A 239,025-nucleotide genomic window follows, 5' to 3' on the forward strand; every position below is an offset into this window, starting at 1 on the left:
GTGTGAATGCGGATAGCTATTATAAGTGAATATTTGAAACTCGAATTAAATGTACGCATTGAACACTATTATTGAAACGATGAATATTACAATTTAACGAGTATAAGCGTATTAAGAGGTAATATAGAAATGTGGATATATTTAATAATAAAGGCATATGTAACGATATGTGTTAACAATTTCGATTCAATATAAATTTTACAGACACCATTCAATTATCGTCGCGTTAACAGTAAACCGTGAGTCTGCATTTAGCACCTCTTCTATTAAGTAAAAACAGTACGAAACAAAAATTCCTTTGTTCAAAGCACCTGCACATTTCGACTTATATAAAAGAGATATTCACACCTTAAGACCGATTTCTATTTCACTCCATTAACTCCGAACCTTCGTATTTTATTTATGTAATGTACATGTCATTAGTATTGTTACTTGTTTAACATATAGAGTAAGATGTATGAAAATATTTATAGAATCAATAAAAACTAATTTACCTGTACTTTAGAATATAAACTTAAGAAAGTTCAATGTACATTACATTAGTAGGGGAGATCGGGGCTAAAAGTTCCGTATATTATATATGTATACTTAACATCAATTTCTGAAGAAAAACCATGCCCTATCTTCATTATAACGCATGTCAAATGTAACAACATTTGTAAATATGTTACTAAGAGAGTTTTTTTATCATACTCTACAATATTTTTTTATAATGCTTGAACAGAAAAAAATAAGTTTTTCTTGTACAATACATAAAATATACATATATGTATATATAAGTAACGTGGAAGTATAATTACTAGATAGTCTATGTAAGATTGATCTTTGTTTTATTCTTAATTTTACTGGATGTTGTTTTATGGTTTGTTAGACATTAAGCAATGAGATTAAGGCTCGACAAAAATATTGAAAAAAGAAGCCTTTAGAAAAGATAATTGACTTGGAACCCTCATTAAAAAATAACATAATCGTTATATAATAATTAAATATAATATGTATATTCATTTCATATTCAATTTAGTATTAATATTTATCAATAGAAAGTCAATTCAAGTTATTGTTTCGATTTGTGGGGGATGGTTGGATCAATTTTCGCCAAGATAAACGGAATTGATATTTGAAATTTGCTGCATTTGTTAAAGTCTACACGAAACCAATTCAATTATCAGCAAGTTCGATATTTAGTTATACAATACTGAATTCAGTTGTAATCGTTTATTATACAAATGCTGTTTAGTCGATAGTATATTATTTTAATTGAGTATAATACATTTTTGGTATTTTATTTCATTGTATTATACAGCATTATCCAAAAGTAAAATAAGTAATATGGGTTCTCAAAAATTTAAGACAATACTAACAGAGCATTTTTCCTATACCTATCGATGTATCTTTAAGAAAAAATATCATACTATACACACATAGGTACGGCAATTAAATATGTTGGTGGGCTGATGCGTATATTATGCTACAATTTGTATTTACGTCGTATACATGCCTCAGGTGGCCTATTTAAAAGACCTAGGGTACACATCTATTTATATAAAAATATTTCTAAATATATATATATATACCTATATATAAAATGGCCGATTGCGATTGCCAAGTCATAATATTTATTACAGAAATAAACGTGTCGACCACAAACGCTGTTACTATAAATGTTGATACGTAATTAGGAAACAATTTATAACCAAATTTGTTGAATAGGTGCTTCTATAGGTCTGTACTTATATTATAAATGCGAAATTACGCTGTCACGGCGAAGTTAGTGCAACGAATTTATTTGTATATGTTTTATACTTTAGCTTGAACTCCAAGGCCTACCTCTTAAATTACAAGGGTTATCCTTTTTTATCTCCTTTAAGCTCCTATCGTATCTCTGGTATGATAACAATTGCGAATAAAAACTAGTACTATATAAAATAACTCACTTGGTTTATCATTAGAAATGTTTTTAAGCGAATCACTGCGTTACAAGAATTCATTTATTTAACTATTTGTATATACGATAATGTACTACATATGTATTACGAAATATCGTTGCAAAAAGTAAACATTAAAATGTTATAGTCTATTTAAAAGTAATTGGGGGAAAATCGAGTAAGTCCAATTATGTCACCCCTTTGCAAGACGCCACGTGTGTTACGTCAGGGTGACTGGAATAAGGCGGGCGTGCTTTGATCCGCCGCCCCTTTGAAATGGGAGAGCGAGTGTGCGTCTTCCACTGTGACACCTGAAGCTCTTGTTAGACACGTTGAGCCGTTGATGACTGATGTTACACTCTGTTGACTGAGAACTGTAGACCCAGAACATTTGTCGATATATTTAAATTGTATGTAGTTGCTTTGATATTTCTTTGACACAACGTGTGATTTGTAAGTACTTTGTACGCAACGCAGAATGTTTCAATATCAAAAATGACGTAAGATATTCTTAAATGGACAATCTTATATGACTTTAGTGTAGTGTGGCGCAATATTTAATCTACTTTTGTAGGTTTTTGTGGACATCGAAAATTACTGCAATACCTATAAAACAATATATAACACGTCTGTATTCTACTTAACAATAAATAGTCGTATTTGAATTTTATCTAATAAGATATATCACATTTGTATATCCAACAAAAATGTGCATTGAGTTTATATATGTGGAATTTCAGAGGATTTCATTAGCATTAGATTAAAACTTTGTCCTTTAATATTAGATGACATTTCCAATTAGCATCTTATCCATTTGTAAAACATTATTATTCTATATAAATGTTTACATAGTTTATTTTTTGGGTAAATAAAATTATCTCGTCGGTAGAAAAAGTAACTATGTCTATGCAGAATTTTTATTTTTCATAAATATAGATGGCTGTTTTTGTTTCGACGTTTAGGCAATGGTTTTAAGACATTTGCCATAGTGCCATAATATATAAGTATAAAAAAAATTCTGGCACATAAAACAAAATGCTTCAGATCAATCAAAGAACACTTCAAAGTACGTATACATTGCGTATGTTTTAGAAGGGCTATTCCCGCATTGGCATTCATTTAATGAATGCTTTACAACTGCATTAAAGATGTAGGTAAACTATATATATAATTTAAAGCTTCACGCTACAATTGTGATATACTTAGTTTCATTTCCACCCTTCTTGTAGCAGAATATAATAGCATTGACTCCCGTTGAAAGAATATACGACAGTGCGATCGATATCTCCCCTGAAGGTTTACACGGAACCATAACAACCGCTCCGGGTTATTTTATGTTAAAATTTCGAATACATTTTTCTGTTTTCATTATGCGGTCTCGAAACCTATTAGTTATTGATGACGAAGATGTTATAACGAATACGATGAATTAAATTTTGATCGAACGTGTGTTTTGACACATTATTTAAATTAAATTAAGTAAGTATTAATTATTTAAGAAATGGAATATACAGTAAAGTTCATCTGATCTGGATCAGTCTGGAACTTTGGAAACTTCTGGAACGTTCTTAAATCGATTAAGAACAAAATAAAATTCTGAAATGTTTGTAAAGACAGATTATTTTATTTATTGCGTCAGCACTTTGAGCTTTGAGTAATTAATTCCCTTTTATCGATGTTACGTATATAATTCATGATTTTTCTTTCGGACGCTATTAAAGACTTCGATTTTTTTCGACAACTTTTTAACTTAATAATGTTTATATAAAAAGTCCACAAACCCGCATTGGAACAGCGTGGTGGAATATATTCCAAACCTTCTCCTCAAAGGAAGAGGAGGCCTTAGTGCAGCAGAGGGAAATTTACAGGCTGTCGTCGTTGTTGTATATAAAAAGTAAATTAAAGCATAAAATTATATAGACTTCTATCAAAAAGTAAGTATGAGCCAGTTAATGTCTCACTACCTTTTTCACCAATCCGAATCAATTAACTTTAATCAATTAACTTCCGATACGTGGATGTTTCCTGACCATGTTTTCCTTCATCTCCGAGATTGAGATGAATTATAAATACAAATTAAGCTCATTAAAAAAAAAAGGATTACCATCTGCTGAGAATTACGTTTTCAAGCCATCTGAATCTATCTATGAAATCATACAAATATTATGAAGTATTGTACGTTGATTATCAGCGTTGTTCGTAATTATCTATAAAAAAAAAGCTGAAGAGTTTGTTTGAATGTACAACATAGAAAAAATCAGTTCGATTGGCAAAATCCTTTATCAGATAGTCAATTTATTAAGAAAAGTTAGTCAATATATAATTATGCGACCCATGATAACGGCTCAGTATTATTTGACGCGCCTGTTATCACACGGAGCTGCTATTATTTTAATCTATCTTGTTTCCTCAGATTGAGTTCATTGAACTGCTGTTAGCTAGTATGCTGAATTATTAGAATATATCCTTTTGGTTCTTAATGATATTTTCACCGTGGAAGATTTCAGTCATGTCAGGAGTAAGATCGTCTCGTATATCGGAAGGTCGTTTGACAGACCTCCCGCCAACTGTTATAACACTCTCCAGTCCCTCGTTTATTTATTTTATTCCTTAATTATTTATTAGTTTTCTGTAATTATAAATTATTTCGATAACCATTAATATCGACCTCTTCCACCCGCTGGGCGCCCCGTGAGAACTGTATTGTTTTTTTTAATCATATTTGTTAAAAACACCTTTTTAGACAGAAACGACCTTTTGCTTCATTTTATAAGTTATAATTATTCTGGATTTAATCGATATATATCATATCTAAAGACATTCTTAATAAAACTATACTCATTCTTTATAAAACACCTAGTTTTATCAATGCTGAAAATAGCCTAAAAACTAATGGCTAATGTTCTAGAATTATTTTTCTTAGATATATAGTTCTCGTTTTTTTATTTTGTATTTCCTTAAGTTATTATTAAATATTTTAAGTAGAAAATGTTGCTAGTATCACTCGATTAGTATATTCCACAAATGAAAATGTATTAGTATTGCTTATCACTATCTTAGATGCGGTTTGTTCGAAATTTAAAGTTGCGTTCACAATTCATCAAAAAATAGTTTGTATGTGTACATTTATTATAAACTCTTACAAAGCTTATAACAAATGTGTTGGTTCGAATAAATACCACTGGTTAGAAATTTAGATTCTTCATTGAAGAAAAGAAATACGTTTCTTTTTAATTACGTCATTAACTACGATGCAATAGTTAAATATTAAATATATATTAAATCTATACTTTTTACTAAAATTTATAACGATATCTAAATAAGCTAAATTGTTGCAAGAAAAGTCATAAAATAATATTATACCATCATTAAAAAAATATCTTTTCCTGTTGCATATAAGCGTTGTATAAATTTCAATATCTAAAGAGGTAAACTACTGACGTTTATTTTTTTGCAGCGTTATTGATGATAAAAATTGGTTAATACTATATTAACTCTATGTAATTCATAATAATGACCTTGCTCAGTTTTCCTTACCCATTATGCCACGTCACACTAATACGGCTTCGATAGTACTATACTTAGGTACGACACAATTTATACGACAACAACAACAACAACAGCACCTGCCTGTAAATTTCCCACTGCTGGCCTTCTCTCCCTTTGAGGAGAAGATTTAAAACATAATTCACCACGCTGTTCCAAAGCGGGTTGTTAGAATACACATGTTGCAAAATTTATAAGAAATTAGACAAATGCAGGTTTCCTCCTGATGTTTTTCTTCGCGGGCGAGCTCGAGATGAATTATAAACTCAAATTAAGCAAAAGAATAATCAGTAGTGCTTGCCTCGGTTTGAAACCGCAATCATCGGCTAAGATGCACGTGTTCTAACCATTGGGCCATCTCGGCTCTTTATTCGCCAGCTTCAGTTAAATTAGCTTTAACGCACAATGCATTAATACATTGGACTTTAATACATTAAATAAATGTGGCCGCGTGTCAAAGCTTGGCATTACTTTTCCGATGCAGACATTTTATTGTTGAGTCATAGAAACGTTATCGCTTTATTTGGTTTTTGTTATTAATTATTAAATTAATATTATAAAGATATATTATTATTATTGGTATATTATTAAAAAAAAGGATTTTTTCTTCTGTTCGATAAAATAAGATTATTAATTTCCATAAGATTGACTATTTTATAAAACAATTATAATTATCATTTTATATCCTCAGTATAGAGTTATTTGCCTTCAGTAAATATACAGTCGTATTATTTTAAATAGCCAAATCCGTTAAGCTAATGTACGCAGCTATAAGCAACGAGTTTGCAATTATTTTATATTATTTATAATAATGAAATCGAAGTGAATTGTACTTAAATCGCCAATCTGAAAGCATCGACATTTCAATATTACATATTTAATATTGCTTTAATACTATTTTGATTTACACATATATGATAAATCTCAATAATGTCATATAGAAATATTGGCTGTCTGTTTATCCTTCTTATTATAATTAAAAAATAAATCATGTTTACTTGGTGGTAGGGCTTTCTTCAAGCCCGTCTGGGTAGGTATCACCCACTCATCAGTTATTCTGTCATCAGTTATCAGTGTAACTTTAGGCACAAGGGACATAACATCTTAGTTCCCAAGGTTGGTGGCACATTGACGATGTAATGTTAATATTTCTTACAGCGTCATTTTCTATGGGTGGTAGTGACCACTTCCCATCAGGTGGCCCATATGCTTGCCCGCCAACCTATGTCTACCATAAAAAATAATAAAAAAAATTTAGGTTACATTTGTAGTTCACATTTGTAATAATTCTTTTTTTATTTTTATTATATCACTATATGTTTAAGTCACTGTGAAACATACATTTAATTAAATTTATTCGTCATAAAGTTTTAATTCATAGAATTTTCTTCAAGTAAATAATATGTTTTTTGTACTTTACTTTTCGCCATACATACTGAAAAATAAATACACAGACATGGTTTAATACAGAGAGAAATGTGATGGCATTATAGACTGATCGTTTGCCATAATTCTTACGATACAGTCGTATATACATTTAAAAAGAGTTATTATTATTTTGTCCGTACGAAGTCAGAACCTATTGCCAGTATTAATATTTAATTCAGCAATATTATGCGAGCAGATAATTTGTACCATCACGTTTGATTGTAGAGATTAAAGCTTGCAATTATAAATGAAGTTTTGCCAATTAAATATAATTTTGACATTTCAAAATTTCCCTATGCACACCGTAACTTTATAATTGATACGAATAATAAATAATGGTTTTAACTCAGTTGTGAATTGTTTGAGGAACTAAACGCTAACGATTTCGTTAGTCAGTTACCTCTTCATACGCCTTTATTTAATATCAGAAAAAGAAATGAAAAGGTCATCAAACATTTAAGCGTTTCGAAACAATGGACTTGTGTCTCTTGTCGGTATATCGGTATATATCTCATAACACTTGGTGAATACTCAAGGAGCCTGATCTGAAATCCAGTCCCGAGCGATCCGGACACAAAGAGGGACATGTTTTTATGTGGCCGTAGAAGGCAAGCTCACAATTGATATTAATTTCATGAAGTGGAATTGTAACAAAAACGAGCGGCTGCGCTTAAAGCGTCCCAATGAGGGCAAGACAGCTGCCATGTCGTGCTCATATACTGGGTTTTGTAAACACAAGTGACAATTCTCAAATACCATCAACATTGTCATTTTCGTTTGTTGATTATGTCACGGTTAGTAATTTTACATGACGATGACGAGTTATAATTTTCAAATATTTGACAGTTCGTTCGTGCGATCGTTTATGCAACTTGTCCATATCATAATTAGTTCATTCGGAAAATGTATAAAACAAATGACGCACACGTTTACGCCTGAATTGAAAAGGTTAACAACGTTTGGAGTTGATGAATTAAAATATACTAATTGTTCGAGCCAGATTAGTTTTAGTTATGTTTCAAATTACTTCAGCCTCGTTAAGTACAGCAAGCCAAACCACAATTGTTTGGCGTAATTAGTGTGTGATGTGAAATTGAGTATTGATTATAATATTGTTATGAAAAAAGCAAATAGACTCGGCATGTATTCATAAGATACAAAAAGGGATTATATTTTATAGGAAACTATGGTCAACACTTTATATTGATCTGAGAAATGAAAATGAAACTTGAGAAAAGCTGTTAGTTTTCAAGCCACCATTCCACGCGGTCATGATTTATACAGTACAGTAATTCTACTTAAGGTATTAATGTTAATAACTCTTATGTAAATAAACCTGAGAAGGATGTAAAGCATATTATATGTTATTAAATACAGAAAAAAAAACATAACATGTCATAATTGCATCGTAAGAAATACAAACCATTGGATACATCTCCAAAGCGCTACCAAACTTAGGAACTAAGATATTATAGTTATACCAGGCCAATCACTCTTTTAGCCGGAACCTAAAAGTGTAAAGTGTAGCTATTTCGCGGTGTAATTTTTGACGAGTGGGTGGAACCCGCAGGGGCCTACACAAACCGTACGAGTAATTTGCTTGTAATAGAACCTAATAATGGTATGCACTATCTGCCGTAACATTATTTTCTACAGGTTAGGTTAGTTAAATTAGATTTATGTAACCTTACCTTCATGTCGATGGAAAATAATATAGACTGATAAACAAGCTTTGACATGCAAGATCGAGTTAACATCAATTTGTAATACCATTGTTAGAGGATCTACGCTAATAGGAATCGTGTTGTGTTCAATATCACAGTGTGGGACCAGCTTATACTGGCAGTGTTGTTATTCCAAATATAAGTAGCAATTATTTTTTTCTATTATATTTATTGAGGGAATATTTAAAAAAGGAAGTATATGTCAGCTTTATATTGTGAAAAAGATGACAGTAAACTGTGTCATAATTTATCTGTATTTAAAGAATAAAGTAAGTAAATTAATATTTATTGTCTATGCTTTTGACCGCTGAAGAGTTCGTTCGTCTATAGCCTTCCTTATCTTTACTAGAGTACGTTCACGCTCAACAGGTTACAATCCAAAAATTCAGTTTCCAACTCTATATAATAATGGATTATATAAATGATTACTTTAATGAGGTTGCAAGGTTTTTCCTAAACAATTTAACAAATATACTGCAAATAAAGGGTGGTATTGAAATAGGAAAACAAATACTTTAAATAAACAAACCTTTAATCATAAACACAAAGAATCGAGAGGTTTTGAAAATACCTATGGACTATAATGATAATGAGGGCTCATTTTTCTATTTTGAATTTCGAATATTAAAAAAATATATATCAATCTTTGATTTTTTCAACCAATTTTTCCAAAAAGTTTTCATTATGTAATTCAATATTTAATATAAAATAAAATGTTATAAATTTTTATTTAACAAATAACAATTTTATAAAAACATATCTTATAATTTATATCGTTGGAATTGATTAGGTATAATTTACAAACATTTGTAAATTAATATGAATGTTAATTGAAACGTATTTATAATATATTTCGAATTAAACAGCAATAACACAGATATCGGCTACACTTAATGCTGTCGTTTAAAACGTTTATGTTTGCCGCACATCGTATATTTTTAACGCGATTATTGTATTTTAATTCAGTTTTTAATAAATTGCCCGTCGTATTTTAAACCTTACGTCTTCGAGTTATGAGATAAAAGCGGTATCGTCAATCAGCGAGCATATAATTGTCTCGGTATAACGAGATGAAAGCGATGGTATCTATTTTCGGCAACTGAGGTGACAAGTGATGTACAGACGTCTTGTTCGGCATTCATCGAATAACAAAAATAATATGTTATATTTTAGATCGTTTTTTTAATTAAATAACATGTAAACACACGAATTATCGTTACTTGTATTTACTTTTTATCTCTCTTTGTGTGAGTTTGATTATGTGTTCGTGTGTGTGTGTACGAGTATTTGATGTATCTGTTAAATTCGATTTATATAAAATGGAAATAATATTGGTTTATATCTTAGGAGACACACTATTGGAACGTAATCTGGACTTTAATATAACTCAATACGATCAGTAAATGGAGGTACCATTTTAGCGATAAGAGTTCCTTATTAAAGTTTGACCTTCTAATTTTTATTTAAACAAAACAAAAGAAGTCGCACTTTTAAAAAAATAAGTGAAAAGTTTAATCGTGAATATGACTATGGCACCGACCGTATGTATAGCTACTAATTATTATAAATCTGTCGGCGATGCTGGGACGTGACATTGTGTAGTTTTATTCGTACGAAGCGAGTAAATTCACACGAACAAGTGTTAGGGATGTTAATAACATGTTCTTTTGTTATAACGGCATCGCCCTCAACACTGTTTTTGTTTACAGATGGCTTCAGAACATTATAAAAGAACATCGATGTTCCGAAGAAATTTAAACCTTATTTGTAAAATTCGAAGAAGCATATCCAGTGGTTAGAACGCGTGTACTAAACCGATGATTGCGGGTTCAAACCCAGGCTGGCACCACTTAATATTAATGTGCTTAATTTGTGTTTATGATTCATCTAGTTCTCGGCGGTGAAGGAAAACATCGTGATGAAACCTGCATGTGTCTAATTTTATAAAAATTCTGCAACTTGTGTATTCCACCAATCTGTATTGGAACGGCGTTGTGGTATATGTTCCAAACAATCTCTTCAAAGGGAGAGAAGGCCTTAGTCCAGCAGTGGGAATTTTACAGGCTTTTGTTGTTGTATGTAAATTCTTGAACTGAATATGTATTGTGACGTGTCTGGTTTTTCATTCGCATTGCTTTTTTTAATGAATGATTTAGTTGGACAGAGTCTCCACTGCTAAAGGAATTGGCTTTGCTAGAAATAGAAATCATTTGTCAAATCAGCCATACGCTATCATCTATGGGACTAAGATTGACGTTGGCTCAATCAACCTTCGAGCCGAAACATGATCATACTAATGATTGCTATTTGGCGGTAGAATACATAATGAGTCAGATAACCTACGAAGCTACTAAGCCAGAGGTGCTTGCACAAAGCCTTTCCACCAAGTAAATATGGGCATTGAATCAATAATGTTTTTTTTTACGGTATAGGTTGGCGGACGAGCATATGGGCCAACTGATTTTAAGTGGTCACTATCACCCATAGACAATGACGCTGTAAGAAATATTAATTATTTCTTACATCGTCAATGTGCCACCAACCTTGAGAACTAAGATGTTATGTCCCTTGAGCCTGTAGTTACACTGGCTCACTCACCCTTCACACCGGAACACAACAATACTCAGTACTGTTGTTTGGCGGTAGAATAACTGATGAGTGAGTGGTACCTACCCAGACGGGCTTGAACAAAGCCCTACCACCAAGTAAAATAATTGTAACCTGACAAATTTAAGAGACAAGATCAAGTTATACCAGGTTCCAATTTAAATTGCTATTAAGAATTTCCTTGTAAATTTTATTGTAATGGGAAAATATCTTATACGTAAATTATTAACGAAGTAACGCGAGTAAATAATAAAATAAAAGTAGAACTTATATAAAACATGTTTATCTTTCAACACACAAAGAATCTTGTAGTTAATTTGGCGTTTTGCCAGTTTTTATACTCGTTTTAGATTAAATGAATCATCTATAAAACTAAAAACTTTCATACCATAAAACTTTACGATAAAGCAAATTATCATTTAACTATAGATTAACGAGATCCGCCCCAAGTTTATACGGGTGCAATTATGGATTTTTTAAATTCAGTCATATACAAATATTATACTAGATCTCGTTTACTTATAGTATCAATCAGATATTTTAAATTTATTATATCTTTTCTTTGTATGTGTGTGTGATTGAATGCATTTGTGGTAGTGGGTATTCGAGTGTATATATGTATAATTATCATGCAAGGATGTGTATTTGTTTGAGGATTTATTTCTTAGTGTAACAGCAATCATATAGTTTATTAATAAAAAAGGTTTAGTAACCTCTTGTATTTAATTGAATGTTTTATTTTTTTATCATTAATCACAGGAAATATAGAGAATTATGAGTCTAATTTTGTATGAAAATTTATATAATGTTATCGATACGTAAATCAAAATGAAGTTAACTTCTGTTTTGAGTTTATGGTTCACCTGTTCAGAGAAATTTGCAATTTTAAATACCAGCCCAGCCCCGTGGCTCAACGTACCTAAACATATTAAACTGACTAAAGATACTGAAGTTCAATCTTTTTTTTATGGTATAGGTTGGCGAACGAGCATATGGGCCACCTGATGGTAAGCGGTCACCATCACCCGTAGACAATGACGCTGTAAGACATATTAACTATTCCTTAAATCATCAATACACTACTAACCTTGGTAACTAAGATATTATGTCCCTTGTGCCTGTAGTTATACTGGCTCACTCACCCTTCAAACTGGAACACAACAATACTGAATACTGTTGTTTGGCGGTATATTAACTGATGAGTGGGTGGTACCTACCCAGATGGGCTCGCACAAAGACTTACCAAGTATCTATACAATTTTGGTTACAAAATCAAAACTTGTATACTTTTTCAATAAGGCTTTTACAAGTACTTTTGAATCTTCATTTAACAACTATATTAAGTGTAGCCGCCACTGGTTCGGAAAGTAGATTCTGCTGAGAACCGGCAAGGAGCTTAGTAGTTACTCTTGTCAGTTAAATACAATTTTATGTGCATGTAATATATCCTGCCTGGGAGACAATAAGTAGTATATTAGTTAGTAATATTTTTGTTTTTTTTTTATGGTATAGATTGGCGGACGAGCATAGGGGCCACCTGATGGTAAGTGGTCACCATCGCCCATAGACAATAACGCTGTTAGAAATATTAACTATTCTTTAAATCGTCAATGCGCCACCAACCCTGGGAGCTAAGATGTTATGTCCCTTGTGCCTGTAGTTACACTGGCTCACTCACCCTTTAAACTGGAACACAACAATACTGAGTTGTTATATACTGTTGTTTGGCGGTAGATTGACTGATGAGTGGGTGTTACTTACCCAGACGGGCTTGCACAAAGACGTACCACCAAGTATCTATAAAATTTTGGTTATAAAATTAAAATTTGTATACTTTTTCAAATAGGTTCTTACAAGCACTTTTGAAACGTCATTTAACAACTATATTAAATGTAGCTGCCACTGATTCGGAAAGTATATTCTACCGAGAACCCGCAAGAAACTTAGTAGTTAACTTATTAGTTAAATACAATTATATATGTATGTAATATATCCTGCCTGGAAGACAATAAGTAGTATATTAGTGTAAATCTTTATTTCAATGTCGACTTTTTTGCTAATTGAGTTGATATATGGTGAGCTAAAAAGAATAATGTACTAATATCAATCAAAGAGCAAGTTATAATAAAATGATTTAAAAATATTTTTCGTTAAGTTATCTCACTGTGTTAAGGAACCATTAAATTACGGGCTTTGAATTCAGGCTGCGATCCTAAGTAGCGGATTAGTGACAATAAATGTGCAGCCATCTCGCAAATTATAAGTGCGCTAGGTAAACAAAAACAAATGCCTGTAGCTATAGATTTCTTATTATCTGGTTTAAACATCAGACCGTAGATTCTTTCTTCATAGAATAATCGATACATTTTGTATTTACTGGTTTTATATTTTACTTTCAAGTTGAATATAGTCATGACAAATTAATTTATGTAGTTGCATCTATATCTCGTAGTGTACAGTTTAACAAGACACGTGTTATTTAAGAACACATTCCTGATATTGGAAATCTACAACAAGGAGTGTGTACTGAGATTTATCCATTATATGTAGTTAGTTTCCGCGACGTTGCGTTACGCGAGCGCTCTTACAGACGCCTACTACGTCACATCTTGCTCCGCTCAGATGCTCTCGAGAAACTGCCTTGCAATTTATTAATTTCAGAAACGATTCCAATGCTTACATGTTGCTAATTAATTAGCAACTTACATACACGTGCAATACCTTTATATAATAGATACCCTATCTGGGAAACGAAGATAAGCAAATCATTACTATTATTAAATATAAATATATTTTTGCATGTGTAAAGATTAATAGCGTTAAATATATTCGATTTAAATTGCAAAAGCATAAATAAGTTCATTTCTCTTAATATTAAAACGACTTGTAATGAAAATTTAATACAACAATAAAATTAATGAAATAATAGGCTATTATCACAATTCCGGCATATGTCTGCAAATCGGCGGTTAATAAAACGAATCAATGTTACACGGTACAATAGCTTCAACATCAACGGTTTAATGAAAACATTTCACATCGAAATAACTGATTTCATCCAAATTCAAAGTTTGCCGGTGAATGAAAATTATTTTGAGAAAATTAAGGAAATTTATTACGTATTCGATAATGTCAGATTTGTTAAAACGAAAATTGTTAACAGTCGCTGAATGTACTATGCTCGAACGAGCAATCACAGCTTTGTTAAATATGAATAAATTAACAGATGTACGGTAATACTGACAGGCCACGACATTTTATTTTTTAATTATATAACTAATATTATGTCAATACGTTCTATTCAAACGTAATTATTGCAATATAAACTAAAGTAGCTAATCAGCTATCTATAGGTCCAATTTGTAAAGCTTAAAAAGTCAGCATACTTTTAGATTTGCTTTATAAATATATACGAATATTTTTCGTCATGCACATGTTATAAAAATCTAATGTATATATTTGGATAGTCTGTTCCTCTCAAGCATAGGGGCGTTATTTAAGAGACGTATATGTAGATACAAATAACATAAATATTTGAACTCTGGTTGACAAGTTATCGGGATGCCGTTCACGAAGAGAAAATGCAGTAAGTGCCAAAAGCGCTATAAAAATAAAAACAAAAAATCTTTAAATTAAACCCTATGTATTCGCAAATATAATTAATCATTCACTTTTCGTCTTAACAACCTTTACGCATTACGAAATAAATGTAGAGTAAAATATATTTTTAAAATGTGTAGATCACGTTTCGTGATTTTATGCTGTCAAAAATATTTTATTATTTTATCTTTTTGATCAATCACGACTCTTAAAAATATAACGTATTATGTATCTGGACAGAAGAGTATTTACTCGTATAAAATCAATGACATAAGACTTGCATTTATATAATTAAATCGTGTTCTATAGTAAAGAACAAAAGAAGGGAGGCGAAATCTTTATAATGTTTAAAGAAAAATAAAATTATATAACATTTGAATATCGAATGTAAGCGATGAGGTTGTATATAAAATAATAAAACTGGACTATTTAAACACACGGATGATTTAAAATCCGAGCAATTGATTTTCGTAGTTCAAATACTTACCGAGTATTGTACAACAACAATAATCGATCGTATTTATGTACTGCCCCGTATAGTCATTACTGTACGTTTAAAGTCATTACGATTTTTTAAAGTAACTCTTTTAAATTAGACGTAGATAATTCTGTTGTTGGTAAACGAAATGTATCAGGTCTTGTATGGAGTAACCAGGCTTACATAAGGCATTTTCTGTTAAGTATTCGTATGTTGGGATAAAGTATACGAGCCAAAGTTATTCTGGGGAAGTATGTTGGGAGACTGAAGTGTGGTAATGGAAGGTAATTAATTCCTATTGCTAGTAGGTATTTCTCGAGGACAGAGCTGAACTTAAACACGTGATGAGGCAAACGTCATAAAAATGAAAGATTGTTAATATTGCATAATCAAACTCTGTAAAATTAATACTTTTGTAGCTCAATCTAGTAATTCAATACTGACTTCTTTCGAATATCAAATCAAGAATGAGAGATATCAATATTTAATTCTATTTAACCAATGTTTGTACTGAGTTTCAAATAAAAATATATTCTAGTATATTATCTATATTTTTTTTGTTAAATCATCTATTATGGTATATAATAATCGTATCATATATATACATAAGTGTATAAGTGAAAGTAATATTATATTATTGTGTTCGATATTATCATTATCAGAAGAAATAAAAACATATGATATTTTTTTTTGTCCTGAACTCAAGGCCCGATCGTAAAAGTAACAAGAATTATAGATCTGATTATATTTTTCTATAAAACCATTCATATCGGCGGAAGTACTCCATAAGTTATCGTAGGAGCCGATCGGCGCTTTCTGTTTATACTTTATTTCACATTAAATGTACACCTACTGTTAGTAATGTTTACCGCTGCGGTCCTAATTATAAGCGATTGACTTTTGCATTAAAAATATATAACAACGAGCTGATACTACCTTAAGAATATTGGTAATCTCGTTCATTTATTCGATTATCTATTTTATGTACATATTTTTTAATATCAATATATACATATCAACTCACAATTCACTTGTTAAATGAAGTAAAATTAGCAATGCTGTCAAATTAAAAACAACCACTATTCCTAAAGTTATTAATTTCGGGTCGATATTTCGACATTATCTACGAATGTCTTGTTCACGATACTATAGGAGCTCTACCGAACAAAAATAAAAATCATGGTAAATATCCCGAAATTAATAACTTTAATAATAAAAATATCCATGTTAATTTGAAGACCACCATTCCGTTCATGAATATGATATAAGGAGAACTGTCAAAAGAAACTCAGAGATACTTTTATTTGGTGTCTTTCTTCTGTATTGGAATCATTATGTTATGATAATTTATATTATATTATATATGGTAAATAAATTGCGTACCAGAAATAAAACACATTAACACTTTGACATGTTTCCAGACAGCAAATTATTATTGATTATTAATAAAATACATTTTCAATTACTCAAGAAACTATTACATTATATTAAACGATTATAACAGCTCTATATAAATCATGATTATTTAAATATAAACATAAAAACATTAGTTGATTCGCTTAACATTAATCATGTTTCTCGGAACGCGTACAAGAATGATAAAACTAGTTATAATATCAATAATATTAAAAAATTGTATTTTAATTATTCTTTTATACGTGTTTGTAATTAATACTCGACCGGCTTACGTGGAATATCATGTATTATATACTAATGTTGTAATGATTTACGTACACAATATTAGTTGTAGCCAATAGTTGCCGTTTTAGAGTTTATTATTATAACAACAACCCGTAAATTCCCACTGCTGGGCTAAAGCCCTCCTCTCCCTTTGAGGAGAAGGTTTTGGAACATATTCCACCACGCTGTTCCAATGCGGGTTGGTGGATTACACATGTGGCAGAATTTCTATGAAATTTGTCACATGTAGGTTTCCTCACGATGTTTTCCTTCACCGCTGAGCACGAGATGAATTATAAAGACAAATTAAGCACATTAATCAGCGGTCCTTGCCTGGGTTTGAACCACTGGGCCATCTCGACTCTCATTATTATTATAGTTAAACATAAAAAAATAGTTCAAGCTTACTGAACAAATTTCATCAACTTCGGTTAAGCCGTTTGGCCTTGACATCTACGGACAGAGAAGCAGATAGTCAAAACACTTTCGCATTTACAATTATGTATTATTAAACTCACAATAATAATTCGTATACATTTATAACTAGCTGTTGATTTTAGTCATAACATCATTAATTATTGTTATCATTGAATCACTGATTATTAGAAAATACGCAAAAAATCTATTACCAATTTTAAACCTAACAATAAATACATTTGAATTTTAGACTTTGACGTAGACGTTCGTGTGGGTTTTTCATTTTCATTTAATTTTCATCGCTATGCAAATTATATTGGACTGTATATTCTTTTTTTAAACTAATAATTGATTGAAACATTAAAAGCAATCCTTATATATGTAGTAGCGCTGAAAGTGTTACGAAAGAAATATTGATAATCATAATAATATTTTTTTGGCAATTTAGTACTTACCTACTGAAAATCATATCCGCCGATTATTTTTATTATCAAATTGCGAATGGTTGCTTCACATGTAAACACGCACACAGACGTTTAACCAATCAAATTTGAGTTATTTATTGAACAGCTAACTGTTGTTATAAATTATTTCATTCTATTTATTGGTAGGTATATGTGTATTGCATAAACACTTATATGTGTCTAGACGAAGTGATTTAACTTTCTTGCCATTATATATATTGTAAAATAAAATATTCTTACACGTATTGAGCAGAAGACATCATTTTTTATTAAATATAAAAAAAAGTAGTTATACAGACTGTCAAATAGGCTACCTCGTGTGGTCATCATTTCCTGTCGACATAATTATGTCGTTAAGAAAGCGGGTGTTAGTGGGGGCTCATTGGGGAATATTCTTGGAGACATCATGTCCTGAGCCTGTGTACGACCTGTATATGACTGCGTGATATTCCTGTCACCAACTCCATTATTATGAATTAGTAACTATAACTATATCTATTTATACATAAAATAAAATTGTCTGTTTGTAATATTAAAATAGCACTTTTTTACTCAATACATATGTATGTATGCATGGTACATATACCAAAATATCATTTTTTTTTATTTTTGTCCGTCTGTCTGTTTGTTCCGGCTAATCTCTGAAACGGCTGGTCCGATTTTGACGGGACTTTTCACTGGCAGATAGAACTGATGTAAAAAGGAGTAACTTAGGCTACAATAATATATTCTTTTTTTGTTAAATTCGCAAGGTCGCAAGCACAGCTTGTACTTAATAAAATATAAGTATCATATATGTGTACATGTAACTAATACACATATACCTAAGTACGATTGAATTGATATTACACAGTAATTAGTATAACATATGTTTCTATAGGCTTGCATATATCTCATACAAATCCAATTAGTGTTATCTTTACCTAATAAAGCGATGTTGTATTGATCTTGATGATCGTTAGATGACAAAGCCAGCATCTCCATAGGCCTCTGCCTCACTAACTAATGTCACATGAATGTCTTGTATAGAATTGTCCTGACACCATTTGTCTTAACTCAATTAAGACGTCGTGTTATGTTTAAATGAACGGTGATAATATACATAGAACTGACACATGTTTCTATATAATAAGATTATCCGAGTATAGTTCGGGCGAAATTGTATTGTTGATTATTGTGAGCATAATAGATGTATGGCAGTTAAGTATATTTGAACACGAGATACGAAAATAATACGGAAATATATGGGAAGATAGTGTTATAGCTTTCGCCGGCGGTTTTTCCGAACCGATACGACATGGAAACCTTCAAGGAAAAAGCGTACTCCTTTCTTAAAGGCCGGCAACGCCCTGCAAGCCCCCTGGTGTTGCAGATGTCCATGGGCGGTGGTAATCACTTTCCATCAGGTGAGCCTACTGATCGTTTGCCACCGGTGTCATAAAAAAAATATGACATTATCAACACCCTTCCGTAGTAGTATCTGACTGTAAGCTGCCTACAGCTGGGCTAAGGTCTCCATTCCTTTTGAGGAGAAGGTAAAGAGCATATTCCACCACGCTGCTCCGATGGGGGTTGGTGGATTCTCATGTGGCAGAATTTTGTTGAAATTAGAGGTTTCCTCACGATGTTTTCATTCACCATCGAATTAAGCATATAAAAATTCAGTGGTGCTTGCCTGGGTTTGAAACCGCAATCATCGGTTAAGATGTGTGTGCTTTAATTGTGCTCACCATTCCGTACGGTTTTCAAATATTTCTTATAAACAAATTATAACGTCATATATTTTTATGGTACAGATAACAACGCATTCCTCAGTTAACTAAGACTCGAGTTTTAACGGATAATATCTTACACGCGTTGCTCGGAAACGCACTATCAGAAGTTATCGAACCGAAAGCGTTAACTAATAGATAAACACTATAAAAGTAATTCAGAAACCAGAAAATTAGCGTATGAATTGCTTAATATGTAACGATGTTTATATTAGTAAAACCTTCTATTCCAAAAGCTTTATTGCGTCAAAATTACGTCAGAATCATTCGACCACAATAAAATAATTAAGTATATTAAATTGTTGGCTTATGTACAGTCGGGGTAAGAATAGGTTCGTCAATTTAAGATCTATTTTCGTGTGCTCAGTTTGAGTGACAATCTGGTTTACCAATCGTGAATGACATATTTCGTCGCAATTATTTGATGTTTAGATTCAAAAGGTATTAAGAGTTTAGAACTTGATAAAGGAATTAATTTGAAAACTGACGAAGGTTTTCTTACTCTTACTGTACCTAAAACTAACTGTGCCTGCGACTTCATGCGCAACAACAACAACAACAACAGCCGGTAAATTCCCACTGCTGGGCTAAAGGCCTCCTCTCCCTTTGAGGAGAAGGTTTGTAACATCCACCACGCTGTTCCAATGCGGATTGGCGGAATACACATGTGGCAGAATTTCTATGAAATTTGTCACATGCAGGTTTCCTCACGATGTTTTCCTTCACCGCTGAGCACAAGATGAATTATAAAGACAAATTAAGCACATGAATCAGCGGTGCTTGCCTGGGTTCGAACCCGCAATCATCGGTTAAGATGCACGCGTTCTAACCACTGGGCCATCTCGACTCATCGACTTCATGCGCATTTGGATTCAATAAAAAGTTAATATTGTAGACTAAGTTGACTTATGACATTTGTTTTCCGTCACTGAAAGTCCCGTCCCATCGTTCCAGAGATCAATAAAGTATTTAAATAAATAAAAATTAATACATAGGGCGTGGTACTTAAAATTCGATTTTTAAATGTGAAGCTAGTGAATTTTTTTACCGCTTATTAATAACCAGAATAAATGATATTTTAATTAACAAAACATTACCTAGCGGTGTTTTATGTATCAAAGTAATTTCATTCATCAGACAGAAATCAGCTGAATCGATTTCGCGGCTCAGTTTTAATAATTACGACTTTATTCATTTAACATTCATTCAGTGATCTATTCTTACTGATACTAACACATTTCACATTTCGGGAGAGTATCTAAGAAGGTAAACTCAAAGAGATTTAATAGCAAATATATACAGAGTGTTAATTTTTACTTTTATCCAATGATATACCATCTCACTCACTCAACTCTACTCAAGAAAAATCGTAATATGAACTCGTTAGAGCAATATGTTCATAAACGTTCTCGTCACATAACGTAAATTGTAAAAATTACAGATTTATTTAAAATAATTTGATCAGTTGTTTACATAACTCTTAAATAAATTATGTTATTATTGTTTGTTGTTAGGGATATTAATGTCATTGTGTGTGTTTGCCAATCAACAAAATAATGATCACCCTTCCCGAACGATCGTGTCGTGTCGCTACTGTGAATCTCTAAGCCTAGTTCTGCAGATATAACGCACACACAGATATAGGTACTTTTCGTCGCTTTTGTATGGCAAAACGACACTGCTGGAAGCAAAGTAGCGATGAGGTGCGACTGTGTATGTATGTATGTATACAACATTCATTCATACATACATACAAATATGCTATTATAAAAATTAACCAGACTACACCTACACCTTTACTGATTGCCGATTCATATTAGGTGCCAAACATATGCGCAAATATTATTTCGTATGGGCTATTTCACAATATATTGTAATATTTGAAAACTACTGTATTGAGTACTACCAAAAGTATATTGATTTTTAGTGTATTTAAATCTATGTCTACTGACACTAAAATATTTTTAGAACATGCAAAATATGTTTTGACTGATTGCACTAGATAAGTACGTCATCTGTATATTAATATGTAGAGTATAATAAATAGGTATTGTAATTGAAGTAAAAGTTGTATATCTAATGCAATAATCTGAAAACTATAAAGTCTATGTTCGTCTGGCTCAAGGCTAGCATAGCATGAAGGTTCCATATAATTAAAAATACTGTTTACTTTGATTTCATTTTTTTTGACTGTCAAAGTTGAGAACGAAAAAATTGTGGCACAAAGTACACGCACACTATTAAAGTGGTATGACGTTTGGCGAGTGTCCAGCGTAGCTGTTACGCACACTAACATACTATAGTTGTTCGGTTTGTTTTAGTTCTTTTGTAGTGCGACACTGAACAGATATATTTATATATATAATCTAAGGTTATTTCTAGTAGTAGAGCTCGAGATTGAATTCTGTACTTTATTAATAGCGATTTTTGTCCCAGTGATTATGACATAATATAAATTGGTTATGGTCTTATTTTGAAGAGCTCCGGCCGAAAATATCCAGAAAATTAAAGAGGATTCTTGATTGCTATTTACTAAATTTAATTACAATTTTACAAAGAATTAATTTTAGGGAGCGGAACAAAGCTACTGGCCGGTTAGAGCGCGTTGCTAGCGCTGTACCTCTAAGAAGAAAAAAAAATGTTACTAAGGTTTTATAATTTTGGCGCCCAATCTAGATAAGTGACTTCCAGTTTACAATGAGTTTTACAATGAAATGAAATGAAAACAAAAGCAGTTGTAGGTTTCTAAAGTACTAAAAATTTTTTTGAATAAAAGCGACTTTTGTTTCCTTTGTAAATTAATGAATTTATTTCATAAAACCAATTTGTGTTAGCAAATGTTATTCATTCCGTTTATTTTTAATATATTTTTTTTAAACGAACTTCTTTATTTTCAAATTAATTTTAATTAAGGAATATCTGATGCAATTGCGATTAGCAACTGACATATGTATTTAATATTAGGTATAATGTAATATTGAGTAACTTTGGAAAATTATTGTCATTTCTTTTGGTGATCATAAGAATTAATTAATAATAAACACTTAGTGATTTGCATTTCAATGGTTGAATAACTATAAATTAAAATTATCCACACAAAAATTTTAAGGATGCATCTATGGATTTGAAACACTAATTCGCGATTAAGATTCACTTTTTCTGACCAATGGACCATCAAGGCTCTTACTATAAATATATTATCTATGAAGTCGATTGTGATTATATTTTGTATAGGGGAAGGTTGCTATGATTGGACCACTTAATTTTATGACATCATATTTGATAAAATATCATCGACAAACGGAATCCAAATGTTGTAATGTAATGCTATTTATGTTAATTAATCATATATAAATTATTGGCAATGTAAGTTGAAAGATTTTGAAAATATACTAAAATAACTTTTCAATGAGGAGTTGCTTTCTTTGGACCAGTGTCACCTTGAATGGACCACTAAGTTGCCATCATTGGACTTAGAAACATTTGTATTAACGGTCCAATGAAGGTGACTCAAATGAAACACACAATAAGAATTACTTTAATATTCATAAGTTTTTATAATAGATTTTTTTTTCCGTGTAAACTAATATTATAACTAACTGTTTATGAACTATTCACGAGATCAACGATCAATTACAATAATTTCGAGTAGGGACTTTCATAAAGAAAAAAAAATCATTTATATTTAATTTCACACAAATTTTCATACGGAAATTTAAACAGACAAAAACATTTCTTATAATTCTACTAAGTGAAAATAATTAATTCGCTAAGTTTCTTTGATTGGACCGGTCCAATAATGGCGTCACCGTAGTGGTCCATTGATGGCAACTAGGTATATCAACAGAACGAAAGCGTGTATTTAATAATATGTAAAATAAGGTAAAAAACTTCATCATCTCTATAAAAGCAGATAAATTTGCTATCCTGATGTATTACAATCATCAAACATTAATAAATACAGTGCTATTTACATCAGTTTGTTGATGGCTCGGTTTTTATATCACGGTCGCCACTGACATGGGTATACGCATTACAAGGTGCCACGTTTCGCAAGCGCACTGAGTTTTGGGGAATGGACAACGGGTGCGGTACTGTTGCCTAGCATCGTATTGAACTGGTCATAACACGCATAGTTTTTGAAAAAATTAGGTGGTCCAATGAAAGAGCCGGTCCAATGATCGCAACCTTCCCCTATTAGTAAAAGTGAGTCTTGTGTTTTAAAAACATATATTTTAGGTAAAACAATTTACTTAGGTATATATTTAAACCTACCTTTTAGTACTTCAAGTGACTATTTAAAAACACATTTGCGTAGGTAGTGTCTTAATAAGATAATGCATAAAATATACCGATGTTAATTATTTATTACTTAGAATATTATTTATGAGTACCTAGGTATCTAAGGTTCTACTATAGTACAACCCTAGACACCTATGTATACATAGGTGTCAAAATTTATCTGACGGCAGATTATTAAGATAATGCCTTAATTTTATCGATTAAAATGACACAAACTTCAGATGGGTTTAGAATTTGAAATATTAGAGGGAAAAAACAATTGCAAAGTGTGGTGTTGTACTACATATAGATACGTCATGTGTGTATAAATAATGCAATATTAACAAAACAAATTTACTTTTAATAATTTTATTACAATAATATAAAATAATAATAATAAACAAAATATACTAATCAATTTCTGGTTTGCTCTTATTATTACAAAAACAGTTCAACAATGACACTTCTCCCGCCAAAAGTGAATGAATTTTAAAAGCCATCTGTCAGCTTGACGTATAACGTTCGGAAAGTCGCACTAATTCTCCTTGTAGGTAAATAATATCAGGAAATCGAATGAAATATATATATGGTTCCTTGCCTTTGTGCAAGCCAATCTTGGTAATTACCACCCACACATCAGATAAACAGCAGTGACCAGTATTATAATATTCTGTTTTGAAGGGTGAATGAGCCAGTGTAATTACAGGCTCAAAGGATATAAGCTATACGTAAGATTGGTGGCGCACTGGTGAGGATTGGTTAATATTTCTTACAGCGTCATTATCTATGAGCGGTGGTGACCACTTATCAACAGGTTGCTCATTTGTCCGTCCGCCTATCTATATCATAAAATATTAATAAATACATTTGTATGATCTAATGTGAGTTGGTAATACATTAATAGAATTTCAATCGACGAATTGCACTTAACTCAAATTAAGTATCAGAAAAGTCAGTGACCCTTGCCTGGATTTGAACTCGTATTCTTCGGTTGAGAACCAAGTGCTCTGAGTAACTTAGACACACTCTATTTTAAGGTACGTATTGATTAGGTACCTTATGCTATTTTTAAGGAAAACCTAAGTCCCAAAAAAAAGAAATATATTTTTTAAATTGTATATTGATAAGTAAGTACCTTATATTGAAGTAGTACTACTTATCTAAATATAAAAAATATATTTTTTGTAAAATTATACCTATCATTATTATATTCTATTATAAGTATATAAATAATACAAGTGGATATTTTTAAGAAATTTCTATCACCATTTTCTGTTTAAGAATTTAAAAAATATATATTGACGTATAAAAAATGACAAATTGCAATTTTTTTACTAAATTAGGTATCTATCTACTATAAATATCTACGTAGTTCAAAGACATAGAAAAAAGCAAAAAAATGCGTATCGACTTCAACGTTACACGAAGCATCTAAATTCATTTTCAAAGTTTACCTTTAAGGGTAAGTATTAATCGATGTTCAACCGCATCGGAGGTGATGTATTTATCTTAGTTCCACGCCAGAATATCACAGTAAATTTCATCAAAACATAGTATTTCTCAAAGCAATTTTATACTTTAAATATATAGATTTAGATTCAAAAACCGTATTATAACACTTGCGCTTTACGACCTTACTGTCTCTACAGTGTGACAAAACAAAAAATAGATCTAAGCGACTATAATCAATTCATCTCGCTTGCTATAAACGGGGTTTTGTGGTATAGAAAGAGATAAGAACAACGACGAACATTTCGAATGCCAAACCGCATTCGGTTAGTTGAGGCGTGCGATTGGCGAATTCGGTGGTGGAGGCGTGGCAACGTCGCAGCATCGCTTCGCCCCTTCAGATGTCTGCCGGGCTCGAACAGTGCCGTGTTCAAATTTCGAACAGTTGAATGCGTATTGTAACTGTTTGGCGGTGAAATTTACCGCGCCACGCGACGTTGCCAGTTCGCGCTGGTTCAGGACTTAGGAGGTAATTGAATTATGATATTTTTGGCCCCGTTATTTACCGAAGGGTAAATGTGGCTTTCACCTGTTTAAGTTCGCTCCGTTTTTTATTTGACAAGCTTATAGTTAGGACAACTTGTAGTCGCCATAATTTTCTTCTGCTGTTTATAAGTGTTAGTTGGATATTTACAGTAAATAAGTAGGGTTAAAAGTAAGCAAAGATTTTTTATGATTTTGTTAACCGTGAAACTACTACACAAACGCGTCCTGCGGCGCGACACTTAAATAATTCTATACACACTTACACAGGTATTCAAATGCAACTTGTTAACAAGTTTATGGCAACACTTTTGAAGAACTTAAAAGCTGTTTTAACGTAATTCTAATCAAAAATTTATACAAGACAAAAAATGAATTAATTAATCTTTTATGCTGATATAATACTTTGTATTTTTAAATTCATGACTTTAGTAGACCTAGTCATAACACTTTTTTTATGTCTTTCTCGATGAAGTTTTCTTAAGATTTCTTTTCGTAGATTATAAATGCTTAAGTAACGTTTAGATTAATGGAAAATATAATTAGTATACTTATGTACATTAAATATTTTACTTCTGTGAATGATATAAACAATATTATCATTTCATTTATGGTGTTTACAGCATTGTAGAGTATTGTGTCTGAGAAAAATATTTATAAGAAATTTTCGATTTGGTATTTGTGTATTTAAAAACGACTATATCTTAAATAATTATAAAATCACACAGATAATATTTATATTCAATAAATCCTCTTATTCTAATTAATTATTTGATATTGTTGACGTCGAAGTTCGCAAAATTAATTAATCATTTTGATATATTTTTTCGCCGAGCAACATCGTTACTAACGAAAGTAATTTTTATGTCCTCCACTCACTAGCCGCTTACAAGATTCGTACGTTTAAACATTCAGTGAGTACTTACAATTAGTATATGTAGGCATTCAAGAAACTGGATAGCTATATGTAATTGCAAACACTTATGGGCCTTTAATTACAATGTACTCGTGTCTCCTTAACAATCTAATTGCTTTAACGATGTATCGTGTTAATACTATCGATAATAATTAGTTGCGGTACATCACTTCGCTATGAATGAATGTATGAATGGGTTGAACTTATTTTGCAACGTCTGATCTAAAGCTCGTATCATATTTAATTAATGAACGCTGCCATCTGTTGGTATAAATTTATGTTTTTTTTTTTTCAATTTATCAAACGTATTAATAAATGTGTAATAGGAAATGCTTAAGACCGTCAGGTATTCGCTTGAATTAATCATTAGAACGGGTTTTTCATGTAACCTTGTGGAGGGGGGAAGGGATGAACGTGTTTTATTTTTGAGTTTAGTAACTGTAGTGCGTATCCTTAATAATCTTGATATTTATACGATATCGATATTAAAAGGTCCGTGTATTATCTAAACGATTGGAAATCTTTGTTCCGATAAACTTATCGGTTAATCTTAACGCAGTTAACTAACTGCGTTAAGATTATTCGTAATTACTAATTTGTTGTATTAATTAGATTGAAGCGTCAACCGGTTTAATTTCCATAAATATACATCAGATACTTTCTTAATTTTGAGTAAACGTGACCAAATTTGAAATCATTTCGAACCATAGATTTTTGTTTTTTTTATGACATAATAATTGACTTTATGGTGGGTAGGTACATAGATTACTTAAATAGATGTGATATAAGACGGTTTGTAATGGTGTTTAATTATGTTTATTATGGAATATATTTCATTAAAAAATTTGAAAATAAAATGTTTATACTAAATTATTGATAAGGCTTTTTTTTAAGTCCAAAGTTTAAGCCTTATAAATTAATATAGGTATAATTTTATTAAGATTCATTTCAGATATTCGATACTATATAAAAATACACACAAACTGAATGTATAAAGAAATATATAACCTTATCGTTTCTCATCCGAATTTTTGTCCTCATTTTTATTTCATTCGAAATTCCAATGAAACTTCTCGGTAGTAACTTCGACGACAATGATGAACTTAGTGAATCGCTAACTTCGACGTTCGAGAAAAAGTTTTACCTACTAAATAATATATAGGTACTAGGTATATATAGGTATACCTACATGAGCATTTCTATCTAGTTTCATTCAAGGAAATAAAATCTAGAATTCCTTAGCGTGTCCACAAAAACTGGACCGTTCTATTTCTTCTTCATACAATATTTTTAATTGCTATCTATTAAACTGTAATCAATCTCCGCTCCGCAATGTAATTATATGTCTCATTACTCCTCGTTACTTCGTCATTAAAACTTATGATAGATTTCTCGTTTCTCAAACTATTTTCACAAATGCCATTTAATAAGGGATATGTACTTTTATTGATATGTATACTATTTATTTATTACATACAAGTCAACTATGAACGTATATATATATTGTTTGATTACTTAATATAAATACTTTATCATGATAATAAATCAGTACCTTAGTGTTAAGAAACCGCAGGGAAGTTGTACGATTAATAGCGAATAGATTTTCCAAATATCGCCGATTATAGCAATATTGTACATTCGGTTCTACGCGTAATTAATTCTCTTCCGATATCTGCTTAAATAGTTGGAAGTAACCGTATCCCACGCAAATAATCAGAAGGCCATACGTAAGCTCAAGCGAGCGTAAAAAAACAGAATATTCTTGCAGAAACGGTTAACGCCTGTTAATAATTAATGACTAAGTATTGAGGGATATAATACTTTATTATCAATGTTTATATAGATACATAACTACAAACATATTTACGATGTCTAAAAGAACTTCACGTACGAACTTAGCGAGTACTAGTTGGGTAGGGTTCCTTTTCAAATATCGTTAGGTTTTCTTGATAATAAATGCTGTGTGAGCTCGTATTCAGAAGGGAGTGGCGAAGGGTGGCAGGGAGGCTGAGAGAAGCCGCCCAGAGGGGTCGGAGCGTGCTTTTTACCCTCATTCGCGACACGAATGCATTGCAGTTGCAAATTTCGTCTTCGAATATTGTGTATACAACGAAAGGTTTTCGTTTTGTCGTGAAGCTGAGCATTAGTGGTTTCGTTTCCAGTTAATGTGGTTACCAGTGATACCTGGTTGGGACTGTTTTAATTAAACATTCAGTGTTTAAATGTTACACTAAATTGGAAGTGCTGTGTACGGTAATTTGTTTTTATTTTATAGGTCAGTCAGCTTGTGATTAATTGAAGTATTTAAGCGTTATTTATAGTTACGATTTAAGAACTGTATTTATGCCTATGTACTATTAAAATAAAAAGTAAATTTACTTGAAATAACTACATAACGATGCTTTTACTCTTCTGTTTCATAACGTAACTATACTTTTTAAATCATCAAGTATGAATACGGAAAAATGAGAAACGATTCTGAATTAAACATTTCAAAATAAAAATTAGTTTACAAAATTACATTTCATAATATCTAAATATCCCATCTGAGTGCATGTGATTATTGCAAAAAGTTTAGTAATTTATTTCATTAAACATATTAACCGTATAAGTTGAACATAACGTGTGTTTTATGTAATTAAAACTTAACATTAGTATTAATGATGTTAGTTAAATCTGGATGGATTAAAGTGTATTTAATATTAATTTGTTATATTAAAAAAGGCTTAAGTGATACTATTTAGCTACTAATTAGTTCTGTTTTCGATTCGTTCGGGTTGAGCAGTTGATCACGCTAATTATCACCTGATAATGATCATTGATTACTTTATTCATTATAATTAATAGAATATCATTCAAAGGCCTATGGTTCGTAAGTTTATTGACCTTTCGAAAACTTGTTTATATTAAAATATATTTGTATACCTAGTTAGTTTACGGAGATGAAAAATTAGGTTGAATTTTGATTCGCTCCATATCAACGCTATTCATTGATTACTTACACGCTAGCGTTATGAAAGACGTATTAAATATTTATTTACCGATTTAAAATATTTCTACTTATGTTTACTTAAAATGTTTTCGCATTTCATATTTATTTATTTTCTTCCGTAGATTATTAAAGAACTGTATATATTATCATTATCGAAATCATTAAATATCTAGTTTTATTTTATCAGGCTTGTTTATTTATGGCAATTAATTATATTATTTTTATGGCAATAAAATTAATACCGTAAAGTTTTTAAATATGAGAAATGTTTTTTTTTGTTGATTGATATTAAATTTATAAAATAAGGCTTGTGTACATATTCCAGCCCTCTTGTTGAAGTTGAATCATGAGCTTTAATTGTCGGTATACCTACTCTATACATTATAAGTATAAAAATTATTTACTATTACACCTATATAGAAGTCGATACAAGTATACCGATAACCGTCTAAAGTAAAATTTAATTCTAATATCAACTATATTTAAATTAAATGTATTTCATTTAATTTTCAAAATTTTATGTCATATAAATGTCATATAAATCAAGCAATAACTAAGCACATACATTTTAATGTATTATTTTATTATAATAAAAAAAAAAACAATGTAAAAAAAATTAAACGTAGCGTTGTTTCGTAGTGGTTAGTGGTACACAATCGTTCTGTAATTAATGTTTATTGCTCTTAATTTTAAAACCTTACTTTTAGAGCACCCTTATCACAAAACTAACAGCCATCGTAAAACTATTTACAGTTTTAGGTTAATAAACGCAATGGCTGATAAAATTTTTAGAAGCTGTTTTGTTTCCGATTAGATTACAACTGGGTACAAATGACCATTTGCACCAAATCAGTTGGATTTTACTGCTTTTAATTTTACGTTGGGTATAAAAAAGTACCTACATACATACATATTATACTTCATTCATAATTAAAACATTCTTTGTTTATACATGAAAATCGAATTATTACGCACGATTATAATTAGCTTTTTATTATAAAAAATGTAATATTTACAAGCATAACGAACAATCCGCGATCTGCTTTTTAAAACATGATATCTTTCTGCATTTTATTAATTAATAGGTACATCTTCGACATATCGCATTATTATTTTAAAAAAAAGTTCCTTTTCAGTCTTTAAAAAATCATATTTTTTATGATTCGACCAGTTCGATTTTTTTAATAAATCTCACAGTACCTTTAGACAATATAATTTATAATACAGATAAGGTATTACTCATAATATAAATAATTGCTCTGGCATCTTGTTATTTTAGTCTTGAAATATTTTAACAAAAATCATTTGATTTATTTAAGTATAAAAATATTACGTGGCTTGGATAAATAACTGAATTCTTTAATGATATCTGCGTCGGAATTTGTTTAAAAGTTAATTGAAACCAGAGTATTTGTAATATAACGTAATTATTTATTAGGTGCTGTCAACTCGTCATGCATTCTGCCTTGAATGCTATGAATTATACCCAAATACTATATTTATAATTTAATTAAACTTTAACTAAAAATGTTATTTAATAATCATCGCGTTGTTTAAAATAATTCTTATTCGTTCTGTATAAAGTTTTAAAGTGATAATCGTCGGTTGTGTTCGTTTGTATTTAATTTGTATAATAACAAAGTCGATGATTTGATAGGAATTTTTGTTTAAAAGCTTTCAACGACTATGCGCTATTTTTATTTTACGGTAGTAGATAAGCATTGTAGATAAGGAGTGTTATGGTGAAACGTTATTGTTACTAATTTTATATTAAAAACAATTCGTTTCGTGGTAAAATAATTTAGAGATAAAATAATTACGAGACTAGCGAGATAATGGTTTGATAAGTTTTTAATTTAACTATGAATTGGAATTTGAAATTGTTTTCTACCTAATAAGCATATCTCAAAAACAATTATATAAGCTGTGACGTCATTTCTAAATTCAGTGCTTTATGGGGGTACCTACACATGTACTTATATTATTAATGTTGTAATGAATGTAGCTCTGTCTTTCTGTATTTTCTTTTCATATATATATATTACAATATTTTTTTCCCGCGGTATCGGTTTGGGGGGAGGGGTTTGCTTGTTTCCTTGTATATGCTTGATTCATAACATTTTCAGCAGTTGTATGAAAGCTTAATTAAATAAATATTGTCTTAAAATATTACGAGCCCTGAATCGGCTTTTCATCGATTTTTATTTACCGGATTAAATATTATATTAAAGTTTGTTTGAAATTATTAAATCAAACAAAAAAAAAAAGATTTACAATAAATAAGAAAATAAAATATAAAAAAAAAAACACATAATGAATATATACTTACTAAGGAGTAACATTTTAATTGGTCAATTTTTCGTTTTATTTAAGCAATAATATAACGAAATACTGAACCGATAACAATTAACTCGTTTAGCAATTCCCTGTATTATGATCTCTTCGATATCGATATTTAATTGTTAGTGTATAGCCAAACTGTACAACGAGGTACAATAAAGTTACAGTCTTATAAGTATTGTAACGATCTGATAATGACAATAGTCGATTATGAAAATTAGAGATACAAATAATAAAATGCATTATTTAATATTCGACCGTAATTACAATATATTACGTTTAATTTTTGGCAAGGAATCGTCATCCTTAACAAAGAGATGATTGTACAATAATTATCGAGTAATTTAATAACAAAGTTTGCCATAACAACTATCAATAACATTATAAAATAAAATCAAATACAAAATACATCTTATTGGGTTTTATATCAGACACTTTTGTTAAAGTTGGTAGTCAAAAAAATATCATTCAAATATGTATGCTCATACAAAGCATTCGCATAAAAATTAATGTAAAGCAACTACCTATTCAGAAAGTACAGTCTATCGAAAAAACTCGGGTAGAAACTAAGTGTGGCCGGAAATCTCTAAATAGTATGTATAAAATTAAGTCGAGATCATCCGCCTGTACCTACGCTTAGAATTTTTAAACTACTTAAGGGTTTTTAATTTGCTATTCATCAATAAAAACGGGAAGGTATTCATGTCTGTGTGGTATGAATATCTATAGTGTAGAAAAGTCGAAAATTTAAATTTGATTATTATGTTTGCTTTTCAATCTTAAAGTTATAATATAGAGATCCTTGTATCCAGGCGATCCCGACTTCATAGGAATACACGGATCTATAAGGATTTTTTTATATACATATTTCATAATAAGTTTTTATAACATGTTTTTAAAACGTAAATATTAGCTTCTGCATTTTATATAAACTTTCATTATGTCAAATGGCACATCAAATATAGGTAAGAGTTTTTCAATTTTCTCTTTACATATTAATATAGACAATTGGCCAAGGCATTTTGATACGTATGTATGTATGTATGAACGCGCACTTAACAAAAATCTTCAATAAATAATGTGAATACCGTTTGAATTTTTCCTTAATTCTTGATTAAGTAACATTTTGACATTTTTGAATATAGAACACAATATAATTTTATTTGATGCATATAATGCGTGTTTTGAGTAATATTAAATAAATCTATTACATATTATTTAGTTTAATTTTTTGTAACAAAAAAATGACTTCTCTATTCCAACCACAGGAGGAGAAAAGCCAAGTAACAATGTTTGTCAGTAAATTAACGCGATTTAATTGGTCGAGAGCTAAATTAATCTTTGATATTCACAATGGATTTGCGAAATTACCTATGACGTTTTGATCGTCTTTATTTGATCCTTTGAAACTGTTATCGATGTTTTAAAGAAACATTTAAGTAGATAAGTATATAAGTGTAATAGTGTTATATTACAAATAAAGATATATTACGCATATACTCGTAGTAGCGCACAACATAGCTGAGTTATTAGCAAAACGCATGAAAAACGTAAATCTGAGATTTGTTTACCTTTATTCCGACTTTGATTGGAATATGCTATACGTATATTTATTGAGCGATTTATTAACTGCACACAACATTTTAATTTAATCTGCATTACGAATGTCCTTGAATCAGTTTTCAGAATATTAAATATAAGTAACAAAGTTAGTTTTTATTTAACATAACAACGCGCCTGCATAAGTTTTCTATTCAGCGGTTCTGGTCTCGAACGTCGTTTTCTCACAGTACAAAACTCCGATGGAAAAATGTTAAAGATGTTTTTAAAGTTTATTACTTAACTATGCAAAAAGTTGTTTTTTATTCAATATTAGTTGCAGCTTACTAGATATAGTACGAGTAGATCCCTCTTGTATAATTTGCCATAATGGTAACAGATCGAGACTTAGGCATGAGATGACATGAGTTATATATTTTGCAAAACTTTTTTCCGAATTCGTCAGCTGGTTTCTGATTGGCGCATTCGAATATCGAACTCTCTAGTTTTAAAATGTAAACCAACGACTTTAAAGTTATAAATGTCTGTTTTGAGTACACCGATTTTTATGAATATAGCTTCTTGCCTTGGGACGAAGCGTAAGGTTTTAATTAAGCCTTTAACCTTACTCAATATATGAACCGCTCAAAGCGAAATTATTTAAATTTCCCTCGTAGATCCTTAAATTAACGTGTTCAACCGAACACACTCCAGGTTTCATCGTCATTGCGTCCATAATTTGGCGAAATAGGTAGTGAATATTTTATTTTATTATTTCATCGTCTTTTTATAATGGAATATAATAGGATTACTTGTATTTCAATATCGCGGAATAGACAGATGGAAGGACGGCGAGACAACTTCAATTTGAAGTATAAATATTATCTTATTTGTATTTACTGGAACAAAAATGTATGATACACAGTCATAACGAGTTGCAAAACGGATTTTAATAAGTATGAACCTTTAACTTCTTAATTCGTATAATTCTTTTGTTTGTGAGCATGTCATTAAATTTCTTATAAACGGGATGGATCGATTTTGATGTATTTTCTCGTGTTTAAGTGGGAAGGTTATCGTAATCGAGACCGAACGCTTGTATTGAATAGTCGATAGGTAATTAAACTTGATCAAAATTTAAAAATCTTGAAGTTAAGATACTGTTAGAATTTTCTTTATTTAGTTACTTTCAATCTATGTATATTTCTATCTTCTGTTTTTCTCCCTTTTAGAGGGGTAGTGAAACTGATACACGAGCCTAAGCCAAGTGTATCTGCCTTTGTAGAATTATGGATTTGATGATGCCAAGAATTTACATGTGAGTCGGCAAGTGTAGGGAATAATTTTATTATTATTAATATTTAAGGTTTCATAAGAAAAAGAGATACCAGACTAGTACCAGGTAGGTATACAAACCATTCTTGTGCAAAAGTTGGTGCAATAAGTCAAGCACATTACAGTATTAATTTAATTATTTGAGTACACATATTCATAAAACACATAATTAAACAAAGCACGGTTACTGTAAGGATAAATAAAATTATCTGCTACCAACGTATAGCAAAAGTTTATCTATATGATATTTCCTCCCGAGATTTTCGGCTCAAAACTGGATGCGGGTCAGTAAAAAGTATTCGAGTTTCTCTCTGCGAAATTCCCGATTCCCAGTAGAAGGCCAAAGTTAGGAAGTTAGCAGTTTTTACAAGCTGTGATTCAGAAAACACGTGAAACCGTTAGTCCTTGAATTGTACATTTATATATAGGTATACATAGATGTATATATATAGTACTAGCGACCCGCCGCGGCTTCGCACGGAAATTAAATATACTACAGAAATTGTTTATTTACATCACATTAGTAACTTCGATAATTATCAATTTTTCATTACTATATCCATGTATTATATACAAAAACCTAACCCTCGAATCAATATCTATTAAAAAATAAAATCGCATCAAAATCCTTTGCGTAATTAAGATATGAGCATACAGAGGGACAGATAGCAGTAAGGACATTGTTTTATACTATGTAATAATAATGATAAGTAAATTACCACTGTGGATCTAATTAAATTGAAATTCAGCAAAGTCACTCCTTTCGCGAAGTAGATTCTTCGAACTAAGAAAGGATTCATAGAAATTTAAAACACATTTTATCTGCACAGAGTCGGGACGAGGAACTAGTCTGTTTATAAATGTCAACGCATTAAGGCCTTGAAATGTGGAAATTACTATATGTCGTAAAGTCTAGATATATCTACTGAAGACGAAAATAGCTTTGGGGCCCACTTGGATGTAGGCTGTAAGTTGTGGGCACTATGTATCGATAAGCTGATCAGGGTTTTGTCAAATTAAATCGACATTTTCATAAGATAATTGATTACTATAGCCGATGATATTAGAACATATCCACATTAACCGTACATCACGAATTCAAAGCCAAGTATATTACGACAGAACTTAGATGTAGCATCAGCAAATTCAATAAAATCGATTACTGCCGATTTATACAACCAATAGAAATAGCTCCCTATCGCGCCAATCGACGCTATTCGGCGCTATAGACTCTTGCGTCACTTTAACCTGAGAAAGCTAATCGACGTGTCAAATTGACGAATATATAAGGTCATATGATATTACAAATTGTTACGTTTGTGTAAATATCTTGATAATTTGTATAGCGTAGGTACTTAATTCGAATGTGGTCGATTTTGCCGAATTTTGCCGATGCTACATCTAAGTTGTATCGTACTATGACCGTATATTCTTTTTTGTTTTTTTTTCAATTAACACTTTTCCAACTGGCATTCCAAAAATCCGTCAACAATCTTGTTACCTTCCTTTAACAAAGTTTTAACAAGCTGCTATCGTCAGAACATTTATAATATTGATTCATTTTAATTACAAAATGAAGAGATACGATTCTGTGTATCTGTACGTCAACACGGAATCCGAGGTCATCAACCCTACAAGTCTATTACTAAGTAGTCATTGTTATAGCTCGTAATTTTCTCACTCACAACCTTAAAGCTCCTCGTTAGCATCTACGTCACTATTGTTTACAAAATAATGTGCATAAGTCTATGAAATATTTAACGTTTATTTTATGGTCGTTTAGAAATAAAACATTGACTAAGGATTTCGCATTTAAGTCGAGTTTAAAAAATTAGAAAGCAGACGTAATGTTATAAATTAAAAAAAAAAATTAACGAGGAAATTTAAAATCCGTATACGAAAAATCTTAGACATAACCAATCAAATAAAAAAAAAAAAGTTTTTATTTCACAGTTTACATCAATCGAATAACAGGCTCCTTAGTTACTCGATTTTAATGTATCGTATTATATTTAAAAGGTACGCGACTGCCGTTCTCGAGACGGGAACAAAACAAAAACGTAAAACAGCTTCCATTGTCTTCCAATAAGAGGGACGGCCTAGTATAAGCCTCTACAGAATCCTATATATGTCCCATTGTTACATATGCTGATTTGCGCCAGTCCACAGCAGCATTATAAATGATATGCTAAAGAGGCAGGAGATAGCGTTGTATATGGAAAACTTATAGCTTCGTATTCAAATTTATGGATTTACATTTTTTACTTATAGCGTGGACTTCAGACGTGAGTCCTGTTTTGTAGTTGCAGAATGATAAGGACCTCCTTTTACATAAAATTGGTAATGAAGATTAGACTTATTTTATTATGATTGCGAAGTCACGTAAAAATGCGATTGAATAGAAACATGTGATAAATTTATTTCGATTTTAAAAATATTATTTGATCAAAATTAAATATAATCAATTTGAAACCATGTGAGATTCATGAATTAATAAGTGATAGTCTGAATAATAGAAATAACTGAAAAATAGTTGAAAAGTATACGAGTATAAACTATAACTTGAAGGTTTTTATTAAGATAACTTAGTTTTCCGATATAAGATTGACACGTGGGCAATTCAAAACATTATAATAAGGTGATAAGAAAGATGGCGACTATTAGTGAACTTGTTTCTAATTTAGGACAATAATTACTCTTTTAATATATAAAGCAGCCGATTCTAGATGATAACGTAAATCTTAAATGGAGATTCATTCTATGAGGAATCTATGTTCCGGGCAAATTATCAGCGACAATTACAAATCTGTGTTTGAGCAGCATTGTGAAATAAGTTCAGCTATTATTTTTAAATTAAAAACCGAAATAAATCCACAGTTGATACAATAACATTATTAAAACAACCGCCAAGCGAAATTAAAACCAAATAATAATCGGTGAACCTTGCGGGACATGCCGTGCATTAAACGATTATTACACTCAACGGCAATTATAACATTTTTCGTCGCTTAGCAGAAGATTATTATATTTCGATATTATCTATTTAATCCACGATACTTTATTTTTCAATTTATATTTAAATTATCCACAATTATTATTATTAACGATGGGTATCAAAATATAAAATAATACGTAATAATTTAACAGGTTCCCGATACGAAAGCACACTGAGTTCGACAAACTCAACAACAGCTATGTCAGTACCGAATAGCCAGAAAATGATGCAAGGGGAAATGAACCTTGTTATTTGAGAAAGAGAGTCTAATCCGGAGGGCAGGACGGAGAACGACACTATGCTAAAGGAGAGAGAGAGTTCAGAAGGGTCGCCTGCTACCCCAGACGAGTGTGCGGGATGCGGAGGCAGGATACAAGACAGGTAAACTGTATATTTATATATCTATAACGTTCCGAGCATACAATACTCGTAGGGAGCTACAATATTATGAAATTTGAAAAAAAGACTTGCTTACTTTTCTTAACTACGAAATAATTACAAATAAAAAAAAATAACGACCTAATGTCACCTGTGAAACTTCGCGTTTATTCAAAAGACTTTTTATGTATTTTTGTTTTGATTCAATTTCGTAGTAAACTGATGAATTTTTTTTAATTGAAACTTTAAATGTCAAATACTGTAATATCTATAATAATCGGTCACTAATTTTAATAATTGAATAAATTGCAACTATGAATCCTCTTTAATATTCTTCACATCTCAAAGACCGTAACCGTTTTCTACGTTCAGCTTTCGTCCCATAATCACTGGTACAAAAATCGTCTAACGCTATTAATATAAGATAATTAAAAAAAGTCATTACAATGTACTGAATTAATTGTCCATTGTAATTTAAAAAATAAATCGATTCACGCTATTAGTCATTGTTTCCTTATTGGAACTGAGAGAGGTATTTTAGTGCCTAAGTTAATTGATTTAAGTTCTATTTGTTTACAAGTCTTGCTTCATAGTATTTTAAGAACGCTTTTCCGCTATAGTTTCATTTTTTCCCTATATTTAAAAATAAGTCAAAGATTGACGTCACAATGACGTATATTGTTATTGAAATAATTAACTAATTAATCATAACAAGTAACATTATTAAAACAATCATATTTCATATTATAACTGAAAAAAGAAAGATATATAATATTGTACATAAGGCTCTTATGTAAATACGTAACGAGCAATCTAGCAAATGAAATAAAAATAGCTTGTTTCGATAAGGGACTATGTCGCAGTACCTAATAAGGTTTAATTGTTAATGTAGATATTACCTGTTAGCGGTGGACCGTCAATGGCACGGCTCCTGCCTCCGCTGTTGCGAATGCCGCCTGCCGTTGGATAGCGAGCTGACCTGCTTTTCGAGAGACGGAAATATATACTGTAAGGAAGACTACTATAGGTAAGAATAAGAAGAAAACACCTTTTACATTGTATATATATGAATAAAGCAACAAATTCGTATCTGTTTTAAAATATTGTTATAAGTTTTTTTTTTCGTCTCGACAATAGAACACTTCGTTAGAAAAACGAGCAATTTGAAAGCTTGCGTTATTTTGTTTTGCAAAAGCGAATTTTTTTGCGCCTGCGAAATCAAACCGGCTAAGCGCTGACATTTAAATTCTGTATCTTTTTCAGATATTTTATTTTTAAAATGGATTATAAAATGTTTCGAATAGTTTAAATTTATTGCCCTGTCTTCACACGGTTTCAATAAAGGTATTTTTCAGATATATATTAATTTAAATATAAAAACTAGCTGCGCTGCGTGTTTTCACATGCGTAGTTTGAACCAGATCTGGATTTTTACGTCTTTTCTCGATCCTGAAGTAGACATGTTCAAACAAAATAAAACTCACCGGTTTTATATATGATTATGATTATATAACAATTGTATATTCTGTGTTGGAATTCGTTACACAAAACTTTATTTTAATCTTCTTTGAATACTTATACATATTTCATATTTTGACCCAAAACGCAGAATTTAAATCTCGTAGTTATTAGAACTTAATCTATAAACGTAGTGGATTATATACCGTTTCCTAATATTATGAAGAATCAGTTAAATCGTACATTCGGTAGTAGTAGTAATAAGTAGTATTAGTTTTGACAACAATCGTGTGAAAATTTCTGATTATTGTTTTAAATCCATCATCATTAAAATATATCGATAAACGATTACATAATTATCTATTTTATAAATAACAATTACAAAAAAAAAAAAAAATAGGTAAATAAATAAAAAATATATATTCATTTGTAATCTCTATAAACTATATAATTGTTGTCTACGACCATGATTGTAATCTTTTGAAAGAATAGTTGATAAATATAATTTGAAAAAAGAATAAAAATGTGACAACCCGATGATAATGAAACGATTGTTAGTTTAATTGCCAAAAAAATGTCTCATGAAGATAAAGGGCCCAATAAATATTTCTGAATTCAGTGGGCATAGCGACAGTTGTCAGGTGTCAACTGATGCACTTAAGGGGGCGGTATAGCCACGTCACTCACCATCCAGCACACTTGTTTGGTTCACACACCTGTCCAACTAAATACATTATGCATCTGTTTGTGCGTCAATATGCGCAAGTTTTGTTTGAGCTAAGCGCTCGAGTGTTGTGCTTAGGTATACGAGTAGAACTCTAAAAACGTTATTTTGTTTTTCGATTATGTATCGTCTCTCCTTGTGATGAAGTCGATTTTCGTTTAACATACGTCTTCAAGACATACGAATCTTTGGTTTATGTTTGTTATTTATAAGCAATCATGTTATCGATTTTGTGTATTTCTATATAACAATATTTAATGACGTGACAAAATCGTATGTAGGTGTATGTTCCTGTCAGGAGTATTTATATACTTAGGGTAGATACAATAAAAAACAACTATGCTTATATCTTACTGAAAATAAAATCGTAAATTAAATAGTTAGTAGGGTAAAATTAATTTATTTTTTACTATTAACAAAGAAAAAGTTTATTTTTTTATAAATAAAGAAAAGGGAGATAATAAAAATTCTTATCAACAATAATAACAGGTGTGTCGACGCCACGAATCGAGGGTGTATGAATTTTGACATAAGAGAGTCCAACTTGACATGATTTGTCAAACATCCTGCCCCTTGTGGCTTGTTAGAACCCTTCGTAGCCAGCATATGGTGTAATTGAAAACTATCGCATGATTTGAAAAATATGTCAATAATTTGACAGACCACAGACCATCAGAACCATTATAATTCAAACACTATATTATTGTGTTTGAATAATCACGTTATTATATATCCAGAAATTGCTTTAATGTACACAAAAAAAAAAAAACTTTTTGTAATAGTTAGAAGTACAAGTAATTCATCTCGTGCTCAGCGGTGAAGGAAAACATCGTGAGGAAACCTGCATGTGACAAATTTCATAGAAACTCTGCCACATGTGTATTCCACCAATCCGCATTGGAACAGCGTGGTGGAATATGTTCCAAACGTTCTCCTCAAAGGGAGAGGAGGCCTTTAGCCCAGCAGTGGGAATTTACGGGCTGTTGTTGTTGTTGTTGTTGTAGAAGTACAACTACTATTGTATTGTATATAATATCTCTAAGCTCTCTAAACAAAGTCAGACTTTGTTACAGACTATTTTGCGTGAAGCGGTGCGCTCGGTGTGGTAACGGTATCACCGCGAACGAACTCGTGATGAGAGCGCGGGACATGGTCTTCCACCTTACCTGCTTCACGTGCGTCGCCTGTGGCACGTTGCTTTCGAAGGGCGATGTCTTTGGTATGAGAAACGGTCTCATATACTGCAGACCGCATTACGATAGCGCCTGTATGGACGAATACTGTGAAGAGGACATGACAAGTGTTTACAGGTGAGATATGCTTACATTTTTTTAAAGATGTTAATAAATAATAATAAATTTATATTATAGGTTGTATATATATTTTTAAATAAATTTTCATTAGTAAATCAACAAAATTATTATTGTAAATAAAAAAAAAAAAACGTATGAAAGATGACCGCGTGGAACCATGTCAAGGAATAATCTGAGTGAAAAAAATATTTATACTTTATGCCAGCAGCTAAACAAACCAGAAATTAATTCATAAGATGATTTTCGTTCTAAATCTGAAATGTTTTTATTGCCATTAACACAGCAAATACATCTTTGTAAATAAAAACAAATATTTCGCTGTTTAATTATTCCACAACATCTCTCGATTATTTTCACACACGATACGTACCTCAATAAGTACATGAGTATCGTTGGAGGCGAGACCTGATTTAGGGCTTTCATAAAATAGTAAAGAAACGAAGCGGGAAAGCCTAGATGATCCCTTTGTATAAGAGAGACCGAGTAATCCGACCGAGTTCACCTCCTTTCCAAACAAACATACTCGTGTATGCTCAAAGCGAAGCCGCGTTCCTGAAGGAAAAACTCCTTTAGCAAAACGAAAACATTACCTAAAAGTGTTACGAGTATTATATAACACGTTCATGCGTCTTTAAAAATTATATCATAATTTATAAAGACGCTGCGACGATTACAAATTTCTTAACAAAACAACTCACAAAACTATATATTATGGACTATATCAATATGATATTTTAAATAATCGTAATGTTGCTATTGTACCACACAACTTTGATGTAGCATCGGCAAATTCAATAAAAACGATAACTGCCGATTTATATAACCAATAGAAAAAGTTCCCCATTGCGCTATTCTTCGCTATATACCTATTCTCGCGTCAGTTCAACCCGATAAAGCAAGTCCATGTAAATCGACGTGTCAAATTGACGATTATTTTAGATCATATATTTGTGTTAAGATCATATTCACATAAGAAATAAATAATGTTAATTTAGGATAGCGTACTTAATTCGGATGTTATCGGTTTTACGAATTTTGCCGAAGCTACCCAGTTGTGTCGTACTATACATGAAAATTCGAAATGTTTGCTCTACCTTAATCTACTGGACTACATTTTCATTTGCACACGATACTAATACAATACTTTTAAAATTATACTCAAAAATTTAAAATAGTTAATTAGCTCTGGGTACTTAGGTATATTTTTTATTCATTCCGATGTAACAAATTACAATAATGTGAACATATTATACGATTACCATATTAAAAACATTACGTCCAGCGCCCTGGTCGAAGTATTAAAATATCTGTATTAATTATTATCATTAGTTAATCAACAGTGGCGTCTGTTTTTATGAACATTAATATATCTAATTGAACGTGCTTACGTAGTTAATTTGCTTTCACCTTATAGGGATATTTAAAATTCGAAATCAATTAATAAAAAAATACAGCGTGGCAGTGACTGTACGTATAAAAATCTGGTTTATTATAAAAAAAACTTAACAAATAGGAGTTATTAAAAATAACTGTATGTTTTCTATTACTGATTTTTATTTATGAGTATTTATTTTTTTGCATACGATAGATAAATGCGTTCATATATAAGAACGCATATATGTCTTATAATGTTTTGTAATTCATCAAAGCTTTTCTTATTTATAGTTTTATTTATATCGTGAAGTACAGTTATCAACTTTGCTATTTAGATGTCAAGACTTGCACAGCGAAGGCGACTCACCGAATCAATATTACACCGGAGGGCCGAGTCAAAAGGGTCGACCAAGAAAGAGAAAACTACCTCAGGGTTCTCCAGAAGACATGCAAATCCAGACGATGAGGATGGCTAGCACAGCTTTAGGTAAGAGACAAAAATATCATATTTTATACCGTCGATAGAACGCTGCTCTTTGCGAATTTACTTTACAAGGCGAATTTGATTTAAACTGATGTAAGTCAATGTAATTAAAAAATGTCAGCCTCTTAATTATTTTTCTCATCCGACTTGGAAAAGCGCTTATAAAAAGCCCATTTACTTTCCCCAACTTCGCTTCATCGCAAAAGAATGCCTTCAACCACCCGCTTCCCTTTGAATTATGTTTCAATATTTCCCTGTGATGTACCGCTAGCGACTTATACGCGTTTACTAAGCATTTGGCCTAAGTTATTTTGCAAACTATTTTCTACGACGAAGAACGGTGGCATTGAAACTTTAGCGGACTGGGAGAATATAAGTTACATATTTCATCCAAAACGACGGTCGCTTAAAATTTAGCAAAAACCTCTGGAGGAAAGCACGAGGACGGGTTCTCCGCGCGGGCGTCCCAGATGTCAATTCATCCCGACTCGGCCGTAATCACAACTAATGAATAGACGACGCGCTCTTAAAACTGTTTTTGTCTCCTTTTCGCGCACGGTAGCTTCGTAAGTTGGAGTAGGAAAAACGTGGTTGGATACATTGGACCCGCGGCTGAGGTCGGCCGTCTGGATTATTCTTTATGGCGTCGAAATGCGAGGCACTCATTGAGGTGAATTCAGGTTGTGTGACTTCTCGACCCGATTAATCATGGTGCTAGTCTGAATGGACTATGGAATGACACTTCGTTATTTTTCTCGTCGAACACACAAAGTTTAGACGTAGGTATCGATAGTTTATATTTACTGCGGCCGCAAACTTTGCCAGCGATAAATGAGGCGTCGATTTTTTCACATCGCAACATCAACGCGCGTTTTAATACATTAATCATTACCTTTAGATAGAGTTATTACATTAAGTAAAGAATAACTATAATAATTATTTAATTTAGGGACTGCTTTGATTTTATGACTGTTTCATTAGCGTTCGCAATGAAATGAAATATTTTAATTAAAAAAAAAAATTAAATACATTTAAGTATCAAGTATTGAATAAATCATAAGTAATAGCTGTGATGATATCCAAGCGATAAAGATGTATCTGATAAAGATTATACGCTTGTTTTTATTATACGCCACTTCTGATTATCAATTAGTATTTTCCCGCCAAGTAATTCGCCATGTTGGCAAACAGTACCACTAGAGAAGCGCGCGTGACATCGATAATGGGAACTAAGGACTCTTGAAAATGTTACGTGCCTTATCGATAATCGAAATATTGATCATTGAAAAGTCACTCATTCGATGTTCGCTTGAAACCTAATCTCGATTGTGCATGTAAAAATATAAATTAATGATTGATTTCGCTTTTATTTAAAACTACGTCTACGTTTAAATTAAACAGAGTACCTTTTTATATCAAAATTATATAACAGTATTTTATTTTGTTTTTAATGTTTACAAAATTATGTTTTATCGAATAACAACTTTTCCATTCATTATTTAAATAATTTGTACAAAACAGTTCAAGTATATTTTTTTTTATAAATTTGTGTATCTAATTTTCTTTAAATAAACAAAATATTAATTACATTGTCGTATTTAGATTCAAATCAACTAAAAAAAACATATTCTCTTTCAATATAAACTTTCAATTCTGACACTACAAACATATTCGACAAACTGTTTAATGTAAATTTAAATTATATTTTTTAATTAATAAATTTCTTTCAATTAAAAAAAACGGCATCGCGTGGAGCGTCGTTCTGTTTCTTATCTAAAACCCAATCATGAACAAAACTGAGCATGCGTTAAAGTGAAAATTTAAACGAATTTGAATTTTAATTTTTCACTAATAAACTCGATTTTTGATTATCGGCTCTCCACTTCTAGTTATCGTACACTGAGGTAAGCGGCACTTAGTAATGTCAATGCTAGTGTTTTTTTTTGATATTAGAAAACATAAATAAGCATTATAATGTGTTCGCTTGAAACATTTGCTTCGAGATGCTAGGTGATGATAAACTAAGTATGGTCTATCGTAAATGAACATATTGGCAAGTAATTTATGTCTAATGTCCATAACTCATTAATATTCAATGAGAGATTTTAAACGCCGTTATCTCGTATCTCGTATACTAAGTAAGGCATGAAATAAAATTCTAAGTAACTTTTTCATGACAAAAACAATCACGTATAAAAATCATTTTCTTGTACAAAAAATAATTGCGGGTTCATAAGTATATTAATATTTAAACGCATTTGAATAACAAAACATGTACCATTAGTCAAATGTATAACCCTGATGCATTCAATAAAAACATACTTTACATACAACACTAAACGCATTAATCATGGTAATACGATCGACCAAAAGGTTAATTAAAAATTAATGGTCAAGTTAAAAAGCCGCTAAAACAATCCCTACAATAAAAACAAACTTAGAATAGTAAACAAGGGCATCACTTAAATTAAACTGGCTTCAAAGTGAATCGTTTATATGTTGCCCTAAATGTTACCAAACTAACACCTGCCATCAAAAAAAGCGCTCCGGAAACTTAATTTTGATTTAAGATTAGCGCTCGTACTGTTATATTCTCGCACTTTAGTCTATTTATGAATATACTAAACTAAATGTATAATGTGTTTGATTACTTATACTATATTCCAACAACTAGACAATAGTAGGTATATATGAAAACATTACATAGCCAATTGACGCGATATCTTGGTCTAGAACGTAATTAACCTATGATAATCACTATGGATTTGCAAAAATTGGCTTTGATTTTCAACGTCGAAGAAACCGTTATCGGAATTTTGGAAGTAAAATTTAAGTACAAGACAGAAGTCTAGTATTGTTATTATTATATACATATATATTGTAAAGACATAAGTCTTATATTGTTGTATTATAAATATAGATATATTTATTAATCATAAACTCTTATTAGTGCACAATATACCAGAGTTATTATCAAATAGCATCACATACGTAAATCTAAAAAAATGACTATGCGGTTTGGAACGTATTTGTTCTTTTTATTAATAACAATTTAAAATTCAGCTTCATTGCTTACTTATGTACGGTGAGTAATCGCTTATTTACATTGATTTTGTAAACATATAAGTTTATGAAAACCGTCGCTCAGGTGAGATGTTAGTATTCGACACCTACGACTGCTTATTTATTACTCAATGCCGGCTAACAGCTTTATTGGTAAGATGTCGTCAGATAGTTGGTTTGAGATAAGCGGCATTCCGACCAAGCGACGGATTTACTATGAACAGTGGCAAAAAGCACCGACCGAATGTAACACGTGATAGATCCTCTAGAGTCTGTAATAACTACGTGATAATAATAACATATTCGTTTTAATCTAGTTATCTTTAAGTCGTCGATCTCAATCCATCAATCGTAATCACTACCGACACTTAGTATATAATTTAAGATTTAGCAGATTTCAAACATTTAATAAATTATATATTTAAAATAATAAAACGAATTTTGAATTGAATATTTAATATTGAATTTTTCGTTCATAATTTCAATGTTAGTTGTTTTGTTTTATTCTAATTATTGCTTAAAGACGTATGTTGCATAGGAACGCATTTTTTCCCGAAATAGCGTTGCTCTCGTGAAAAAATAAATATTATTTAATTTGATGCATATAAAGACACTAGATATAGATATATAGAATCATGTACACTGTCAGCTTTCGTTTCACATCGGTATCGTTTTACAAGGTCTACCAAAATTTTATTATTGTATGCGTCGTAAGTAAAAGAATTAAGCGACTTCAAATAAACCAAGATGCTTTTGAAATTAAAATCAATATGGTAACTCTTATACTTAATAATACAATGTATACACGGTACGCACTCGACCTAACCAATTACCTATTATCTATTAAAATTTATTGTATCTAAGTTTAGAGGTTTCATTTATTTGACGGTTGTTCTTATTGTTTTGTCTCGGCATATTCGCTTTAACTCTCGATTCTTTAAAATTTTATTGTTCAAACATACGCATAATTATACTAAATTCTAACCATAACAAGAAAAATAAACAAATAACACAAAATATGAGAGAAAATTAACGCGATATAGTTGATCGCGAGTTTGAATTATCTATGATATTCACTGAATGAATTGAATTTGAACTGATATCCGGAATTTTATAAGTAAAATTAAAGAGGATATACGTAGATAAGTGTAATAGTGTTATATTTTAAATAAAGATATATTAATCAGAAACACTTAGAAGTGCACAACAAAGCTGAGTTATTAGCAAATCGTATGAAATACTTGAATCTTAGTTTGTTTATCTTTATTCCTATTCCAATGGAATAGGCTATAGCAGGTTCTGTAACGTTAGTTCGAAATGAAATAATTGTTTCATTCCTTGTACCACATACCGCGGCGCCTATCTGTGCAATAAAACACGTATTCCCGTAGGGCTCCTTTATTTTTTTATAACCAATCGTTAATATCGAAGCCTTTACGACCGCGATGCTTTATTACTGGGTTTTCGAGAGAAAAAAGAACGGTTTGAAGTAAAGTCGGTAACATGTTAATTCTGTCAATAAAATCTCGACAGTTAATGCTGAGAGCAACTGCTTGAGATAGCAAGATGTAAGATCTTTTTCCACTTACATTTTACGTCTTTTTATTTTTAATGATCGAAAATATGTATGGCTGTTTAATGCGTCATGTATTTATTAGTCGTTGAATTGGATACAATTCTAATTCATATTTAGTGTCGAGAGATTATTTTCTATTATGAACTTAGTTCTAAACTTGGTCATATGTGGTCTTTTTTAAGGCGCGTCAAAAAAATAAAGAAATCTATCACAAAAAAAGTATTATTTAAAAACGTAAACAACGATAGTAATCTCTATTAAAATAAAATATATCTTGTTATATAAAAACAAAAAAATAAAATGTGAGAACAAACTTAACGGAAATATTTCTTTTAAGCTGTCTTTCAAACAGGGCGGTAAATTAACAAAACAAGTTTTGTAATATTTAATTATAAATAATTAGCTCTCCTTGCACCGGCGCGCATAACCGCAACCACCCAAGTGTTTGGGGCGAGATATTCATAAATTAAAAGCCACTGGGTTTCCTAACCGACATCTATAACGCTATCGTATCGATCAAAACTACCAATTATCTTAACATTAATCATTGTGTGTTATTTGCTTGGACATCCTTGTAGCTGTCGAATATTTAATTAGCATATTTTTGTTGTTTTTGTAATATGCTGGCCCAGTGGTTGCAATTAGATCATTATCATTATTGAAAAAAAAAATGATTTAAACGTGTAAATTCGAATGTTTCGAACATTATTTATTTTAATCTCATTACTAAGATACGAAAAAAGGTAATGATCTGTTTTGACTTTCTCTATTTTTTTCTATAAATTTTCCTCGTCGTTTTTTATTAAAAAATAAAATGTTTGAGAAATTTTCCTACAATTTAACTATAGTAGTAATGAGATATCTAACGTTTCTTATTTTAATTCGGAATATAAGTCTAAATTTACGAAGAATTGTTAAATAAATATTGTATATAAATAATATGCAAATCGAATAAAATGTTGTACCGTACCGTAATTAAACGAAATTAAAGATATTTGAGACGCAAAGATCATGTTTTAATTTATGAAAGATATTATAATTAATGTCACAAATGAAATTGTAATTTAATGTCGTATTATTTAATAACGTTCTTTAAATAAATATGAACGGCTGTTTTAAAAATAGTATTAATAAAATATAGGTGTTTTTAATTACTCCAGAAGACCCCGTATTAAATTTAGACTGACGCAAATGAGGCTATTATCTATTGAAGTCTGAAAATGTAAGTTTGAAGATATTCGGGAACAGATGAACATACATACATGTATAGTCTGCCTGTATAGAAAACTAAATCGCTCTGTAGACTCAGTCTTAGTAAGAATTAGAAAAAGATAAGAGTAAGAAATTATGAAAAAAATGATAGAATCGTTTCAATATTACTTAATATGATTAAAGAAAATCATAACGTTTTAAAGGTTATTTACAAAACTTTGTGGTAGGCTTTGGTGCAAGCCCATTATTGTCTCTTCCAGTTCAAGTGAGGAATGAGTCAATCTACGAACATTCACAGATGTATTGGCGATGTTAACGTTGATAATATTTGACACCAATATCTATGATAGACCATTCGCTCGTCAATCTGTGCCATAAAAAAACTGGACGTATAAAAAAAAAATTGAATGCAATTTCCTCCGACCGCAAGCGGAACTACAATCAGCAGCATCACTAGCCCGTGGCATCCCTGTCACCAATGATAGAAAAACTTTAGGATGTGGCTTAGACTACCGGAGATAAGATGTACTACTAATATTTTTTTTGCTTGAAAATTTCTAATTTTTGACGTCGAATTTGATTTGTGGTGAACTGCTGCAGAAATTATAAAGGCTCTGCGGTCTACGATATAAAACGCGTAGTTTTACTTTTACTTGTTATCATATACGTGAAAATGTACTTGAATTAAACTTACGTAGTGAAAATATTACGCGCTGTGTACTTACGCTTCGTAAAAAATCGCTGTATGATTTTTAGGGCTATAGAATAGAAGAGTTTTAGTTACAGCCTAGATACAGCCTAGGTAAAAATATTTAAAGTTCAATCGTGGTCAGATTTAGCACTAAGGCCCTAGCAAGTCAGGAGAGTTTTAGACGAAAAAATGACTTCAAAATAGATTACCTATATGTTATGTTATGTATTAAAATATTACTGATTTATAATTAATTAAAAATTATTAATGCCTCCTTTTTTAATAAAATAAAATAACATAAACAAGATGATAATTATACTATTTTATAAAATGTTTTCGATTTTTTTTCATCTATTTATAAGGAGTTGCTCTTAATTGGTAAAACGAATATTATGACGAGAATTTTCAAGGACTATTTGTATTAAGTCTTTCGAATAGATTGAAGTGGTTTGCAATTTGTAAGGAATCTTGGGTATTTAAGTATGTATATAACTATCTTTAGAGTGAACGGAGATAGTGGAATGAAACAAAATAGCATTCAGGTAAAATTCATAGAAAGTCCATAGTCTTGAAATATAAATATTAAAAACAATTTATCCAAAACAATTTAAGTGTTTTATATGATTTACAATTAATTCATCGATTGTATGATAAATAGTTCGACTCGGGATAATCGTTTTAAAAAAAAAAAATCATAAAATTAATAATAAAATATAAAATGAATTGTCACTGTGACAATTCATTTTATATTTTAATATAAAATGAATTGTCACAGAGTTCATGTATTTTAAATTATAATTAAACATAAATCGAGAGTCGAGATGGCCCAGTGGTGCATCTTAACCGATGATTGCGGGTTCAAACCCAGGCAAACACCGCTGATTCATGTGCTTAATTTGTCTTTATTATTCATCTCGTGCTCAGCGGTGAAGGAAAACATCGTGAGGAAACCTGGATGTGACAAATTTCATATAAATTCTGCCACGTGTGTATTCCACCAGCCCGCATTGGAACAGCGTGGTGGAATATGTTCCAAACCTTCTCCTCAAAGGGAGAGGAGGCCTTTAGCCCAGCAGTGGGAATTTACAGGCTGTTGTTGTAAACATAAATAAATAATCCGTTCTACTACTGGACCATACATATCCCTATTTGATGTATGGACTATATAACCACGCTACTACTTTGCGTGGGTATATACGAATAGTTATATGTATTGTTAAATACACTTACTTGTCGCTTACCGCTGTCTGTCCCTATGTGTGCTTAGATCTTTAAAATTACGCAATGATGCAGTTTTTTCAATAGATATATTGATACAATAGGTTTTTGTAAATAAAACATGGACAATAAAATAAAGAAATAAGAAAAATTCTGTACTATATTTAGTAACAGCATTGCACCCGTGCGAAATCGGGGCGTGTCGCTTGTATATAATATGCCGTTAGGTAAATGATTGCCGTTTTCCGATAATTCGTTTATACGAAGACGATGATATAAAATTCGATTTTATTTATAATGTAATATTGTTTTCTTATTTAAATAAAAATGTTATTATTATTTAATATATTTGGTTTTAGAAATACTCCATCGCGGTGATCTTTCCTCGTCAATGGAATCACTCGCTTACGATTCCTCAGTGGCGTCGCCAGGCAGCGTTTCGAGCCACACTCAGCGCACTAAGCGCATGCGCACAAGCTTCAAACACCACCAGCTACGGACAATGAAATCTTATTTTGCAATAAATCAAAACCCCGATGCGAAGGATCTGAAGCAACTCGCCCATAAAACTGGCTTGTCTAAGAGGGTGTTACAAGTTAGTAAATAATTTATACAATAGTATTGTTTTAACTGCTCTGGGTCTGTATACCTATCTTATTTTTATCATAAGATCAAAATAATAACCGACATCAAGATATCAAGATCAAAGAAGTGTTTTTTTTATTCTCTAGTTTTTAAGATCCAAATCAAAATTGGACTTCACGTACTTTTTAAGGGACGAAAGTTATACTGATAATTCCCTAACACTAGGCTTTTTTTTATTTTGACAAAGATAACAGATTATAATCCAAAACCGCAGAAACTCCTTTTAAGCAACTGGATTAACAAACTATAATTATTTATTTTAAAATATATACAATACACAATTAAATTAGTGTCAATAAAAATACCTAAAATCCGTTCATTTGGAATTTAAATTGTTTCACTAAAAACATTGTTAAGTTTTATTATTTTATAATTATCATTTACCTCTCAATAGGTTTGGTTCCAAAACGCTCGTGCGAAATGGCGTCGTAATATGATGAGGCAAGAATCAAATCAACATGGGCCGATGACGCCGAACGGTAATTCTGCACATACATCGAACGGGAGCCTGGTAGGTGGTGCCGGTCCTCCGCCGAATGTTCCACCAGGTGCCCTGATAATGTCTGAAGCATTACAACCGATGGAGGACATCAGGGTTCACACTCCACACCCTATGAGCTTCAGCGACATGTACTGACGGTCAAGTTAAACAGAAACGTGGTCCAGGTGTGTTTCTTTCGTTCAGCATCCTCATCTTAAAGGGCTTTTTTCATTTAATTATGTTAGTACGATTTAAAAATATAAAATTGAGGTACATACCCACAATGTAGCTATAGAAATTATTTTTTCTACTATAATATAATTCTTTGTACCTTGACTGTCTAACATTACGAAACGAAAATGTTAATTATTTTTACTGGTATATATTTTTTTCTTAATGGAAATTAAACATGATGTTTATATATAAACAAATGTAACTTACTCGAACTCCTTACACATAATCGCGCTAATTTAACGTTCATAACATTAAAAGTGTATCGGAAATAAAACCTCTTTTGCGATTTTCCCATTGCGAATTAATTCTTAGAAGAGAATTGTCGTAAGTCATGTAACATGTTTGTGTAAATAAGGTTGAAATTATTTTAATAAGTAACACGTCGGAGATTCGTTTTTATTTCTTTGTCTACTATCTTAAATTTTTGTATAAATAATATCACTTATATTCTTTTGTTTTGGTATTATATTTTCCATATTTGAACACACTGGAACTATTTATATATCTACTATTTATTATTGAACTATATCTATTATTGTAATTAAGTATCCATCACAATGACGGCTGCTAAGATATTATTAATTTTATGGATTAATTATTAACACATATAAATAATTTCCATTATTATTTATTAATGTAACTTTGATTTAGACAAATATAAATAAACAGTACGTTTGTAACGGTACGGTAACATATATTTATATATCGTATTATATCTTTACATACCTGCCAAGATTTTTGTAAGTAAAGTGATACTAGTCAAAGTTTAGTTTTTAGTGTTTGAGTAATCTTATAAATAGGATTGCTGCTATATAAACTTATTTACATATTATTATATATAACATCTTATAATATATCGGCTAAATTTGTTTTATGAATAAATAATCTGCTACATTTCTTACGGACGAATTATATTTTCACGAACAGGCGAATGTAATTTCGTATCAGTGATTTAGTTTGAACGCAATTGACCAAAGCTTTATAAAGGAACCTGAAACAAGATACTACCGGTTGCTGGAATACAAATGCGGAAAAAATTCTATGAAATTAGAATGTAAGCTTCCTCGCGATGTTTTCCTTCACCGCCGAGCACGAGATGAATTATAAACACAAACTAAACACATGAATATTCAGTGATGCTTTCTTGGGCTTGAACCCGCAATCATCGGTTAAGATGCACGCGTTCTAACCACTGGGCCACCTCGGTTCATTTGTACGTGGCTGTAGTTATCATTTATTCCATATTGATTTGTTGTCTGGCTTTTGAGTTCAAATTGATATACAGACAGCAGAGTTCATGTTTTATATTACTTTGATTTGAGGTGTCCGGACATAAGTGTCGATTCATCGTTATTGCTTTCACTTTGGTCATCTTCTATATATGTACGATTTTATTGTGAAAACATTCCGTAATATTTTAACTGCATTATAATGTATTTTACATAGTTTCAATATGTCTACTGGGACGGTACTAGGTACTGTACTTTTTGTACCTAATGTTAGACGTAAATAGGTAAATGTTTATGAGTGTGCTACGTGCTTTATATTATATAAGGATTTTTTAAAGATATCAGTAACACCATATCATTTTGTTTAGAAGAAATGTAATAGATAACTAACTGATTTTGTAATAGATATTAATTGTTAATAATATATCCTTTATATAATACTTAGAATATGTAACATACTTAAATGTAAAGAATTTGCATAATTAATGTGTTATTTTTTGTTATATAAATATTCAATAACAGTAATTTTATTAAAGTGTTATAATTTTATTGTTATATTTTTATTATTTATTAATTTAATTATTATCATAGCGTATCAAAATATGATTGGTACTTACGTACTTTGATTTCACTATTACAAATATTTATCACTTTTTTTCCCTACCGATTCACTAATACACTTTGTATGGTACATTTTGAACAATTGTCTTCTTTTTTCGAATGGATAATTGTTCAAGTGAGAAAAGGATAAGTGATGATTAATCAACTCCAAAACATTGTTGATTAGTAAGGCTAAATTAGTAATTCTTTCGGAATTACGTTTCAACATTTATGATATATGTTTATACATTTGTTAATATATACAAGGTCACAAAGGATTTGAATTACGATTTAGAAATAGTTTTGTTCCGAACTTTTTACGGCCAGTGATTCGAACGTCATTTAATTTATATTCAACGTAAATCTTTCGATTATTTATATACCCTGATAATGTGTCGTATTAAAAAAAACGGATCATATTTATTATGTTTGTGTGCGTCATACTTTACTAGTGTGCGTTTACGTAGTGAGTGTTGCCACAATTTTGACAAGTTCTCTTTTTTTTTACAGTCTATCAAGACATATAAATAATCAAAGTGTATCTATATTATACATACGTACATAGGTGATCTTATACCTATTTTGTATTAGTAAAGTTTAGATCGTAAGACGTGTATGTAGTTATATAATATCATGTGTATAAACCTATTTATACTTTAAAAGTAATATATTGAAATTAATAACAATTTATTTTGTGTTTCATTTTACATCGCGTTAACTACAAAGACTTTATATAATATCCAAAATTTGACTTTTGAGGTTCATGCATTGCTTTGCCCGATTTCTCCAACGTAATGACTGGACTGGAATCTAACTAGATTAAGGATGTACTAGGTCTACGTTCTAAAGCGCTACAGTATTACAAACATTCAAACATACATACATATTGTCATTTTCATATTTAATAATTTCATTTATTATACCCAAGTAGTATCTAATATCAACAACAGCCTGTAAATTTCCCACTGCTGAGCTAAGGCACCCCTTTTGATGAGAAGATTTGGAACATATTCCACCACGCTGTTCCAATACTGGTTGGTGAATAACCGTATCAATTTAATCTATTTAATTATTGAGTCGCGTGCAACTCATATGATACTATTTCACTAATTCAACTCCAACTGCCGAAAATATATTTTTATTTTTCTCAACAGTAGCCAAGGAATTCATTAAAATATTGACGTTCCGTTATAAATCTAGTTGAAATATTTTAACAAGATGGCATAGTCCGCGATTTTTGTGAATGCTGTGGCGTGTGACCGTACTGGTGTCTCGATATATCTTTGAATATTGTGTCAATACCTGGCATCTGATATCTTAAAGGTATTGACTCATATGCGTAGAGGTATTTTAATGATGTTTATTAACGATTGAGTTGAGTTCAAACGTCTGAACCAGCGACTGCAAATGATTCATAGTTGCTAACGTTTATTTGTTTGTTGAGAGTTACGGATTTATATGCCAAATTTGTTTTAATGTTAACTGATGATTTTTGGTGACTTGAATGTATGGAATAAAATTTAAAAAGTTTATTTTTTTACACAATTTCGAGAATAAATATGAGACAACAGCACATAGGTACATTACTCTGATCCCAATGTAAGTAGCTAAAGAACTTGTGTTATGGAAAGTCAGATGTATATGTAGGTAACGGTACCACAAACACCCAGACCCAAGACGACATAGAAAAATAATGATAATCTACATCGATTTGGCCGGGAATCGAACCCGGGACCTCGGAGTGGCGTACCATTGAAAGCCGGTGTACACGCCACTTGACTACGGAGAACGGAGAATATTTTAACAGCATTTGATTACTTCTTTTTAAATTGACATTTTTGTTTATAAATCCATCACAAGATAAGTAACCACCATACAACCACCATGCCTAAAGAGTTTGGCGCTATAAGAAATAAATTTTAATCTTTCCTTATTTATAGCCGATGCAAAAATTTTGAAAGTAAGACGTTATTTACTTAATCTTAAAACCAAGACCCGATGTCAATTTTTAGGCGAAAAAATATACATATATGTGGGTATATAAGTATCACTTACATAAAATTATGAGTGTGACTTACAATATTGGAGTTTGCCAGATTAGAGAGAGAGAGAAGACGTATCTAATGAAACATTTTTTTTAAATCCTTCATATACTGTAAACATAGATTGTCTAATAAGTTTTAACATTTATACGATGAAATTTAAAATAAAATATTAAGTATATAAGACAAATATGAAATTGCATCGAATTGATTTTATGGTGGGTACGTTTTTATTCGTTAGGAACAAAAATAAATATACAAAACACGAAACTGTAAATACAACCTCAAAAAATCTCTCGTTCCAAAACATACGACGTCAAAACTCGTCAAATTCTCATTGTCATTCACCGCAATCAACCTGTCCCCACTGACGTTTTAAAAGAAACTCGTCTTTCCTCCTGATTTATTTATAACGCAAAGTGTACACCGTTCCGACGCATTGATTCATTAAAAAATATATAAAATCATGCGCTCGAAGTCGCCAGAGGAGCGTGGAAGGCAAAAAGTAGTCCGGGCGCCGACATACAGAATTGAGAACGAGTACAATCCGGAAGCTATGGCTCAGTATTTTCAGGTTATGTGTACCGCGATTCTTATAAATTATTTATTAAGCGCCCTTATTGGTAGGAGCGCGTTTGTCTTTTTGCTCAAAATACAATGGATGTTCGACGTTGTTGTGCGGACCAGTGAAGTCGATGTAAATTATAGTGCATGGGGTTTTAATTGAATGTCTTTCATATGTGACATTTTGCGGTTTGTAAGACAGCTTAATGGTGATTGTGGTTATTCCACTTTTAAACGAAAACGTTTCGTATATGCGGTATGGAGATTGATAGCGGATCGCTCTGAAGCTATTTAAATAATTACTATGTATCTAAGTTATAAAACTGGTTCGATGTATTTCCTGTGATTTAAGCACCGTTAGTATCGACACATCGGTGTTATGATTATCGATGATGCTTCATCTATTGGAAAAGTAAAATTTAATTTTAAGGTTACCAAAAAGTCTAAGCACACAGGGCCGTAAACTTAATAAATACTTATAATAACATGAATTAAATAATTATTAATTATTATAGTTTTCATGTCACATTTCTTTTTTACCCGACTGCCAAAGAAGGAGGGTAATGTTTTTCGAGTGTATGTAAGTATGTATGTATGTCTTTTCCTTTGTGACCTCCTGTAGCCTAAACGGCTTGATGGATTTTGATGTATGAGGTATCGTTAGATTTGTCTTGATAACGGGAGTGTCATAGGATACATTTTATCCTAAAAGTCCCACGGGATAAAGACATAATAATATTTTTTCTAAATTTCCCTTTAAAAAAATATGTATGCGGTATCATTAGATTCATTTCAATCACGGGAGTAATTAATATAGGATACGTTTTTTCTCAAAATTCCCACGGGAACATGTTAATTCTGCGTCAACGCAAAGTTTTACTCTTTTTTTAGTGTGCAGTCGGGTATTTTGTTTTTTTAATAATACATCGATATGTTATTTTTAATATGTAAAATATATACTAATAATTTGAATATCGATTAAAAATATGATTTTCCATAGGTTGCAGTCGATGTTTTGAAAGTATCCAATCTTTTTTGGGTCAATCCTCAGTCGTCTAACTTGTACGTGGTTATAGTTATCGGTAAAGTGAAGTATAAAATGAATATTGGAAGAGATATGAACAGGGCCTTTAACAGAGAAGTAAGTTTAAGCCGAGACTTTAAAATCAAATATAAGTTGAATTGTATGAGTAAATAAATTCGGTAATACTTACCCTGCTGACAATTTGTTCTTCTAATTTTATAACAACAACAACAACAGCCTGTAAATTCCCACTGCTGGGCTAAAGGCCTCTTGAGGAGAAGGTTTGGAATATATTCCACCACGCTGTTCCAATGCTGGTTGGTGGAATACACATGAGATCCAGATTGGCAGAATTTCTATGAAATTTGTCACATGCAGGTTTCCTCACGATGTTTTCCTTCACCGCTGAGCATGAGATGAATTATAAAGACATATTAAGCACATGGATCAGCGGTGCTTGCCTGGGTTTGAACCCGCAATCATCGATTAAGATGCACGCGTTCTAACCACTGGGCCATCTCGACTCTCAGCCATCTCGACTCTCTTATTTTATCTATTTTATTCCATTGGGCATGTGTATATAATATTAATTATTGATCGTCTAAACATGCGTTTGTTTCATAATATAAGTAACCATTAATGTTTAAATTGAATTATGTAATATATATTTAAGTTTTATATTAATTGACTATTTCATGCATTTGTAATTTTATAACATTAGCAGTGTCAAAAATTAACGGGTATTATATAAAAATGCGTAATTTAATACTTCAATCCAGAAAAGTGTAAAAAGTATATTTTATTAAGGCATATTTTGGTGGCATATGAACCATTTGATAGTAAGTGTAGTAGTAATCATCACTACCCATAGATAGATAATGGTGCTGTAACAAACCTTATTATTTACATCGCCAATACGCCCCCAATCTTGGGAACTAAGATGTTGTATCCCTTGCGCCAGTTACACTGGTTCACTCGCCGCTCAAACCGGAACCAGAGTTGGGCTTTGTGCATCATATCTGGGTAAGATGGAGTTATACGAAGCCTTAACATAAAGTATTGGGAGGTGGAATTAGAGCAAGGTGGGTCAGGTTAATTATGAAGGTTTGCTCACGATGATTTTCTTCTTCGACGGACTACAGTAAAAAACTAAACAGAAATTCAGTAGTATTTTATTTATCTTAAATAAGTATTTTTTTTTTTAATTTTAATAATACTATTTATTTTTAATTTCGATACTTACAGAGTTTTATCTTTGATTTGCAAGTAAGTCTTCATGTCCTTCAGCATACAAATCTTTGGCTTGCTGTTATGGAGCCGAGGTGCCGAGGTTCCCGTCTCCTTGGGGAATCTAGTATGAGCCTTGGAGAGATCTGGTCACAGCCTAGTAAATTTTAATTTTAGTTTTCTATGATCATAATCAGAGAATAAATTATCACCGTCACGCGTAATAGATACTAATTATGTAGGTAGTATTTACGTTTCAAATTAATTTTTAAACAAATGCTAAAACTAAAAAAATAAATGCGTCTTATATATAAATACCTGCTGCACTCTATAAAGAAATATATTACTGTACCCTCTTTTATTTTTCATTACATTTCTTCAAATAATACTACAATACTATTAAGTTCATAATTGTTTAATATCATACCAACATTATTTAACACGGAATAATATCCCATTATTATCCAATTATTTTGTTATTTAAAAAAAAAAAAACAGAAAATCTAAATGTTTATATATAACCAGTACCCTATTTACAAAGAAAAAAAATTACATCGTATTAAATAATTTAAGGAGTTTTCGATAGTACTATTAGTCACTTCAAATAGGTATAGTGGTATAATGTCTTTAAACGATCGAGATGACTTTATAAGTATCTACTATATTCATCGAACTAGAAATAAATTTTCATACAGCTTTCGTTCTCTATTCGTTAAACACGTGTAAAATATGGAGATATTCCTAGAAAAACGTTTCGTAATATTTCCTTACATTTCCCATTATTTTGTAACATGTCTGTTAATTGAATATGGCTTAAGGCTTAACTACCCCACCCTCGATGTGTTTTGGCTCTAAATCAGTATTTACAACTCGCCTCGTAGGGGTGATAAATGAAAACGTCTAATAAGTTTAATATTTCGGAAGCATTTCTCAATTTTCAATTTCCGTTTTTCTTTATTGTGGATATCTGGGCTATTAGGATAATTTCATTCCATTTTTTAGTTTTATTTATAGTTTTCTATTTTAAAATTATGATTTGTTTATAATAACAAATATGTTAGAAATAAATATAATCGAAGACTTGTAAAATATTGTCTGAATAAACGATAGTATTTGGGCAGAAATACAAATTTAGATTTGACTAGACTTTAGTATACAAAATAATTCAGGATAGCTAGGACGAACAGTTAAATTTGTTTCTAACCTTGTAGGGAAAGAATGTTACAAGAACGTTACTTAACCTATTATAATGATATTATCTCCACCTTAAATATTATTGCGTCTTATTGAAATTATAGGAATTCACGAATGTATTTGTCGAATTTATAATAAAAAGTCTTAATGCCAAGTAATTACGTTTAACAGACCATCAAGTTTTCCACAAGTGGGTTCAATTAAGCCCTGCGGGTTTTTTAAAAGTCAACGTGAGGATTATATTAAGAGGAGAATTACATATAGCACCAGTAATACTAAATGTCGAGAAATTAAAAAAGTAAGATACTTTTTGTAATACAAGTAAAGTAACAGTCAGTAAATTTCCCACTTCTGGGCTTCACTCCTTTTCAAGGAAAGGCATCGGACGCATGGCAGGACATGTGGCAGTATTTTACCAACACACGCATGTTTTTCCAAGTTTTCCATCACTGGTATAAATGAGGTGAATGTTGCTGGCCAGGGTTCGAATTGCTATCAGCGGATAAAGATTCAAGTGTTATATATAACCACTGGACATTCTTAGGTGAATTAAAAAATAAAACCAGCCAATCGTCAAGTCAGTTTGCCTCGTTAAAGATCTTCAAATAAATGTATCTACTGATACAGAACAGAGTATTGATATATGCTACAACTACTCCTGTATTGAAGGAGCCTTAGGATTGGGATATTTGCAGGCTGTGATATTTGTTACATTAATTATTACTAGGTGAACAGTATAATTGTGGGCAAAGTTATCAACCAGTTATAACAACATTTATACAAAATACTAAATTTGGAACTATGAACGTATGTATGTGATATACAAACTTTGTAACAACTTTAATCACATGCTGATTTTTAAATTATTGATAATACCAGAAGATATTATTAATATTAAGATTTGAATGTAAATTTGTTTAAGAGCATATAATTTTTAGCGAAAATCTCCTATCAACGGGTTCTGAACGTCAAATAGCAAACTATGTCATTACTATTTACGGAGCTTTTGGACTTCAAAGCGGCGATGACAGACAAACTGATAAACGCTATAGCAAACCTCCCAGTACATTCGTCAGAGTTTCCTTTTGCGGTCAAATGGTAAATTATTAATTAAGTAACTTGAATATAAATTGCAATCCATATATTAGACATCACAAAATATTTATTTTTTGAAAAAAAAAAGATTAATGTATCTAATATGATTTAAATATGTATCTACATATTTTCGATTTTTTAGGCGAAAACGGCGATCCATCCTCTAAATAATAACCCCATGTATTGCGAACAAATATCTATAGCAGAAATGTTTCCCAGTACAAGTCAAATCATTAATTTCGACGTTTTTTCTAAAGAAAGCTGTTTCAATCGGATTTTGGGCAGGACGAACCTCTGTTTAGGGGATATTTCCCACGACGGAGAGAATGGTAAATAAATGTGGAATTAATTCTTACCTATACTTAATTTCGACCTCAGCGGCTAAAAGCAAGACATACCAACCCACAAATACACTCAAATAGATGCACTCTGTATTCCCTCACTCTTGTAATCCGACGAGAGAGAAAATATGATACGACCGGAATAAGTTTAGTTTAGCGATGGATTTTATGTATTTCACATAGCATAAGCAGATTATTACTTTTTTGACAACAAAATCAAAATGTCTTTTCAACAGCTCCATCTTAGCTTTGATCCCAGAACTTCTGGATCTGCAAACTTATGAGTATGCAGGAGTTAAGTTAATAATAATTTAAAAATGTAGTCCTCACATACGTAGACTTAATTTTGAATTGTATAAATTAAAACAGAATTTTGTTCATAAAATAAATGTTTTTTTCTTAATATAATGGTCAAGAGAAATGGAGGAAAGCGTAACAGCATATCAAACATTAGTAGATATATTTATTTCAGGAGATTCTAATGAGTCTCCTAATATCGTATCTGCTTATTGATTGCATTATACTGTTTGGTATATTTTGCGATTAGTAAAGTTATTCCGTGAAAAATCATCCTTTAAGCTTTATTTGTTCCTCTATATAACATAGTATAATGGGAATTTCAAATCCCCAGACATTTACATTTTAGTTGTAATGTAGCTGCTTATCGGTGACAAAAGGACATACCTATTGGACCAGCTTACGTCTTTTTCATTTCTTTTTATAGTTTTATGTTATATGTGCTTTATTAATAAGTCTTATATGTTGAAGGTTTTTTACCAACATTCGGACCATCTCTTCTTCATATTTATACAAGCTCAACCCCGAGCACGAACGGCACCAATATTGACGGACCATTTCACCGCGGAGCTCTCCTTGTAGCGTGCAACGTCATAGTACCGTGGTATCAAAAGAACCTTAAAAGTATAACCGTGGAGCCAGTAGCACCCATTCGTCTTGTAATTATCCATTATGATATTAATTCATTTTTAATGATATACTCGTATTGTATTAATCAGCGATAAACTTTAACATAAAAATATGATGTCTCGATATTGTACGTCAAAGCTAAAATTATTATTTTTGTGTTCTGTCAATAATGATATAGTTTGGACTTAGAAATTTGGCAGTGGTTACAGTCCTCAGAGAGCACTGAAGGTTCGGATCAGAAGACGTTGGTCTTGCAAATCCTAAAACTCTTTGCTGTTGTGTTTACTTTACAAGCCATCAGATTGTGAAGATTAGCGTCTTATTGTATGAACTGCTATTTTGTACTTTCTGTTGAGTATGGCAGCTATTATCGGTTGACATATCCTGACATCATTTCAATATGTATTACGAGCAAAGTGAATTAAAAAAGAGTTATCTGATCTTAAATTTTACACTAACAAAAGTGGTATATTTTTCTGAAATGAAGGCCGATTGAATTTCAAGTTACTTTCAGGAAAATCTATGGTCATTTGAGGACTTCTGTGTATACTGTCCGATTTTCGAAGTATCGATGCTCAATAGTAGAATAACCGGCCAGTCTTGCGGTGTCGCAATTACGGTCGGTGAGATGGTTCATGATAACAAGTCAGATGAAGGTATTTCAGTATAAAATCGATATCCAACTATATATATTAAACAAGTGATCCGATTATACTTCATTATGGTATCCAGATAATTAAAACCTCTTTGATTAAACAACTATTTGTTTCAGAGTTCATAAAAATGATGAATAAAATACGTGAGTTGCATTTTAAATGTATACCTTTTTTTGACGTATAACTTAACATAAAAAATATTTTTTTGTTGTAGAGACTCGTAAGTTGCACTATACGGGTAGTCTCGATGTAGTGCAAACTCAATCTGATTATGGTTACCTTGATTTTAATACTGCGTTCCCTGTTCTGCAATTAGCAGCCAGACTGCCCGATTACAGATATAAAATGTACAGAAATAATATGATTCGTGCAGTGGTTTATAAATTGGTCAGTACGTTCTCATTATTTAAATTAAGAATTCGTAAAGAAATACTCATTTGAGGCAATAATAGATGGCACAGGCGTAAAAACGATTTATATTTAAGAATTTTTTTTTATTTAGGAGGAAGTTTTAGATGACGTAGACAGCCGGCTTAAGACCTATGATTATTCCTCTCCTATGGTTCTCATGAAAGAGTTAATGACAGTATTAGAAGATACAACGACAGCTATTGTAAAATTTTTGGACGCGGTTCACTTTTGTAATTCAATTGACAATAAAGGAGAAGACATTTCTAAACAATGTAATACGGAATTGGAACAAAAACAGTTGAAAGTACAGAAGGAGGAAATCGTAAGTATTTTTAGGATTACAGATAAAAGTAACTTCATTTTGAGAAAAGAGTGTGGAGCTTAAGCTTACACAATTATATATTTATTAATTGTGTAAGACCCGAGAGGTTAGAAGGCCCAGTGGTGGTGGCGTGGTGGAACACGTACATCTTAACCGATGATTGTGGGTTTGACCCAGGCAACCACGCACCACAGAATTTTCATGTTCTAATTTGTTTTTATAATTCATCTTGTTTTCGGTGGTCGAGGAAAACATCGAGAGGAAACATGCATGTGTCTAATTTCAACGAAATTGAATCCACCTTATTGGAGCAGCGTGGTGGAATATGCTCAAAAAAAGCCTTTTCCTTAAAGGGAGATGAGGCCTTAGCCCAGCTGCGGAAAATTTACAGGCTGTTGTTGTTGTTGTTTGTTGTGCAATCAGGTATTAGCATTTGCTACTACCGTATACACGTGCATCATGCCTATTTAATATTTTTCTTTTAGCTAATTAAAAATAAATATTGAATAACAAAAAGTACTTAGTCTTGTTTACATCATTAAAAATCAGAATCAAGCCCAAACAAAACCGCTACGTCATAAAGGCATTATTTGAACTGCGTTTTCCCCCTTAATAAGTAGTTCAATTTCGATGTGGTTGGAGCATCCGGTGAATTTTTGAAGTCGATTTTTGAAAAATGTTGTTTATTTCGAAAAAAAAAATACTATCAAATATGTTTCCATTTCTGAAACGCGAAACTTTTAAAATCGCATCGTCTAATTTCTATGTAGTTTGCGGCATTCGATGCAGTTTTTAAGGTTGAAAAATGCTATTTTTTAATCAATAGGTACATATTTACTCACACACATAAGCGACTAGAGGACAAGCTATGAATAGTCAAAATAGATTTCTAGTACATCATAACGTAAAAAACCGATGATAACTCGATTTTCAAAAATTGAGCTGCAATAACAAGCCTTTTTTTCAATAAAGCCTACGTAAAAAAAAGCGTATTGCGTAGTAATACCTATGTAACTAAACGTTTGGTGTATTAGTAAATACTACGAAACGCCATCCATGGTAGTATGCAAACGAAGTCAAATATTTGCATATTCACAAACCACTGAACACAAGAGCAGTGCAAAGTTAGAGAGCGGACTTAGCGTGGACGGTGAATGCAAATATTTTTATAATTTTGACTACTTTGATGTGTAATGACAAGAACAACATGTGCAGCCTGAAAATTTCCCACTGCTGCGATTAGTCCTTATCTCCCTTTTTAGGAGAAGCAGTTAGCAGGATATTCTACCACACTGCTCCAGTGTGGGTCGCCTGATTCATATGTGGCAGTATTTAGTTGAAATTAAATTAGATAATATTCAGTTGATGTTTCCCCACGATGTTTTCCTTCACCACTGAGCACGAGGTAATTTATAACCACTACACCTCGTGCCACTAAGCCCCGATGCTAGTAATGAGTTACATCTTAAAGGATGAGTGAGCCAGTGTATCTACAAGAACACAACACTTGGTGGCATATTGGTGGTGGTTATGAAAGTAGTGGTTTATTTTTGACTAATATTATCTTATCAATGTCAGACTAATCTGTCTATATACATACTTTCAATTTAAAAATATGAATGATTTCGATTAATGAAAATATGCAAACAATGTACTATGCAGTCAGATAACAAACAAATAAAAATTATTTGAAAAACTTGTTTCTATTTTATTTGAATACAAAGAGTGTTCAATAGTATATTTTTGACAAGTAAACGTATTAATTAATAACTTGAAGGACAATGTTTCATTTATAATCATAAATTAAAGCGTAGAAACAAGCGTTTATAAATATCTAAGAAAAATATCGGCAGATGTATACATAGTTGAGATAATTTTCATTTGTTTAAATGAAGTCGTTTTATTTACAAATTCTTTTTAATAAATTATAATCTTCTTTTAATGATCATTATTTTGTCTAAGATATCGTTCCTACGCTTATTAGAACAAGAAAAATAATTATCGGAATTGTTACATATAAAGTTTAATGAACAATCAATTAATATATTTATGTATGTTTTTAACATCTGACGAGATGACGATGACGAAAGACATATCGCGTTTTGTAATTAACGAGAATATTGTGAGAAAATCTATTTCAGGGATGATGTTCTACTGGATAAAGTTTTTGGCGGACGAGCAAATGGGCTACCTAATGGTAAGTGGTCACCAAAGTCTCAGACAATGGCATGACACATATTAACCATTTCATAAATCACCAATGCGCCACCAACCTTGTGAACTGAATTGTTATTTTCCTTGTTCCCGTAGTTACATTGGCTCACTCATCCTTCAAACCGAAATACTACAATACTGCGTATTTTTGTTTGGTGATAAAATATTTGATAAGTAGGTGGTATCTACCCAGACGAGCTTATACAAGTCTTATTACAAAGAATTAAAACACATATACAGACTAACACAGTTCTTCATAAAAAAGGTTACCCTTAACAAAAGAACAATAGCAAACAATAGGACATTTTTATGACACTACAATTTCTTTAAATTTACTTATAGGAAAAAGTACATCGAAAAATATTGCAAAAAATAAAATACAGTTCAAATTATGACATGAGGTCGGTCAATGAGGTCGCAAGTTCGAAGGAAATAAGCATCGGTTCTAGAAAAGCTGTGAAACAATTGCTTGCCGATATAAGAATAATATCTCAGGAACTAAAGGATCACACTTATGATGTAAATTAATTTTAATTAATCTCATGTTAATATTGGATCTTCGGGAGTATTCATCTGTAAATAGTATACGAGAACGTCGCTTTTTGCCTCTGAATTTCCGCTAACTGCATTCAATCGATTATTCGGAATTTAATACGATTTTCGTTAATACAAAGAATACGAGAAAGGTTTGTAATATATATATTGTACAAAATGGATAAACTATGTCAGTTTTTTATATATTTTAATTTATTATTTTAGTTTTAATATTTACTTAATTTATAGTCCTTATTGCATGTGTTACCGTAAACGTGGGTACGCCACTCCGAGGTCCCGGATTTGAATCGCGGCCGATTCGATATAGAAAAAGCTAACTAGTTTTCAATATTTTCTTGAATTTAGGTGATTTTGTGGTGCCGTCGTTACTTCTGATTTTCCACCACACAAGTGCTTACATTGGATCAGAGTAATGTTTATGTCCAATATTTGTTTATTTCTTTATTTGTTTCATCCCAAATGTAGCATTTAGTTTCGATTCGATAATAGATTTATCCACGCAACATTATCGGCGTACATTCTATGTGTGTGTCTCGTGCTTACAATATATCTTAGTGTGCGTGATTATAAGAGTAAGGACAGCCAAAATTAGTTTATATCTGTTAATGCATGGGGATAACCTAACGTAGAAGGGTGTGAATGTGTGTGAATAAATCTATAACTGGCGTGCGCGTGGATCGGTTTAAAAAGTGCACTTTTCTCCATAGATAAGCCTATCTTTTAAGTACAATAGTATCGTCATTGTCACATGTCAAATTGTGATATAACACGCCCCTGTTCTGCGGTAAGTTTCGCAGATTCTTACATACGGGCAGGTCAAACTTACCATAAAACGTATTGTCTGTAATCAGAAGTGGTTGTTCTGCAGAAATCATGCATTTGACTTAAATATTTGCAGCGTTTGTTAGTTCGCAAAAGTTGCAAGTGAAATAAATGCTTAGAAAAATACAAACATCAAATTGCATATTTCCTCCTTTACCAAGATTCTTATAGTAATTTAAAACAAATCGTAGCGGGCGGTTGGAGCCTTGTTTGGAATTAAATTACGTAATATTATTGTTGCACAGTCCTTACAAGGCTGGCCGGGAATTGTGGTGTGGCTTTTGAGTGGAGGCTCGAGAGTTGGATTTTGTAAGATTTCCCCAACTGACGTTATTTACTCGATGGAACCGGAACAATGCGGCAAGGATTGTGGAATATTACAAACTGTTTATATAAAGGTATTCTAACAATAAGCTACTACATTTAATTACATGCCTCGCGCCGTATAAAGTGAATTTATTGCATCAAATTATGTTATAAAGCACATTTTACGACATGTTTTTACAAGGAATGATATTTTTGATTGAAGTATTAGTATGGCTTCTTAAGATTTTATTAATAAGGACCATTCTACATTGGAACTACAGACTTATATTAACATCACACATTTAAACACTTTCAATTATATTTATATTGAAAATAGATAAGCTGGCTGCCAAATAGACTATCTGATAAAAATTGTACCTCGTAGATACAGTGTAATTAATATTAATCAATTCATACATCATCAACATACATGTGGACTAATATCTTAATATTTTCCTATTGTACCACTGGCTCACTCACCCTATAAGCCGGAACAATAATGTCAAACTGTTTGGCTGTAGATTACACAATCTATTGAGTGGGACGTATGTAGACGGGCTTGCAATAAATCCTACCAATAAGAAATTATCATGTACATATATAGGATCTATATCAAAACTTACTTTATTAAATTATAACCATTGAGACGTTTTTTAGTACGTATTATGGTTAGGTACCACCCACTCATCAGTTATTCTACCGCCAAATAACAGTACTCAGTATTGTTGTATTCTGGTTTGAAGGGTGAGTGAGCCAGTGTAACTGCAGGCACAAGGGAGATAACATCTTAGTTTCCAAGGTTAGTGGCGCATTGACGATTTAAGCAATAGTTAATATTTCTTACAGCGTCATTGTCTATGGGTAATGGTGACCACTTATCAGCTGGCCCATATGCTCGTCCACCAACCTATACCATAAAAAAAATTATATTTCAGCCCTTACACTGCCCTAAACATACAAATTTTACGAGTGACTGTTATTGCATTGCGGGTAAGGTCGAACTACTCGCATGGATGGGATTATATCGGCATAAACCAGCTTTCGAAACCTGTTTGCCCGGATTACAGCTCAAAATGAGAAATTATGATATGTGCATTAAAAGCACTGTTATGGTAAATTACATTTGAATTATTTTATGAACAATTACAATAGGCAATTAATGCTATATGCCTTTGAAAGGCTTTAATGCTTTTTTTTTCTTGTATTATAATTAATTAATTTTAGAATCAATACTTTGTACAAATATGAAATCTGAAAAGGTGGTTCCCTGTATTTTTTAGATGTTTATTTACACATTTTGCTGAAAGTTCTGAAGAAAATCGTTGCGATCTGCCATCCTTTAAGAGGACGGATTTTGCCCATATGTAATTTTCCATTTAAAACCTGCGCTATCATTGCGATGTTACGATAATGATTTAGTGTCTTATTAACAAAGAGCACATTAACTAATTACTCGTGCAGACGTTTATACATTGGTTGAGTCAACTAATAAGTTGTCGCCCACTTGTAATTAGCCCACGCTAATTATTAAATGCTTAATTAATGCTACATCATGTATGCGGCCAGCAAATCTACAGGCACTGTTTACAATGATTATATGCTATTAGATTTTGGCACGCTTACATAGATAATCTAGTTTTAAATAATGACAGACTTATTATGATTTAATTTGTTTTTGATATTTGTATTGGAATTTATTAACCTCTAATACAATGTATGTGTAGTTTATTATCTATGGTTAACGAGTCCTGTCGTATGTGTAATAACCGAAACGATGTGTCTAATTGTGCTTTCTGGACCAAAAGCGGGAACACATATAAGGATAATAATCCTCTATCGATGTAGGTGTTATAGATACACATATAATGAACACCGAACTTGAAATATATGGAATATTGCTAATAAAAAATCAATCATTTATTCATCGTACTTTATGTAAATAGTATATTAAAAATACCTGTCAGCTCAAAGAAAGAAAAGCTTATGTACCATAATAATACAGTTGGGAAATGAATTTTATAGTTACGCTAATAACACTAATTGCCTATTGGTATCGTTTTGGCGTTTAAAATGTTTTTCCTTCAACTATGTATTACAAATAAAATGGTTCGCGAATGTATTATCGTTGATATAAATCTTCCACTTTTTGTTTTTAATACATGATTTATTTTTAATTTTGTATTAAAGATAAAATTAATAAAAAAAAATATTTAAGTATAGTACGACACAACTTAGATGTAGCATCGGCATAATTATTCAAACCGATCACATCCGAATTAAGTACGCTATCCCAAATAATCAACATTTATTTCTTATGTGAATATGATCTTTACATAAACGTAATAAATATCATATAATATTCGTCAATTTGATACGTCGATATATATGCACTTGCTTTCTCGGGTTGAACTGACGCGAAAATCTATATCTATATCTATAATAATTTGTTGCAGATGGTGGAATGTAAAGCGTTTATATACAAGGCAAAGTTAAAAAACGAGTGCATCGGACTTAACCCAATTCAGACATACTTAAGAATATATGTATTTAACACTTTCAAAGAAACTAGGGTATGTAGAATATTTATAGTATAACTTTCGTTTAATATTTATAGTGGTTTATAATTCAGAACAAAGTTATTTTATATGGCTTAAGTCAGAATTAAATGGCAGATATGCATCTATGCAATATTTATCTGTCTCTTTCTATAGTATACTTTAGTTAAATTGTCATTGAATTATTCTCAAACGTTGTTCATTTATTTTATTATTTGTTACTTATTATTATCATCATCATTCTCCTGCCCTTATTCCAATATTATTTGGGTTCGGCGCAGCATGTCTTCTCCGCGCATATTTCTCTGCCGGACGTCATCTCACTGGTAATATTCTTTATAGCCATAAATAGTAATTGTTTTTTTTACCTAAAAATTCTTAGGAACAGCCCGCACTCTGTAAGTTGAATCTGGTAGTCTGGTAAACACTTCGGATTCGCCGTCTCATCAGTATGTGGGAATAGCTGGAAAGTTTGCTGCTCGCATTTCAGCGCACTTTAATATGTCTTGTGTATTGTACTGGTCTCCCTGTTGACCGAAATCGGTTATGATTACATTATGAACTGGAATCTGGGAGCTGAGATGGCTCAGTGGTTAGAACGCGTGCATCTTAACCGATGCTTTCGGGTTCAAACCCAGGCAAGCACCACTATATGTATGTGCTTCATTTGTTTTTACAATTCATCTCGTGCTCGGCGGTGAAGGAAAACATCGTGAGGAAACCTGCATGTATCTAATTTAATCGAAATTCTGCCACATGTGCATTTCACCAAGCCGCATTGGAACAGCGTGGTGGAATATGTTCCAAACCCTCTCCTCAATGGTAGAGGAGGCCTTAGCCCAGCCGTGAGAAATTTACAGGCTGTTATTTAACTTTTTTTTTCGAACTAAAAGTACTCTTTGAATTGAATGGGTATCACCAAAAGGTATCGTCTCTCTTCTCTGTCTCTAATCCATCCAGATAGACACGTAAAATTCAATCAACGTGGAGAGGTTCCTGGTCGTTATATCAATAAAACTTATAAGACGCAGCAGTATCAGATATGAATTTTGTAATTTAATTTGAATTACTTAAGAGTCAAGTTTCAATTTAATGTTTATACATATGTTATATCGGGTATATACTACGTAAAGTGCCTGATTCAAAGTTACAGGTTGAAATATTCAGAAATTATATTTAGTAACACGTTTAAGCTACTCGTCTACACTTTAGTCCACATCGATTTGAATTCTACTGCTTCCAGTTTAGGATTATCGTTCATATTTCACTGAATTTCGAAAACATAAATGTTATAAAATCACTTCAAACTAATTTTATACTTTGGACGCTTATTCTATGAAAAGTCCGAATTCATCACTTTTGACGGTATTCATAATAGATATTCAAAATTCGTTGGCTATTTGCGTGTGCCTCAATAAATATAATTAAAAAGTATGCGACATTTCGCAAGAACTGAGCTCTGAATTAAAAAAAAAAAACATTTTTTTTTAAATATTCTTTCGTTCGAATCGATGTGGTGAAAATATTTACTCTACTACTATTCCAATTTTAAAAATTATAGGTACAATGTAAAACTTTAACACCGGTATGGAATCAAGTTCTCAAGATACAAAGGATGGTTTTTATGACCCCGGAGAGACTTACTAACAGCCCCGCTATTGTTTTAGTCGAAGTTTACAATACAGAGTTATCGGTTAGTGGAAGAGGTCAAATTGTATTATCGATCTACAGCGTCATAAATGTAGCTAACGCGAATTTACAATGGGTGCTTTACCTGATACTAAAATGTGGATGATCAATATATTAATTGGCTCTTTACCTTCATACGAATCGAACACCTCGTGTAAAATAGTTTATTATTATTATTAATAATAATAATTGGCATTGATAAGCGGTGTTGTTGTTTATACAGAACAAATTTAGTACTATAGATTTTTAATTGAGAAAGTCTTTTTAAATTAGACATCTAGTGATGATTTGATGAAATATCATGAACATTTAAAATAATTCATTTTCATATAGTCTTTTTATTCAACGTTTGTATTAAGATAAAATAATCATCCAAAATTCATAACTTAAATTAGATTCAACGTGCAGAACTTAAACGTTTAATGTTAATATTCAAATAGCTGACCTTTCAAAGTTGCTTTGAGAAAGTCATATAAAGACCTGGTGATTACTTGACCTATCTCAAAGTTATAGTATAAGTCGCTGGCATTATGACTATAGGCAGGTAAGTAAATTTTCAGTTAATGTCTTGAAACACACATGGTTTTGCAAAGCCTTTTGAATTTATCGATTAAAGTAATATAAGTTGTGAAGCCACCATTTTTTTTAAATATAAATTGTAACTATTGACTTTCTTTAAATAATCAAACACTTCATAAAACGAACACTTACAGTCTTACGTCAAAATAATAAGGTTACGTTATATGTATTAAAATAGAGGTTGTATTTTTTATTTTCATGAATTGATTTGTTTCCAATTTTAGGGCAAATCAGAACTTATCGGGCGGTTTGAAGTGAAACCAACTGTAATACAGGAGCAAGATATTGAATCTGCGCCCAAGCTTAAATGGTACGATTTGTCTAGAGGTCTAGACAGCACGGGACAAGTACTCATGTCTGCTCAACTAATGCAGGTATTATGGACTATTATATTTAATTCATTATTAATTATATCTATGTTTCAATTAACTATAAAGGTATGAGTCGATTCCAGTTCTTTATCTTTTTCATTTTATATTGGAAGAGTGTTCGTTAGAAAATGTATTCGCCCATACATTTTAGGGATATATGCTCTTCCTACATGTATGGAATTATTAAAAGTCGAGTAAGTCTTTCCGAAGTTCCTAATTTTAGTTTCGTTTAAAAATACTACTAATAACGGCGAATCAATATTCGATATAGTGTATACGGGAATGGAATCGGCATACATTTCAATCACTTCTAAGGAGTTCTTTCTATTACATATATCTATTTACTATAATAATTTGTGTATATCCTATGCTCTATCTATCTTAGTATTTTTTAATGATATATCTTTTTATGTTAAAACTAAGCATTGCTTTGAATGCTTTGAATGCTTGAAATGCGCTACTAATATTGTTATAAGAACTATTCTTTTGTTTTTGTAATGAGTTACATATGATCGGGCATATCAAATAATGTAGTACTCTTCATTTATGTATTTAAGTCATGAATATATACCTATATGTTCATGACTTACCTAGAGGACTAGAGGACTACAAAATAAATTGCATATCATTAATATATAATGTTTCCCAAACAATTATCGCTAATGCCACTCCAGAACACGTCGAAATTTTGAGCCAAGGAAGATAAGAAAAGAAAGACAACAACAATTAAAGCATAACATCAACTTAATCAAATAAATATATTGGTCTAAAAGTAGTTTACTGACATCTACCTACTTTGATTGTACGGTTCTATGTAGTTCCTAGTAAATTTATTTACTGACTTGTAGCGCCATCTCTATTTAGTAATATGTTATGCCACCGCGTTACACCATATTTAATATCTGTCCTAGGTAATTTAATATTTTGTTTTGTTTTAAATAATTTATTACGAAGAAAAGATTGCTTTCTATTTTAACTTACGTATAAGAAAGATATGGAAAACAGCGCCATCTATGAGAAAGGTAACAAACCAATGTTCCACTTAAATGTGAACTACGCGAACAAGTTCGTTGAGATTTTGTAGAGGGCGTTAGTAGTATTTGCAACTAGGCACTTTCATAGAGTTCGTTCTTTCGTTCAGTAACCAATCAATTATAAAAGCTATGTTTTTAAATAACGATGCTTTGAATTTGTAAGGAGTATGCTTTTTGTTAATTGATAAGTCGCATTTCCATTTTTGAAGTTTAAAATCATCGCAAAAAAGAATGAAATCCGTGAGGTCCATATTCCGGGCTCAATTAATTATCACGGGACCGGCTTCGTATAAGTAGAAATTCAAATAAGGGCCCTTTGGAGTCCTTTGATCATGATCTAAGTCATAATGAATCAAATGGACGCGCTGTAAAATAAAATAAAGCTAGACCGTTTCGTGATTATGTCTTTCATAGATATCGAATGATTAAATTAATAATATAATTTATTTCATTGTTTTACTATCGACGTGGAATTTCAATGATGAAGTACGGCGTAAGATTTGAATCCTAGTAAGTGTGGGGAACTGATTTGACATGTCTGATATCCTCCCTAAGAAGCAAATATAACTCATGAGCTCTATACATTTTTACTGTTAACTTGTACATACTAATAAAACGACTTATTGAAAGCGTATCGAGTCAATGCTTTATTTCATGATAATTCTTCAGAATTATATTGAATCTGCCTGTTCGATTTGAACATGTCAGATCACCTTTATAAAAAAATCGCAGGAAAAAATTACTAACAGTTCTAGCTGAAAATAATACTTATGTATTATAATAGCGAAGATTGACCTCTGGATGCGTTTTTCGTTAACACATGTGCGTAGTGTTCTTTTTCAGAAATAAATTAAAATAGTTATCATTGTGGCACCTGCATCGCCTTCATTCGCCGCGACCTCTAAGGAAACTCAAGCGTCATTTTGTTGTTAGATCAACTCAAAGACAATTTTTTGTTCATATATTCATTTTCATCAGAAATTCTTTAATCCTAGGTCTTTGTACATAGCATGAAATTTACTGTAAGTCTTTCTGAAAAGTAAGGTTAATCTTTTTATTTTTTTTTAATACATTATATAGCTATACGTCTACATATAGAATATCGGTGACGTCAGAAATATACCTAACACTGTTTCCTGTTCGCTGCCTTGTTATCAAAGGCTGCTCGTTTGATATTGATATAGTGATATACTTATTATGTATAATATAAAAGTAACCTTGTTTATATATCATGTAAATATTTATTTCAGATTCCAGAGAAGTTACTTAAAAATATTATTTATAGCCCTGTTGAGGAAAGCTTTACTGCCGATTTAAACATATTGGATGTTACTGATGACTATGTGCCCTTACCGAAGTATCTATTGCCCGTTTCAACTTTATACAAGTAATTACGTGATTAATAACATTATGTTTGAGAATAATATACTTTGATTGTTTGATGTTGGCACCGTTCAACCGATAGTCGGGCACATGATGACCCAGACGAGACAATGTGTGTGTCAAATTGTAAGGGCATAAGACAGCATCGTGCCTTGTCCCCTTACGGCTACTGTCGGCAAACGATTCGATGTTACCCCCGAAGCCTCAAGAAACATCACGTCAGAGACTTAAAGAGGCATTATAAGACACGTGGCGCACTATAATTATAGTAACATACTTTGTATTTTATAATATTTTATTATTAACAGAATGTGCATTCTCTTCAGAGTCGATGTGTACTGGTGGGGCTTTCGTGACGTTGATATAACTAGAAAACTGGGAGCCGTTATAGAAATCGAAGATTTTAGTATAAAATCTGACATAATATTTAACAAACAATCAAATTCAAACTTCCCAAATGGACGTATATCGGAAATATTCGAAGCGCCGCTGAGCGAAGCGTACTGCCCGATGTTAAATATCAGACTGTTCGATAGTAGTACGTTTGGTCGAACGCAATACCTCGGCACGAATATTGTAAAGAATCCCAACAAGTACATATTGCGTTGGTTGGAGAAAACTGACAGAGAGGCGTCGCTTAAACGAGCTTCGGTGATATCGTCACAATTTATGCAAGGTACGTACGTTTTACATTTTTGTATAGAAGCTCTGATTATTTTATACATATACTCAGATGGAAAGCGTTATTTAATTTTCGAAAATATTTAATTTTGTGATAAATCTTTCACGCATACAGGCAAAAGAGGACCTATCTCTTTTATAGGTGATGTATGCCCATACGTGGTAGATGTGTGCATTCATAGTATTTGAGTGTGTGTGTGTATAGTATATATGTATATAGTTTTGAGACATAAATAACAATTATAACTAAATTATAAGAGATTAAAAATGATGGATACTGTAAATAGCCTTTACTTAGCTAGCTCTTTTGTTTGTTTGAGTCGAATTTATTAATGCCAGTTTAACCGTTTTTAGTAAATCAGACATTATTTATAAAAAAGAGTTCGGTGGTTAAAGAAAATAATGTAATTGATAATAATTGCGCTTCTACAAGAAAATTAGTGTCAATGACCAGGTCAAAATATTCGAAATGGAAAGATCTGTTTTGGCAAAAAGAACCCGATGAAGAAGAATATACCTTGCTTCCTATATTTTCAACGAAAAATAGAAATAAATTAGACCCCGTAACGGCGGAACCTAAACGAAAAGATTGGTGGCTAAAATATTCTCAATCCCAAACAGTAAGATCTAATCACACACATTCACACTATTTAACATTCGACGAACTCCGTGGTCGAGTAGAGGTAGTTTTCAACGGTACGCCACTCCGAGGTCCCGGGTTCGATTCCCAGCCGAGTCGATGTAGCAAACGTTCTAATGTATTGTTACTTCCGACTTCCGATAACACAAGTGCTTTAGCTACTTACCTAGGGATCAGAGTAATGTATGTGATGTTGTCTAATATTTATTTATTATTAATTACTATTTAACTTTAAGAAAATTGGAAAAACACAGGTAAAAAGTCATCACAATATCGCAATCGAATGGATGACACCGTTTAAGTTGGTTTCACCGAATTAAGTTTATTTTTCTCATTATTGTACGTATATGGTAGTACTAAATAGGTTTGGTTCCTATCTTATACATACATTAATCAATTTGAATTCAATCTTCGAACTTATCGTTTTGAATTAGCACAGGTTCGAAGACACCCAAAATAAAAATATAGTGTCAATTTTATTGTGTCCAACTATTTTTTCATTTGGTTAATTACAGGACAATAATGACGATGAAATTGTTTGTGGTACGGATAAATTAATTGTAAGTAACAATTTTTCTGCTTGGTGTTAGATCTTTGTGCAATTGAGTTAATTCTCGTAACATACAAATCTCGTAATATCAAATACCAATACTTTGTGGTAGTAGGTTGTGTTCCGGTTTGAAGGTGTTGGTCAGTATTACTCCAGGCAGGGACTAAAATCCCAAGAATTTTAGTGCATGTACTTTATACAACGCCTATGTCTCTTTAGCATCAGGTGGCCTGTTGGGCCGTCCCAAACAAACATTAAACTGATTTTTATATCTATAAGACGTTACACTGACAAAGTTATCATCGACCTGTAAAATTTTATTAATAAAAGTTTTGTATCTTTACATATAAATTTAAGTGTTTTTTTTTTATTTTATCATTCACAACAAAAAAGTGAGCTGATTACATGATTATGAATTATAATAGTTCAGGGTGTTGATATTGGTAATAGATACATATATTTTTTCAGGAATATCTAGGCAATAAGCTTTGTATGAGAGCTTCGGAAATCTCCAAAATTTCTATGATCAGTATTTCTACAGGCAATGTACGAGTATGTATGTATGTTATGAATAACTCATAATATAAGCCAAATAAAAACGTGACGGGGTTAGATGTATCAGCAACGGGTACGATCGAAAAGATTTCCTGGCGCTTTATTGATATTTCTTTATAACTCCTGTCATAAAAAATATCTTAAGATATTTTTTGCAATATAACTAAATCAGGTCGAGTGAATGTAATAAATGAAGGAAAAAATAAAATAATTTACAGCTTTTCGATTCCGAGCTGGAGAATCAACCCGAGTTTTCAAAGTTCAAAGATTGGTGTAGAACTCTAAAACTTTATAATGGAAAGAAAACAGGTATCCGTGAGACAGACAGGCGTCTATATTGCGGCTTGTTAAAAGCCGGATTGGCCATCTATAGATGGCCTCCGTCCGATAACAAGACAGCTGTTACTTTCAGCGGAATTGAATTGAATAGAGGGTAAACGCGCATTTATTTTTAATTATTGTTTATGAAACTCTTCTTTTCCAGTAATGATTGTTTGATCTTAAGTTTATTTGCTGCATTCGACGAGGTCTGGAGTTCAAGCTTGATTACAGTTAGTGGCTTGTTCTGTCCAAAACTGGCAACGATCGTGTCGCATTGCGGTCCTATCGTTTTATTATTGCGAGGAAAGCGAACTTCTGTTTGCCCATACACTTGTTGAGGCTGTCTGCTGACCGAAGTCGATGCAGCATCAGCATCATCGAGATTTTACTATGTCCTGTCATATCATATGACGGACTCTCTGACTATTATTAAAGTAATATGATAAACATATACAGATTTAAATTCCGTTTGTGCAGATTTTTTGACGATCATCCGAATAACGACCCTGCGAAGTTTTTGATCCGAGTTTACATTGTTAAAGGGATCAATTTAAAAACGAAAGAGTTTGTTCGAAAAACGAGTCCGTACGTCGTATTGAGTTGCGGAAACAAACAATTGGGAAATCGTAATAGCTACCTGCCGAGCAAATTGAATCCTATTTTCGGAAAGTATGACTTGAATATAATGTGGAATTGAAATGCGAGATGTATGCATGTGATGTAACTATTATGAATACATGTTACGCATTACAACTGTTTATTATTTTTCCAGAATGTACGAATTCCGGTGTAATTTACCCGAAGATTACTTGCTCACAATATCCATGTACGATTACGATGTCTGCTCACTAGATGAATTAATCGGATCCACTAAAATCGATTTAGAAGACCGAATTTATACTAAGCATCGTGCTCGAATTGGACTCCCCTTTGAATACAGCCTGTAGGATTTCTTTATAACGATGACTTAATTTCTTTTATATGAGATGTTTTATATAAACAAAAGAATTTAATGGCAAAATTGTATGGAAAAATAACAGTTACATTGGAAACATACTGCATAAAATACTTGGCGTACCTCGCACTTTTATTCAAGTTTGATTTAATTTGATTAAAAAAAACATTGTTTTAAATTTATTTTTGGTTATTATGGTCACCTAGTAACACGTCTAATGTAAGGGCTTGCGAATATGTGTGAGTGAACATTGTGTGTTAAAACAACCAAGCGTAATCGATTAAATAATGGCGACGATACTTGAAATTCAATAATTTAATTTTTTCGGTTTCATTTTACAAAAGTCATACACCCAAAAATGAAAATGTTATTTGATGTAATGAACAACCATTACATTCATCATGTCATTTTAAATTAGCCGTATAATAAACGGACAGACACTTTAACTTCATTTATTTGTATGGATTAAATAATTCAGCTGTTTATTGTACAGACAGTCGTGAAGCGAGATACAATTTCCAAGAGACGTTTAAAGAAAGAGGAAATAAGTTCCAAGTGATATCATATCGGCATAGCATTGATAATCTAAAATTACTAGGATATTAAATCAGCATTCCATTTTCAAATCAGATTTTGTGACTAGTCACTTTTTTTTTACTCTAGTAATGATCTTCTAAAATGGCGCGATTGTACGAAGCCCTCTGTGATACTAGAAGAACTCTGTCTAAGGAATCATATTTCACCACCAATATTTATAGACAGTACGTCTCTTATACTGAATGGTATAGAATACAAAGATAATGACAAAGGTATAATAATTCAAAAAAAGAGTAAGTTTATTTTAATTGAGCTTTAGGTATTAAATTAGAAATAAAAAATGAGTTCTAAAACATTATAAATGTAAATATGTATATTTACCTTACAGGAAAGCAATTTATAAATATATTGCTAACAATATTATGTCCACGTAACAGGTGAAAGCTTCACTTCGAGTCTGGAACGCAAAGAGAATTTGTGCTTAAGTATTTTACATAAATGGCACACTTTACCATTATGTGGGTACCGTTTGGTTCCAGATCATATTGAAACAAGAACGTTGTATAACCCAGATAGACCTGAAATAGAACGAGTAAATTATAATTTATTATGAATTAGTCTTATTTATTTTAATGAACAAAGACCAGGCAGTTTATAATGACTCTTAGCGAATAAAATTATTGTAATATCAGGCACCTCCTACTAAAGTAAATTCTGTTTCATTGGGGTGGTTTAAGCGTAATTTTCTTAGCGAGAATTAGTCAGGCTAGTTAAAAGTTATGGCGTCGACAAAACTCTCAATAGTAGTCCATAAGTTGACTGTGTTTACACTAACGTGTCTACGGCGCTGTGTCTCGGAAACGTAAAGTATTTGTCCTCTCATCGGTAAGAGTGCGGGTATAGAAAATGCACTTGCTTTTGTGCATATATTTGTGCACTATAAAATGTCTCGCGCAGTTGTTACGTATCCATGACGAAAATCGGTAGGAGGGTTCGCGAACTTTTCATAGCAAATAAAGGATAAAATCTACACGATAAGAAAATATTTGACATCTTTATAATTTTCTGGTATTTCAGGGTAAGATTCAAATGTGGGTGGACATTTTTCCATTGGACACTGGTGTCTATATACCGCCCCCAATTGATATTGCTCTTAAGAAGACAGAAGACTATGAACTTCGGGTTACAATATATTCTATACGAGAGTTGTTGGTGGGCTCTGACAATTTGAAGGGTCAATTTTCTGATATATTTTTAAGAGCGTAAGTAACTCCCAAGTCTGAAGGAAATCTAGACGTGTGGGTACAGGTATAATGCTAAGTAATTTTTGATGCAAGATATTGTAAAGTAATTCGCAAATGTAGTCGTAGTGACAACGTGACTATGGGGTGGTAATGATTTGAGCGGGTTTAATATTTCACAAAATTAAGTTGTACCAAGCCATGAGTGGAGCGTGCTATGGCGTTATGTAGGTGGAAATCATCCTGCAGCTTTCTCGAGAACCTCAAATTGATCGATTCCTGCCCTCTCAGCCAGCCAGGGCTCGAAGCGAAAAAATAAAACAACTTTATAAGGCTGTTCGCTCTTCAATGATATCAATGTATAAGACGTATTGTGTGAGCAGAATGTTTTTGTTTTTGACTGCGCATTATAATATTCCATTACAAATGATATAGTCCGTCTACGTTGTGATAGCTGAGATTGTACAATCACAAAAGTATGAGTGTGGGGTCTCGAACATTGTTCCAATCGCATAAAGATATGTCCAAAAAAATGATATGCAAAATTGGAACCGACGATGAGAAAGCGAAATTATTAAGCGTCTGTGTGATTATAAATATTTACATTAGAATTAGGTATCATTAATTTGCATTCAACTCATTGCAGATGGCTCGGATTCAAGGACTATTCTCAAAATACAGACTTTGACTGCGAATGTATTAAAGGCGAAGCCAATTTTAATTGGAGGATGATTTTCCAATTTCAATATCAGCCAGCTACTCAAGAGGTTCATACAATTAAAAAGATACATTTGAATGGTCGTAATTATAATTAACCTAAACCATTTCAAACGATTTTCAGATATTTTATAAGGAAAATTTAGTTTTCACAGAATATGAAGAAAGTATTCGACCAATTCTTAATATTCAACTCATGCGTAATGGAGGTTCCATTTCGAACGACTGCTTAGGTATTCTTAATCTTGATTATTATAATTTTTAAAGTAATTGCTATGTTTTAAGTGTTCGACTACCTTCGGCTACATTCGGGAAATCTAAAGTTCTAGAAAGACCAGCAATGGCCAGCAAATCAAAACAAAACAAGTTCGTATATGAATTTGATTATCTACTCATACACTGATTATATAATCAAATTCGCTTTAATTAAGAAGTTCTGGAGAGGGCTATGTGCTAATACTCTCAGTCAAACTTCACTAAATGTGATGTGATGATAAGTTAAATGATTATAACTTGTTATTGGTATAACACGAAATATTAATAATTTAACAATAATTATTATTATTAATACTTATGTCATTCCCAATTAGTGCTCTTATATTTTACTAGATAAACTCATGGTTTTATCGGCGATAAGTTTATAATACTTGTGAATTTTTTGGGTAAAAAGTTGTCATGTCGCTTCTTGGGGCTTAAGTTTACCAAATACCAAATTTCATTAAACTTGACGTGACAGCGACACTTTTGCATATAAAACGTTGGGAAAGGATTTGTTTTCGCATCACATATAGAATGGATTCTCGTTTACCGATAGTACTACTACTAGTACTAGATATAGAAGGGGAGGTAGGTAGTTCTAGATAAGGTAGAATATGAGTACGGATTATAACTAAACCAGAACGGTACACAAGCCACACCACCAAATAAAAATTATGAGAATAAACTCTTTTTTGATATTAAATCAAAATAATAATGTGAATTGTGGCTAAAATGACTCTATTGTAGGTTCACTAGCGTTAAATCTGAACGAGATGCCTCGAGGAGTGAAGCGAGTTGACGAATGTACGTTTGATAAATTTAAGACTTCTACAAAAATTAATCTATTTTCAATGAAGAGTATTCGAGCTTGGTGGCCGTTGATCGCCCACGATCGTAATTATGAGAAAACTACGATAGTCGTGAGTGATTTTATTTATTAATTAATAGAAAAATATGTTCTAATCACGGAACGCGTGGCTAATAAAAATCTTGAATTTTTTTAATGATATAGGTTGGCGGGCGAGCATATGGGCCATCTGATAGTAAGTGGTCACCATCACCCCTAGACAATGACGCTGTAAGAAATATTAAACTATTCCTTACATCGTCAATGTGCCACCAACCTTGGGAACTAAGATGTTATGTACCTTGTGCCTGTAGTTACATTGGCTCACTCATCCTTCAAACCAGAACAACGATACTGAGTACTGTTATTTGGCGGTAGAATAACTAGTGAGTGAATAGGTACAATAATATCAATAAAGCAAAGAGTTTAGCGAGAAATAAATGAATGTTACTTATTAATTATGTAGTATATGGCAATAAATCATATAGTTAATGTTAATGTAGTTAAGTGCCGCGCAAGGGAATAGAGAACGTTGGTAAGAGTACCCATGATGGCTTATGAGAGCGTCATGTTCGCCGTCGAATAGATTAGATAGACTTATTTGTTTTGTTAAACAAATATTTCAAAAATATACAACGGTTTAATTTTTATTATTTAATGTAAAGAAGAAAGTATTGCATCATGCCTTTAGTTTAGTATGTACTAATCTTAAATCAAAGTTACGTAGACGCCTATCTACATATTATAAGTATGGAATTGACGGTAATTGACTATCTGTTACATTTTCACAGTCAAATGACTGAAAAGATATTGATAAAATTTGCTATGAAGCAAGCCTGAACTCTAATGACATAGGGATATGCCTGACACTTGAGGACCAAATTAATAATGTAATTTATTCAAACAAAGAAACGATGGATGGATTGTGTGAAAGATGATAGGACTGGAAAGAATGTTACTTGTGAGATGACGTCAGATAGGGAAACGCCGACCCCAAGTAAATTGGGATAATTGCAGGAAGATAATGATCATATAAAATTTATTCAAGTAGGCTTTTACAAGTACTTTTGAATCGTAATTTTACAGAACTATAAAAATTAAGGCTACGTTAAAATTCGGAAAGTAATTAAATATTTGAAAAAAAGTAAATTTAATGTCAGTCCATCAGCCATGATATATAAATCTATAGAAATAGAAATATATAACAGCTTTAATGATTATTTTTATTCATAAATATAGCTTAGAATTAAAGATTGTGAAACAAATAAATGATCCAAGTTCGTTTATTGATTTGTATAATTGTATTGTACATCGCTAGAAAAATACCTAACATAACTTTTATTGTTACCTTTCGCAAAGTGCAAAATGAATGCTATCCATCCGAGCATAATAGTCAGGTAACCATGGCTACGGCCGTCTTGCTCCCCGACCGTTAAACCAGTTTCATCGTGAAATGTTCACGAATAATTTACATATCCGACAAGAATTTATATATAATAGTCTATTGCAATCGCAGATAGAATAAATATAAACAAACCTTATTTCATGCGATTAGTGATTACTCAGCTATTTTGTACACTAATAGATCTAGATTAATGTATTTATTTATCACACATCACTATTCCACTTAATAACTTATATCCACTTTAATTTAATCTCCCAAAGTTTCCAAAATTCATAATGATTAGGTATAGCCACTCGACCAATGGAATCCCATTAATTCGATGTCAAATGTTATTTATTTGGATCTTGTCCAATTGTGATTGGAAAAAACTAAATGATAATAAATTAATCTAGAAAATATTGTCATTGTTTATTTTATATGACCAAACGTTGCTGTCCAAAAATTACCAGAATATTGATTGCTCTATAGAAATGTCAATTTATTTAAATAACACGCCACATGACCCAATGTTAACATAGTTAAATAAACGGTCTATTATTAAAAATACAGATAATATTTTTTAGGGTAAAATAGATTTAGAACTAAATATTCTGCCTCAAGATGTAGCAACTCTGATGCCCGTCGGAATCGGTAGAGAGCCGCCTTTTCCTTTAACGAAGCCAAAGTAAGTTAATAAATGATTTGACTGGACGACGACAGTATCTATACGACATTACATTTTAGTTTCAACAATTATTTACTTATTACAGAAGTCAAGCAATTTTTTCGATTGATATTTGCAATAAAATCAAGAACATACCTCAAGTTCGTATATGTTTCATGATAATATTCGCCTTTTGCCTTTTCCTCGCACTGGAGATGGCCTTAGCTCTATATTTTGAATTGCCAGAAGTTCTCTTAGAATATCGGAATTAAGTTACATCTGAAGGTATGATTTTTAGAACCTCGAGCAATAATTTTTTTAATTTCAATGATTACATTGCAATTTATTTTTTTAATTTTATACCTTACTACTTTTGCATAAAGTTTAAAATTGGATGCGAGTGACGAGATCTATTTTCTTCGCTTATTCAACTCGACTTGCGACACTGAATAACGCCACACCCGCTTTATAGAACTGATAGGTATTATGTTCTTTTTAGTCCCTATATTTTTTATGTTTCAGGTCTTAAACGCGACTGCAATGAATGAAATCCGCTCTTCTTATTACGTTTCAGTTTTTAAGTGTCCATCTCATTTAAAATAATCTCGTTTTTAACATTATATTATATTACCTATATTATTTTATATGACTAAAAATAAAGAAGTTAAACAAATTTTAGAAGTACATTACTTAAATATATGATAATTTAGCAAAATTTGTCTCAATCCCAGACAATAATTTCCCATTTAAACAGTTTATATGTTATCTTTAAATTATCTAAATATAATAAGGAAAAATGATTAAAAAATAAATTTCATAAAGAGAACACAATTTTTTTAAATTGTCAAATTCTCTCTCTTTCCTCAATTTACTTTAGTACATCTCTGATATATTGTTTTGCCGATGGTCGCAATCCCTTTTGATATATTTATCTGCAAACGATAAAATATAATATTACGTCAGTTATTTTATAATTCGTTACTTTTTTAAGCTTAATAATGATTTTTTGATAATAATACATAATTTTATTTATAATTTTCATGTATTACTGATTTATGTATCATTATTACAGTTAACAGTAGTATTCTATTTGATTGTTTTTTTTCTAAGTAGTGAAAAGTCGACCAAAGAGGTTATATTTATGAGATTTCTCTTATGAAATTGTTATTCTTATTTATTAAGAAAGTGTTGTATCTTCCCAAAAATAAAGGGGAGCGTTCGGGATTTTTCGTCGTTTAACGAACGTAACACGCATGCCTATTGAAGGTGAAGCTCTAGCCACGCCATTCCATTCTTGTATCGCGCGATGACCATAGTTACTGGTCACACTCTCTGTTGCGTCCCGAACGGTTCAGAAACTTATTATTTTCGAAAGTATTTGTAGATGACGTATCGAATGCTGATACTTCGCGTGGTAAGTTTAAACATTTTTTAAATTAAATAGTTTCATACTTTTTTAAAGTTCTTTGTTTTCAAAGATTTTTTGATTAGTTTTTTTTTTGCGAATTGTTTATAAAGCCTTGCCAAACTTCGTCTGAACTGAATAATCTGCTCATCTTATTAAAAAAAACTGATTAAAAAAAAGTTTTGCAGTAAAGTTTTATATTAAATTCTAAAACTCAGTTTAATCATTGTTTTCAATCAATTTTTCATTTAACGATCCTGTTGAACAAGTAACTATAATAATAGTCAGTTATAAAAAATAATTGTTATTATTTTTAATACAATTTAGTCATAGTTATTTTGGGTTTCTATTTTTGAACTTTTATTAAAATTTGAAATGAAACATTTCTTAAAATATTTATTTATACATTAGGGATGTGAAAACTCCTTTCACTAAAACCGATTATTATACTCTAAAATCGTTATAAATTGTTATAATCAACATTATAACAGTTAATTTAAGCCGTGCAATTAACATCCCTATTTCAAATTTGGATTGCTTATGCTACGTTCCGATATTATTTTAATAGTTTGTAACGATATAATCAATGTCGAAAATGTCATGGATGCCACCGTAAAAGATGAAAACTATTTTTTTTTCTTTTAGTTTAATATTTGCGATTCAATTCATGAATTCCAAAGCAACATTTGTTTTTACGTCCACAATTATATTTTGCGTTTTAATCAAATTGATACTAGTTAATTTTATCGGTAAGATTGAAGTTGTCACGAGACGTACGTCATGTAATCTACATTAATTCTTCATAAACTTAGTCATGTCATGCAATGTACTTTCATCATCAACTGAGCAGTTTCAAAAATTGTTATCATGTTGATTCTTGTATAAGAAATTAAATACTTTTATAGAGAACTAGTTATTTCTTTTGGTTTCGCACGAATAGATCAGGAAACAAACTTTGCGACGTTAGTACATAAAACACATTACAACAAATTTGAATAACAAAAAAATACATATTTTTGTTTCGGTACCTTTTCAGACGTACATACATAGAATTTGTAAAATTATCATCAAAATTGGTACATTGGGTTAGGAATGCATATGCATGCTATTAATGCTTCTTAAACCACCAATTTCTATAACAATGGTGACCATTATCCATGAGGTGGCCGATATATTAGTGAAATTAACAACATAACATACGAGTCAAATAAAATCATAAATCTACTTACTAGAGTAAACTTTAGTTAACGATTATTATCATATTTATATTATCATATTTGCGATAACGACCTGAAACAATAATTCCAACTCAATCGAAGAGCTAAAATAATAAATAACATGTAGGTCGAAACAGAGTGATTTTAGGAAGAAGAAAGATAAATTACAACATCCTATGGTCGCTAATGCGCTGTCGGAAAGAAATGCCTTCAATTTCTTAGAGAGGCTACCACATGCTGTCAAATTATAATTAACTCTATAATAATGTGTGTATTTAAAAAAATACAAATAAACACTGGATAGGTATAGTACGACTCAACTAAGATGTAGCATCGGCAAATTCAATAAAACCGATTACTGCCGTTTTACACAACTAACAGAAATAGCTACCTATCGCGCCATTCGACGCTATTTGTCGCTATAGATTCTCGAGAGAGTAAAACCCGAGAAAGTAAGTGCATGTAAATCGAAAGAGTCAAATTGACGAATATCATATATATCATAAGTCATACGATATTACAAATTATTACGTTATAAAGATCATATTCACATAAGAAATTAATATTGATAATTTGGGATAGCGTACTTAAATCGGATGTGATCGGTTTTACGAATTTTGCTGATGCTACATTTCAGTTCTGTTGTACTATACATACTTATATGAAAACATATATCTATTCTATCGGAAGTCTTCTGCAGGGTTTTTTAAACTCAGGGCTTCCAATTGCCGCTTTAAATCGACACGTACACGTAGTAATTTTAGAAAAAATATAATATATGTAGATTTAAAAATCATAAAGTTACTCTTTTGTTTCGACATTAGCAATAGCTTTACAATTTTACAATTAGAAAAAAAAAATCCTAAATATAATTAAACCGTTTACAATAGTTCACAGTGCTACTAATATTACGTTCCTTAATGGTCTTACAATGGTTTAAACCGAATCTAACTTAGAACCAAGTGTGATCATACAGAAAGAAACAGTAATGAACCTGTTTTGAAGACTACTCAGTGATTTTGCTTCTAATAATACCTTGTTTAGACAGTTCTTAAAATTTTGAATAATAAAATGCATAAAACGAATAAGTCTTTGTAAATGTTCCTATATAAATAATCCATTGAGTACAAAAAGTCATACAACACGCAAATCGTTTCTAATATTTTTTAGTATGGAAATTATAACGCATGCAGAAAACTGGCGTGTCATCATTAGATAGTCTAAAACAAATTCGCTTTATGCTTATGCTTAGATCTTTAAAACTAAGCAACGGAAAATCCGTAGCTTTTTTTAAATAGGTAAAATGATTCGGGAGGAAGGCTTTTTGTATATAGTGCATGGACAATATAGTAAAGAAACAAGAAAAAATCTGTAGTATATTTAGTATCCGCATTGCATTGCGAAATCAGAGTGAGCTGCTAGTTATAAATAAAATGTCTGTTTGTTTGTCTTCTATCTGTGACTAAGTAATTCCTTCGATTATATTTAAAATTTGGTGAACTTTTCAGAGTCCGCCCAGCCAGAGAATTGTTTAATTTTTGACATAAACTTACATACAACTTTTACTATGGAATAACACATTTTTTTACATATTGCCTTATATGTACATCAGAAAACCGCCCAAGCAGCATATTATTTTCCAACACCAATAATCATGATCGTATTTCAGACAATTTACCAAAAACATAATTAAATATGTGTATATTTAAATTTGAGTGAAAGTTCTCTTAAAACTAATGTAGTGGTTTTTGAAATTGTCGCTTTCAGACAGACAGACTGACAAATAGAAGTTTGTGGTTACACTGGTCTGTCTGGTGCTAAAATACTATAGTTCTACACAAGAAACTTCGATGAACCGGATGAAAATTTTATAAGTATAAAAATAACAAATATTGTTACTATTGTATTGTATATTATATTACCGATATAGCTTAGAATAAACCTTATATTTATTTAATTACATTATAATATTCGTTAATCAAATACTGTTCTCTATTGCCTCGTAATTAACTACAGGGACTTTCTGAGAAAAAATATACAAAATGTCCATAGGTATATATATACATATCTTAGTTCGAATTGTTGATCAATATCATTATGTAGATATATATTATTATCACATACAGAAAGACAGACTTTAAGATAATCGAAAGTTAAAACAACTCTATCGAATATTTATTTAGCAAACATTTACATATACAATAAAGTGATCTAAACTTTTAAAAAAACACTAACACGTTTGATGAGATTTGTATTAAAACAATTAAGAGCAGTGACTCGTACGTACGTATTTAATTATATTTTGTCTGTGACGTCACATTTGTTTAAACGTAATACGTCAGAAAATCCTAGTACATAAATGCATTAGTTTGAACTACTCATTTAATTTATTGCGCTTGGGAAATTCAGCACTTCTAATATTTAAGAAGTTTATTGTCTAAAAACTCATAAATTTAATAAACAGTTGAGTAATCTTGTAAATAAATATTAATATTATCTCTCTCGACGCTGCACGGCTAGCATTATATAGAGTATCGCTCGCTTGTTCTTACTAGTAAAATACAAGACTTAGCCTCGGCCAGTCTGCAATTATGGTGTTTGTAAAACAAAGCCAGGAGCCGTAAATTGATAATATTTCTTAACATACAAAATGGAAGCCAGAAAAGGAACTGCTCGAATCTTTGAAGTTTCTAGTGACAATAATGAAAGTATCAAAGATGAAAGTAACTCAAACAAGGAAATAAATTATGACGAGCTACTTTCGTCCGCTGGTGAATTTGGACTTTATCAAATGTTTTTGTTTTTTTTAACGTTTCCATTTTACATTTTCGGTGTTTTCGCGTATTATTCACAATTATTTTTGACCGAAGTCTCACCAAATCATTGGTGCTGGATCCCTGAACTAGAAAATCTGACACAAATTGAAAGAAGGAACCTCGCAATACCTTTAGATTCCAGTTCACAATTCGGATATTCACACTGTGAAGCATTTGTGGCTAATTGGAGTGAAATTTTGTTAGCGGATCAGAAACCTAACGAAACGTGGACAAAACAATCCTGTCAATATGGATGGGAATTCAATAAAACAGAAATACCGTATCCGACAATTTCGAGCGAACTTGGTTGGGTCTGTGATAAAAATAGTTATCAAGCAACAGCACAAGCTATATTCTTTGTCGGATCCATCGTAGGAGGATTCGTTGTTGGCTGGGTTGCTGATCGATTTGGTAGACTACCAGCTGCCACTTTAAGTAACATAATTGGATGCGTGGCAGGTATTGCTAGCATTTATGCAAACAATTTTATACAGTTTTCTCTTTGCCGATTCTTGTTTGGTATGTCTTATGATAACTGTATGATGATGACATATCTCCTTGTGTTAGAATATGTTGCGCCTAAATATAGAACTCTTATTGCGAATTTGCCTTTTGCTATTTTTTATACGATTGGTGCTACAGCACTGCCTTGGATCGCTCTCGCTTGTGGACATTGGAAAACTATTAGCTTAGCAACGAGTGTTCCAATGGCTCTAGCTATTTTTGCTCCATTTGTTATACCAGAAAGCCCACGGTGGCTCCTTTCTAAGGGACGTATCGATGAGGCTATTAGTAAAGTAGTCACTATCGGTCGTGTGAATAAACAAGAAGTCCCTCTAAAATTAATTGAACAATTTAAAGCGTCTAATAATAATAATAATAAGGAAGAAAATACAAGTATCATAAGTATGTTAAAGATATCAAAATTAAGAAAAAAGTTTATTTGCATGTGTTTGGTATATATGTCTTCTTTGTCTGTGTTTGATGCTTTAGTACGAAGTATCGGTGGCTTAGAATTTGATTTCTTTTTATCTTTCACACTTGTATCTTTCACTGAATTTCCTTCCCTATTGCTGGTTTCGTTTATTTTAGACATAACGGGTAGGAAATGGACTTGTATTGCAGCACTTTTAGTTAGTTGTATATTTAGTGTATTAACTGCTTTTATCGGAAGCGGTTTGCCGTCAGTATTGTGTGCGATCATATCAAGGTTTGCAGTTAATATGGCTTGTAACACTACTACACAATGGGCTGCAGAAATATTACCAACGAACGTAAGAGGTTCCGGTGCATCAATCGTCCATATCTGTAGTTATGTTGGAATTTTTATATCACCGTATATTATTTACCTGAGGAACTTTGTAACATGGTTACCATTAGTCGTAGTAGGATTCATCGCCTTACTAGGAGCGTTACTCGCACTAACTTTGCCTGAAACAGCAGGGATAGAGATGCCTCAAAATTTTGATGATATGGTTAACATGATTGATGGTCAAAAATTCTTTGACATACCTTGTTTAAGGAAGAGTAAAACAAAAGATGTTGGAAATGTAAATTTGTCTTTCGAGATGAATTGATATTTAAAAACCGTAACAAAGGAACTATGTGCTCGGTTTTCGTCAAGGATATTAATAATATTACTAGTTAAACCTGCGACTTTAAACACGCGAATTTTATAAAACTACTTAAAAGTACAGAAACAGTCATTTGTGAATAAAACAATGGGTTACGGCTTCAATAAAAATTTCATCTAAATTTGTCAATTATTTTAAGCATAAAGTGGTAACAGAAAGTTAATTTCGCATTCATAATATTACTATTGATTAGCTTTTTTTTAATTTATTTATGTACATTTTTTTCATGTTGTGTTCATAATGTTATTTATTAATTTATAAATTTGTAATAAAACTTTTAATGCAAAATCTTTTCTTTAATTTTCATTACTAACGAATTGTGACTATTTCACTGTCAGACACAATATTCCTTGATTTTAATGTTATAAAATAAAATGAAATTATGCTATGCGCCAGCGCTTAGACAATAATATTAATTAATAAAATAGTGTTGTCTTAAATTTTCGCGATTATTACACATTTAAATAAAACTAATTATAACGGATGAATCGCGTATATTAATTATTTTTAAACATCCCGACGTTATTAATATACGCGATTAATATACGTTATTAATATACGCGATTCATCCGTTATAATTAGTTTTATTTAAATAATAAAATAGTGTTATGTTATTTTACCACTATACACTTAGGATATACTTTAATCAGTATAACGTCGGATATACATATACTGCTTTTACTAGTACGTAAAGAATACTCACTAGTTTTTCTTTTCAGTATACTAAAGTAACAGATTAATAGTCAAATGTTCTTTTTTTAAATTTAAGTCTATTTTCATATGATATATGTAAGTTAATAAGACCTTATTCCATTACATTAATTATTATACATCAAAAATTTTCATATTTTTTTACTTTTTATAAAAGTCAATAAAGTATTTATTTATTATTCCCGTTCAAAGAAAATAATAATAAAGGAATTCTCTTAAGAAGCATTGGATAATCATTGTATTCTTGAATTTCTCACACATACATATATTGTAGTTAATCTCCACTTCGTACAATTAAGTGTTATTCAAATAAAAGATAATTAATTATCGTTCTGTAAATATTTAAAATACAGTAAATTGCACATTTTATGCAAGTGTATTTATTCAAATATTTAATTGTAATAAAATTACAAAATATCTCGTAATATACGAAGGTACTTTTTAGGTTCAGTAATAGAACGATTTAAGATATCAACTTTCGTGACTGACATGTAACGAGGTCTTTATATGTGGTCAGAGTAATCCACTTTATCTTCATCTTTCATATTGAGCCGACGCTGTTTGTAATAGCTAGTTTTAACTAGCTTAGAAGTTATTTTGTATGAGAAATTGACCTTTCTTTAAGAAGATATTCCTTTAAGTTTGTTTTCTTTTTCATATAAAAGACTGAAAGAAAATCACTAAAAAACACTTCGCCAGTCAATCGCCTTATATTTTTAAAAAATCCTTATATTTTTACTCAACACATAAAGGAGGAAAAATGATACATTTAATATTACCTAATTTTCAGAGCGTGTCTTCCGTCGTATCAGCCTGTTTACTTTAAAATTCAACATACATTGCTTGTAAATAGATGTATTTGCATATTGATATGAATTAATATCGCTATACATCATCGTTAATGAAGTATAGCCAAGATAATAGTGTCGTAATGAAAGACGTCATTTATACGTCACAAATGAGACTACATAGGAAATATTACAGTAACGAAGTGTGCGAGCTAACACAGGTGCACTCTCATTCTCTTACTCTTATAATCCGAGGCGAAGTCAAATCCAAGTGGACTGAAGAGCCCGGTCGCGACACTAGCGGTTTTACGTGCCTTCCGAGGTACAGGAGTTATTGACTCTTATTGACAATCGCCTGAAAACCCCAATAACTTTTTATTGGTCCGAATTGACCTTATAAGTTTTATAACGTTGAAACTAGATGGTGAACGAAGTTGAATCAAGCCAACGTTTTGATTTTATGGTGCAATCAGGGGTATGCTATCCCTATCGTCTAAGGTATAATTTAACCATTAGTATATATTCGCAGCGCATTACCGTAATTAGAGCCGAGATGGCTCAGTGATTAGAACGCGTGCATCTTAACTGATGATTGCGAGTTCAAACAGAGGCAAACACTGAACATTCATGTGCTTAATTTGTGTTAATAATTCATCTCGTGCTCGGCAGTGAAGGAAGACATCGTGAGGAAACTCATGAGTAAATTTATAGAAATTCTGCCACATGTGTATTCCACCCACCCGCATTGGAACAGCGTGGTGGAATATGTTCCAAACCCTCTCCTCGAAAGGGAGAAAAGGCCTTAGCTCAGTAGTGGGAAATTTACAGGCTGCTGTTGTACTGTTGTTGCCTTAATAAGCGAATAATAACCCAACTGTTAGGATGGGGTAATGTAGTAAAGTACTACACGATCAATAGAGATCTTGTCCTTCAAATAAATACAATATTTATTAAGGTTACATGTTGCAATACACTTTTAAGCAGCGTTACATAGAAAATATATATGATAATAAATGACGCAATATATCATACCTCTTTGATACTGTTTTATGAAGGGATTATTGTTACAGATAAGCAATATATTTAATGATGAGTATCTAATTTTTTTAAATGTGATAACACAAGAAAAAATACACATTTATGAAAACCTAACACTTATAACCTCGACATACTAGGTCGTTCCTTTTTTGAAATTGGAAACAATAATTAACGTACAACCCGTCGTCATCGAGTGACACGTGGACCTTAAAGGATTACAGGTTCAAATCCAGGCATATTTCTCTTAAGTTTCGCGTGATTAATTAATTGCGTGGCTGTTTAACTATATGTAGGTCTCAAAATTTGATACATTCGACGTGCAGAAACTAGCATGTGGCGCATCAAAATATATTATTATAATTCGGTTTTTACTTTACATGATAAGTATATAAACCATGCCAAAACATTTCAAATGTCATTTACAGAAGTCATTCGACGAGTAACTAAGTGCACAAACAAATTGTAACACGCAAACAAACAGTGTACGAATCTACGGCTGTGGATACGCACTTAAGTATAAAGTACATTTACGTTAATGCAAATACAAATATTGTTACTTTAAATCCTTTTATAACGCATGATGGCCTAAATAAACATCATATATTGATTGCTGTTACCTTTAAAATCAAATTGCTTTCATGAATCATTATCCTCCTGGTCTTATCCCAATTTTATTTTGGGTCGGCGCAGCGTGTCTTCTCCTTCCATACTTCTCTGTCAGACGTCATCTCACAAGTAACATTCTTTCTAACCATATCGTCTTTCACACAATCCATCCATCGTTTCTTTGGTCGTGCTCTAACTCTATATCCATCCACATCCATCCACATCCATGCTCAAGGCCTTCCTCACAATATGTTCCTCATTCCTCCGCATTACATGCCCATACCATGATAGCCTTACAATAGCTTTCATGAATCGTGCTCTTAATTAAACAGCCCATAAAAGTCCCACTGTTGGACAAACACTGCTGCTATAGGAATAGAGATTGCAGCATACGCCACAATACAAAGCCACGATATACGGCAGACATATGGCGATAGAATTTCATTTCGACGTAATACACCTATTCGTTTTTATGATATTTTCCTTCATCGTTTTGATCTTAGTTTGCGAATAACCGAGGTATTACGAAAACAAAACATATTTGAAAAGTTTAAAGTGTTCTAAACCCGTCTGGATTTACTGGATGTTGGGGCAACAGGGTTCCGTATCTTTCAAATAATTTTAATTTTGTACAGCTAAGGCGAAATTGTAGCAATAATTACATTTCAAATGCCTAAAACGGAACCTTCTGAGATAGGGGATCACTCAATATTGATTTATATTGATAGCAGTGGTCCTCCTAATTGTTAACGTTCAATTATTTCGTTCCCTTAAATCGTTTACTATTTATTGCTTTTATAAAATTAACTTCCCTCATAATATTTGTGATGTAATTATAATATGTTAATATGGGGATTTGTTTCATCGTAATGCGCAATATATATTTAAAACATCACTTAACGACTAATTATTCTTTGGCATTTTTATGGCATGGTAAATTTAATGGCACCACCGAGGCTGAGTCTTTCGCATTGATCAAAAAGCGCTCTAAAGATTACCTATCAACCGTATCATAGATTACGAATAAAATCACAGACAATTTATAATAACTTCCGATTTTAGTTTATTACCTAAACGAAACTGTTATATTTAAGATGTGCATAACACTTACCAATTAGCAATAATAATTTATATATACTGAGTAATAAGTATTTAGATATAAAATACTAGTTTGTAAAAAAAATTGTCATCAGTCCATATTATGTGTTTTTTTTTATGGTATATAGGTTGGCGGACGAGCCTATGGGCCACCTTATGGTAAGTGGTCACCATTTCCCATAGACAATGACGCTGTAAGAAATATTAACTATTCCTTAAATCGTCAATGCGCCACTAGCCCTGGGAACTAAGATATTATGTCCCTTGTGCATGTAGTTACACTGGCTCACTCACCCTTCAAACCGAAGCACAACAATACTGAGTACTGTTGTTGGGCGGTAGAATAACCGATGAGTGGGTGGTACCTACCCAGACGGGCTTACACAAAGCCCTAATATCAATAAATATTATGTGTATATTGAAATAAAACATTTATTTATTTATTTATAATGCCACACTGTATAAATATCATTAGATGATTGTGTGCCAATTCGATATTACAGCACTATAAAAAAAAAACAAATTAAATATATCTATCCGTGTTATAATATAATACTAAATTGTATATGATATATTCCAAGCAGCAATTATTATGAGTTCGCTCATACTACAACAAAAAAATCCACTCTGTCTGCTATCACATTCAGAGTACGTAACGTGCGCGTCACTGGTATTTCCTTAGATATGAATATATATATTAAAAGTGGAGAGAGCTCAGAATAGATCCTCTCGACCTGATGAAGGCTCGAATCGTTTCTATAACGTACTGCCAAGCCTAGTATTGACAGATCAAAATTACTACTATTATTTAAATTTATTTATATAAAAGATTATTAGGAAGAAGACACAATCTACAGAAGACAACATTTCGATCTCATGGCACGTACGTCTGACTTTTCGAACTTGTGGCCGTGTCTAAGTACCAGGGCGAAAAAACGGCGCGTTGAAACTTGTACAATGTGTATCTATGTTCTTGCAAAGTATCAGAAGTGTACTTCGGAATATCTATCACCTTCAATCCAAACTGGAGCAGTGTGAATAGCTAAATTTCAAGCATACGCGATTACCTTCAAACCTTAAAATCGCTTTGTTTTATTCTACTTCGATAACTATCTTAATTAATGAGCACAGATTTTTTATCGTTAACAATAAGTATACTTCGATAGTAGAAAACGTTATTTGTACTGAAGTTCCCGAATATTATTATTATCGATTGACCACACCAAAATGAACATTTCTATTTATCAACCAAATCAAATCAAATCAATTTTATTCAAGTAAATTTCACAGTGATGTCTTTTTTTGAATAGTCGATATTTAAACATTACCATCGTTTCAGAAAGCAGCCAGCGAGAAGAAGCGGCAAGAAACTCTATCGACTCTTTTCAAATACTCTGATTTACAATGTTGTTTTTTATAATAATTCGTGTTCTGAAATGGTAACCGAGCCTAAATCCAGACGATTTTTTTTTCTAAACAGTACTATTTTAACGAATAATAAGATTTGTTTATAAATTTAGTTTTTTAAACTTTTAAATTTTGTAAACGGTCTAAATTGATTATACATCCCGGTATCTTATTATATATGCGTATACTACATGTGTCTAAACCCGCATGTGTTTAGACACTTTCATCAAAATTCTGCCTCATGTGCATTCCACCAATCCGCATTGGAATAGAGAGGCCGAGGGTTCCAAACCCTCTCCTTAATGGGAGAGGCCTTAGTCCAGCAATGGGTAATTTACAGGCTGTTACTTTACTTTACTTTTAACGTATGCAACCGAAAAGTAGGGTTTACAAGTTTATTCCTGCAATTATATCAGTTGTCTATACTCTACATACCCATTACTATATTTTTAAATTGAAGAACTTGGTTTGCGTGCAAGTTTATGTCCGTGAGGACTGAATTAAAAAATGAGGCCATTTTTAGACTTTGAACTTGTTCCGTACAATATTTCATCACGAAAATCTCTTTAGCAGTTTAGCCATGACAGCTACTTTCGCATTTATTAAAAAAAAATGCAAGTCTTTTTGATCTTACTGTTTACGTAAAATATGTCTAAATATATTAATGAAAAATAATAATAAATATTATTCGTGAAAAATAATAAGCTGAGATGGCCTAGTGGTTAGAACGCTTGCATCTTAACTGATGATTGCTATGTACTTAATTTGTGTTTATAATTCATCTCGTGCTCGGCGGTGAAGGAAAACATCGTGCGGAAACCTGCTGTCTAATTTCATCGAAATTCTGCCACATATGCATTCCACCAACCCGCATTGGTACAGCGTGGCGGAATATGTTCCAAACCCTCTCCTTAACGGAAGAGGCGGAAGAGGCGAAATTTACAGGCTGTTACTTTAATTTTTTTACTTTTAATAATAAATAAAGAACTTACTCAGTTCTTTTCCGTTTTAGGGCTTATAACATCTATCTACCGGTTTTGACTTTGTTTTGTTAACACACACATTGTAACTTAAATGTTTTTTCCTTATGATATACATTTACACTGTTTGGTATAGATCATTTAATTCATAACTAATTGAAAATTGCCTTCTTTCATGTTAAGATAAAGTCGTCTGACCCAATCCGAGTTGCACATTGTATCGATGGGAGTGTATTATGCGACACGCGATGTTTGTTTTCCTAATGATGTACACCTCTGACATCGACCGAGATTAATTAACACGGTCATTAAGAAAAAAAAATTAAGATGGATTATAGTATAGTTTAATGATGTCGCTTTATCCAGCCCGACCCCGACTGAGGACGATTAATTGTCTTATAAAGCTGATTAAAAAGGTTATGTAATGTAAGTTCCAATTAGATTGTGTAAAGCTGAAATAAAGTTTCGAAGGATTTTGTATATCATATATACATAATTATAAGTAACAACAGGCACAAGGGACAAAACATCTTAGTTCCCGAGGTTGGCGGCACTTTGACGATGTAAGGAATAATTAATATTTCTTACAGCTTCATTGTCTACGAGTGATGGTGACCACTTACCATCAGGTGGCCCATATGCTCGTCCTCCAACCTATACCACAAAAAAAAAATTGTATATAAATATTTTGTATAGCTTAAAAATATCTGCAACGCAAATAATGTAATGTTAATGGTCATGGCGGTTGTTCTGTTAACCAGTACGATAACAACGAAGTTAATGCTGAATTAGCAGAATATTAGTAACATACATATCCTGGGAAACAATTTGTAAAGAGGGAAATAACATTCAAATAGGATATATACTGTTTAGACCAATTAATTTTAATTTCAATTGTTTAATTTAAAGATAAAATATTTTATTAAAACAATAAGCCTATAAATTAGTTTGAATAAAACGTTTGTAAATAATAATTGAAGGTTGTATAGGTTCTAGTTATTTAGTCATTGCAAAGCACAGAATTTTACAAGTGTAATAGATACTTTTAGGTTTGACATTTTTTGTAAATAGAAGTTGGAAAAGAATATTTTAAGATTTGACTTCAGAGTTTTTAAGATTGGTTGAAAAATAGAAAAAAGTACTGTAGTTTACAAAATTAAAATATAAAATTTTGTTAATTATTTGATGTTAACGTTTTCTTCAAGCTGGATCCTCAAAATGCGCCGTAAACTTATCTATATACCATTGAAATGATAAACATCTGTGTTAACTTTATTTAAAAAAAATGGTATTATAAAAAAAACAGTAATTTTTTAAATTAAAAAAATAGTTGAATACATTTTGTTTGAATGTGTGCTACAAACAGAACGTACAAAATTTCAATTCATTTCATGTAAGTCCGTTTGTGTCGTAACGCTAATGTTTATTGGAATGTAACTTACATAATTTTATTACAGTCGTAAATGATTCGGGCAAAACTTTAATTTACATTTACGTATGATGTATTTGTTTTTCAGGAAAACGTACACGCTTACCCATTTAGCTTTAGTTCCGTTCACATAAATACTGTCACGCGACGAATTAATTGTTGCCAGTTTTTTTATACTTTATTACCGATAGTAGTATCTACGCGTGTATACCTAACGAGTGCATAAATTATCTTTATTTTATTTATAAAATATTTTTTTTATAAATAACATTTCAGTTATGCTACTCCTTTTTCGTATCTTGGCAACCCGTTTGAATACAATTTAGTTTAATTCTCAATGACGACCCCTAAACATCTCAACTCAGTATTGTTGTGTATCAATTTCAGGGGTTAGTGAGGGTTATTACAGGCACGAGGCTTGTAATTTCTTAGGTTTCAAGGTCGGTGGTGCTTTGGCAATGTAAGGCTGTAAGCTTAATGCGTCTTACAGTGCCAACATCAATAGCAATTGCGCTGACCACTTGCTATCACCATTTTTTTTTCGAAACGTGATGAAAAGTGGGGTTCCCCGGTTTCCTGGACGCCTGGACGTGGGTCCACCGATTTTACCCACTATCACCACCATCTTCTTTTCTTGCTCATACAACACATTACTCGTTTCGTATGTAGGGCTCTTTAGAAAACTTACTAATAAACGCGCGGTACCCATTCCGTCTTTTTGAGAGATGTCATGGGATTGTTTGCGCATGCTACCGACGTGACGACGGTTCTTGGGGTATCACAAATATAGACAATGGATCAAGTGTTATGTGTATTATGTGTAATAAATACTATGTAAGGTGTCAATATATGAAAGAGTAGTACCTTTTTTATTAGATGATTACATTATTGCTGTTATAAAATGAAGTTTTAAGGTCAATGTACCTAATAGTAAGGGGTCATTGCCACCTTGAGAAATTTTTAATGTTTAAAATATTATATGGAATTTAATTTTTCATATACCTTATTCCTGTCTAACTATATTAAGACACAAACACACACACACACACACACACGCACACACACACATACACACACAGTCAAACACATTCACATGCCATCCAACTGGATAACAGTAATACCTACCATGAACATTTTTCGGTGCATTGATCGATTTGTGGTTATTTTCTATAGAGCTTAACCACCTGTTGATACTAAAACTAATTACACACAAGAAAACAAAATAAATACGTCAGTAGTTCGTTCAGAAGAACAAAAACAGATCGTATCTTATACAATAAAATCTTTATGCGAGAGATTTGTAGGATCCAATTGCTTTTAGACAAGGTTTGTGACAATTGTTATTTGCCATAAATTAATTACAGTAAACATTTATATTGTAATAATAATAATAAAAAGCCTTTATTAATCTAAGACATAGTTTACATGTTCAGTTTAGTGACATGGCCCTTTTCGGGTATAGGCCTCCTCCAGTTGCCAAACACATCGTAAACATTTATATATTTAAAAATAATGTCAAGAATTGCCCAAAGATGTGAATAAAGCAAGAACATTAATAAAATTTGATTAAAAACCTGAGAAATAAAAAGAAACGAAATTTTTAAAACTGTTAATTTATTTTTTAGTCATACCACCACAAGGTATGAATATAACTTCAAAATTTAAGAACTTCTGCACGAACCTACAAAGTACCTTTAACGAGGCCATAATTGTATTTTTTTATTTCTTCCCCAAAATTTTTACATGAATAATATTTTCGTCCAAGTAATCCGGATAAAAGCTGTGAAATTTTCACAGCTAGCTAGCCATATGAGAAACATAAATTTATAAGAAAAGCTTTTTTTTTCATCGATTGGCTATCTATATAATATTGAGATATCGATAAGAAAAGCTTTATCATCCAATCCTTATTATCACAAATACAATGCCTTTATTCATACATTTATCATTACTCTAAGTCACAAATGCTATATAGGGATTAATCCGTCAGATCATGTTAATATTCATCCATTCTGGTTGGTATATTGCTAAGAGAGAGACATAAAAAATTAAGAGGTTGTATATCTTCATCACCACGGGACTCCATGTCAAGTATTATTAACTTTCCTTTATCTCACGTAGGTCTAGGTCACGTTCAACATATGTCATGTTAAAATGTTGCTTTCGCGTAATTTAGATTCCTTTGTAGAAAGAATATCAATATGAAAATTCTGTCCCATTTATCAAGTGTTGAAAATTTTATCGAATATAAAATTTATGACGTATACGCATTTTAAATTATCTCTCCCTTTGAATTTTAAATAATGCTGTTTTTCGTCAAACACTAAAATTATAATATTTTTTTTAATGTTTTAAAAAAAATATTATAAACAACTCTCCTCAAGATTTATACATGTATAACAAATTAATTGTGTTAAAAGATCAGAGGTACAAACAAAATAAACACTTTCATTTAAACTTCTAGGAATAGATATAAAATTTGTTTTAATTAATCAAATTCTCTATGACATGTTATACTTGAAACCAAAATATATTTTACACGAAATATTATTCTTAGTAAAAATCTTTGAACATTTCAATTTGTATATTATTTGGTTAGACGGCATTGAGTAAGTCAAGTTTCCACTAACTCTCCAATTATTCTACCGTCAATACAAAGTAATAAAAACGAATTCAATAAGTAGTGTAGAAGTACGTTACTGCTTACCAGTTTCAAAAGTTAAGGATTTTTTTCTCAAATAACGAAGTCTTCACAGACGTGATACCAGAGCCTGCGTGTATATTTTCTTACCTCGCTTTGTTTTGATTTACGTCATTCTTTATTTTCCTGCATGATTTTTTCCCATACAACAAAATAAATTTAAAATTAATGATGAGTATACACAAATGAATTGGACTTTAAACTTGTCACATTATCTCGTGTATTTTAGTTACTTTTATGTTAATCATGAATCTCCGTTAGATCTCACGATGGACTGGATTAGTTTGTTTAAAGTCACTTACCATTACTTACCTTATTTGGTCTACCTAGCTAAAATATTAAAGAAATATAAAGTTGAAGAGACATGCTAACTTATATCTTTTGTTTCAGAATATTATCTTTGAAAATTCCGTAACACTTAGATATATTTTTATATACATACTATAATACAAAAAGAAAAGAACAAACAATTCGACATCGCGACTATTACTTTTGCGATATCGAATTAATGGCTCCCGACAACCTTGCGACTAAGTAAAGCGGTTACGACTTTAAGACAATTTGTACGTATATACAAATAGTACAAGGTACGCCTTAGCGACCAAACGCTCTATGCCGCTTTTAATCTTCGTCTGGTCGCAAGGCGTGTTCGACCCTTTATCTACTAACATATTTGAAGGTACTACGGTGGTATTGTAATTATTTTATGAAGTTGATTGCGATCATATCTAGCAAGCCATCATTCATTGGGTTAATGGAGCCACGCCCTAAGTAAAGTTTGAACGCCGCTTAACATTGAACTATGCTAACTCTTTGACATATGATAAGCGAAATACTAATAGTCTTTAATTATAATATTAATTAATTTCGCAATCACATGAGCTTACAGACTTTATGTAATCAAAAACTTTTAACTCTTTGTCGAGAATGGATTTCAATTAGAGATTTAGCCGTGATGTAAATTTATAGGTCATCTTTGAATTTCAATATTAAGGTAATTAACTTTTGGAAATACCGAACATTGCATAAGCATACATTAACAATTATTGATAACGGAAATGTATTAATAAATATTTTTTTTCCTTTATTTTTTTCAATGAAACTAAAGTAAAGTAAGGCGAGCAGCAGGTGTACAGTCTGTAAATGTCATCCTACTGGATTTAGACCTTTTTGTGAGGAGCATGTCACTTCAATGTCTGCTGGTACACAGCTTGAGGTCGTCGTCGAATTCGTCCTACTAATATACAGAATTTGTGTTCATATATTCCTTAGGTGCTATGCAAATTAATTAAAAGACAAATTAAGCACGTACCGATGAGATGATGTACTTGAAACGATGATAGATGGACCACTGCATTTATGTCACATGTGTGTGTCACCACATTAGAGCTGCTTGGAAGAGTCAGCTCCAAGCTTGCTTCTTAAATACAGAAGAGCTAATTTCTATAAGCACATGCCGACAACAGATACATTTATTTTAAAGTAGTCTTAAATATAAATAGTAACATTTTTACGTTAATATTAAACCGAAGAAACGTTCGTCAGGATATTGACCCAAAGAACCCATATAACACAGAATCCCTACATTAATTTGTCAATTCGAGTTCAACATCGAAATTAATTATAGGGTGGCAATAACATTAGCCCTCTTCACCGCTAATAGATACAACAATTTCGTTTTGTTTGTCTTGTAGATACATGAAAGGTCTGCAGATCTCTTGGTTGGATTTTAAGGCTGTTAATTTAAACAGATATTACTTTTTGCCTTGCTTTTGAAAGAATGTAAATTTATTGATACTTTGCCTAGTCTTACATTAGGATACAATTTAGGATACAGTTTCAGATTGCCGCCATAAAACTAGAGTGTGGCTTAAAAGTGAGTTCTCAGATCAGAGTGATTAGATGATTTCTTTGCTATAGCATCTAGTATCTGAAGAGGAGACATAATATTCAAAATATTCTCAAACCTCGTACGAAGTCTGCTTTTTGCCGGAGTCTATATTTGGTTGTAACTATCTTTTAAATATCAATAAAAGATATCAAGAATCCTTTCAAACTAAACTAAAATACTATCCATCCACCACCGATCCAATCACACTTAAAAGCCTTAAGTGTTGAGTACAGATGCACTTAAGTATGTACATACGTACTACAAGCAAGAAGCGATCCTTTTAAAGACTAGGGGGTGCTAAAAATAACTTGGATGAACATTATTATCAAAGTTTGGAAAAACAACTTGGAAATATTCTAGGTGACATCACAACGGATACGAAAGCAGACTTACTACAGTATCACCTCACGAAAAGGTTGTATGCGTTGAAAAGAAATGTGCAATTGTGTGTGTGTGCAATCAATTTTTGTATATTGCAGTAGAGATCAAGGCCGATCACAGTGTAATCGCCCTTCATTAACAAGACGCGTACATAAGATCCAAAGCTATCGCGATATTAATGCATGTTATAAAATAACTTGAGCATTTACTCATCAGAGATGTCAGTTGTCTTCAATACATTGACAAAAAATAATAGGGATATAATCACTTCATACAGCAAATAAATATTTATTCAAATTAACAATAAAATATATTATATTTATATATTAGTTATTATTGTAATATACCAATAATTATTGAATGAATATTTAATTTCAGCGTTTAGTTTCTTTCCTATTGATTTTAAATAAGTTTATAAATTGCAGTAAGCTGATTGTAATAAAACAAAAATGTTAATAAAATAATTAATAAATAATGAATTAATTGTATATCCAAGGACTACATGAGTTTAAATCGTGTTAACATATGCTTTATAGTTTTCACGTGATAGCATTTGACGTGTGACAAATCTGTATCACGCTATCATTTAATACTATTACTATTATCTTTCTATGGACGTGCTGTCTATGAATTGTAACTTTTTTCTGTGCCTGTAGTTTTTTTACACCTAGGAAGCATCCTAATCTATATTTTTTTAAATTCAAATTAGTAACAAAAAGTTTGAATTAAACTCCACAACTAGGACCTCTTTGTTCACTTGGATTGTGTTTGTTGACTTCTTTTCTAACTGTATTATTGACTTTTACGGGGTTTTGGATTCTTCCATGATGCGTTCATATCTATCATGGATCATCATTTTTAGATTGTAATCCAGAATGTGCTTAGTAATCGCTGTCTATTCGTGACGCGTCTTCGTCGTCGCTGTAAAATATGAAATTCTATCAAGTCGATTTATGCCCCAGTTATGCTATCTGATGTGGAAAATCTTCCGAATACATTTAACATTTATAGATCTGAGCAATAGTTTAGTAAGGCAAAAGCAATGTACATTAATTATTCTTATGTGAATAGAATTGAAGTTACTATTACAGAACCTCTTTTATCATTAGCCGACGGATTATCTATTGTACTTTTTTCAGTACAATTTATGCCTTTTATTTCACTTTTCAATTTATCAGTATATGTATTGAATATAAATCTATTACAATGAAACTTAATATTGGCACATAATATACTTGTAAAAGATGGTTTTGTTTCTCCTTGAAATAATTCGTATACGAATTGTTATTATTTAATAATTACCAATAGAAATTATACCAAGAATTTTCAGGTCAACTAAAAGTAGTGGGCATAAAAAAATATTGATAGTGGCGAATTTTCGGGCGAAAGAATTTAGTTTAATAATTTGAATCTATAATTTCCTCTTCGGCCACAAGATACTTTATCTAAATGCGTGAACAAACACTGGTCTGTGGCATACTCTCATAATACGACAGCAATTCGATACTGTGATCGACTATTGTGTCCAACTACAATAGTGCTACTATTGTGACGTTACGCAAATAATATTCAGCTATTTTACATATTTTATAAATTAGTAAAATACAAGCATGAAATCAACCATCTATAATGAAAAAACAAAAGAGGTTACAATAAAGACTACTTTAGAAAAGAATATTAATAATGCGCCTCAAACAAGTTGAACGTGTTAAAATATTTCACAAGAAAATTCGTTACAAATATATATTACGCCATAATTTTTTTTTTATATTGGCGAATAATTTCTAAATTATGATATTAATGTCTCATCGTGTCAATCAGTAATCAAACAGAATATTAATAATAGTATTTGGCGTTATTGTATTTGCTTTTTAATCTTATTAGTATCAACTGTAGCCTTGCCTTAGTGTGTCAATGCGGCCGTCGAAAAATACCCCCAGGGCTTTTGATTAGATTAATTATGATTGGAGTGAACTTATACAATTACGTTACCGTTTGGAAAATTGTTTTGTGGCCGTTACAGATATTTTATTGTAACTACTCGTTTTTTAAAAAAAAAAATACAATTCAAGAACTTAATTTACAAGTTATTTAAAAACAAATATATTATATAAATTGTTTGTTTGTATGTTAGGGATATTCTCAAGAACTGATTATCTAAAAATGTTTTCAATCGTAGAAAGGTACATTATTCCTTTGAAACATAGGCTAATAATCACATTATATTTAACAATAAATTGGATCCTTGCAAAGCCAGAATGGATACCGGAATAAAAATAATGACTATATGGCCTAGTAGCTTGTATAAATCTCAATCGAATTTTTGGGCAAGCATCACTATATTTTCTGATGTATGGTCCACGTTTGTTCATAATCATCATTAAACTATTGTTAGTCCGAGAATGATAACATCGTGAGAAAACCTTCATATGTCGAAATAAAAATCTGCCATACCTTTATTGTATAGCGTGATCTCACTGCAGGATTGTCTTAGAAAACCTTTCCTCAAAAAAAGTGGGTGGTCTTGTTTCAGTGAAGCCGGTGGTTACATTATTTTTAACAAATATCTGATATATTTTCGAATTCAACAAATTTAACGGTTTTAGAGAACAATTTTAGTGACGTATTCCAAAGGGTGTATGTGTTGCGTGTGCGTTTTAAAGAGAGATGACGTCAAGAAAATATAAGAGCGGGGAGCTCGTAAATATCTTTGCTACTTGTAATTTCGAAAACCTCCGTAACCTTTCTGAAGCTTAGTTACTATGTCAAAGAAAACATCCATATTAAAATGTTCTGTTAATTGTTGGAGTTTCCTTCTCTTGCGTCGGTGTCATGTGGGTTGAGACCACATCATCACAATACAAATTATGTGGGTAATTTGCGACTTGACGGAAATATCTAGAACATCAAAGGACTACTGAGAGCTTGTTTATTTATTCTTGGAACGGACTTCATTTCAACTTGAAAATATTGTTTATTATATAGTTGCTTCAAATTTTATATAATGTTTGATAGAAAAATCCATTTTTAAAGATTTATGATTGGTGCACGATAAGTGGTCTCCAAACCAATAGCCAATAATGTTGTAGGAAATATTAAATTCACCAATGAGCCTTGGCCACTAGAAACCTATGTCCATTGTACCTGTTATATCATTGGCACACGAAAATAACAAGTACCGCAGTAGAATATGGTAGGTGATCCATACGGATCCTAAAATCGTAAATTATGAAAAGTTGTCAAACAGTACTATAACATTATAATAAATAATTCGAAAATAGATATGAAGTAAAGCTAGGTGTCAAATGTTACTCTTGGGAAATTAGGATATTTTAGGAAATAATGTTTTTTTTTTTTTTAATTTGTTAATGAACCACATTTCATGAAACGAAAGGCACGCGTCCAAAAAAATAGGCAGTTAAGTCACTCTTGTAAATATTATTTATAGCGTACTAGTTGTCTCGGTTTTGTGCGTTGAAAATTCTTACAAAGTTCTCCCTCCACTTTCCTCCCTGAGGAAAAAAATTCAAAAAATACTTCCTTAGTGAACGTCGATGTCGCTAAAGGTACTACGATAAATTTCAAAACAAACGCCCGATAATTTCGGATATCTCCAGATGAAAATAGTCTGAATTAGAAATTGTTTTGCGCTATAATTTTACTGTATAAGTATAATTAATCCTTATATCTCTTAGTGATTCATATTTAAGTAATTTTCACTATCAAGGCCAAATTTAATTGTTACCCATTATCAAACTACTCGTGTAGACTTGACAAAATTATGTATGAAGGATATTTACAAATTATATATTCCATCCTCGGTTATATCTCTTTCTGATTTTAAAAACCGCATCAAAATCACTTTAGTAATAGCGGTCGAAAGTGACTTTGTTTGTTTTATAGTATTTATGGGATAATTATTATTACTTTAATTGTACGAAATATATAAATCATTCAAACTACGCCAGTGATTCACATTTTTTAATATAGAATAACATATAATAATGTTGTTATTAAGGCACCAATTACTAGCATGTATAACTTTAAAACTTAAAAGATATATATTGCGATACAAATCTGAAACAACTTTACTGCTTACATGATATTAATCATTAATTTTCGGTCGATTTCAATATGAGAACACAGCTTGTGGGCATATCTTATTATGTATATATTTTCTATTCTTGATAAGGTGAAATTTGTTTACAAATCTATTAAACGCATCCATACGAATTTCATCGAGTTTATTTATTTGCCTGTCATTGCGAATGGCTGCCAAAATAAATATCTTATTTCGGACGCAGGTGCAGATATAATTTCGAGTATGTGGCTCTTTCGAACGAAGAGGGAGAGGTTGCCTACTTCGACTTGCGACGGCCCAGCGATTGTATCAGCGCCTGACGGAGCTGTGCCTGCTGTGCAGGTTGTCTCGCAAATGTACAACGTGATGCCGAGAAAAAGAGGGCTCATTGTAAGTTATTTCTTATTATATATTTTCTTAAAATAAAAGTTTTGATGTTAATATGAATAGGTACTGTAAATGATCAAGCTATTTTAAATTTTATATAAGTGTGAAAATCTCTCTTCTTAGTTTAATAATAACAATATATTTATTAATAAGTTTCACACCGGAAGTTGCTAACATTTATTCGATTAAATAAAACTTTGGTAGAGAGTTCTACTAACAGCAGAGGTACCGGCCCAAAAAAGAGTGAAGTGATAACTTCTTATGGGAGAGAAAACCGCTTCGTTACGTAACGCGTTACGTCAGTCTATTTGCCTCCCTTTCTCTTCCTCTCCCGCTCCTACAGCGCTAGCCGTATTTCGGACAGGTTTAGTTATCACTCTTTTAGGACGTCTTGAGTTGCACATGTAATTGTTATTTTTTCCTGTATGTACAGTCAGACTAAGAAAACTTTCGTCAGTATTCGTATTCATTATTTAACAAGTCTTAAGCCCTTAGTACCTTTTGAATCTAAACATCAAATCATTGCGACGCAATATGTCATTCTCGATCGGTAAAGCAGATTATCGCTCATTCCCGAGCACACGAAAATAGATCTTAAGGTGACGAACCTTTTCTTACCCCGACTGTACATACTCAGGATACTCCCTTGCGAAATGAAAACGGGGAAATAGTTTTGTGTACAAGAACAAAGAAACTTGTATCAAACAAATTGGTCGCTCAAATAAACAATCATACTTTTTCAATTCGTCAATCGTTGATCACGCGACACCAGTGTTTTAATCACGTTATCATAACCTTCTATCACAAGTGTATTTGTTAATTAAAAGTAGCCGTCAAGTTCTACATTAGGCTAATTTTATGATGTAATCGACGGTAGGTTTGAAAATGGTCAAATTTAGGTAATTCCATCATTTGACTGCTCGGGTTGGCTTTCCATTGTTTTTCTGACGAGTGATTGATCATAGCGGGCACTAAAATAACTCATATGCAGTGGCAGATTTTATTTACTGTGATAATTTTACTCCATTAAAGCACTATTCGATCGACATAGCCACCATGGTAACAGCGCTGAATTGAATTATCGAATTCGATATAAAGTGGATTATCTGCTTTATAATGTCATATTAATAAGTGAAGCAAATTTTGTACCATTTTTACGAAATTTATGTGGGCGAAGATATATAGAGGTACCGGGTTCAAACACCAGGTCGGGCTAATAAGTTTTTAGATTTGCCGTCCCATGGATTTAATGAGGATGAGGAAATAGAGATGATGCCTGCATGATGCATGTATTTGCGACTACACTTGTATACAATTATTAGTCCTGAGTATTTGGCTGGCTTTCTTTAAAATTGACCGCCTCGGCCAAAATTGTCAGGACGATGTAATTTGGCACAGTTTATACGGAAACTAATAACATAAATATTTTTATACGTAATAGAAATACATTGAACTAATGAAATAAAACGTGACTCACACTACCATATGTTTCAAAAACACATACCTACACATTTAAAATAAAAATAAATCATATTTGACACTATCAATGACAAGTAGTGTCATGTTGAAGTTAATAAAGGCGGTTTTGACTTTTTTAATGTAATAGCGACAAGGTATTACGAGCTGAGCCAGATTTTTTCTATATTTAGAATCAATGTATTATATTTTTATTACCAATTAGTGTCTGCTTCTAAGGGTAAATCTTAAGAATGCTACAGACTACAAAAATAATTATTTTCTTTGAAGTAGATATTCATAACTGTGATCAAATAAATGGTTTTATTTTTAATTATAAAAAATCTATGAATTCTATTAATAAATTGTCGTCAAACGACGTTCGGTAGATGTAAAACTGAAATCGAAATTGAAATTTATCAAAATAATTTACAAGAAAAGAAAACCTATAAATAATTAAAACTATAACAAAAGAGATATAAGCAAATATTTATTATCAATATAAATAGTTTTTTCTTATTATTACAAAAATATATACATAAAGTAACGCTGTATTGATACAACACACATATGACGGTGCCAAAAAGCCGTTCGCTTAGCGCCACAGCGTATGCTGCGCCATACGAATACATACGAATGTGTCAGTCTCACTCCCAAGGCGTTTTAATATATATATTTTAAGTAAGTAAGTAGCAACTAGTAACAGTTAAAATCTTAATACAATAAAAAAAAATACATTTTGGCAGTGCTAAGACAAGACAGGCAGTGTAATGTTTTTGATTATCAGTCCCCTCGGCCATAAAAAATAAATCATTTGGAACTATTCACTTTTAGCGCTGTAGCGCTTCAATTTTATGAGCAAAGTAGCAAGATAATTGACTGGATCTACTCCGACCTATCGATCCGATCTTTAATGCTTATTATTATATAACGTGATTTATTCAAGTACCGAAATGTTTGGCAATTACCTGGCGTTGACGTTATATAAAGAAGCCTCCCGCTGAGAAATATACATTTGCAAACTTGTCATAATCGTAATGACAGAAAAACATGTTATCATCGTAATGTTATGACCTTTTCTTGTCAATAATATTATGTAATCTTTGTAGCGTTTTGCTTTATATTCTAATAAATGTAACTGTCAAATGCACCTTCATCCTTTATCAGGTATTTACTTGTTTTTATATAGACAACTTATCCCTTACTGACCCATCAATCTGTTAAGGATATAGAAAAAAACAAATCCATCTCATTTAAAATCTTTAAGCTCGAAATATATTTGTTACTTTTTAAGTTTTTTTTATACAATATAAAGTGTTATGTTTTTGTCAGATTTACATTTTCTAAGATAAGTAATCTAATCAAACACGACCTATTTTTATGTTAACATTTTTATGCTAATAAATATTGAAACTTTAAAAAATGTTAATCATAACGTACATACTTTAGCCATTCGCCAAAAAACTTGTAAACAAAACACATAATTTGAAAATATTCTATTTTCAAAATGTATTTATATGAAGTATATTCAAAATGTCTACAGTCAAAACTCACGTAAATTGCGACTTAATTAATTACTAAACAGGATTCTGTTACATCGATTTTATTCTGCAAGTAACACTAGATAAATACTGTCAACCATTTAGACAATTGCACTTATTACTTCAATAGTCCAAATGAAAAAAGAAAACTGCAGCTATAATGCAAATTAAATTAGAATTGTACGATTCCATATTCAAATCAAAAAGGAGGTCAAACGGCATGCACAATACAAGCATTATTTGACGTTTTAAAAATTAAAATACAGGCTTATAAACAACTTAATTTTTCCGAATAATAGTTGTCTTATGTCAGTAAATATTTCGTGTACCATGTGTCGAAAACGAGATAAAATAATAGTTATATCGTCAATAAAATGTAGTACAAAATAACGTCGTAATATCTTTTAATTTTCTGCAATGTTCGCGACTGTGTTCAAGTTAACATACAATCTTAATAACCAAAGATGATATGGACTCTTAACAATTATTTCATGCTGCGTACAGACTAAATATTTATACTGAAATTTCCAATAGAAAAAAATACATATAGATAGTGCATTAAAACTATGTAAAGACTATAAAAACTCATCTTATTTGAGTAATAATAAATTAAATCCGAAAATTAAGTGATTTTGCACCTTAGTTCTCCCTGTCTCGTTGAACTCCAACCAATACTTTCAAATCATTTGTGACACTTTTAAAACTTTTGATAGGATATATGGAATGATTGTACAAACTTGAAGGGTTTACATGCACATGTGTGGGCCGCACCTACAATATTATTAGCAATGTAGGGATAATATCGAAAAATTGCACAATGATTGAGCAGAAGTATGAGTGAGCTTAAATATTATTGCGCAATATGTATTTTTTGTACTGTGTAGGGTTAGTATTGCGCAATATTTTTTCAGTTAACTATTTTTTCTTTCAAATCACTAATATGGCTGCAGCCATAACTTCGTTTTCAGACATGTTTCTCTCATGATAGGTAATATTGACGTGAATGGTTTGTCAATCTTATTGCACAATATTTTTATAGTGCAAATTATTGTATATGTATGGACCGCCTAAGAAAACACTGTTAATACTTGAATAATAAAAAAAATCTAACTCAAATTTAATTCGGACAGCCTATAATGCGAACTTAGGAAAATATCACACAATCACCGAAGTAGGCCAGACGCCTACATCGCTGTACTTGAGGTCTGAAAACGTGAAATTATTTTAACTTATATGTTTATATAGACGTACATATATTTAACCATATAGAGAATTTAGATTTAATTATCTTATTACATATTTTTGTCTATAACGGATACACAAACGTCTTCCTTGCTTTTGTCTAATATCAGAAATATAAACAGCGATGTTTATTTGTCTTGGCGTCCGAACAGAATTGCACTTTAAAGGATCGGACGAATATTACGACAAAAATGTGCATGGACTCATTGCATAAAAATAAGCAAAATTCGATTTTCTACTCTTAAATATTATATATAACCTTCACAAAAGTCATAGATAAAAGTAGAATAATGAATACTTGCAATTTCGAGTCTCATCATGTTGATTATAATTGTTAGTAATATGTTCGAATTGAAACAATTGTAAATTGCATTAAAATAAAACAAATGTTCTTAATGGCTTGATGAGTTTTGTACAAGCTAAACAGCCATGGCTACGTACCTACCTATTGCTGTATAGCCTATTGCTGTATAGTATAGCTTGCTTGCTTGAAAGGCGTGTAACGTCTAATTAAAACTTCTTACCGTACCGATAGTGTCTATGATTGGTTCCGTTGCCGGTCTGTCCATCATAAAAATTATGATTTTCAATTAATTTTCTTGCTCGGTTTAAAAGATTTTAGTTAATGATATAAAAATAATATGATTAATTCAAAGATCGCAACAAAGAAGTGTCTGTGTCTTAAATCGTATAATGATTCTATAAATTCCATTTAAAATATAGTTAAGCAATAGTTTCGAAGTCGTTTGCAACGGTTCTCCATAAACGTTTGTCCACAATGGAGTAATACTACAAATACGACTGCACATAAACGAACAGCGGTCTATAAGCGGTTACACGAACATTCTAAATATAACCGCTTGAATTCCACTATTCTAAAATACATGTATTCTATTTATAACGTTTTATTAATATTGTTATTAGGTTGAATTTAAAAAAATAATACATTTTAAAATATTTACTTTTAAATAAAAATATTTATTACAATAACTTTTTTCCGAAAAATATCACGACAAAGAAAACATCAAATAGTTTCTACGTCACACACATTATCAAAATTTTCTTATCACGGTTTAACTCGTTCTTTATCCGAACAGCAGGAACAATAGTCAACATAACAATTATATGGCTCATAAGATGGAGTAAGGCTTGAAGCAAAGTTATCGGATGATTCAAGACGGCGCAGAAAGCTCTGAGTAAATCTGACAATGTCCAGTCATGCTAACCCTAGTAATATTCTTAATACTTCCTCTGCCTATAACCTCTTAAACTGCTCAAACATGCTTAAACTGCTGAATCGATTTATATGAAATTTTATATGGACATAGTTTGAAGAGCTGAGATGGCCCAGTGGTTAGAACGCGTGCATCTTAAGCGATGATAGCGGTGCTCGGCGGTGTAGGAAAACATCGTGAGGAAACCTGCATGTGTCTAATTTCATCGAAATTCTGCCACATGTGCATTCCACCAACCCGCAATGGAACAGTGTTGTGGAATATATTCCAAACCCTCTCCTTAATGGAAGAGGAGGCCTTATCCCAGCAGTGGGAAATTTACAGATTGTTACTTTACTTTTTACTTTTACTTTACATAGTTTAAGTTTCGGGGAAGAATGTAGGCTATTTTTTTACTTCAATTCTTGGAGGAGAAACGTTGAAGTCAAGGTTTGTGATCTATAAAGTTTTATGAATTTCGCAAGCGTAAGGCCGCGAGTTCTGCTGATTATACACTGTAAAAAATCTGTCTTCTCGATTCAAATGCCTTTATATTTTATACGCCATTATTTTCGCTGATATGGCTGCGCTATTATGTTTGGAACAGATTTGACATAGCATAATATGATAACATTATAAAATATGGGTAAAACTTTTACCAATTTTTTTTTTTTGAAAAATTGAACACACAAGTTTAATAAAGTAAATGTTTAAAAATTTAAAGAAATTGAAGTAATGACTGGTTGTTTCTCAATTTGTTTTTGATAATGTTATGTATGTATGCAAAAACACAAATGATTTTTCCAGATATTGATACGTCATACTATTAATACTGAAAACAAGCATAAATTTGTTACTCCGAGTATCCGATTACATAGGGTTACTAACGCTTTTGTGGAGCAATGTATACATTTTTATAACGGGATCATAGAAAACGTTCAAATATTTTCTACTGTAAAATTTAAAAGAATTTTGAAGAGTGAGGTGATCGTCTCCCTATTTCAAATAGCGAAAATATGTTTATTGTTATTATATGAAAAAAAAAATAGTTGTAAAATTACTGAACCAGTAGTAGATTTCAGGGTATCAATAAGCATGTGTAACAATTCAATACTAAATAAAGATTATTGATTTTGACATTCACTTTAACTTCTATCACCGGATCGGAAACATATCAGATCAGAGAAGAACCGGCGAATGAAACTCCAAAATATTATTTCATACTTAATGTCTCACAACATATTCCTTACATAATATAAGGCATAACCTTGCTAAAATAAATTTCCACATTAATAGCTGTTTTTATTACTCTTCAACACATTTTCGTTTTTTCCACTTTATCTAAAGAACGTAAAATAAAAAAAGGATTTTCAAATTCATCAACGGAATAAATAAAGTTAGAATATTGGCATGATAGAAAACCGTTTTCAATGTAAAAAAAAAAACTATTTTTTAATTAATCTTTGGTAAACGATCACACTCACCTTTACCTCGTTAACGTCAAAACATCTCGATGTAACTATATTTTAAGTAAACCGTGACAGTTCAATGTAAGTTCAGTTTACTAAGTCATGCCAATTCCCGGGATAATTTTTATGCTTCTGTTCATCAAAACACATAAATCCTTTAATTCAAATTCTCAGATATTTTCGTTTGTAACTGATTGTCACATCGGATTACGAGAGTTACAATGATTTTTTATTGTATATTTTGGCGGACGAGCATATGGGACACCTGATGGTAAGTGGTCACCATCACCCATAGACAATGAAGCTGTAAGAAATGTTAACTATTCCTTACATCGTCAATGTGCCACCAACCTTGGAAACTAAGATGTTATGTCCCTTGTACCTGTAGTTACACTGGCTCACTGACCCTTCAAACCGGAATACAACAATACTGACTACTGTTATTTAGTTATATTTCTTTGTTCTTCTGATAATGTTTACAACAGTTCGTACGGGAGAATTTTATTTGTTTTCAAACTGAACAATATTGACGAACCAATTATTAATTATTAAAAAATAAATACAATTTTACGAGTAATATTTACATAATACTGTAATTTACTATGTAGTCGCATTTTACTGCATAACATATGTATGTGGTTGAATTAGTGATACGGTGAATCAAAAATAATCAAGATTAATCCTTAGAAAGTGATACTTACTCATTCTCGTGGAGCGATTAATCAATTATAAAGTCGGTTCCTTGCCTAAACGAATTAGAAAGTTAATAGAACACTTCAAGCATCTTATTTATTGAGTTTGGTTGTTTTTGAATTTCAAACGCCTCGGGTCTTTCTTAAGCCATGTAGTTTCTCAAGGAATTTTGATTTGTCAAATGGAATTTAACACAGAGTAGGTATGCTAAGTTTACTGACTTTAAAACTTCCTTTGTTCGCTGTATGGATATCAAAGTGTAGCTTATCATAAAAAGTAAGAATAATGTGACCGTGTGTTTGAGTGCTATTATGTACTGGTATTCTGGCGGAGCATCGCGTCCATAGTAACTTACCAACCATATAATTATATGAAAGAAGGAATCATATCAGTATTCAATTGTTACTTACTGGGAGATTATAATAATATTTTATTCTGTAAACATTATAGGTAAAAATTTGTCACCGTAGTAAAAGTAATGAGAAGAATAGTCACTGCACAATATTGTTGTTTTGTTTATTGACGATTAATTAAGTTATGTTAAAGAACAATGAAATAACTGATTTCATTTGTTTTTTTTATTCAATATTCACGTCACGGTTTCATGACAAACAAAGGGTATTTAATGTATTTTGTTCTGAGTCGAGACATCTAAAGTGTGTAAGATGTAAGTAACGAAGCAAGTTTCTTTATATTCTTTGAATGTAATCTTTAGGGATTGACTAAAAGTAAAGCTTTTACATATGCGATACCTGAAATCATATTAGTTTTAAGGTAAATAAAAATTTTAACCAAAAGAAAAACCAACTTCAAAAAAAAACACTTTTTAAAACAAATTAATATCCACGAACAAAACAAAAGTAATAAAAATAATTGCGTATTCAAAATATTTTTAGAGTCCTCCTTAGTAAAATGAAAAGAAAAATATTAGTAGCCACTATATTAGTTGACTTTTAAGTAGTCTAAGATTTTTCATACACGCACATTCCTAAAACAAATTTAAGATTTACATACATATATGGTTTTCATATGGATAACATCATCAGAACTGGAATAAATTACAATGGGATCACATGGGAAGCACCAGCTTTCGAACAAAGAAATAATTATCAAAATCGGTCCAGCCAGTGAAAAGCTATGAGGTAACAAACATTAAAAAAAATACAGACGAATTGATCACCTCTCCTTTTCGAAGTCGATTGAAAATAATCAGTGTTTTTACGCAAAGTACATTACTTTCCAATAACTAAAACATTCCCCAAAGATAATGCGTATTTATATATGGAAACATACTTTGTTTTCAATTATAGACATAGATCAACACATCGGATTTTCATATGTAGTGTATATACGCATATGTATATTTATATAGATATATCGACTTCTTGTTCCTCGCACACAATATCAAAGTTCACGAGACGATTAAATGTAAGCTATATCGGCCATTAGGCAGTTCCAGACTTTTGTTATCGGAGAAGCTTGTTAGCAAACCTTGTCTTCGCATCTCTACACCTTAAGGTTAAGTTGATTTTATCAATTAATATAAAAATCGAAGTCAAGGTGAAAAATATATGTATCACAGAATCGTTTCCTTATTCGATAATCGAATTCAAATAATCGATACTATTAATGGAAATTAAAATGAAGATTTATCTTTGCATTTTATACTGACTGAGACAATGTGATTTTCCACGTCTTTTTTTGGTGACAAAAACGTAAATTCTATTAAATTGGAAAATCAAAGTAACCGCTTAAAACAAAAGAGAGGTTTTCATTTTTCATCTTCAATCTCTATATTTAAATCTAAAATTAAACAACGGAGTGCCACAGTCCTTGCGTAGAATTTTTAAACAGTACAATTTTTACGAGGCGATGGAAAAACTCGCCACAGACTTATTTATGTTATCACTTTATAAGAGAAATTAATGTATGCATGAAAAATATATAATATTTATGTTATTCTAAGATCATACAGAAAGCCATTTATTCTCATCATTAAGTTTATGCATGCGTAAATATCACGAAACGTATATAATGTAATATATGGTGATGTTTTCAAAGAGTTTGATCCTTTCATGAAAATTTTACGTGTCCAGGGATTGGTATAAGGGAACGCCATTATATATAAATGTTTTTAAACGAGCAATATATAACGTACAACATTCATACAATATATACATAAAACAAAGTCGCTTACTGCTGTCTGACCCTATGTATGCTGAGATCCTTAAAATTACTCAACGGATTTTGATGCGGTTTTTTTAATAGAGAGATGATTCGAGAGGAATACTTCTGTTTTTAATACATGGACCATATTGCAGAGAATCACTGAGATTGTTAGATGTTACTAATGTGATGTCGTAAATAAAATAAATATATATATTTAGCATCAGTATTGCACTCGTGCGAAGCCGGAGCGGGTTTTTAGTACTATTATAAAACCGAAGACTGTGTTTGCTTGCTTGAACCAATAGTCCAACTTGAAATATACGCAGATTATATAGGAATGTTGGATAAAATTCCGCGGCAAACCTTTTTATGTTAATTTTATTTTCACCTTTGGACAATGCCTTCCTTTTATTCTAAGATTACTTATTCAACAACGCTGATTGAGAGCCAGTCGGTAAATATACTCGTGGCGTAATTACATCAGACACAGAGGTTTCATTGCGAAGCGTGTTTCAAAATTACACATTTCTACTACTATTTATAATTATCCGTAAGGAGAAGAAACAATTCTTGAATTAATTAATTTAAGATCAATTCATTATACAGTGCGTTAGTCAGGGTTTAGAAAGTTATGTAAAAAAATTGTTCCGATTTCGATTCGAAAGTTAAAAACTATTTTTCCGTTAGTTCTAGTTCAGAAGTAAAGCAAACAAATAACAAATACATCTGTACATAATATATATCCTCCTTTCTAGAATTTATAATATACTAGCGACCCGCCCTGGCTTCACACGGATGCAACAAACTCATACTAAATGGTTTAAAAATAACTACATATTTTTTTTATTTACGACATCACATAAGAAACTTCTAACATTATTAGTGTTTCTTTACTACATTATCCATTTGTTATATACAAAAATATTTCTCTCGAATCTATCTATTAAAAAAACCTCATCAAAACCGTTTGCATAATTCTAAAGGTCTACGCATACATAGGGACAGACAGCGGTAAGCGACTTTGTTTGATAATATTATGTAATGATAATGATTAAATAACAAAAATAATCATTTGGAACCTTTTGAATTTACTTATACAGCAATTCTTTCAAATATATAAAATATTACACAATAAAAAAAGTATAAGGGGTCTCTGCATAAGTAATAATAACAATAAAACGACATACACGTGTTTTGTACTGTACTCGCATAAAACCATATGAGCGCAATTTGTTTATGTAGATGTAGTAATAAGAAAAATGCTAATAAGGGAAGGCGCTGTAGCTTCGACACATTAATGAATACTCTATTAATACTTACATATTAAGCTTGTAATCAACTCTTGCGATACAAATAAGTACCGTCGACGACTACGATGTCATTAGCTATGTAATATATGTATATATTCTAGTGATTATTGTTACATGACATTAATATCATTACCTTATACCTTGCCGAAATACAGTCACATTATATACGACATATTATCTTGTGATGTGATTTGATTACTTACGAATTATTACATATAAAAAAAATGATAGGCCATTGCGCTTTTGAAAAGTTATTATCTTTCGAACTGACTTTCATATGAATCAAATTATATCAAAATAAGATAGGTAGCAAAGAAAGCGATCGTTATTTATATTTGCACTATATACTCGTACTTAATGTTTTTTTTCCTATTTTCAAAGTAGATATACGTGTTTTAGTTTGCAGAATTATTTTTTAAATTTTGCAGTCGTATAATACAATTACAATTATATTATGAAATAATAAAAACTTCGTAGGTCAGAGTGTTATTTTTGAATAAGTTCTATGAACAGTTCAAGGTGGCCGCAAAAGCAGTCACGTGCAATGTCAGGCAAAGTGTACTTCCAGAGCTTTTATTGTGATGCTTAAGAATATTCGAACTACTTTCGAAAGGGGCTAGCGATTACACCGCTTTATAATTTTCATACTTTTGTGCCCTTGTAACTTGCCTAAATATTATGTTTTAAAACTTTTTTCTTTTAATATTTATGAAAATATTTTAGTCACTTGATGTGCTACCATTTGGAGGGCTCTTTTGTACATATATTTATCCTATTTATTGATAATAATCGATATTCAATATATTTTTTAATGAATAACCACTTCTTTTGTCGGTATCGTTATACTAAGAAGCTAAAATAGGCTTAATGATGAACGGTGATGATTATAACGATTCTTAATTATTTACGAAATATTATAATAGAAAGCAGTAGGGTTAGTGATGGTAAGTGGTCACAACTAACCATAGTGACATCAACATAAGTATGACTAGCACTATGATTTATGTTTAATGGTATTACTATTGATAGATTATTCAGACAATGCAGCACTGGTTAACGCATATTTCCCCACAGTGTTTTTTATAGATATATATAATTGTACATACTGAATATCGATGTTGTAGTTAATAACATAAGTGTCAAAAATTAAATAATATAATATTAAAGTCAAATGCGTTTATAATTTAAAATAAACTACATTAAAAACATTTCAGGGCTGGCTGTGGGCCCTCACGGGTCACCGACGGGAACCATGTATGAAACCAGATGTAGGAGGAGAGATGCAAGTGATGTTACCCAATCAAGCCCAGGATATAATTAGTTCAGGCGACGTGTGCTTATTAGCTGAGAGTCCGTACAGGATACTTAGGGTAAGTATGACTTATATTGAACGACTATTATTTTGTAATACTTTTACATGTGTGATATTACAAATAATTATAAAGCTTTTCTTGTGTTTCTTGATCTGGTGATATATAAAAATTATCACCAAATAAAATTAATGTATATACTGTATATACGAGTAGAGAGATAAATAACGTGGAAATCCTGTATGAGTTGATATGATAGATCAAGGAGTCTGAATGACACTATAAGTAGCTAGTCTAAGAAATAGTTCACACAAAAATTTAATCATGTTATCTAAACATTTATAAAGGAAACTTGCATCAATAAAATACTGATTAATTATTATTAGTTACAAAATATAACTATAATAGTAATGACCTACATTTCGTCTAGGCATTGAAAAAAATGTGATTATGACTTAAAAATATTTAAAATCTTAAATATAATTTAATTTGAATTAAATCAATCGACTAGGAATCACATAAGAAACTTTTGCTTTCATATAAGATTTAATAATTTATGGAAAAAGTATTTTAATTACAATAAATTTTAGATTATTTCATATCAACTGATTCATCAGTATTAATACAAGGTTGCATTTATCGACAACCATATTTTTCTATGAAATGTTATTGATACTAAAATAAGATAAGAGATTCTATAAAAGGATTATAGATTTACAGCTTTTTCTCTGATTAGAGCAGTTAGTGTGCAGAAAGCACTCGTGATAACGTTATCTTTGTCGAGTTAAATTATGCTAATGAACCGCTAACTGGTAAAAGTATCATCGATCGATACACGGCACCTATTCCGAACTGAAATGATTAAGTAAATCCAGTTTCCCTTTTTTCTTTGTCCTCCAACACTTAATTCCCCATCCTTATGAAGTTAAACGATATAGGTAAGGTTTATATACACGAACGACGAACGAAATTCGTTTATTTTACAAAATAAATCTCATTTTCGCTTTCATTTTATGGTACGTCGTATTTTATCTTCTAATGTATTTACAATAATCTCATTACCACTGAAAAAAAATACACAAAAACAGCAATTCCAACAAAATCAGAATATCACTAATTATAAGATTCATGGTTTGACATGGATAAATCTGTCACGTTAAAATGTAATTATTAATATGAAGTTCAATTTCTGGTGGTAAGTTCTTATAGGTAAGAAAATTAAATATATTCATATTTTTCCATTCAGCACAATAACCTGTAGTAGGGCTTAAAACCAATAAAGCTAGCAATGATGTGCTGATTTGGTCAAGGCGGAAATATCAAGGGAGACGAGCCCACTACGCAGGACATATATAGTACGACCTCAGGACTGGAAATAGGCCCAGGACTATGGATATTACGTGGCGAGACTAGGATTGAAGGTTGCATGAATTTTTTCGAGAGAAAAACCTGATAACTTTTTATCGATCCGACCTGGTTTTTAAACCCAGGATTTTGAAATATACATCTATATATTTAGCCACTAAACCAACGAGGCAGTCGATAAAAAGTATCAATAGTATTCCAATGACAGTAGTTTGTTAAAATTGATACCAAAAATGTTGGAACAAATTGGTACTCGCGTTGTTAGAATAATGAGCTCATAGTTTTCTAGCACTACGTTTCTGGTTCTTATTTTGAAAACAGTAAATATTATTTAATATGTTTTTTATCCGTCGCGTCGCTCAAACTTTTATTTCTTCGTATTTTAGTAGTCTTTTTTAATTTTAATAATGTGAACTTTTTGTTGTCTACAAATGCATATACATGTGCATACCTACGAGACTTTGAATTCAAAAAAAAGTTATTTCTATTTACCTTAAGTCTCATTAAAATCGAACGAACAGAACAAACACTGATAGACAGACAAAAAAACATTTGAAAAATGTGTTTTTTTGACATGGCACCATGTAATCATACATAAGCACATAAAAAAGCGCTTAATTTAATATTACAAACAGACTCCAATTTTATTATATTATATATATAGATGATATAGATATGTAGAAATACTCGCAGTGTAACCACATTGCGAGAACTCCTATTCCTCCATAAATATTTGCTTATTATGAAGATTGACAATATCAATAAAGTATTTCCCTCCATCTTTTCCATGACGCCTTACGCATTGAATACATGAGCAAGGTTGATATTTTCTATACAATGTCTACGTTTTTATAGTATATTAATAGTCGCCCGCGGCTTCGCTTACGTTTTACTGTATTTGTTGTCATGTGTTAGAACTAGCGCGCACTGGTAACTTTTGTCACGGTGACTGTTTCGTCACTCTTGTCAAATCCGTTAATATGTACAGATGGAGACACAAATGTCACCCAATTGTCACGTCGTAACTTGCGCGCACCTCCATACATATTCATGGACTCGACAAGAGTGACGAAACAGCCACCGTGACAAAAGTTACCAGTGCGCGCTTGTTCTTAGGCAAAAAAGTAGTAAAGTTCAAGTTTGCCTCATACCAAGTTTCGTCAAATTCGGTTCAACGCTTTGGTCGTTAAATAGAGACAGATGGACAGGAAGAATTCACCATCGCCCATATACAATGGCAATGTAAGGTATATTAACCATTCCATACATCACTAATGTGCCACTAACCTTGGGAACTAATAATGTTATATACCTACTTCTGGCTATACTTACAAACTCACTCACTTCAAACTGAAACACAACAATATATAGTACCTACTGTTGTTTATCGGTAGAATATCTGATGTGTGTGGTACCTACCCTTATGATATAACTTTATATTTATTGTCCGTGATTTAATAAGGTTGTATCACCACAGTAAACTATATAAAGCTGTTTGAAATATATTTTGTCACGCTCTCCGGTTCAATCTCATATATTGTGGATATTTTGTTTTTCTAAACAAAAGTAAAGTGATATCGTTTATCTTAGATTTATTTAAAAACAAATAGATTTAACTTAACACGAAATTTGTAGAACTTTATAGTACATTAACCTAACTAGTCAAATGCACACACATAATTAAAGTTACTATAAATAAAAATTTTAACAAAAAGAAAAACCTACTTCAAACAAAACACTATTTTAAAACAAATGATTATGCACAAAAAAGTAATAAAAATAATTGCGCATTCGACATATTTTTTAGAGTCCTCCTAAGTAAAATGAAATGAAAAATATTAGACTACTTAAAAGTCAATTTACGATTATATAACGTAGTTATAGTTATTGTTATATTAATAATCTCCTCCTTATTGAAGTCGGTTGAAAAGCGGAATTAACATTTCTTTGTACCTGGATTGGATAGTTTGCAATTGGTTTTCTTGTAGCTTCCACTCCATTTTTCATACCATTAAAGGATGATTTTACGATGAATGGTAACATGTCCAGTCCCGGAACTCCAATATCCCCATATCAAGATACATCTAAATAAGTTCTACGGTTTAAGCTTGAAGAGAGACAGAATATACTTTCGTGATGATAATATTATAAGGCATAATAACTCACGTCAATACTTTTTTTTTGTTATGGTATAAGTCAGCGGACGAGCATATGGGCCACCTGATGGCAAGTGGTCTCCATCGCCCATAGACAATGACGCTGTAAGAAATATTAACTACTCCTTACATCGTCAATGTGCCACCAACCTTGGGAACTAAGATGTTATGTCCCTTGAGCCTGTAGTTACACTGGCTCACTCACCCTTCAGACCGGAACACAACGATACTGAGTACTGTTATTTGGCGGTAGAATAACTGATGAGTGGGTGGCACCCAGACGGGCTTGCACAAAGCCCTACCACCAAGTATATGTCGGAGATTAGTTAGGTTGTCAGCTTCCATTGCAATTAAACGCAGCCATTTCAATATTATTTATTACATGATATTAACAATTTTATAAAATTAAGTAAATTCTTCGAAAGAGTGTCAATGCGATGTGTCGTTGCTAAAACAATCTTCGTTTCTAAAGCGTTCTTCTAGAAAATTCAAACATATGTATATTCACAATTACAACTTTTATAATTATTTATGCCAGTATTGCAAATTCATTCTTGAAATACAGTTTAATATTAAAATTGAATATTTATAAGATTCTTATTTATAAATACAGCTCTTAATCAAATACAAGTGAATTACTTAAAATAAGTAATATAAACCAACATTTCTATTACATAGTCCGTTATGACACATTATAGGTGGCGCTGTATGACGAATCCACATTTTAGTTTTACTTATTACATTGTAGTGTTTTACAAATTTACATAATAAAATAAAAACATTAAAATGATAATTAACAATATATAATTATTAATTAATATCATTAATATTTTAAAACCATTGCCGATAAATGGTGACATGAGCTCACATCTTCCAAATAATAAAACAATCAAATCTCTCTTAATTATCAGAGTCTGATAAATAACATCATCATGTTTACAAATAGCTATTAAAATACATATTTAAGCTTCTTAGACATTTATCTAATTAAAATATAATAATAAGTATAAACGATAACTTAAAATATAAATATCGTTATTTAACAATCGTTACCGATAGATGGCGACATGCGCCCATATATACATATGGTAATATATATATATATATATATGTATATATATTTTTTTTGGTTGTCTGTGTGTTTGTTCCGCTTAACTATTGGAATGACTAGGCAGATTTTGATAGGACTTTCATAGACAAGTATCTGATGTTATAAGGAGTAACGTAGGATATAAAGTCACGCTGCAATGTCTAAATACTATCCGGTACCGCACGCAGGCTTCGCGCCTCAACCACTTCGACGTCACATCGAGTGCCTATTTTGTTTTTGTTTTTTTTCGCTGGAAAAACGCTTTACGCGCTTTTCCCACGTGATGGAAAGTGGGGGTAGGGAGTGGGACTCCCCGGTTTCCTGGACGCCGAGTGCGCCCAGGTCCATCGGGTTTACCCACTAAAAAACCAGCGGTACCCTTAAGGTCTCTCGGCGGGCGCCACGGGATCGCTTACGCATGCTACCGTGGCTCACATCGAGTGCCTCCCGCGAAGGAATTTAATGGACGAATTTTAGAACTGAAGGATAACTTTATTATAATTCAACGCACACGAAGTTGTGGGCAGAGCTTTTAATTAATAAAATTAAAAAGATAATAATTGAGACATATTAACAAAATGACACGCTGTTTCACACTTCTAGGAATTTGTACTCGTTTTTGAATTTGTATGTTCTTTGCTTTTCTATAATGCTTCGAACGGTCCATCTCCCTTTTGTTTTATAATCTGTGAGGTTAATTGCTCGACGTAATATTTATTTAAGCTCTGGAGTTTAGACAACCGCACATATTTGTGGCTAATTATTACAATAAATAGTCATTAATCATTTATCCAGTGAAGAAGTTTTCAAATGATATATAATATAATTTCATAGTAAATATGCAATAAGTATATATAATTAATTTTTAATATGGAAAGTCAACGAACAATATATGATGTTATCGTGAAAGTAATATGAAGGTGTAGGATGTAACACCTTTTAATTAATGCTCATCAAGTTAAAACACCCTATTCTTGGTATCCACGATACTTTTATACTATTATTATTATAGGGCAAAAAATACTTTTTGTCGTAAAAGTTCAACGAACTCTGAATCCGTTTATCAAAATTTCTAATGTTCATAGTAGCGACCAACAGTGTAACTATTAATGAAACATTTATATTTACGTATATAAGTATATATGTTCAATTGCTTCGGACGTTTTCTTGTAATTTTGCATTTATGCCATTGCGTTGCATTAGCATATTACTGTACAATTTAATTTTTCTGCCACGGCAGCTATTATCAAACATACATAAAGTACTCATTTTCTATTGTTAACAATTAGGAAAATCTAAAAGCGAACGATACGACGTGATATCTATTTATATATCATATTTATTTTATATGTATACGTATGTTTGTATATTTATATACAATACGTGTTTTTTTGTTATTAATTAAAATTAAAGTACACGCAACAAGATAGCCGATATAATCAAAATAGTCAGTTAATGAAACTAATCATTCAAAAGAAATGATACAAAATTTTATTGTATGGTAGGAAAATTAAAAATAGGATTAGTTGTTGTTTTTGCAGATTTTTATCAAATTAAATCAATTTTTGAAACGTACAATATTAGTCTTTAAAATATTGCGCATATTTTTGTATGTTTGATGTAAAGAATATACATATATAATTATATAAAAAATACAAATTAAATTTGATTTACCCACCCGTATTTAGCGACATTTTTTTGCAGTCCTATAGATGTTATTACACACATTTTAAGATAGAACAGTAAATAAGTGCTCATGATTAATCTCGCTTATAATTAAATTGTATCGTAGTTCTGCAAATATGCAGTATTTACAAATGTAATTAGAATTCATGCAAATGTAAACCGGGCTGTTAAAACAGGTTCAATTTTGGATACAATAGCTGCACGAGATATAGTTCCACAGATTTATCGTTACGAGATAAACTTAATACATAATTATATTCTTACAGCTGAGATGGCCCAGTGGTTAGAACGCGTGCATCTTAACCGATGATTGCGGGTTCAAACCCAGGCAAGCACCGCTATATATATATATGTGTTTAATTTATGTTTGTAATTCATCTCGTGCTCGGCGGTGAAGGAAAACATCGTGAGGAAACCTGCATGTGTCTAATTTCATCGAAATTCTGCCACATGTGCATTCCACCAACCCGCATTGGAACATTGTGGTGGAATATGTTCCAAACCCTCTCCTTAATGGAAGAGGAGGCCTTATCTCAGCAGTGGGAAATTTACAGGCTGTTACTTTACTTTACTTTACTTTTTATTCTTACATATTTCTTAATAATCAATAAATAATGTTTCAGTCACTAGTACAAGAATTTATAATTTAGAAAAGTCAAATAAAGAACATAGTTTCGTATAAAAATATTAATATGAATGCATATTTATTCAAGAAATAACAATAAACTTGTAACCCCTACTTTCCGTTTTTGGGCAATGCTATACACATTTATAGTAAGTTACCGAGAAACATAATCTAAAATTTAAAAAGTTTATTATAATACTACATTGATAAATTTTAACAGGCTAAATAATTAAATATTCAATTTCTAATAAATTCTTATTGGTTGACTTTGATTGATTGATTATCTGGCTGATTATTGGACTTCCATTCCGAACGTTTGATAACTTTGAATTTAATTTAGTTTGTATAATAGCAATTCAATTGTGCTTTCCTTTATAAAGGCCTTACAAAAATAATATGTATTTATTAAGTATAAGGAGTCAGAGTAAGGAATAGTGCAACAGTATGAATTAAATATGAATTTAATTTATTTAACATTAACTCGGAAAGGAACGGAACTTATTTTTGAATTTTATGAAAAAAATATTACATCAAAATTTTATTTTAATTAGAAATCACATTTATCGTTACAATAAGAATTACCTATTTTACTATAAATAGATTATTACTATTTAAGTGTATACGCAATCGAAGCCTATTTTTAATTGTGTCGCAGAAGTTAAACTCTTTACCCCTGTATATAGGACTTTTTTAACGTTCATTAGTGCTATGGATTCAAAGGAATCTTTAAGTGAGATTTGGTGGATGACTACTTCAAAAATAACTATTTTTTTAATTATATAGCGAAAATCTGATCCTAATACTTCCATATCAAAAGATAATAATTTTTAATAAATAAGTCTCCACTAGTCAAACTTTTATTCTAAAACTAATCTAATGTAAAATTGAATATCTATATTGGACTTAATGAAACCATACTTACAATCAAAGTAAATTTTGGTAAGGATCGCAAATTCCTATACTATTTTATTAATCACTTACATTTATTCAAAGTAACCATTTTTAATTCATATTTGTATGTAATTAGGAACTTGAATCGAAACTTTTTATCCAAATTTGGGGATTTTAAGTGTACGATTACTTGGTTCGTCACGTAGTTATTATACTACTTACTATTTAAGAATTAGGTATATATGTCTCTCTAAGTAAAGTAAAATATTTTAGGGGTATGCATATAGATTAGATTGTTCCTAGACAACAGGAGAGATGCTGGGCAATAGCGAAGTTTTATCAGATACGAAGAGGTATACTCTTCATATTGTACGTTGGGCGTGCTCGGTCAAAGATAAAATATTAAAAAAACCGTATCAGTACAGTGTCATTTAAAATAAAAAATAATAATCGTGCCATCTCTCTATTTACCCATTTGACCTTTGGGTAAGCTATGTTCATAATTTATTTATTATATCACGGTGAAAACGTGTGATTTAACCTATGTTTTTAATTTGGTTTTTACTGTAAAAACGTGGGGCGTTTTTCCTAAATTCTAATTGTTTAATTTATATACAACAATGAAAAATATTTTTTTATTAATCGAGTTTATTATTATGGATACAAGACTATGATTGATTTTATTTGTTAAAATACCAATATTTCAATACCTAAGATTTTTTGAATTCCGATAATGATAAAAAATGCGATATGTGTCTGACAACTTGATGAAAGTTCTGCTCCAATGCTATTCCACACTTTTCATATGAAAAATATCACGATTGCAGCCACGTCGTAGATTGATATCTAAACACAAATTGACTAATTGAAGAGGTACTTTTAAATTCACATTACCTAAAATACAACTATTTTTATACATAAATAAATAAACATTTAAATTCAATAAAAACATACAAATAACAATTGAATTGACCGCGTAGAATGTTAATAATTATACTTAAAATATAAAAACCTCATTATCTTTATGTTTAATGCGATTCCATTTATTTGTAGACTCTTTACCTTGGAATGACATAGCACGTGTAAAATAGTTCAGAGTTAATACTTTACAGATGTAAAGAGTGTCTGTGAGAAAACAAACTTTGAAATTACCGCGGATCTTTAAATGATTGGACGTGGTATCCGATAAATAAAATAAATATGAGACAACATGACATACATTACTCTGATCCCAATGTAAGTAGCTAAAGTACTTGTGTTATGGAATATCAGAAGTAACGACGGTACCGCAAACACCCAGACCCAAGGCAACATAGAAAACTAATGATAATCTACATCGACTCGGCCGGGAATCGAACCCGGGACCTCGGAGTGGTGTACCCATGAAAACCGGTGTACACACTACTCGACCACGGTCGTCAAAATGCTTATATTTTTTTAAAGTGAACGTTTTTAATATTATTATTCGACATTTCACAATATTTGGGACACGTTTTGGGTTAAAAGTTAGAAAGATATATGAAATAAACAGTAATAACATACGATTTAATATATTCTGCACTCGCATGCACACGGGCTGCATAACGACGTAAGAGTGACGCGTTTTGTCCAATTCTTGTGACGTTTTAAAATTAAGCAATCTTATTCATAAAAGTAAATTTTATATTGTAATTTAAATAATAAGAACAATCAAATATCATGCTATCTATTCAATCTTTAGAGTCGGATTCGAAAATAAGAATTACTTTTGTTTCGCCCCAATATTCCTCGATAGTATCGTTGATGGTTCACCGATTTTTATGATTGTTTTAAGAAAGTAAACCTACTTCCTTAAAGTATTCCTACTATCGGTTTGGCTCTAAACTTTATCAGATTTAGCATTTAAAATCAATTATTTGTATATTGTGACTCAATGACGAAAGCGCCTTTGATTTTATTGTACAGGAGAAAGTTAATTGACCCAACCTTTTTTATAAAAAGGTATGTTTACATTTACAAACATAGATTGTGTTTAAATAAGCCTTTTAATTATGTAGTTATACTAAGGTAACAAATATATACCAGTGTTTATGCAAAATCTGCTTTATGTTTTTGAATTTGGAGAAGCGAGTTCAAATTGATCACTCTTTCTTAGGGAATTCAGACTATAACCCACCCGTGGAAAATTAGTAAGCTACTACTACTATTACTATTAGGCATATTTTCATTAGAATAAAGTAGGAACGTACTTCTTTTTCTTACGATGCAAATAAACAAACCACAAAAAATAACTGAGTGTCGATAACAGGGCGTTTTATTAGATAATTAATAAATACACAAAATAATTATCTAATTTTAATATGTACAATACCTTCGTACGATTTGCTTTTCGTATATCGACTATGAAAGCTGATCTCTGATAAAGTTTTTCATAACGTCGTAGTGTTCGAAGAATGTGTAAATTGAAAACAAGTTCAAACCAGTTAAGAACTAAATGCAAAGTAATTAGTTTGTTAAATAACAGATCTTTATACCAGTGTAAGCATTTATCAAAACACGATTCAATTTGAATGAAATAAATCGAACTGAGTGAAATATTTGGCAGACCTGCTAATATAAGATTAGAATTGTTAAGACGACCTCCGTGGTCGAGTGGTGTGTACACCGTTTTTCATGGGTACGCCACTCTGAGGTTCGATTCCCGGTCGACCCGAGTCGATGTAGATAATCATTAGTTTTCTATGTTGTCTTGGGTCTGGGTGTTTGTGGTACCGTCGTTACTTCTGATTTCCATAACACAAGTGCTTCAGCTACTTACATTGGGATCAGAGTAATGTATGTGATGTTGTCTCATATATATATTTATTTATATTATTATATTATATTTATTGTTTAATTTAATTTAATATATTTAATAAAATAGTTAGGATACATTCGATTCAAATATGCTGACTTAATATTTGAGTTGATAAACGAAAAGCTTACCGCTTATATGAGCAATATGTAGCGATATGTATGCAATATGTAGTAATCAAACCTTCAATATAGTTATGTTGAAATTACAAGTGTTTATAGCAAATAAGACATTAATATCAAAATAAGACACAGTCATTTGTCTACTGAAAGTAGTAAAGTAAAGTAAAAGTAACAGCCTGTAAATTTCCCACTGCTGGGCTAAGGCCTCCTCTTTCATTAACGAGAGGGTTTGGAACATATTCCACCACGCTGTTCTAATGCAAGTTGGTGGAATGCTACTGAATGTAGTACAGTCTAATTAACAAAACCTTTGTCACTTTTCAAATTAATTCCTTTATCTAGTGTTCAACTCTTAGTACCTTTTGAATCTAAACATCAAATCGACGCAATATGTCATTCTCAAACGCTAAAGCAGATTATCGCTCAAACTGAGCACACGAAAAAAGATCTTAAGGTGAAGAACCATTCTATGTCCCGACTGTACAGATAAATTAATAGGTTTCGGTTCTCAGGTCTGAATTGTTTATTTTCGAATCAATAATGTTTTCTTGGTTATCAATATTTATTTTTATTAATATGACACTTAATATACAAATAAAAACAATAAATATTGTAAAAAGCATGGCACGACTGCTAGCAGGTTGTCAAAATTGAATCACAAATCCCTGCTGTTACCAGTTGAAGCAATGAGAGGACGTGTCATAATTTTAATTTAAGATTTGTGCAATCTCACTCTAAGGTAACGTAATTTTATATTACTTTCAATACGAGAACCGACAGTAGATATAACATCACATAAAAAAAATACGTTTAAAAATTATTTTGGCAAAATGCAACTATTTATAAGTCTCACGATGCACTATCTGATTATACAAATCGTAACAAACGTAGCGTAAAAATATAAATTATAAATTATCAACGGAGGAGGAAAACAATAAATTTTTTTAACTAAACTAAATAATAATTAAGTACAATACTTTTATACTTAGTCAGGCTTAAAACACTTAAGATAGATAAAAACTTTATAAGATAAATAAGCAATGAATAAGTTACCTATACTTATTATTTATTAATACTAACTACTGATCTATTACAAACAGTAAAATTGGAGTGTCTCTTTGTAATATTAACATAAATGATTTTTACTAAATGCGTATGTTTGTACACGGTACTTATACCAAAATTACATTTTTCAATTTTTTGTCTGTCAGTTTTTGCGGCTAATACTTAGAACAGCTGGACCGATTTTGATTCGACTTTCAATGGCGGATACTTATGTAATAAGGAGTAAAAATTAAACTGGTGATCACATCATGGTGTCACCATCGACACGTTGGGCATTATAATAAAAAAGTACGTAAATAAAATAAAACCGGCTCTAATGTTCGACACACATAACATATATCGCTAAAATTGAAAGTGAAGGCTAAAAGAAATATAAGGATAAGAAAAATTAGGTCGTACTTGTCTCCATGGGCGGATTTCCCTATTAACCGAGCAGACCCGGTCCTAGGGCGGTGAAACGTATTGTTGACTTTTTTTAGTAGTTTTTACCGAAATAAAAATATTTTTTTTTTTTTTGTTTATTATTCAAATCGTCTTAGAACTATTGCAGCAAAAGAAATCGGGGTGAGTACTTTCCTTGCATATTTCAAATATTTGAGGTAGTTAGCAAATTAGAAAAAAAAGGTCTTATAAAAATTAACACCTCAAATATAAACGAATACGTTTTATGCTTTCTGTCTTTCGAGAGAAGAGTCGATATCAAACTGTTATGCACAGGTAACTTCTTCTTAAGGTTTCGGAAGTTATACCACCTCGGTGCTGACATAAATATTCGCCACGTGCTATTTTATAAGCCGAGATCGACTCTCAAAGTGTGTTAAGACTCACGTGTTTTAGCCATTCATATCGACAAAATCACATGGTATGTTATGGAAATGTTGTTTACTTAAATTCTGAATATCTTTGGACAAGAAACGATATTTTTATGGAATAGGTTTGCGGACGAGCATATGGGCCACCTGATGGTGAGTGGTCACCATCAGCCATAGATAATGACGCTGTAAAAAATGTTAACTATTCCTTACATCAATGCGCCACCAACCTTGGGAACTAAGATGCTATGTCCCTTGTGCCTGTAGTTACACTGACTCACTAACCATTCAAACCGGAACACAATAATACTGCGTACTGTTGTTTAGCGGTAGAATATCTGACGAGTGGGTGGTACCTACCCAGGCGGGCTTGCACAAAGACCTACCACCAAGTAAATATGAAGTAGAAAAAAAAACATTGTGACATATGGTCTGCAACTATGGAACAGCGCAAGCGATTCTAACATAAATATAAGCCAATGAGCATGACAATAAAGAACAGATTTGTTCAAATTTTTAGGACTTATTGCAATTACACGCAAAAATAAAGTTGACCCAGTTATTCATTGAAATGGGTTATAGTGCAATATTTATTTTAATATAGTGCTATTACATGTCCATATTGTTAGTACTCAATTTGCTAACATTGGTAATGGGTTAATGTTATTTTATGATTACAAGATAAAAAGCACTCAATCGTTGCTCACATATCGCTGGAAACAATATGCTGCCATATTCAAATGGACATTATTGTAATATGGAGTTAAATTTTTATTACCTGATTGAAGAATGTTTCTATTTAAACGAGCTAATACAATATCGAGCATACCCTTAACGCCCACCAAGCTAAACGAGGTCAGTACTTAGATTATTTGATTTATGTAATAAGCTTCAGTTATTAAAAATGCCACAGAGTAAATATGTAAGCAAATCTGTGAATATTAATCGAATTAAAATTAGTGTTGACGTTTTGAAACTGCGGACGAGAGCTATGTAATTCGGATGTCAACATAATAATTGAGTTCCGTCAATTCGAAGATAGAGAAGTTATTGCTCTGTGGACCTTCAATAGTTACCAACTTCCTCGAATTTCCGTTCGTTCGGTTTGTTTTGACGAGTGCATTTATTTTGACAAAGATATGTTATTTTAGTTTTATTCAACAATTTTATTTATTTGTCGCGACTGCTAAATCAGTATACACAAAATATAGCGAAGTTTGGAGAATATTGTGGTAAATAATCTTATTGAATCAGGCTGTGCTTCTTGCTAACTACATAAATGCAAAGAATTTTTAACGCATATTGTTATTTTTTATTCCATGCGATTGTTCAATCAGAATGTTTAATTCTAAATAAAAAACAACTATTTGTAATTCATTTTAGTGGTGGGGCTTACCATGAATTTCCAATTCATGATAAGTGGTCACCACCTGTCATAGGTATCAGCATGCCACTGTAGCAAATATTAAACATACCTTACCTTGTTACCTACTTACGTTGGCAAATGAGTTGTTATTCCCAATATTCCTGTAGTAACTCTGACTCACTGACCTTACAAACCGGAACAAAACAAATATTGCTGTCTATTTAATAGTATAAATTGTTATTTATGTTAAGCATCCTGTTACTAACAGGCGGTTAAGGTATATAATATTATAGAAATTAGTTCAAAATATAAATTAATCATTCTATTTTGAAATATTGTGCAAAACCATACCACCTACATATTATTTATTCTACTGTAAAACAGCAGTAATCGGTATTGCTGTGTTCCGGTTTGAAGGGTGAGTGTACCAGTGTATCTACTTACACGATGGATGGGAAATCTTAGTTGTAAGGAATTGGTGATATTCCTTACAGCTCCATTTTCTATAAGCGGTGATAGCCACTGATAGACGTCAGCTTACACAGCCTATGTAACATTTTTCGTCATAAAAAATTAACCAAGTATGAAGCAATTTAAATTTAAATGCAAGTTTTATTGGATTTTATTAGTATCGAACTATCGCTAATAAGTTAGTAGTTATCAGTTTTTGATTATAAATACAGTAAAAATATGCATATTATACCAATTTTAAATCATCATCATCGTTAACAGCTTGTAAATTCCTTGCTGGGCTGGCCTCCCTTTCAGGTGATTGTTTAGAACATATTACTTCGCGCTCCATTGTGGGTTGGTAGATTCCCATGTGGTAGAATTTCGTTGAAATTAGTCACAGGAAAACTTCGTGAGGAAATCCTTACGATGTTTTCATTCACCGCCTAGTACGAGTTAAATTACAAACAAAAATTAAGCACATGAAAATTCAGTGGTGCTTGTCTAGGTTTGAACCCGTGATCATCGGTTATGATGCACGCTTTCTAGGGCCGCCACTGGGCCATCTCTAAAATATGATTTTTTTTAATGTTATTACATATTAATTTTCTTTAATTCGACGCATAAGTATCCACAGCCTCTCATATTATTAAGCATGGAGGGGTTCTTTTCTGCAATAGATTTACGTTTTTAACAAATAAAAAATATAAAAATATTTTAAAGCATAAAAATTTAAATCTGATGCAATTTTCTGAAGTTTTGTTGACATTAGTTTCATAATCTGCGTACTATTATCTATATTTATATCTAAATAGACACAATACTAAAAGATTTACCAGGTCATTTTAAGATTTTGAGTGCTTGATATCAAATTAAACTATATGTTAAGAGACAAAATTCATAAGATTTTGAAAAAAGAGTTTTTAATGTCAGACTGACAGATAAACTAACAGGAACCGCTGTATCAGTAAATTTACAGATTTCGTATTTTTTCTACTCAGCGCTATAAGAAATAGCTTCTTGCCAAATTTGATGATTCTAGGTCAACGTGAAAAACGTCATGAGTTTTGTCTGTCTTTAACAAGGCAACCTAGACGGCCATATCTTTAGATTGGACTTAGACATTGAGTTTTTACAGTTCCAAGGGCCCGTATACCTATACCACAGTATCTATTAATTTCAACATTATGAACAAAAAATCATTAGACGTTAAATTAACATGCTGAGATGACTCAGTGGTTAGAACGCGTGGATCTTAACCGATGATTGGGGGTTCAAATCCAGGCAAGCACCACTATATATATGTGCTTAATTTGTATTTATAATTCATCTCGTGCTCGGCGGTGAAGGAAAACATCGTGAGGAAACCTGCATGTGTCTAATTTCATCGAAATTCTGCCACATGTGTATTCCACCAACCCGCCTTGGAACAGCGTGGTGGAATATGTTCCAAACCCTCTCCTTAATGGAAGAGGAGGCCTTATCCCAGCTGTGGGAAATTTACAGGCTGTTACTTTACTTTACTACTTTTAGATTAACATGGTTATTTATATTATTACTGTTTTTAATTTTGGGATATTTACCATGTTTTTTATTTTTGTCCGTTGAAGCTCGATATTTCGACATTATCTACGAATGTCTTGTTCTCGTGAACTCGCCTCAAAAACATGCCTTAATTAATAACTGTAATAAATTCATTAGACTCATTTAACGGGTTCAACACAGGGCTCCACATGTCAAAGATCAAAATCAAAATATACTACTTTATTCAAGTAAGATTTTACAAGCATTTTTGAATCGTCATTTAACAACTATATTAAGTAAAGCTACCCCGGTTCAGAATGGCGATTCTTCAGAGTATGATGAATATATGTATGTAATATATCCTGCCTGGAAGTCGACAAGTATTAACTCCATCATTTTTTTATACATCTTCGCATTCCTGAGAAACAGACTGACGGAAAACAAAGCGATCTTATAAAGATTCTTTATTACCTGGTACGGAAACTTAAAATATTTTTTCATTCCAATGTGTTTAAGAAGTCTAGCCACACTTGATATGACATGCAAGACACATATGTGTGACAAATGTAATAGTCCAGGAATTTTAGCACCAAAAATTGGTCCGCTCTGCATAAAATCCTTCTACGTGATTTTTCGATTGGATTATGTCGGAGGATGCCCCCAAGTATAAAACCGAGATTCTGTCGCCCGAAACCGCGAGCATTAGCCGCCGTCTTGGAAAAGGTTTTTTTGCATATATCTCGGAAACGGTAAGTTTTACGTTAAAAACCGAAGAAATCTTTTTTGTAGAGAACAAAATTTCCCACCTTTTTAATATCTTAAAATATATCTAAAAATCTTGGACTATAAACTATCTCCGAAATACGTCTCTTATGTCGACTAACTGAATGACTAGGACATAGAATAACGAACTTGAATCTATACATATCATAAAATTGGAGTGTCTGTTTGTAACATAAAAATCACCCATTTTTACTTAATGCATGTGTATGTAATTCATGTCATGTCAAGGGAAACTTCAAGGGCATTGTTCCTTTACTGTGGTTTATTTTATAATCTTTACATATAATAAAATTGGAGTGTCTGTTTGTCATATTAAAATAAGAGTTTTTCTCAATGCATATATACACGGCATATACCGCAAGCACATTTTTCACAAATTTTGTTTGTCTGACTGCCTGTTTGTTCCAGCTAATCTCTGAAACGGCTTGACCGATTTTCAAAGGCAGATAACTTATATAATAAGGAGTAACTTAGGCTAGAATAATATTTTATTTTGTAGAATTCAAACTCGTACAAGGTCGCGGGCACAGCTAGTCTCTAATAAGACTTTAGGAAAAAAATCTCTATTATAATCCATTAATAATTTTAAATAAAAGTTGTTTTTATGGAAGAGTAAAATTTTCAAGAAATAGTTATATTGTCTATGTCTTTTAAGCCATTCAGTATCAATAGCGTAATTCTTTGTTAAATAAAAACGAACGTTTACATGGGAAGTATCTTTAAATTTAGTATTTACTTAAAAATCCCGATCACTTTTGCTTTTATACTCGCGTTAAGGTGTATCGTCCCGGAAATGTATCCTATGGGAAATCTGATTGGGTACACGGTTAGTATACATTATAATCGTTTTCGCTTAAACGATTACGGTTTTAAGTACATGTAGGTCGTAGATAAATAAAAGTGACAATAATTAATGATTTTAAAAGGCTTTGTGCAAGCCCGTTTGGGTAGGTACCGCCTACTCATCAGACATGTACCGCTAAACAGCAGTAATCACTGTCTGTGATCCGGTTTGAAGTTTGAATGAAACAGTGTAACTCCCTGTAGTTATCACAAGGGACATAACATCTTAGTTCCCAAGGTTAGTGGCGCATTGTCGATGTAAGGAATGGTTAATATTTCCTACAGCGCCATTGTCAACGAGCGGTGGTGACCACTTACCATCCGATGGTCATATGCTCGTCCTCTAACGTGGGCCATAAAAAAATACATTTTTATACGTAACTAGTCGTCGTCGATAGGTGAAAAAAATCCTCATGTAACTTGACGTTCAATCTTGCTTCATACCAATTCTCATCAAATTCGGTTCAGTATTTGGCTGCGAAAGAGCAACGGACAGACAGAGTATGAGTAATATTAGTATAGATTAATTGTTACGTATTATATAAGTGTATGAGATAATATTACAGAAGATTAAAGAATATTCAGTCATTAACATTAAAAGCTTTATAGTCCTTTATAAAATCGACAATCTATATAAATTGAAGCGTGTAAATGCATTGTTTGTTTTTCTGTATACTCGCATATCTATCGTGTATCCTCTATCAGATGCAGGATTATTATATGACCAGGATTCACTAAAATTACAATGGACTAAATATTTAAAAAAAAATTCAACCTAGTGTTATGAAATTCGCAGATTTGATTCTGTCAGAAGTAGCAGCCCATAAATTTCCCACTGCTGGTTTTATGGCCTCCTCTCCTATTGAGGACAGGGTTTGGAACATATTCCACCATGCTGTTCCAATGAATTTCTATGAAATTAGACACGTGCAGGTTTCCTCACGATGTTTTCCTTCACCGCCGAGCACAAGATGAATTATAAACACAAATTAAGCACATATATATATAGTGGCGCTTGCCTGGGTTTGAACCTGAAATCATCGGTTAAGATGCACGCGTTCTAACCACTGGGCCATCTCTGTGGGATACTACTAGTGAGTTAAATTTAAAGTAATGTAAAAAGGGATAAGGCTCTCCAATCGAGGTGAAGGTTAGAAACTTATCCCACCACGCTGAACCAATGTGGGTCAGTTGCAGCAAATATAACAGAATCACATCTGACACATACGGGTCTCATGACGATTTCCTTGCCTTGAAGATTCATATGTGGCAGCTACTCGGTTCTCGGCTCGGGTATCATGAGTTGAATAGTGAAATGAACAATGAAAATGTGAATGAGTCTTTCAATAAAATACTCTGCACCATATTATTATTATGCATTTCAAAATATGCGCAAAAGAAAGGCAAGAAAAATGTGCAAGAGGTGCCTTTGTCGCTTTGTAATCGTGAAAACCAAATTAGCTGTACCTGATACCTACTTACGCGACCAACGGAACACTTGCAACAAAGATCTGATGGCATACTAGGTTGAACAAGCGAAGCGATAACTTCCCTTGTCGAATTAGTTATCTCCCCTTATCGAGCGACAAAAGACGTGAAGCCTTATGGTCATAGACGATTTAGTCTCCCAATCACTTCCATATCGCCTGCTTACGCGAGTGGGTTCTGTACCTTATTCTAATTAAGCGCAAATAAGGCCGATGCTTTATCTAAATGAAGAAACTGTATCACTTTCGCAATTTCGGTGCTATACTTGTGTATATACAAATCCTTTCGACTTATAAGGCAACACAATATGAAAGGTTATTGTTAACCCTGGTAACCCAAATAGTTCTGTGCAAAGGAAAAATTTAATTCAAATAAAAAACGGCTCTGCCGCTTGGACTATGCAACTATACTGGATAGATGGATAAGTTAATAGGCACCAAGCACTTTATTAATTAATTTGTAATCCATTCATGTGTTATGTTATACTGTGACAGGCGACTGAGTTACGAAATCCATATATTTTAATGTAAAAAATATGTTTCTTTTTGCATTAGGCGACATTTGTACCTGCAGTTAGAACCTCACTCGCCATTCAAACTGGAACAGAACTATACTAGGTATTGATATTTCGCGTTATTAGATGATGAGATGAGTGAGTGGTACCTGCCAAGATGAAACGAACTTGCAAAAAGCCCAACCACCCCAAAACGTGGTCAAGTATATACGCCAACCCACAATAGTAAAATAAATAAATAAATTGGACAACATTACATACATGACTCTGATTCCAATGTAAGTTGCTAAAGCACTTGTGCTATGGACAATCAGAAGTAACGACGGTACCACAAACAACCAGACCTAAGGCAATATAGAAAACTAATAACCTTTTTCTACATCGACTCGGCCGAGTATCGAACCCGGGACCTCGTGGCGTACCCATGAAAACCGATGTACACCCTACTCGACCTCGGAGTAATAACGAAGTGAGTTACAATCTAACTTGTTACAGGAATGCTACCTTTAAGGGTTGTTTATGTTGACTAATATTTTTAAAGAATCTTGTAGTAATATCATAAATAGTTAAGTTACATCACTTTGTTTGTTTGTATCGGATTGTAAATATCGGATAATAGTTTAACTGCGAGCTAAACAAACACATAAAAAAGGAGAAGATCGGTAAAATTATAAGTTAAAGGATATATGTAACGCTAAACTTGATATTGATTTTAATATAATATTTACATAAATCATATCAATTGTCCTTTATTAAAGTAAACTTCACGATAAAGCATTCTTGAACAATTAATATCAACTCCACCACCACTTCGGAAAGTAGCCTTGAGCTAAAAGAATCGGTAAAAAACTCGCTGTTTGGTATAGTATTTCTAGAACAACAACAACAACAACAACAACAGCCTCTAAATTCCCACTGCTGGGCTAAAGGCCTCCTCTCCCTTTGAGGAGAAGGTGTGGAACACATTCCACCACGCTGTTCCAATGCGGGTTGGTGGAATATACATGTGGCAGAATTTCTATGAAATTTGTCACATGCAGGTTTCCTCACGTTGTTTTTCTTCACCGCTGAACACTGAAGCAAACTGATGCAAAATCCGAACGTCTTTATCCTTAAAGTCAATCTACATATTATTATCAGAAATCACTAGTAATAATTTCGTGCAGACTTACGATAGATCGTTAAGATATATCCGCAAAATTCGTACAATCTAGATATTTCGAACCATGAAATTCAAAGACATTTCAAGTGGCGGCCATCTTTGATGTTCACGGGTGCATTTAGAAAATGTTTTCGAAACAATAATTTCGTGCAGGGTTACGGCAGGTATTTTTAAGTTTTATTTGTCTTAACGGTACAAAGCCGGGTTTTCGTTTAATTAAAATTTTAAATCCCTACATGTATCGGTGCAATGTTAGAACAATTGTGAAGATGATCTAAATAACGTAGCTAGAGTCAATCACAAACCATAAAATTTCTTAAGTGCGTCTTATATTGTTTACTATCAAAAATACGCGTATCAACTTAGGTCACATTATAGTCAATAATAAGTTTCGGAACTTGTGAAATTCGCACACATGTAACAATTAGTAAATATATTTCCAATAAAATGTAAAAATAGGCTCGCTCATGATGTTCCAGGGATGCTAACATCTCTGATCTCTCAGTTTAAATTACGTAGCGGCGCGAGTCACTCGCCCTTATGCCAAATTAATTTACATGAGTGAACTATAGATCTGTGTAATTAATCAAGTAAATTATTATGATTATTATAATGTAGACTCTGTTCAATATTTCAACGAATAATATTTGAAAATTCTGACGCCCTTTAATAGGTTCAAAATGTTTCATCTTTTTTATCTGAGAGTTTTGAAAATTTTTCGTTACGGACCCAAAGTCTTCAAACGTTTGCAACCAATTCCAGTCGAAGATGTTCTTCAAGTATGTATTATACGCATAAATATGCTTAATAATTATAAGCCTATTCATAGTTAATACCTCTATATAACCGGGCAGTTACACATCAACTTCAAACTTGCCTTAGTTATTTATACGTGTTTGAATAAAAACATTTCATTTTAGCGTGAATAAATCGAGATTTTTGTTCAGAGATAAGTTTCTTTAGTTTTTAGAAGGAAGAATTCTCAAGGAATTATCAGAACTTTCATAAATCAAGTAACTACAAACTTCATTGAAAACCCGTGCGTTAAGAAGTGGTTATTTTTATTCGATTTTACATAAATTACCGGCTAATTTAAGCTGTATTTTGTACGAACAGTATGGCCGTGAAAATATTCATCAATATAAAAAAAAAATCTTTAATATGAAAGTTATAGTAACTAATAATGAATTATTTTCGCTTTACTCCTAAACGAAATTATATTTAAAAATTACATTTCTCATACTTCGAATTCTCTGATGATGAAACATAGGTGATCGTGAACAAGTAATTACCTCGTACACATTGAACACGAATTACCTCAGTTTTTTTAACTATCGTCCACACCTTTAGTTTCATGAAATGGGTTAACGTGCAAATATGATCATCTGATGGTAAGTAGTCACCGTCACCCGTATACCATACCATTGGCGCCGTTGCACACATCAAACAGTGCACCGCCGTTGGGTACTAAGACGTATAGTACGATAATTAAGAGAGTGGAAACCTTCAAACCGGAACACGACAATTCTAAATGTTGTTTGGCATTCAAATATCTGTTAACTGGATGGTATCAACTTAAGCACTACCGCCACGAAATTAGTTGCATATTTTTGTGTCTACTTGTTTTTAATATGAAGTAGCTCACTAAACAGCCAAAGGCACATAGCCAAGATCTCAAGCCAAAATCTCACCTCAGCTCACCAATTGGGTTCAATGTACCACTGAATTTACTCGGTTTTAGTCTGCTTTTATTATATTTCGCTAAGCAGTCGTTAGAGAAAGTGACAAATCAAATGAATTTAAATGTCTACCTACAGAGGTCTGCCTATATGTGTCAAGCGGAATTCCGCAACGTATTTACGCCAAAACTTGAACCAGAATTGCGCTGAACTGTATAATGATATCTTCTTCTCTATTATCTTCTCCTTTCTTCAATACGAGACAGTTGGCAATATACGGTATTTTATTGATAAATAAAATGTAGCTGCTGATATCCCTACATTTTAACACCTAGCATTTTCACAAGAGTAAATTGACCAATTATCGCTGGCAAAAAGTCCCCAAGGGTCGAGCATTATTTATTATGAAGGGAAATACACTTCTATTGTTACATTTCTACGGAATACATAAAAATCGACTGCACTTAATTCCCTTGATGTACATTATCGCCTGCAGGAATTTATAACTTAGAGGTCGGGTATTGGACATTATTAATTGCTATGTAATAATCCAATACAACGAATGAATAAAGAATGGTAATATAAATTATTAATAATTGTGGCTCAATCGTGATTGTGCATTATCCTTATTAACTACTTACGAACCATGCAGGATTAACATAAGTCTTTTTATCAATTAAAAATTTACACGTGTATCCAAACAATATTGGTCAACATATTCTTGTGTACATAAAACACATACGAACACGCGTTTTAAACGAAGTCAAACGAAATATAAAGTCTTTCCCTTATCGCGTTTAAATGTTTAATTAAATTTCAGAACGAGTGATGGTGCAATATTTACATTGATTGACATCACACGTTATAATATCACGTCGGCTATATGAAGTCCAGCGAAATTTCAATGCCATCATTGCTTTACTGTGGTTTATTTTATAATCTATACATAAAAAATTGGAGTGTCTGTTTGTAATATTAAAATATATCTCTTTTTTCTCAATGTATTTATGTATACATGGTACACAGACAAAAATAACATTTTTATCTGTATGACTTTTCCGGCAAATCACTGGAACGTCTGGACCGATTTAAACAGGACTTTCACTGGATAACTGATATGATAAGGCTTAGGCTGCAATAATATTTTTTTGTTAAATTCAAACGCGTACAAGGGGGTACAGCTAATATACATATAAAACTCAACAACTCTATAGTGTTGCAGTATTGATTGCGATGGTTCAATAATTTCATTTATTGAAATCATTTTTGGTATTATGTAAATGATGACGTGCTAAGCAGGCTTTTCCACTTAGGGTTGAGTACTAAATCACAAACAATGAAATCGTAAAGCCGGTTTAGAGCCAGATGAACGTACCTATACGCGAGGAGATGATTACGGTGAAATTTGTGTAATTGCAAAATCGGCCAAACTGTACATAGCTAATCTTAATATATGTGAAGTTTGAATGGATAAATGTTTTTATTCAATCTTGCCATGAATAAGTATAAAATAATTACAAAATTATATTATTATATAGCATAAAGAACTTTTTTCTATCTGATGTAGATTTAGATTTTTTTTTTGTTTAATTTGATATGATTTATATAATCGTTTGATTTTTACCGAAATAATAAATGTATCATCATATACATATACCATAATAAGCTTTTTGTACATTTTTGTGTGTCTGACGGGCTAATTGTTTGTTACGAATAATCTTTGGGACGGCTGTACCGATTTTTATAGGGCTTTCACTGGCAGATATCTGATGCAATGAGGCTTAACTTAGGCTACTTTTGAAGAACTTTTATATTACAGAATGACGAAAAAAAGCGATAAAAAAGAGGCTTTTATAGTAAATTCACACTGACATTGCGACTTTGTCTATCCTCATAGTGACTACTATTAGGACTGGACATGTGATTTTGGCACATCAAAATATTGCCAAAGTATATTTGTTTGGTGAATAGAAAAAGATACCAGTAGCAAATTTAATGTAGATAAATAAAAAAATAATGAGTCTTTATATCGAAGAAAAATAACTCTACATTTTCTAATTACAACCCATTTTAGTCAAAAATATCTTTGAGGCTTGCGTTATATTAGGATTTAAAAACATTCGCAGCAAAAACACAAATTTAAAAATTATATAAATACATTGGATTATCAACTACATCCACTTTTAGAACTCAACTAAAATGTCTATTTTTAAAGGTCTGTACACGAACTAAAAAATTACTTTAATTAAATATCATAGATTAAAAAAAAATACCTATGACTTCTTAAATTGAATGAGCTAATAATTAATTTTCAAGAAAAATACTTTAACGCCTTCGCACTTTTTTTGTGGTTGACATCTAATTGCTGATGAGTTATTGAAAAACTTTACAGATCCCATAATGTAATAAGTGTATTAGAATAGATTGTGTTAATGAAAACATTATGACCTTATGACTGCGAGTACCTAACATGGTGGGGTACTATAACCCTCAAAAACGAATAAGCTGATTTACATTACGTTACGTGTAGGCGGACGAGCATAGGAACCACCTAATGGTAAGTGGTGATCACCGCCCATAGACAATGGAAATATTACACTGCCCATGCACCACAAACCTTAACTTGAAGTTATACTGACTCACTCGCCCTTTAAATCGGAACACGTAATACTGGGTACTGCAGTTTGGCGGTGAAAGACCGATACTATTCTTACACACGCTTGAACCTAGATGCAGAGATAGATACCTTTATTTAAAAAATAAATAAAGGTATCTATCAGTAACAGACATGGTAAAACAGAATAGTCCAGACGTAGACATTTTTTCAAGGTTATTCAGATTTTGTACGATATTTTAATAGGATTTCCAGTTGTCATGTTAAATCAGACGAAATAAATACAATTATTCAATATGCGCCGTTAACGTGGAATTAAGACCTGTTTTCCATTTGCAGGGATTAAACTACGAGCTATGTATGTAAAATTATCAAAGGAATATAAATTAATAAATCACAAATTCGTATTCAAGTTATCGAGAGTCCACATAAAAAACTTATTAAAATCTAAGCATTCGTTATGAATTAATAATAATATTTCTCTCAGGCGGCTGAAAGCGGCAATGTGGAAGACTTCAAGCGGTTGTATTTGACAGAACCCTCTCGTCTATCAGTGCGGGACACGCGTGGGCGCACCGCGGCTCATCAAGCAGCAGCCAGGAATAACACAAATATATTGCAGTTCATCGTTCGCTACGGTGGCAGTAAGTTAATTCACCTTTTTTTCGTTAAAAAAACGCTTTACATGCTTCCCCCACGTGATGGAAAGTGGGGGGGGTGTGGGACTCCCCTGTTTCCTGGACGCCGAGTGCACCCAGGTCCACCGGGTTTACGCACTAAAAAACCAGCGGTACCCTCTCCATCTTTCGGCGGGCGCCACGCGATCGCTTACGCATGCTACCGTAACGAAGTTAATTCACCTACACTAATAGTTGTATCAAATAAATTATAAATGGCATATCTAGAAATTCTTTTCAATGTAGTTTCATGTTGCATGAAAGTATCAGCCTGGAGGATTTATTAATTTTGGCTTACGTGTTCGGAATTCGATCGATTACAAGATCAGTCTTTTTCGGTATATATGTATTGCATTCCATGAAAAATAAATGCTATTATATTACCGAAATTCACGGTTACATGGAATTGGGTATAGCATGGTTCATTTTTGGTCGATAAAATAATAATTATCCACACAGTTCTGGAATGATTTTACCTTTGACATTTTATCCGACATTTTACCGATCTATTGTAAATTAAAGACCAACTGCAAGTTATCAACAAAACTTCAGAACAGAGAACTTATCTAGACCTGTCAAACATCGCTATAAGTCTCTTTCTAAGCCTTTTTCATCTGAACTCTTAAGAGCCCAGTTAATAATCATTTTATTTCAACGAATGACTTTGCTAAGTTCGTGGACAAAATTACAAAGACTTGTCACTGTCCTTTGAATTACACTGACTATCCTCCCCCTTAAAACAAAACACGTGTATACTAAATATTTTCATTATCATCACGTTGCAATAACCCATTAGCAAATTAAATCCAAATCAATTACATAGTTTCAAACGGATTAGCTTCCCTTCATGTAATCCTCTTTAATAGCTTTATTAAAATTATTTTTATGAGCACTGTCATTGAAGAGAAGTTATTTTTTTGCCCATGACTTAAACTTCTGCTTAAGTGCTAGGAGCAATAATTGCAAAACAGTGTAAAGCCGCGAGATTGGAACGTCTGTTCATTACTTATGCAAGGTCCGACTTTAGCGGCCGCTGTCGTTAACAAAACTACTAATTTAAAACTTATCGCTATACTGAGCGATTTAGTAAAAACAGTTTCAAAAAATAATAATAATGCAACAATATACGTTTTAAAATTATACCTCGCTTATTATACTTAGTAAAAAGTATTTACTAAGTATTCTGTCAAAAAAAATTAATTAACATAATTCGTAAGTCTTATTAAGAAAAATATTTTAGTCACAACGGCCTTCTAAGAAAGCCTAGCCAAGAGATCTATTACGGTAGTTTGAATGCTCTCCCTATTCTTTTGTTCTCTGTCATCGTAAAACTTTACAGACCTTACAACGACCTGACTTTACGTGTTCTTTGAGGCATTGAGTGGAAAGTTGGAAACACATCCAAATTCCAGACTCTAGACTGCTAATCGGAAGTTTTTCAAATACTTCTTCATAGATTTTATATTTTATAAACTTGAAACCAGGACCTCGAGAATTGTGTTCGTACATGCCACTAGTACAACGACTCACTAAATATGACTTAAGACTACTTATATTATATTAGGTACTTAGGTTTTGTATTCCAATTGGAATTGGATGGGTGAGTGTCCTAGTGTAACGGTCACAAGAGGCAGAAAACCTTATTTTCCAAAGTTGGTGGCACATTAGCGTTCCAAAAAATGGTTAACATTTACGACGCTAATCTAATATCTTTGATAATCCATGAGCTTGTGACCCTCCGAGTAAATGTTTTCCTGTAAGGTTAGAAATTTGTACGCTTGTGATTTACAGTACGCTGAAGGCAAAAGCTATGACCTGACAGACGTCAGCACGGCACGTCATCAGCCCCAACATTTTTAAAATTGTAAAATAGATAGATCAAGCAACCTTGTTCCTTTAAGCTAAAAAGTTTAATAGGACGTTGTTTATCTATACATATACATAATTATAATAAAATTAGGGTGTCTGTTCGTCATATTAAAATAGCCACTATTTACTCAATGCACATGTATGTACACGGTACATATACCAAAATCGTTTTTTTTTTATTTTTCTGTCTGTCTGTTTGTCTGTTTGTTCCGGCTAATTCCGACTGATTTTGACGAGACTTTCACTGGCAGATAACTGATATAATAAGGAGTAACTTAGGCTTCAATATTTTTTTGTGTTAATTTCAAACGCGTACAAGGTCGCGGGCGCAGTTAGTTTATTATAAATCCTGTAAAAAATTGACAGGCGATTACAATGAGTAAAAGTATGTGCCAGGTGAATTGAAAAGATCGCAGTTGATGAGTTAGAATAAAATTTATGAAGTGTAGTGAAAACTTGCCACCGATTATTCTGATCACATACCGAAATTTTGAAAAAAGAATTACAGGCTCATATTCCTCAATATTCGATTTAACTTTAAAAAAAATGCAAACACTATCTGAGTGTCAATTATTAAAATTTGAAGTACTTTAATAATTGTTTTATGTATTTTATAATTTCCTATATTTTTATTAGATTTGAACATCTCTGACAACTCTGGGAACACACCGTTACATGTGGCTGTCGAGAATGGTTCACTGGATGCGATAGAATTCCTGCTAAACCAGTAAGTATACGAGCATCGAGATTCTTCACAGCTTACCGTATGTTGGAATTAGTAATAGATTATAAAATATTTGACTAAAGAGTGATGTACACTATGCATGAATGTAATCCTAACCAATATCAAAAGAGCCTTATTGAGTTGTTTTATCTATTTGATACGTTTAGTAGACTCAGCCCCTCTACCGAATATGACGTAGGCTACCAAAAAATAATACACGCGTTCGAAATTTAAATATTTTATTTTTTGTTTATACCGTTTTATACCGTCTCTGGATTGTCACTGGATTGTATCGTGATATCAAAATAACAGTTTAATGTCGTTTATGTAAAAAGATCAACTAATTTTCTTTACTGCTTCTTTTCACGTCCAGAGTACTTTCTTTAGTCTATTAATTTGATACGTTTGCAAGTCTCAACCCCTATACCGAATAGGACGTAGGCTTACGAAAAGTAGTTCACGTTTTCGAAATTTGATTTTTTTTTTCTTTATACCGTTTTATACCGTCTCTGGATTGTCACTGGATTTTTGTCATATCAATATAACAACGTAATGTATTTTATGTAAAAAATCAACTAATTAATTTTACTTGGGAATGAAACGATCGCCTCCGTGCAGTTTCTATTCATAAACAATTATGTATCTTACTTATTAGACAAAAAAAGACCCGCTGAGTTTCTTTCGCCGGTTCTTCTTAGATCAGGGTGTTCGTTTTTCCGAACCGGTGGTAGTGGTTAATTTGACCTTGAGATTGGAATAAGTAAGGGTAATGCTTCTAAGTTGAATAAATGAATTTGAGTTTGAGTTTGAATTTTCTTTTCACGTCAAAAATCAAAAAATCAAAATCAAAGTATACTTTATTCAAGTGGGCTTTTACAAGCACTTTTGAATCGTCATTTAACAATTAAGTGAAGCTACCAACGGTTCGGAAAGTAGATTCTACCGAGAAGAACCGGCAAGAAACGTGAGTGTAATATTTCTATATATCAAACAAATGAAATTTAATTTACATTTAAATACTATGAACAAATTATGATTTTTTTTTTCGTAAGAGCGATATACGACACAACTCGTCTTTTTGCTATTATGGTCTTACTAACCTAAATTCCGTAAAGCATATATTACAAGTCCAGCGATTGATTGATTAGTACATCCAGAACACTCAATCTTACTTACCTAACTTCAAACAATAACTTAGAAAATTAGTGCTTTGATTTGAAAATTATGTAGCTTACTATTGACGGTTGAAAAGTAAAATATTTAATTTTTTAATAGAAGTAAATAGAATAATTTAATAGAAGAGCTATAACTATTTGTTTCTATAAACAAACAAAGCTATTTAAATAAAACTAATTATAACGGATGAATCGCGTATATTAATTATTTTTAAACATCCCGACGTTTCGAGCACTTTGCAGTGTTCGTGGTCACGGGTAGACTGACCAACTCTACCCGTGACCACGAACACTGCATATACGCGATTCATCCGTTATAATTAGTTTTATTTAAATGTGTAATAATCGCGAAAATTTAAGACAACAAACAAAGCTACACAATAAATCAAGCATTCCAGTAGCTTATCATGGAAGCGTCTTAAAATGTACAAGAAACAATTTCAATATTTAAACAAAATAAACGTAACTTGACTCGAAACATATTTTTGTTCAATACAAAGTAAAACAAAAAGCATCCTCTGAATGTCCCACGATTTTTAATCACTGGGCCATCTTAGCTGTAGTTATAGGACATTATGCTGTCTCAATTGCAATTAATAAAAAAAATTTTTAACGGTGTTCGATTTTTAATTTTTTTTTGTGTATTTTAGTAAAGTCGACACAAGCATCTTGAATGAAAAATCACAAGGACCTCTACATCTCGCCACTGAACTCAATAAGGTAAGTAATATTATAATTATTTTCGTAGCAAATGGTATATTGATAATTTCAAATATTATACTGAAAATTCTTTTAAATGGAAACCAAAATCAATCTTGTCTAATACCTAGAGGTATTAGACAAGATTGGTTCCAGTTAAGTTTTAAAATTATTTCCAGATCTTAAAAATACAACCACCTAACGAAACATCACTATAAAAAAATATTTAACAACACATATTATGTAAATAATAATATATGTAAATGTTTAATAATCATAATAACATATCAGTCAATGTTCATTAATAAAATAATCTTACTTGAATATAATTGTTGTTATTAATAAGTGCTCCGTTTTTAATATTACATATGAAAACGATTAATAACTTTCTATTGAAATAGAAAATATCTCGTTGACATAAAATATTTATTTCTACCAGTATCAGCTGACATTGATACATGAATTGACATAGATGTCTGAAGTTTACTAATGATGTTCCAGCTCAATTTCAGTTAGGTATTAGGGCATCGAATAGATGACGATTTATCGATAGCCACAAATCTAAAATCGATTTCAATCACAGTCTATATGCCTAGTATTTGTATTGGCCAACTGTTTAATCTGAGACTAACTGATAAATCTTTACATTTTCTTGTCCTTTGCGTACATTACTTTGTTTTTATTTGCGTTATTTAATGGTATTCATAGATAAGTTTGCACATTTAAATTAAGAATAATGTTTTGAACAACAGAAAAAAAAATATAAAAGAATTGTTTTGAAACAAAATTAAAAGTCAGATTGAATTTAATTATTTTCTGTTCATGTTTTTGAATTCGAACGTTACGTCTAATTTAAAATTACCAAACGATTAAATTATCTTTGAGTTGTCGTCATAACATAATGTATTTCCTTCAGGTGGCAGTTCTGCAACTGTTTGTTAAATACAAATCTGCGTTTAACGTTGATCTCGGCGGCGAACATGGACGTACCGCACTGCACTTTGCAGCCATACACGATCATGATATATGCGCCAGGATTTTGGTAAATATCATACGCCTTAATTGCCTCACATACGACACCATAGTAACGTTCCTATTCCTTTATGTACCACAGTAGCAACGTAACTTTTGTAACTAAATGCCTTACGGGAATTGGTTTTAATAAAGGATTAAATATGGGTTGTTTATTTTAAATTTAATGTAGCAATGTGGGAGTGGCTACAGCGCGTACATCTGTACTGATGTATTCGGGTTCAAACTCAAGCAAGCACCACTGTTATTTCATGGGTTTAATCTGTAATTATAATTCATCTCATGCTCGGAAACGCAGCAAAACTACATGTGTTTAATCTTAACGAAATTCTACCATACGTGAAATCAGTAATTCTTAGCCCAGTAGTGGGAAATTTACAGGCTCTTACTAGACTATATTTGTGATTTCAACTGCTCTATTATTATCTTAATAGATTACTGAACTCGGCGCAGAATGTAAACGCCCGTGTAACAATGGTTACTATCCAATACATGAAGCTGCAAAAAACGCTTCATCTAGAACAATGGAAATATTTCTGCAATGGGGGGAGTCGAAGGGTTGTACAAGAGAACAAATGATTTCTCTATATGACAATGAAGGGAACGTTCCCTTGCATTCGGCTGTACACGGAGGAGATATAAGAGCTGTTGAACTATGCTTGAAGTCAGGTGCAAAGATATCTACCCAACAGTATGATTTGTCCACGCCAGTGCATCTTGCGTGTGCGCAGGTAAGATTTAATGTTTCAGAATTCAAAATTTATAGAAAAATAATTATCTGACTTACTTGTATAATGCCCGTCTACTACCCACTCAACGTAATAGTGTAGTTGTGTACCGGTTTTGAAGGGTCAGCCAACCGTAACTATAGCCTCAAGAGATATAGCCTTTTAGATCCCGCCTCCTCTGCCTTTACTAAAATAAAAATCGTGATGAATATTATATGCGTTAGCTTCTTTCAGGGGGCTCTCGAGATTATCGAGCTAATGTTTCGTATACAACCAGAAGAAAAGGATGCCTGCCTGAAATCATGCGACGTGCAAAAGATGACCCCGCTTCACTGCGCCGCTATGTTTGACCATCCCGATATTGTTAGCTTTCTTGTCGCTCAGGGCTCGGACTTAAATCCTTTAGATAAAGAAAGGAGATCTCCATTACTTCTAGCCGCTTCAAGAGCTGGGTGGAGGACAGTTCAAGTTTTGGTAATTGTTTTTGTTATATATTGATATAAGTAGATATGATTACCAACACTCAATTATTTTTATTACTGCTTTATTTTTGTATCACAGGTAAAAATAAGGTTTGAAGAGATTATATAACGTTTATCTGTTAATTATTTAATACATTTCCGCATATGTTCTTGTAAAATAAAGAAACTCCTAATGATTCATATTTTTTTTACATTTGAATACAGTAGATCTTCATTTTTTGTGCAGGACGTTATCTGGTTTTTTGAACAAAGGTCCTTCACGCTTACATTTGAATGAACTTCATGAAGCTTTCCAGTTTCCCTTACTTTACATTCCATACAGATTTGAATAATATTGTTTGAGCTGATTTTTTGTTCTTCTTGTTTATTCGCAAGGGATTTTTTTTTATATTCCAATCATTTTTGTTTTGTTTTATTGTCTGCTATTTCATATGTAATAAATCAACTGCCTTACATCTTGGTGAACTGACGCTTCGTGCTTTTTTTAGGGTTTGTCATAAATTGTTAAATAAACTTCCAGATTCGTCTTGGAGCTGATGTAGAACTTAAGGATGTAAACAACCGTAATGTCCTGCATCTCGTCGTGATGAATGGAGGACGCTTGGAGGATTTTGCGGCTACTTGCAAGGTAAGAAGAAATGACTCGCATATTTGTTACATTTTGCATTACGAGAATTATGCAATATACGTTTTAGAAAACAAATTATTATAAAACTTTCCACGAATAACATTATTAAGGGACATTTGTTTCATTATAATTTCACACTAACAAAAACAAAAAATAATAAAATTCATCAGATTCTCTTTTCATGTAAATACTAACTTTTTTTTTAATAAGTAGGTAATAGATATTTTGTTGTCTATTAATACAGTAACGATGTATCGTATCTAACAATGACATTTTTTTTTATTTTGGCAATTAACGTATTTAATTGTAATTAGCAAAATCGTAAGAAAATGTTCTCTATCAAACTTGATAAGAGTTGAAGAATAGAGTGGAATGGAGTTCTTTCGACTTTAAAGTCGATGAAGAAACTATAAAAGGTCCATAGTACTTTACTTCGACTGCGTTTACACGAGGGGTTTACGTAATCTATGTATAGAAGACTACCCTAAGGAATTTACTTAACTATCAAACTCGTACTAAGCCAAACTACGGGTACAAATTCAATTTCATGTTATTGCAGCTGCTATACAAAAGTATTGTCAGACACGATAGCCTTGTGGGTCTAGTGATTAGATATCATTCCGAACGTCCCGAGATCCAGGGTTCAAAGGCCGCTCGAGTCAATAAAAAAATTATTATAAAAATTCTATAGAAAAATTATCTTGAGTCACGCTTAGAATCTGTGCGCGTTTCCGTGCCTCGGATAACACGATCCCGCTGCTAATTCTTTCAGGTCGTCTCGGATATGCTGTGACTTTATATTATTGAGGGATTTTTGGGGGTACTTGGGTAATAAGTTACATTAACCTATTTTTTTAATACTGTTTTAAAAAACTAACGACAAATTTACGACATTTAATAAAGGAATAAACGCATAATAGTTGCAAAGGCATAACATCTGGCCAACAATCGAAACGTTCGATCGGAAATCGAAATTTAAATGTATAAAAAAAAATTAAACTATTTTTTTAACATGTTAACATGGTCAATAAATTATTCCGTAGAATCTTTGCGAGAGCAGCTTAACGAAGCTTCTTAATGAAAAAGATAACACGGGCTGTTCTCCCCTCCACTACGCCAGTCGCGCCGGACACATACGGTCCCTTCAGAATCTTATAAAACTCGGCGCCTGTATAAACCTTAAGAACAATAACAACGAGAGTCCATTGCACTTTGCTGCCAGGTAAAATATTAGTTAATTATTGCTATTATTCTAGAAAGTTCCGTTTACATCCAAAGTTGGAAAAATATATTCAACCAATTCCAATATTACAAGTGGGAAAGTAACTCTGACTGTCCGTATGTTTTTTTTTTGCTCTTTAAAGGCCAGACCACTTAAGCGATTTTTTTACAAAGCAAGCTTGAATTACAGGGAAGACTATATATCATGTATATTCTACCTTATAATTCAGTAGAAATGTATTAAGACCAGGAAAAAACCATACAAAGGATTTATTTTCAACTTTTAGTCATTAATAAAATACAAGTCATTGAAATTTTCAAATCTCTTCTCAATAATTCCAGATATGGACGATACAACACCGTGTGTCAATTGCTAGATTCAGATAAAGGTGCTTTCGTTATAAACGAGAGCGATGGTGAGGGTCTCACTCCACTGCACATCGCCTCTCGTGAGGGACATTCGAGGGTCGTACACCTTCTGCTCAACCGTGGGGCACTGTTGCACAGAGATCACAGCGGCCGCAACCCGCTCCATCTAGCGGCCATGTTCGGATACACGCAGACAATAGAACTTCTACACTCGGTCCATTCACACTTACTTGATCAGTCGGATAAAGATGGAGTAAGTTTCGTTATTTAATTTAAACAATATTTTTGGACATTCATTTAAAAAAAGAAACTATTTAGTTTTATAGCGCTTTGAAAGTTTCATGCATAGTCGATAAAGTTTGCTGGCAAATAAAGAAATTTGAATTTGGAATAGTTGTACACTTTTATGAAAAAAAAAACAGATCATCGATATTCTCTATTTGAAAATATTATCCTTTTTTAGAATTCGCCCCTACATTTAGCTACAATGGAAAACAAACCAAACTCTATAGCATTACTGCTATCTATGGGATGTCGCTTGAGTTACAATAACCTGGACTTGAGCGCTATCGACTATGCCATCTATTATAAATTCCCTGAAGCAGCTCTCGCTATGGTGACTCATGAACAAAGGTTAGAAAAAATACATATTTGATTTTACTTCAAGCATTAAGTTGCCTTCCACTTATAACCGACTTCAGTAAATAACTTTTCAATGCGTCAGTACATATGTATGTACGTATATAAAAGTGTATCTGCTCAAAAACATTAAGATGTTTGGACAGATTTTGAATTTATATTTTCAAAACGGTCTCATTAAATTTAGATTGTAATTGTAATGTGTTTATTTGAAGCATAAATTGATATCGATTTGAATTGGAGAATCTATTTTAAAATATCATCTTGTTTTGATTTTTGTTTTAATTTACATGCAATGTTTTCAGGGCAAATGAAGTAATGGCCTTACGATCAGATCGGTACCCTTGCGTCACACTCGCACTCATAGCTGGCATGCCCAATGTGTTTGAAGCGGTGCAGGACAATTGTATCACTAAGGCTAACTGCAAGAAGGACTCTAAAAGCTTCTACGTAAGACCTAACCCACTGTCATAGTAAACAATTTCATTTTAAATAATACATAATACTGATCCTTGTTGCATAGGTTTTTTAGATATGCTGTAATCTGGTAACATATATTTTTTGTAATATACTAAAGGTGATTTTATGTTTTATGTTTAATTTTAATATTATAATTTTAAATTTGTTACTAAAATCTATTTACATATTTAGATCAAATACAACTTTCGGGTGTTCTGCCCGAAAACAAAAACCGATGATGATAGCAACAGAAAGCCCGACAGTTCTCTGAAATCCCAGAATATACCTTTAGCAGCCCTGAATGTAAGTTTAGATTGATATATGCAGTAAATAATTACATAGAATATTTTACTTCGTCGCAGATTAAGTACTCATTCAGATTCTACCAACATACGAAGCATGAAATAGAAGCGCTGAGACAGGCGCGAAACGACCCAAACTTTCGTCCCGAACCGTTGAGTGTGATCAACGTGAGTGGAGTAACACTATCGCACAATGGCACTCTGCACTATTCTCCTAATATCTTTATAAATATAAAGATTACTTTAATCACAAAACCAAACTATTCACTAACACACCTCCTAACCTGTAAAGCTAATCTTTATGGTTGTCGTCACATATTTCATTTATATACACGCCAACTGTGCAAAAATATATGGTTTTAAGGACGTTATTGTGATGTTGACTGTACATACTCACATGCTTATATCACTAACACTATTTGTGATTTGTCTAAAAATGTTTATATTTAATAAATTACAAATTTTATTACTAACCAAATATACTGCTGCAAAAAGTCATCTCTTTGAGTATAATTTCAGGCTATGGTAGCTCATGGTCGTGTAGAACTGCTAGCTCATCCCTTGAGCCAAAAATACCTTCAGATGAAGTGGAACTCGTATGGGAAATATTTCCACCTAGCAAATGTACTTTTCTATTGCATTTATCTAACTTTCGTCACACTCTTCACTTATAAGTTGATGAGTAAGCCTATTGTTGATGATAATAAATTGAATGAAACTGACATTGATTTTGGATTCAATGGAACTAATTCAACAGACATCGCAGACAAAAAAGGTGAGGATACAATGGTTTCCGTAACATTTTATTAACTATTAAAATACATGTAAACTACAAGTTAAAGTAACTAAATATATTATACAAGTTTTAATTGCTTCACTGCGACATAAATCCCTTATCTTCTTTTGGGGAAAAAGTTGGAAACATGGTCCACCAAGTGCAATTTTATAGAAATGCTTGAAACCTTTTATTTTCAACAGATTTCGAAACTATGATCGCTATCTATGCAAGCACGGTTGCCGTTCTTTTCTACAACTTCATGTGTCTCATACGAGAAATGTGCAACATGAAAGAGCAGAAACTGCACTATATTGTCGACCCTTCAAATTTCGTCTCATGGACTTTATATGTGAGCTCAACGCTGACGGTAATACCAACGATATATCCCATATACGGAGACATACAGGTTAGTAAAATCCCTTCTATAATAAATAAATAATTTAAAGATTTTATTTTTATTTATAAGATATTTATTGATATGGTTTTCTCTTTGCAGCTATCAGCAGCGTCAATAACAATATTTCTGTCCTGGTTCCATCTTCTACTCCTTCTCCAACGTTTCGATCAAGTCGGAATATACGTAGTGATGTTCCTTGAGATATTGCAAACTCTGATTAAAGTCTTGATGGTGTTTTCGATTCTCATTATAGCTTTTGGGCTAGCTTTCTACGTACTGTTATCAAAAGTGGGTGATGGCCAAATGGTATTTATTAAAAGCAGCTGGACGACGTGTAACATTATTGCCCTATTTATAAAAAAGCAAACTCTCGTCTCAGCTTTGATTAAATAGTTACCGAATAAAATTCGATATTTAACGCAAAGATGCTTCGAGATTTGCATCTTTATTTATAGGACACATAATGTGGGTAAATATTGTAAAAAATCTAATTCTTTTCATATAACTTCTCTAGTTCTTCTCAGTTTTTACCTACAATGAAGCAAGATTATTGGTACTTAATTTAAATGATCTGTTAGTATTATATTTGTATTTTTGATGTCACCTGTTTTAAATGGATGGATTATATGAAAAGAATTAAGTCGATGTTAGAAGGAATTAAGATGTATGTAGCATATTCGTTCTTTCGATAATTTGCGTTATTTTTTTTATTGTAACTATTTTGTATGTAATAGAAAGCTGTGCTTCATGACGTCATGATAATAACAAATACTCTTATCGTTCGAAATTATTTTTAATATGCTCTGAGCGAAAGTATTAATGTGCTATGCATGCGAAATAAATATATGTATATGAAGCTAATATGTGTTTTGATTAAATGAAATAAATAAGGAAAATACGTTCTTTTAGGGTCAGCACTTGTCATTTAGCACGATACCAATGTCTCTGATCCGCACGTTCGCGATGATGCTGGGGGAATTGGACTTCGTTGGAACCTACGTTCAGCCATATTACAAATCGGAGAGCGAAACTGACCTGCCGTTCCCACTACCGACGTTTTTCATTCTCGTGCTTTTCATGGTGTTTATGCCGATACTGTTGATGAATCTACTCATCGGTCTGGCTGTTGGTGACATCGAGAGTGTACGACGCAACGCTCAACTCAAACGCCTAGCTATGCAAGTAAGAAAATTATCTCGATAATTCAAAACAACGAAGAAATATTTTATATTTTTCTTAAATTTCATTCAGGCGATCTATTCGATCTAGGCGAATGAAAACTTGTAAACTTAAAGTTGTATATTAAAACTAGCTATCCCTGCGACCTTGTACGAGTTTGAATTTGACAAAGAAAATATTGTAGCCTAAGTTACTCCTTATTATATCAGGTATCTGCCAATGAAAGTCCCGTCAACATCGGTCCAGCTGTTCCAGAGATTAGACGGAACAAACAGACAGACAGACAAAAATTGTAAAAAAAATAATTTTGATATATGTACCGTGTATATATATACATTAAGTAAAAAAGGGATATTTTAATATTACAAACAGCCACTCCAATTTTATTACATATATAGATTAAATTTAGTATTGTTTTTTTGGAATTTGTTGATTATTTATTAAAGGTGGTCCTGCATACTGAACTGGAAAGGAAGTTGCCCAAGATATGCCTCGACAGGGTGGACAAGGACGAACTTATCGAATATCCGAATAATAAGAAATGTAAGCTTGGATTCGTTGATTTTATCTTGCGAAAATGGTTCTGCAATCCATTTTCTGACGAAGGTATGTAATAAAAAACAGATACGTAAGTAATCTATGTTACCTTTATCTTTCTATGAAACCACAATTAAAACAATATTCTAGTTATGTCTTTATTATTTCATTTTGAATTTTTCGTCCAATTTAAGGTAATGGCCTGGATCTGGTTTTGGAGAATAGTGAGGATTATATAGCTGCTGAACTGGACAAGCAAAAGCGTCGACTTCGGGAAATGTCAAAATCTCTCGACCAACAATACACTCTGTTGCGGCTGATTGTACAGGTTCAATTATATTAGTCAAACCATCAATTTAAAATTAAACTTTATAATTATTACTCAATGGAACTTAATTAACAAATTAATGTTGTTTACAAAAGTAAGAAATTGGTGTTACATTTAAAAAATAAAACATGAATTATACAATAGCTCTCAGACGGATCCCTAGCCGATAAACTATTATCTCTCACTGAATTTTCCAATTTCATTGGTATTCCAATTTTCCCGTCGTTGACAAAACTATTTTTTACTTTAATTATTATTTAATATAGTTGTATATATATATACCTAAATCTGGTCAGTCATTTTTATATGAAGCGCTTCCCTACAAACATCTTAAGAGAGATTTAAATCCTGGTGCGCCCTTTTATTTATCTAACATAGACAGCTGACAGCCTTTTCTCGACTAACCACCGTTGAGCTATTTATATGTATATTGACAGCTATACCTTGACAATTTGTATTTTACTGATATTTTTCTAGTAAATTTGTACTTAATTACAGAAAATGGAGATAAAGACCGAGGCGGACGACGTTGATGAGGGCGTTTCCACGACGGAAACCCGCGTCGTTCCGCGCTGGAGCTCACCTCGTATCCGCAAGAAACTGCGGTCGGCCTCTTCCTTCAACCGGGGAGGTTAATTCATCTCGTAGAATTGGCTGCTTCATAACATTTGAATAGAACAATAATATTTATTTACATCTGTTCGAGAGTCATGTCAATTAGGATTACACTTCTGAGGACTTATTCTACTCTACTTCACAATTTCTAAACTCTGTTAATTTGACCACAAATATGCTATCTCCTTCTAACACTTATATTTAGAAAGAGAAGTAAATATTTTAGTCAAATAAAATTTAGTACAAGTAAACAATATTAATATTAAAATCATCACACTTATATATAATATACTTTTATTTATGATTTATGGACGACGACGTTGATTCAAATCATATTTATCTAGTCAAAAACTACCAAATATAATATGTATGTCTCTTAATGTTTTATAATAATGATCTACAAATACTATATTAAGATAAATGAATATGTTAATGTATGTTTAACGTTAATATATTCAATATCATATTTTAATTGACAACTAACGTATTTAAATACAAGCTGTTTTAGTTAATACTAAGAACTTAATTAAATTAAACCTACACCATAAGAACATTTTTTAATATATGTTAGAAATACTTTAGATCTGTCTGTTTAAATCTCTACTTTAGATAGTAATGTATAATTATGAATAAGAATAATTTATAACATATAAATTAAGTTTATATTATATATTAATGTTTATTTCATTTGATAAATTATTCACGTAGTCATTTTATAGTATTAGTAGGACTTTTTTTATTTATGTCAGAAACGTCTTATAAAAATATATTGTTACTCGGTTATATGAAGTGACTTTAAATACGGTTCATTTTCCTGTGTCATTTTGAAAACGAAATAGTATGAAATTAGTATATCCAAACATTTTTTTATTCTATACGGTTTTGAACTTTATTTAGTTCGTTCGCTGAAGGTTTAGGACAAGGACGATTCCTCATCGGCATCATTCGCCTCAGTCCAAGAAAATATTTCAAGTGCTTAAGAATATTCGCCAGCGATCAAATTAGTTATTCTTACACTATCGATCGAGGCGATCATATTCAGCACGATAATATTGATTGGACAACCTTATTAATTTAAGAAAACAACGAAGTTGGTGTCACAACTTACTTTAAAATAGAAAGAATTGCGTACGTAATGATCACTTCCTACTCACTTAGATATCGAATCGTTAGTATTATTCTGTTAAAAGAAACTCGAAAGTCACCTTAAAGCACACTGAATATAGTCAGATATTAAAATTTCACGAGTGATAAGCGAAGTGATTTTTACAGAATCTACTGAACTGTTACAGTACAGGCGAATGTTCCCGGCGGGAATGTAAAAAGAATTAAATTATAATATCACTTGTAATACTACTAGATAAATCCTACAACTTTTATAATAATGTACAAATAAAACTACCATATAAAGAAAATCCTTCTACATTACTAAGATTAATTGTTGAAGGAAAGTAAGGAAATATTTGATATTTAAGGAGGTTTTCGAATGTACGATGGCTTAATATATTAGTATATAAAGATAAAGGCATATCTGTTTATGTCTTTTCAAACACGAAAGTATTTTTGGAGTGAACGATTTAAAATATATATATACATATTTATATAATACGAGCTACGATGTATACACGTAACTGTGAGCTCGTTTGTCCAGATTTTTAAGTAGAGGGCATTATTATAAAGTATAAATCATATTTATTGATTAATATAGTATATTTATGGGGAATAAAAATTACCGAATTACAAATTTAAATGTTAAACTTAGAAACTATAAAGTTTTGTTAAGTTTATTCAAAAAATATATATAAGCGTAATCGTTTTAATAAAATTAAAATGTATACGTTTGTGATAGAATAATGTCCATGCTATTATACTTGACGGAAAAGTCTTGACCCAAAGTCGAAACAGCTGTAAGCATTATAACTTGCATTACTTTTTTAAGGATTCGTTCATCCAATGAAAAATACGAATACTTTAGCATAACTTCTTATTTCGTCTGTTCTACGATGTGGAACAATTGATATAACAAAACCTATTCTATTTTCAAATTTAAAAGAAATCAAACAACTGAAAATCAATAAACGCCTTCTATGCCGGAAACTATTTAAAAAAAGGAATATCATAGTTCAAAATAAAACAAAACGAGAGCGAAAATGATCAAAACACCCCCAAACGTGCGTTCGACTCGCGTTTGTTATTTTTAAAAATATTACGTTGAATATTTATTTGTATTTGAATTTTAAATTAGTCGTAAGTATTAAATTATATTCCCTAATTAAAAAATCGGTGTTAAAGTACAAGTAAGTTTTATAGGTAAGTGTATTTACTAGATCGATCTATGTACTTGTTCTCTATAAGTTATGCAAACCTCTTAATATTATTTTCATCATCTCTGTAATTTCCAAAAAGGCGATGAGATACAGGAAACAAAATAATCTGTAAGCTCTTTTATAATTGGATACTATTATGAAAACTACTATAATTTACATTATAAACCTTACAGACCAGAAGGATAATATAAAATGTTTGCATGTATTTGGCTGGAATTTCATATTTACTACATTACTGGTATTATACATACCTTTACAAAATTGTTGTGTAATAAAGGGGAAGGTGGAAAATTTTACAGCATAAAGTTCAATATTATTTTAATCGATGACTTACTTCTATTAATAATATTTTTAACATAAACTTACTATTAATAATATTATGTATACCAAAATGATTTTATGTCCATATATTAAATAAAGATTGGTGTTAACATGTTTTTTAATTCAATCCTTTCCACAGATTGTCAAACACCATGACGAAATTAAACTTATTCAATTTTGAACTATATATGCATATACGTAAGGTTGCAAATTTTTCTTTGGGTACGTTTAACATACTTTGTCAGAAGAGTAATTGAATTAATTGAGTATTGAAATTCTATTTTATAATAAAAAATGCATGTCAAGGATTCTAACCGTTGAACGTGTGAGTTGAATTTGATAGCGTGTGAAAACCAAATTGTAGCTGTATAAAAATTAAAGATAGCATTTTACATTCGTCACGTTTTTGTAGTATTTTAAAAACACATGTTTGTGGACTTATTTATTTATCTTGTTCTGCTTATAACAATACAAAGCAACTTTTGAGGACAGATCTTTTAACTCACGAGGACAAGGCCTTTTCAAGTTAAATGATTATCGTACTTCATTATAATTGAGTAATAAAATTGTTTGGTGGGCGACAATGAGATAAGAATAATATAACATAGTAAATATGATTAATTGTAAGATTACCTTTTTTTAAGTTTTTCGTAGTTTATTGTAAAGGAACGCGTCTTCGTGTTTAAAAAGATAGTTCACATAATCTCTTACTATTTAACGAAGTTTTGGCTGTCTTATTTCCAAAAATACATATATCTAAAGACATGATGAATGTGTTCTATACAAAATTCCTTAAATTCCACACACAAAATCAGTAGGTACCTCTACTCGTCTGACAAATTGTTCTATGCGCGCCCAAAGAATGTATCGAATCACACTGATACTATGAATGGAAACTTAAACACAATGACGAAGTAATTAACAATTTAAATGATAAATAAGATTTAAAATAATAAAAAAGGTATTTTATAAATAAATACTAAAACCTAAATGCTGATTTCGTTGTCTTGATCGTGACGTTGAAAAAAAGATCATTTAATATTCTATGACCGGCCACAGACTTCCCCATTATTGAAAGAGTTGAGATCGTTTCAAGTGCCCATACGTATTAGCTAAACTATGTCGTTATAAGAACCTAGAATATTCTTCGATAAAAGAATACTTGAATTTTCATTGACCGAAACTAAAACAATAAAAAATTAGGCGTGTTTAAATAAAAAAGGCCTTTACCCATTGTGCTAACAAAAATTAAACCTAGGTATTATTTACCTTTTCATTTTCATAAGATTTTTTAAATGAGAGTACCACTCGAATCAATCAATACTTTATACGGCAAAATTTCATCTCACATATGCACTTTTCCTCATAAAGTTTTTCTATACTGGCAAATGTAAAATGCAAAAAAATTAAACACTTATTATCACGGGCCCTTACCCAGATTACTTATCCTGAGCCACCCTAGCACGTAGACTGGATTATCCATTTTGAAGTGTCACTTGGTGCCCATAGCTGAAGTTTCTTGGCAAAAGTTAGGGGATATTGTCTTAAAATTCATTGTTAACTAGTATTGTGGAATAGAGTATTGAAAACACTGGGGTACCTGGGTTCATATTTTAAGCGCGTAGAAGATTTACAGAAATAAGTTGAAATCACACAGAAACCGTTACTTTTCTGATGTAAAATATATTATATATCGTAATGCCATATACTAACAAAAGTGTTATTATTGTGTACGTATTTATTATTTCTTGAATAATATCATATTATCGATAAAAAAAACTCTTAACCCAGTTAGACTAGACATACATAAGCAATGCATGTCGTACCTACAACATTGTATATATGTTGTACGACAACGAAAGACTGATGTGGGCAGAAGGTATTTTCCATTTCATATACATTTTTTTAATTTCATAGTCGGAATCGTAATGAAGTTTACAATTTTAAGCCTCGTCATATACTTTACTATTTACATTGGTTATGTGATTTCCCAATAGAGTCTTTGTTTTCAGTTCTTCTTTTTCCATCTATTGACTAATATCAAGTTTTACGACAACTTTTTTCATGGTTTTTTCAAGTGCTTACGTTATCAATACCGTAATGTTTGAAAGCGAAAGTTGTCAATGTTTTTTACCTCATGACATAACATGAGGTACTGCAAAATGAACTTATCCAAAACTTCAAAGAAGAACGTTACAGATTCCACTGAATGTGGAAGGCTTGAATTTCGGTTCACTTTGGGAGAAGATTACTATTGGGTGATAAGGATGGTTTGTATTTTATTTCTATCTTTAAATGATAACATAAAATATTTTTAAGAACTCATTTCTATTGTTGATTAGTAACAAATAGTTTTCAGTTCATTTTCATGTCCATATAGTTGAAGAACTATGAAGAAAGTAAAAATTATAGACTTACTTGAATTAAAAAAATATGCTTTATAGACATGTAGATCATTTTAATACCTAAAATTGCTAAATGCATGAATGCTACACTTTTTTATAAATTATATTTATTTCTGCCTTTATATGTTATTTAAAATTAGAGTCAACATTGGTTTCGTTATTTTTAATTTTGGTTCCGTTTACGTAACCGTAAAAAATATATGTACTTTTATCTTATATTTGGTAAAAAATCATATTCATCGAAATGTCCTTCACAAATAAAAAATATCTAAAATATTGAAACTTTCTCTTATTGGTGACACATTATTATAATCTTTCGGCTAAATTAGCTCCCGTTCCGAGCTGCTGACTGCGCATGCGTGTGATAAACATTCGACCAAAGAAATTATCATCAAGTGGGTATTGTCCTCATATATAATAATAGGAGAAATTTAACACCATTGTTCCCCTTCCCGTCGAAACACATTATATATTAAATGAAACATTTATTTTATATTTCAAACCGATGCCGTTACTGAAGTTAAAAAGTTACCATGTTTAATGCCACAGTCGTTTTGTTTCTCATTTTGTTGAATTTTTGTGAACCCATTGACCAGAGCAATTCAGCAATCAAATCTATAACTGGTCAGGGTCTGTTCAACGGAATATCTTTTCCAAAATGGAAGAGAAATGTTGGATTTAAGAATAGTCTTCGGGAGCAAATAACAAACGAAGCACACTTCTGGCCACCGCCACAAAAACAAAATCGTTGTGAGTATATTATCTATACTAATATTATAAGTGTGCTCTTTCACGGTAAAATCGATAAATAGAATCTGATGCAATTAGGAATGAAGCACGAAGGAACTCCAAGACAGGAAATGAGCTATTTCTTGTACTAAGACTGCTGGCGTAAAAAAGTTCTGCATAAAAATAATCATAACAAATCGTCTACCTAGTGTTAATATTGATTGCTTTGCCTCTTTTTTGTAATTAAATTTAACAAGCGATACAATTGTATTCTTTAAAAAGTTACGTAACTAAACTAAGAAGGAATATATATCATATATTTGCAATAAATAAATTGTCAAATCGTTGAGAAATCGTAATAATATACATTTCATATCCTACTCGTGTTGCGAACATATGTTATACGTAGGATTCAACCTTGCCTCTGTAGATAAGGGATCGAATACAGCTTCGCGAGGAAGCTACGCAAAAGCGATTTAAATAGCGAACAAACTATCATTCACCATAAAATATTTTTTAGTTCTTTTTTCTCAAAACTTCCTAAGATTTTATGAATATGCTATTAATATTACAAATATAATATTATAAGTACAAAATAATTTTACATTGATACAATAGCACCATATGAGCTATTTTTATTTTAATTAGACGATATTTATATTACTTGGTGGTAGGGCTTTGTGCAAGCTCGTCTGGGTAGGTATCACCCACTCATCAGTTATTCTACCGCCAAATGACAGTACTCAGTATTGTTGTGTTTCGGTTTGAAGGGTGAGTGAGCCAGTGTAACTACAGGCTCAAGGGACATAACATATTAGTTCCCAAGGTTGGAGGCACATTGACGATGTAAGGAATAGTTAATATTTCTTACAGCGTCATTGTCTATGGGTGATGGTGACCACTTACTATCAGGTGGCCCATATGCTCGTCCGCCAACCTATAATATAAAAAAAAATATGAAACTGAAAACCATCTCGTAAGAAGTCAATCAGTAACTAAGTGTCATAGCTATGATTCGCTCATCTTATTCACTCGAGTGTGTTCGATGCTAACATCGTTGGATGTTTATGGGAAATATCGCGCGCAGTAGGCTTTACTTCCTTTCGTATAAATATAATATTAAAGCGAAATACAAGGTATTTGTTACGAGAATATCAGTTCATATATATTTTACCTAGAACCTAGTACATAAAGAATATTTCTCTTTCATTTAATAACAAATCCTGATAATATTACACTTTTAAGACCTTTCTTCTTTAGGACAAGAAGGAGCTGATACTCCATACTGTTTCAATGTGGGTCGGTGGACGGAATTTCATCAAACATGTCCATTGTGCATGTTTCATTAAATTTTATATGTATGAATTATAAGCGCAAATTTAGCCAATAGGATATTTGACAATGCGAAAAATAAATTGGGAATTATAGTAATCAGTGTATGTTATAAGTTTAAAAATTGTTATTTACTAACGAAAGTTGAAAATAGTACTTAATTTTACCACAGATTAAAATACAGGAAAGTGACGTCACCGACCCCATTGCAGCGCCATATTTTCAAAGTAGCGTTTTTGCGCGCTATTTAAATATGATATTTTTCGGCAAATATGTACTAGAAATAAAAAAATCAACTATTACTGGGTTCATTAAATTCTACTAAATAATATAAAATGGATTTTAAAAACCAGTCAAATTGCTTATTCACTATCATTTTAGCTACTGAGATATTACGGCTCAACAGATTTTTATAAAAAACCTCAAATACTTTTAATTTTCTACTAATATGCCTGCATATTTATTACCAAGATTCATTAAAATCTAAGATTCATTTAATATCAGGACGACCGATCTTTCGCGATTGATGTACCTTTAAACCTGTCGACAACCCATAGTCTAATGGTGTGTAGGTCAAATACTGAGTCTCAGGTTTAAGTGTGAATCTGCAATCTATAAGTTTCTAGCGTATGAGGATTACGTATATTTGGTACAACAAATTTCTTACACAAATATTTTCTGAAAAAAATATCATTTATTTCAATGAAAACTTAAACAGCTATTCATAATATATGAAGTATACCCAAGTAGATATAGTCATAAATAGCACAGAATATAAGTATAATTACACAAAACGACCTTAAAGTAAACTTAAACGACTAATAAAAGGATAACTTGTAAATCGTCATCTTTCTTACAACACAAAATATAGTACCATATGTTTAATATTATGAACAATTGTAAGCATAAATCTCAATTCGCCAATTCGAAAGCAACCTTTAACAAGTTGTTACAATTATTATACTTGATGACATAACAATAGAGCATATTTATTGTTTCGGAAATAACGGCAGTATTTTGTAAAACAGCCATTTCCTTTCACGGATATATTATTTAAACATTTTTTCCTTTTAATACTAAAGAAGGATTTATAAATTTTTATCCAAATGGTTTTTCAGTATGCGTATTTTGTAATTTAATTTGTCTCAATGTTAGTATATTGTTACCGGGCTAGTACAAGCTATGTTTTAGAATTAAATGGGGTGCGAGATTGTGCAAATAAATTATTTTTGTCTTTAATATACTCATGTGTCTCTTGTCTGGCTCCCAGTCCCTGTTCTGTTCAAAGCTACTTGCTTTTTGATCAGAAATATTTAATGAAATGGCAACTATCTTTCTCTGAAAAAATGATTCTAAATATTAATGAACCAACTATAAAAAATATTCCGTTGCGTCTCTTGGAAAACTATTATTTTGACGTTTCTCAATTCGTTAAGATCTATTCTTTATCAATGAGTTTAAATTTTTTTTTCGATTTCGCTTATTTCATTTATTCCAAATAAATAAACTACTTTTTTCACACTCCTCAGAAATAAAAGTAATATAATAATTCCAAGCGATCTGGCCATCCAGATACGTACAGTTTACTCGTATACATTTTAAAGTTCTTACAAAACTCCCTAGTAAACGAGCATTTAGGTGAAGGTTCTGACCACATTGTACATTGATATAATAAGATTATAAAATACACATGCCATATAAATATCCTTTATCAATAGGGACATAACAAGTAAACAAACCTTACCTCCTACATTTTCCACAGTTTTAGTACAGCATTTTTTACTTTCAGTCTTATCACTGTTCACCGTGGTTACGTTTCCCAATGGAGCCTGCACGGGGTCATCGGGGGATAATGGCACATGTATGACAGCTCGCGAGTGCTCTTCGCGAGGTGGTTCCGCTAATGGATACTGTGCTAATGGCTTCGGACTGTGCTGTATCTGTGAGTTTTTGAGAAGTTCCTTTCTCGCTTTGTACTGATAATAGATACTAACAAAAAAATATTCTAGTTGGAAACTCGTTTGAAGTAAGTACTTAGTAGAGTCCATTAATCATGCAATTTTGTAATAAGACTCAATGAATGTCTTAGAATGATAAATGAGTATAATTACGCAAGTCATACTAATACTCGTACATCATTATTGAAGAAAAGGAAACTTAAATACCGTAGAATCAAAAAGTTTTTTGAAGTAACTACATATCAATGTAGATTTATATATTCCCTGGTGATAGTTTAATATTTACTTTAAAAAGTATCAAACACACTTAATATTTAATCAGTATTACTTGGCCTTATATCTTAGTCAAGTAATAATTAATTTTGTGTAAAGTATCTACCTAGTACCTGAAAGTACCTGAAAAAATGCGAACGAAAGTTTTTTTTGGCTATTCAGCAGAGATAAGGGAATGATATTCCTCGCTCTAGTTGATCTCTTACCATCGTTAACGAAGAAAAAAACACATAAAATATTCTTAGAAAATTTTCTTTACCTTTAATAACGCAGTGTTTTATAACTGCTAAAGATTTGTCTCGAGTCTAGGTTTTTTTTATTTAAAAATGGAATAATTTCGTTCGAAATGCATTATTCCACTTTCATTGAATATAAACGAGATTTATTTGAAATACAACATAAGATTAAAGATTAAAAAAAATAAAACAAATTTATTTTTACATTCGTCATAATATTTTGACGAATACGTGAACTAAAAAAGCTTAGGATACAAATGACTTCCACAATAGTGCACGAGATGAAGCCACTACGATACGTCACTAGGAACTACGCATACAGTTAAGTACTGTAGATGCTATGTAAACAGATTTCAAGGGATAGAATAAATATTAATATTATAATATAAAAATATCATCCTCATTCCTCCTTATTCCAATTTACTTGCGGTCGGCGCAGCTTGTCTTTTTCCATACTTCCCTAACTGACGTCATATCACAAGTAACATTCTTTCCAGCCATATCATCTTTCACACAATCTATCCATCATTTCTTTGATCGTCTCCTTCCTCTATATCATATAATACAAACTTATATCAAGTGGAACATATTATATAATAGTATATTTGACATTTATAGTATTTATACGATGTATGTTTCAGTTATGACGTCATGCGACAGCAGTACTTCGGAAAACGGCACGTACTTCGTTAACTCGGGCTTTCCCTCGCCCTACGATTCCACCGGTTCATGCGAATTAACTGTTATCAAATCGCATCCCGATGTTTGTCAAATAAGGTATATTGAATTTAATTAAAACACGATATATAACGAGAATAACAAATAAGTGATTTCTTAATTTACATAAAACACGAAACAAGGAATTTAATTAATTTAAAATATATTTAATATTAATCTTATTATGCTATGTTTTTGACTTTAATGTATTTTTTATGTTAAATATGCAAATGAAGAAACTCACCTAATGGAAACTAAGTAAGTTATTAATATAAATGTACATTTTCAAACCGCTATTGTTACGATTAGTTTTATGCCCAAACGTTGTCCGGAAGAGATCGTTTTTAAGCTATACCGTCTTTGTACATCTTCCCTGGCTTTCGTTATTACTGTAGCTTTATAGCGTGGTCATCATCATATCATACTCCTGCCCTAATCCTAATTTTATTTGGGGTCGGTGTAGCTTGTATTTTTCTTTATTAGTTCTATGTGTGACGTCACACACGGAACGTCACATAAGGAACATTCCTTCCAGCTATATCGTCATTCTTTATGATGGGTTTGGACGAAAATAACAACAGATTTAATTGGTATACTGATATTTATTTGTAATCCACTAAGCACGGTACAACAGTTGACACAAGGTACATGTCACCGTAAGATTACAAACATTGTTAGATTCTAATCTATCATATATATAGTTAGACTTTTTATAATTTAACTGAAATTTAGTTCAATAGATTATAATCTCGAAAAGTAATGCGTTAAATTATAAGGTTACGGTTCACAATCCTTACACACATACAGATTTTTCACAGTTTACAATCTCGCGAGACAGATTATAATGTAACGGTATTTACAATTTTACGTTGAGATATATAATACGACCGAAAAGAATGAAAGTAACGCGCTATAAGCAGTGGCTCCAACTAGTCAGCTATTACCACAACTACAACAATTTAATTTATTTTATTTAGTTTGTATAGGTGCTACCCTTATCCTGGTCCTGGATAGCTTAAGTTCAATGTCTATCTTCATTTTAGTAGTAACGCGATAACATACAGGCATAAAGACTTAAGAAATTCAGATATGCTTAAATTTGATGCGTTATGATTATATAAGTATGCACTTCATAGCTTCTGTCAACATTTCGACGTTCATTGGTCTGGAACTGAGCGAACTTCTTGTCACGTTCTGGAACAAGTTGTATGATTATCTTCACTGTGTTGAGTAAGTTTGTTCTCGCTACTTGAACGACTGTCTGTCGAATTGACATTTATGTGCCGTGTTTACGTTGGGTGTTTATAGGTTTAGGCGTACACACTGAAATTGCCGTCAATAATATTTATCTATTTCTTACTTGAAAACTATTGCAGAGGTTTACGTTTTTTGTGATAACATTTTATTAACAATTTTTTAGATCCTAACCAATTTTCTATGTGCAGCTATCGTCCAATAATCACTCAGACAGAAATCTTGTTACGCTATTAATATACATAAGAATGTGTATCTATTTCCTAATAACTTCCACCTGCTACGAAGTGGTCATAACTAATTCATACTTAATTATAGTTACGTTACCATCCGACTATGGAGACACAAAGTTTATTCACCAGCCACATACTGAGTAGGTTTTTTCTTCCAAGTTTTACCCCTCAAAGGGTTCCTTCAAATTATTTTTCTTTCTACTAACATCCATCTACTTACACACCTACAGTACTTTTAATATGACATACTAAACATTACTTGTTCATATATGATGCCTTTCAGCTTCTCTAACCATTTCAAGCTTGAGCTTCGAATATTCTTGTGAACCTCTATCGATAAATAATATTCAAATCAAATTAAATCTTAATAAACTTTATTCGAGTAGGCTTTTACAAGCACCTTTGAATCGTTATTTTACAATTAAGTGAAGCTACCACCGGTTCGGAAATTTGATTCTACCGAGAAGAACCAGCAAGAAACTCAGTAGTCACTCTTTTTTTCTTTTTTAACCATTTAAAAAGTACAAAGTCATGTTAGTTAATTACAATTATTTAAATTAGTATATCCTGCTTAGAAGTGTATTGTTTCGAAAAGGTTGGACTTCGATCGCTTTACAATCGCTGGACCGGAGAAACTGAACAACGTTTGTAACCAAGACCAGTTCATTGTGTCGGGAGGTAATCCTATACCGACGATTTGCGGCTTCAACCAGGGCAGTCATAGTTGAGTATAAACAAAATAAGATATTATAAAATTAACATTATGATTTAAAAATGTATCAGCATTGGAGTATCCTACTAATGTTATAAATGCGAAATTTGTGAGGATGGATGTATGTTTTTTTTATGGTATAGGTTGGCGGACGAGCATACGGGCCACCTGATGATAAGTGGTCACCATCACCTATAGACAATGATACTGTAAGAAATATTAACTATTCCTTACATCGTCAATGTGCCACCAACCTTGGGAACTAAGATGTTATGCCCCTTGTGCCTGTAGTTACACTGGCTTACTCACCCTTCAAACCGAAACACAACAATACTGAGTACTGTCATTTGACGGTATAATAACCGATGAGCGGATGGTATCTCCCCAGACGGGCATACACAAAGCCCTACCACCAAGGATGGAAGGTTTGTTTGTTACTCTTTTATGAAAAAAGATTCGAATGAAATTTTATAGTAATATAGGTTATGCATCTAAATAACACATAGACTGCAATTTATAATGATTTTATGAAATTTGGTTGTAACATAATGATACATATAAAGTAGCCGTGTGAAGCCAGGGCGGGTCGCTAGTTATATGATACATTACCTGTACTAAAAGAAACTATTATAACATTATAGATAATATTATATATATAACCTAATATTTACTCATAGCAATTACTGGAGGTGTATTTTTAATAAATCCAAAATTGTAAATAAAAATACATTAAATAATACTTATTAAAGAAAAATTGGTTTAAGCGATACCTTTATGTATTCGATAACTTCATTATTATTATGTTCTATGATTTTTTTTCTGAATATATATATTTTTTTAGTGTACATAGACGCAGGAATAGGATCCACGAATCCTGTTAAATTAACTTTTGTCACCAGCGGCAACTCGTTCGAAAGAATATGGAAAGTGCGAGTTACACAGATACCTTGCAGTACTATTTATAAAGGTGAATATGTTTTTTTAAACTTGCATAAGGATCATCATCAAATTATATGAGTGAATTAACGTGATGAATTTTCTCGCTAATGAACCAAATAAGTGTCAAAATTGCAAAATATAAAACTACGCCTTGTCTTATCCGAAAGAAAAATTACGAAAAATTACGAAATAAGTAGACACGTAAATAAAAGTTTGTCGTAATATAAATTATAATTATTCTATTGTGGTTAATTATTAATCAGAGCTCCCTAAGCGCATATTCACGTATGTATTATTATTCTATATTATTATTAGGTATACGTATTCTTTACGTATCTTTGAAGAAGTACTTTCTACTTTTATTTTGTTTTCCTAACATTACTATAGTCGAAGAAAACATATTAATCGTTTGTGATGGTTATATTAGAACGCCCGCACCAATTTTAACTGTATTTTGGTTTGATTAGAAATGAACCCAAAGCACTTACTAGTACAAGGAACATAAGTTAAAAGTACATAATTTGTGTATGTTTGTGTAAAAAGTATAAGTTATCTAAATATGTGCACGTCAATTTGCTTACTTTTCCATTTTAATTATTAGAAGTGCATCCACGCATCCGTTGCTCTATAATACGATGAGTCAGAAATCCGGATTTAGAATTCGATCCTTGAGCTCCGTTATATGCTGTGACATAAGTCTGCAAAATTCGAAACCCAATCATTCAACTTGAATAAGATCTGTTGAGGTTACTCTTGTATTTTATCTCTTAATGTTGTTTTTTTTTTTTTTTTTATTCAATATCAATCATGATTACAGTTTAAAATGTATGAATTAATATGTTACTTGTGTAATTTTATATTGCTGTAAATTAATTATATATTTTGTATTTCAGCTGACGAGGGTTGCTTACAATACTACACTGGTGTTTCCGGTCAGCTAAAATCGTTTAACTATGAACCATTATCTGGACTGCAGCTCAGCAATCAGGACTACGGAATATGTGTCAGAATGGAAAGGAACTTCTGTGGTATCCAGTACACAGCTTGCCCTGATCCAGGTAACCAATACACATACTTGAATGTGTGTTTGGATATTTAGGTGTTTCGTTTTATATGATATATGCAGTTAATTCGGCAAATAATAATCTTGGTAACTAAGATATCCCTTATATGCATACTAATACTTGCTCACGCACACTTAAAACGGAGTACAACAATACTAAGTATTGTTACTTGGTGGAAGAACATACGATGAGTGGAGGGCCAGGGCTTCATACATATAGGTACATATAGGTATTTAATATAAAAGTACTTACTAATTAATTTTCGTAAGTCTACACTCGATTCAAAGAGATATCTCATACATTAAATGAATCGGTGTAATCGAAAAATCGAATCTTTAACACTACGCAATAAATAAATAAAAAATTTAACAAAAAGAAAAACCGACTTCAAACAAAATACAATTTTAAAACAAATGAATATGCACTAAAAAGTAATAAAAAATGAGTTATTCACCTATTTATGGCGCACATACACAATGCAAATTTAAGACTTATATCGTTTTCATATATATACTATCATCAGAACTGGACTAAATTAAAATGGGAACACTAGCTTTCAAACAAACTACCCGTAAAAAGTTATGAGGTTACCTCATAATTGGGTGGACCGATTTTGATAATTTTTTATGAACATAAAAAAACAAATACAGACGAATTGATGACCTCCTCCTTTTTGAAGTCGGTTGAAAAATATGGACCTTTAAGTCGTATTTCTCATTATTTCAACCAATTAAAACCTATAGAGAACTTCTTTTTGACCTATCATAAGTTTTGGTAAAAAGCAATACCTTGCAGCAGAACTATAAGAAAAATCCAAAAACCGGTAAATCTTTCAGCATTGTCTGTTGATACGGAACCTTCGGTGTACAAATCCAACTTGCGCTTACCCTTTTTATTTTGGTAAGACACCATATATTACAACAACGTGATATTAATTAAATATCTTAATTAAAATTTTCAACCCAACTCCTGATTCATGTAATCTGCTTTATATTCGTTCTAAGCACGTTATTTGTTCCCAGTGGTTTCGTCATTCTCGTTAATATTAAGAGTTCAGTCGACTGCACTTACATTTCGTGATATACGAGAAATTCCATTTAAACATTTTACAGCAAGAATTTGGGACAGGTAACAAACACACGTTTCATTTCCATGTACGAAAGCTGAAATCAATTTGTGTTAGGTCTTAGTTGGGTTTTAGTTACATAAAGCTTGTTGACCAGTTACATATTACATTTTAGAGCAGAAAGAAAGGAAGCAACTATCAAACTCAACTCAAACTCAAACTCAAATATCTTTATTCAACATAGAAGCATTACACTTTCTTATTGATGGTCAATTGAAACACTACCACCGGTTCGGAAAGAAAATACCCTGACCTGAGAAGAACCGGCGAAAGAAACTCAGCGGGTTTTTTTTTTTTTGTTTGTCTTATGTATTATGTAAATAAACAATTTAATATGAGATGAAATAGCCAGGAGGCGATCGTATCATTCCCAAGGTGTGCTATCGATCATAAACTCATTAATTGTATAATAACCTTTTACACACAAGCGTTCCTTAATATTTTTTTTAAATTTGGCAACAGAGGCATTTTGAACGCTTTCTGGGATCCTGTTGTAAAACCGTATACATTGCCCCACAAAGGAGTTACTGACTCTACGCAGTCGAGTAACAGGAGTAACAAGTTTGTGTTTGTTCCTTGTACCAATGTTATGAGTATCACATTTTCTCATGAAATCATTAATATTTTTTCGTACATACATAACATTAGAGAATATATATTGAGAAGCAACAGTCAATATCTTGATTTCTTTAAATTTATTCCTTAACGATTCTTTAGCTCCTAGGTTGTAGATTGCGCGAATAGCCCTCTTCTGTAGCACAAATATGGTATGGATAGCGGCTGCATTGCCCCACAGCACAATACCGTATGACATTATACTATGAAAGTAGCTGAAATATACTAAGCGAGCCGTATCAACATCGGTACATAATCTAATTTTTTTGACCGCGAATGCCGCAGAACTCAGTCTACTCGCCAATCCGTCAATATGAGGGCCCCATTGCAACTTGGCATCAACAGTAAGGCCAAGAAACTCAGCAGAATCAATTGGATCCATCGATTCCCCATTGATGAGTACATCGGCTTTTACATTTTGTACATTTGGCGTACTAAATTTCACAATTTTAGTTTTATTATTATTTAGTTTAAGATTATTTACGCTAAACCAATGTACTATATCAGCTATAGCATTGTTTACGTCGTCGTACTGTACCTGTTTTCTATTAATTTTAAAAACTAAGGAGGTGTCATCAGCAAACAATACTATATCATGTTTGTTCCCAACAAGAAAGGGCAAGTCATTTATATATGTGAGAAACAGAAAAGGTCCAAGAATTGATCCCTGAGGGACCCCCATACCAACTGAGACCCCAGGAGACCTTTTTCCTTTAACGTCAACCCTCTGAATTCTATTGTTAAGATAGGAAGTCAGAAGGTCGAGCGCACATTCTCTAATTCCATAGTGATAAAGTTTCCTGACCAGAGTCTCATGTTGAACACAATCAAAAGCTTTGGATAAGTCACAGAAAATCCCTAAGGCATCCCGTGACTCTTCCCAGGCTTCATAGATATTCTTAATAAGCTCGATACCAGCGTCTGTAGTCGAGCGACCCCTCGTGAAGCCAAATTGTTTACTATGAAGCAGATTATGTTTGTTAAAGTGTTCTAATAATTGATTTAGAATTATTTTCTCAAATATTTTGCTCAGGGTAGGTAGAATTGAAATTGGCCTATAGTTGTTGGGGTCTGAAGAACTACCAGATTTAAATATTGGAATGACTTTACTATGTTTCATCAGGTCAGGAAATATACCACGTTGGACACAACTATTGAATATTAAAGCAAGATAAGGTGCAATCACATCAATAATCGAATTTATCACCTTTAGAGAAATACCCCATAAATCAGCCGTTTTCTTGATGTCTAATGACTTAAAGGCGCGTATTATGTCGTTGGGGTTTACAAGGGTAAAATTAAAGTTAGAATTGCAAGCTCTTACATTTTCTTTCATCAATGACTCGGCAACATCAGGAGAAGAAATAAGTAACTTAGTTGTGAAAACTGGTATGTCAGCAAAAAATTTTTCAAAAACTGTAGCAACTTCCTTTTGACTATTTACTACTTTACTATTATAATTCAGGCTCAATTCGGAGTTGCAACTGCCAACTCTACCAGTTTCACAATTAATAATTTTCCAGGTCATTTTTATCTTGTCATGTGCATTCTTAATTTTATTTTTTATAGTTAAAGATTTTGCCAAAAAGCACACTTTTTTAAATAATTTTGAATAGTCACTTACATAATTGGCAAAAGTGGCACTATGATTGTATGTCCTTTCATTTTAAAGCTCATACATTCGTTGCCTACTTTTATGAATTCCAATAGTCGCCCAATCATTGAATTTTAAAAAGTTTTTTGTATTAACTGTTTTAGAAGTGAATATGGATTTAAAATTGTTTCTAATTAATTTGAATAAATTGTTATACAAGACATTGGGATTGTCACTAAAAGATAGGTGAGGGAGATTAGCCATAATATTACTTCTAAACTTCTCAATACGACTTGTGGTCAAAGGAACAAACATTATCTTTTTAGAAGTACTTACTTTTTTAACATGAAAATTAAATAACGCTTGTTGTCCACAATGATCTGAACTTAAGTTATTAATAATAATTTTGTATCAAAAATTTAAATCGAAATTAGTATTACACGTTCTCTTACTTGTCATAAATAAATGTCATATCTTGATAATATAACATACTTTAGTTCAAAATTTGATTTAATATTTTATATAGGTTAGTCTAGTTTATTGTTGTTTACACGTATAAAAATTTATCACCTCAAATGTCACTATTAAATATTATTTGTGAGTGTTTAGTGATAAGGCGATGGTGTAACTTTAACAATAAATAAATAAGCCTGATATCAACCTACCTGCATGTTCTGTGCTATTTCACTTTGTTTGGGATATTTTTTATCCAAGCTCTTTTGAAATTTACCATTCGAATGTATTTTAAAGTAGTGTCAACTGACTGATGAAGTTGTTTATAATCTGAGTACAATCACTTAAAGTCTTGAAAGAAATCACAAAATAATACACACGAAAACAAAATGAAAGAAAAGCATTTATCCTTTCAACATTCAAAGAGTACTTAATTAATGTTCTTCGTTGCATAAATATACGTTGAAATTATCACAAATTCACGAAAAAGAGAATTCTTGAAGGCATGAAAAAACCACAAAACAGAATGAACACGTAAACACTAAAAGCTCGCCCGCGGGCACTTAAATCAAAAGCCCAGTCTCCATTGCTCCATTGTTTGTCGTTCTTCAATCGCAAGCATAACTTTACCATTGTTATGTTTCAGCTCGAGTTTATCTTTCTCAAACTGTTTCAACTTTCATCAGCTTAGCGAAACGTTGATTTTTTAACATGGAAATACTAGGTTACGTAGCATTTTTAACGGTCAATGATCCAATGTAACTAACAGCACATGGGACATAATATTTAAACTCCATAAGTTGGTAGCTACGCATTACATTAGGAATGGTTAATGTTCCTTACAGCACAAGTGTATAAGCAGTGGTGACCACTACCCTCAGGTAGCCCATTTGCTAGTCCACTTACCTATATAATGAAAAAATGTCATGCAAGTGGCGCTGTTAATTCTAATTCGTATCCATAGATAATGCACACGTAATTGATTCTTATTTCATTATATAAAATAAAGTTGCTTATCACAGTCTGTCTGTGTGCATACACAGGGCCAGACAGACTTTTAGATCTTTAAAATTACAAAACGGATTTTAATGTCTACTCTTTAATAAATAGAGTGATTCAAGAGGACCGTTTATATTTATAATACATGGACAATATAGAAGAAAAACTCTGATAATTTTAGTAGTTTATAATCTGATGTTGCAAATGAACACATTTTTCAGCGCTTACATTGCAAGTGCTGGCTGGCCCTACGAGCTAGATCAAAATAAAGTATTACCATATCGTAAGCCTTAAAAAGGTCTACAAAAATGTTAAACTGTATTTCCAATTCAAATATTTTCTTCGTGCGAGTTTCAATAAACTCGCTGCTTTGTAACTGCAAAGGTTACCAATCTAAAAATAGTTACAGCATAGTAAGCAGTAGACTACGTCTCTGCTAGAACTCAATCTACATTGCATTAACGTGTCAGAGGCAGTTCCCGATTAATAAGTAAATGTCGGCCAACTGAAGTGTGATGACGAATTTATCGGTTCTTTAGAGATTTTAATGTGACTTCTTTAATTCATGAAGGCTTTTTCATTAAAGTAAATAGATTGAAGAATATTCTAAATTTAAATAATTATGTTTCAAATGGAAAAAGCGTTCCATAATTTAAACGGCATACTGTATAATTTTGTAATACTTAATCGTTATAAATAATTATTATTTAGCGGTTTTAAGGTTCCATAATACGCCCCTTCTTCAATATATCAAATTACTGATGACAGTAACAGATATTTTTTTTTTATAATTATAATTACATTATAAGCATTTAGTATATTTGAAATATTTACGGAAACTTTCTTGCTGTGGTAAATAAATATGGCGTTAAAAATTAAAGGAACTCTGTAAATCCTTTTCAACACCAAAAAGTTATTGAATCAGTGATGCTTAAACCCTAATTGATTCTTACATTTCAGTAAACAATCGTTCCCGTTCATTCACTCTCAGTGGAAACAGCAACAACCCCGTGAATGCAATGATTGGATCGGGAGCTGGACCAAATAATTGCGCAAATGATTGGCTGTTGGTACCATGTGCTGCCAACGTTGGTCGCATACAACCCGCACAAGCTTTGTGTACCGATAGAATATGCGGAGGCACGTTTTCAGCGGACCTTTCTATGCAGTCTTCATCCGTGCTGAGTAAGAACATTTACTTGTTTTATTAATATTATAATTCCAAAAAATGAATATCAATTTATCTTTATGTCCTAAGCGATTTATTCGTTTGTCACCAATGTGAAAAATAGATCCAAAAGATTCTTAGCTCAAACAAAAACAACTGATATTATGACTTATTAAAGTTATTCATTTCGGAATATTTACCATGTTTTTTGTTCGAATGTCTTGTTAACGAGACTGAAGTTTGCGCGTAGATGTTGATAATGTTAGAAGTGTCCATATCGGACTACCTCCTTTCTCGTACGTTTGCTCCGTAAACACCGGTCACCACTACTATTGTCACTTTGTAACTGGTGACAATGGTAGGGGTTCGTAGATAATGTCGAAATATCGAGCCCCACTGAACAAAAATAAAAAACACGGTAAATATCCCGAAATGAATAACTTTAATAATAATAACCATAAAATTTAAAATCTGATATTATGACGTTTGTCTTTCAATATGAATATTCACGTCTGAAACTGTTTATTATAGGTAGTTTGTTGTAAAGAGGTTGAATATTTAATTTATGTCATTAGACAGACGTGCCTACTTTGAACTCAATTTATACTTCCCTTTGACCACGGTCTATGTTAACCCTTTGGGAGTAATATGTTTTACAATAATTAAAGGCGCAGTTATTTTATGTAGCTCATTGTATTCCCAGCGGTGACGTCACTAATGTTTAATATTCATTAATGTCGAAATTGTTCACGTTTTAATCACATTACGTCTGACTTAATAACTTTGTGACTTCAGTATGTTTTATTATATGTTTTCTTTCTATCATCACTTGAATCAGAAACGACATAAAAAAGAAAAGCTTGAAAACTAACTTCACGCTGTATATAATTTCATATTCAAATAACAACCAATTTTTTTTTTATTTTAAAACTATAAAAACAATAATCGGGGTCAGCATTCTTATAGCTAACTTATAGTATTGTTTCCTAGGATAAAATAATTTTGCGTCCTGAGTCATATATAGTTTGACACAGGATGATTGCTTCAGTTTGAAAATTTTATTATAGAAGTATTTGCATATGACACTGAATTTTGAGCACGAGGTAGACTTTGTGCGATATGATTACGGTCTTGTTTAAGTGTGTCTGGTTAGTCAGATTTTCCAATCGTCCTTTTATTATTGTACTGAGACACATCACATTTAACTATTCTATTTCAGTTTAAGGGTTAGACTGTTTATAGCGCCCCAGAATGGATGTATGGGGTTTAATAAAAGATTTACCTTATGGACACAACACCGATGTCTCGACAATATTAGCCTTGATGACTAACTTGAACATTTCCAAAAATATCAGTCGAAATGATATAGAAACACAATAAATATACCCGATACGATATCGAAACTATAAATTTATAACTAAACGGCAACTAAAGACAGGTTTTCAGCACTGAAAATGACAACTAACTATTTAAATAACGCAATACTAGCCTATGTGAATGTAAAACATACTTATTTTAAATGATTTTTATTCTACGTGATGACATAAACCATTTCTGTTTCGGTTTTCAATACGAATTCAAAGATCAATAACACATGGGTCTACCGTTCTGCTCTCTTGCACATTTGAAAATATGACTCCGATAGCTCAACTCAGAATTTCTCAAAACAAGTAAAAAATGTTTTACAACAGATTCCTCGTTAAGAACTAAATAAATCTCAAGTGAAAAATTCGATAAATAATTCATGAACGTTAATGAAAAATTTCGTAATAACTAAAACTTATTTAATATTCTATTTTTTTTCAGGTACAGTAAAACCTTTTCGCCTCTGGTTTCACACCGACAACGTAGAATCGCCTATTGACGTCGACAATAGAGGATTTTGTTTGAACTACGTACAACAACCGTGTACAAATAACGTTTTGTGATTATAGTAAAATTTTTAATAAAATTCGAATTGAATTGCAGTTATTTTTATTTTAATGCTACGAATAAATCGTGATGTCTATCTTTAAATAATAGATGAAATGACTTAACAGAGGTGAAAGTAAAACGAAATACCTATAAAAAAAAATTGATTTACTTTTGAAACTACATATCATATACAAATACACTATCATCTACAAATAATACAAAATCATACAAGCTGTAAATAAAATACGAAGTACTAAATATATTAATTAGAAAATAATAAGAATGTATTTGCAATAGAATTCTGAATATTTTGTAAATATCCTCTATATTTCAAATCAAATCAATAATTATTTATTTCCAAAAATTTGTGATGAACAAAAATTTCATCATTGCGATACTTCAGAAATGTACTGAAACATAGTGTTTTTTGCCATTAAACTGACGAGATATTGTACATGTCTTAACAAATAACATTACTTTGTTATTAATTAAGTATAACTTAAACAAAAACTTTATAAAACTGCCACTTTAAAAAGCTATTATCTGTCACATTTATTTTTAAATAGAAGTTTTTTTATTCGCATACTGCGTAAAGCGGTTTTATTGATATTCATGTCACATTAAGTAAGTCAAAAGATAATAATGGAAGGAAATAATGAGACAGAAAGAATAAAAAATGCGTCTATAGTGGCTCACTGTTGTGAACCATACACCTTTACACCTCTTGCACAGTTGGGTTTAATATATTCCATTTATTCTTTCAAATATTATATTTCATTAATAACTTCAAAGAATACCTTTGTTTTCTATGTATAAACTTTGTGAGCATGTAAGTTTTAATTAGAGTGGAAATGCAGCGTTAGTTTTAAAGGCATTATTAAAATAATTAGTACAAGTTTCATGAGCAAACCAAAGTATAGAAAATTTTATATGATTTCCCTATACATACAAATTATATTTAATGACTATGAATAGATAACTGATATCTGTAGTTACTGCATACGATACACATTTCAATCAACTACAAAATAAAATAGTCACATCGTAATAACTACCATATTTACCTATCTTTACTTTACAAAAATATATTCTATATATAAATAATATAGAAAGCGACGAATTATCTAGGGAAGCGTCTTCTTAAATGTTTTATATAGCTAGAAAAAGCGAAAAGGACGATTATGTTTCAGTGAGAATGGACAAAAGGAAATACTGTCGGCATTTCAAAGAAATTTATGACGTATGAAATCCATGACTGTTATCCTGAAAGCAACCAAGCTACGCGTGCCAATATCCATCATCATATCTGACATAGTCCATTGTTACTAGAGCTTAGAGGTTTTACTATCTCTTTTATTTTATCAAATAATAATATATTTTTGTTTTTGTTCTCATTTATGATACTTTTTTAACTATCTGAATACTTAAAATTGTTTGTTTTTTATTAACCACCAAAGAAAAAATCATGACATTTTTTAATTCAACTGTTAGTCAATTATCCTATCAAACTTTTATCGTATCAATCAATTTGTATTCTTAATTTCTTGGCAATTAATAGGTTTTAGGGATGTTTTAATAGTACAACAACAACAAGTAACTAATGGTAAATAATGGTAATCTTACCCTATACAATTCAAAGGTTCAATTATTTTTTCGTTTCCAAAGTTTTACGTCTCATGGTTTAAGTTAAGTATTAGGAAAGTGATGTCCTAATTATTTACATTAACAATGTCATTTAATTTTGTAAGTGTATTAGATGTAGTATCTTTGCTTACTTCGTCCATTGTTCTTCCCAAGTAAAGATATTATCACCTTGCCCAAACTCCGCGTCGGCATGGGGTGGATCACTATCGAAACATAGGCAAAGAATAAATAATCACCAGAAATGCAAATATTGCAAATACCACAATACATACATACACTACACATACACATGTATATACATATAAACCTATGAAAAGTATATGCTAGCCTCGAACGTTCGTTACTTGAAAAACAAAGTTGAAAAGCTTTCATAAATAAATATATCATAAAGGTACTTTGAAAAGAAATTTCTCTACCTATATCGGTAGTCCAGGTATAAAATACAAGAGCATAGTACAATATTGAATAAGTTGACCTCGATAAAGTTGAATACAAAAAGCGAAACCTTAAAATAAATAATAATAAAACATTATAGTAGGGTTGAAAATGTGAAAATTATTTGACTTAAAATATATTCGTTGGTTGATTAGCGGTGTTATACTTCTTGTATGAAGGTGCTTCGCCAGCGTTTCTTCCCTTATTCTATGACGCTCACAGCTTCCTGGCAGTAAACTCCCTTCTTTCGTTACGAGCGGACGTGCATAAATCGCAACCCTGGCGCGTTATTCCGACTCCACAACGATGGTTGTTGCCGAGCCGAGTCGTACGTATAACTTTACAAACTACTGTACAAATATACGTTTGTAATAAATTAGTTATTTACATCGAATACAAATAAATTCAACATGGAAAATGTTCGATTCATATTTCATTTCCCATGTGAATTTTTAATGACACCTTAGCCTACACGTTACCTGGGTCAGTCGTCGATAAATTATCAGCCGCGTATTACGTATACACCTACATTGTAATTGTTTAACAATAAAACTTTTATTTCCCTATGGCTACTGTGCTAGAGATGTCCAGTCGGCAAAATTTATACCCGACTATAAGCGGTAGGGTAATAAAGTATCAAGATTGTTTAAACGCAGTTTTTGTTATTTGTATAATTATATTTATTACATTTTAGCGAATGATGATGCTGACTCCGAGTCAAAAACATGCGGGAAAATATTGGTGGTTTTGTCATGGATTCTGGTGATTGTTACGATGCCGTTTTCACTCTTCATTTGTTTCAAGGTAAGTCCATACTTCCTTAATTGCTGTGCGAATATATTTTCGAAAAAATAATGCAATGCGATTTTTTATCGAAAACAAGCTCAGTATTTTTTTTAAGTGATTGTTGCAACAGCGACTTTTTTGCCGAATACATTTATTTTTGAGAATATTTAATTTTCAAAAAAAAATTATATGTTAAATAATTAGTTTTTTTTTTTTGAAAAAATAAAACACCAGTATTGCTTTCACATCAAATGACTACTTATAAGTATTCTTCAATTGTCTTTTGAGTGGGAATCTGTATTACAAGTGGCTACGAAGTTCTACGAGACGCGTAATCAGTTAAAATACTGCTGAAGTTTTTTTTCTTATTGTTTCTCATTAAAGAGCGACCCTTTGAATTAAATGATTTAACATTTTAAAAAATATTTTTCTCCCTAATAAAATTTAAATTCATGAAAAACAAAATACGACTAAATAATAAAATTCTTTCAAAAGAAAGCGAGGTCTTTCGAGGTTCATTCATATGTTTCGTGTGGCTACCGCAAAATTTATATTTTTATTCGCTTTACATGTAAATGGGTCAATAAATGAGTTAAATATGACGAGTATAGGTACCTGAAGTACCCGACTCTTGACACAGTTCCGAGGTGAGGTTTCGACGTTTGAATACAGAGTAACGTCACAGAAAGCCTGACATCACATTAAAAAAATATTATTGTACTAGGAAATTTTAGAACAGTCACTGTTGTAGTTTATTGGCTGCTTATGATGCTAAATTTTGATATAAAACATTCTAAGAATATAGTGCCTCTTAAAACTTCATAAATTTTCAAGAATCAGCTATAAATAGTGTTTCAAGTGTAATCACGAAGAAGGGTTTTCGGTCAATATCTAAGTTTTTTAAAAAAAGCAGAATAGTTACATTTAGCCTTCAGCTTATAATTTTTTTATAATATAATACTAGTTGTCGCTCGCGGCTTCGCTTGTGTTTTAGGGGTGAGTCATCAGGAGTATAAAAAGTTGTCTATGGTCTTCCTTAGAGTTCAAATTACTTGACATCTAGTTTCATTACATTATGTTCAGTGATTTAATCTGAAAGAGCAACAGACACACAGACATACAAACAAAGTTACTTTAATTTTTTTAGTATTAGTATAGCATCACTTTAAATTTGTCCTATTTTTTAAATGTAAACAAACGAAATTTGGTACTTACCTATTTTACTGTTTTTATGTATGTAGCTTAAAAATAACATTGCATATTATAATATATTGTTAGCAAAAACACTGAACGTTCCTTTATTATCAAAGGAGCGTGTATATTAAGCCTTAAGGAGATATAAAGACGCTCGTGGAAGAATAAATTAGCTTTCGTATACACACACACAACCTTAAAATGTCTTTGTTTATTTATTCTATACGTGTAAGATATAATTAAAACAAAAAAATATTACAGACAATATTTACTAAATTAAATGTTTTAATTAAATTATTACTTGGTTCCTCAATTTAAATTTAATCCTTGGAAGAGGTCAATTTACGTTATTCTTAATTTTTTGTTGACAAAATTTCACTAATTATACGCATTTAAGTAACTTGAAAAAATAAATCTAAGTTATTTAGTTCAATTTATATTTTTGTAAATCGAAGCTTATATGACCATGACGAAAGTCAAAGTTTTAAATAGTAATATTTAATTCTCTACAGAAATGTCACAGATAATAAAATATTTGTTATCAAAGTATATGTTGATACGGCTCGCTTAGTATATTTCAGTTACTTTCACAGTATAATGTCATACGGTATTATGCTGTGGGGCAACGCAGCCGCTATCCATACTATATTTGTGCTACAGAAGAGGGCTATTCGCGCAATCTATAACTTAGGAGCTAAAGAATCGTTAAGGAATAAATTTAGAGAAATCAAGATATTGACTGTTGCTTCTCAATATATATTCTGCAATGTTATGTATGTACGAAAAAATATTGATGATTTCATGAGAAAATGTGATACTCATAGCATTGGTACAAGGAACAAACACAAACTTGTTACTCCTGTTACTCGACTACATAGAGTCAGTAACTCCTTTGTGGGGCAATGTATACGGTTTTACAACAGGATCCCAGAAAGCGTTCAAAATGCCTCTGTTGCCAAATTTAAGAAAATTATTAAGGAAAGTTTGTGTGCAAAAGGTTACTATACAATTAATGAGTTTATGATCGATAGCACACCTTGGGAATGAAACGATCGCCTCCTGGCTATTTCATCTCATATTAAATTGTTTAAATAATATATGAGACAAATAAAAAAAAAAAAAACCCGCCGAGTTTCTTTCGCCGGTTCTTCTCAGGTCAGGGTATTTTCTTTTCCGAACCGGTGGTAGTGTTTCAATTGACCATCAATAAGAAAGTGTAATGCTTCCATATTGAATAAAGTTATTTGAATTTGAATTTGAATTTGAATATACTGTTCCACAAAAACGCCCAAAGTGAGATTGGTTTGGTTTTGTAAAAGCATTAATAAATACACGCAAAGATAGTAAAGATCCCTAGTTTAGTGAACAAGCCCACATAGTTAGTTATCGACGTATCCGCAAATACTTCAAAATAATGCCGGTGATAAAATATAACGCGATCTAAGCATTTTTATTTTTCCTATTCGCTGATAAGCAAGCGCCTTCTTTTAAAAATGGACATCTGATTTTTCTTTCACCCCCCGCTACCGAAACAATTACGCACCGTCCGTACCTCGCAAATAGTTACTTTGTAGATTACAAATAAATTGAACTTATTTAGATAAAACTTTTACACGATGAAAGATTATAGTTAACCGTGTAATCGCCGATTAAATCGTAGAAATTTTACAAATCATTAGTACCACGATGGTAGACTACGATGTATTCGAGGCACATTTGATATTTCTTGCGTTTTTGTATTTACCAAATTTATCTCTATTCAGTTAGAGATGTTTTAATTGAGAAGTAATTGTAGTCTAAATCAAATTAACAACATCCTATAAATTTCCCACTACTGAACTAAGGCTTCTTCTCCCCTTGAGGAGAAGGGTTTGGAACGTATTGCACTACGCTGTTCCAATGTGGGGGGTTGGTGGAATACAAATATGGCATAATTTCTATGAAATTTGACACATGCAAGTTTCCTCACGATGTTTTCCATCGCCGCCGAGTCGAGACGATTTATAAACACAAATTAAGCACACGAATATTCAGCGCTGCTTGCCTGAGTTTGAAGCCGCAATCATCGGTTGAGATGCACGCCTTCTAACCACTGAGCCATCTACAGTTTTATATCTATTTCGATTTGAATTGATTAATTATGCTGATTATGAACCAATACAGTAGCATAATACTCAATAGTACTGATGTTTCAGTTGAGACATTTATCAATCCGCAACAAATAGCAACAGCAACAGTTGCTATGATATAACTGTCATAGCGTCACAAGTCTATGAGATGTGAGCTGGCGAAGCGTGTAGATTTGGAGTCTTGGCTCATTTTATTTTAAACTTTCGTGTCTCATTATCTGGAGCTTAAATGTTAATTATCTAGCGAAATCGGGGCAGATGCATTCTCTTTGTTTGTAAATATTAATTGTGAAATTTAATCTATTATCCTTTTATTGCAAAAGAAATCGAAGAAACACTTACTGTACTAATAGTGTGTAATAATACATATTCAATAAGGCATTAAAAAAAACTAAATGTTTTATCTTGATGGATATGCAACTCCGACTGAATTTCAACTTGGCGGAGCCGCAGGATCGGTTAATTAATTTTATAATACAGAACAAATTTAGGTTAATTACCGCAGACGGCTTTGTGTTGACTCGTATGTGCAAACCCTTTGACGAGTTACCCTACCGCCCTATAACAGGATTTAGCATTTAGATTATTACTCTATTCAAAGCTACCTCGATACTTTGACAATGATATACCTAAGTTCTTTATTGTATTGCTATAGTCTTGTTTATATTACTTGTAGTGCTATAGTCCATGTAGAATATTACCTCTAATAATCTAGTCCACCGTATAGTATAAACCAGTTCAATCCAGTAATGTACTGGTTTGAACCAGTTAAAACTTTACAGTTAGAGCCAAAATGTAAATGTTTATTTATTTCTCAGTTGTTATCGTACGTTTCATAAAAACAACATGTCTGTATACAATGACTTGGGAATACACCTTCGAATATCTATATATTTTGATAGGTGTCGCAATACAAACAGGCAAACATTACCTTTGTGTGCGTTACAACTTCGTTTGATATTCGACAGACGTCATACTAGTTCACTTGTGTGCGTTTACTTAATGGTCAATAGATCACTATTTTTTGCGACTCTTTCTAAGATGTGTTAGTCTATCAAGACAGATAAATAAATCAAAGGCATTCTTTTTTAGGTCGTGCAAGAATACGAAAGAGCCGTAATATTCCGCCTAGGAAGATTACTCTCCGGGGGGGCTAAAGGACCTGGTATGTAACTTTATATAAAATATGATAATTTTCTATGTTATGTTTAAGTATGAGTGATAATTGCTTACTAACTATAGGAGTGACATTTAGTACATATCAGCAAAGAAGAGATCTATCAAAGGTAGAATTATGTATTCTGAATTCAAAATTTATATTTTCCACAAAAAAAGTAGTCATTATTTAAAGAAAATAATCGAGCTCTATAATATGGACCGAAGCAATCGAATAAGATAGTATACTGTTACAGTACGTAAGAATATTATTGCACTCCATTAAATTAGACTCTACTCACCCATTACTATTGGAATGTTCAATTAACATAATGGCACCATAACAACCATGAACCTCTAAGCTCTAGATCTTTCAATCACTCATGATAATTGTTTTTCTCAGGTATATTCTTCATACTACCGTGTATTGATTCGTACGCGCGAGTTGATCTCCGAACTCGTACTTACGACGTACCACCACAGGAGGTAAGTTAAACTCATACAATAATCTCATGGAAACTGACGACACGATTTATTGGACTTATTTTTCTAGTTGACGATGTTCGTATTACGCCAAATTCGATGAGTGTTTTTAAGTGACAATCTCTCAATCAATCGATCAAAATATACTTTATTCAAGTAGGCTTTTACAAGCACTTTTGAATAGTCATTTAACAACCATTTTAAGTTAAACTACCACCGGTTCGGAAAGTAGGTTCTACCGACAAAACCGGGAAGACGCAGTAGTTAATCTTTTTCACCATTTAAAAATACAGTATGTTAGTTAATTACAATTGTATGTGTATGTAATTTATCCTGTCTGGAAGTCCACAAGTATTAATTCCACTTTTTTTTTGTGGTCTGCATAATCTTGTACCGAATAATATGCCTTCTTTACCAATGTATTTTTTACAAATGATTTAAATTTATGAAACGGCAAAGTTAAAAATATCTGTGGAATTTTATTATAGAAACGAATACAAGAAGGATTTATTAATTTTGCGAAGTCGGAAACTGATCTGATCTGGTAATTACTTCAATTAGTTTGACAATAGGTAGCTCGGAAAATATTTAATTATATATTAGCTTACACAAAGTGGTCGTACGGTTAAAAAATCGATATTTAACTGTGTCTAAATATAAGCAGAACAATGGAAAAAAAGTTTTCAAATAAAAAATTCAATTCTTGCCAACTGTGAACTGTATTAGCATTTTATTCTAGGATTATTCAAGTTATATGTGTTTAGTTTTATAGTGAACGATGTAGATTTATAAAATATTAATTTAATTTATCGTACTACAATAATTACAATACGTAAATGCTTATTATAACTGAGGATGAGATTGAAATTATTAAAATCACCAAAAGAGTCAAAATCAATTTGAAATTATTTCAAAATTTTGGTTAAATATTTTTGAAAAAAGAATCATATATAAACATTAAAAATATATGTAATATGCTTACGACAAAAAAATAAAACGGTAGAATACGTACCTTTGTAACTGTATGTAAGTTTAATATTATCATAGTATTTAATAACACAAGCTATAAAAAAATAAATCTTGCTTAACAACTTTTTTTGCACATATTAATGAATAACAATTAAATTATTATATCTTGTCTGCCACATAAAAGGGTGGGTATATTTTCAGAAGTTAACCATAATATTTGTATCGCTGATCTATTGAAATAGTATCACATATATTGTAATCATTTAAAACTTTATATTAAATATCCTATTTGAGACTAGTGTTCTTAGTTAATTTATTTCGACAAAACTACATTTAAAGTTGGGGAAAGTAGAATGAAGAAGATTAGATTTGCTTTAAAGAGTTGACAGTTTTGTTATTTTATTTCACCTTTGAGATAAAAGTATATACACATTTATGACGCTGATCACAGTCAAACAAAAAATATTCCTCATCAAAGTTAATTTATAAAAATCTTTTTGTTAAAGTAGCAAATAAAATGTAAATATGATTCTTCTGAATCTGAACTACTGATTCAAAATATAGATTCTACAAAGAACTATCGGGAAACACAGTTACCCTTGTCACCGATTTACATTTTACGATTACATCAGAATATATATACTAAATACAATATAGCATATATATTTTATTAGTATAATATAATTTAGATAATTAATGAGAGGTCGATCTTCTTTCTAGAATTTACGTGAAGTCAGATTTTGTTTAATTAACTTTATTTAAAGACCATTAAAAAGTGATTGAGCTCGCTTTAAAAGACCTTATTTGCAAATCAAGTTTTGCATAATCTAATAAAATACCTTTTATAGAGTATTTAATATTCTTACAGTTCGTATTTAAGTAAGTTTAATAAAACGATTGTAAAACTAATAAATTATTATTGAAGTATACAGTAACCTATGCTTGAAACAGTATGACCTTAATAATATACCTTTACCGACTACGTCACGCACGGATTCGATATTTTGACCTGTCCATAGACAATACAATCGATCAAAAATAATAGTAGGTGATACGTTGGTGTAATAATCAAATTCTAATACCAATATTTACTTTAAGAAGTACTAGTTATTTAAATATTTATAGTTTGATTATACATTCGAAGCGATAAGTATTTTTAAATTATTTGTTCAAACAACTACCTCAAAACCGATCTCCAATCTAAGCCATTAAGATACAAACACACCCAAAAAATTTCATCAAAAGCTACTTAGGAGGAGTTCTGTGTCTCATACATGGGTTATTATATATATAAAGATTACACGACCAAAAAAAACAGCCTTTCAATTTAATGAAATTTGTTCTTAGTGAGGTACTTTTTGTCTTTGTCATAGGTTCTGACTAAAGACTCTGTTACCGTGTCGGTGGATGCCGTCGTCTACTATCGCGTTCACAACGCAACGATTTCAATCGCAAACGTCGAAAACGCTCATCACTCCACGAGGCTCTTGGCTCAGACGACTCTCCGTAACACGATGGGCACCCGACCACTTCACGAAATCCTGAGCGAACGAGAAACTATTTCAGGGAACATGCAAATCTCTCTCGACGAAGCGACCGAAGCTTGGGGTATTAAGGTGGAGCGAGTTGAAATGTAAGTAAATAACGTAATATTCGCGTTGCTGTAAGTTGGCAAAGTTTGCTTTGTAAGTTTGGTGCCAAACTAGGGCGGGCGGACAAGCAATGATGTTTAAATATAGCCGTGTATTGTAATTTCAAACAAGCGTTGGCGTAACTCGTTATTGAACTTAATGTCTAAGAGTGTTTTGTTCCATTTAATTTAAATTAACTGCGCCTTTTATAATAAATAATTTAATTGCTCGATCAATATAGGTAACTGTAAATGCTACTTTGTTTGTCTACATAAGTCTAATTCTTTGATACGCTTGGAAACCTAAACGGCATCATGTATTATTCTAACGTATGCAATGTATAATTATCGGTGATATATATATTATATAAAGGGTCCATCGGCCACATGACAAAATCACTTTGATGTACCAATAATTATTAGGTTCTATACAAAAAGAAGTAGTGAGTTATCGACTTCAAATATGATATGTAGGCCACGTTTCATCGTACGTTCGAATTAGATCCTTATTATTAAATAGATAAGCTATATATTTGATTAATCGCGTTTATGGTGTCCAATAATTCCTAGTTTTGAAATAAGTGTTCGGCCACACGTCATTACAGAATCAATAATGCTGACGTTTTTATCGTACTTTATTCGCAGTAAAAACGCAACCTTCGAACTATAGGATTTATAACTTTGTATTGAAATCAAACACCGAACCCATTATATAAAAATGTACTAAAATATTTTAGTGGATGGAGACATTGTAACATTTATTTGAAGTCTAGATAATAATCTAAGCTTTAAATAAATACATTATTGCGATTGAAGTACTTACTTCTATACTAGTACTTAATATTATTATCATGTTTGGAAAACAGTGTAATTTTGGATATGTTTAAAAGCGAAAAAAATCTATCTATTTATTTTAATTTAAAAATATATTCATACTCGTTTTATATATGTTTTATATTACGATAAATAATCATTAAAACTTTTTATCTCACATCAAATGTGTTTAGCAAACACACGCTTAAAAATTGAGAATATGCTGAACTATAAGTGTTTGACAGCCTCTTTAGTGTAGAGGCTGGTTTTAATCGTGAGTCAGGCTAATTTAAGTTATGCAGTTTTCCCTTAGAAAATTCTCAGTACCAGCCCGAACTCCACCCGGATATGCCCAGTAGTGCCTCATCAGGCTATGAAAATATTTTCTATTATCATCAACTGGGACATTCTCATACGTCCTACGCAGATTCGTACATGAGTCCATTATTATTATTATTATTTATTTATTTTTACTCATATTATATTACATTTTTAAATATAAAATACAAACATATGTATAAAATATATTTAAAAATATAAAATACAGAGGCCAACCAGTGACGGGAACAGGGTCTAAGCCACCGGTGGTCAGGGCTCCAAAGAGAGGAACTTCCTCACAATACGCGCCGTGCCGAGGAGTACTGCCTTCTGCATCAGGCCCTTGACCCAGCTGTCTAACGAGAGTCTCTTAAGATGTTGGTCGAGGCTCTTGGCCATTAGGCCATTCGCTGAAACAACTATCGGCACAATAACTGCTGTATCCACATCCCACATGTCGACAACCTCGCGAGCTAAGTCAAGATATTTTATTTGTTTATCCTTCTCAGCTTTCACGAGATTCTCGTCATGAGGGATGGTGATGTCAACAATTATCGTGCGGCGCTCTGACCGATCTATCACCACTATATCAGGCTTGTTGGCGACAACAGTCCTGTCAGTGATTATAGATCGGTCCCAGTACAGTGTGATATGACCATTCTCGAGAACTGGGTCGGGCACATACTTGTAGTATGGTACCTCTGATACCACAAGACCGTATCGAAGTGCAAGTTGTTGATGGATAATCTTGGCCACTTGATTATGTCTGTGCAAATACTCTCCGTTAGCAAGACGAGAACAACCGGAAATAATATGTCTAAGGGATTCGCCCGGAGTGTGACACGCCCGACATATGTCCACCGTGCCATCCCTCACAATATACCTCCGGCAATTGTTCGTCATGATAACTTCATCCATAATCGCACAGACAAAACCTTCGGTTTCACCAAATAGGTTACCGAACCGTAGCCAAGATACGGACGCCATAAAGTCCACATCGGGTCCATGAAGGGCCCGATAGAAGCGTCCATGTAACTCCTTGCTCTTCCATACCTCCTTGCGGTTCTCAGTACTTAGTACTACAGGTTTGTGCCAGTTCTCTTTGCCTAAAGAGAGCGGAGTTAGTCCCTTGTCCATTGTAACTACATCTCGGTGCATATCCAAGTCAGTGTGTAGAAAATACTCCCTGAGTTTGTATACCTCACGGTTATGTAGGGTCTTGGCATTTAAAAAGCCACGGCCACCACATCTCCGTGGGATGTACAATCTCATCACCGAAGACCGAGGATGATGCATTCGATATGCAGTCAGCAGGACACGGACTTTCCTATCCAAGGCGTCTAGTTCTTTTTGAGTCCACTTGAGTATGCCGAAAGAGTACATCAAGACCGGCATGACCCAACCATTGAAGGCGCGAACCTTATTGCCACCTGATAAAAGACTTTTGAGTACCTTTTTCAGGCGACCAAAGAAACGCTCCTGCAATGATTGTTTCATGTCGGTCACATTGATGCCTAACGCTTCCGACATACCCCCATTATTATTATTATTATTACTACCGAAGGATGTCAAACGTGTTTTATTTATTCAACCTGATTGATAATACATATGGGAATTTAATGAGTAATTCTTTAGAGTATATTTCGATACGTTGACGTAATTTGTATTCTGTTATAAGTAGAGATCTAGTCATTTACGAGGGCACGTCCCATATGTAAATTATTATCGACTTGCATTCTTATGAGTAAGTGACGCTAGTGGTTATAAGTACTAGTCTTACACACATTAAGAACTTTGTCTTAGTGTGTGTGATACGATCGAGAGTAAAAACAGCAAAAAATCTACAAATATGGACATAAAAAAACTTATTTTAATAAAAAATAATAATGTGCAGAGCCTTTGGGAGATTATAGATCTACAAGGCGAATCAAATAGCAATGTAATTTCTATTATTATATTAACATTAAGCTAAACCTAATGTAACTACAAGCAATGAAGCATAATATACAAACTAACTGATGATGACTATCTTAAATAATACGCGTACTTTTAGTGATAGCTCTAACAAAAACAAAATATTTTGAATTACAATAATTAAAATTATTTTTTTAAATATTTTATTCCCCGTTGACTGATTGTAGTTCTGTGCATATAGAAGGCAAAATAACAGGTCAATTCGTCTAGATCTTACAACACGAATACAGTTACTTCGGAGACGAATTTCTTAACGCAAACGGCATATCATTCCATTGTGTCTTTTGTAATCCAGAAGAAAGGGATGACGTGAAAGATATTCGCATATTTTAAAAGGAAATTCAAAAGATGTTCACTGCTTGTTACTTGTAATGAAATGTTTTTTTATATGAATGAACTAGTGACGATAAATTAAAGTTTTATTCATAATTTGAAACGTTGTGAATAAACAGACTGTAAAAGTCTTACTGTGGATTCAAGTTATTTCCGCCACTTAGTGGTAAGCACAACATGTACAACATACAACATATCGTGGCAGAATATCATTTCAATTTTATCAATTAAAATCAGGCACATAATGATCGATTATACGTGCTCTATCGATCTTAAATGTTGAGTCGTAACTCATAATTGATCATAAATAAAATTATTGTAATTTCAGTAGTTCGGGATGGCCAAAATAATATTATCGTTTTACAATGATGCTTCAATGTCTCTATCTTTTGTTAGAATGCCCCGCTATCGTCCAATTGTTTTATAATGACAGCTCTATCATATTTAAAATAAGAAATAGTGTTACATGCCAGTATTAAATGCTATGCCATATAAAATAATATTAATTACAGTTTTACAAATTATTGATCAATTAATTACAAATATACATATAATACATATATACAAATAATTGGAATTAAATATAATAAAGTAAATTCAATAGCTCCTGCTATATAAATAATATGCAATAATAATGTGATATAAATTATGATATAGAATCAAATGTCATAAAACCGTATTGAAGGCTAATTTTACTCTCGTAACATTATATAATATAATATCAGCAAAGACGTCCGTTTGCCCGTTCAACTGCAACGTGCGATGGCGGCTGAGGCGGAGGCGGCGCGTGAGGCTCGAGCTAAAGTAATAGCGGCGGAGGGCGAGCAAAAGGCATCGAGGGCACTCCGCGAGGCTTCTGAGGTTATCGGGGATAGTCCAGCGGCTCTACAACTACGCTACCTACAGGTATCATATTATCTAGCTTATTTAATCAATACTTTGTTTTTGCACTTTACGCATTTATACTTTGTAGAAGCAAAACAAATCTGTATTTAAATCTGAATTTAATTTCAATAAACTATACTTTCATTTCACTAAAGGAAATAATAAAATATTTTTATCATCATCATTATCAGTACATAGTATAAAACAAAGTCGCTTACCACTGTCTATCCCTATGTATACTTTGATCTTTATAATTACGTAACGGATTTTGATGCGGTTTTAATAGATAGAGTGATTCGAGAAGAATGTTTTTGTATATAACACATGGACAATATAGTAAAGAAACACTTATAATTTTAGAAGTTTCTAATGTTATGTCGTAAACAAACTTAAACCATTTCAGCATTTCACTCGAAGCCACTAGTAGCAAATAAAGAATATATTCAAAAATTTAATATTATTTTATTACAATATTTATTTTTTTACAGACACTGAATACAATATCCGCTGAAAAGAATTCGACTATCGTCTTCCCGCTCCCCATCGACCTTTTGACATATTTCCTAAAGGCAAAAGAAGAATCTTAAATGTATCACAAACATCGCTTCATCACTTAACAACTATCGCTACTTCATGGAGTAATCGAATATATTAATGAAACATTTATTGTAATCTAAATGAATATTAGTAAAATTAATACAAAACTTAAAATTCCTTGCTGATTTAGTTTTAGTATAGAATTAGTTATATCGATCGTGTTTTAAATTTAAATGTAATTTTAATCCTTTTCGCACTGAAACACATTTTTCTTAAACGTATTTTTTTAATTCAATAGTAGTAGTCATGTAAACCAAAATATATTTTTATCACCAACAACGCTTATTCTTACGCTATGTCGATTTTATTTGATAATTTATGAAACAATAAAATTGTATGTTTAAACTATAGAATCAAATATTAAAAACTAGAAAATCATACGGAGATTAAAATATCAATATCATATTTGAAAATGTATTTAAAATAGGTATCGTAGCATTACACCTAATTATATTAAATAATGCTTAATTATTGCTAATCATTAATCGTTACAAATAATATAATTAAATTATATACTTATGATTTAAAAAAAATATATTGTTACTAGTATTTTATGGAAATAAAATTGTCACTTTATTTATTCAATATTATTAGTTGGACGACAATTCTAAATTTTAAATATAAGCATTGTATTTTCTATATAAATCATCGTAACATATAATTTTAAATGTGGACTGAAAATTTTTATTAAACTTACGAAATGAAGATTTGCTTCGCGGAATTGATAGAAATATACTACATATATTATTGACACAATAAATTAAACATTATTTATACATGACAACTAGTCGCCTATTAGGGAAACTTAATAATTGATATAATAATGTTTTTATTATATATTTTACCAAAACAACATACAGTTTTATATTATTTTTTATCTATTTGTACTAAAAATAACTATGAACAGAAATGTATGTAACATTAAGAGGCGGATTTCAATGGTTTTATTCGTAAAAATACGTAATTTGACTATAATTAAGCCGATATTTACTAATTCCTGTAAAACATAAGATTATGTTTAAATTGAATGCACATACGTGTAACAAAATACACAACGGCTTATGTATATCTATCTCTCTTTAACACTAGATAATGTAATCGTAGAGGGCATATGCCTTTGTACAGAAGTGGATTACACTCACTGACTTTAATTTTTTTAAACATCGAATGTTTAAATATCTCTTATGATAAATATTCTGATTTCTTAGTCTTACTCTTTTAAGATCATTATCTTATAAAGGTAAAGAAAAAACATTCTTACAGAGGTACGGAACCCTAACATTTTGTAATCAATGACTAAAAAAGATATTTATTCCTCCGACAGTATTCTTGTCTATAATAGAGGCGACTTTATTCCAATATAGTTCCAAGAAGGACTATCATAAACTGATACTGACACTGATAGGAATATCGTCGTAAAATATTAATAATCAAAAACAATACAACTACATGATATCCGCCGTTTAAATAAATCAATACACATAAAATAAAGTTATGTTGATCTTTGCTATATAATATTTTTCGTGTAGAATTCAACTTTAATATCAAATAAATGTGTAATAAAATAAATACGCAATGATTACGAATTGTTTTTTATTAAAGAATACCTTAATATTATCTTTAATATATTATTAAATATATTATGTACTTTAAATATAATATATACCTGTAATAATATTAGAGTGTCTGTTTGTAATATTAAAATAGCCCTTTTTTACTCAATGCATATGTATGTTTACCCGGTACATATACCAAAATATTTTTTTTTACAATTTTTGTCTGTCTGTCTGTCTCTCTGTTAATCTCTGGAACGGCTGGACCGATTTTGACGGGACTTTCACTGGTAGATAACTGATATAATAAGGAGTAACTTAGGCTACAATTTTTTTTTGTTAAATTCAAACGCGTACAATGTCGCGGGCTCAGCTTGTTAATAATAATAATATACCGAATAAATATTGGACAACATCACATGCAGTAATCTGACCCCAATGTAAGTAGCTAAAGCACTTGTGTTATGAAAAATCAGAAGTAACTACGGTACAACATCTTTTTCTATTAATTGTTGCATGTTTGCTCACTACGAATAACAACATTATTTTGTTATCATAAGCTTCTTTATACTTTATCATTTATAGGAATATACGCTGGCTCTTAGATTAGTATGATCGTTGATCTATCACGACATTATCTTACGAAGTATAAAGCTCAAAGCTTACGACATCAAACCCTAACTTTAATACACCAAGCTTCAACTTTCGTAATACCGATCAAAGCCAGATATCCTAATCAGTTCTACTGGAAGCTTATTGGTTGCGTATTACGTCATAGGATATCATCGAATAATTCAGATTAAATTCATGAAGATTCTGATCTGTGTTTCATAAATATATTTTAATAGAACATCATTTTAAGTGAAAGTATTGCCATGCATATTAGATATTTTAATTTAAATAAAAGGCTGGCTTTAATAAGTAACTATCCCCAATGGTGGGGAATGGATTTAGGTACCACCCACTAAACAATCATTCCATCACCAAATGTCAATGCTATTAATAATATAGCCGTACAATAATTTTAAGAGTAACAAAGGTCACTCGTATGACCAAGCTATACTAATATCATTACGCTTAAACCGCTGAACTGATTTAGATCAAGTTCTGCATGGAGATAGATTTGACATAGGATTTTTTAATTCACCCTTCGATGGGGATAATGGTGTAAGTTAACGGCGGGTAATGCTGTCGATTCTGTTTATTAGTGGGTATATCTTCGGTACCGCATTGACCATTCAAGCAATCGTTTATAATTCTTGCAATTCCGGTTTCATTAATCAACGAAAACCGCTTATCATCGGTTGGCTAATCTTGATCCTCGTTCAAACTCTTAAATAAAATTAAAGGTGTAAACAAATACAGTCATTACTACATACCAATTAAAACACTCTTATTAAATGTATATAATTTAATTACATATATATTTACGAATCGTTCAAGTACAAAAAGTATGTAAGTATAGTACGACACAACTTAGATGTCGCATCGGCAAAATTCGTAAAACCGATTAAATCCGAATTAAGTACGCTATCCCACATTATCAATATTTATTTCTCACGCGAATATGATCTTTGCACCAAAGATCACACATCTTGTAAAATCATATGACCTAATATATTCGTCAATTTGACGCGTCGATTTTCATGCACTTGCTTTCTCTGACGCGTGAATCTATAACGACGAATAGCGTCGAATGACGCGATAAGGAGCTATTTCTATTGGTTGTGTAAATCGGCAGTAATCGGTATTATTTTAATTCCATTGCATTTTCCAATGCTACATCTAATTTGTGTCTTACTATATGTGTATAGTAGTACTATGTTCACTTTTGTTAATTATGACTTAGTTTTTTAACTATTACTTGTGTGATAAAGTTTTTATACTGAATAAATGCAAAGCGAAGTTAGGAATCGTTTCGACGGTCATTGTTTCGCGTGTGTGCTTTCGATGGCAAACTAAAATTCTGTAATATTAAAACAACTTAAAATTGAAACCTACAATAATCTATGTAAAAGTTAGTGATAGTATTTCTTCAGAATTAAATACATCTGGAAATATTTCTATTTCTCAATTAATTTGCTATTATAATGATAATACTTAATAACGAAATTATACATCAGTAAATTTTCCAAATAACAACATTACAAATTTCAATTAATTAATTTAATTATTAAGTAAATGTTGTGTTGTGTACGAAAAAAATGTCCTTTGATACTCATAAAGTATATCAAAACATCATCCTATTTGTTCAAGGTTTCTTTTTAAGCAACATTTATTATAAGTCAATCTATTGTTAATGTTAAAATGTCAAATATGGTGTGGTATTTGTCGCTTACAATTAATCCTCGGATGCCACAAACACTTTATACGAAACTTGAACAGCGAGAGTGGTGACAAGCCAAGACATCATTAGCGTCTCCTTAAAGGGGAGAGTGCCGGTATATTATGTACATGCTATAAAACAAAGTTGCTTATACTGAGACAAGAGCTGAGATGGCCCAGTGGTTAGAACGCGTGCATCTTAACCGATGATTGGTTCAAACCCAGGCAAGCACCACTACATATAATTATGTGCTTAATTTGTGTTATAATTCATCTCGAGCTCGGCGGTGAAGGAAAACATCGTGAGGAAACATGCATGTGTCTAATTTCATCGAAATTCTGCCACATGTGCATTCCATCAACCCGCATTGGAACAGCGTGATGGAATATGTTCCAAAACCCTCTCCTTAATGGAAGAGGCCTTTATCTCTGCAGTGGGAAATTTACAGGCTGTTACTTATTGCTGACTGTCGGTCCCTGTCTATACTTAGATCTTAAAATTTACATAACGGATTTTAATGCGGTTTTTTTTAATACATAGAGTAATTAAAGAGGAAGGTTTATATGTAGAAAAACACTATTATTTCAGAGTTTTTTAATGTGATGTAAATAAAAAGATTTTTTCCGCTTACATTGCAAAGGCTGACTGGCTTAGGTTTCACCCTAAAGGATTGAATAAAATAGTGCAGTATAATTATATCGCAGAGCTTTTTGATACCTTTTTAAGGTGTACAATATGTACGATATGTACCTTTTAAAGGTGTACAATATGTACGATATGTAACTTATAAGGTGTACAATGTGTACGATATGTACCTTTTTAAGGTGTAAAATATTTCCACCTTAAAAACCGAATCGCAATGCTGTAGATGTATTATATTACTATAAGACGAAACTCATTACTCAACCGAAGATAAGCGATTAATGTAACATGTACAATTGTACACTGGTGCGTTCGTGTTTTAAAAACCTTTTAAACTAAGACAAGTTTTAAACTTTTATGTTTTTTTTTGTATTCTTTTAACGAAATGAAAAACATTTAAAATTAATCAGCATATTTATTATTTATTCTTAAAATAAAACAATTATATTCTTATTTTATTTTATCCATATGAAAATATTAGTACTTATTACTCCTTCGCTTAATAAGAAATTAAAAAAGAAAAAAAACTATATCTCAACTGAAGAAGAACAATAACAAAAAGGTCTGGAATCCTGATATTAGGCATCTTTTGGGTAATCAAACGGGTCGATTTTTCGCTCGGAGACCACAGCTATGTCAGAACCGATGATTTCTTTATTTTTTAAAAACATTCCAACATTAAGCTTAAGACATATATGTTCACATCGAAAGTGAATGTAAATTTTAGATTGGTCAACAATTCTTAGCGAAAAATAATCATTGATTTTTACAACCTTTATTCGTATTTCAAAGGGCTTATACGCCTCTCGTAATTTAGCCTCTTTCATCAGGCGATTTTTTTCAAATTCGATTTTGGACATTTCATCGATTACTTCTTCATTTTTGAGGTATGAGTATGATTTTTCTTTAACAAACGTATCACAAAAGGTTGAAAATAAAACCGGCGGTTCGTTCAGCGTATGCCACATCCAATGACTTGGTGGGCCAATCGTTTTATCGATCACGAATCCTTCCGATTGATTATATTTTAACCTGTATATTAAATACATTATTAAAATATTTTTTATTTTATACATTGTTTTTTTTTTAATTACCTGTATTTTTCTAATTAAAGCTATTTAAAAAAATATAAATGAAGAAGTTAATTTTATGTATAAATATTTTACCTTACTTTGCCACTATTATCGTACACAACTCCATTGCCAAAGTAGTCAAAAGACGCTATAACATTGAGAGAGTTTTTATTTTGTAAGTTTTCTTCGCTTGAACTGTATATGATACATCGTTTGCCTAAATTCAATTCTAAAATAAAAAATGATATTTATACATAAAGATTATTTCTTCGTTTTTCGTAATTATATTGAATGGTTTTAAATTATAATGAACATAGCTTGGCATTTTTGATCTGTTCAATCCCACTTTTATCAGAAGTATATTGACATAAAAAGTCCACCTGTATAGCTATTTCCTACCTAGCTTGCTTGACGGTATTGTCTCACATATCTGATTATCACTTATATTTATTAGTACAGAAAGCAACACCAACTGAGATGACCTCAATTTAAGACGCGACAATTTTCTAATTAATAGCATCTTTACATCTATCCTATGTTTCCATAATAAATAATGGATTTGTTTTTTGCTGATTTTAACATAAGATAATATAGTGTGTATTTTATTTAAATATATACGTATACATGTAGTTAACTATACAAATATATATCGCTTGTAAAATACAGATAATTTAAATAAGTTTCCCGTCTCAAAGTTGACTGGCAATATTCAGATTAATACATATTGAACGTTAAACCAACCTGCCGTGCTATAATAATCTAATGCTGTGTTGCCATTTTTATAAAACCACTTCCCGCATCCGTCCTCATACACCTCCGCTAGTTTCTCACTTGAACCGTAGCATAGCATTTTCTCGTTCTTATGGTTTTTAAACCAATCAAATTTGGAATATGAAGGTACCATTTTGTAAATGTTTGTCTGTTCAAAACATAAAGTATGTGATAGTAAGAATAAAGAACATACTATTGGATCTACCAAGTTGTTCTCATGATAGGTACATTTCTCTAAGTAACAAATTACTAATTAATTATAAATTAACCAACAGTTGTCCAATAGTTAAACTTAAAACATATTATAGTTAAATATGTCAAACGTTAGTTAACAAAATAATAATAACAGTTTAATAATAATAGTATAATTTTTTCGTCATAATTGTTGGGACGGGATATCCGGCACGTCCGAAAAGAGATCAGATCAGATCTTTCCGAGACACGGCTTATTGAGAAAAAACAACAAATTCTATCGGTCAAACCCTTAGGACAAAACCTGGGACATTATGAGATCTATAGCTTAATTTATATTCGGGTATATTATTATTTTAATAAACCTTTTAAGACTACTATTCTAAAAAGGTCAAGTAAAGTACCCACAGCTACCCATTAGTCAAGGAATCATACGACTAACAACAACATCGCGTCTAAAGAAGCCTACATGTAGTATACATACCCGTCTCATCATCTTAATTGATGGCAATTTAGTCCAACCCTTGTCAATAAATTCACTATTCGATAGCCGATAACGGATGATACCTGGGTTATTCTGTACAAAATAAATTATGGGATGGTTTATGATGGTTTATAATAAGATTATAATTATAAATGTTAGAAAAGTATGAGTACCGACCATTATTGCTAGATTTTTTTTAGTCTCAGTGTTATCTATTCTTTTTATATGATTCTCTGATATACCCTTAGATGGAAGTGACATGTTCGTATCTATCATCGGTAAATTGAAATCATGTTGAATTTGAAACAATAAGGGTTCTTTTTCAACAACAGGTTTAGGTTTTGGTTCATGATAGGGTACAATTTTTGTTCCTTTAACCATTTCAGTAACATAACTTGATCTGTTGCTGTCACATTCGAGGATACTATCTGATTCCGATTTACTGATTATAGTAGTAGAAACTTCGTTTTCGTTTAAGCTATCAATCGATGGCAATTCTATTTTTGGACATATTTGAACACTTTTGGATTGCAATTGTTTATTCATGTTATGTTTTAATTGCTTCCTTATTTTTATCATCTTTAATATTAATTCGTTTTCTGATTCTGAAAATTGTATTTGATTATCTTTACGTGTCTTAGGTTTTACTTTCTTTTGAAGTACAGTTTTTTCTTTAACGCATGCTTCTGCTTTCTTGACTTGTTTAACATTTTGTTTTAATTTTCTCGGTTTGATCGGCTTAACGGGCATTTCATTTACCATTTCTTTAACAGACACTTTTGTTTCCACTAAACTAGGTGAGGAATTTTCACGTATTTTGCTTTTCTCAAGTAAAGTTTTTTGTGATAAAAATTTACAAATACAATTCGTTGATTCAGATTCAGATATATCGTCAACCAATTTAGTATTTGTAATAATTTCTGAACCAGTTTTCTTGATCAAATTTGAGGAATGGAAACTATTTTCTAATTTAAAATTATCAGAAAAATCGAATAATTGCTCACAATTCAGTTGTCTCTGTATTTTAGGACAGTTCATATTTTTCAATAAATAATCTAATTGAATCTTGGACTCGGAATCTAAGTAAATATTGTGCTTACAAACAAATGTTCCTTGTATTAACGATAATAAAACTTGTCGGAGACTGTATAACCAGTCGTGAAAATTTTTCTCTCTTTCCAAATAACGTTTGTTCTCATTACTTAAAAATGTCTGCATATAGTATTCACATCTCTTACATTTATTCCTTAAGGGTGATCCCTTACAATGATCACATATACCTAAAGTTTCGTTTTTACGTATAACTGTTATGTTATCAATAAGATTACGAATGCGTTGTATTAATGCACTACATTTGAAACATTTGGTTCTATATTGACCTTAAATAAAACACTATATTTATTAATTTTAATTGCAAATCATAACTAAAATATACTTTTTATTTTGAATTATTACACTTACAAATTTCTGAAACGTATTCAAATCTTTTAAGTTCCTTATTCGTAGAATTACATAAAATTATACTTTCTTTTCGTTGATCGAACTTTTTCCATAGCTGCAAAAATTAAAGAGGTTATATAAAGCATTGGCATATATGTATATATACAGTTCAATAGCTAAGTTATAATAAGTTGAATTTAAGACAAATTTTGAAAAAAAAATAAAAAACGAGATCACTAAATATGGTTCATATTTGCACCCTACATATGGGGGTTAAAATTATAGCAAATAGTCACCCCTATCACCTCGCTAACAGGAATACGTCGAATTACCATTAACCCTGTATAATAAATGTGATACATAATTTTATTTACTACATTATAATGTAATGATCTAAGGTAAATTTTGAATTGAACTTAATTAATAGTTATTTGCTTAAGAGGTATACATAGGTGATTTAATAATAATGGCTTTTAACATTGCTCGATTGGGCTTTACTAAAATTCTTAAAAATATTCTACCAATACATTTTCTCCTGATTTTTTAGGTTGAATCAATATTACCGCGTTCAATATAACTGCTTCAGCTGATATTTTAAAAACAAACAACTCGAAATGCAGGCCAATACTTAAAATTGACTCTTAGATTGTTACATTAAAAAATAAGAAAGAAATATTGTAAACTTTTATCCTATTTATAACGATATACATATAACATTTAAATTACGATATATTCGTGAGGCAGCAGACTCTTATTTTCTGGAATAAACTGACTCGGGCTGATGATGGTAAGAATTTAAAATCACACGATGAAATAACTATAATGAAACATTATATAATATTTCAGATACAAGTATGAATTAAAATTGTACTGAAAATATACAACTTTACCAATAAATCGCTATTATGGACGTATATTATTAATCCCGATTTCTTTAAATTAACGACCTGCTTAAATTCCTCGCCACACAACGGCGTACAGTTTTGGCAACATCGCAAAGTTCTGAAAATAAATAAGTCATATATTTGTATGAAATTTACTTATGTTAGAATCAGTTACCAACCGTAGTCTTTTACCTTTAGCAAAGCACAAGCCTAATCGTCATGTAAGTTTCAATAAACCCCATTTAATTCCCTTAACTTAAAAAAAGTCAAAATTAACTAATGACTTAAGTTATTTTCATAAAGAAAACTGAACGTGTTTCTTACAAAAGTTTATTAAGCAATACAAATATTTTATGTTCTCAGAATGATAAGTAATCTTTAAAGAATGTGACAGTTTCATCAAGGTGCGGAGCAGTGGCGATCAGAGTAAGATATTAGGTCGGAGGGCTACCAGATGAAAAAAAGAAAAAAGTTTTTTTTTAAAGTCACGATAAAAACCTCTTCTTGAGTAAGAAAGTACTTAGAGATTCGGTAGTAAACTTGATGGTCAAGCCAAAAAAGGCAGACCTTAAACGAGACCTCTTTGGGACATACATACTTCAAGCAGATTCGTCCCAAGACTCATAAATGTCTGTGCCCTATCAGAGAGTCCCGGCGTAATGAGGAAGGTACGCTAGCGATTGTACCAAAAATTCAAACAATACTTTTTATAATTATTTTTGTTGAGAAACATCTATTTTGGCGCCTAGGCACGCTCTGATGTCATCATGCTTCCTTCACCCCTTAACAAGACTCCCTTGACTCCCTAGTATGTGTTATTGAGTTCCTATATTAGCTAATCTTTTATACATGCATCAAAGCTGGTTTATTAAAGCTATCGGCCAAATAGGCTTAATGAGCATTCGGCAAAATAATGCACGTGGAAGACATGCGTTACACTTATTTTGCAAACAAAAGCGTCAGTGAAAGAATTTGAATGGAAACCCCAAATAATAATTAGCTATACTTACGCTGCACACCGATTATACATTTTGAGTCAGATTTTATTCAGCAATTGTGCGTTTGGGATTTACTTTCACTTTCATTGTTTAAATGACAACGTTAATCAATACTTCGATCAAGTAATTATTATGACAACAGATAGATATAAAACTGCTATAATAATATGATCTCTTTGCAATTTTTAGAAGTTCATTCGTACGTTAAGGTATAGGTATGGTTTAATCCAAACGGTAATAGGTAAGTGTCAAGGCACTGTAAGTAATATAATGGATTGTATACTAAAGAAGCTTCTAATTATTACAGATTATAGTAGTAATAATACCTATTACTACTATACTAAAAATATTTTAATGTTCTTTTTTTCAAATGATGTAAGCTATTTAACTGTATTTTTATGACTCAAATATATCGTTGGCCTTGCTCGATAGGATGTCCCCCTGGTCGGCGACGGCGTCCTAAGCCGAGTTTCGACCTCACAGGAGGCACCCTTAGAACGTCCGTATTCTGAGCCATTAAGAGGGTTCCCAGCATCAAGGCTTGAGTAGTTTAGCTCGCCTATCCCTCCCGATGAGGCTGTAAAGGCCATTAAGGCCAACAGCAATACACTGTTCGAAAAAAAATATCAATAGGCATTATTATTGATAAATATGACAAGTGGTACCGTCACACCTCACGGTAAATGGCGTATGGTGTATGAGGACTGAGGTTAATATTATTTAGAAAAGATAGTAGGTTATATACAAATCTAGGCATATTTTTGTCTGTAGATCTATTTTATTTGATATATAATATTAGCATTATAAGCGTAACTTTGTAAAGTACAAACAAATTAATGAAATCATAAAATTCTATTTTTTTAACTGGCAACATTTTAAAAGAACCTAATGACTTTTTTTAACTCTAGCGGCAACACCACGCTCCTGTTAAAGTCATAATGAAATATTTTAAAAACCGTACAATTTTAATAATGTAATAAGAGAAAATAGTGCATTATTTTACGTAAATATAATGTCTATTCACAGATTAGTAGCTGTTTCTAGGTTGATGTTACAATGCAATCGTTTTTGTTCAGTTCCGTTAGGAAAATACCATCAAAAACGAAATCCAGCATATCATGAAAATGGGTAATATTTTTTTGCGTATTTAAATTTGGTAAACACATTCTAAAGATAATAGATTGAATTTGCATACAAATTAGTTTGACAAAGCTATTTTTATTATATAAGTAATTGATTGAATTAGATAAATGTGTTCAATTTTATAAAATAATATATTTATTACGAAATTGTTACTTAATATGCCACTGCACATTGCTTGTGATTCTATTTTATATGTATTATGAAATATATATTATTAACTTTCAATGAAATCGTTATGTTTTGGTTCTGATTATTTTATGTCATTCATGAATTTCATAAGTATTTCAAATATGTATAAAAACTATGACTCATAAATTATGCATACAAATAAAAATAATTTATCTTGTGTACAATTTCAGGTTTCTAATACAGCGTTGCACAAAACATACAAACACAATAAAACATGAAAAAGAAAAACTTAGGACATATATTATACAAAGATATATAGATTATGTTAAAAACTACACCAAAGTATTAGAAAATAGATTTCCTTCGGCAATGAGAATGTACAGAGTTTTTAGTGTTGGCATTAAAGAGTTCTTAAAAGATTTGAAAACCTACATTTCACTGAGATTCAAAATAGCAAAAAATGGTGGTTTCTCTAACATGTCTCGCCAAGATATAGAACTATATCAGAAGATGCCTTCAGATATGTGGAGGATTGCTCCCGTTCTCATATTATCAGCTGTACCATTTGGAAACTATGTGATATTTCCTCTAGCGTAAGTTATCTTGTACTACAACTTACAAATCCAATTATATCTAGAAAAGAATAGAAAAACTACTTGTTTCAAAACAGCCATTTTTCATTTGATATATATTTTACAATATTAATATGATTTTGTGTAAAAAAAAATTACAGTTCCTTGGTTTTCTTGTTTTTGCCTTCAGTATCAACATACTGTAAGCTCAAATAAGAAATTACTACTAATAAGAATTTAGAATAACATGTCATTTAATTGTATGAGTAAAATATTTGTGTTTGGTCTGTGAAGGTAAATTTTCAATAATACTCATTGTTTTAACTAAGTCTAATTTAATTAAAACAAATTTATTGTTGTTGTTTCAGATTTTTAAAACCAAAGAAGTTGTTAAGTTCTCATTTCTGGTCGATACAACAAAAAGCTGAATTTACCGTACAAGACCTTACAGATCGTCTTAAGAATAACAAGCCAGTTTTTCGTGCACTTCAAGCAAAAATGAACTCTGTTTCATCGGGTGATATGAAAAAACAATGGAAAAGAATTATTGGTTTACTTGGTTCTGGTGTTCACCCAACCGCACAAGAAGTATTGGCCTGTAAAGATTTATTCAGCAAAGAACCATACAGTTTATCCAATTTGACTTATTCCCACATGGTAAGTTCCTAACTAAAAACTTTAATAAACAACAAACCCTTCTTTCTATATATATGTAACCCCTTCTATTATATATTAGATGCTAAAAATCGGAAACTAAAATAACTATAAGTCTTAATCCCTCATACCCAAGTAGTTTTTATAACTTTTAAACATATTAAATACCAGCTGAAACTTAATTTTTACTTGGACAAAATTTATGAAACTTGTCGCTCAAAAATCATCATCACCCCGTTTTACTCCCTCGAGGGGTGAATTAAAAAAAAGCAGTTTATGCCCTTCCTTGACTCAAATTATATTATACCAACAATATATATATTTGGTTCAGTGATTAAAGTTTGAAGACAACAAACTCACAATATTATAATAATATTAGTAAATTAAAAAAAAAAATTTCATTTCTGTAATTTGGTTTTGTTACTTAATGCAAGTATATTAATTAAAATGGGTTTTATTAATATACAAAATGAAAAAACTAAGAACAATATTTCATGATAACAAAATATCTTTTTAATATTGTAACCTAACTATTTTATATCTGTAATGTCTTAATTATATTAAATTATATTTAACTGTGTGAAATTAATGAAAAACGAATGTCCAACCAGTGTTTTACCCCCTTCAGGGTAATTTCGTGTAATCCAATATGGTTGTCTAGAATCAACACCACATAAGGCTCTTAAATACAATTTTGGTTTTATAATATTCATAAAAAATCATTATTTACTGTTCCAGGGTTACCTGCTTAAAATGTATGGATTAAAAAAAAGTATATTCAGGAGGAAAAAATTGAATTACAAAGCGTTTTTACTTTTACAAATGGATAAAGCTATCGTCAGGGAAGGTGGTGTAGAAACATTGAGCACAGACGCTCTACGAAATGCATGTCTCATCAGAGGTTTAAATAGTAGTCACTTATCTAACCAAGATATGAGGGACTGGCTTCTACAGTGGTTGCAAGTATCAGAAAATATCGATTCAAATTCATATTCTTTGTTACTCCATTGTCCTATATTCTTTGCATACAACCATCCTCAAAATTGGGTACTAATTTATTGAATGTGTTTAGCCTACCTTTAAACTGTATAAGTATGTATAACATATTTAAAGTGTAGCAGTACATTGACATTTCAAAAATATAATTACATTGGGCTCAATTTGACAAAAATAGCTGACATTTTTTTTAAGCAGCGCAAATATAATACCTTAGTATTATCATGTTCATAATTAACACCTCAATATTAAATTAAAAGTACATCTCATTATTAGAAAGTCACTAATTATTTAACTATTTATAATTAAGGAAATAAATTGTTTGTAACATTTTTTCATAGTTTTTTTCTAATATGTACAAATTAAAAGTAGGAATTAAGCGGTGAGGCGTAGGTGTAAACTTTGGCCTCGTCAATCTCCTTAGCTCGCTGACAGCACCCCAACTGGGAGCAAGTTATCTTGAGTATGGCCTGCAGATTACTTGAGAGTAAACTAAGATTACTCGATAATCAGACATTACTAATAGTTGGTGATGAATGTAATTCATTAAATCTAGCTTATCAAATACTATATTTTTTCGCACTTTTTATACCTAATTATAAACACGCTAAAATGCGTTCGTGTGAATACTACTAGTTCATTTTCATTTGTATGGACTTTTGTCCATTTTTTTTAATACCTTGGACTATGTAGACGGCCGTTTATTTATATTGCCTATTACAATCGGAAAAAAGAATAAAGATAAACAAATCTTAGATTAATTTATTTCATGTGGCATGCTAATAGCTCAGTCAGTTCTTGTTTCATATATCTTTATATTTATTGCAACATCTTAACTACTAACATCCACTCCTATTTCACTTCGAAACTTTCGAGTTGTCGAAAATGTAAATATATATTCAAGCTCTTTATCTGTTGTTATTCGGCTTTTTATCTTTGGAATAGCATGTACACAAACGCTCGTAGCGCAAATCCTGTATAGGACTTACAAAATGACAACAACGCACTGCAATAATCTTACAAAAAATATTCAACAATGCCTTTCAAGCGCAAATTACCAATGAATTAATTAATATAACATATGATTAAATTTTATAATATTAATGATAATAAACTGTTTTGTAGATGTATATGTACAAGTTGTTTTGAGATGGAATGTAATAGGTTTATACACAGATCACAGCTTAGCCTTTGTGCCCGAGCATCTCAATCTTTGTCTGTTGTTGCAAACATCCATTTCATTAAATATTATATATTTATTTTTGGATTGTTACTATTTTATAAATTTATTATTAAATAATTTATATTATATCAAAGTCTTTTATTTATAATTTTAAATTAAAAGCTTAATTTTCATAAATAAGGAAAAAATTGTAAGAAAAATTATGTGTAGTTTTAGTTCAAAATTTCCTGCAAATCTGAATGGCATGTGATAAACATGGAAAGATTATGGAACATTCTTGAATAAGTATTTTTTTAATTCCCTTATTTTTAGAGTAAACTAAGGTCTCCTGTTCTTTTATTCTAATCAAAACCAAACCTCACCGAAAAAGGGAAGCTGAAAACAGAGTTTCCAAAAGATCTCATTGATTTATCCTATTTCAATTTAAACTAAAATCATATTATCATATCAAAACTTTGGAATATCTATAGAATATCATGCTTTAGAATTAAATTTTTTTAAATATTTTTTATCTGGGTGAAACACAGTATAACAGATATATTTTGACTTCAAAAGTGACAGTATTTAAAAAATTAAGTATAGGCATCCAATTTGTGCTAAATATGACTTTTAAAACTAGTTACTTATCTGATAAAATAATTATAACTTGCATAAAATATTTATTATTTGTGTCCTATGTACAGTGTAAAAAACCGGGTGATAAACGTCTTCTGTCAACATGGCGCCTAGAATGTGGATTGGGTATCATAACTGACCCGGATTGTCCTATCGACGGTGGCTGGTCACCTTGGACGCCGTGGTCGACATGTCACGGTGCCTGTGATACTGTTGGTCATCGAAAAAGAGTTAGAAAATGTAATAATCCTCCGCCATCGAAGGAAGGCCTTTCTTGCAGTGGCTTAGATGAACAAATTGAATCTTGTTATCTAAAAAATTGTTCGGTGGATGATTATCGCGAAATAGTGAAAGGAGATATAGCGCGAGCTGAAGCTTTACATCAACTAGAAGTAATTCCAGCGTTTATGGAGCGTTGTCTTCAAATGGAATGTCCTTACGAAGCTGTGGAAGCGGCACTCACTGCAGAAAATACATGGCAGCTCAATTCTGAAGCATTGTGGAATGCCCTTCAGTGTGTGAAACATGATATAGGTTGTTCTGTTAACGGCGAATGGGGCACATGGGGGCCATGGTCGGCTTGTGGAGCACAATGCGGGAAAGGATTAAAGTGGAGAATCCGGCGATGCGATACACCTCCTCCTTCGGTATCTCATTTAGTTTGTCTCGGCTCACCCTTGCAAAACAAAGAATGTGAAGGAGATCAATGCGCCATTGACGAACAACGTTCCGAGGTAAGTGTTAGTGGAACTTGGAGTGAATGGGGCGAATGGACAAAATGTTCGGAAAAATGTGGCACCGGAATTCGACGTAGAAAGAGAGTATGCATAGAGAAGAATATTTTAATAGCTGATATTGCTTGGACAACTCATTGCCGTGGTCAATATGAAGAGGTGGAATCGTGTAATGTAAAAAATTGTTTACTCAACGGTGGATGGTCCGGCTGGGGTGCTTGGGGCCCCTGTTCACAGACTTGCGGAGCTGGTAGACGGTCTAGAACGAGATCATGCACGAGACCAATTCCTTCAGGCGGTGGCACTAATTGCGTTGGCCCCAAAATTGATGTTGGATCTTGTCACTTAACTCCATGTGAAGTTTATAGGCACACAATTTGTGTATTTAATGGTGATTCAGTTTTGCATTACGATTTTGCAAAAAAACGGTCCACATTTTTTCATTTTTACATCCGATTTATGCCATTATCTCCTCATGGGACACTTATACGCCGAGGAACAGTTCATAGTCCCCGCGTACGTGTTAGTTTACATAAATGGCACATTTGCTTTGATGCACACGGATCATCAAAAACTTGCAGCCTTCCTCGCACATGTTCCCCTTCAGCAATCGAACCTTCAGTATGGCATTCGATTATGTTAACAGTCAGTAATGAAGCAGTAACCATTAGATTAAACGATGCTCAAAATCCAATTCACACTGTCTTTCCTTGTGATCCAGAATTAACAAATGACAAAATAAATGTTTTTATTGGCGAGAGATTACATGGAGAGATTCAAGAAGCTATGGTAAATTTTAGGCCCATAAGTTTATTTATAGAACGTGAACGTCAATCAAGCAAAACTGCCTTGATTCCAACATCAGCATCAAATATAGCTTATGAAAATGCCAATATAGAAGAAGCTTACATATTCCTTGAGAGCGAGCAATATTTACGATTACCATGTTTTAAACTACAAGATGATTGGCAGTTGGAACTTACCATTAAATCAAATAGTGAAAGCGGTATGATTCTTTTTTTTAAAGACTACCAAAATAATAGTTGGTTTTACATTATGTTACAGAGTATGCGATTGATACTTAAATTTGCGTCTGTTGAATTTAAATCAGAAGCAATAAGTTCTACTGAATGCTTACCCGACCAGTGGCTTGATATAAAATTAACTAAACGAAATGAAACTAATACAATTGAAGTTTCAATTAACACTGGTGAACGCCTTCATGTGCTACTTGCGGAAGATAAATTTAGAAAACGTAGATTATCTAAACAGAAATATTCAAATTTAACCCATCATTCTTCGACCAAAACTAATGGATCCAGCTGTGGACATTATGCTAATAAAACTATAAAGAATATTTTGTGTTCTAATGAATATTTCATTGGAGGAATTCCCTTACCATTGAGAAATGAACTATCGGAAGACATTACTCCATTTTTTGGAGTAATAGCTTCTTTAAAAATTAATAATGACTTAGTAGATTTGCGTAGCATGAATATAGAAAGATATAAAAACGGAATCATTCAACTTTCTTCTCGAACAGCTAGTATATCAGGATCTTATCACGAGACTCATGAGACAAAAAAATTAAATTTAATATGTGTGTACGCTCGACAGAGTAAATCACCATACCGTGCTTACTGGCTTTACTTAGACACTGGTATAGATAATAAGAATATAAGTTCAATGGACAACGGTAGAGTGTTAAGACTTATTATGTCTGCTGATAACCATTCAGGATTTTACACTTGTCGAGGTAACGACAACGAACGCTCGAAAAATTTTGTGACTTACGGTATTCTTGCAAAAAGTCAGTTTAAGCTTATAGGTCCTGATACGTTAACCGTTGTGGCACTCTTCACAACTGTTTCACTTGTAATATTTACTTTAGGGTGGCTTATAATAGAAGGATATCACGATATGCGCGATGGATACGGTTTTTTTCGTGACGATCAGCTTTCGACGGAGGACCAAGTTGAGGTTGAGAGTAACCAATATATCCAAGAATATGGTACCCAAAATATTTTAGCCAAAAGTAATACTAGGCGAAGGAATAAACAATTACGCAATCAAGCACAGCTCGAAGCGCGGCAAGAAATAGGAATGTCTCATGAAGAACAAGCAAACGAATATACTTTGAGTGAGCCAGAGGAGCTACCAGCGTTGCCTGAAATCAAAAGGTGCGCCATAAATCCAGGCTGCGAGATTTACAGATCAGAACAAGTTTGCTCACCACTACACACTTCCAATATTACGTCGCATAAAACAGAACTACCTCCATCATCCACGAATGTATCTTCAAGAACTTGTTACTCGCGTTTACTATTTACTAATTCAAAAAATCCTACCAAAGGTTATTCGAAAAGGAAATCTAATTGTAGTTCTAATTTTGAAATGGAATACAAACCACAATCAGTAACCATACGATCTTCACCTTTTATAAACTCTTCTGTGCAGAAAGTTTTGAAGAAATTTAAAGATTTAAAAAGTGTAGATTCTTGAAACACCTCATGTTCGGACCTCATGAGAAATAAGTCAAAAATAAAATGGAATATGTTTTAAAATAGTTCTAAATATTAAATAATTAAACAATCTCATAATAAAACGCCTGTTGTCTGCATATCATTTATTAAATATTTTATTTTAAATTTAACAATATGTGAGAATATAACTATTAAATATTTAACAAGCAAGCCTCATTTGGCACTCTGTTTAATATATATATTAATTGTACACAATATAATTATATCTATGACTTCTTACAAAGCATTTTTAACCTTTACGAAATTCGCTAATCACAAAAACTTTTTTGAGATTCATTTTCAGTATGGCTACAACAATTTGTTGCTATGACTTTACTTAATCATTACAATTGACTAGGTAAATATACTTTTTTTAACTGGAAACACATTAACGTAAAAAAATTATAATTATCACAAAATGTCTTTTTAAATTGTTATTAGTAAGCACATTTTTCACTGGATATTGCACACTTTTTTGACAAGCCTAATCGCAAAATTGTGCGCTAATATTGTGCTTTAGTTTGATATCCGATCAAAGATCAATATTGACTAGACAGCTTAGAACAATTTTTCAACTTAATACTGTGTTAAACATTATAGCCCTTTGTTTTCAGTTTATATTTCACAAGCATCCTTAAGCATAAAGATAATATTGTGCTCAAATAAGGCTGTATAGAAAGTGAGATAGAAAATCTATTTTCGCTAAAGAAGGAATCATAACCATCAGACGTATTATGCGACATATCTAAATTTATGTTAAAATACTCTAGTGTCTTTATCTTATTAGAAGATTTAATACAATTTAAATATACATTTCTAACTGGTAGCTAATATGCATAAAGATGTATCAATATAAACATAAAAATGATTAAAATTTTTCATGTTATTTGCTAGTTTTCAAAATATAGCTAGAAATTTAATATTGCTTTCAGTGCGTGTATTTATAAATACTGAAGAGAACTTTTATCAATAAATTATTCCTTATGTAGATGATTTTTGTCGTCAGATAAACTTTGTCTTCTACCTTGTTTTTGTGGTTTAGGTTTAGTTGAATAGCTTTGATAATAAAGAGCTGTGGCTAGAACACCAGCACTCAATGTTGTAGATACTATGAAGTTGATCATCAATTTAGTATCAGCAGAGTCAACGTACACAGTGAAGAGACGTGCTGAAAATATTAAAAAAAAATTACATACATTTTTGTTATAACATATATACTTATTTTTCATAAATTGGATTGTAAATATTTATATTATAATTATTGTTCTTACATATGTTTGTTAAAACAGAAATAATCCATGTAGTTAATGACACAGCATCTGCATTCGCTGCCTTGATTATTCCATATATATAGGTAACCTTAGCAGATCCACTCAAAGGTGTACATAAAGGCTAAAAATAAAATATAATTACATATAAAACAGTCAGTTCTGTCATACTAATATTATTAATTTAAAACATATTTAAGATAGATAATTCAATCAAACTCATATGCAATTGATATCAATATCTTGATTATATTTCAAATAAATATATATTATATGTATATTATTTTAATGTGTGTATGTTGCCAGTATCAATAATTGAAACAAATATTTAAATAGTAATAATGATATTTACCACTAAATAGGATAATATTTCTCTGGGTAATATTCCGACGACAAAGCTGAGAACTGCAGCAAAATATGCTGTTATTAAAAGAGGCACGACAGGAGCTGATAAATATCCTTTAAATTTTAATACATAATACAAGAGAACATAAATTTGCAGAAGTATAATCGGATATTCCAAATAAGTCATAACACTGTATTGATTTGTGTAATTGTAGAGAGTTACAATTGTGAACCTGCAAAATATATTCAATTAAAATAAACATGTTGAATCATATTTAATCTAACAAATATTACACATTTTGAAGATTGTTTTAGAATTTTTATAAAATAGAAATGAACAGCTTAATATCTCATTCCTAAACGAAATTGTAAAAAAGCCACTCTGCTTATAAATATATTTAGCGTTCAAATTATAATGAGCTTATAGTTAATATCACTACTGTATTCTTATAGTCAAAAATATAAGAAATATAATCTTTTATAGTTACAGGATAATAGTATGAAAATAAATCAAGCTATTTTAATTTAACAACATATGGGCTTAATTTCATTAAGTACTGTAATGAAACTATTATAAAGCTGTTTTATTATAATGATATTAGTACTTCCATGATATTAATAAAAAACAGAAAACTAGAAAAAGACAAACCCAGTGATTTCCATTAACATTGCCTGTATATATATTCCATCAGCAGATTGTTTCTTTCTTAAATATAAGATTTGAGGCACTTTCAGAAATAAACATGATAAAACAGTTAACAAACTAATCGTGTTTGCTAATAATTGTATGAGCTGCGTTTCCATGGTGAATATATAGCCTTAAATCGTAATATTTAGTATGAAAAGATAGCATCAATTCACAAGGTTAAATATGTAATTGGGATGAGAATTGTTCTAAATAGATGTTGGCAAGTTGGCAGGGGTCTGAAGAGCGCTCAATTATCCCGCCACTGAGCTTTGACAAGTGACAAGGTCACTCTAATGTTATTTATCATTCGAATAATAAATAAAATACAATTTTTCCATATGTCAAAATTTTAGAACAAATAATCTGTTAACAAATGGATATGGATTAAAGTAAACGTTTGTCAGGAAAACTACAAATAGAGTACCTTTGTTTAATAGTTGTAGTAAAAAACTTGTTTTAAAAATTTACACGTAAGTGTGTTCAAATCATAGGACGGCTAATAATTGGCCTCTGGTATTATTTTCGGTCACAATAGGAAATGGATAATTGGAAACTGTATTTTGCCAACATATTTAACAATAAACTAGGAATGGGGCATTTAAAAACAATGTATTTATATTTAAATTAAGACATTTTTTTAGTTAAATTTTTTCGTTCAACGTCAAACGTCGGAGCAGTGAGCGGTAGGTATTTACTATCTAAGTTCTAGAGTTCTAACCTCAAACTACAAAATCGGTAAAGTTGCCACACTCAATTGAGAGTCCAAAAATTTTTAATGTTACATTTTATATTACTATTTATTTTGTCTTATTCTGAATATTCGAATTAATGTATGTATCATTTTACACGATTACCTACAGCAAGTAAAGAAAGTTAAGTTGGCGAATACACAAGATAATGATTATTAAAATTAAAAATTGTAATTTTTAATTTAATTTTAACTGCAATATATCCGGTTAGTAAAAGCGGCTATATTCTTCAAAAGTTCTATTTATTACCTTACCTTACCTTATTGCCATATAATAAAATATAAGTTCAGTTCTAAAACGACATCTATTTTTTGAGACGAATTCATGGAACGGTCAACGGACTATTGTCTGTACAAATCCTATGATGGCGCTAGTTTGGTTGTATGTACGTTTTCATAATAATAATTATTATAGTCGAAAAGTCTATATTTTTTGTCTATATTTTTTATTTACATATTAATATAAATTATTTTGTCCGTGAAAGCTTCAATTTCAGTACCAAGCCTTTTTTGGACTTATAAACTTTCTCAACTATCAAGAATAGAGAGAAGAAAGAGGAGGTCTTTTCATTAAAATTATTTGAAACAATGTGATTTTTGGTAAAGTCAAATAAAGAAGAAAATACTTACTTAGAAACGATTATGAAAGGAGCGTATACTGTTGCTACACGGCTCTACAAAAATCACAATATAAAATACTGTGAAATACAGTAACCTACCAGCCATAGATATTATGCTATTGAAAATATGTACATGAAGTAGCTAACTTGGATACCATAGAGCTGTATTTAATTATTTATTCATAGATTTTTTGATCAACACATTATTTATTGGTTGCAGGCTTTGTATAAAAACTACTCAAAGCTTAATAGTTTAATACTCGTATAAGCAGACGACCTACGAGCTCTCGTTTCGAAAATTTAGAGGTGAATATAGACATAATGATAAATATTTCACAATTTTTTTGCGAAGAAAAGTATCGTAGGCCTGTTCAGCACGTTTTGTATCAAGCAACGTGCAAAGGGTTGCATCTTGATTTACATGTATCAATAACATGAAAATATCACATGATTAATCTTTTAATCGAAAAGGCTGAATTTGGATATCATGTTGCACTTCGAAAAGCTTAACTGGAATTGTCGACCCTGATTTCCGATGCCTGTGTGCGTACGGCGGTGTACTAGAAAATGGGTTGAATTATGATAAGACACTTGTTTTTTTGCTTTATTTACGTTCTACAATTTAGGTCCTATACATTTTGAACCTACTATCGATGTTTAGCGAGATATCAAGAGCGAATGTGACGATGATTTTGTTCTTTTGGTCTAGGATCGATTTCAGTATGTAACTGATGTTGAGATTTTGATTGATGTCCGAAAATCTACAACAGCGCGATTTCTTAGACATTTTCTGCCTCGCACAACCACTTTGTGGAACCAGCTTTCGCCGGCGGTTTTTCCGAACCGATACGACATGGGAACCTTCAAGAAAAGAGCGTACATCTTTCTTAAAGGCCGGCAACACACCTGCAAGCCCCCTGGTTTTGCAGATGTCCATTGGCGGTGGTAGTCACTTTACATCAGGTGAGCCTCCTGCTCGTTTGCCACCTATGACATATGACATAAAAAAAAACTGATGTCGTTCATTCTCGGTTCATTTGCATTATGTCAAAAATGACTGGACTAAAAGTCGAAAGTCACATATTATATAACATTATATATTGACTGCGTTTTACATTAGGTTTTATATGTTTTTAAATCGTATTGAAATAGACAATTTAATAGTAATATATATTAAAAAATAAAATATTTTGTACATCGTACCACTTACCTTGTGACCTGAGATGTTACATTCGACCTTTAATTACACTGAAATATTTCCGACTCACCATTCTATATGGACAACAGCAATATAGAGTATTGATGTTTTCTGACAAAATAATTAACGCGTGTGTGGCCACCACCAAGGCAGATTTACAACGGTAAGGGGACAGTGGGGTGACACATCGTCGTCATGTCACCGAAAAATGTTTTTGTAATTGACCAAATATAATATGTAATATGTTACGCATTTCGGTCTGGGCGATAAATACTGGCGTTGAAACATAAGCCCAACATATTATGTCAACAAAAAGTTAGAAAACGCTAAAAACAATCACTAAAATAAGAATTTAATTACATGTTATTTTTTTTTGTCATTACCTTATCAACATCCATTTGACGACCTCAGTGGTCGAATGGTGTGTACACCGGTTTTCATGGGTACGCCACTCCAAGGTCCCAGGTTCGATTCCCGGCCGAGTCAATGTAGATTATCATTAGTTTTCTATGTTGCCTTGGGTCTGGGTGTTTGTAGTAGCGTCGTTAGTTCTTATTTTCCATAACACAAGTGCTTTAGCTACTTACATTGGGATCAGAGATAATGTATGTGATGTTGTCTCATATTTATTATTATTAGTATTATTCTCGTAGAAGTATACATGGGGTAATTATATAAAATCAAGGCAGTTGTAATTGCGCTTGAGATCGGCTACAAAGTTCTCAATAAACGTAATTAGTCCGTCGGTCTAACTTTTGTTCTAATTTGAATAATAACTCTGACACGTGCAATGTCATACAGGTCTTGATATATAAAATATATTTTAATACAGGCAGAGACGTGTCAAATTTAAACGTGCTCTGTACATTTGTTTTGGACTAATATCTTGTAACTCAAGGCAGGTTTACATTGAGGTACTGAAGTCGCCTCTGACGTCGGCCGAGTGCTGAATCACACTGTTTAAATATAGTCAGTCAGTTGTTATATATCTCGAATGTATCGTGCGAGGCAAGTATTTCTCAAGTCATATAAGGATATTTACTCGAGGAATGTCTTAATGATCTACCTTGAGTTAATCTTACATAATCGTACTTATATTCATAGACAGAGTACCTACTAACGATACCTGAGCGTTTTTTCAATCAACCAATCTTTTTTTTTTTTAATTATATCAAGTATTGTTATTATTAATTTTTTAAGAAATTATTTACATAGGTACTTCAGGTATTTACTAGTGTATGAACTATATTAACGTGACTTACGATTACAGATAAAATGCAGTCATTTATGTTGAATTTTCAAGACTATTGTAATTTAAAGTTATGTAATTTATTCAGCTCATACTAAGTATAACATGAATTTTGTCAAGAGTCAGTGAAAGTTACTAAATCTCGACCTGGAAATCTTTCAATATTTGACAGTCTGGAAACTTTAAAAAACCAGACAAATAATATATTCTATAACCTCCTCCTTTTTGAAGTCGGTTGATAATAACTGCTTGCCCAGTTGCGGAAGAACATTGAAGTGTGGAAAGTTTATCTTATTATAATGGTATGCTACTACTCAGGGCCGTATTTAGGGGAGGGCAACCGGGGCAACAGCCCTGGGGCCTCCACATTAGTGGGGCCACAGTTTTCAGCAAGTTTACAAATACCGAGATATAGTTAAATTATAATAATATTATTATTTAATATTTTAAAAGTTACCGATACAAGTAAATAAATCATTGCTTACTGATTGAAATAAAAAAAAGTAATTAATTCATGATAATATAATTATTAGGTTGTTCACGCTTCTGTTTGTCTAGGGCCCCCACTCCTTTGTGGCCCGGGGGCCGCCAGACCTTTAAATCCGACTCTGCTACTACTACACCTAATAGACAAATTAAAAAAATATTAAGAAATAGACAAATTCTACGAAATAAAAATAAAAAACTAAAAAGTTTCTTGAAGTATTTATTTGAACTGATTTGTCTTAAATTTAAAGTCAATAACTGATGCACTACATCAGCCTTATGATTTATTTCTGTCAGTTCGTAGCGTAGTAAAATAATGTCGTATGGAGAAATGTAAAGTTATTTCAACTTGGCCCGCTGTACGCCGACTGATTGACCCACTAACATTGTCCCATGGGGTTGTTAGCAAACTAAAATCACACAAGAATGTAACGTAATAGTAGTTTATAAATTTATATTTTATCGGCTACACATCTCTTATATTAAGAACATGTTCTTTACAAGCCAGTATAAGATTTGATAATGATTATTATTGCTCAAAACATATTCACACTCAAATTTCTCTAGAATAAATTTAATAGATAATTATCCTATTAATCAACGTTCTTTTAGGTTACTTCACATTCAATAATAATTACACTGTCACACTCACTCACTCACTCAATCACATTACACTCTGTAAATCCCCTTGATCGTCTTCGATTAATCTGATGTTAATAAGTGGATAATGGTTTTCGATAAATGGTTTTCGATTATCGTAGACTCAATAAAAATACAAAATCAGATAAAATTCCTTTCCAAATATTTGATGACGCTGTTTTTGAAATATCAAGGAAATTATTATTTCTCAACGTTAGACCTCACAGCGGGAAATCATCAAATTCTAATGGAAACAGATTCACTCACCGGATACTAGAGTAGCTTTAGCTTTAGATTTAATTATATTAAATAATGATAATTCATATATTTCTGTAAGATTATTGTAGATTTAAGTAACTTTTGTATTTTAGAATAAGAACAGTACAGTAGGATTTGTTTTAGTTTACATGACCAATTTTTCTTCTGAAACTTCTATTTTAAACCTATTAAGTACATGTACATATTGGGTATACTAATTATAAAATATACAATTTGATTAATAATCTTACTTTCTATAAAAAATAAGGGTTCTATATCATTAACATTTATATATTTCGGAAGTATTACCAATAGCCATTTTTTAGAATTTAAGACTTAAGTATACTTTTGTGACATATTTTGTGTTTTGCGAATGCTATCGCTGTTGCCAATCTGTCAGCAATGACAAACAACTTTTGAGCTTGTATTAATAATGATATAGCTTCCTTTTCTTGACTCTTATTGTTAAATACTTGATTTAATTGATCACTTGTTTCTTGTTGATTTTTTGTTGTGTTGGCAATTTCATCTTTATACTCTTCTAAAGTTTCATCTGCTACAGTTATTTGCTTATTGTGGAATTCAAAAACTTCAAAAAATTCAAAAAAATTCTGGTTACTGTAAGCTCCTCTTATTGTTTCAAGATCTTTTTGAAGTACATGGACATCATTTTGGGCTAAATGTCCACATGTTTATTCCAAGCCTTTAATTGAACGCCTCTTAACATAAATATCAATCTGAATATTATAAATTGTTCATTTCAGAATTTCTCTTACCTGATCTATGATTAATAATATTTATTCTTTGATGCTTAAATTTTAATCTTGTAATATCACAATCAACAGGATTTTGGATATTTTCTAAATTAATTATTAAACCTTTAAAAGATAATCTACTTGGTGGTAGGGCTTTGTGCAAGCCCGTCTGGGTAGGTACCACCCACTCATAAGTTATTCTACCGCCAAACAACAGTACTCAGTATTGTTGTGTTCCGGTCTGAAGGGTGAGTGAGCCAGTGTAACTACAGGCACAAGGGACATAACATCTTAGTTCCCAAGGTTGGGGGCACATTGACGATGTAAGGAATAGTTAATAATTCTTACAGCGTTAATGTCTATGGGCGATGGTGACCACTTACCATCAGGTGGCCCATATGCTCGTCCGCCAACCTATACCATAAAAAAAAAAAGTAATTTATGCATAATTGTCTACCTTCTTCTGTTATGCGTAAAGTTTGAAGTTCTACGATGAAAAATTTTTCACTAGGAGTCATTTTTGTGAATATCTATTCCAAAACGAAGACAAGCCTGAAACAATTATGGTTTCCTCTTTATGATAAAATCTTCCATTACTTAATTTACATTTATAATGGGGTTCTACGCTGATTACTTTATAAAGTCCTAAAAATCTAGATTTTTCAGACATTTTTTAAGGTTGGTTTAAATTCATTAATAAACAATGTCTTGATTATCAGAATAATATATCAAAATTGCACAAACCTAAAAATTTTAAATTTTTATACGGAGCTAAGTCAAACACAACACGTCTTTACCTTTCAGATAGATTCATGTTAATGATTGAAATTCCACCATCATTACTTTGTTGACATGAGACACTGTGATTCGGGAAGAATCATTATGGAACGACCTATTGTTTAATTACCAACCAGACTCACTGTTTACAGGAATCATGTTTTGACTGTTTGGTCTAATGAAATTTCATAGTCACATTGTGCTTGTAACGATATACAGCCTGTAAAGTGTAACTGTATTCTACTTGAAGCTTCACCTACAAAGTTATTACGAATGTTTTGTTACGTATTGAATACATATATTGTTTTAAAGTATTTGTATTCAAATATTTAGACTTCTATATAAAATTACCTCTCGCATGCTTTAAATTTGACGGAAGAATAAGAACATTTAAAGCAAATGGGGTGTTAAAATATATTTTATATTAAGCACGTTTTTATTGGTATTCGATTATCGTAGACTAAATGAAAATATATATATTTAATAGTTTTAATTAACAAAATATCTATCAGTATAATTATAAAATAGTGTGTTATTAATTTTTGGCAGTTCTTTTTTCCAAATGTAACGCCGCAGCGGCTTTTATCCGCCTACCTACACCACCCGTTTAAATAGATATCTTAACATATTAGCTTAAATAACACGCATACAAAAATATTATCCCTGAAACATACAAAAATTTAACCCAATGTTAGAAAGGAAGATTTTAAAGGCCATAATGACAAAATTGTGAATTTTCTCTACAAAGACTAAAATGACGAACTAACAGACACAATTAAACTAGAGTGTGTTAACTTGGCTGTTGACAAAAGCAGAACGAGAAATAAAAACAACAGGAGCCTGTGTAGTGAGTCTGCTGATCGAGTCGAGTGCATTAATAAACCACAAATACTGAAGCTTCGGGGAATACGGAACTCAGCCGCAGGCGCGCACTGGAGCAACGATCAAGCCGCAGTACGGATAGTAAACGGAACGACAAGCGACATTTAAGACGAAAACACGGGTCATCTGATCGGAGTAACTCATAAAGCACCGCCAGAGAAGCTGCGAATTACGAAGTCAGAAATCTATTTACTGCAAACAGTAAACCCAGATATATTATAGAGGTATTAGAGAAGTGAGGCAATTAATTTCTGAAGTTAGGCCAAAATATTAGCAAAATATCGACCCGAATAACAAAATAATTCAATTGACTCCTTCCCTAGTAGTGACAATTACTATGCTGCTATTGACCGATATGCTGTCGACACAAATCAAATATAATCCATCCTTGGATTTATAGTATTACAATAAATAATTTGTGTTGAATCGTTCTGTAGGGAAATTTTCGAATGTTAATCGTATATTTGAAGATCGGTCATTGGGTTAGTTGCTTAAATGTCAAAGTGACGAAAACGAGAACAATTAGTAATATTTTTTCAATAGACCAAACCAAACGAAATTATGATCGGTCTAAGGTTATAACTGTAACGAAACAAATTATTTATGTATAAAAACCTTGACCAATTATCTAATATATTAATTGACAACGATTACCTACTAATTGAAGGTATACAGAACAACACACAAAACGTAGCAGGTATGAATGTATATATGAATGAAATGTTTATATTCCGTTATGTAAAAAATATCTTTGGACAAAACCCTTATTCTATCCATGTGAAGCCGACACAGGATGCTTGTATTTTTAAAAAAGTTGTCCAATTAAAAGTTAGGACAATAGTAGCAGAAACAAGCTAATCCATAGATCACAGATCCTTTTAGTGTATTATATTTTAAACAAACGTTTTGTTGCCACGAAATGTCCGGATTCTGTCAAAACAAACACAGGCCTCTATATTCCCTCACTGATAATCCGATGGAATGGCATTCCGACACGAGCGAACAGAGTTTAAACGCATGACGAACGGATTTACGTGATTTCTGAGGCACGGGTAAAAACTGCCACTTCCAAACGCCGAAACGCTACTGAGAATTTAATTTAAAAATGAACTACACTTAAATGGGAGAATTACACTAAAAGGAAACAGTCCCATCATGCCTGTGGTCAGTGTAGCATGTCTGAGGGGCAAAATGTAATTTAGATCAAGCTTACGAACTTTTTCACTGACCTACTGGAATTTTAGTATCGAATGTAATAACTAGATACCTATTCCCACTCATCAGTTTGTTGTGCCGTGAAATATCGATTCTTATTTGATTTAATTAACAGCTATAAATAGGCACAACATATTATAAAGATTAACATATACTTATTAAATTAATTGATATCGAAATTAAAAATCAATAAAAAAGAAACAGCAATAGTTCCCAGCATATATTTAATCAATAAATAATTCTATTTTTTTACCAGATAACTCGTAGACTTACTTTTAATTATGTGCATTAAGTTTCAATTACTTTAAGATTTGTATAAAACTATTTGTGCTTTCTAAGAAATTTCATGTTTATGAAACGTATATGCTATGGTGAAAATATTATGGTTTCGAAAACGAGGAGGCGATTGTCTGTTTGATCGATGTTTAGTGAAATTCTAATTAACTTGTTTTATTGACTGCAAAGTGTAGGTGCGTTTTTGTTATTTCCCCAATGGGTAACGTTGTGGCTTGGCTATGCATACTCATATGCATAATATATGGTGAGCGCAGTTTATAGATTGGTGTGTTTTTATGGGAAGTAATTAATTTTTTTTTTTGTTTTAATATTTGGTTACCAGAAAATATCATCAATTAGCAAGTTATTATTTGAATATTGTTTTTGTCGTCTGTATAAACAATCAACAATTCTTAGTAACAAAATAGATCAAGGACTATGAAAATATTTTGTCAGTGGGATATAATATAATACGAAAGTAGCTCTGCCTGTTACCTCTTTATGAAACAACTGATCTTTATACTGAATTTTATATGAAATTTGCTACTGGAGATATCTCGAGTCCCGGGGAAGGACAATATAACTTCTTTTTAATTTACCAATCGATGGTATAAGATGGCCGTCAATTTTATACCTTCGTAAATGTTTCCAAAATAAATAGTACCAAAATGTATGCGATTTGTTATGTAACTGAAAATTTTAGTTTTCGTTTCGTGTAAAATTTGTCCACATTGTGCACAAGCTTCTTTTAAAAAATTACAATACGAGAGTGAGCCTCAGAAGAAAAAGATAAATATATAAAGAAAATATTAAGTTAAAAGAAGTCATAAGTGTTGAAGAAGAATGTGATTATTTTGAAAGTAATATTAATGAATTTGAATCGAATACAGAATTTGAAAAATCGGAAAGTGGAATACGCACAAATATGTTTTTCCCGAATATTCCTTCATTCATTAAACATCCGGAGCCGGAAATAGGCATTTGTAAGGATGAAAAATAAAGGTCCTATTTTAACTCTCTATATTACTCCTTATTGCCTTTGGAATATTTGATTTATTAAAAAAAAAAAACTGTAAAACATGATATTTTAAGCGGTGTGTTAATGTGGTGTAAAAAAAAATGTATAGCAATTGTGTGACAAAACTACAACGAAAAAACTTTTAAAATTACACTAACAGAAAGCAGAATCATTTAAGGAAAATGTATTAGATACATCATACCAATAATTTAGAAGATTGCTATGCATGAACATTGGCAAGGTTAGATGGTGTTAGGCAAATTGCAAACCGCAAGAATGTGTTACATACTTTTAGTGCGGCTTACATTATTAGAGTCGACCACGTATTAAAGCTCTAAATATGTAACATTTAGCTTTTCTTATTAAAATATGATAGATGTAGCCGAAAAGCGTAAAGGAATATTACAAGTTGTAATTTCATGTAAAATAAATGGAAATTTGTCGTATGGCTGTAGACTACAATTTGGCTTAATTTATCTTCCGAGGTCATATTTTGTTGTCACAGCCGTTATCCAACCACTTGTGTCGCAGCGAATAGATTTTTTGGTTGCTATCAATTTGTGAAGTATTTATTCGAATATAAAAGATAATGCAAAATACTCTATTGAAAGTTTTATGTATCCGAATGAAGAAAATAATTTGATTGAAAATAGTGGCTCTGCAAGCAATCGATACATTTCTATTAATTTTCAAAAGATAAAAAATCTTACGTATTAGTTAAAAAAGGTAAATAGATAGATTTTATAAAATAAATACTTTCAGGGACTTTTCATATAATTTTTTTTTTTTTTTTTAAGAATATTGTTACAAGGTAAATCCTAAGGTTTATCCAGCGTTAGCCATGTAAGCATACAAGAACATTTTCTTGACAAAACACCTTAATAGTTTAGTAATTTAGTTAAATGCCCTATCAATTAATAAAAACTAAAATAAACATCAACATCTGTTGAGTGGTTTCTATATGTACTATTTATAGATATACCTCCTTAGTATGACCATGTTAAAACTTTGTATATATAAGAACTTTTTGGAAATGATATTATATTAAGCGATTTAAATATTTTTTCAATTTTATATTGTCTTCGAGTTATATGGATTTTTAATAGAACGCAGTACAATATATATATATATATATATATATATATATATATATATATATATATACGTAAATATGTAGAAAGGTAGGTGTCGGTGACGGACAGCTCAATTAAGTCTAAGCGAGTGCGATAAAAATCTGAAATGAGTGTGGGCTTCGTCACAGCTATATCTTATGTTTATGTTGTAACGAAACCTGTAAATTGTATATGAAGTTTGCATATAAGTAGAATATATTTAAACTTCAAACGTTACAATTTGAAGAAAATAACAGAAGGGTTTCTTTGACACTTTTACTTAGAGGTGTATTTATTTATTTATTTTATTTCTTCAACAATGAGTACACTGGTCATAATAATATTTTTAGAACCAGAAGGAGAAAGTAGGTTAAGCTCTAAAACAATTATCTTTAATTTAAAATAACAATCAATCTACCACAATAGAAAAACATTTACTCTACAACACAAATAACCATCAATAATCACATTACATTGTAATAATTTTATTCGCGATCTCAATGTGTCAACCACGAATCTCCCTCCTTTTTTTTTAAAGGAAAGTTCTGTGACTTGACGCAGATGTTGCTTGTTTATTCCAATAATATAATATAACAAAAATAAATTGTGTTCTAAGTGTCATGTGTGACTAAAGAAGAACACTGGATACATGTATTGTTAAGAAGTTCCTTTTACAAACTCGATTTATTATTAAGATAATCGTCCTACAGTCCTCAAAATTATTGGTGGAAATTTTCATATCAATCAGAAAAAAGAAAATATTCGTGTATTGTATCAAATTACTTTTTTGTTCCATTCGCTGTCGAAACTCTGGGCCCTTGGAGTAGTGGTGTAAAAAGCTTCATCAAAAGTATAACACCTCGCCTCATTGCCTCCACTGGTGACAGGAGGGTTCGTTTTTTTGGCCTGAGGATCGGAATTGCGATTCAACGGGGAAATGCTGCTAGCATTCTTGCCACCATTCCACGCGGTCAATATTTATATAGTAACTAGTTTTTGTTCTTAATTCTTTTTACATAGAATTCTCATCGTAAGAGTTGGCGAAACATCAGTGTCTAATCGTAACGTTGGCTTTGAGATTTGTTTCGGCTATCTTGGACTAGAAAACAAATTCTGTGTAATGTTGGCCAAAGTCGATGGTCGATGGTACAGTTACGATTGCGTGACTGCGCAATCGCAGAGGTGATGGGCAGAGGATAGGGGTCACACAGTTGCAACGGCCAATTGCCATTGCAAACAGTTCATCTAATTGATGTAGTTAAGAAATGCTTAGAGGCGGCAGTACAAGAATTATTCAGCGAATTTTAATTAAGATAATAAAAATTTAACTAATTAAATTTATTTTTCAGCAACAACCGAAACTTATCTTCGACCAGAAATCGACTTCGGTCGCCACTACTTTTAAGTAATTAAAAATTAGAATTATTTTTTTCGAAGTGATATTACTTTTGACAATTAAAATTAGAATCACTTTGCAATTTTAAAAATATTTTAAGCTGTTTATGTATACTCACAATATCCATTAAAAAAACATTGTTTTACTTAACATTAACTTTTAATTTCCCACATCTGCTGTGACCTCCTCTCCTTCTGAGGAAAAGATTTGGAGCATTTTCCTGCACGTTGCTCCAATGCGAATTCGTAACGAATGCGAACGTATGCGAACATTTGGCAGAATTTCGTTGGAAGTAGGTACATGAAGGTAACTCACGATGTTTTACTTTATCGTCGAGTATGAGATAAATTACAAATACAAATTAAGCATATGAAAGCGAAGCCATGTTTTTTAGTGTAATTAAGCCTTCAGCTCCAGGCCATAAAATATCAATTTATATATGTAAATTAAAATCGAGACACAAAAGTTAATTTTTATTTCAATCGAATACGATTTCGGATCGATAAGGTGTTGCACATACTACTAACATTTGTATGAAACACAATATACGAGCCATGAGATAACCCAGTTGATGAAACACGTCAAACTTAGCTAACATGCGAAAAATATTTTTAAACTTAAACAAGTTTAGACTAAGGTTTCTTATCCTACTGTAATTTCTGTAGTTCGGGATGGCCAAAATAATATTATCGTTTTACATTGATGCTTCAATGTCTCTATCTTTTCTTAGAATGCCCCACGCTATAGTCCAATTGTTTTATAATGACAGCTCAATCATATTTAAAATAAGAAATAGTGTTACATGCCAGTATTAAATGCTATGCCATATAAAATAATATTAATTACAGTTTTACAAATTATTGATCAATTAATTACAATAATAATTGTATATAAAAAGTAAATTCAATAACTTCTACTATATTAATAATATGCAATAATAATGTGATATAAATTATGATATAGAATCAAATGTCATAAAACCGTATTGAAGGCTAGGGTTACTCTCGTAACACTATATAATATTCTCTTGTCAAACTGCTCCATTACAAATACTATATGGGGTATATACCTCCTACTGTTCCTTACATTTGTATGTAGTCTATATTGTAAAATTTTATGTAAACGCATTGAGCTGTAAATAATTTTATGATTATTCAATAATATTTGAATTAAAAGATTACCCTTATCTAATTATTTGTCATTGTGTAATTTTAGGTTATTGGTTTACAAAGAATTAGCTACAGTTCTGCCTTCAAAATTGAATTGGGTCTGTAATCTCGACCGCACCGTTCAATCTCCATCGTGTCTTCTCCATCGCACGTGACATCGGCGTAATAATCTGTGCCCTCTTGGCACAAATAGAAGCCTAAAAAAAAAAACATTGACGGGCCGTGTTTTCAATTGCACTGACGAACTATGATGTTTTGCCGATATGTATAAATAAAAGGTAAATTAAAAAAATATATATATTTGATTTTTTTAAGATACTGTTCTTTTCTCGGTCACCGCTTTTTAACAACGTAACAAAGGCATAAGATATTTACAATTATCGAGAGATATTTATTTATATGGCGTGAAATTATATCTGATCGATGGTATTATTAACATATACATTATATACATTATGATAACTTAAATTAACATTTTAATATTATGTAGTATATACTTAATGATAACTTTTATAGTTGTCTTAAATTATTTCTACAAACAATGTAAATAAACAAATAACTTAAACGGACGTTATATTATTTTGTTTTGAGGTCGAGGAGAGGTCGTTTATTACACTTCACTGGTGATCTCATTTATGAAATCGGAGTTGCCGTGACTATGTCTATATATTTATTTATAATTGCATAAATTATTCAAAGACAATCACGATGTTTGTATTCATTCTCTTCCTATCAAACTTAAGTATATGAGATAGCACACGGTAATGCGAAGGGTGATAAAGAAAATATTTCGAAAGAAAAGTCAATATAAGAATTCATCTTGGCTGTGCAGCGTTTGGGATATTAAGTCGAGTCTTCACGTCACCAATAGCCCAGTGACATACGCATACGAGAGGTGGACCCTTACCGTATGCGGTTACCTCTTAATGTATGCGGCTGGTCCACAAACTTAAAGTTCGATTATATTATATTAAATGTTCGATTATATTAATATATGAGACAACATCACATACATTACTCTGATTCCAATTTAAGTAGCCAAGGCACTTGTGTTATGGAAAGTCAGACGAAACGACGGTACCACAAATATCCAGACCAGACAGAGTGGCGTACCCATGAAAACCGGTGTACACACCACTCGACCACGGAGGTTGTCGAAATGTATACGTATTATGACAGTTAAAAATGATAATAAGATACACTTATGAGAAAGGTGAAAAGTATTTGAGATAACAACAACAACAAAAAAACAACAACAGTTGTTGTATTTATTTATTCATCTGATGTATTTAGTCTGTCTGTTCATTATCCGGTAACCAATACTACGATCTTCATTTTAGGATGTAATCTAGAGCCCTCCATTAGCTGCGGATAAGAGGCGGGAAGCAGCGCAGCAAATTGCTGTGTCCCAAGCGCAGGCAGTCCATTCGGCTCCACCGCTAAAATCCGCACCTCTACATAAGCGGGTGTCACCAGCTGCCCCACCGGCACCTGTTGCTGGCTGTTCAAGCGCCGTGTCAGAGACAACTCCGCCTCAAGTGGTCCAGGGGATGTCCTGGTCCACTGTGGTTAAAAAAGGAAAAAAGGGGAAACAGCCTTCGGCTGGAACGGTTGCCACGGAGGCGCACACGGTGCCCAAAGCACCCCAAGCGGTTAAGCCTAAGTTGACTGCTCCTCGTACAGCTGCAGTAGTGGTTACGCTGCAGCCGGAAGCGGAGCAGAAAGGCGCAACATATGCCCAGGTCTTGGAGCGAGCTGAGCAAGGCATAAAACTGCAGGAACTCGGGATCAACGGAGGTTTAAAAGTCCGACGTTCCGTGACGGGAGCCAGAGTGCTGGAGCTGCCGAGAGCACAGTCGAACCAGGCAGACAAACTAGCCGACAAGCTCCGCACAGTGTTAGATGGGGTGGCCAGCGTCGTTCACCCCTTAAGAAAGGTGGACATTAAGGTGACGGGGCTAGATGACTCCGTCACCAAAGATAAGATAATCGCCGCAGTCGCTCGCGAGGGAAATTGTCCCACTGAAGTGGTTAGATGTGGAGAGATTTCACGTGGGCCCGGTTACATGCGTATGGTCCGCGTGACATGTCCAGTAGCTGCGGCGAAGAAGCTGTCTGACGCCGGACGTCTCTTGGTTGGGTGGAGCTCGGCTAGGGTATACGTGCTGGAGCAGCGCCCTCTGCGCTGCTACAAGTGCATGGGTCTTGGCCATACGAGGATACTATGCCCATTCAGTGCGGATCGAGGGAGCCTTTGCTTTCGGTGCGGCGTTAATGGCCACAAATCGGCTGAATGCACCGGGAAGCTGCACTGCGCGGTGTGCGCAGACGCCGGTAAGCCCTCTGGGCACGTGATGGGGTCAAAGGAATGTAACCCCCCCATCACGAAAGGTAAGGTGGTCCTCACTACCCAGACCAACAACAACGTCGGACAGCGCCAGGCCGAAGCTGGAGGAGGAAGCTGCAATGTCAACATGAGCGCAGACTTCAGCTTCCTTCAGACGAATCTCAACCACTGCGCCGGGGCTCAGGATCTACTGCTGCAGTCCATGGCGGAGTGGGGGATCGACCTGGCTGTGGCCTGCGAGCCCTATTACGTTCCTCCCTTAACTCACTGGGTAGGGGACGTGGACGACACCATGGCAGTCCTCACGAGGAGCGGAACGGGCCCCCCCCTCTCACTCATCGAGAGGGGCTCGGGCTACGCAGTGGTGGGGTGGGGGAAGTACGTCGTCGTAGGGACGTACTTCTCCCCTAACCGCAGCCTGGCTGAGTTCGAGACCTATCTCGGCTTAGTCAGAGCTGCGGTGGCCAGGCAGTCGCCGAAACCGATATTGGTTCTCGGCGACTTAAACGCGAAGTCGCGTGCTTGGGGCAACCCCGCCACGAATCCGCGAGGGAGGGCCGTTCAAGTGTGGGCCCTACTCTCCGACCTGTCCCTTCTCAACAGGGGGCAGCTTCATACCTGCGTGCGCCAGCAGGGGGGTTCCGTGGTGGACGTTTCGTTCGCCTCCCCTGTCGTAGCACGCAGAGTGGTCGACTGGAGAGTGGAGGAGGAGGTGGAGTCTCTATCGGATCACCGTTATATCCGATTCGAGATCTCCACGTTGCGCAGGCCGGCGGAACCCCAGAGGGTGTTGACCACGCTGCCGAGGTGGTCACTCGGCCAAGTCGACCGAGATATGGTCAAGGAGGCCGCCATTGTGCAGCGGTGGGGTTCCGCAGGGAGGAGGGAGGGTGACAGCTCAGACGAGCTGGCGGGCCGCATGTGCAGTTCGCTCAAGAAAATCTGCGATGCGGCCATGCCTCGGACCCGGCGCAGGTTACCGCGCCGGCATGTCTATTGGTGGTCGCCTGAAATCGCTGTCCTTAGGGCGACTTGCTGCCGGGCGCGTAGGGCCTACGTCCGTTGTCGAAGACGCAACGGCCTCGACACGGATCTGGAGGGTCAGATGCTGGACGCATATCGCCAGCTGAAAAAAGATCTGCAGCTGGCGATAAGGAAGGCTAAGGAGAAGGCCAGGGAGGAGTTTCTGGAGGGTCTCAACCGAGACCCGTGGGGGCGCCCGTCGCAGATGGCCTCTCGCTCCGTGATTGAAACAGCAGTGGCTCCACCACTGATCACGGAGCGGGAGATGGAGATGGCCCTCGGCCGCATGAGGGCCAAGAAGACAGCGCCGGGTCCGGACGGGGTTCCAGGGCCTGTTCTGTGCGGCGCCCTGGAATACCTAGACGCAAGGCTTCGGGAGCTGTTCGACGAATGTCTGCGCAGCGGACAGTTTCCGAAGCCTTGGAAGGAAGGAAGATTGGTGCTGTTGCCGAAGGAAGGTCGGCCGATGGACTCTTTTTCGGCATACAGGCCAATTGTGCTGCTGAACGAGACGGGAAAACTCTTCGAGAAGATCCTCGCAGCCCGTCTCGTTCAACACCTCGAGGAAGTCGGTCCGGGTCTTTCAGAGGCTCAGTACGGGTTCAGGGCAGGCCGGTCGACGGTCGATGCCCTGGACGCCCTGAAGACTCGGACGACGGAGGCGGTGGCCCGGGGACAAG

The 239,025-nt window shown here is 32.0% G+C and overlaps 10 protein-coding genes across 13 annotated transcripts; 8 read left to right on the forward strand and 2 right to left on the reverse strand.

Moving 5' to 3' along the window:
* The first annotated feature begins 25,770 nt into the window (after positions 1–25,770).
* LOC124543297 (LIM/homeobox protein Lhx2-like) lies at positions 25,771–55,380 on the forward strand. The gene is made up of 7 exons (XM_047121465.1): positions 25,771–25,900; positions 38,184–38,412; positions 39,302–39,436; positions 41,665–41,901; positions 43,614–43,765; positions 51,882–52,117; positions 52,562–55,380. The coding sequence occupies exons 2-7, from the start codon at positions 38,330–38,332 to the stop codon at positions 52,802–52,804; spliced, it is 1,086 nt and encodes a 361-aa protein (XP_046977421.1). The 5' UTR covers positions 25,771–25,900; positions 38,184–38,329; the 3' UTR covers positions 52,805–55,380.
* A 1,839-nt stretch (positions 55,381–57,219) lies between these two features.
* On the forward strand, positions 57,220–85,901 carry LOC124543398 (otoferlin-like). Its single transcript, XM_047121614.1, has 31 exons — positions 57,220–57,327; positions 58,318–58,458; positions 59,587–59,728; positions 60,934–61,060; positions 61,701–61,860; positions 62,000–62,186; positions 62,967–63,154; positions 63,640–63,781; positions 63,898–63,924; positions 63,996–64,168; positions 64,284–64,564; positions 67,112–67,247; positions 68,351–68,503; positions 69,347–69,523; positions 70,865–70,981; positions 72,528–72,659; positions 73,459–73,608; positions 75,890–76,026; positions 76,349–76,698; positions 77,058–77,323; positions 78,667–78,881; positions 79,247–79,438; positions 79,542–79,712; positions 80,388–80,533; positions 80,699–80,853; positions 81,339–81,523; positions 82,149–82,269; positions 82,344–82,452; positions 83,225–83,397; positions 85,293–85,393; positions 85,895–85,901. The coding sequence occupies exons 1-31, from the start codon at positions 57,220–57,222 to the stop codon at positions 85,899–85,901; spliced, it is 4,869 nt and encodes a 1,622-aa protein (XP_046977570.1).
* A 785-nt stretch (positions 85,902–86,686) lies between these two features.
* On the forward strand, positions 86,687–162,824 carry LOC124543143 (transient receptor potential cation channel subfamily A member 1). The gene is made up of 22 exons (XM_047121213.1): positions 86,687–86,786; positions 109,779–109,945; positions 122,250–122,405; positions 147,901–148,057; positions 150,596–150,686; positions 152,509–152,578; positions 153,474–153,599; positions 154,024–154,320; positions 154,552–154,791; positions 155,320–155,427; positions 156,471–156,649; positions 156,991–157,270; positions 157,481–157,650; positions 157,962–158,106; positions 158,308–158,418; positions 158,937–159,192; positions 159,396–159,601; positions 159,692–159,880; positions 160,502–160,774; positions 161,218–161,377; positions 161,503–161,636; positions 162,135–162,824. The coding sequence occupies exons 2-22, from the start codon at positions 109,799–109,801 to the stop codon at positions 162,270–162,272; spliced, it is 3,633 nt and encodes a 1,210-aa protein (XP_046977169.1). The 5' UTR covers positions 86,687–86,786; positions 109,779–109,798; the 3' UTR covers positions 162,273–162,824.
* LOC124543144 (carcinine transporter-like) lies at positions 90,521–92,565 on the forward strand. The gene has a single exon (XM_047121214.1). The coding sequence runs from the start codon at positions 90,645–90,647 to the stop codon at positions 92,385–92,387; it is 1,743 nt and encodes a 580-aa protein (XP_046977170.1). The 5' UTR covers positions 90,521–90,644; the 3' UTR covers positions 92,388–92,565.
* Positions 162,825–167,061: 4,237 nt separating the features above from the next.
* Positions 167,062–184,634, forward strand: LOC124543400. The gene is made up of 9 exons (XM_047121617.1): positions 167,062–167,169; positions 167,901–168,054; positions 171,155–171,307; positions 172,474–172,609; positions 174,632–174,759; positions 175,590–175,715; positions 176,581–176,745; positions 182,499–182,723; positions 184,513–184,634. The coding sequence occupies exons 1-9, from the start codon at positions 167,062–167,064 to the stop codon at positions 184,632–184,634; spliced, it is 1,317 nt and encodes a 438-aa protein (XP_046977573.1).
* A 2,302-nt stretch (positions 184,635–186,936) lies between these two features.
* LOC124543416 (band 7 protein AAEL010189) lies at positions 186,937–201,547 on the forward strand. 2 transcript variants are annotated; one of them, XM_047121633.1, is made up of 7 exons: positions 186,937–187,027; positions 187,394–187,503; positions 191,901–191,973; positions 192,367–192,449; positions 194,789–195,048; positions 199,209–199,389; positions 199,857–201,547. In XM_047121633.1, exons 1-7 carry the CDS (start codon positions 187,006–187,008, stop codon positions 199,953–199,955), a joined length of 828 nt encoding a protein of 275 aa, XP_046977589.1. In that variant the 5' UTR covers positions 186,937–187,005; the 3' UTR covers positions 199,956–201,547. The 2 variants fall into 2 exon arrangements, with proteins under 2 accessions (XP_046977589.1, XP_046977588.1); XM_047121632.1 differs by lacking the exon at positions 186,937–187,027 and adding an exon at positions 187,196–187,319.
* Positions 201,548–205,048: 3,501 nt separating this feature from the next.
* Positions 205,049–208,781, reverse strand: LOC124543401. Its single transcript, XM_047121618.1, has 7 exons — positions 208,743–208,781; positions 208,468–208,561; positions 208,272–208,385; positions 207,007–207,089; positions 206,301–206,478; positions 205,653–205,788; positions 205,049–205,518 (listed from the first exon to the last, which is right to left on the reverse strand). Exons 1-7 carry the CDS (start codon positions 208,779–208,781, stop codon positions 205,065–205,067), a joined length of 1,098 nt encoding a protein of 365 aa, XP_046977574.1. The 3' UTR covers positions 205,049–205,064.
* Positions 208,782–211,237: 2,456 nt separating this feature from the next.
* LOC124543177 (LETM1 domain-containing protein 1) lies at positions 211,238–215,085 on the forward strand. The gene is made up of 4 exons (XM_047121256.1): positions 211,238–211,456; positions 211,831–212,193; positions 212,541–212,829; positions 213,565–215,085. The coding sequence occupies exons 1-4, from the start codon at positions 211,341–211,343 to the stop codon at positions 213,886–213,888; spliced, it is 1,092 nt and encodes a 363-aa protein (XP_046977212.1). The 5' UTR covers positions 211,238–211,340; the 3' UTR covers positions 213,889–215,085.
* On the forward strand, positions 214,288–218,856 carry LOC124543402. Its single transcript, XM_047121619.1, has 2 exons — positions 214,288–214,347; positions 215,689–218,856. Exons 1-2 carry the CDS (start codon positions 214,288–214,290, stop codon positions 218,854–218,856), a joined length of 3,228 nt encoding a protein of 1,075 aa, XP_046977575.1.
* Positions 218,857–219,014: 158 nt separating this feature from the next.
* LOC124543199 (solute carrier family 66 member 3) lies at positions 219,015–221,910 on the reverse strand. 3 transcript variants are annotated; one of them, XM_047121313.1, is made up of 5 exons: positions 221,896–221,910; positions 221,139–221,307; positions 220,497–220,722; positions 220,148–220,268; positions 219,015–220,044 (listed from the first exon to the last, which is right to left on the reverse strand). In XM_047121313.1, exons 2-5 carry the CDS (start codon positions 221,291–221,293, stop codon positions 219,851–219,853), a joined length of 696 nt encoding a protein of 231 aa, XP_046977269.1. In that variant the 5' UTR covers positions 221,294–221,307; positions 221,896–221,910; the 3' UTR covers positions 219,015–219,850. The 3 variants fall into 3 exon arrangements, with proteins under 3 accessions (XP_046977269.1, XP_046977268.1, XP_046977267.1); XM_047121312.1 differs by lacking the exon at positions 221,896–221,910 and adding an exon at positions 221,602–221,889; XM_047121311.1 differs by lacking the exon at positions 221,896–221,910 and having other exon boundaries at positions 221,139–221,889.
* Positions 221,911–239,025: the final 17,115 nt, after the last annotated feature.

The sequence above is a fragment of the Vanessa cardui genome, chromosome Z (genome assembly GCF_905220365.1).
Source record: "Vanessa cardui chromosome Z, ilVanCard2.1, whole genome shotgun sequence".
Lineage (NCBI taxonomy): Eukaryota > Metazoa > Arthropoda > Insecta > Lepidoptera > Nymphalidae > Vanessa > Vanessa cardui.

Bases quoted from the DNA above. Each gene is read 5' to 3' on its own strand.
- LOC124543416 (XM_047121632.1), top strand. From the start codon at position 187,265: ATGGCTACTGTGCTAGAGATGTCCAGTCGGCAAAATTTATACCCGACT. The intron at 195,049-199,208 runs GTAAGTAAATAA...ATATAATATCAG, and splicing joins AAGGTGGAGCGAGTTGAAAT to CAAAGACGTCCGTTTGCCCG. The intron at 199,390-199,856 runs GTATCATATTAT...ATTTTTTTACAG, and splicing joins TACAACTACGCTACCTACAG to ACACTGAATACAATATCCGC.
- LOC124543297 (XM_047121465.1), top strand. From the start codon at position 38,330: ATGCTAAAGGAGAGAGAGAGTTCAGAAGGGTCGCCTGCTACCCCAGAC. The intron at 41,902-43,613 runs GTGAGATATGCT...TTTGCTATTTAG, and splicing joins GACATGACAAGTGTTTACAG to ATGTCAAGACTTGCACAGCG. The intron at 43,766-51,881 runs GTAAGAGACAAA...ATTTGGTTTTAG, and splicing joins GATGGCTAGCACAGCTTTAG to AAATACTCCATCGCGGTGAT.
- LOC124543401 (XM_047121618.1), bottom strand. From the start codon at position 208,781: ATGGTAATTCGACGTATTCCTGTTAGCGAGGTGATAGGG. The intron at 207,090-208,271 runs GTAAGGGATCAC...AGAATAACCCAG, and splicing joins TTTAGGTATATGTGATCATT to GTATCATCCGTTATCGGCTA. The intron at 205,789-206,300 runs GTTGGTTTAACG...TTTTTATTTTAG, and splicing joins AGATTATTATAGCACGGCAG to AATTGAATTTAGGCAAACGA.
- LOC124543144 (XM_047121214.1), top strand. From the start codon at position 90,645: ATGGAAGCCAGAAAAGGAACTGCTCGAATCTTTGAAGTTTCTAGTGAC.
- LOC124543177 (XM_047121256.1), top strand. From the start codon at position 211,341: ATGTCTATTCACAGATTAGTAGCTGTTTCTAGGTTGATGTTACAATGC. The intron at 211,457-211,830 runs GTAATATTTTTT...GTACAATTTCAG, and splicing joins CCAGCATATCATGAAAATGG to GTTTCTAATACAGCGTTGCA. The intron at 212,194-212,540 runs GTAAGTTATCTT...TTGTTGTTTCAG, and splicing joins TATGTGATATTTCCTCTAGC to ATTTTTAAAACCAAAGAAGT.
- LOC124543143 (XM_047121213.1), top strand. From the start codon at position 109,799: ATGTGGCTCTTTCGAACGAAGAGGGAGAGGTTGCCTACTTCGACTTGC. The intron at 109,946-122,249 runs GTAAGTTATTTC...AAAACATTTCAG, and splicing joins CGAGAAAAAGAGGGCTCATT to GGCTGGCTGTGGGCCCTCAC. The intron at 159,602-159,691 runs GTTAGTAAAATC...TTCTCTTTGCAG, and splicing joins CCATATACGGAGACATACAG to CTATCAGCAGCGTCAATAAC.
- LOC124543400 (XM_047121617.1), top strand. From the start codon at position 167,062: ATGAACTTATCCAAAACTTCAAAGAAGAACGTTACAGATTCCACTGAA. The intron at 168,055-171,154 runs GTGAGTATATTA...TTTTACTTTCAG, and splicing joins GCCACAAAAACAAAATCGTT to TCTTATCACTGTTCACCGTG. The intron at 175,716-176,580 runs GTGAATATGTTT...TTTGTATTTCAG, and splicing joins TTGCAGTACTATTTATAAAG to CTGACGAGGGTTGCTTACAA.
- LOC124543398 (XM_047121614.1), top strand. From the start codon at position 57,220: ATGCGCTCGAAGTCGCCAGAGGAGCGTGGAAGGCAAAAAGTAGTCCGG. The intron at 72,660-73,458 runs GTTAGTGGAAGA...TTCCAATTTTAG, and splicing joins TTTACAATACAGAGTTATCG to GGCAAATCAGAACTTATCGG. The intron at 83,398-85,292 runs GTGAGTGATTTT...AATATTTTTTAG, and splicing joins ATGAGAAAACTACGATAGTC to GGTAAAATAGATTTAGAACT.
- LOC124543199 (XM_047121313.1), bottom strand. From the start codon at position 221,293: ATGGAAACGCAGCTCATACAATTATTAGCAAACACGATTAGTTTGTTA. The intron at 220,723-221,138 runs GTTTGTCTTTTT...TATATTTTGCAG, and splicing joins ATGTTAATGGAAATCACTGG to GTTCACAATTGTAACTCTCT. The intron at 220,045-220,147 runs GTAAGAACAATA...TAATATTTTCAG, and splicing joins TTCTGTTTTAACAAACATAT to CACGTCTCTTCACTGTGTAC.
- LOC124543402 (XM_047121619.1), top strand. From the start codon at position 214,288: ATGGCCTGCAGATTACTTGAGAGTAAACTAAGATTACTCGATAATCAG. The intron at 214,348-215,688 runs GTTGGTGATGAA...TCCTATGTACAG, and splicing joins ATAATCAGACATTACTAATA to TGTAAAAAACCGGGTGATAA.